The sequence below is a fragment of the Eschrichtius robustus genome, chromosome 17, assembly GCF_028021215.1.
Source record: "Eschrichtius robustus isolate mEscRob2 chromosome 17, mEscRob2.pri, whole genome shotgun sequence".
Taxonomy (NCBI): domain Eukaryota; kingdom Metazoa; phylum Chordata; class Mammalia; order Artiodactyla; family Eschrichtiidae; genus Eschrichtius; species Eschrichtius robustus.
The window spans coordinates 81,908,001-82,196,358 of NC_090840.1; the positions used below are offsets into that span (position 1 = coordinate 81,908,001).

The 288,358-nt window shown below is 44.0% G+C and overlaps 1 protein-coding gene, 1 non-coding gene and 1 pseudogene across 2 annotated transcripts; 1 reads left to right on the forward strand and 2 right to left on the reverse strand.

The window, feature by feature from the left end:
• Nucleotides 1-51,964: 51,964 nt before the first annotated feature.
• Nucleotides 51,965-230,412, reverse strand: FAM135B (family with sequence similarity 135 member B). The gene is made up of 19 exons (XM_068525663.1): nt 230,336-230,412; nt 184,816-184,895; nt 148,546-148,685; nt 141,071-141,141; nt 135,502-135,675; nt 132,128-132,254; nt 93,023-93,176; nt 90,833-90,882; nt 84,349-84,504; nt 83,317-83,390; nt 76,838-76,992; nt 68,348-70,349; nt 66,265-66,431; nt 62,705-62,796; nt 61,582-61,679; nt 60,153-60,304; nt 54,182-54,292; nt 52,446-52,559; nt 51,965-52,170 (listed from the first exon to the last, which is right to left on the reverse strand). Exons 1-19 carry the CDS (start codon nt 230,410-230,412, stop codon nt 51,965-51,967), a joined length of 4,200 nt encoding a protein of 1,399 aa, XP_068381764.1.
• LOC137751664 (U6 spliceosomal RNA) lies at nt 157,425-157,522 on the reverse strand (annotated as a pseudogene).
• LOC137751657 (U6 spliceosomal RNA) lies at nt 223,455-223,560 on the forward strand. The gene has a single exon (XR_011070908.1). It is a non-coding gene; the product is annotated as a U6 spliceosomal RNA (small nuclear RNA).
• Nucleotides 230,413-288,358: the final 57,946 nt, after the last annotated feature.

Below are 288,358 nucleotides of genomic sequence, written 5' to 3' on the forward strand. Positions count from 1 at the left end.
AGTAACCTGTCTTACAATGAAAATGAGACCTGAAAGAATGACATCTTTGGGGCAAGGCATACCTGGAATAGATCTCAGATCTAATACTTATTTGCTGTGTGACCTTGAGGATGTGATTTCTCTTTCTAGAGCTTTACTTTCTATATGTGGACAAATGGAGATAGTGTCTTTGTTACAAATATTACATGAACTTATATACATAAAATTTGGGGATGCATCATAGATATTTATCAAGTGTCTCCTTTCTTTTCCTTATACTTACAAACCATAAATGGTAATAAAGCAGGACCTTAGAAAGTATCATTAATTTCTATTTTCCATGGCTGTATCTTTCTAATTCTGGCACAGGAAGTCTACATGAAGCTGAGGTGGAATTCCTCTGAATCCTATGCCCTCCCTTAAGTATATTCTTCTTGTCATGGTGTCAGCAGTCAATGTACGTAGATTGCTGGTTTCTCCACGTTCAGATGGTAAGCTCCTTGTGGTGGGGATCCTGTCATATTCAACTTGCTTTCCACTGTCAGGGCTGCCCCCTCCTTTCAGCATCTCCACGGTGACGAGCACAAGGGTCAGCCTAGATCCTCCAACCCTCTTCGCCTACTAACTCTCTTAATGTAATTTTATCTACTCCCGTGGCTTTAGACATCATCTACTTGCCAGCGTCTGTGTGGTAGAAATGGTTGGTTATCCCCTCAGTACTCACCCACCCCTTTCACTTACAATAGAATCCTTATTTTATTCCAAAAGTCAATACACACAAACTTTAAACTGTTTCTGAGTCTCTCTTCCAGATGGGCATGGCCTATAAGAAAAAGAAAAGTGGAAATTATCTGTTTGAGCTTCCAGGAAATTCCCTTTTTAAAAATTTTTTTATTTTATATTGGAGTATAGTAGCTGTACAATGTCATGTTAGTTTCAGGTGTACAGCAAAGTGATTCAGTTATACATATACATATGTCCATTCTTTTTCAGATTCTTTTCCCTTATAAGTTATTACAGAGTAGTGAGTAAACTTCCCTGTGCTATACAGTAAGTCCTTGTTGATTACCTATTTATATATATTAGTGTCTATATGTTAATCCCAACCTCCTAATTTATCTCTCCCTCGCCACATTTTCCCTTTGGGAACCATAAGTTTGTTTTAAGTCTGTGAGTCTATTTCTGTTTTGTAAATAAGTTCATTTGTATCTTTTTGTTAGATTCCACATAGAAGCGATATATGATATTTGTCTTCTCTGTCTGACTTACTTCATTTAATATGATAATCTCTAGGTCCATCCATGTTGCTGCAAATGGCATTATAGGAAATTCCCTTTTATTCCTTTTTGCCCTTCATCCCAGGATAGTTCCTATCTGGAACATAAGCAAGATGGCTGGATCTCCAAAAATCATATTTGAACATGAAGCCAGCTCAATGGTTGAAATTACTTAGTAAGATTTATAGAGAACAAAGAAGGACCGTGGATCCTTGAGGACCCTGAACCCCCAAACCAGCTCAAGACTTTCTACCCATGGGTATTTATTAATGTGTGAAAACAATAAGCTTTCCTTTTAAGTTGTTATTTTTATCTTTTTTACTAGCAGCCAGTGGCAATCTGTGCTTCATAGAGACTCCTAAACATCCAGAATTATAGGCTTTTATGTAAAAGTCCTCATAGATGTCAAATATGCCCTGCACACAAAATAGGGACAAAACAAAACTCATGCTTTCTTCTTGAAGACACTCCTCCTGCAGTCTTCCCCATCTTGGCAAAATTTGTCTTCCATCCTACTGCTCAAGACAGCTGCTCTGAGGGTTACCCTTGCTTCTCCACTTCTTCTCACCCTCCTCATATTTATTCTACTAGCCAGTACCTCAGCCTCCGTGCCTTGTCCGAAGCTCATCCTTTACCTAGTGATCTCTCTCTGTTGACTATTGTACAGTTTAGCCGAAGCCATCATTCATGTTGCTTGATATCCCCATCATCGTTTCCACTTCTGCTTCTTGACAATCTCCAGACAGCAGCAGAGTGATTTGAACACATATTAATACTTATATGAACACAGTCTCCTTGCTTACAACCCTTCAGAGCCTTTTCACTAAAGTCAGAAGCGCAAAGCTCTATCTGACCAAGCTCCCCCTGTAATATATCTTATTTTGGGTTTTTTTCTTCTTTTTTTTAAAGGACTGTTTTTATTTTATTTTTCTTCTTTTTTTACAAAAAGGACTGTTTTTATTTTATTTTTTAAAAGGGCGGTTTTTATTTTACTTATTTTTTGAAAGGACTGGTTTTTTTTGTTTTTGTTTTGTTTTGTTTGTTTGTTTGTTTGTTTGTTTGTTTATTTATTTATTTATTTATTTTGGCTGTGTTGGGTCTTCGTTTCTGTGCGAGGGCTTCCTCCAGTTGCAGAGAGCGGGGGCCACTCTTCATCGCGGTGCGCGGGCCTCTCACTGTCGCGGCCTCTCCCGTTGCGGGAGCACAGGCTCCAGACACGCAGGCTCAGTAGTTGTGGCTCACGGGCCTAGCCGCTCCGCGGCATGTGGGATCCTCCCAGACCAGGGCTCGAACCCCCATCCCCCGCATTGGCAGGCGGACTCCCAACCACTGGGCCACCAGGGAAGCCCGAAAGGACTGTTTTTATATATTTTGTTTTCTTTTTTTTTAAAGAACTGTTTTTATTTTATTTTATTTTCACCTTTTTTTAAAAAGGACTGTTTTTATTATATTTTATTTTGTTTTCTTCTTTTTTTTTCACATTAGTGAACTTTTATTGAATGAATTAATGGGTTCAGAAGCACCAAAAAGGCATTTCATAGCAGATTTGCCTTAATGATTTCTCTTTTTTTTAAACATCTTTAGTGGAGTATAATTGCTTTACAATGCTGTGTTAGTTTCTGCTGTATAACAAAGTGAATCAGCTATATGCATACGTATATTCCCATATCACCTCCCTTTTGCGTCTCCCTCCCACCCTCCCTATCCCACCCCTCTAGGTGGTCACAAAGCACCAAGATGATCTCCCTGCACTATGCGACTGCTTCCCACTAGCTATTTTACATTTGGTAGTGTATATATGTCAATGCCACTCTCTCACTTCGTTCCATCTTACTGTTCCCCCACCCTTGTCCTCAAGTCCATTCTGTACATCTGCATCTTTATTCCTGTCCTACTCCTAGGTTCTTCAGAACCTTTTTTTTTTTTAGATTCCATATATATGTGTCAGCATACAGTATTTGTTTTTCTCTTTCTGACTTACTTCACTCTGTATGACAGACTCTATGTCCATCCACCTCACTACAAATAACTCAATTTCATTTCTTTTTATGGCTGAGTAATATTCCATTGTACATATGTGTCACATCTTCTTTATCCATTCATCTGTTAATGGACACTTAGGTTGCTTCCATGTCCTGGTTATTGTAAATAGAGCTGCAATGAACATTGTGGTCCATGTCTCTTTTTGAATTATGGTTTTCTCAGGGTATATGCCCATTGGGATTGCTGGGTCATACAGTAGTTCTATTTTTAGTTTTTTAAGGAACCTCCATATTGTTCTCCATAGTGTCTGTGTCAGTTTACATTCCCACCAACAGTGCAAGAGGGTTCCCTTTTCTCCACACCCTCTCCGGCATTTATTGTTTCTAGATTTTTTGATGATGGCCATTCTGACAGGTATGAGGTGATACCTCATTGTAGTTTTGATTTGCATTTCTCTAATGCTTAATGATGTTGAGCATCCTTTCATGTGTTTGTTGGCAATCTGTATATCTTCTTTGGAGAAATGTCTACTTAGGTCTTCTGCCCATTTTTGGATTGGGTTGTTTGTTTTTTTGATATTGAGCTGCATGAGCTGCTTGTATATTTTGGAGATTAATCGTTTGTCAGTTGCTTCATTTGCAGATATTTTCTCCCATTCTGAGGGTTGTCTTTTTGTCTTGTTTATGGTTTCCTTTGTTGTGCAAAAGCTTTTAAGTTTCATTAGGTCCCATTTTTTTATTTTTGGTTTTATTTCAATTTCTCTAGGAGGTGGGTCAAAAAGGATTTATGTCATAGAGTGTTCTTCCTATGTTTTCCTCTAAGAGTTTTATAGTGTCTGGCCTTACATTTAGGTCTTTAATCCATTTTGAGTTTATATTTGTGTATGGTGTTAGGGAGCGTTCTAATTTCATTCTTTTACATGTAGCTGTCCAGTTTTCCCAGCACCACTTATTGAAGAGGCTGTCTTTTCTCCATTGTATACTCTTGCCTTCTCTATCAAAGATAAGGTGACCATATGTGCATGGGTTTATCTCTGGGCTTTCTATCCTGTTCCATTGACCGGTATTTCTGTTTTTGTGCCAGTACCATACTGTCTTGATTACTGTAGCTTTGTAGTATAGTCTGAAGTCAAGGGAACTGGATTCCTCCAGCTCCGTTTTTCCTTCTCAACATTACTTTGGCTATCCAGGGCCTTTTGTGTTTCCATACAAATTGTGAAATATTTTGTTCTAGTTCTGTGAAAAATGTCATTAGTAGTTTGATAGGTGTTGCATTGTATCTGTAGATTGCTTTGGGTAGTATAGTTATTTTCACAATGTTGATTCTTCCAATCCAAGGACATGATATATCTCTCCATCTGTTTGTATCATCTTTAATTTCTTTCATCAGTGTCTCATAGTTTTCTGCATACAGGTGTTTTGTCTCCTTAGGTAGGTTTATTCCTAGGTATTTTATTCTTTTTGTTGCAATGGTAAATGGGAGTGTTTCCTTAATTTCTCTTTCTGATTTTTCATCATTATTGTATAGGAATGCAAGAGATTTCTGTGCATTAATTTTGTATCTTGCTACTTTACCAAATTCATTGATTAGCTCTAGAAGTTTTCTGGTAACATCTTTAGGATTGTCTATGTATAGTATCATGTCATCTGCAAACAGTGACAGTTTTACTTCTCCTTTTCTGATTTGGATTCCTTTTATTTCTTTTCCTTCTCTGATTGCTGTGGCTAAAACTTCCAAAACTATGTTGAATTATAGTGGTGAGAGTGGGCAACCTTGTCTGGTTCCTGATCTTAGAGGAAATGGTTTCAGTTTTTCACCATTGAGAATGATGTTGGCTGTGGGTTTGTCATATATGGCCTTTACTATGTTGAGGTAAGTTCCCTCTATGCTTACTTTCTGGAGAGTTTTTATCATAAATGGGTGTTGAATTTTGTCAAAAGATTTTTCTGCATCTATTGAGATTATCATATGGTTTTTATCCTTCAATTTGTTAGTATAGTGTATCACATTGATTGATTTGCCTATATTGAAGAATCCTTGCATTTCTGGGATAAACCCCACTTGATCACGGTGTATGAGCCTTTTAATGTGCTGTTGGATTCTGTTTGCTAGTATTTTCTTGAGGATTTTTGCATCTATATTCATCAGTGATATTGGCCTGTAGTTTTCTTTCTTTGTGACATCTTTGTCTGGCTTTGGTATCAGTGTGATGGTGGTCTCATAGAATGAGTTTGGGAGTTCCTCCCTCTGCTATATTTGGAAGTTTGAGAAGGATAGGTGTTAGCTCTTCTCTAAATGTTTGATAGAATTCACCTGTGAAGCCATCTGGTCCTGGGCTTTTGTTTGTTGGAAGATTTTGAATCACAGTCTCAATTTCAGTGCTTGTGATTGGTTTGTTTATATTTTCTATGTCTTCCTGGTTCATTGTCAGAAGGTTGTGCTTTTCTAAGAATTTGTCCATTTCTTCCAGGTTGTCCATTTTATTGGCATATAGTTGCTTGTAGTAATCTCTCATGATCCTTTGTATTTCTGCAGTGTCAGTTGTTACTTCTCCTTTTTCATTTTTAATTCTATTGATTTGATCCCTTTTTTTCTTGATGAGTCTGGCTAATGGTTTATCAATTTTGTTTATCTTCTCAGAGAACCAGCTTTTAGTTTTATTGATCATTGCTATTGCTTCCCTAATTTCTTTTTCATATATTTCTGATCTGATCTTTATGATTTCTTTCCTTCTGCTAACTTTGTGGGTATTTTTGTTCTTCTTTCTCTAATTGCTTTAGGTGTAATGTTAGGTTGTTTATTTGAGATGTTTCTTGTTTCTTGAGGTAGGATTGTATTGCTATAAACTTCCCTCTTAGAACTGCTTTGGCTGCATACCATAGGTTTTGGGTTGTTGTGTTTTCATTGTCATTTGTTTCTAGGTATTTTTTGATTTCCTCTTGATTTCTTCAGTGATCTCTTGTTTATTAAGTAGTGTATTGTTTAGCCTCCATGTATTTGTATTTCTTTCTGTAATTGATATCTAGTCTCATAGTGTTGTGGTCGGAAAAGACACTTGATACGATTTCAATTCTCTTAAATTTACCATGGCTTGATTTGTGACCCAAGCTATGTTCTATCTTGGAGAATGTTCCCTGAGCACTTGAGAAGAAAGTGTATTCTCTTGTTTTCGGATGGAATGTTCTATAAATATCAGTTAAGTCCATCTTGTTTAATGTATCATTTAAAGCTTGTGTTTCCTTATTTACTTTCATTTTGGATGATCTGTCCAATGGTGAAAGTGGGGTGTTAAAGTCCCCTACTATGATTGTGTTACTGTCGATTTCTCCTTTTATGGCTGTTAGCGTTTGCCTTATGTACTGTGGTGCTCCTATGTTGGGTACATAAATATTTGCAATTGTTATATCTTCTTCTTGAATTGATCCCATGATCATTATGTAGTGTCATTCTTTGTCTCTTGTAATAGTCTTTCTTTGTTTTAAAGTCTATTTTTTCTGATATGAGAATTGCTACTCCAGCTTTCTTTTGATTTCCATTTGCATGGAATATCTTTTTCCTAGACACCTGTCCAATAATATATTTGTGCCATTTCAAACTACTAAGTTTGTGGTAGTTTGTTACAGCAGAATATAGAAAACTTAATACAGGAAAGTAACAAAAAGAGGCATGGAACTGCATATAACCTGGACTCATGGCTACCCAGCTAGAGAAAATATTTTTCTGCTTCCCTTGCAGCTATATTCAGTCATGGAATTAATTTTGGGTGAATGAGATGTGAATGAATCTAAGGAGGGCAATTTTCTGGTCATCTTGTTAAAAATGCTGTTCATCAGATATAGACTCACAGACATAGAAAACAAACTTATAGTTACCAAAAGCAGGGGGAGGGATAAATTGGGAGTTTGGGATTAACATACACACTGCTATATATAAAATAGATAAACAACAAGGACCTACTGTATAGCACAGGGAACTATATTCAATATCTTGTAATAATCTATGTTGGAAAAGAATCTGAAAAAGAATAGAATATATATATTCTATTAGAATAGATAGTCTTTGAATATATATTATATAGAATATATATATTCTAATATATGTATTAGATTATATATTATATAATATATATGCTGATTCTAAAATATATATATATTCTAATAGAATATATATATTCAGTTTTATATATATATATATATAACTGAATCTGAATCACTTTGCTGTACACCTGAAACTAACACAACTTGGTAAATCAACTATACTTCAATAAAAAAAAAAAATTTTTTTTAAAAAGAACAAAAAGAAAGAGAGAGATAAAGATCCCTTCTCAGTGCTGGAAGGACAGAGTAGCCTGACTGAGTGTGTGGTTTCTGGGCTTTTAGGCTGAGGACAAGCCCTCGGCTGTCAACTGCCTCTGATCACCAAGCTTGGGCTAAGAACCATTTCACTGTGTCCAGATGCGCACCTTCAGGCAGAAGGCAGAATGCAGGGTGGGGCTTTCTGATTAAGCAGTGTGCGGCAGGAACTCACTCACCTTTCTATCTCCACTGCCTGGTTTATTGCCAGTACGCAGAAAGAAATGTTTTTCAAAGAATAAAAGCTATTTGGGCAGTTGACCTGTAATAAGAGGAGCATAAAACCCTTGGACTGATCTCTGTCAACTGATGTCCTGATATTTGGTCTATTTTTTTAAGAAAAAATCAAAGCATGGTCACATCCACAAAAAGAGAGGCTTTCTCACCAGACTAACTTATCTCAGAAGTCAACAAATTGAAATTTAGTAAGTTAAGGAGAAAAAGAGACCAGGAACCCTTGACCCTTTACTGTCTGCATTTTACCAGCCTGCAGTAAAAACTGGAAAATCCATTAAAGAGACAGACCTACTACTATACATAACACAGGAGATCATTTAGAGCATAAACTAGTAATTTCAACACAGCAATCTACGTAATAAAAGTTGTATGTGACGACCATTTGCAGAAGCTTTACACAAGGTGATGGGTGGCCAATCCATCCCCTAGTCCCCATAGGAACAAGATCCATTTCTACAGAGAGGAAAACTACACCCATGAATGGTACCCGTCCAAGTTCATGCCATCATTCTCTGAAATTGTAGGGCACTGGAGCTGACAAGAACACAGGCTGGAAATTTGGAAGGAGCAGTATTCGTATCTTGACTTGGCAGCCTAAGGAGTGTTGTAGCTGAGCCTGGGCCAGGAACTCGACCTCTGGAATCCTCAGTGTGCTCATCAGAAAACAGGGATAATAGTGCAGGCTCTGCAAAGTGATTGTAAGGATTTATTCATTCAGTGACCACGAAATGAAATTACATCAATGCACAAATGACATAGAATCGTTGTTCAATATGGAAGAATTTCTCACCCGGCTCTTTTTGAATTTTTCCCTAACATCTGAAAAGAACGCTTGATAAAACACATGTTGTATGAGAATTGGCTTATATATGTGCTGCATAAATTCCAAGGATCAGTTGCCCCAGCCCCCAAGAGATGGGCTTGGTACCGGTTTGTATGGAGTCTTAGTCTGGCTCTTCTTTTCCTGCAAGTCCTGTTCATCACGACTGTGGACTCACAGCGCCATCTCGTGGGCATCTGAGGACTTTCCTTTTCTTTTTCCAGACTAGAAAATCCAACAAGGAAAAAGGCTTCACCTCTGCCAGACACAGAGAATACAAAAACCAAAAAACACCCTCCCTGACGTCAAGAAGTAAAATCCCTCCTGGAGAGATGCACATGTCCACGACTTGCTGAAAGAGGAGAAGCCCATGTAGCCTGCCAGGCAAGCTTCCACGAAAGTGTTTCCAGCACACTGGGGAGTGATTGCAGGCTTCCTTGGGGAGATGGCAGATCACAACAATAACAGGTGAATGCATTGAGCGCTGCTCAGGCCCGGCAGCCTTCTAAATGCTTTGTGTGTACTAACTCATCTAATCTCCACAGAAGCACCGTGAGCACCTAGGGAAAGCTGGTCTTCAAATCCAGGTGGTCTGACTCTCAAATTCAAGTTCTAACCACTCAGCAATAAATGCCAGTTCCTACCAGCTGCATAGTAGTCTGTCTTCCAAATCAAAGATAGAAACTGAGATGTGTTAACATCCAAGTTCCTTGACTCCAGATTCCACGATTCCATATGAAGGAAACTACCTTCCTTCAACCCAGCCATGGCCAACGGACAAGAGCTTTTAGCAAGCAAGTTATAACGGCAGGTGGGTGAGGTGATGAGGCTGGAATGGGGGCAACTGTACATTCCAGGGGGAGGAAGTGATCTCGGCAAAGAATGGCTGTAGAAGTAAAGAGTGATTGAGGGAAAGGGTGGTTGTTGATGAAAGGGCGATTGTGTCACTAGGTTCTGTGGAGAACGATGCAGCAGGGAGGATGGGCGGCATGTTTTGCAGTCTTGATGGTCAGGCTATACGGGGAGGGGAAGGGCCCTGGAGACTGAGGGCTAGATTCAAGGTTGCATATCGGCTCTTCATGCACTGAGTTCTGTGACCTAAGATAAACTGAGCACTTATCAACTGGGCATCGTAATCCCAACCTCACACAATGGCTTCTGATATGGGGACCGTCTCAGTGAGCTCCAGGGGCAACAGCAAGGAAGAGGTGCTACATGAAGAAGCAGGGCAAGGTGGGAAAGGAATGGGAGCTGGAGCAGGTAGACATCTGTGCCCCAACATAAGGGTTTTATTCTGAATGTGATAGAAAAGCATCAGAGGGTTTGGGGCAGGAAGGAGGCATGGTATGATTTATGTTTTTAAAAGATTCTCCCCACAGCAATATGGGCAAATCTCACAAATACATTGTACAGGGAAGAAAACCATGGCGCCAAGGAATACATGCTGCATTTCTTTATCCAAAGTCGGAAAGTGAGCACAACCCTTCTATGCTGACAGAAGTCAGGATGGTGGTCTCTGTGGAGAGCAGCTGGTACCTGGAGGGAAGCAGGAGACAGCTTGAGGACGAAGGCACAGGTTCTCGATCTTCATCTGGATGCCGGTTATAAGAGACGCTCGACGTGTAAAAATTCATCAAGCTGTGGGCTTTTTGTATGTGCACTTTTCTGTTTATATGTTAATACAAAGTTTAAAAGGAAATATTCCTGTGGGTCTTGTATGGGTAAGAGATGGCAGAGAAATGAGACAGGAGACCGGTTAAGAGGCTAACTCACCCATCTCGGTGACAGACGGTGAGGGCTGGGACTAGGTTATCGGGCTGCAGGTGGTAAGAAACTGTCAAAGTCATTCTCCCCACCTCCATCTCCATCATCTCCTCTTCCAAGTCACTATCATCTCTCTCCTTCTAACGTGTCTTTCAAACTTCACGTCTTCCCCCCTGTGTACCCCCCTCTCATTCTACGGCTGTGGTGAACGTTTGAGTGCAGAATGGCCCTCTCCTACTTAAAGCCCTACAGTGGCTTCCTGCCCACATCCCCTTTCCTCTACCTATGCTGCGACAACCACCCTAGAGATTTTGGCTGATTTGCCAAGCTCCATGCTTTCCTTGGCCTCGGCCTTGGCTGTTCCCTCTCTTCAGAATGCCCTCCCCAGATCTTTGTCTTAGTGTTTGGATTAGTGTTCAGGTTTCAATTCTGTAAGGCTTCTCCTCAATATTTATTCTAAAGCAACCACTTACTACCCTTCATTCACTATCATCTTACCCTGTTTTACATATTTTATAGCACTCATCATTTCTGAAAATGCTTTTGCACTGTTTAGTTTAATTGCCTATCTTGCCAACAAGAATATAAGCCCAGGAGAGCAGGGACTTTACTCTTCCCTGCTGTATCCACAAAGCCTGGGATGGTGTGCAGCCCCTAATACCGCTTAATAAATGCATTTGGCCATGGGCTGTAGGAATGTACTATGTGATTTGGCTTCTGCCAAAATCTTCCAACTTCGTTTATCACTACCTGTCCTTTGCCCCTCTAGTCTCCACACTAAGAGTTTCTCAATAGACCATTCTTTTTCTCCCTAGAGTGCCTTTGCCATTATTAGGAATCTGGCACACTCCCTACCATGATTCCAGATCAAGGATCTCTCCCCTGGGAATGCCCCAAAGGAGAACGGTCACCTCTGTCCAAGGTGCCAGCCCTGTAGGTGTGCACAGCTCTATCAATTCCACTGCCTACGAGGCCATGGCAAGGGGCTTTGTGTGTCTTTACTGTTGGGACCAGGTTGTGGTGGCCTCACGGTCCAGGAGGGCAGAGAAGATGCTCTTCCAAAAAAGCGACCACAATGTGGAAAGAGCCATGCAGACAAAAATGATGTTTACATCCCGTGCTCTGAGAGGGATGAGGAAGATGAGCCCCTATCCAGAGTGATCTGGGATGCTTCAGAAAGGAGGAGATATCCACGGGAGGTTTGGAACGATGGGCAGGATATAAATATTTGTAAATAGAAGAAAAAACATCCTTTGCCGGTGGTACATAATGGGCAAAAGCAGGGATGAAATATGTTACCATAGAAGGGTGAGGAAGTCCCCTGACATGGACTTTCCAGCTAAGCTCGGGTGTTTCCCTGGTGTCGGAATACTTCAAATGCTCCCTCAGACAGTGGTCAGTTCGAAGGCACAGCGGCAGGTTGTCACTGCCACTGACATGATGAAAAGCCTTTCTGTCTCGGTCACATATCCTACACACAGCCGTGTTGTCAGGAAATTACAGAAATTCTTAAAACTGCTTCTCTACCCCGTATATCATTTCCAAGTATTTTTAAGTGTGAAACTGAGACCACTAGAAAGGAGACATCATTTTTTGCAAATGGGCGGGAACTTGAAGAGATGATCCTTTGTCCTAGATATTAGTGTCCTTACAAACCATATCAATGACTCAGAGATGCAGACAATAGCTATTAGTTTGAATGAATACATCACACTTTTCTAAATGTGAAAGCATCTACTTAGTTCCTAAAATACAGGTAACAAAACTTCTGATTCTGAGGATGGAAAGAAAGCCAAATGAGTGTAATGATTTAACGAATTCATGCGTGTATTGTTTTTCCTCTCACTCTCTTACTGGCAGATAGAGCTGCACATAGTAGGTACAAGAGCAGGTTCTCATTAATCAAAGCAAAACGAAGCATGTCCTGGTGAAGATCTCACAAAGAGCTCCTAATGAATGATCATCCATTATGCAAATCACGGCCTGTCTCCTCTTGTTAAGTGGATAAGACAAATATAAAATAGCCATCTAAAAACACTTATTTTAATTTCCACCTTATAAAGTAAGGTCTACCTTATGTCTTAAGAGGTGTACAGTTTGAGAAGTCATAAGTCTAGGCCCCTGAATTCAAGCTGGATAAATCCAATCCAAGTTTTCACAAAGCAGCTTCAAAGGGTATGTTGTGAAAATGGACTCCGGTTTGGAAAAATGCTGGAGGAATGTAAATTAAAGCAGGTTATTATTTCCAGGATGCTGTGGATTAAGGCACATCTTGACTCTCCAAAGGGGGATGAAAGGTGTTGTTTTCCCAATCACGCTGACTACAGGACTTCCAGACCTGTATACATCATCTTTTTGGGTTAATGTTTCCTGAAAACCACTGACACTTAGTTCCCTGAACTAAGGAAAGGACTAGATTTTATCAGTGACACAAATATCTCCATCCAATATTAAAACTAAAGTGGTCACTACTAAATGTACTGGCCAGTGTTTGGTTCGTAGGGTCTGAGATGCAAAGCACAGTAGAAATCATTGGATGTAAACACTTGCTTTTGCAGATAAAGAATGAGCTCCAAGTTGGTGCAAGGACTTGCCCACAGTCAGAGCTACTGTGGCAGAGTCAGACTAGAACCCAAGCCTCCTATCTCTTGGCCCAGTAGCATTTCCAACTTCCCAGTCTTGGTGGCATCCTTGAATAGTTCCATATGGAAAATAACAATAATGCAGAATTAAGGTTCTATACTTTATACCCATATGGCACCTCTATGACAAACTGACTCAATCATTCAACAGTGTAACTTTAGATAAAACATTTAAAGTCTCTAAATCTGAGTTTCTGCATTTATAAAAATGTTGAAAATAGGGTTAATAGTCATCTACAAAAATAGCATAACTGTGTTGACAACTCTTTACGAAATGGATGTAAGAATATTTGAGTGAAATATGTAGCACTCTCCGACACATAATAAGTACCAAACAAATATTACTTAAATGTAATAGAGGTAATATTTATGATTACTACATCATAAAATCTGGTGGATAAAGTACCTAAATGGTGGTAAACTCTACACACCATTTGAAATGAAATTAAGGACAGATAATAGAATTCAATCTGTACAATGGAGAGGAAATACACTGGAAAAACAAATGAACAGAATTTCATGGACCTTTGGAACAATAACAAAGGAGCCTAACATTCATATTATTGGAGCATCATAAGAAGAGGAGAGAGAGAGAAGGATGAAAAGAAAAGTTATTCAAATAAATAATGGCTGCACCCTTCCCAAATTTGGTGAAAGAAACCTGTAGATTCAAGAATCTCAGAAAATCCTAAATTGGACAAACATAAAGAAACCCATGCCAAAGTATATCATAATTAAACTTCTGAAAATTGAACACAAATAAAAATTTTGAAAGCAGCCAGAGAGAAACGGTAAATTATGTGCAGCAGATTTCTTATATGAAACTATGGAGATGAGAAAGAAGTGGTCTAATGTTTCCCTACTGTTAAAATGATTCAGGAATAAAAAAGAAAATATAAACATTCTCAAATGACGGTAAACTAAGAGAATTATTTGTTAATAAGCGTATCCTTAAAGAATGTTCTCTAAACAGAAAGGAAATGTTAAGAGAAGAAGGTTGAAAATAAAGAAAGGAAAAAACATCAAAATGAGTAAAAATACAAAATATAAGGGTATGAGTAAAAATACAAAAATATAAATAACCATCATTCTTGTGAGCTTCTTAAACCATATTTGTTGGTTGAAACAAAAGCTACAACACCATTGGACTTGGTGTTCAATATATCTAGAGGAAATACTTAAAATGGTTATATTTTAAGGTTCAGAGAACAAAAGATCCTAAATGAGAGTAAGTTTTTCACAAAGTGGAAAAACATTAATGCATCAGCGGACCTGGGTATGTGCAGTACAATAACCAGAACACACACTAAGAAAAATATACCAATTAATACATTAAAAATGCTACAACTAAGTCAAGATGTAATTCTAAAAAAAAAAAAATGAATGGCCCACAGAAAGGCAAGAAAGGAATGAGAAAGACAACAAACCAAAAGCAGAAAATAAAATGGCGGACCCAACCCCTGCCTCCAGTAAGTACCATGAAATTAAAGATCTAAATACACAAGTTGAAGGACAGAGAGTGACAGAATTAAATGGAACACAAAAGTTTGGAGTCAAGGGAAATCATGGAATATTTGATGACTTGTAAGATGTACTGTACTGATAAAGTTGAAAGAGCAGGGAATCTGTAGAGATAAATGAACCCAAACAGGAGGCAGAAGCCAGGGGTTTTTATGTTAGTTTATGTATTTTGAACTTTATTCTAAAGGTGATGAGTAACTCATCAAGGTGTTAGTGTGTGGGTGTGTGTGTGTGGGGGTGTGTGTGTGTGTGTGTGTGTGTGAAAGAGAGAGAGAGAGAGATTTCATCATACTTATATTTTTAAAGCTAATTGGAGAATGAATTGAAAGATGCAAGAATAGAAGAACAAAGACCAATGAGGTACCTACCATGATACTTCATTTTAAGCAATTATGATCCTTAGAATACGAGATGGCTAAGACTCGGGGAAGAATGGCAGAAATTGTTTAGTAATTGATTCTGAGATCCTGAAGCAAACACTACTGACAGCCTCTTGAATTTGGATTGCTTTAATCTTTTTATCTCTTCCATCTTATAAGTCATGGATGAAGGCATCCATCTGTATTCTTACTTTTCAAATATATTAGTCATGGCTCTTTGTAAGAATATTGTAAATCAGTACAATCTGGTCCAAAAATCTCTGAGTTTATGCAGGCATGTGCACACACACATGCGCACACACAGATTTGAAACAAAGACTTAGGAAACAGTATTTAACCTTCCTAACTGGGATGTACTCTGATATTGTTTATCCTTATTTCAATCCATTTCATTCCATTTCTTTCTATGTCAGAGCATTCCGGTGTGTTAAATTAACAGTAGTGTTTCAAACCTAAACACATTTCACTGTATACTAAATAGTAATGAATTTCTTCTCATTGTTTGAAAAATATCTTGCCGAATGCAATGCCCATATGCTTTATGAACCTGCATCAGCATGGGAGACTGAAAACAACTGCTAGGGGCTCCCTTCCAGCTCCACCCCTACTCTCAGAATCAGTGACTTCAGCTTTTGAGAGTTTGGATATATTTACGAGGTGGCAGGAGAAATACTGTTATCTAGCCTCCATTGGATTTAAGCATAGTTTCCCTCCAACAATGACTTTTCACTAATTTCAACATGATCAACACAATGAGGAGACCCATCCGTTCAACACTGATTCTACAGAGTTATCTCTCTGCATGAACAAGGACACTTGTCTTATTCTTCTTCTTCTTCTTTCTTTCTTAATTCAGCAGTGAATTTTCAAGACGTATAACTGTTCGGTCTCCAGTCTATGCTTTCTCCCAGCATATCTCAAAATGTGTTCTGTGGGACACTAGTTCCCTGGTGCATATAAGAAAAGTTTCTTAGCCAAATTGCTTTGGGAAACTCTGGACCAAATAATGACAAAGGAGCTTCTTTACTGCAGAACTTCTTACAGCTTTTAATAAACTACATATAATAAACTACATATATATATATAGTTTATATAGAGAACTTTTAATAAGCTACATATAGACAAAGTTTACTATATGTAATTTATTATTAATATACATCTATAGTATATATAGTATATACTACATATAGTACATATATAATTTATTTCATATGTAGAGCTTTTAATAAACTGCATATTATATAGTTTATTCTATATACATATATAACATAAATATATATATATCTTCCCTAAATTCTTGATTCTATATCTAACTTGAAATCTCTATCTGAATATATAATAAGCATCTCAACTTAAACATGGACAAAACATACATTTTGAGTCTTTCTTCCCCAATACTCGATCTTCTCCTTGAACTCTTCCAAACTGGCAACACCATTTACCAGGTTCTTAGGTTAAAATCTTTAGTTTTATCTTTGACTGACTTATTTCTGAGATGTAAAACTCAAGCAATCATCAATTCCTGCCATTTCATACATTGAAAATAAATCCCAAATCCAGCCCATCTGAACTCGTCCAAATCACCATCATTTCTAGCCTGCATTAGTATAACAACTTCTAAGTGGTCCCTCTACTTCTAGAAGTGATTCACTTCTATATGTGCTCTATACGGGACTCAGAGTGGAGTCCTTTTACAGTGTAAATCAGACCATGCCTACTCCTCCAATCAAAATCTTCCATTGGCTACTTTTCATATTTGGAATAAAATTCAAAAATGTTACCATAGATTTCAATATAATCTGGACCCTAGCTACCTCTCTCACTTGATTCCCTACTCATTTTTTTCCTTCAGCTGTTCCTCCTTTCTCTTTTTCAAACATGCCAACTGCTCTCCTATACCAGGGATTTTGTATTTGCTTTATTCTGTGCTTGTGATGTTCTTTGCCTTTCTATTTTTGTGTTTCACACCCCTTCATTATTCACTGCTGGCTTATACACTAATTTTCCCACCCAGCCTGTCTAGAATTGCATCTTTCCTCACTCTTTACCCTCTTTCACTGTTTATTTTTCCTTTCCTTGGCATTTATCACTACCTCATATTGTTATTTCTTGGATTTATATCCACTTTTGTTTGCTGTATGTTCCCAACTAGAATATAAGCTCCATAAGGGCAAAGACTTTATTTGCATTAATAGCCACATCCCATCACCTAGAAGTACACCAGAGACACAGTAGGCATTTAATAAATAAGTGGTGAAAAATAAATAAATGAATATGATAATATGCATTATTTAACACAGCATTTTCTCAACAAATTTGAAAGTAATGCCTCCCCCACCCCAGAACAGCTCTGCCACCAGAAATCCTTTTTAATTCTTCTCCCACAAAGCACTCAGCCTCTACTTCAAATAAAATTACAAGATGAGTGCTTTGCAGGGAAGCCAATTTATTATTTTATCTAGGACTGCTGTCTCGGTCCAGCTTTATCTGTCCTACATTGACTTATACCACATGTTTTAGATCTAAGTCATCACCAAATGAAGCACAGAATCTTGCTAAGAACAGTCTCAGCCAATTTGTTTTTGATGGCTTTACTTAAGAATGTGATGAAAATAAATCTGGAAGAAGGTTGTTGGATGTGCCTTCTTTCTTGTTGGGAAATACTTTAGATTACAAACCTTTTTTTTAACCCGCTGGAATAAGGCACCTGGAAATAAGTCCATACTGATAGTTCTGTTCTATCTCAAGTGATAGAGATGGTCACAGTAAACAGTCAACGGTGTTAGAGGTTGAGGATTGGAAGGAGTGGAAAAGCAAGAGGCAGGGAAGGAAGAGGAGCAAAAGGAGAAACGAAGAAAAAGGAAGTAAAGAAGAAGGAGACGGAAGGAAGGAAGGAAGGAGGAAAGAAGGAAGGAAGGAAGGGGAAGGCAGGAAGGAAGGAAAAAGAAGAAGGAAGGAAGGAAGAGGAAGGAGGAAGGAAGGAAGGAGGAAAGAAGGAAACTAGGAAAGTAGAGAGGGAGGGAGGAAGAGAGTAAGGGGAATAGAAGAGGAAAACAGGAAGAAATCTTGAGGGAAATGTGGAGTGTGACGGTGAAGTAATAATTAAAGAAAATGCAAAAGGAAGAAGAAAAGAGTAAATTATATTGAGAGAGGAGATGATAAGACAGAAGATGGAGGAGATATAGAATCACTTCTTATTCTACAAGACCCAACTTTCTACAAAATCGTTACAATGATTATAACAGACTATCCAAAGTCTCTGGGAAGGAAAATAAGAGCAGAAGAAGGACACGTTCATCATCCCCCATTTCTTGGAGGAGAAAACTAGGCTCAGAAATGTTCTTGACCCAGTTTGTCACAGCAGGAAGTGGTAGAGACAGGGTATGAAGTCAGGTCTCTCCATCTGCAAAGCTTCTACTTTCAGTACTGTATTTACCAGCTTCCTTTCACTTTCATTCACAATATACTCACTTGAATTTCCAGAAGCCAAATCTATTATATAATTAATAGGAAAACAAACAAAAGAAAAACAACCACCTTCCAGTGGGAAAAACAAAAAGCAGTGTCGTGGCTGATTTGTCAGGAGAAGACAAAGGAGCGGACAAATCCAGAACCACAAGAGGAAGTTTGCATGATATGTGGGTACAAACTGAAAAGAGAGGAGCTCTAGAGGCCAAGCAAGCAGATGGGTTCATTAAACAACGTTGCACTTTATGAAAAGGATGCTAATAATTGCAGTATTTTCACTCCAAAGGAGGAGAGTGAGTTCCATACTGAGTCCTCCCTGTGTGAGTTTTTAGAAAAGGCCGTTTCTTATTAGACACCATCAGAGCTGCCAGAACTCGCCCTTGGGAAACCATGGTCTTCTGCGAGGCGGTCCAAGTCTCGGCTTTAATGCCAACTGTCTCGCCAGCGAGTCTGCTTCCTTTCTGAGAAGCTTTGAAAATGCTGGTTGTGAATACTAGAGGTGGGGGTGAGAAGAAGATATTTTTGTGTAGTCACAGGGAGAAGACTCGTGATGATGTGGAAGAGGAAGAAGACCAGGGCATGGGAGGGGGTCCACCGTATCAACTACACTTAAAAAGTCTACCACATATCATACTGTTTCTGAGTTGACATTTTTCTATTGGGTAGACAATAGACAAATGCAAATTTTGCCTATTTAAAAATTTTGTTCAGGGGACTTCCCTGGTGGCGCAGTGGTTAAGAATCTGCCTGCCAATGCAGGGGACACGGGTTCGAGCCCTGGTCCGGGAAGATCCCACATGCCGCGGAGCAACTAAGCCCGTGCGCCACAACTACTGTGCCTGCGCTCTAGAGCCCGCGTGCCACAACTACTGAAGCCCGCGTGCCTAGAGCCCATGCTCTGCAATAATAGAAGGCACTGCAATGAGAAGCCCGCGCACCGCGATGAAGAGCAGCCCCCTCTCTTCGCAACTAGAGAAAGCCTGCGCGCAGCAACGAAGACCCAACGCAGCCAAAAATAAATTAATTAATGAATTAATTTTTTTAAATTTTGTTCAGACTGAATTTACACTCAGAAAATGTGCAAGAGCTGCCTTTATACATATTCCCATTGCTTCTGCTCTTTTAAGCTGGCTCTAAGACTCAGATAGTAGATTACAATGGACGAGAGTTCAGGTGTATTATGAACTAAAATAGCATCTGCGGGCAAGCTTGGGAGCTGGCCCTCTCTTCTCACATTATTTTGATTGGAATATCTACCGGGAGTATCAAGTAAAAAACATTGCTGGAAGACAGGCTAGTCTTACAGTGAGCACTGCATATCCCTGGGCCCAGCAGAAGAACCCAATTTTTTTTACTATTTTTAAGCGTATATATTGAATGCTACGTTGATCAGGGTTCATTGACAGACAACAGAATCTCCTGTAGCTAGTTTCAGGGGATTTATTACAGAGAATTAAGGAGGTAATAGAATTATTGGGAGAACTGAAGAAAAAGAATCTACTGGACTGAGCTTCCAGAACTCACTGTAGAACTGACTCATTGGTGCAGCAGTGCCTTGCGGGACCTGAAGGCTTTGGAATGAGAACATTGTCTGCCAATCAGGGAAGCCACGGACAACCATGGGGCCCAGAACCAGGCCACGATCAGCATCAACTAAGCAGATGCCTTTTTCCTTAGCTCTGCTCTGAATTCAGGTGAATACTTTAAATTGGTTGCTCTAAATCACATCTGGAACTCTAATAACAAGCAGAGCTAAGAAAAACTGGCAAAAACTGAGGTTTCTGACCCCAAAGGACAGGAATGCACACAGAGTTTGGAGTGGGTATCAACTGATCCAATCCACAGTATTCACTACAAGCAGCTTTTGGTTTTTTCCTCAACTAGCTCTCAAATTAAAAAGAAAAAAGAGTTGAGAATTCGTGATTTATTTTTTCCTTTTTCCCCTTTTAAAATTTTATTATGGAACATTCAAAACATGTCATAATGTGTAAATAATAAAGAAATGAAAAGTCATCAATCTACAAAGGGATTTATTTATGCTAACCTCAGAAAATGACAACAGCATTTTATGCTACATGTACACAGGCCAAGTGCAAAAAAGTAATTGCTGCAGTGAGCTACTGGTTAAAGTCTAAAAGAGATCATGCAGAGGCCGGCGCTTTCTCCCCTCTCTCCATGTTTATTTGAGTGCACCTCATTCCAAACTCTTTGCAGCCACCTGCTAAGAAGAAAAGGGAAGGCTGATGTTTTGAAACAGATGTTCCCCCAGCATTCAGAGCTCCTGCATCAGGTTCAGTGGCTCCAAGATGGTCATTATGCATGATTTTTAATTATGGTTTCAAAAGTACAAACTCTTGGGACTTCTGCAATATCTCATATATTATTTTTTTTTTTCAAAAATGTACCAGTAGCATCTAGTCATACTGAAACAGAGCAGGACCCTATGGTCCTTCCTCACTGTGTCCTCTGTCTGCCTCATCTCTGTGGAAAAACTTTAGTCAAAGAATAAGTTTAATCAGAGAAGTGAGAAAATGCAGAAACAAAGGTAAACAGTCAAAGGAGACCAAATAATAATAGTTTAGTCATTAAACATAGTCAGGGACTTTTAGTTCCTCCTCAAGGGCTATAGATAATATTCTGAGCCATATCCTGTGAGCTGTCTTATAGATACTGAAACCCACACCAGGTGGAAGAAGTTAACTACATGATGACCAGAGTGTAGCCATGACATAAGCTGCCACAATTCCGAGAACTGGCCTCAAGGAAATGGGAACAAACCAAGCCTCGAACTGAAGACTAACGGTACTTAATCCATTTACAATGCTTGGTGTCAGTTTATTTATCTCTCGTAAAAATAAAATACAGTGTGTGTGTGTGTGAAAAAAATAAAAATAAAAAATAAATACTTTTTAAGATTACAAAAAAAGAGAGAAAACAATCAAGATGATGTTAATCAGACCACTGATGACCAATTTCAAGATGACGTCAGAGCTGCCTGTGCTGTTTCTGCATGGAGCCCCTCCCTCCGCATATAAAAGCTCTTGCCCCCTGATTGTCGGGGTGGCGGGGCGGGGGGGGGGAGTTGGCCTTCAGACAGACATCCGCCCTCCCCCCCCCATTTGCCGGCATCCAAAATAAAGCAAACTTTCCTTTCCACCAACCTGGCCTCTTTATCGGCCTTTGAGCAGCAAGCAGCCGGACCCCGCTTTCGGTTAAAATACCACTAACTTTTCTCTCCTGTGTAACAAGACAGTGTGCTTCTCACTGACAATGTCATGCCTGATGTATTAAGTGGGCTCACACAGAAGTGATGTCTGGATTTCTCTGGGTACCTCCAAGGTATCTTCACTTAGGAAGATTGAGACAGTTCAGGGATACAAAACTATAAGGAAACAACAGCAGCAGTATTGTTCTGGGGAATGATTTAGAAAAGCCCACCGCAGTCCAAGGAGAGAATTGTGAGCTTGGTGTTGAAGTTAAGCCACCGGCTAAACGATTGGGTGTGGTCTAACAGAAGAAAACATTCTCCTGAATGGCTGGGTTATTTCTTCTTCTATGAGCTCCTTGTTCATGGGGAAATCCTTCATTCCCCATCTCATGATTCCATGTGGAGGGTCTTATTTAATGTAACAGCCCTCTCCTCATCTCCTACTCCCCTATCCTAGAATCAATGCAAAATTGGCAATTTTAGCGCCAATCATTGGTGACGCAAATAAACAGGGCATGGAAAAATGCAACCCTTAGGTCACAATCTAAATTTTAAGAGAAGGCTGTGCACAGTAGTTAAGCAGGTGTTCAGGGCTTGTTCAACATACCATTAATTTTAGGTTTAGGGCAATAAAACTAATTTCAAGACGCCCTGACTGATGGTTGAAAGGTTTTAATACATTCTGAGTCCCCGGCAGGACAGGCTCAGGACTGAGTGCTGGCTAGTCCTCCACTGTAGAGGGCTGAGGAGGGCAGGAGGGACAAAAGGACTGCGACCCAAACAGACGTTGTGCTCTGTTATATGTCACGTATCCTCGATCTTACAAAGGGTGTGGTAGTGGGACTTGTACGACTCTGGCAGTCAGGAGACTGGTTTGCCAGCTCCGAACCTGTGCTTTCTTACACTGTGGCCTTGGGCAAGACATTGAACATTCCTGGGCTTTATCATCCCCAGCAGAAATGGTCAGAACAGGCCGTGTGTATTTGGACACTCCTTTATAGTCGAAAGTCCTTGGGAAGAGCTGGGATTCTTAATATTGAAAGCAAGAACAAAAAGAGACAAATTTAAACTGTTTTCAAAAAGAACGGGAGTTGACTCATGTAACTGGAAAGCCCAAGGCATAGATATGGCTGCAGAAAAGATCTAGCTTGAGTATTTATCTGGCTCTAGCTCTTGGCTTTGCTTCCTCTGGTTGGTTTTATTCTCAGGTTCTGTCCTAAGGCCCCTGCACTTTAGATTCCACATTGTCAACGTAGAGTTGTAAGATTAGATTACTTTGCCATTGTCATGGTTTCCTCCGGGGAGGGGGGGGGGGAGGTGTTTACAGTAAGGCAAGGCTCACTCTTGAATCAATCATCAGAGTGCATATGTGATGCATTTAGTCATCTGTCCCGCCATTAGAGCTGAGGACAATGCACAAATGACAATCACTGACATGGCCTAAAGAAGGAGAATCATAGTTTAGAGCAGCGCTGTCCAAAGGAATTATAATGAGAGTCACATAGGTCATTTTTTGTTTGTTTGTTTGTTTGTTTAATTTTAATTTTATTGGCATATAGTTGATTTACAATGCTGTATTAGTTTCGGGTGTACAGCAAACTAATTCAGTTATACACATACATATATCCATTTTTTTTAGATTCTTTTCTCTTATAGGTTATCATTAATGAGTAGAGTTCCCTGTGCTCTACAGCATGTCCTTGTTGGTTATCTATCTTATATATAGTAGTGTGTGTGTGTTCATCCCAAGCTCCTGATTTATCCCTCCCCTCCACGTTTCCTCTTTGGTAACCATAAGTTTGTTTTCCATATCTGTAAGACTGTTTCTGTCGTGTTAATAAGTTCATTTGTATCATTTTTTTAAAAATTAGATTCCACAGATAAGTTATACAGGTAATTTTAAATGTTGTAGTAGCCACATTAAAAAAGTAAAAAGAAACAAGTAAAATTAATTTCAACAATATATTTAACTCAACATGTACCAGACTTTAACAATATTAAAACTATTAACGAGCTGTTCTTCAGCTTTTTTTGTACGACTTTGAAATCCATTTACAGAGCATCTCAGTGAGAACAAGCCACATTTCAGTTGCTTGATCGTCACGTGTTGTTACTGTATCTGACAGTGCAGGTTTAGAGAAAGAAAATAGTGATCACTCTCTCTTTTCATACCAATTACCACATCGGATTCTCCCAACTTAATGGTTAGGATTAGGCTGGAGTGCTTCACACGTTGATTGACTTGCTTAAAAATAGAGGGATCAGGAGTTTCAATTAGGTCTTTGAATCCAAATATAAATTTAAGTCAAATGAGAAATACCTTACACATTCTATAAAAACAGGGTCAAGTGAACTATTCACCCACCTGCTTTTTATTTTACTGAGTCAGCAGAAGCATCTTGTGTCAGACCAAATACCTAATATATCACAGCCCCACATGCTCAGATCCATCCAGCTTAGTCTAAGAGAGGTCTTATCAGTTTTGTTTTGCTTTTCTATTTTTTCCTGGGATTCAGCCTCGTGTACCCTTGGCTGTTCTTCCAGTCCTGAGCTTGTGCTCCAGTCCTAAGTGAACGTCTTATCTTTATATCTTTACAGACTTCAGAGTCTCCTCTTGTTTCCTGTGCAAGAGCATCCATCTGGGTAGTCTGTCTAATAAACATATCCCTCTAGACCTCATTCCTCATTTTCTTCTCCTGATCATCCCCTGGAATCTTGCCCCTGAATTGTAGCTTTACGACATGGGCACTGCTACCTGCCCCAACTTCCCCAGTTCTTTCTTTAGGGAACAATCTCACCCTCCAAATATCTCCCATCAAAACACTCCCTATCCTATCACTCTATAAGGAACAGGGTATTTGTGCAGGAATGTTTCCTGCTTCTTCCTCTGGATGTCATCTGATCTCTGATATATCAAAGTCTGGAGATAGTGCCTGCAGCTCAGTTCATTGCTGGACACTTCTACTACAATAACCTTCCCCCAACCCTGGCTAGGAAAGGGGGTAACTTCCATGCCACCCGTTCCAAATCTGTAAAATCTTAACTGCATCACTACCAGCCATATTTTTAGAGATGACATTCTGTATTTTAGAGGACTCTTCACTGTAGGGAAGGTGGTGCATAAGAGACGGCCATTTATGAGCTCTTACTACATGCCAAGCATTCTGCTGAACACGCTACATTCATGATTTCATTCAATTCTCATCAAAAACCTGAAATTGGAATTATGACCTATGTTTTAAAGACAAGGAAACTGGGACTCCAAAAGTCTAACAAAATTGACAAAAATCTCCAACTCATAAGTGGTGGACAACAGATCGAAACTCAGATCGATATAAAGACAGCCACTTGTCACTTGATCAAACAGTCCCTCTGAAACAGCCATTTAAAAAAAAAAACTGAGTTAGGAATAAAAATTCAAGGCAAACTGAGTTAGGAATAAAAATTCAAGGCAATGTATTGGACCAATTCCATCTTTCAACATTCTTATTTACGTTCTGGGAGGGAGAAGGAATAGATCCAGATAAAGAATTATGCTCCTTTTAAAAAATTTAATTGGTAAACTTTGAGTATCATCTCAGTAATTCATTTGGATGTTTATATTGAGAATTCTGCTTTCTCTATCTCTTTAATCATTCATTACCAGAATGCTACAATACTTGATGGCCCCAAGCAGAGTAAACAAATGGAACCTAATCAAACATAAAAGCTTTTCCACAACAAAGGAAGCCATCAACAAAATGAAAAGTTGGCCTATGGAATGGGAGAAAATATTTGCAAACGATGTGGCCACAGGAGGTTAATGTCCAAAATATACAAACAGCTCATACAACTTAATATCAAAAAAATAAACAACCCAATCAAAAAATGGACAGAATACCTAAATAGACATTTTTCCAAAGAAAACATACAGGTGGCCAACAGGTACATGAAAAGATGCTCAACATCACTAATTATTAGAGAAATGCAAGTTAAAACCACAATGAGGCAGTAACTCACACGGTCTGAATGGCCATCATCAAGAAGTCTACAAATAATAAGTGCTGGAGAGGGTGTGAAGAAAAGGGAACCCTCCTACACTGCTGGTGGGAATGTAAATTGGTGCAGCCACTATGGAAAACTATGGAGATTCATTTAAAAACAAAAAATAGAGCTGCCATATGATCCAGCAATCCCACTCCTGGGTAATATATCCAGAAAAAACAAAAACTCTAATTTGAAAAGATCCATGCACCCCAATGTTCATAGCAGCACTACTGACAACAGCCAGGACATGAAAGTGACCCAAATGCCCATCAATGGAAAACTGGCTTAAGAAGATGTGATATATACATATATATTCATATGTATATGTGAATATTACTCAGCCATAAAAAAGAATGAACTATTGCCATTTGCAGCAACATGGGTGGACCTAGAGAATACTATCCTTAGTAAAATAAGTCAGAGAAAGACAATACTATATGACATCACTTATGTGTGGAATCTAAAAAATAATACATATGGATCAATATACAAAACAGAAACAGACTCACAGATACAGAAAACAAACTTATGATTCCCAAAGGGAAGAGGGAGGGTGCGGGGCAAATTAGGAGTATGGGCTTAACAGATACAAACTACTATATACAAAATAGATAAGAAACAAGGAATTACTGCGTAGCACAAGGAATTATATCCAGTATCTTGTAATAGCCTATAATAGCATATAATCTGTCAAAAAACAAAAACAAAAACAAATCACTCTGCCATACCCATGAAACTAACACAGTATTGTAAAGCAACTCTACTTTAATAAAAAAATAGCAGAAGTTAAAAAAAAGAGGGTGATTTAACTGGCATTATTGTAAGGCTTTGAGGTTATAACAATTTACATGAAGCAGTATATTATCATTTAAACATGGGCTGTGATGAATTAAAGGTGTGTATCGAAACCCAAGGGTAACCATTAAAAACTTAGAAAGAGGGCTTCCCTGGTGGCGCAGTGGTTGAGAATCTGCCTGCCAGTGCAGGGGACACGGGTTCGAGCCCTGGTCTGGGAGTATCCCACATGCCGTGGAGCAACGGGGCCCGTGAGCCACAACTACTGAGCCTGCGCGTCTGGAGCCTGTGCTCCGCAACAACAGAGGCCGCAGCAGTGAGGGGCCCGTGCACTGCGACGAAGAGTGGCCCCCACTTGCCACAACTAGAGAAAGCCCTCGCACAGAAATGAAGACCCAACACAGCCAAAAATACATAAATAAATAAAGAAGCTTTCATTTAAAAAAAAAACTACTTAGAAAGAGATATAGAATATGCCAACAGTGGGGATAAAATAAAAACATAAAAATATCCAATTAACCCAAAACAGGCAAAAAAGAACAAAGGACAGACAAAGCAAATAAAAAACAGCTAACAAGGTGGTATATTTAAACCAAAAAATATAAATAATTTTATTAAATGTAAGTACGCCAAACACAACAATTAAAAGGCAGATATTATCAGTTTAGAAAGCAGAAAGAAAGGCCAAACTATATACTGTCTACAAAAAACACATTAAACATAAATATATACATAGGTTACAAGTAAAGCGTGGAAGAAGACAAACATTGCAAGCACCCATTAAAAGCAGCAAACTGGTGCTGCAGCATTAATATCATACATAGAAGACTGGAAAACAAGACATTTTACTGAGAATAGAGACAATACAAAATGATAAAGGAGTTACTTTCCAGGAAGATATACCAAACCTAATTTTATATCCATCTGCAAACACAGCTTCAAAATACATGAAGCAAAACCAGTAGCTCTAAAATGAAAAATAGGCAAATCCATAATTATCATTAGAGATTTCAATAGTCCTCTCTCAGTAATCAGAACAAAACAGAAAATCAGCAAGGATATAAAAGAACTTAACACATTGTTGAACAACTTATCTATTTGAGTTTCATAGAACATCCAGCAACACAAGAATTTTTTTTTCCTAGTGCCCAGGGACCATTCACCAACAGAGACCATATTCTGAGGGGAATGGGAGCTTGGGGGATGGGATAAACTGTATATTCTTTGGTCACATGGATTTAAATTTAAAAAACTGATAACAGAAAGCTATCTGGGAGAAAAACCATCAAATATTTGAAAAATGAAGAATACACGTAAATATAATTCAAGGATCAAATAGAAAATCAGAAGGAAAATTAGAAAACATTTTAAATTGAATGGAAATGAAAATATGGCATAGTAAAACATGTGGATACGGCTACAACAGGCCTTAAGGAGACATTGATAGCATTAAATTTTTATATTAGAAAGGAGGAAAGTTCTCAAACCAGTGATCTGAGCTTCTACCTTAAGAAACTAGAAAAAAGAAACAAAAATAAAAACGTGAACCAAATCAAGTAAAAGAAAGGAAAAAATAAAGAGAGAGAGAGAGAAAAAAAAAGCAATGTAATTGCAATGAGAAAAAAATAGAAAATGAATGGGGAAAAAAAGGTTCTTTGAAAAGATCAATAAAAATGATAAACCACTAGCCAGACTGAATAAGGATAACAGAGAGAAGACACAAGCTGCTAAAGTCAGGACTGAAAGAGGGGATTTCTCCATAGATCGATACTTCAGACATTGACGGGATAAGAAGAAATACTATGAATAAAGTTATACCTATACATTAAACGATCTAGGAGGTGAAATAGACAAATTCCTTAAAACACATAAAAATAAACGTAAAATCTCAATCAAAAGGAAATAGATTACTGGCTAGCCCTTTATCAATTAAATAATTGAATTCATAGTTAAGCGTGTCTATAGAAGATAAAAAAGAAATACTAATAATCGATGATCTAAATATCTGTTTGAAGAATTTAGGAAAAGAACAGCAGATTAAACCCAAAGAAAATAAGCAAAAGGAAGGATCAATATAAAAATACAATTTAATAAACAGAAAAAAAAAGCTTTCCATAGATAAAAATCAACACAACACAGAGTTGGTTCTTTGAAGAGAGAAACAGAATTGAAAAGCCCTAGCAAAAATGATGTGAGAGTCAGAGGCAATACAAGGAAATATCCTGAATGATCAAAGGGGACAGTATTCTAAATCTTACAAACATTAAAATATATAGTAAATAAATTACTAACATCTGCATTTGAAAATGCAGATAAAAAGGACAAATTCTTATGAAAACAAATTTTTCCCAAAACTGAAAAAAAGTGTAATAAAATCTGAATAATCATATTAAATACTTCAAAGATGTACATGAAAATATCTTCAGGAACAGATGGCTAGACCAATAAACACTTCCAGGCATTTGAAAGAAAAATTATACTAACAGCATGCTTCTCTTTCCCCCTTCAGAAAATGGGAAAATAGAGAAAATTCTCTGACTTGCTTGGTGAAGCCTAGACATAAATTCTAGTGTGGAAACTAGAAAAGGAAATAACAAAAACTGAAAAGTACTAGCCAATCTCTCTCATAGACAGAAAATGAAAAAATCGTCAGTAAAATACTAATGGATATGTAATAGACATAATAAAATGGGCATCAAATACTTTTCAATCAAGTTGGGTTTATTTCAAAAATGCAAAGGTGGCTTAATAATTGCAAATTAATCAATATAATTTACATTATTAACAGAATGAAGGAGAGCTATCATATGATCATCACAGTAGATGGAAGAAAATCATTTTACAATGTCAACATCACTTCACAATAAAAAAGAAAAACTCTTAGCAAAGAATAGAAGCAAACTTCCTTAATAGATATTATCCACAAATAATCCTGTGGCCAGTACAAAGAAATGAAATGAAATAAGATATATGGATCAGAAAGGAAGAAAAAAAGCGATGTTATATATGGATAATATAATTGAAAAAGTAGAATATGTAACAAAGTTGACCAGTCACCCTTTAGAACCAAGAAGTGAATCTAGATAATTGTTGGATGCAGATCAATATACAGAACTCAATTGCATTTCTATATTCCAGCAAAAAATTTAAAATATGCATTTTTAAAATGCCATTTAAAATATCATTAAAATGTCAAATATCTAACAGTAAATCTGCTAAGTGACATATAAGACCTATAATTCACAGCACTGCAAAACACAAAGGAGAACAATTAAGTAAAACCTAAATGAAAGGAGAGATGTATCCTGATAATAAATTGGAAGAAACACTATCGTAAATATTTCAGTTTTCCTCACACTGAACCATAGGTTTATGGTGATCCTAACAAAATACCAAACGGTTTTCAAACGGGAATTGATAAGGTGATTTTAAATGTGTGTGGAGTTTCAAAAGTGACAATAACAGCTAAGGCAAAACAGGGGAAAAGGTGGATAATTTATCAGCAGACAATAAGACTTATTATAAAGCTATCATAGCAGCTTTGATGACATTAGGTATTGGTACAAGTATAAACTATACAGCAAAGTTACCCTCAAGCAGCTTTCTAGGGTTAGCAAGGCAGAGTTTGGAGTCAAACAGACCAGACCTTGAATTTCTACTTTTTCTCATTGTTGTGGCTTTGGGTAAGACATTTAATACCTCCAAACCTGTATTTCATCTGTATATAGAGTTTGACAATAACTCAGATTAAAGAATCATTATAAGGATTAAGTTAAGTAGTATATTTAAGGTACATAACATTGAACACAGTTCCTGACACACTATTTACCCCAGAAATTTTAAATATAAGTGTCAATACATGTTAAACAGTTATGACAACATCTGGTCTGTGGTAAGCCATCAGTGTTAATGGCAATCGTTATATTAATATTAATAAAAGCTAACATGGAAATAATTTTCGCCCAATGCCTAGCACTTATTATTCACTCTCTACAAAGGATTGTGCATGAATATTCAGGAGTGACACAAATTCTAAAGACAAACAGACTTGTCCTTGGTCCTGAGGTAGGTAATTGCTCCAAATCGCCTGGTTTTCTAAAAGACCTGGAAATTGTAGAGAAAAACATGAAAACAGCTCTCTGGTAGTTATCCGTGAAGTATGGGGACCATGTTGATAATAACTAAAAATTGCAGTTAGAGGAATTTCTTCACAGTGCCTCTGGGTCCCATCCCCCTGGTTTCACTACAAGTGTTTAGCCATTTTCAATCTGTGCCTCATTAGATAGTTACCAGCATGTGCATCTTACAGGGACATTTGGAAAATAAGCTTTGTGAGAAGGGGGTCCTCTTTCACCCTCCCAACCTTTTCCACTCTGTTCTGCAGTTGCTAAAGGACACCGGAGATTTGGGACAGAGCCATCTCACATTTGAGTCATCCCACACCATTTCTTTCTCTCAATTTACATGTGAGCAAAAGACACGAGAGACATTTGCCATTTTATCATGTCGTGGATTACTTATCTCTTGTGGAGTCCCTTCACTTTCCTATAACCTGACCGGACACCCGCAGGATCCAGGAGCCCAGACGCTCCAGTCAAATGCAGTCGTTTTATTCCTGGACAGAACAGGCACAGGGGACCCCATGACCACCCACGTGGCCTTGGTACAGCCACTTAACTTCTACATACCTCAGTTTACCTTTCTGGAAAATGGGAAAGTAAAAAATCGTTATCTGGCCCATTTTGAGAATTGAATGCAATCTAGAGATATCAGCTTTGCAGTTCTACCTATTCATATTTTGCCCCAGGGAATTTCCTCAGCTAAAGCACTACCTTCATCCATCCACCCCAGACTCTGGGACATTTCCCAATATAAACCTCCCAGTCTCTCCTCCAGGGCTTTGCTCGGCAAAGGACCACTCCCAGATGTGCTCTTCTCTTCCAGATGTGCCCATGGGAACAAAACACTGCTTTCTAGGGAGAGCCCAGCTCTATCTTTTAACCCAGTTGGAATTAACCTTATTGGAATCCAGGGATTCTCATTGCGAGGTGATTCCCCACTCCTGCTCCAGGGACATTCAGCAATGTCAGCAGACATTTTTACAAGGGGTCAGAGGAGATAAGAGCCCCCACTGGTCCCACCTAGTGATGGACAAGAGGGACCCAGCGGATGGAGTAAAGTAGATGCCCTGGAGAGACCAGTAATTTGGTGCTCTTCAAACTGACAGTCTGTCAATATTTGTTTAACATTTATTTCATAGGGGCTTGGAGTGACTGATTTGCTATTAACGCAAAATGTGGGCACATCAGTGTGTTTCTTTGGTTTGAACATTTTATTGCTGTGACAGCGTCTTGTAAGAAGAAAATTGTTTAATAGAGTAATGTTAGATTTTTGTTTTGAATTTGGTTTGTATTAATTTCTAACTTTGGCAGGGATGATGTCAAATTATACCAGGCAATTTATTTTGTGGGTGTTGAGAACCCCTTATGTGTTAACCCTTACAGTGACCAAAAGGCTGCCCTTATACTGTTTGGGGCATTGTGCTAGGCCCTTTGAGGGACAAAGAAAAAGAAGCAGCGAACTCTTCTCTCTAGTGGAGCAAAGTCTAGATGCAGAGAATCGCAAATTGCACGTCATAAAATCTCAGGGATTAATCTTGTTTAGGGCCACCCCATTCAATGAGAAAATAAGAAGCGAGTTTAGCCTCACCTCAGGCATCTTAGAGGGTTTATTCTGGGTCAGCTTTATGCTGTGTACTGTCCTAAATGCCTTGGATAGAGATGAACAAAACAGACAAGATCCCGGCTTTCATGAAATTTATATTCCAGTTGAATTTTAAAATATCCGTATTAAAAAATGGACAAAGACCTGAATAGACACTTTTCCCATAGAAAATATAGATCCACAGATACATGAAAAGGTGTTCAACGTCACTAAGCATCAGGGGAATGCAAGCCAAAACCACAATGAGATATTTCCTCACACTTCTTAGAATGGCTACTATCAAAATGACACAAGATAACAAGTGTTGGTGAGGATGTAGAGAAAAGGGAACGTAAACGGATTGGAAAACAGTCTAGAGCCTCCTCAAAAAATTAAAAATAGGACTACCATTGCAGTCCAGCCATTCAAACTTCTGGGTATATATCCAATATATATATATATATATATATATATATATATATATATCTCCAAGAGATATCTGCACTCCCATGTTCATTGTAGCATTATTCACAATAACCAAAACATGAAAACAACCTAAGTGTCCCTTAATGGATGAATGGCTAATATACAGGTAAAATGGAACATTTTCAACCTTATAAAAAAGGGAATCCTGTCATTTGTATCAATATAGGTGAAACTGGAGAGCATTATGCTAAGTGAAATAAGCCAGACAGAGAAAAAAAAATCCTTCATGCTACCATTTATATGTGAAATCTAAAAAAAATGTTGAATTCATAGAAACAGAGAATAGAAAAGTGGTTGCCAGATATTGGCATGTGGGGAAAATAGGAAGAGTTTGGTAAAAGGGTACAAACTTACAGTTATAGGAATGATAAGATTTTAGGATCTAATGTAAAACGTGGTTACTACAGTTGATAACACTGTATTGTATAATTGCAATTTGCTAAGAGAGTAGAACTGAAATGTTCTCACCCTAAAAAAAAAAGATAAATATGTGAGGCGATGGATGTGATAATTAACTAGACTGGGGAGGGGGGGAGATCCTTTCACAGTGCATTTCTATATCAAATCATCATGTTGTACACTTTAAATACCTTAAAATTTTATTTGTCAAATAGACCTCAATAGAGCTGAAAAAGAAAATCCATATGTTTACCAGTGCTGGCAGAGAATCACGGAGTGGCAGAGAGTGACTTTGGGGTGGGTGGTCAAGGGATGCTTCTCTGAGAAGGTGAAAGTTTAGCTGGAATTTGGTTGGCAAAGAGGAGCCTGCCATGCAAAGGCCCTGCCTTCTAGAAAAAGGCCCCAAGGTGGGGTTGGTCTGGGGTGTGTGCTCCATGGGTGCAGCAGAGAGAAAGGGCAGGAAAGGTGGCAGAAGGGCTCACAGTGCTGGACGCGGACCAGAACATGGAGGACCCACAATGCCAAGATGAGGGGCTTTGTTCCAGCTAAAAGGTAAAGCCATTTGAGTCTTAAGGAGGCAGTGACATGATATGACTTTGCTTTGGGAGAATAGATGATAGGAGCTCAAGAGAAGGAGGTCGTGAGAATAGGAGAATTAGCAGTGGTCCAGGTCAATGATGATGATAGCTTGAAGTTCCGTGGAACCATGAAAATGGCAAGAAGTCATCAAATTTGGGGTGTGTTGTGATGGAAGTGTCAGCAGGACTTAATAAAGTGATGACTATGGGGCAGTGAGGAAGAGAGAGATGCGGAGGGTGATTCCCGGATTTGGACTTGAGCGTCTAAGTCCGTGGAGGTTCCATTTACTGCAGTGGTGAACCCTGGGCAGGGAGAAACTCTGAGGAAGGAAAACCCCGAAATTCTGATTTGATAGATCGAGGTAGGTATCCTGGACAGAGGAACGTACAGAAGTAGTAAAATTAATACTGACAAGCAATCTCATTCTAGTAACCATTGTGCTAGAGAAATAAACATTTACAGTTCAGCTAAACAACTCTTTACTGAGTAGCATCTCATGTAAACCTCTTTCCAGCTGAATCAGTCAGTGTTCACATTTTTTCAACCAAGGTCGCTTCCCTTGGCCATCCCGGACAGAGCCCGTGTTCTCCCCGGGTCTGTCTTCGTACAGAGCTGGGACTCCTTCCTCTACCTTGCTGGGACATCCAGGCGGGACCACGCAGACCTTACACGTGGCTCCTCCCTCTTTTTGTCCTCGGGACTTGGAACTTTTAATAAGCTCTATCAGCTCAAACTCTGCAAATGCGTTGATTCAATTAGGTGCAAGATCTTTTATGTCTTTTTAAATTCATTTTACCGAAGGCACTGGGAGGAAGAGCAGAAAGCCTCATCATTGCTCTGACTCTAAGCAGGATAAACCACCAGCTCGTAAAATCTAAATTAAGTACGTGTACTAAGGAGAGGTTTTATTTTCCTTCTTCAGCTTCTTTTATAATGGTAACAAAGGAGGTGTTGATGGAATTTGTGCAACAGATTAAGGAGGAGTTTGGTTTTAAATCTTCCAGGTGTGGAAATTTATTATCCTCCTATCCAAAGTTGGTTTGAGCGATCATCGTTTGCAGTGGTGATGCCCATTTCTTCTAGAAAGTCAAGATTTTTTTTTATCGATTTCCAGGACTGTTTTTTCACTGCTCAACCAAGCCCTACTCCTATAATCCGAACAACAACAACAAAAAGGTGGCAGGGTTTTGGAAAACAGTGGTGGGTGATGATATTGAATGTAGCTGTGTTATCTCAGACAAGTCCCCAAACCTCTCTGAATCTTCTTTTCTCCAATAATTAAATGGGAGTTGCCATGTTTACTTTGCCACAATATGACACTTCTACAAGTATTGGAAGAAACCTCCCAGTTGTGAGATGGCTTGGTAAATCAGGAAGTCCCAACATCGGAGGAAAAAGAACACTCAGCCTTCTATCATGGTGGCCCTTTGGTGAGTGTGTGTGACTTTTGGCAAGTTTCCTCTCTGCATTGCAGATTCTTGGTCTATAACATGGACAGCAAGGGGGACGTGGTGTAGCATGCAGCAGAGCATTAAGAATGTTAACTGTGTGTGTTCGTTTTCTCTGCCACATGACAAGTTATCACAAACGTAGGGACTTAAAACAACACACCTTTATGATTTCATCAGCACTCGGACACCGTTTCACAGCTCCTCTGCTCAGGGTCTCCCAAGGCTTCAATCGTGGTGCTGGGTGGTCTTTGTTTCCCTCTGAAGCTCATAGCCCTCTTTGAAGCTCACACGTTATTGGCAGAATTCAGTTCCTTGTGGTTGTTGGACTGAGATCCCAGATTTCATGAAAGTCACCAGTAGGGGGCCACTCTCAGCTCCTACAAAGATCCCCAAGGTCTCCAATGCTTTCTACAATATCCTTAGATGTGAAGATCTTTGCTCTTTGTTTCAAATGAAGTCAGTCAGGCAGAGCTGCAGAGCAATTATTCTTTACAACCTGATTTCCTACTGGGCTGAACCCCTGAGCCAGAGCACCAGAGGTGGGGACAAGGGCACATTTTTCCTGGAGTGACAATCCTGTTGTAGGAGCGGGCACTGGGGGGGCAGTGTGGGTGTCTGGGAGTGGGAAGCAGGGATAATGGTAGTCCTGGTCTTCTTACCTTGTCCTTTCAGACATGCAGCCTTCACACTGTGGGTGAGCCAGGGTGCGATCAAATTGGCCTCAGTATTCTTGGGCATCTGCACTTGGGGTAGACCTTCCACACTACACTAGGGGCTGGATAGAGTAAGAAAGACCCGGTCCTCTCAGCTGTGCCTGCCTGGAAGACGGTCTCTGCATCTCGAGGCTGAGGGGGATGACGATAAGAAACACTAACACCTTTCCCCTCCCAGGGTGAAGCCACAGCCCCAGACTGAGAGCTGGAGGGAGAGGGAGCCCCCATCTTCTTGGCTGCATGTGCCCAGGACAGAGCTTCTGTGACAAGGAGCTGGGGTGGGTACAACTAACCAGGTCATGGCCCCAATGCTGCAAAGTTCCACTGTTCTTACTGAGATTTAGTAAATTTTCTTGAATGAGTGCCTGCCCATTTCTGTATGCCCTTATAGGGACAATTTTCTGAATCTTCTGACCAAGAAGGCCTTCAAGTTCTCCTCAGCCTGAGTGAACTTTAGGTAGACTTCTTCCTGACTCTGGCCCCCTGACCTCTCTTTTCATAGAGCAAGTTTGAAAAACTTGCAATTATAAATTCTTTCTCTGCCCCTTTGAGATATAAATCTTCTTAAAAACCTTTTGCCTGTTTCACAACCCTGGGGAAGTTTTTCTCAAGGACCGGGGAAACGCCTCTTTGAAATTCAATCATCAAGGAAGACAGTGTCAATATCTCCCAGTCTCTGCAAAAGTTTAGGAGCCCAACTTTGGTGGGTGCCTTGCTCCAAGTTTTAAAACCACCTCCTGTCTTAACATAGGATAAATCTTACTTGTCCTTTGGATAAAGCCAATTAGCAAACACAGATGGCCCATGACTTTCCTCTGATGCTGAGTTCTAGTTTCTCTGCCTTATTGTAATAGCCTTGAATAAAGTCTTCTTTACCTTGTTTAACTTTGTCCAGTGCAGTTTTTGCTTTGGCACATTGAACAATTGTTTTCTGTATTATTTCTACCAGTTCAATTTGTTGTTGTGCTGGCGAAAGTGTCCACTGTTTCACGCGAGACTGAGGCAGGTTTCTTTATCCCCATATGCACCCCTGATGTTCATCACAAGGTTTATTCATAGTGAACGGTGGGTGAATGGATAAGAGTGAACAGTTAAAAAGCCCCATGATCTGTGCTCTGTGCTAGGTTCTAGGCATGTAATGATAAGCAAGAGACAGAGCTTATAGGTGGCCGGATCAGGTCTTATAAGAAATTTAACTTTTGTCGTAAGAGCAATGGAACTCACTGAAGGGTTTCGAACAGGAGGCGATATATCACATTTGCATTTTTAAAGATGAATTTGTGAAATGAGGTTTTTACAAATATAAGGGCTGAATTTTCCCCCTATGATGTTCTGAGTCCAATGTCCATTAATTACACTGACTCGTTTCTAATCATCCTCCTCAAGTCAAGAAGACAGGTCCCCATAAGCCCTGCTGGTAAGGGTGACTGTGGAAAAGGCATTAAAAAAAAAAATGGCCAAAAGCCTCTTCCATTTCCACAGGAAAATTCCGTTTAATTTATTGGAAAATTCCCTTTAATTTATTGGAAAATATATTATTGGCAGGATTAATAATGATACAAAACCAAAAAGCAAATATGAATGCTCAACCTACAAGCCCAGGACTTCATGAGAACTCATCCAACATCTGGTCTCCCATTAAAAGGGCTTAGAGGGCCCTCCTGATTAATATGTGAGTAAAAGCCACTCTCTGTCTTTCAGCCAGAAGTACATTTTTTAAGGGACAGGATAGAGAAAATGAAACTTGGGGCAGAAAGCTTTACAAAAGCAGCCCCAGACCACACTATGGGACGACCCACTGATGGAGAAGCAGCTGTAACAGGTAGAACTCCAGGCTTAGATGGTGTCAGTAAGCCCCCCACATATACAAAGGAACCCAGGTTGCAGCAGGGCCTGCATGGGGCCGGGGGTCTGGTCTCCTAGCAACCAGCAAGAGGATGAACTATGTCCTGGAGCAACTGAGCTGCCCTGAGTCTCAATTCTCTGTATTTGTAAAACAGGTGATCTTAAGGGGACACTTCCATTCTAAAAATGCCAATGCCTCTCTATTATAAGGAAAGAAAGGACTGGCTTAAGTGTGGCCAAGAGCCACTAGGTCCTGGGGGAAGCTTAGCCAGTTCTTTTCATTTTTGGAAACTCTGGGCAGCAGTTACTTCAGTCTGCGGGCAAGGGCATTCTCCTCCCTACACACCATCTGACAAGTGTCTACATGCTACCTGACAAATGTCAGAGCCTTTCATAAACTCTTGGAATAAGTGGATTCATTTAACATAAGAATAAATAAAGAGGGACAAGAAAAAGAGAAGAGAGGGGAAATGATGTTGGCAGTACGATATCCTGTTGTAGGTTATTAACAGCAGAAACTCTGGACCCAAACTCCCCGAAGTGAATTCCTGGGACCCTAGTTTCCTTCTCTACAGCTGTGTGTTTTTGGCAAGTTACTCTCTGAGTTTCAGTTTCCTTGTCCAGAAAAGGGGAATGATGTTCATGCATAATTTCATGGAGCTTTGAGTATCCGATGGCATAGTGCCTGTGTTGATAGAAAGTTTTACTGTCCAAAGGGTGCCCCATCAGGCACAGAATCAAATCTCTGGCGGATGAGGGTCAGTGGGGAAGAAGAGGGTTTCATCCTTTAAAACTAAAGACCCCATACATTGTCTTTGTCTGACTTCAGGTAAATGAAATCTCTTAGCATTGCTGGTTGGCTAGCAATAGCTGAGCTGATTGGTTGAAAGGCACTGGACCAGCAATTACATACACAGGGACCCCTCTTGGGATTGTGGCATCCAACTGGCTTTGCCTGGCAAGAGACAGGCTTATATGGGGCTCTGTCAGCCTGACACCGTTGCCAGCAGGCAAGATGCACCACACTGTATCACATGCAAGGTGTTTGGAAGAATTCCTGGCACATAATGATACGTTAATATAATAAATATCACTTAAAATACCATATAAGAAAAATACTAGAAACTAAACTACAGTTGTTATTAGAGTTACACCAAGTCTCCTGACAGCCCAACAGTTCCAGGAGCCATCAACATTGACCCAGCAACTGTCAGCTTGATGGATACACCGTATCTGGTGAGTACTGGTCTATGCTATGGAGCTTGTCTTAAATGTTTTGCTTCTCTCAGCTGTGCTATTTAGAGTTTCATTGCATATGAAGCATTTTTCACTGCACAAGCCCTGCCCGACATGGATCTGATGCGAAGCATTGTGTCCATGAGTTCCCCCATTTCAGTTCAGAATGTTATGTCATGGATGCACTTACAGTTTCACTGCCAGCGAGCACCCACTCCAACCCTCCCCTCTTCCTTGTCACATGACAGCCCTCATCAGTCTCCAAACACGAATCCCCATACACCTGTGTCTCTGCTTTTCTCTGACTGCACACGCTTCCTCCACATCCTCCTTCTGGAAACCTCTGGGTCTTTGTTCACAGTTCAGGCAAACCTCACCCTCGTGATGCACCCTCCCATCCCAGCTGCCCTTAGCATCATGGATCTCTTATGCCTCCGTCTCCCTAGAGCACTTTCCACCTTGTGTTGCCTTATATTATCTTTGGTTCCAAGTTTATCCCTCTACATGAATCATGGGAAAGTCAGGAGGAAGCACTCATATCTACAGGGTCCTTCATGAGGCAAGAATGTCAGCAGTGCTTTACATGTGCAAAGATTTTAGAAATGTGCAGGGGTAGGGGATGGCAGTGGGAGGGGGTCTGGAAAGTGTCCTTGAAAGGCACCGCAGTTCTGGCCTTGTGGATGGAGACTCCAATCCCCTTGGGGTGAGAGGCAGGGGCACAGGGTAGAGGAAACAGTTACGGTATGTCTTTCTTTTACAACATATTATACAAGCATCAAGCTGGTTCTCCTTCTGCCTTAGTGGGAACAGAATGCTGGGCAAGAGATCTCGCCTGGCCATTGTTTTGCTAGGTCGACTCACAGCTATTTCTGAGGCTTAAATGATGCTTTGTCTAGAATTTTTAATGGGGAAAAAGTAGGAGAAGTAAATGGGTTAGATTTAGGAGGATACATTTGCATTAAATTGACTTTTCCTATGAAGAATTTTTTCCCCTCTTTATCTGCAAGTTGCTTGTAGGAGCTGAAGTCTTTGAAGGAGCCATGAGGGACCTGCTTCATGTGGGATGTTTGCTCCCTGAATTTGGCTGAGTGTTTGGGGAGAATCCTGCCTCCTGTTGCCCCACCACTGCCCTTTGTGGTGGCTGAGTTTCCTGCAACCTTGTGAAGTGTCCAGCATAGACAGGGCTATGGCTACTGTTTACAAATGAGGAACTGGAAATCTAGAAAGGTCAATCCATGTTTTATTCATATTTACATATCCAATGATCATTCCTCCGAGAAGAATACAATTAGACAGGGAAAAAAAATCAAACCCTCAGTAATACAAGCAGGCACCAGTAATATTATTAATAATTGTTAGCCATGAGAATCAACAATAATCAATAATAATACTATTATATAGCATGATGTGCACTCAGAGACAGAAATCACCGTGAGGGAAAAAGAGGGAAAAAATAATTCCAACTCTTGGAAACAGGGAAAACTTTCTGAAGGAGGTAGCGATATAAAAACAGCATCTTTCCTCATTTATTATGCTTGTTGTCGTTGTATAACTACTTCACTAGGATGTAAGCTTCATTAAAGCAGGGATCTTGCCGGTGTTGGCAAACAATTATCCTGAGTGCTTAAAAGAGAGCCTGGAACCCTATAACTTGTCAATAAATACTTGCAAAATGAAAGAATGAGTGGTCCCCCAATCTCCAAAGGGCTCCCTTTGCCCTACGGCCAGCCAGGGAGCTCCTTTTGAATGAAACTAGTAAATGCCATCTTTCAGAGGGGAATCTGAGCACCCCTTTCTGAGAAGGCAACTTGCAAGCTGATCACTGAAGATAAAGCCAGACTCCGTTAAGGAGAGTAGTCTATTCTCCCACGGACTTCCCTAGCACCATGGCAGCAGAGGGCCCACCTCTGTCAGGGCTTGTGGATGGAATTGGGATAAATTCACTCATCAGGTTAATATTAGCTAAAAATCCTAAAAAGTCATGCTGCCCTAATCCCAGCTTCTTGACGTCCATGCTCCTCTCTTGTTTCAAATTCCATCTTTCTTTTTCTTGCTCGGATTCCAAGCAACTTTTGGAAGCAGGAACCTCCAAGCTTCAGTGGGCTCTCTGCTGTTTGCCAGGCATTGGGTGCCCTCTGCAGGCTGCATGAATCTGTCTCTGCCACCTTCTCTGCCCAGATGTGCAACCCAGGGAGGGCTCTCTCCACAGCTGTATTCTTGCAGCCAAGGGCTGCATTGCCTGTTTCCCCCATGAGCGAGATGGTAATAGGACACTTGAGAGTTCCCATGTAGCTGGACAAAGCCAGTGATGTCCCCAGGGAGACAGCCTGCTCTAGCAGGAAGGGCTCCAGCCTAGGAATTTGTTAGTCAATATTCATTTAGTGCCTACTGTGAGTAGGTGCTTAATGAATACCATTCATTCATTCATCCACTCACTCATCAATTGTTTATTAAAGACCTACCACGTGCCAGGACACTAGAATGCAAAAGTGGAAAGCAAGGCAAAAAACAAAATTTCCTGTTTTCATGAAGTTGATATTCTAGTGAGAAAAGACACTAGATAAGATAAATAAGCAAAACAGGTAGTGGGTTAGTTGCTGATGTAAGTGCTGAGGAGAAAAATAGGCAGGAGGAGGGCTTTGAAACTTCTGAGGAGTGGGGAGGGGGGAGAGCAGGGAGGTTTTACACCAGGTGTCCAGGGAGAGCCTCGTTAAGAGGGTGACTTTGCAGTGAAGACCGAAAGGAAGGAACGTAGCAGGAGCAGGCTTGCAGCACCGGAGGAAGGGCATTGGGAAGAGGGAACAGCCAATGCAAAGGCCTCGGGGCGGTAGTGTGCCATATGTTTAAGGAACAGCAAAGAAGCCCACGTGTCTGGGCAGGAGACAGCAAGGAGGGAAATAGGGGAGAGAAGCAGATTAGGCAGGAGAGGTGACAAGAGGCCAGATGAAGCAAGGTCTTATAGGTTCTTATAAGGAGGAGAAGAGCTTCAGAGACCAATGCAAGCTTCAGTGTGAACTCAAGCACACTGTCTTCTGAGCCATAAGATAGGACTAATAATGCTGGCTCACAGGATTAAGAAAATGCCTGGCCCAGTGTCTGACACTGCAGGGGGATCCAATGAACACCGCTGCCCATCAGCACCCATGCACAGTCCTCATTAGCTCAGGGACTTAGGATCTCTGAGAAGCCCGAGGTGAATGGTGAAATCGTTTCAAATCATCCTGCACTGCTGCCCTCCGTTCATTCTGTGCCTGGGTGACCTTCTGCTTCCCCGTCAAGGTTTCTGTCTCTCCCTGGGGTGCTGTTCCCAGACATCAGCCATCGTAAGAGTATCTTCATCTGCAGCTCCACTAACATTTTAGCAGAAAGTACAACCAAACCCAGAAGGAGAAATTGGGGATGGAATGTTTTTTTTTTTTTCATTTATTGGAGACATAATTTTGGTCAAACACTTAAAACTCTCTGCACCTTGGATTCCTCACCGATCAGATCGTCCTGTCTTATAGAGCTTGGCAAGGGTCCAATAGGATAACGGGCTTGAGCGCCATTTGTAATCCGTCATAACTGCCAGGTGTCTTTACCCAGCACTTCGTACAACAATTTCCGTTTTCAGAGACTCTTAAAAATGTTTGCATAAAATTAGAGCTGGATTTAAGTCTTGACTTTGTCATGAGTTATCTTGGAAATATATGGTTAATTTCTTAAGCGTCTTAGAGTCTCAGTTTCTTTCCATCTAAGTTGGGGGAAATAATATTTCCTGCTTTTCCTATTTCACAGACTTGACTGGGACAATGAATGTTAAGGATCTTTCAAAAAAAAACATAGAATATAAAACTGGGAAGAATGTGTTTAAACTGGCAGTTTACGCTAACACTTCTTACTCCAATTTGTATCATGTTGAACTCTCCTTGTTCGGGGATCCTGAACATCACTCAGAGGCAGAATTTTTGATGGGAGACCCAGGACTGCGGTTTCTCGTGATCCCACGGAGACTGGACGTAGGAATCCGAGGCAGCTCCAGGCTGGTTACTTTGGTTTCACCGCTGTGATCAGAGCCCCCTCTCACCAGTGCCCCACTCGGCAATGACTCGGCCATTTGCTCAGGCTGCTTCCTGACTTTCTGCTCCTCCCACTACAAAGGCCCCGCCCTCACTGCATTCTCCAGTTTTTTTAAATTAATTTTTACTGGAATATAGCTGCTTTTCAGTGTTGTATTAGTTTCTGCTGTACAGCAAAGTGAATCTGTTAGACGTATACATATATCCCCTCTTTCTTAGGTTTCCTTCCCATTTAGGTCACCACAGAGCATTGAGTACAGCTCCCTGTGCTATACAGTAGGTTCTCATTAGTTACCTATTTTATATACATAGTAGCGTGTATATGTCAACGCCAATCTCCCCGTTCATCCCACCCTCCCTTCCCCCCTGGTATCCATATGTCCGTTCTCTACATCTGTGTCTCTATTTCTGCTTTGCAAATAAGTTCAGCTGTACCATTTTTTCTAGATTCCACATGTAAATGATATTATAGGATATTTGTTTTTCTCTTTCTGACTTACTCCAGTTTAGATTCTAGAGATATAGTGATATCCTTACTGGTTTGGCTAATTTTCTCCACCCCTGTTCTGCCTGTCTATTACAGGTCACTGGCCATTCTACAGAAGCTCTGTTCTTGGCTCAGAGGTTCACCCCTGGTCCAACGAGCTGTGGTCGGTGGGAATAGGATCAGGTGGTGTAGACACTACACCACACAGACTGCAGAACCGCCGGGGGTGCCTCTTCCCAGCAGGAGCTATACTTATGGGCAGTTTCTACCGGAAGTGGGCAGTGGACATGCACTCATGGTGAAGGACCTTTCAGTAGAGCAGGAAACAACGGGCTCTTTTTCCCACGGCCTGCTGCTTCTGACCCTCCAGACACACTCAGCCAAGCCACCATCCAGAGACCAAGAACTCACCCTTCCAGAGGCATTTTGAATGAGCAACTCTGATTGTTAACATGTCCAAGTAATCAAGGTACACTGAACATAGGAATGAGGACTTGGGAGTCTCCTGTTCATTGAAACACATCCCGTGCCTGACCTGATCCTCCTAAGGTCCAGTTTGGAGTTTCCTCACTGCTCTGTTCACCTCAGAATACCGTGGACCCTTCCTCTGGTGTGCATTCCAGAAATAACCCATCATATGCCAGATGTCCTCTGACCAAATGTAGAAATAACCTCTTCAGCCTTAGGTGCATTTCTAAAGAGTGGCTACTGTACATTTCATAAACACAAAGTCCTGGCAAGAGAAAGTCAAAGGATTTTTTTTATTATTGTTTTTGTTGTTTATCGTTGATGCACATCACGAGCTACACAAAATGCCGACCAAAAAAGCAAATGTAGAAAAATAGTTGAATTATATTGGCTCTGATGACTTTGTTACTCCCATCATCATAATTTTACAGACTATTTCCAAGGGTGTGTGGGAGATTGTAATTATTGTATACAGACATTGTCACCAGAATAAATATGCATTAGGAATTCACAGTGGCATCAAGCTATACATTCAGGTTCTTTTTCAGAGAAAGGGACCATGTTGAAGACACTACCTCTCTTTACCTTCTACAAGGTAGGAGGTCACATTTGAAAACTAAACTAAAACAGAATAGAACAAAATAAATTCCAGACCCCTACATTGTATGATTGATAAACAAAAGCCACAGGATGGTTCTCTTGGTCGAGCCTGAATGTGATAATGTTTATGGACACCATTAGTGGACCATTCATTTGCTTGATAATCTATTTTTATCTATTAATTTGAAAATAAGTAGAAAGATTAACCACAGAGCATCCGAAGACTTTGTACTGCAGACAGATAATATGCCATTCAGGAGGTGGCACTTCTTGACACATTGAGCTGTAATATGTACCAGGGAGCTTCTCCTTTTGCAAATTTCCTAACTTGACACTGACTTGGGGATGGCGTCAGTGTCACCAAGGAAGCTTTGAGGTCCTGCTTGAGTGGCACAGCAGAGATCACTGCGGCATCTCATCTGGGCTGGTTTCCTCCTTCCAGACCCTGATGGGATGCTGGAACCCCAATATCAGGAGTTTGACTTGTTCTAAGAGGCGCCAGGATGATACTATTCTCAATGTTTCCCATCTGCTCTCTTGCCTTATTTTACCTATATGGACATTCTTCTATTTATGTGGATGTCCACTCCCTCGCCCGCCCCCCAGACTATACATTTTTGTATGGCAGGGTCTCGTCCGATGAACTTCTGTAGCCACCAGTGCTTAGCACAGAACTCGACACAGAATAAATAAACACTGTTTAAGAAGAAATGCATTCAGGTGTAAGTTATGGGAAAATTATGAATGAAGGTAAAAATCACAGACTTTGATATTGTTACACACAAGCAAGACAGTATGTGGGACAGAGTGGGGTGCACTCTTTTAAGAAAAAACATTTTTTTAAAAACAAGCAAAAGATATATGCATAGGTTATCAGACGTACCTGGCTTATTATTAAACTTCCTTGGAGCAAGAAGGATGAAGCAGGATATTTTACCATATGCAATAGGTTTAACCTTGGACTAAAAGACATTTCAGCCCAAGTGCTAAAAGTCTTTTCAGTTTGATGCAATAAAAAGATTCTGAATGACATTTACAGAATTAACACTTCCAAACACCTTAAATTGGATGTAATATTGTTCTCAGTTGTGTGTCAGGTTTCAGCCCTTCCTCTCAACTTAACAATGACTTACATTATACCCTGAGCAGGAAAATAGTTTTACTACATAGATCATCCAATCATGCACAGAACTGAGCTGGAAAACTCCAGTTTGGAGGCTCCTGGAATCACAACAAAATGTTCTGACTTCTGGAAGGTTAAGCCTAAAGTTTCAAACACAGTGATCTCCCTCAAGCCATTGTGTATGAATGTAAAAATGTATTGAGTTATTATAAAGAAAACTCCTTAGAGCTAACTTTTGCTATAAAATATTTGAGCTATTCCCCCAATTTTAAAATGCTTACTCGACACCGGTACTGTTCCAGACACTCTGCTTACCTCTTTCTAATCCAGAACCCCCCTAACTACCTTTCAAAGGAGACATTTTAAAGCCTGTTTTATAGATGAGGAAACTTGACCCCAGCCCCTGGCTTGAGACACAGTAGTTCTTCCCATTACAGAAAACTGCCATGATGACATCTTCTCTCATGAAACTACTTTCCTCCTGCAAATTCAGAAGCTTAGAGGGTAAACGTGAGCGAATGTCAAACCCTTTCTTTATGGGAATCAGTTACTGTGTATTGGATGAGGCGCTAGAGAAGAAAACGCAAGCTTCCAAAGAACCAGCCCTCTTTGGTACTTACTTACTGAACCCTAACTCTGTGCCAGGCCAGGGGATACACTGATAAATTAGACATGGTTCCTGCTCTAAGGAGTACATGTGTGGGAGACCCCCCAGAACACAGGAATGAGATAGGAGCGGGTTCATGGAACCATGAGACAACTGAGCTCTGAGGGCAAGACATGGAGCTCAGATTCATCCTGAAGCAGGAATCTACAATCCATGCACCACTGAGTGCAGGTTCACAACCGAGAGTACAAGGAATTGATTCCCAGATGAGTATGACCAGCCATTCCAATGTGGGAAGAGCAGAAAGAGACAGGAGGTGTAGATGGACGGCATGGTCTGGGGCAGCTTTGGAAGGAAAGGCATTGTGGTCTAGGGAAAAGTGGTTTCCGGCTAGTAGGAGAAAGAAGAACTTGGGACATAGGGATTGAGAAACACAGATGATTTACCAAGAGCCAACAGGCCAGCCAATCCCAATCACCCCATTATGCTTATGGACAGTGCTTTACAAAACCACCTTTGTCGTTGAATGACGTCTTCCTTTGCCGTCTAATTTATAGGTTTTGTAGGTGCCTTGTACAGGAATATGTTACGAGAGAAAGCTCATAAGATTACGGTTTAGGAGATGAAGACTTGAACCCTGGCGTTGATTTTAACAGACCTGTGACTTTCGCAATTTATTAACTTCTCTGGGTTGGAGGAATTGTAGCAGGAAGGATAAAATGGAGGCTCAGGGCTCAAATCTTGACTCCACCATTGCTAAGCTGTGGGACCTTCGTCAAGTTACTTGACTTCAACCAACATCATCTGTATATTGCGAGTTTTAGAGATTAAATGAAATCATACACTCACAAGACTTAGCAAACCAAAGTTTGAGCATTGTATGTTATTTCCATTCCTTTGCTCCTTCACCTGTTAAAAATAAGATAAATGAGAGCCCAGGTTTGTTTTACCTCTAAAAATCTCTGAATCTGTGTTGAGTCATGAAGTTTTGGGTTTGAGGATTATGTCTTACAGCCATATAATCCTAATCACATCTATGAAATGAAGACACACACATTCTCCACTTTATAATTTAGTTGTGAAAAGATCAACCGTAGGGAAATAACCTGGCTTAGATATAAACAGAGCATGACCATCCACAGTTTACATCTGTTCTACAAGCCCAGTTCTGTATAGTAAGGACATTCCTTTGTGTTACAGAAGGCACTGGGGTCCTTCTCCCTAAAATTAAAACCGGTTTTTAGAATTTGACACACTGAATAGTAAGGTGCATTATTACCATTCAACATGAAAAGAAGTACTGGGAGGATTTCAGCTTTTCTTTTCTAGATTTTCCATAGAGCTGTCTATTGAGACATCTCTAGCATTATGTGTAATGGTAAAGAGGTACCATGGAAAATAAAGCTTTAAAAAAAAAAAGGCAAAAGAGGAAGGGACACAGAAAGACTCAGGAAGGCACCTTGAAGGTTTAGAAAAATCTTCATGGGGGCAGCTCTTTATCTAAAAGAAGAAAGCATGCATGTCTGTGTGTACTATTGCCTGTAATGTCACCACAGCACTCTCTTACTTTGTCATACATAGATGAAGACCCACATGGTTGTTGTTGGTTGTGTAGGTTGGAAGAACATAGCTCAGGATGCTAAATATCAGATACAGTCTGAATGAAACAACCTATTGTTCCTCTTCCAATTCTGAGATTTCATGGTTTTAATTTAAAAACTAACAGCTAAAAATAAAACACTAAGTTTTATGGTTGTCCCAGATCCTTTCAGTGTTTAGAAATATACGATGTATCTTAATATCTCAATATCTCTACAGTCTAGTACAATACCCAACACAAAATAGATTTTCATTAAAACATGGATAGAAAAAGTGAATGAAAAAAACAGAAGAAAAAAAACTGATCCAGATGTTAGCACATGGTGCTTGGCTCTATAAATTAAAGAATGACATCATCCTTCCTAAGGATATTGGGATGGACGCCTTGTAAGAATGGGGTAAGAAAGCACCATTCCTCTATGTGTTCATTGCCATGACCACTCTTCTTTTGTATACAACCTGTGCAGCTGTACATGGCAGCCCTGGTTATTGCCAATGCTTAAAAGTAAACTCTGTGAAGTCAAAGCAAACAGCATGGCAAAAAAAAAAAAAAAAAAAAAGACAAAAATTGTCAATTACATTTGGGGGCTTATAAATACCTAGGAGCATGCTTTCAATTCAATAACCCTGGAGAGAGATGTGATGACAGGGGTGAACCTTGGTCTCCCACGGGACCCTCATTACCGAGTAGAAATTTTCCTACTAGTGTTAACAATGGACATTTCCTCCTGACAGGAGAAGAAAATCCCCGCGTGGTTGCTGACTTCTCACACCTCCTTTCCGTCACTCTTGTAAATGCCCAAATGGATTCTCCATCTGCCTGACCAGTGCACAAAAGGCTCCCAGCTCTCTCTCATCTTCAACCTTTCACTCATTCTGTTCCCTGAGAGTCCCCACAACCCACCTTTCACCCAGCCAACTCTTCTTCAGCCTCGTGTCTGGGTTTAGGTATCAAGTCTTCCACGAGGCCCTTCCGGACCACACGCCACACCACATCTGCAGCGTAGGTTGGATGTCTCTCCTCTGGGCCCCCATCAGATCCCTGCCACCTCCATGGTGGCCACCTGCTCTAACTTCCCATTTGACTGGCTGTGTTCCTTGCTAAACTATGAACTACTGAATCTTACCAATACATTTCCAGCACACAGTAAGCCCTTGATATGTATTTGTTGAATGAATGAATGAATTGATGAACGTGTGCATTTGGCGGCAACAGGCTGTGCAAGGTAAGCATCTCATTTTCCAGGTCTCCCTTTCAAAGCCTCATTCCCAGCTTTCTCCAGGCAATGAAGACTGGACTTCTAGAATCACCTTCATCCTGCCTGTGCCTCATCAAAGCCCTCATTATATCACGTTGTAATAACAAGGCCGGATCTTCCTCGTGCCCTTTGAGAGCAGGGACTCTGCATTTTACCCTGGGCTCTCACCTGGCACAGATGCAAGTTGCTCAGTCAATACCTGTGGGCTCTAGAAACTAACAGGAATCTATTCTGTCCACCTTCTCCCCAGGTGCACAACACTCCAGCTGATTTCAACCTGCCATGGAGGTATTTATTTTGCCCCAAGGTCACTTTAGATTTACATCTGCTTCTCTGGGTGCATCTGGCGCATGAACAACAAATTCCAGCTCATCTCAATATTACTCATTTTTACCTCTAACTAGTTCTGAGAAACTTAACAAATCATAAAAACAAAACAACAGAAAGTCTGCTGAGGATGAAGACCTATTATTATCTTGGCAGGCATTTTGTTATAATTTTATAGTCAATAATAGAATGTCCCTGTTTTACATTTTATGTATACATTTTTATGTGTATATATATATATATACATTATATATCTATTCTTCAATAGAAAGAGACATAAAAAAGCCTTTTCAAATGAGGCATGACACGTAACGCTGGACACTCTTCTTTACAATATAGAGATGTACTTTCTACACAATTACAATAGATGCTCAGAGGCCAGATAGGGTTTACAAAGACAGCAGAGCACCCCTATAAAAAAGAGGTGCACCATGCAGCTGGACGTTTATTGCCATTAGTTCTATGTCCAGACAGCATATTGAAGTTAAAAATGGCATCTGGTTATTGGAAAAGACGATGATCACTGATTCACCCTGGCTCCATAACCGCTGGCTGCACGGTCTTTCAAATGACCAGGGAATGACAAACTTTGCTGATGGGCATTGGGAACACAAAAATGAAATGCTCACCGGAGGGGCAGGGCTCCTCGTTTGGCCAAAAAGGAGAAGCTGCTACAAACGTATGGTCCTGCACTGAGCTTGGGCACTTATCTGGACCAAGAAACACAACATCACAGGCTGCATTGCAGGAAGCATGTTCCCTCTGGGTTATATAGCAGACTCGTCTTGTTCATACGTAACCAGAGTCTATGCCCATCGGGAAGCTGGAAAAATACCGAGTGGGAGAGTGACCAGAGGACTTACTGATCCCATATGTGTTAAGACCAAGATACAATGAAAGTCTGAAGAAGACCCACAGAAAGCCTACATCTGTTGTGTGGGAGTCTGTCTTTCAACTCCCTCCCCAGCTTTTCCTTTCTTAAGGAATGTATAAGTCTGCTCTCCTACAAAGCTGCCCACCTGGACTTGATCCCCATGGTCTACTTTGTTTTCCAAAGTCGCATTGCTAATATGCAAGGACCTAAAATTCTCAGATGGGTCTAGAATCACTTGGCTTATTACCATGGCATTGGTGGTCATCACCAAGGTTCTGGTCCAGGGGTTGGGACCACGAATCTGGTCCTAGATGAGTTTCTACATTTTTAGAAGCAAATTTTGCAGAAGCAGGAGTTTTTGCCTCCAGAAGATGGGTCTCCCGTGTTAGTTGTCCCTATGGTCCTGGGTCATGCATTCCTTCAGTACAACTGATTCTCTGGTCTTCCTTTAACTCATAGAGTGTACTCAGTCTTTGGGACCGTATTAAACACCCTGGTAATTTTCCAAACTTCCCCTTCAGTCACTTACCAATAACAATTTAAGTTGAGTCCTCGATCTGGCTGTTGTTCTCATCTCTGATCTCACGTTTGTCCCTGCTGTCTCTTGGTTTGTATCAGTGGTGACCTTTCCTAGCCCTTTATTTTCCTAAGGCAAGAAGACATTTCTAGTGAAAGATAACCAGCACCCTTCTTAGAGCTCCCCTGAGGTTTTAAATCCAGCACCCCTCCACTTAGATGTCTTTCCCCTTCCATGGAGAGGAGAAGCAGCTGGCCATATGAATGGTTTTAATTTTTTGCAAGTGCATCAAATGCTAACATAGCATTTCTTTGGAAGTATATCAGCAGGAGCTTCACACATGTGCATTCATCTCAGTGCCCCCTTCTGCTAGGTTTAGTCTCAGTCAATTTTCCCTACCACAGACAGAGATTTCAGCAATCACGAAAGTAATGTGCGGACCAAGGCTACGCATAGAAAAAATCTGGAGAAGTAGGTGCAGCAGCCAGTTCACCAGTTATTTTTTCTCTGCAACAAACTTGCATTTACTGATAGCATCACCTGCCTCTCCCCATACCTCAAATCACCCCACCCACTGCTGTTATGAAATAAAATTGGAGTTTACAAAGCATTCCTTTGCCCCTTGTTGAGAAAACATGAGGAGAGAATGAGAATATGGGCATCACATGGTCTTGAACAAGTGGCACATCTGAATCTATTAAGGATTGTATTTACACAAATACGTTCCACTTCTGCACAGAGGTTAACCTGAGTTCTGAAATGCTTGTGTGCATCAAAAATGATAAAGCTATGAACTAGTCACACACCGAACAAATCTAGTTAAGTTGGAGTGATCTCTCTGTGAGCCAGTGGTAGTTAAGAAGGTGGGCTCACCAACTCCAAGTATTCTGTTTCTTTATTTTCTCAGAGTTTTCCTAGAAAGCATCTTGAACGAGACTCCAGGTGGCTAGACAGGTTCGGGCAAAGTCTGTTGCCTTTTACACTATTGGTTCAGCTTTCCCAAACCTCCAAAATGGAAGCACCTCGAATGTCTGGTCCTACCCCACCCTCCATCCCTCAGCGCCCTCCTCTCTGAGCTCCAGCCTGGAATGACAGAGGTCTGTAAAAGGATGTTTCAGCCAGAGCTCTTGCGGATCTTCAATGTTTCTGGCGAGCTCCCCAAGGCCGCTCCCTCAAAGCCGCTACTTGAAGTAGTTGAGTCCTGCCACCAAGAAGAACTTCTCCAAGAAGAGCTCGGAATCCAGCACAGCGATGTGAGCTGCTCGGCCAATCAGGGTGTTGGCAGTGCTGGGCAAGGCATGGAACACGTTGTGTCGAATCAAAGTGCAGTCCTTGGCGTCCACCAGAGGGCGGAGAAGGTTGTTGATCATCTCCGCGAAAACGGGTCCTGCAAGGAGGGAAGACGGATAGGAGATGGGGGCAGAACTCAGCAGCAGAATCTAGAGAAAAATGCTGCGTGTGTGTTGGGCTCCTAGTCCTGAGCAGAACGGCTGATGTGCCCTAATGGGTACAGCACCTTCATGATTTCCTTCTGCTTTTAAATCAGAAAGTCACTGAAACGAAGGAGGAGGAGGAGGAGGAGGAGGAGGAGGAGGAGATGGAGAAGGAGAATAGGAAAGAAAAGAAAAGAGAAAAGAAAAAAGGAAAAGAAATGTGGCTCACCTGTGTGTCTGTCTTTGAGGGCAGTTTTACACATCTCGATCCTGGCTGAATGAAATGGCACATAGCGGTCTTGGGGAGAAGCAACCAGCACAACATTTTTAAAATACTGCAGACCTGCAATAAGCCAGATGGGTGCTTTTTTACCCAGGTAGTTTCATCTTAGCCTCTGCTTTGCATACATTTTACAAACTTGCCCCAGAGAGAGGAAAAGGGAGAAGACACCAGACACACTGGTTGAGTCACTGCATAAGGACCTTCTGGTCTGGGAGGTTGAAAGAGGGAAGGTGACGGCTTTGTCCTCATCAGCCACGGAAGCTAAGGAGACACACAGCTCGCTACTCTGAACAGTGAGAGATAAATAACACGGAAGTAACAGAAATGCCCTTCTGGGCTGGGAGTCCTAGGGAGTCCGTAAGGAAGTAAATCTAGTCTTTTGCTCCGCCTCCTCAACCCCACGGCTCCCTTCATTCCAGCCTTGGTCATGTCCGCTGCTTGAGGAAATCACCCTCTGACCTCATCTCCCTGCAGGTAGCTTCTCCTCCCTGGAATCAGTCTCACACTGAGGCACAGGGATCTTTTAAATGAAGCATCACAGCCTATTCTTTCAGTCCCCAGAGCCCAGCAGGGATCTCCAGGTGCTGCAGTGCTCCGCCCAGGTCCTCCACCGGCCTGCTCTCAGCCCAGGGACCCTGCGGGGGACGCCTCCGCTGACGTGAGTCTTCTCATCCAAGGTCACAGCCCAAGACCATAATACACTGGGGATTGGCTGGACTCAGTGACTGGCAGATACGGGGCAGGGGGTGTAAAGACCAGCCCTTTGCCCTCCGTCAGGATACCTCTGTAGGGCCACCCCGGCTCCCAAGCTCCCAGAGGGTGGGGCCCGCTGAGATGTCTGGGGCGACCACGTTGTGGTCCAACTGCCCCGCTGCCCAAGCCTCCTTCCTCACTTCCCCATGGGGGGATAACCCTCAACGTAGCACACAGAGACACACGTGGGTAAGGAACTTGACCAAGGTTATGGTCAGCCCAGGGCTAAGCCGGACTCACATTCGAGGAGACAGAGATATCATCAGAGTCAGTGTTTATAAATTAATGGAAGATTGTGGACCATGAGACAGACCCTGGGCCAGGCCGGCTTGCTCAGCAGGACTGAGTGGGACAGTCGGGCAGCCTCTCTGTTCTCTCCGTGGACACGAGGTCACTGCTGTGCTCTGCTCACTCCCGTGGCAGGTAGGGTCTTCGACATCTATGTGTGCTTCCTCATTACGGAGTGCGGGTGAAGGTGTGATCTCAGGCCTGCGAGAGGGACCCCCATCCCCCCTTGCACTGCCAACAGAAATGGACAGTGTCCACCTGCCCTTTTTGTAGGTGGATCTGCACCTGGCTGAAAGAGCTGGGAGTTGGCACATAGACCTTGGGGCCTGTGCAGTTAGGACATTAAAGGCTTGGTGGGCAGTGGAGGTTACAGCTCTGCTGTAGAGGTGACACTGCACACACCTGCCTCTCATCGTGATACCATCCCCAGGCCACGCAGGGGGAGGCGGTCCAGGGGCAGCTGAGTTCTTGGGTAGCTGGTGGCCTCTCCATGAGTTGAGGAGGCTGTGTAGCAAAGCAGCTCATGACGATATCCTTCTGTGAGTGAGTCAATGTAGCCTTGACTCTAATTTGGGTCTCAGGAGTTGGCTCTCCATCTCTCACTCATTGCGGTCTTGGGGTGCTGCAGGGGATCCACTCACCTGTTTTTTGGCTTAGCTGGTAAAGGAAACATTTGCGCAGATCAGCATTATCCCTGAAGGTCAGCTGCAAAAGGGACCCGGATTTCTTCAATTTCTGCATGAGCCACAAGCCTAGAAAGACGAAAACAAAGCAAAACCACATCAAACGCATCAAACAAAAAGAAAGCAAAAAAGAATGGGGGAAAGATTAACATTAAACTGTGATTTGTTAGCTAACTTAAAAATGAGAGCGTGCTAGGCAATTTAACAAATCCTTGGGATGTCAGAGGGACATCTGTATTCTTATGTACTGGTAGCGGGGATAGAAAATCTTATGAGACAGGCTTCAGGAGTCATGAAACTATCCAAACCCTTTGATTTTTCAGTCCCCTTCTATGAATCTAGCCTAAGGAAACTGTCCTAAGTACCGAAAGAAAGTATATAAGAACGCTCCTTACAGATCCATTTAGGATATCAAAAAGCTAAATTCAACCTATTTCGAAGTCTATCCATTTACTGTGGTTATGCTGACACTAACGCGGATGAGTATGAGTATTATGTCACAAGCACAAAGAAATGAATTTGATAAAAATGCAAGGAGGATGGCGCTGTGGGAAGATGCGGAGTTAGCGTCTCCCCACAACTAGGGCGCCTGTCGGCTGCTGGTGGGGGACTCTGACCCCCAAGGAGATGGGAGGAACCCCAAAGTGAACCGGTAGGATGTAGGGGGACCTAGGGGGGAGGAGAAGTGGAGGCCAGACAAGATCAGTGTTGCTGAGGCTGGGGAGATCAGGAGAGGCAGGCGGGAGGGACTCTCCGGGAAGAGTGGAGAGGAGCGGAGGGCGATTGCCCCGCCCACTCGGGCATGGGGAGCCTGCTGAGCTCCCAGGCCTGTCCCCTGCCCTCCAAGGCCCACCCCCCCCCAAGCCGCATTGGTCCTGGGAGGATAGGAGGGAGGCTGGGGAGATCAGGAAAGGCAGGTGGGAGGGGCCCTCCCTACCCACGACCCGAGAAGCAGGAGAGGAAAGGAGGGCGTTTGCCCCACCCACTCCAGCCCAGGAAGCCTGCTAGGCTCCCAGGTGAGGTCCCCTGCCCTCTGAAACCAGAGTGGGGGGCACGCCTGGGTCTCTTCTGTTCCCTGAGCCTAAGCCCCACCCCCCACAGCCCCCAGCACCTTTCCAGCCCTGTGGGTCCTGAGCATTGGCCCCACCCACCACCCAAACCCTTACTTAGGCCCCGCCCTCCACAGCCAAGGCCTTTCCCCCCACCCTTTTTTTTTCTTTTTTTCCTTTCCCTCCTCCTCGTTTTTACTATTGTGGTACTGATGTACCTTCCGGTTGTTGATTCATCTATATTTTTATTTTTACATTCTTTCTGACATATCTGTTAGTTTCCTAGTCTAATTTTATTGTTTACTTTTTTTGTTTTTTTTGCCACCCCACATGGCTTGCAGGATCTTGATTCACGAGCCTGGGGTCAGGGGGAAGCTCCTGTGGTGGGAGCTCCAGTCTGAACCACTGGACTAACAGAGAACCTCAGACCCCAGGGAATATTCATCGGAGTGAGGTCTCACAGAGTTCCTCATCTCATCACCAAGACCCAGCTCTACCCAACAGCCTACAAACTCCAGTGTTGGAAGCCTCAGGCCAAACAACCAGTAAAACAGGAACACAATCCCACTCATTAAATAAATAAAATAAGATGGCAAAAAAATATGTCACAGATGAAGGAACAAGGTAAAAACCCACAAGATCAAATAAATGAAGAGGAAATAGGCGATCTACCTGAAAAAGAATTCAGAGTAATGAGAGTAAAGATGATCCAGAATCTCGGAAACAGAATGGAAGCAGGATTGAGAGAATACAAGAAATGTTCAACAAAGATCTAGAAGAACTAAAGAACAAACAAACAGAGATGAACAACACAGTAACTGAAATGAAAAATACACTAAAAGGAATCAGTAACAGAATAACGGAGGTAGAAGAAGGAATAAGTGAGCTGGAAGACAAAATGGTGGAAATAACTGCCGAGGAGCAGAATAAAGAAAAAAGAATGAAAAGAATTGAAGACAATCTCAGAGACCTCTGGAACAACACTAAATGCACCAACATTCGAATTATAGGGGTCCCAGAAGAAGAGAAAAAGAAAGGGTCTGAGAAAGTATTTGAAGAGATTATAGTGGAAGACTTCCCTAACATGGGAAAGGAAATAGTCACCCAAGTGCAGGAAGCACAGACAGTCCCATACAGGATAAACCCTAGGAAAAACACACCAAGACACATATTAATCAAACTAACAGAAATTAAATTCAAAGAAAAAATATTAAAAGCAGCAAGGGAAAAACAAAAAATAACATACAAAGGAATCCCCATAGGGTTATCAGCTGATCTTTCAGTGGAAACTCTGCAGGCCAGAAGGGAGTGGCATAATATACTTAAAGTGATGAAAGAGAAAAATCTACAACCAAGATTACTCTACCCAGCAAGGATCTCATTCAGATTCGATGGATAAGTCAAAAGCTTTTCAGACAAACAAAAGCTAAGAGAATTCAGCACCACCAAACCAGCTTTACTAAAAATGCTAAAGAAACTTCTCTAAGCGGGAAACACAAAAGAAGAAAAAGACCCACAAAAACAAACCCAAGACAATTAAGAAAATGGTAGTAGGAACATACATATCGTTAATAACCTTGGATGTAAATGGATTAAATGCTCCAACCAAAAGACACAGACTGGCTGAATGGATACAAAAACAAGACCCATATATATGCTGTCTACAAGAGACCCACTTCAGACCTAGGGGCACATAGAGACTGAATGTGAAGGGATGGAAAAAGATATTCCATGCAAAGGGAAATCAAAAGAAAGCTGGAGTAGCAAAGACTACTATTTGCAAATGAAACAACAGACAAAGGATTAATCTCCAAAATGTACAAACAGCTCATGGAGCTCAATATCAAAAAAACAAACAATCCAGTTTAAAAATGGGTGGAAGACCTAAACAGACATTTCACCAAGGAAGATATACAGATGGCCAAGGGGCACATGAAAAAATGTTCAACATCACGAGTTATTAGAGAAATGCAAATCAAAACTACAATGAGGTATCACCTCACCCCGGTCAGAATGGCCATTATCAAAAAAGCTAGAAACAATAAATGCTGGAAAGGGTGTGGTGAAAAGGGAACCCTCCTACACTGTTGGTGGGAATGTAAATTGATACAGCCACTATGGAGATAGGTATGGAGGTTTCTTAAAAAACTAAAAATAGAACTACCATATGACCCAGCAATCCCACTGCTGGGTATATACCCTGAGAAAACCATAATTCAAAAAGAGACATGCACCACAATGTTCATTGCAGTGCTATTTACAGTAGCCAGGACATAGAAGCAACCTAGGTGTCCATCAACAGATGAATGGATGAAGAAGATGTGGCACATGTATACAATGGAATTTTACTCAGCCATAAAAAGAAACAAAACTGAGTTACTTGTAGTGAGGTGGATAGACCTAGAGTCTGTCACACAGAGTGAAGTAAGTCAGAAAGAGAAAAACAAATACCATATGCTAACACATGTATAAGGAATCTAAAAAAAAAAAAATGTTATAGAAAAAAAAAATGGTACTGATGAACCTAGTTGCAGGGCAGGAATAAAGAGGTAGACATAGAGAACAGACTTGAGGACACAGTGTGGGAGGGGGAAGCTGGGGCGAAGTGAGAGTAGCATCGACGTATATCTGCTACCGAATGTAAAATAGTTGGCTGGTGGGAAGCAGCAGCATAGCACAGGGAGATCGGCTCAGTGCTTTGCGATGACCTAGAGGGATGGGGTAGGGAGGAGGGGAGGGAGGCTCAAGAGGGAGGGGATATGCACACACGTGTATGCATATGGCTGATCTGCTTTGTTGTGCAACAGAAACTAACACTGTATTGTGAAGCAATTACACTCCAATAAAGATCCATTCAAAAAATGCAAGGAAATAAACAAGACACGGGGTCTATATATATTATGATTACTGCCATGTAAATGTGCATGCATGCAAAGACAAGGCGACTGAACCATAGAAAACCACTCTAGCTATGCTAGACTGGAAGGATTATTGGTAATGTCTCATTTTTCAACTCTTTATAGTGTTGCCAAATTACTTTATTATTGTGAAAAAATGTGGTTCAAATCATTTGTTTCTGTGCAAAAATGGCTTCCTTGGTTTGTGAGGAAAGACAGCTTGACAGGGGAAAGGACTTCCATTTGTTATGTATCATTGTGTCAAATAACTCATGTTCCCAGTTGATGTCCTACAATAACAAAAAGCAAACAAATCTGACCCACCCCCTGTGAGGAAAACAAGCAGCCCAGTCGGCCCTGAGTGCGGGTCAGGTACAGGGGAGCAGAGGCAGAGAGCTGGGAGACGGGCATGGAGGGGACGCTTACTGGGGTGACCCCCAATAACACGAAATGGATTTGTGAAGTCGGGAACTACTGAACTCCTTGTTAGGAATATAACTGAATAAACTGTTCACGATTATACAAACCCCAATGACCTATAATACTTGGGCTGTCTACGTCAAATCGTGTCACTTCCACAGACGCCGCCCCATTAGTCGTATCTATGTGGTCTACAGGGTAACTCTAGCGCCACCACGTCACACAAGGCTCTTCATCATCACCAGGCTCTTGCTGAGACGGCCGTGGTCATTCTGCATCTGCAAGTCACCCTGTGTTTCTGTCACAGAGAACCGCCTGTGGTTTCCTGATTCCATCGAGCTCTAGGTTATTAAATACACTATTTCTTCTGCACAGAAAACTCGTCTTACCATTCGCTGTCTTGGAAATTCTGCTCATCTTCCAAGATTCATGGAGTCTCACTGCTTCACCCTCCATGATGTCCCTCCCTTACAACACAGAGGAAACCGTGAGAGCCTTGGAGCTGTGGCTGTGTGGTCATCCCAGGAAGAAGCTTAGAATCCAGCTATAGGTCACCTTCCATACATGCTAACTCCTTTTTTCCTTCTCCTGTTTAATCGTCAACAATTCTATGGCACACACATTCACACCCACATACACGCCCCCATATATGTATATATATAATGTACATGTTTATAGACATATATAAACACATACAAACACATATATAAAATATATATGTTTACAGATAGGCATATGTATATATATACATACACACACATCATACATGTATCCATACTTATACACAAATATATACACATTAGCTTCATTTTACCAGTAAGGAAACTAAGTAGCATAGAGATGAAATGTCTTGGTCAGAGTCTTCCTCGAGTGCCTGGGTTAGAACTTAACCATAAGCTTGTCACGGAAGTGACATGATTCAAAGCCCATTGCTATCGACTGAATGTTTGTTTCCCCAAAATCCACATGCTGAAAACTAAACCCTTCCATGTGATGGTATTTGAAGGTGTGGTCTTTGGAAAGTGATTAGGTCATGAGGGTTGGACTCTCATGAATGGGATTAGTGACCTTATAAAAGAGACCCCAGGGGCTCCCTTGACCCTTCTACCAGGTGAGCACACAGCGTGAAGACGGCCGTCTGTGAACCAGGAAGCGGGACCTCACCCGATACCAAATCTGCCAGTGCTTTGATCTTGGGCTTTCCAGCCTCCAGAAGCGTGAGAAATAAAAATGTCTGTTATTTCCAAATCCCCCCTTACCCAGTCTATGGCAATTTGTTACAACAGCTTGAATGCACAGACACCCATGCTCTCTTCCGCACCACTATTTATTTTTATTCACAGAAAATTGAAGCAGAAGAGACCTTGGGAGACATCCTGTCTAATCTCATTCAGCTCACAAACAAAATAACATCTTTCTGAGCCCAGGTCTCCTTCCACCGTCTCACCCTTTGAAGACGTTCCAAAGCCACAGGTTCCACCAGGAAGAGCATCTGTCTCTGGCTCCCCCTCCCCTGGGTCCTGAATGAACTCTGAGGAATGACGAGGCTGGGGAGAGTCTTACCTGTGCTGACCAGGGTGCTGTTGTTGTACAGGGTCCCCAGGTGCGGCCCGGAGAGCGACAGGAAGGTGTGGAGTTTGTTGAGGTAATACCGGAACCGGGGCCGCGTTAGGACCGATCGGATGATTATGTTGCCCAGAGAATGGCCGATGAAGCTGTCGAGAGACAGAAGGCGTCCACGTGAGCGACAGCAGGAGGCTGGCTGCCAGGAAGGTGCTGCACCAGGAGCACCAAGGGGCCAGCCACCCTCCACCTCCCATGGGATTTAGGGGAACCGGCAGGGAGAAGGGGGGCCGCTACTTCATCCCCATCGGGTTTCCGAACGCTGGCCACGTGAAGCCCGAGGTGGGGTCTTTGTGAACGGAAGCTCTGAGCCCAGTGTGGTCAGAAGAGAAGTGTGGGCATCTTGGTGTTATTAGAGCGCCCTCTTCCCCCCAGTCCTGGTCTCTACGCCTCCCTCAGTGCACCTGGGGGTTCCTTCTGACATTCACGTTGGAGCATTGAACCCTCCTAGTCATCCACAGGGTAACATCCCAGCTCCTTAGCCTGGCTTACGAGGCCATTCGTGTCCCGACTTCTGCCTGCCTCTCCAATTTTACTCATCCCTCGTTCAGTCAGTACAGTTGGTGAGTTGCCTGCTCTCGGCCCACAGCACGTGCTCTGCTCCAGCTGTACTGCTGCTCAGAGATCTATGGATTCGACACATCATCACTTTCAAATTAAATGATTATGTATCAAAACCTTATTATATTGTATATTATATTAGCTGCCTAGCTCTTCTCGTGTGTGTCCTTTTATTTTTACCTAACTCTGTAGCCTCTGAAACCTCACCTGTTGAATAAAGAAGTGATATCTTAGAGGCCTAAATGGGGTCATGGATGTTGCGGACTCACCACTACGTCCACATCTGCAAGTGACCGAGAAACACAAGCTACCGACTATCACCTTAACCATCTCAACATTTACGCCAAGCTGCCTGTTACAGTGGAAGGACACACTTATTAGCACTGATTGAAACCCTTTTATGGGGCAGGCGACGCATCCCCTCAGGGCTGGTCCCACTTAATAGATGGGGAAACCGAGGCTCAGAGATGTAGAAAGCTTGTAAAAGGTTAGACGGTAGAATCGGGACACAAACTTGTGAGTGTTAGAAGAACGAGAATTTAAAACCTAGGATATTTGTTTAAGTCCAATTCTCTTTCTACTGAGCTACACGGTGTTTATTCTCCTGCACACCTGCTATGACAGATATGGGCGTGTCAAGCAGCCCTGGTACCCACTTCCGTTCTGAAAGTAATCTACCCCCTTAAAAGTCCCAAGTTAACTTATCCCAGACCAGTATACAGACGGCATCATGCTGAACTTGTACACAGCAAACACGTAAAAATGGCACCCCTCCCCCCAGCATTAACTACCTGTGGTTTCCTTTTACCTAATTCGCGATATGGAGAGGTTGTACAGCTGGATGTGCTGAATGATTTCATCCAGTAACCGATCGGTCATGGTATCAAAATCTGCAAACGTGTCCATCTGGAAGGGGAGAGAGGGAACGGGTATTGGGGAGGGCGTGGTGCCAGGCCAGGCCCCGTGCACAAGCCCATCTTCCTCCACTAAACACCACCGTGCATCCTGGGGGCATGCCCACGCCTGACATTAGGGTACAAATCAGTATTCAACAACAAGAAAAGGAGCCCCGATCACGGCTCTCCAGGTCAGACTGTGGGTTCCCTCTTTGTGAGGCGACAGTGGTGCCAACACTTCACAGAACGGTTGGGATAAGTAAATGAAGAAACAGACGCCAACTGCTCAGCGCATCGTAGATGCTCAAAGCGATCCTCTTTCCTCATCACATTTATACCCCTTCACCCTGCGGAGTGCATGCCTTGTATAGAGCAGGTGTCAAAGAAAAGGCAACAGGACGGACCACTGAGAGAGGAGGAATGAGACTGCACCTTCCACTGTTTGCTTGTTGATTATCCTCTGACGATTCCCATTGTCAGTGGTCATGGGACCCTTTATTTATAAGCAGTGCTATGCCTCCAAATAATACTTAGCCTCATCCATCTCAAGTCCCATGGAATGGGGCTCAATGACAACATTCCACCCAGCCCCACCTCTTGGCCATGGAATCTCTCAGTTCTCATCTACCTTGACATCCCATTAAGTCTCCAGACCTGAAACGGCAAAGGCCCCACAGTTTACCTCTGACTATGAAAAGGTCATAATCCAGCTCCACTGGTTACATAGATGTCAGTGACAAACTCCTTCCCCAGTACAGACCCACGGATGCCCAATCATTTATGCTCTGAGCTGTCACTCAACCTATGACCTGTGAGGTCAAAAGGCCCAGTCACCTGACTCACATGTCCCCCGTTCTTACTATTTCCTCCTCCCAAAAGAAAATGAGCTCTCCAGACCTTCCAAGTGCCTGGCCAGTGTCCCTCGGTAAAGTCCCCTCCCATCTGTGTGGCCATAAACCATCACGGTGACTTTAGGAGGCTCATCTAAGACACGAATCAGGGATTCTTTCGGTTCTGACGCTTTTGTTGTCATACCTGATTCTTTTCAGACATTAGGAAGTCCAGTTTTCCTCCAGGGAGCCCCAGTTCTATGAAAGTCTTTACCAGACGGAGGTCCGCACTGTTCCCTAAAAACGACAGATAACCCCACCGCGGATCCACAATTAATCATATAACAGCTGACACACAAGGGATTTATTTCTTACTCCTTTCCAGTCCCCCTCCCATTTCCCATTTTTTCAATAAGTTGATAATAAAAACAACTAAACGTGTCCAATCCACTGGTCCCCGCGCTGCCCCCTCCTCCCGTCCACACAGGGTCAGGGCCTTTCTGGTAGTCCTCCCTCAGTGGGATTATTCCCTGATCTATAAACATGTGGCTTGTGAACATTCTGTACACAGGAACTTTTGAAGGCACGCCGCCTCCCCCTTCTTTGACAGCCAATTCTGTTTACTCAGGACATTCTGCAAGTGGTGTCACTTAATGATGACACACTGATGTGGCACAACGTGATATCTACAAGTCCCCTCTCAAATCGCTTCCTTAATACAAGGACTAGTTCTGCCATTTACAGGTTGTCAGCAAGCAAGTCCCTCAAACAGGGGCATAGTTATGTACAACAGAGTAAGAATCTCCCTTGGGAACCAGAGTCAGCAAGGGCAAGCTCCATGGATACCATCTGCCAGAGTGACCATCAGGGCAGAGGAAGAAGAGCTTAAGGACTTGAGGCTCTGCTGCCAATAGCAAAGACACAAAGAACACACAGAATGCATCCCTGAAGTGAAAATCATGTGGAAAATAGTTCTGATATAACAGAATAAGCTTCATGTTCAAGTATGGTTAGGGGTAAATTTCATGCAGGCCATGGGGTTCAGCGGTAGCTTAATGAATGTTTTAATCTATTCCTCAAAGGGATCCCTACAGAGTTGAAAGTCCGAAGCTGCTTATGTGGCTATATAGGTGACCTACTTTACCATGTAACCATCCTTTCAAAGCAGCTGGGAAACTAGAAGTGATATAGTTGACTACCAATTTTATACCCGTCTTTATGAAACCACCAAGTGATTCAAAGGAGGATGAAAATGCCACACAGAATATGGGAGAACTAAAGATATTTGACTTTGTCTTCCCCCTGATTTTCAAGGATGACCCAATAGAAGGGTGACCCAGGACGATGGCCCGTCAGAGCACATGCTCACACATGCAGGGCTACAGTTATAAAATACTCCTATTCTTTTAGAAAATGTTTCTATTTTGTACTAAGTTAAATTTTGTTCATTCCTTTCATTTCTGACAGTAAAAGTTTGCTCTTTGGTCCTGTTCTTGTTTAAAGCTACCTAATGGCATTCTAGGTTGTGGCCTTAATATATATGTATCAAGTGTTTCTGTTTAGCTTAAGGAGTCTAAGGAAGGGATGACAACGGGCCCCTCTCCTTCAGCTGTTGAGCAACAGAGAACTTTCTGCAACTTAAAACTTTTTCAAAAAATATGATTTGATAACGTGTTCCACTGAGGACACTTACAAGAATATAAATCTTGGGTTTTGGGCACAATATGAAGAGTTGGGCAAATATCCATAACCATTACCAATTTCTTCAGTTCTCTGTTAATACCAATATAGCCTTGGAAGTGAAATGTAACCAATGGGTCCTGTAAAACTCTGCAGTTTAAACATATGGACGTTGAACTAGAGAAATCACCTTCAAAAGAAACGTGTGCTTTGTGATGGTTGTCTTTTTGATGATTTTATGCCCAAGTGACAATGCTGTGATTGGCGGCTCCGTTTTCTGACACAGCACAAATACTGGAGAAGCTGGCCTGTCTTTATAGCATCCCTCTTCTCCCACTTGCAGGATGGAGTCTGTGGCCTGACCAGATTTCTTATTTTCACAAAGAGATTGAGAGGCTTATCTCATTTTAATGTAATATCAGGTAAGTAAGAGATGCACACTGGTCATGCAAGGCCATAGATCCTGTGTTAAAAATACACAGGATGAGTGAGAACGTTATATTCTTTGTCTTTCTGGAAATCCTTCTGATTGGAAGCCCCAGTTAAAAACAAGCATGTTTTCAACAGCTTAATATTTTTGCAAAGAGAAAGTGAGCGTCAAGCTCAAAAAAGTCTTCCGACAATGGCACACGTCAAACTTCAGCAAACTTATTTTGTTTATATTAATTATTTTTAGTATTACTCTTTGTGTGTAGCGCGTGAGTCTAGTATTTAATTTGTGGTGTGATTTGAAGTTTATTTTTTTTAATAAATACACTCAAAAAGTATGCCCATTTCAGTACAAATTTTGAAATTATAGTACAAGGTACATGGGTAGAATAAATAAGGGGAAGGGAATGTGTGAACAGCTGAAATTTGCAAAGCACTGAAGTCAGTGCAGAGAAAGGAAAGCTCACCGGAAAGAAAATCCAGTGTTGAGAAAGACACAGTGGTGTGAAATGGTCCCTGTCCGTGGAGATGGGAGTGAACTGGTGCAATTGGAAGAGGGGAGAGCAGAAAAAGCAGGAAATGAGAATGAAGAGGGTCAGACATAAAGAGTATTTTATGCTGGGAATTTTCTAAGCTTTCTAAAATAGCAGCTCATTTTATTTTATTTTCTGAGAGCTACAAAGAGCTTCCATTCCAGTGATGGAATGACCAGACCTAGTAAGATTTTAAGAAGATGACTGAGGGATGTGGATGGAGGTTCGGGTTGTGGGAGAGATGAGAGCTTGTTGGTAAAAGGCAAAATGAAACCATGGGCTCTGGAGCCTGACAGATGGGTTTTAATCCTGACTCAACCGCATTAGCTGTGGGACCTTATACAAGTTACTTAGCTGTCCTCTTACTCAGTTTCCCCACTTATAGATGGGGGTGATAATAGCAGCTACTCTGCAGGGCTATTGCCAGGATCAACCACGTTAATAAATGTTAAGCATCTAGAATGGTCCCTGGCCCCTGGTGAGTGATGTGTACATTCTGGCCATCATCTTAGTTTTCGTCATCACCATCATCATCATCATCATCATATCATCATCTGGAATGGGTGATCTACCACTGGATTCTTTGACACTTCACTAAATAGACCTGTTGACTTAGCATCCTGGCAGGCGACACATATAGCCAGGAGTTGATGCGGACAATTAAATGCATTAGCCCCAAGAGTGAGGAAAATTAAGGATATTAACAAGAGTGTGTCATGGAAGTGAAGCCCATCACCATTCCCTATTTGATCATCATAAGAAGAATGTGACCACCGGTTTTGCTACTCATCACCACTGAAGCCCTAGAGGAGCCCTTTCACTCCTCTGACCCTTAGTCATACATTAGAATCTGTATAAAGTGGATGTGATTTCTTCATTCCATTCATTCCTTCATTGCATTAATTCATTCGTGTATTTCGTTAACTCAACATATTTTTTTGCCAGAGAGATCTTTTCTTTGAGAGCAAAGCCATGCCATTTTCCTAGATCCAGCATACTTACTAATGTTCCACAGTCACTAATTGAACATTTGTTGAACAAGTCCCTAAACTAGATTAATTCATAAATATGATAATTCGTCTATAGCGCAAAACTTTGAGGAGGAAACCTTTTTAGAACTCACCATCCAGGCCATGGACACAGACTACCAGGTGAATCCCATCTTCCAAATTTTCTTCCTCTTCCTCTGGTGGGAAATACGGTATGTCAGAAGCTAGTACAGATAAGTCACTGTACAGAAATCCATCAATCTTCAGCTCTTTTTTAAATTTTTCTTTGGCCTGATAAAAACTGGAGAATACACTAATTAATCACGAGCCGAGCTGTGTATTCCATGTTGAACAGGAGATGCATTGAGCTGGGATGCAGGAGTGACGGACAACTACGAGGAAGTATCTGCCAAGCGACCAAGGCTGAATGTGGGACCTCATGGGAGACGCTAGTGAAAGAAGGTTTGTTCTGAACAACGAGGCAGAAAAGTGACCCAGGAAAACCGAGGGCTGTATTGATTTGGGTTCTGCAGATGTGGTTCCTGCATTGAATAGAACCTCTAAGGTTCCCTCCAGCTCCAAGGATCCACACAATCTTTAAGTGATCTTCCGAGAGTGAGAGTTTATTAACCTGCTTCCATCTACTTCTCCAGCATCATCAGCTAGCCTCCAAGAAGAACACATTTCTCATAAAGTCCCTGCATGAATTATGCCTCTTGTCTTTACTTCCATGCCCTTGTGCATTTGGGTCTATCTGTGTGAAATTCCTTTCCCACCTGGTTATCCTGTTCTTTGCCTGGTTACCTGACAAGGTGGCGAAGACCACGGACTCAGGAATCAGACTTCCAAAGTCAGAATCTCGGCTTTGACACTTACTAGCTGTGCACCAACTGCTTTAACCTCTCTGCATTCAGTTTCCTCATTTGTAAAAGGGGAATAACACCTGTATCGAATTCATAAAGTTGTCTTTGCCTTGCTGTATTAAGTGATATAATCTATTCAAAATGCTTAGAACAGTACTTGAAACAGATTAAATGTGAAAAAGAAGATGTGATCGATTACCAGCCATACCATCATCACCATCATTATCATCAACATGATGTCTCATGTTTTCTCCTTAGCTTAGGTATCATCTCTAAAAAGCTTCTCCTGGCCACCATCTCTGTTCACACTCACTGCCCCACAGCCAAATTAGGTCCTTCTCTTTCTGGTTCAGCTGTGCACACATGAACCATCCCGATTTACTCAATTGCCCTCATTTGCTTCTGTCATCTCCCTGTCTCCTTGTTAGACTGAGAGCATAATTACAACCAGGACAACACTGGCCAGGCACTGGACAGTGCCTGCTATGCACTGGTTAAACTGGTGACATGGGCATATAATGGGTACTTAATGGTCTTTATAAAACATGGGATCCAAAGTTTACCTGCCTGTGTAATTTCTTTTGGGGATAACATTAATGTGTAACTCTTCAGCATTTTTTGAACAGGTGAATGAGATGGGATGTTTTGATTAAATGATTCCATACTATACTTAATCAAATACATAGTTTATAGGTGAGGGGGTAATATGAATACAAACCCAAGACAAGGATAAAGGGGTGGATTCTGGCATTTCAAAAGGAACAATAAACTTAAGAACCACACAAAAGGGGCTTAGGAAGAAAATCTGAATTAGTCCTATTCCCAAAAGGCTCTTAAAGAAGTGTGCAAAGACAGAGGTACAAATGACACTCATAAGATAGTTGTTCATCATAAGAAAAACTGAATAAAAAACCATTTATGGTTTACCTCTGAAGGATTTTGTTAACAAAATCATGGTACATTTATACAATGGAATATTACACTAAAATGGTAATGCAAAAATAGATTTATAAACATATAAAGATGTTTCCAATATATTAAGTTGGAAAAAACTTAGAGTTTGTAAAGAATTATCCTACTTTTGCAAATTAATAGTATACACATAGAGATGCACATAGGAAGAAGTATAGATGAACTTACACAGGGGCTATATTTGAGAGATGGGCTTATTGATGATATTTTTTACTTCTTTACACTATTCTCCATTCCTGACTTGTATGATAAGAATATAACACTTTATTTAAACCAGAAAATAACTGATATCACAATTTTGAAATAGTTTGCCCGAAATTGAGAAATATGTGGAAAAATCTGAAAGATGGTGCTGGTGTAGGCAAGCCACCAGCAAACCTACCTGAACATCCTTTCACTGACTTCCTCCTCCAACTTGCTGGAATGGTTAGGAACACCTCCAAAGGAACCCAAAGGTTGATGAGTGATGGGAAATGGGGTCTGTTTGGAAGAGAATCCAGCCCTGGCAGGGGTCTCCTTGGGCACAGACGAGAAAGGGAGACAGGTGGCAGTGCAAGACACGGATAAGTTGACGACCTCGACAGCTTTCAGGCTGTCCAGAGAGAAGGTCTCTGCAGAGGTCACGTGCGACAGCATGATGGAGGGGCCTGCCCTTGGCTCTTGGTTTCCAGTAGCTTGGGAGTGAATGGCGTGAGTCACAGTGGAGCACACAGTGCCTGCTTCAGGTCCATCCTCTGGGAAGGTGTTAGGTTCTCTACTAAGCGCTGTATCATCAATGATGCCAGGTGAGCTGCTTCGCTCATCTGTTGAATCCCGGTTGATGGTTTCGGCAGCTGATGTACAACTCACTTCAGGCACCTTATGGTGGGTGAAATGCTCAACGTCCAAGATGCTGCCGTTGGAAAGAGCTCTTTTCCCCGCATTAGAGTCTTCAGGCATGCGCTTTGGGGTCTCCATGAGTTCTGTAGGAAAAGCTCTGTACCTAGGGGTTTCAAGGGCTGGGATGCGTGGTATTTTTAAAGTCAGACCTTTGGTTTCAACCCCTGGAGGGTTATCGGTCCTGCCATCAAGACAACAGGGTCCTTGAGGATCAAGCTGATTCTCTTTACCTTTGGGGATATCTATGTAACCAGGGCCCTGCTGGCTGTCAGCATCTGCAACTACCTCCACAAGGGAATGGTGAACCCCAGCATTGCTAAGTTGAAGGCGGTGTCCGGAGGGATCCGTGCTCCTGATGCGCACAGCTGAAGTCTCAGAAAGACCTCCGCCTTGCTGCAGGGAGTCCACATCTTCAGCAGACTCCTCGGGGCTACTGATCTGGGGCGCAGAGACAGACTTGGTCAGTTTGGTGAGGGCCAGTTCCCGCTCCTCCTCCTCAAAAGGCAAAGAGCTAATGGAGGTGAGAGAGGCCTGGATCCCGCTTGGCAAACTCGTATTGCTCTCTGTGTGTCCACCCTCTAAGGAGTTCCTGTGTAGGGCATGTCTTCGAACCAGCTGGTGCAAGACATCCCGGTCACTCGGCAACTCCAGGGCTCTACTTCGAGCCTCGGACCAGGCGACGGAGCTTGGCTCACTCTCGATGCCCGAATCAGAGATGATGGAAGAGGATCTCTTGATGACCCCAGATAGTACGGACACTTCCTCCTGCTCCTCTGTGTGAGGGTCCTTTGGGGAAGCCTTGACATCCAAGGGATCCCGCAAAGAAGAGTTTAGTGGATCACAGGGCTCCGAGGGGACGAGCTTCTGACTCAGCAGCACCATCTTGCTCCCCTGGTCAGCTCCCTTTCCGAGAGTACTTAACTCATGGGGTGTGGTTTTCTCTGAAGAGATGGCATTGCGATGACTTCCGCCTGCTACCCCTTCGCTTAGCTCAGTTCTGTCTAATTCATAGTTATCTTGAGAGCACCCACTCTCGTGCTGGGTACTGGTGACCACTGGGGGTTCAGCTCTGCAGGGGTTCTTATTGCTAGAATTCACGTCAATGTAGGTCAGTGCTGGGGCCTGGCCATCCTCTGGACCAGGACTCCTCCTGGGCAGGTCCTCATCTGTCGGTGGGTGCGTTCTAACATCAGACCTTTGGCCAGTCTGACATTCATCTTCAGGCAAACCTGTTTTGTTCTGGAATTCACCAATTGTCAGATACACCTGAGATTCCGAGCACACGTCCGTATGACTCGGTGTGGTGACATTCTCATTTGGCCCTGGACACCTAATAACCTCTTCATTAGAGTCCATTTGGGGTGGTTTCATGGTGGGCAAGACAAGGTCTTCCCTCAAAGATGATTTTCTATTTACAATATGGTTCTCCTCTCTGTCGTTTAGATTCAGTACTGCGGGACTTGTTGCTGGAACATCAAAACTAGGGTACACACTCAAATTATGCCCTACAAAAAGAAAAAAAGAAAGAAAAAAATGTGTTATACTTTAAGAATCTACATTCACGGGGCTTCCCTGGTGGTGCAATGGTTGACAATCCGCCTGCCAATGCAGGGGACACAGGTTCAATCCCCGGTCCAGGAAGATCCCACATGCCGTGGAACAACTAAGCCCGTGTGCCACAACTACTGAGTCTGCATGCCGCAACTACTGAAGCCTGCACACCTAGAGCCCCTGCTCCGCAACAAGAGAGGCCACTGCAATGAGAATCCTGCGCACCGCAATGAAGAGTAGCCCCTGCTCACCGCAACTAGAGAAAGCCCGCACGCAGCAACGAAGACTCAACTCAGCCAAAAAGAAATAAATAAAATAAATCAAGTTATTAAAAAAAAAAATCTACATTCACAAATTACCCAAATGCCTGATTGTATAATAAAGAGTCTGTCTGGGCTTTGTTCCTGCTTCCTGGGAGATATCCTCTAAATTCTTGGAATTTCCCAAGTGATAGGAATGTCAGTTATTCATGGCGGATCCTGAGCTAATGATAACGAGGTGACTCATGGTGAGTCCTCTGATAGTCTGTGCTGAGGAGGTGACTCGGGACGGGGGCTGGCCATGCCAGAAAGACCAACCACGTGACTAGTTGACTGAGGATTTGAACCAGGTGACATCGGTACAACCTCTGGGGAGGAGAGATGGGCTGGGGATTGAGTTCCATCATGTGGCCCATGATTCAATCAATCATGCCTACATTGTGAAACGCAGTATGAACTCTAGACATGGAGGACTGACTAAGCTTCCCCGGTGGGCGATGCACATTCATATACCAGGAATACCAGCCCTGGGGGCATAAACGTTGCATGTTTGGGGCCCTTCCAGACCTTGCCCTATGAGTCTATTCTTTTGGCTGGTCTTTATTTGTATCCTTTCTAATAAAACTGAAATCATAAGTATATCCCTTTCCTGAGTTCTCTGAATTGTTCCAGCAAATTATCAAACCTGAGGGGGTCATGGGAATCCCTGGATTGGTAGCCAGTTGGTCAGAAGTCTGGGAGGCCTGAGAACCCCTGAGCTTGCGGCTGAGTTGTGAAGGAAGGACAATCGTATCAGAGACTGCGCCCTTAACCTGTGAGGTTTGACCTAATACCGGATTATCAGTGTCAGAAATGCATCACACTAATGCAAAAGCTGCCAAAGATTATAATTCTTGATTTACCTTTTACTTAGTAAAAAAACATTTTGAATAATTACCACTTACAAATATTAAAACATTTACCCATCTTGTGTACAGTATTTACAGAGTATAGAGAATGCTTTGGAGCTAGGAGGCCCTGGTTTCCAATCCTGACACTGACACTTGCCAGCTGTGAGACCTCGGACAGTTGGAAAAAAAAATAAGCCTTTTTCCTAGTTGAATACATTTTCTTCTTGGGTGGGCAGGTTCATAGTAACCAGTGGGCCTCGCAGCCATAACTCAAGAGTAGGCTTCTGATATGAAATGGACACATGGGGAAGACAGATTTCTGCTTTCTGATGGGAAACACACTGCCAAGCTTGAGCTCCATAACCAGGGCAATTATCGTACACGGCACTCAGACCACAAGAGGCTCCCAGGTCGCTTTGGTCTTTATAGCAGGATGGAGGCGTGCCAAAGCGTGACCTTCTTTTTCTTACTTTTCTTGAGGGTAAACTATTATGCCTCTCATTCTCTCCCCTAGTCTCTTTTCTCTTCTATTTCATTCCCCTCCTCCCTTCCTCCTCCTCCTCCTTCTTTTCTTTATTTTCTTTCTCTCTCTCTCTCTCCCCCTCCCAATATGCATAATTGGGATAAGTGCCTGTAACACAGCTCTTTTGAGAAAGCTATATGATATATTATTCAATTTCCATATACACCAAACCAAAAAAAAGGGGACTGGCCTTTTATTTTCTTTAAACAGTTTAAATCTTCCATGCAGTTTTAACAAAGTTAAATGAATATAATCATTATTAACATTATCATGGAGTAAACTATTGAGACACTTACTTAAAAACTGCATGGAGCTTTTAGATATCACCATCTCATCCTTTGAGTGAAATTTATGATTGGGTCAAGGATTAGAACAAAGACTGTGAAGAATGACTCTCTTCCTTACCTGGACATGTTCTTTGCATCTTGAGACACTGAGCAAATTTCCCTTCCTCTGGGGAACTGTCTCACACCCTACAGCAAGTTAGACATTCTCTGTTGCAAATTCCTAGTGTCTCCTCTACACACATGTAGTGTAACACATCTACCACCATACCATGATCCATGTGGGCATGGCTTGTTCCCACTGGAGAGAAGAGTTTGTGTTTTATAAGTATCTATATCTCCAAGGCTAGCATCCTGGCTACTTCGCAGCCAATGAATTGTGTTCATAAAATGAATTGAGAATAGATCAGAAATGCAGCAGAACAAAGACTATTACTCTCATTGACCGTTTGTACTGGTGTGAAAAAACACAATTTCAATATTATTTAGTCCTACAAATGGTAGATTGACATATCCTATGTGCAAAGCCCTATACTGGGCCAAGGTTTAGAGAGAGGGAAAGTGGGGATCAGTTATAATAGTGAACCAGTCTTTGTCTTTATGGGATTTTCAAAATATTGGGAAACAAACATGGTACAGGACAGCTGGCTCTCCTACCAAAACATGTGGGTTGTATGCTGGAAAATATGTATTGAGCTTCTTCATAAAAGGAGACAGTGGGTCAACCTAAGTAGGGAGGATAGTGTGAGCAAAGCCCCAGGAGTCTGGGCGGCATAGTCTGGTCAGGTGTTGGTTGGATCCCACGCGGATGCAGCAAGAGTGAACAGAGGAAGTGGGGGAAGGGCATGAGATTAGACAGGAAGAAAGAGCCCACAATATGGATGAACCTGAGTGCCTCGTAGGAGTAAGGAATCTGGTCCTCATGTTACAAGTAACAGGTGGATTGGTGGGTTCTTGAAACAAAAAGGAGAGATTTATCACAGACAGTTAAGACAGGACATAGGAAGCCCAGTGAGGAAGTAGACTGTCAAAACAGCTATTTTAATTTCACTACTACAACTACAGGAAAAATGAGAGTAGTAAAGGATCTGATTCACAGAGGATGGATTTAGACTCAGAGACTAACGGTATTAGTTGACATGCATTCATAACTTCCTTTGTGCCAGTGGACGAAACTATCCACTGCTCCCAGTAGCCTACGGAGTAGAAACCACAACCCCTGTTGCCCAATTGCATACAGTTACTAGATGTTGGCCAAAAAAAATTCAAATCCAGGCAATCTGGCCAACTGTTAAGACCTTAGGAAAACAGCCAAATTGCCCTGGGACAGGAGAGCGAGCGGGTGGGTGAGAGAAGGGATTACAGATCATATGGACAGAATTTGCAAGTTCCTGGTACAGGTTAAGTATTCCAGCCACAGTACTATAGCAGACCATGAACAAACATTACAATTTTAGTATGAAAATGAAATTCTTTTATTTCCCTTTTTCCACTACACTAAAAGAATGGAATACAAACCCAAAAACTTCATTGCAAATTATAAAAATTAAGGCCACCAAGCCCTTGAGGAATAAGAAAATAGTTCTTTATTCGCTAATACTTTTGCTCCAGGATTAAAGAATCACCAAAGTAAAGTGTAAAAGAGCAAGAACTTCAAGAATAGCTTTGGGAAATAGACTCACAGACATAGAAAACAAACTTATGGTTACCAAAGGGGAGGAGGAGAGAGATAAATTAGGAGTTTGGGATTAAAATATACACACTACTATATATAAAATAGATAACCAACAAGGACCTACTGTATAGCACTGGGAACTATACTCAATATCTTGTAATAACCTATAATGGAAGAGAATGTAAAAAAAGACTATATATATTCACATAGATATGTGTATATATAACTGAATCACTTTGCTGTACACCTGAAACTAACACAACATTGTAAATCAACTATATTTCAATAAAATTTTCAAAACAAAAGAATACCTTTGGGGTTTGAGCATGGATATAGGTGACTCTGTAAAAGTAGTTTTGGGGATGGGGATGGATCAGGTGAGAGGTGTGTGAGGGAAGCCTTGGGGAAGTATCCAGGCCTCTGAGAGCAACTGCCTTGGGGTTCTTCCAGGGAGATGTGACCATAAATGCTGGGGTCCTAGCCTCAGCCGAGTCCCATGTCCCAAGCACATAACAGAAGTTGCAAAGCGGACTTCTCTGGTGGCGCAGTGGTTAAGAATCCGCCTGCCAACGCAGGGGACACGGGTTCGAGCCCTGGTCTGGGAAGATCCCACATGCCGCGGAGCAACTAAGCCCGTGCGCCACAACTACTGAGCCTGTGCTCTAGAGCCCGTGAGCCACAACTACTGAAGCCCGCACGCCTAGAGCCCGTGCTCTACAAGAGAAGCCACCGCAATGAGAAGCCCGCACACGGCAACGAAGAGTAGCCCCTGCTCGCCACAGCTAGACAAAGCCTGCGTGCAGCAACAAAGACCCAACACAGCCAAAAATAAATAAAATAAATTCATTAAAAAAAAAAAAGAAGTTGCAAAGCAATGCCGGTCCTAAAATACTCTGTAGATGTGGACAATGCATGGCTTCCAGGGACCTGCGTGGGCAGATGGCCCTAGAAAGACCTCCCCTAACAATGCCTTGCCGCTGTGAAACTCTAGGGCAGTGATGTGATGGGCAGTAAGGAGGGTTGTCAGGGAGCCCCAGAAAGGCTGAGATTGACTTTCCAGCTAGAGCTGCAGGGGGGATGGGGCTCAGCTGAAATGAGGTTGATTTATAAAAAATAAAGATATGTGATAGTATAGCACATGTGAGCTGGAGGACTGAGATTTATACCCACGAGAGTACCTATTAATATGTATGTAAAAGAGAGACTGGAAGGTGATCTGAAGTCTAATAATGATAGTATTAGGGGGTCTGATAGTGGGTGCTTATTTTAAATATCTTCTCTATTCAAATTTTCTGTAGTTCAATCATATAACTACAATGAAGATCAACATATGTACATATGTACACACACACACAGTCTCAATCCAATGTTCTGAGCTTTTTTCTTTTCTTTCAATATATGTATGAATTTTTTTTTGAGATGGGTGCCAAATTTTATTTATTTATTTATTTGTTCATTGTTTACTTTTATTGGAGTCTAGTTCATTTACAACACTGTGTTAGTTTCAGGTGTACAGCAAAGTGACTCAGTTATACATGTACATATACCCACTGTTTTATTTTTTTGTTTAGATTCTTTTCCTATATAGGCCATTAGGGAGTACTGAGATTGTTTTGCGCAGCTGGTTGGCTGCCATCTCTGGAGCTCACACGCAGTCAAGCCGTCATACACAGCGTAGACACTAGATGTCAGGGTACAACAGAAAACCGGACAACATCCTTTGTTTGCAACGTTGCAGTCCTTGGAAGTCACCTAGACTTTTTAAAACATCCTACAAATCTCAGATTGCAGAAACTCTGAAATTTAAGTGGCCCCTCCTTTAATTATGGGTACCCCAGTAGAATGGTTTAAAAAATATTTTGCCAAGAGATGACAAGCAGACACGGGCTTTGGCATTGCAGTGAACTGGCTTTGAATGCTGGCTTTTACAAGCTGTGTCATCTTTGATTAATATTTACCCTCTTTGTGCCTCAGTTTTTCTCTGTTAAATAGGGCTTCTGAGGTTGTTTATAGGGTTAAAGAGATAAAGCTCATAAAGCCTCCAGCATAGGGGCTGGCACAGTTTGGTCCTTTAAGGGATCATGGGTCTCTTTCAGCTCTGTCATTTGTAAGAGCTTGTTGTGCTTCCATGAGCAGGGCTGTGCAGGGGACAGGGAACGGACATTCGCTCTACAGTTTGCACTAGGCTCTTTCCAGTTGATGGATCAGTTCATTAACAAACTCTGTGCAGCCCCAGCAAAACAGATTGCAATCTGCACACACACACACACACACACACACACAAACATGTTACCTCTTCCCCCTGAAGGGAGTTGTTCATCCATTAATCCATATATTTATGTGCCCACTTTCTCAAATACTTTACCTGGCTTGTTCCATAAAGCACGCACTGCGTAGGAATGTCAACTGAATGCCATTTAGGTTCAACCAGAAATGAATTTATATTTGAATTGTACATTTGAGATAAGAAAAGATCTCCGTCTAACTCTCAGGGGACTCTGGTGAGGGGGAGAATTTGGTTCCCATTTTACAGGTGAAAACATTGAAGCACTAAATACAATTTCGCCCCAGGAGTCCAAAAGGGAGTCTTTACTATAAGTGTCCTTTGCTTCCATTGCTTTGTCCATTCACGGCAACAAAGTCATTTCCAATAACAAGCTCAACCTTAGTTCTTGCTTCTCCTCTAGGAACTGATAAATACTTCATTGATTTGTTCCCATGGCTGCAGGGATGTAAACAGAGCAACTGATGGGAACCCAGTGGTAAGCCCTACTCTTGAGGTTTCCAAAGCAAAAAAGGAGAAGACACACCTGTGGCCGGGCAGTCCACATATCTGTCCTCGAAGATAACGGGCAGAGTGCTCCAGTCACCATCAATGTCCAGACACTCTGCGGGCAGCGGGGGCATGGTGGTGAGGTACTCTGAATTCCGGACATCCAGAGACAGCTGGCTGTGGGTCTGGATCCTGGGGAACATGGACCCGATGAGCATCCAAGAAAGATTTAAAGGTTTTAAACTTACTGCTCCATCCCTCTTATCCCAAGACAGCATTCAGAAAATGTTCAGTAGACTCTAACAATTGCCATCGGTCTGTCTACCCTCCCTTTCTTCCTGGCTACCTACCCAGCCCCCAAAGCCCTAGTCTGCTTTGAATCAGAACTGTTCTGGGTGCTGATCAGGACATGGATTGTGTGATTAGGCAAAACACCAGAGCATTTATCACATACCAATTAGTAGAATGTAATAAATACCATTCTAGTGGAATGTATGCTGAGTTTCTAAATGGCTAGGAATCGTAAATTAGTGTTTTGGAGGAAACACTTAAATCTATATATACTTTACTCCTATTTCTCTAACTACCTATAGCACTTAGGGTCTGAATCATATTTTGTGGCATTTGAATTCAGAACCATCTACAATTGCTTTTTTATTGCTTGCTGTGTGGACAACAGGATCCTTGATTAGAGTATAAATTCCCCTAGTTCAGGAGCCATATTTTTTTGTTTCCTGCATATAGGATTTTAAAATGCCCCTTATTCCTCCTCCATGACCCAGATATCACTCCACGAGTAGGGATGTGATTCCAGAATTTGAAATAAACAGTATTCCTAATTCGAAGGCTGGGCTGGTGGAAAACGTTTACTCCCTTCTCCTCAAGTCCCTGCAAAACGGCAAGAGTTTATTTTTCTCCCATGAAGGGAAAATTATTAACAATCCATCATTTTTCTCCATGCCAGCTCAATCACTCTTGCCCAAGCAAAGACGACGCTCTTATCGGGTTGGTGAGTTTGGGAGAAGAATTGAGCACGCATAGCTACTTTCTGTCTGTCTGTCTTTCTGTCTCTTTGTCCAACTGCAGATGTTTTTAGAGCAGCCTGACTCTGGAAGTCCCCAGCTCACTCTCCAGCCCTTTAGATTATCTGCCCGCAGAGAACAGTTCTGTAGCTGTGGAACGTTGCACAGGCCAGGGCAACTTCTGTAATCCAGCATCCTCAGTAAGAAATATGATGAAGATGGACATATATGCACATATACGCTATTTTATATATGTATATTTAACATAAATATTAAATGTGTATATGTCATTTGCCTCTTATTTCTCAATTGGATTTTAACCTATGAAAGATAAAGAGAAGCAATTTATTCTCTCCCTCAAAGCCATGAAGGCCGTTGCAAATTCGTCATTCTTTGGACCTCTGTCTGAATATTTAAATGGAATTTTGTTGCAATCAGTTCTGCACTTCTCAGCTATCATCAATTTTTGGTCCAGTTTTCAGCTTATTAACAAAGTATACTGATTGAACACCAACGTGCATAGGATGGTGTGCACAGGGTAGGGAGTAAACCTAGAGGATTGAAACTTGATTCTGGACCTAAAGAACTTATAGAGTCATGAATAAATTAGGTGGTTAATCAGGTAATTATAATACAACAGGATAGGTGCTGGAGAGTCAGAACTAAGTTATTTTAGGCAGGGAGTTCTCTCCTGCTGGAATGTAGTATACAGACATTGTGAATGTGACCACATGCCTCAAACAATGCTTCTCACGTGTTAACAAATAACTAAAAATTCCAGGGCATGTACACTACGAGCTACCACCTCACACCTGTTAGGATGGCTATTATTGGAACAAACAAGTGTTGGTGAGTATGTGGAGAAGTTGAAACCCTTGCGCCCTGTTGAGGGGAAGGCAAAATGGTGCAGCTGCTGTAGAAAACAGTATGGAAGTTCCTCAAAAACTTCAAAATAGAGATACCATATGAGCTGGCAATTCCACTTCTGAGTATTTATCCCAAATAATTGAAATCAGTATATTTGAGAGATATTAGCACTCCTATGCACATAATAGCACTATTCGTAACAGCCAAGATATGAAAACAAGCTCATTGCCCATGGACAGATGAATGGATAGAGAAAATGTGGGACAATGGAATATTATTCAGCCTTAAAAAAGGAGATTCTGCAATATGTGACAACAGGGATGGACTTTCAGGACATTATGCTAAGTGAAATAAGCCAGTCACAGAGGGACAAACACTGCATGATTCCGCTATACATGAGGTATCCAAACTAGTCGGATTCATAGAATCAAAGAGGGGAGGGGTGGTTGCCAGGGGTTGGGAGAGGGGAAAATGGAGAATTGCTCATCACGGGGCATGAAGTTTCAATGAAGTAAGATGAAAAAGTTCTAGAGATCTGCTGTGTAGAGCATATAGGGCCTTGTTCATTTCATTTTTATTTCAAGGTCAGGTTTATCCTGACTCCCGGAGTACAGCCCAACAGCATACAGATACTTCTATTTACAGGTCAAAAAATCTACATTCTATTTTTCTGGTGTATTCTTTAGGATAATGGTTCAACGCTATATAGGGTAGCCATAGCAGGGAGGCTAGGAGTGTGGGATCTGGACTTTGACAGATCCATGGTTGCATCACTTGCTTGCTGTGTGGTCTAAGTTACTTAACCTCTCTGAGCCCAGGTTTCTCCAGTTTCTTCTGTAAAGTGGGGATAATAACAGTTCCTTGCTCAGGGGCTTAGTGTGAACATTAAATGAGCCACTGCGTGTAAAGTATTTAGCACAGCTTCTTACCAGAAGCTTCTCAATAGACTTATTAGCAGCAGGAAGGCAGGTGAAGTGACTGTTGTGCTCAACTCTATATACATAGCAGCTTGTAGAATAAATGATTTTTAAAAAGGAGACGGTGTTACAATTATTACTACGGAAATCATAAAAGAGTGACATCTCAATGATCATTTTACAGAAATTAAGTCATCAGTATAGGTCTTCATACTCATCAACATTTTCACATTCATTCATTTAATAAACTTTCTTTGAGCACTTCCTTACTGTGTGAAAGGCACTGGCTGGCATTGGTAAAAACAGAAAGAGGAACAATAAAACACACCCTTGCTACTAACCAGTTCTAAATCATTTTAAAACACTTTTTAATCAGTGCAACCCATGGCAAGAAATGGTCTTCATTTTACACGGCCACGGAGTACAATCACGCACACCCCCAGAAACATACACGCTGAAACGGAAGTTTCAGAAACACTTCTTACTACTACTACCTATCTTACCTTACCCTATCCTATCCTATCCTATGTCATTTAAAAAAGGCCGTTGTAAATCCACTAAGATGATCTCACCGTTCACTCACTGACTGTGACCTATCATTTGAGAAACACGCTCTAGTGTGTGCTGGAACAAGAAGGGTCTTGACAGCGAAGTTTCTCCTGTCCATCCTGATGTGGGAGGATGGTCCTGTCCCCTATGCAAACAGCATGAGCTCCCTGCGGCTGCACCCTCCCCTCCAGTCTGACCACCAGATGAGCACACCCGTGTCCATGCACAGTCGCCAGCAATGCAAAGCATCTCTTCACTCTCTCCATCTACGGTTTAATTCTGTTCACAGCCCTTAGGACCTGTCCTCCAGTAATTTTCTCAGTCTGAAATAAAATTTCCCTCTTGATTCTATAGTTCTTATTTTAATGACCTAATTAAACGTTTACCTCTTTCTAAATAGCATCATTGCTATTCTAGTGTATGCTTTCTGCTGTAGGTTAATATCTACTATTAACTGAATGGTAACACATTTCTCTAATCTCTGAAGTTGCACTATGGGGCAAATGTTATAATCTCCTAGGTATCTGCAGGGCTCAATCCCTCCCCCTGCCTTAGAGCTCCATTCAAGTGTCTCCTTAGGAAGCCTGTCTCTGACAGCTCTACGAAATAGCACGCTTTGTGCCTGTCACGCTGATATATTTCTCCATAGCACTTATTATGTTTGCCATATCATATTTATTTATGTATATATTCATATATTTACATTTATGTATATATTTATTTGTGTATATTTATTTATGCATATGCTTTCCATTACTAAAATATGAGCTCCATGACATAGGGAGTATGTCTGTTTTGTTCACTGCTGGGTATCCGATACCCCAAATAGTATCTGGCACACAATCAACACTAGATAGATACTTGTTGAATAAAGGAATCTCCCTTTTACATCTAAGCACAAGCTAAGCAGTAACTAGTTTGATGTCACAAGCAGTATAAGTTACAGGATCAAGATTTCGAAACAGGTATATGAGATTTGAAATCCAAGGTCTCACCACCATAGTCACATGCCAGGTTTTTAAGGCGTTCGTTATAATTACCATACCACAAAGTCTGAATTCTTCATGCTGGTCCTCCCTGGTCCTACCTCCCTGTCTCCTACTTGCTCACTCCAATCTAGCTACACTTGCTTCTTGATGCTTCCAAACACTTTGTGTTCCCATACAAGGACCTTTGCACCAACTATTCCCTCTGACTAAAGAGTCTTCTCCCATATCAGGGTATGGCTTGCTAAAACCCCAGTCTCTGCCCAAATGCCACATCCTCAGAAAGACTTCCTTTTATCTCTTTGGCTAAAACATTCCTTCTCCCACACCCAGTGTTGTGTTGGAGCCAGTTCATATTGGCTTGCAAGAGCCAGCTGTATACATCTCTTCCTGAATCCACATTCAGTGATAACATATCCCTAGCTTGAAATTGACCATGGTGGGAGCATCCACACATGGAAATTGGCAAACACTACAGACTGGAGTTTGTTTGTTTGTTTTTGCTTTCCCGAGAGCTAGTTGTGAAACATTTATGAGGACACTGGCCACACCTCTTCTCATAATTTTCTATGTCCTCACCTTGATGTGTTTTTCTTTACTGATCACTCTCTGAAGTGATATCATGTACTTCTTGCCTGTCTCTCCACTAGAATGAGTGACCGTGGGGAGAACATCTTTATTCTGTTCCCTGCTGCATCCCCAGTGTCTATGTGAACAGCAAACATTTGTGTAAGTCATCAGGCATCACCTAACTCTTTCCGAGCAGAGTCTGCAGCTGCCCCAGGTCGGGTCCTGCGCGTGATGCTCTCATGTGATCCTCACAACCATTATCCCACCCATTTTAAGGAAACGAAGACTAGGTGAGCTTCAGGGAAAAAACAAACAAACAAACAGAAAATTAACTCTCTCAAGGATCTGCTGCGAGTAGAGGAGCAGGATTTTGAACCCAGGTCTCCCGAATACCATACCATCTGTACTTTGTACAAGTGGTTGTCATTCCAACAAAACTCTTCCAGGACACTAGTTGCCTATGCGTCTGTCACCTCTTTGTGTGTTCACACTCCTTGGGAATGCAGCCAGGGCCTGGCAGTCTGAGGTCTACCTATTGTTGTGGTGATTTGGAATTAGATTTCCTGCAGTAGTCTTGAATTGCAGTGCTTTGCTCAGTGGTCCTCAAAGTGATGCTTGTATTTGCCAAATTAACTCTCCCAATTTTCATTTTAAAAAATACAGTTGGTTCTAGCAGGGGGCTGGACTGAATGAATGAATGCATGAGTGAGTGACTCTAGATATGTCTAGAAAAGCCATTTTAACATGAGATATGTTTTCCTTGGTGCCCCTCTCAATTTCAGAATCCATGAGGCAAACTTAAACATTGCTGTAACTTTCCAAATAGAATCAAGTGTGGGGAGAAAATAAGGTTATAAAGATGAGGGTGAAAAGATCTTCGGGTCTGTCCTAAGTGATGGATGGATTTCAAGTGTTTCTCCTGCTGGATTTACTATAGCATCTCAAACATTATTCCATCCACATTTATTTTGGAGGCAAACGTACTATGCAGAAACCAAAAGAAATGCTTGGACTTGTGTAGCCAAGGCCAGACATCTTGGAGGAAGCACTGATGGTGCCCACAAGGGAAATCTACAATGAGAGACAATGACCTCACCTTTTGTCAACCCTTCGACTTTTCTGAATGTTTTTAAAATTTTTCCAGAGGAAGTCAAACTTAGATATTCAGCTGTCCTCCTAATTAGGTAGTTCAGCCTTAATTCTTATGCTAAATGCATTTCATAGCTGCTGCAAAGTCTCAGGTGAATTTTTTTTTTTTTTTTCCTGACATAGCTCGTGCCCACACCACCTGCTTCTAATTCATTTTGCAAAGAGGACTCAGCACAGATGTCTTCAGGGACCGAGGAAGCCTTGATTCTGGCTACAGAACCATAAGGATACTCAACAACAACAAAAAACCCCGGCTATTGATCTTCTCTGCCACCTGCCAGCTCCTGCCTCTGCAATTTGTCTGACTCTTTTGCCTTCAGAGAAATTGCACCTGAATGTGCAGAGGTGGGCAGACTTCTCTCCTTCACGATTGGAGATGAAGGGAAGAAATAACTTTGAACAAGAATGTCCTTGGCGCTTAGGGTTCACGATGTGGGCATGCAACTGGTTACTTACAGATTTTCCTGAAAGGTCAGCACTGCAAGTTTCTGGTGCTCCATATAAAAGAAGGCCTCGGAAAACCTTCGGACCTGAGGAATAAAATAGTACAAACAATGTAACTCATTGGGTGGGTTTGGCCTTCACTTTTTTTTTTTTTTTTTTAAACTATTTATTTATTTTTGGCCGCACCATGCAGCATGAGGGATCTTAGTTCCCGACCAGGGATCGAACCCGTGCCGCCTACAGTGGAAGCGCAGAATCTTAACCACTGGACCACCAGGGAAGTCCCTAGCCTTGACTTTTTAAAAAGAAATTAAGGCTCAACGAGGGAAGTAACATATATTAATATCAGGGAGAGCTTAGCCCACAACCCAGAGGTTCTGAAACACTAGTATTTCTACCCACCCCCAGCTGCCCTCTCTATTTCTGGTTCTTAGCACAAACCTGATTTATGGACACAGTTGAATGCATGTTTATGAATCTGCTTTTGGCTTGCGTTCTGTCGTTTTTACATTTAGGTCTTATTTCTTCTACTAGAATATGAGACCCTTGAAAACAGAGGCCATAAATAAACACAGATGAAATAGAATGTGCAAAGCCAGTCATGCAAGTGTGTCCGCTAAGCACTTTGTAGACTTAGCTATTTGGTCCTCTTGCTGGAAATGAGAAGACCAACGTCTTTTATTATGCATTAGTACCCACCGCTGTGCACTCAAGCTGGTGGCAAAAAAATGAGCTAGGAACAATGGAGTAGATGTGAAGACACTTCTTTGAAACACTATCAAAGCACTTCGTCATATCCCTGAGATTGGCTTGCTATCACTTGGTAGCCAAGGAAGGTATTTTTTGAATAGTAGAGCAAAGATTTGAAAGCCAAAGGAAGTTCATGAAGTTTCACTGCAAGTTCATGGTGGAGAAGAACTAGCACTTGGGTCTACAGAAGGCAATCCCGACTTTTATTCTCTGCCCAATGAGCCAACTGCTGTAAAGCTTGCTTGAGAGATCACTGGTGCGTGATTACAGAATTTATACCATTTAACCCCTTACCCGCAAGGTGTGATGCTCCTGGGTGAGATAAGCGGTCACTTGGGAGTGTAATGTCACCGTGTCCAGGAACTGGGTCCACAGAGCCATCAGGTGGGAGGCCAGCTGGGCAAGATCCTTACTTATCTGCTCAGCTATCTTCTCTGGATTATTCAACATCTGGGGAGGCAAAAGGGTGGCAGTAAAGGACCTCTGCTCCACGAAGCTACTGCCGTCTTCCTCCTGAAGTCTTTACTGGCTTCTCTGCTTTTAACGAATCCCTCTCCTTTCTCTGGACTCTCCTCTGCATCCTATTATGTTCTGAACTCAGTACTCGACAATCATGATACCTTCCACTTATTAATATCTACTAGTTGGCAGGTAGAACACTAGGTGTTTTTATATGCCCTTTCCTATTTAATCCCCACAATGAACCTTTGGTAGAGTTATTGTAGCCATCATTTTATACAAAAATAAAATGAGAGAGGATTAAATAGCACACCCAAGGTCACACAAAGCTGGGATTCAACTGGAAGACCATCTCACCACAAAGCCATGGCACTACGCTGCCTTTACAGAGTAGGCGTCGTAAAACATCTCCCGAGAAACAATGAAGTCTTTATAACCTCACGGCATCTAACTTGCTAGGTGATTTCCACATGGCCGTGCTCAATAGACCCGCCACCATCTTCCCCCCATCACTCCAAATTTCTTAAGGAGGATCCCACGCTGTCTTAACAAAAGCTTGAAGGACCCAGTCTACAGAGGTCCGGAGCCCTTGGGGGAACTTTTGGCTAGCTTCAGTTTAGAACTACGAGAGCCGTCTGCCTCTCTCGTAGGGGGTAACTTTCATTGTGGAGAGGTGAGAAGAGAGATCACATCTCTGAGGACAGCCAGAGAATCAGTGGTCCCAGCCTAACACTGAATTCTACTCTTCATCACTTACCACCAAGAATTTAATGTGCATCTCCCATATCCCAGGCACATGTTTAGAATACATGGGGGCACAAAGATGAATTAGAGAGCGTCTCTTGGGACTTCCTTGGCGGTCCAGTGGTTAAGACTCCGCACTCCCAATGCAGGGGGCCCGGGTTCGATCCCTGGTCGGGGAACTAAGATCCTGCATGCCGCGAGGCGCGGCAAGTAAATAAATAAAGTGAAGTTCAGTAAAGGTGTTTTGACAAAAAGAGTGTCTCTGCCTGCAGAGAGCCTCATTCACCAGAGGAGATAGGAAGGTGGGTTAACCATGAGGAGTATAGCCAATATTTTATAACTTTAAATTTAGTATAATCTGTAAAAATATCAAATACTATGTTGTATACCTGAAACTAATATATTGTAAATCAACTGTATTTCAATAAAAATAGGTTTATACCATCCCTATCCTTAATATGCTTAAAAAGTCAAGCACTTAAGAACACTGAAAAAAAAAAGAGTGGTGGGCACGTGTCTGTCTTGGAAGACGCAGCAGGACACATAACCATTGCTGCTTCAAACCCATCTCTGAGCTCCTTCTTTGCCATGTGCCTCAGTTTCTTCATCTGCAAAATGAGTGTGCAAAGCAAATAACCCTTTATTGGGTGTAACAATGTATGAGGAGACTAAGTTCAAAGCCTCACTTGAAACGTTGAAAGTTCCCTTCACTCTTCTTGGACTAAAGGCTGATGCTAGTATAAGGCATCCTGGGTGGAGCGAAGCATCTGAGAGTAAGAAAAACAGAGAAGAAGGAATTTGACACTCTGTAGGGCTCTTTAATTGTTGGGTATTGCAGCTTTGTAATTAATGACTAGCTTCCGGGTACAAGGCATCATTCACCTGTAGTGTCTCTAAGCTGCTTCTTCCAAGAGGAAAGATCAGTCTTTGGTGACAACACAAGCTACAAAACTCCAAAACAAGAGAATGGCCCTAACTGTCTTCTGATGGAAGCACTGTTTCCACCACTGGCTCTGTTGGGAGACAGGGACCAAACAGGGAACGTCCACTCTTGGTTCAGTCCCATAATCCACGGCCCAAAGTGTTAAGAGGCAGAAAAGGAAGGACTGGGTTGGGGAGAGTAGGGGATGTGATTGGCCACTGGAAAACCTCTAGGCTGGAGAGTAAGGCTATTAGATGGTCTATTAGTGGCTTATCTTTAAATTCTCCAACACGTTACCCTCACTAATGGACGCCAAGCTCCTGCATCAGCACCGGACACCTTTCTGCCCCTGACAACGTTCCCGGCCTTCCCTCTGGCTACCTTCCCTCTGGCCCAGTGCTGCCCATGGCTCCAGCCACACCAACCTGAACACACAGTTCTTTCCAAGCACCAGGGCCTTGATCGGGCTGCACGTCCTCCTTGGAATGCCTACTCCCTCTTCCAATCTCCTTTCTCCCTCTCTTCACCACTCTGGACTTGTCTGTTCTCCACCAGGTAACTGTTTCAGAAGCCAGTGCAGTCCCCCTTGTTCCTGATGATTCTCTCAAAACTTCTACCGTGTTCCACGTGTAAGCCTAGCCTCCCTCTCCTTGCAGTCTACTTGACCTTGCACAGACTACTCTCATGGCACCACTCGCCATATGTTGCTTTGGTGCCCTCCTTTGCCTGCACCCCGAGCTTTAGCCTTCTCAATATTCTCGGTACCTACACCGTGGCTGACGGATGATGGAAACTCAGTAACTCTTTATTGAGTCAGCTGGTGACTCTGCATCAGTGAGAGGCACCCGTGCCTTAGGAACTGGACTTCCTTTACTGGCCTTCTCGCCCTGACACCCACGGCTCTGCCTTAGAAACTGGACTTCCTTTACTGGCCTTCTCGCCCTGACACCCACGGCTCTCCCCACCATCCACTCCAGCAATACTGGCAAACACAGCATGAATTCTGAGCTCAGCCCCCAGAGAGGAAAGGAAAAGCCATTCATTAAATGTGTCTTTGGGAGCATTATTTTCTTCCCCGAGTTGATTACAGCAATGGTTCCAGATAAGATTAAGGAAGCTTCTAATTAAGCCACAAGAGGACCTTCCTGCTCTCACAGAGGCCTGGGCCTGTTCAGTTACAGACGATGGGTGTGGAAGGGTCTCTCTGGCAAGAAAAAGAGAAGCCCTTCACGCTGACAAGGAGGCAGTCTGGACCCAGTGCCATTTCAGGTGAAGCTCCTGAAAAATATACAGCCACCCCTGCCGTGCTTTTCATCTGCGTCTAGCCACGCTCCTTTGCTCATTTACTCACCACCTCCGCCCCTTGCTCTGTTTACTGAAGTCTGAGCTTGGAGTATGCCAAGCTCTGGGAAGCCAAAGATAAATATGTCCAGCCCTGGAAGGGGCACATGGTCCAGTTACAGCTATTTATTTCGATAGTCAGACCTACAAAGTACTATGAAAGAGATAGGCCCTGAGTGCTGTGAAAGGGTCATGGAAGGCTTCCCGGAGGAGGTGATGCCTGCATTGCGTCTTTAAGGTAAGCAGGTGTCAGGTGGAGGAAAGCCTGCTTTATACACCCTGAGCTGGCCGCGTTCTCTCACCATGGGCCTTAGTCCTAGCTGCACACTGAATCACTGGAGACCATAAAGCGTTTGGGCCCGTCTCTGAGGGCAGGACCCAGACACCAGGATTTTTCCATTGCTGTCTGGTAGACACTCAGCATGATTTGAACCTGTTTGCTGTACCAAAGCACGTGGCTGAGTTTCATTAGAACCTTTCCACCCGTTACGGAGAGCACAAGCCATCCCTTTTCTAATCAGGCTGCACAGCGGAAATCCTGATCGTGGGCTCCAATCACCTTTCCAGCCCAGACCCCACAACTGGCTTCAAGGGCTCCCTCTGCAGCCGTGCTGGGCCCCGAGCGCCCATGGTGCTTCCGTCAGGTCGAGTCTCACCCTGGCTTTGCGTGGTTGTTCCCTCCCCGCCTTGCTCCTAACGTTACCTAGAGCCTCCGGTGCTCACACAGGTCCCTCGTCTTACACCTCCTGGTCCAGCACTGTTGCTACTGACAGCTCCCGCCTCATGCGTGAACTAATCTGTTTCACCCTAGGCTGTTAGTCCTGGGGAGCTCTCTGCCATCTTTGTCTTTGTCGTATTCCCAACAAATAGCAGAGTAGCTGGCACGTCGTAGGTGCTTAAGAAATGTGTATAAGATTCACACAGAGAAAAGGTGCAGGTGAACTACTCCATGACTGTAGAGCTCTGTGTTTTCAAATTGTCTTAAATCACCTGAAACAGTTTCCACTGACCAATCCATCCTTGAGATGGATGCTTTTGTGACCATGTGCTTGGTTGACCACTAGGTGACGATGTCCTGCCTCGAAACGTTCTGTGGGCTGTGAAATGTGTCTTTTGCGGGGGGGTGGGGGGCGCGGGCAAGGAGGAAGCTTTGTTTCTTTCACTCCCAGCACCAGGCCAGCCCTTTAGCAAACCACAGACCAGGCTGTGCTCCTCCCCGACTCCCCCTTTCCCTCCGTGTCACCCAGCTGCATCCCTGCAGCAGTCAGCTAATTTGGTTGCTCTGTACCAAATAAAGCCTGAGGCAACACTGTCACTCCAAACCAGGGGCCTTTTTCCTGCAGTTTGGGGGCCCGGTACCAAAGGAAGCAGGCAACCCGCTGGGTTTTCGTGAAATATATCTAAGAACTCATTGGCAGCCTGAGCTGTGGCCTGAACCACTGCAGGGACCAGATGCATCAATATTGCAGTGGCTCGCGGATGGCCTTGGGTTCTGCCCCACGCCCACCCCTTAGTGGTTCAGGGACCACGATGCTCCTCTGTGTCCACTTGTGGCAAAACGCATGGGGACATATCCACGTCTCCCCCTGCACTCGCAGGCTGCGGTGGGGGAACCCCTGGTGCATTTGTACGTTTCAGGGGTACAGCATAATGATACGTGTACATACTGCGACATGACGGCCACAATAAGGTTACTTAATACACCTATCACCTCACATAGTTACAATTTTCTTTTTCTTGTGATGAGAACTTTTAGGATCTACTCTCTTGGTAAATTTAAAATATATAACACAGTATTGTTAACTATCAATCACTACCGTATTGTTACTAATCACCACGCTGTATCCCCAGAACTTACTTATAACTGGAGGCTTATACCTTTTGACCACCTTCACCCATTTCCCTCACCTCCCCCCACCCCCCCTGGCAACCACCAATATGGTCTCTGTTTCTATGAGCTTTTTTTTTTTTAGATTCCACATATAAGTGAGATAATACAGTATTTGTCTTTCTCTGAATGACTCATTTCACTTAGCACCATGCCCTCAAGGTTCATCCATGTTGTCACAAATGGCAAGATTCCCTTCTTTTTGATGGCTGTATACTACCACTGTGTACAGACACGCTGCATTTTCTTTACACACTTGGGTGGACACTCAGGTTTTTCCCATGTCTTGGCTATTGTATATAATGCTACAATGGACATGGGGGTGCAGATACCTCTTCAAGATGGTGATTTCATTTCCTTCAAATAAATACCCAGAACTGGGATTGCTAGAGCGTATGGTAGTTCTATTTTTAACTTTTTGAGGAGCTTCCATACCGTTCTCCACAGTGGCTGCACGGATTTACATTCCCACCAACTGTGCACGAGGGTTCCCTTTTCTCCACACCCTCTCCAGCACTTACCCCTTGTCTTTTTGACGAGAGCTATTCTAACAGGTGTGAGGTGCTATCTCATTGTGGTTTTGATTCATCTGGGGAACTTTTAATGAAAATGCAAATCCCTGAGCTCTACTCCCATCTACTCCGTTTCAACCAGTTTAGATGGGACCCAGGCCAGGGTGCGTCTAAAGTCCAAATGTGTTTCTACTGAGAGGCCAGGGAGGAGAAACAGTGGTTTAAAAGATAGAAACGTCAGTTTGCAAGGAGACAGTCTCAGGAGTCCTGCTCTGAGCATCGATTAGCTGTGTCACCGACCCTGAGCTACACACTCCTTCCCATCTCATCTGGCTCTCGTTACATGAGGATAGCAGTGCTTGCCCAGACCATCCAACGCAATGGGATGTGAAAGCGTTCCAGAGATTGTAAGTAACAGAACAGCATGCATTGGCCAAGTACTCATTAAGCACATACTCTTAATACGTGATTGATGAACTTTTGGCAAATGCAAAGCACTGTTTTCAAAATCATCATCTTCATGGAAGCTGGCCTCCTGCCATGTGTGAGCCATCTGAGCACAGGTGCATTGTTTCTGTCACCCTCCGTGAGAAGCACGTAGCCCGTAGTCAATAAACGTTTGTTAGATGCGTGGGTAATAGACAAATAAAAAGTGTGAATGTCAGGGAAACCAAGACCTGTTAACCTGTTTGGTGTTTTTCAAAATATCTAGCACGTGGCCCGGCACACAACAGGTGTCTAAGAGACACAATGATTTAGGGCAGTGGATGGAACAGTATTTCTTCAGTTTAAGATCCAACATGAGGTAACCAGTCGTGTCTTTTCATCTCTGATTTCTACACCAAGCAAGCAACTACGTTTGTCCCACATAACTACTGCCATTCAGAACTAAGGAGTCAGCTTCCTAATTACCTGTAGCTCTGAGCACAGCTGAGAGAGTGTTTCTTCAACAGCAAGTGACTCTAGGAAAGAAAAAAAAAACCCACACAATTAAATGGACACACACTGAATTGCAGAATTTGTTAACGGAATGAACGGAGCACAGATTTCAAGTCGGCACTGAAGTCACAGAAAGAAATACAGCTTCTGTGGACTTTCCTCATCTATTCTGTCTAAAGGGTCCTGCTTATAAAGAGGGTGATTTGGAGCCACGTGGCTTCACACTAGATAAAGGTCAACATTGTTCCACGGATGCACTTCTGAGAAACAGAAGAGCCCCATGTTCACTTGGTGTGGTCCAAAGCGACTCCACATTCTGTTGTGCTTTTGCGGGTACGTACGCACATGCAGGCACGCACACGTACACACACGTCTGTGTGACTCATCTAGGACCTGGATCTGCATCTTCTTCGTACAGGTGGATGTTCGGAAGTCCAGGGAAGGCGGGTAGCAGAGCTAAGACTACTGCTCAGCGCCACCAACTCATCACAGCCTTCCACACTGGCCACAGAGAAGCCCGCAACCCCGCCGTCTTACAGCTCGAACTGGGTGGACTCTGGCCACTTGTGGTTTCACGGTCGCAGCTTTGCCTGTGTTTGAACTTTCCCCTAGTTCCATGAGGCTGTGGTCAGACCTTGCACGTGGCCGACGCGTGGGTTTTAATTAAAGCATCGTTGCCAAGGTGAGTGCAAGCAAACCTTCAGTTCCTTGCGGTCCTCACGCATGAGCACATGCTGCCCGCCCAACAGCTGTCCTCAGCTCTGTGAGCCCCATGAGGCGTAGTGCACTTTTATCACTGATCGTGGCTGTGCGCTTGGGGTCTGGCACAATGCCTGGTACACAGTAAACATTCAATAAAAATAGGGTGAGTGAGTGAATGAACAAATAAATTCAGTTCCTTTGGGTTAAAAAAAAAAAAAGTTGAAGCAAGAAGCCAACTGCTAAGACACTGCCTTCATTCTCCCCCTGAGCTAAACTGGCTCTGAACTGTGTGGGTCTCCTTTGAGTGCATTTGACCTGAAAAATTTCAACTCCAAGATCACGTGCTTCAAAGGGGGCATTAGAGCTGACAAAGCCAGACGGTAAGATGGCACCAGAAGTCAACGCAACAACAACAACGTTGCCCCTACTCCTTCCTCCTGCGCACCAAGCACTGTGTGTGAGGGATCTGGGGGGCTTCTGCCCTCAAAGACCCCCAGTCTAGCGGGGAAGAGAAACATGCAAATAAATGATTGTTGTGTGGTGTGTTCAGTGCAATAACGGATAATGCACAAGGCCATCAATACTGCCAGCGCATGATTATCTCCACAGGGAAGGTCTCAGGGTGCAGGGAGGGAAGTTGAGATTCCTTCCCAGCAGGATTGTTATTACCCTTGAATACCAGGCTAAGGATCTGGCTTCTGTTCTAGGGGCAAAGGGCCTCATTGGAAGACTTTGAGCAAAACCACAACCCACCACCTGCTGTAAATGAGTGTGACCTGATATAAAGACTCTGCCCCCGGCATCACTGAAGAATCTCTGTGCTCCTGTCTTGTCGTGCCACACATTGTGACCCTGAGCAGTCACTTCACCTCTCTGAGCTTCAGTTCCACCATCTGTCAATCAAGGGGGATGAGGCCCAATGATCATGATGTCTGACGATGGACGAGAAGTAATTCAGCCCCAGAAAACCAAAACCAAATATGGTGACTACTGAGAGCTTGCTAATATCATCCAGATGAAATATGTAGAAATACCGACATATATATATGTAGGACTGTTTTACACTCTTGTAAGTGGCAGTACAGTAACTACAGCCTAATTAAGGAAAAGGCTGTAAACAGGCATTTTCCCTTAGAAAGGAACTCCACATTATGTACCCATAGCACCAGGTGGGTAGTAGGTCTTTAATAAATGCTTCGTGGATGAATGAATGAGTAAATGAACGTGACATGTCTCTTCATGAGCTTGCGTCCTTTCTCCCTGCATTGGCATGTCCAAGATTTTCTCCGGCTAGAATGATGTCGAATACAAAAAAAAAAAAAAAAAAAAAAAAAATCTGAAACGGTGCTTGCTACTGTGACATTTACAAAAGCACACTGACTTTTCTCGAGCCCCAGTCCAAAAGAGGAAGAAGTTCGGTCGGCTACTGGGGTGAGTTTTCCCCTGTGCCCGGCCCCTTACCCAGCTCCATGCGTGGCAGCTCGGGGATGTCCCTCATGATGGTCAGGAAGTAGGCACGGAGTCCCCGGTAGGCGTGTAAGAGCAGGAAGCACAGCTCCCGGTGCCACTTGTAAGCATGCTGCATGCAGTTCTCAGAGGGCACGTAGAAGCTCCCCTGCAGGGGAAAACAGAAACGCAAGCTGAGGGCTATCCCACGTAGCCAGGTCCTGAGCAAAACTGGGAAGCGGTTCAAGATGCCAACCAAAGAGGTGGAATCTCTTCCCTATCCTTCTGTATGCGGAAACCATTGAAACTGGCCAAGCCTCTATCTTACTGTGTTCAAATTAAAATAATAATAGTAATAATAATATTAGATGATGGTGATGATGAGGACGCAGACCTCACAGGTTTGGGGCAACTGAATGTCACCCACTTACAAGCCTCTTTCTCTTGCCACTGTAAGAAGAGGCCATGGGACAGACTGAGGTGGGCTCCTTTTCACAGGGAGATAAGGCATTTAGAAAGACCTTTGTATTGATGGATGAATAGTACACCGTGCTGAGAAGGAGAAAAATGCTTTGCTGTAAAATAGGAAGTAGTTGTGAGTTGCAATTCTCAGTGTTGAAAGTGTAAGAGGCTGTGGATGTGCCCACGCAGTGTGAGAATGCTCTGTACATTCTACTGTGTTGGTAGCTGTAGGACGCATTAGAGCAGTAGAATTACACACATGTCATTTGTCTGATGAGGAAAAGATGCCTAAGTCTGCAGTTTACTTGGAGGCCCAGACATGATGAAAAAGGAGGACCAGGACAGTTCTGACTTTCTTGCAACCCCACTAGAGAAGGATGGCTTGGGGTGAATTTCAGGAAGGATTTGTTTTAAGAACGGAAGACGGAATCTCACCAGGATGGGTTTGGGCAGAATAAGGGAGGCGCTGAGTAGTAAGCTGGAGAACTCCGTGGATGTAGGAAATCTACTGCTCATGTGGGTGAGAGGAGAGCAAGCAAATGTCTCTTCATGAGCCGTCCAATGCTTCCTAGCCTGTCCTGCTGGGAGAAACGCCAGGTGGGGTGTTGGTGGAATCGCATCCTCTTGGTTTCTGTGAGTTGGCTGACTTGCATAGTTGTCGATGTGGCAGCCTCTTGCTTCCTTTGTTTCCTTTTTTCTTTGCTGCCCTCTAAAGAGGGTTGAGTTGGTCCAGCGGGGGCAGGACAGGTCTGATAAGGGTCAAGAGCCACCTGAACTTCATCTGTACTCCCAGTGGTGCCATGAAGGCAGACAATGGTGGGAATAATTATATTTGCTCTCATCACTACATCATGATAGTTGGGTCCTGGCATGCAAGGTGGTACAAATTAGGAAACCTGGATGGAAGTCTCAGGTCTGCCGTCACCTCACTCTGAGACGGTCTTAGATTAGTTCCCTGGGAGAAAGACTGCAAGACAGAGATTGGCCTGCAGGAAGGTCATGGCGTGTGCTCTTGGGAGCAACGGCCATAGGAGAGTAGGGTGGGGCAGAGGGAGGAGGTACGCTGCGCTGTCATGCAGGCGCAGGGACCTCAGTCGATCCCAGGGGGAGCTCTGGACCTGCAGCTGTCTGGCCTTGAGACAGGGGCCAGGTCTTTGTACCCATGCACTGACTGTCACTGGGCACGGGTTACCTCGGGGAGGAGGTGTGACCTTGGTCGGCAGCTCTCCCAGACAGGGCAATTTTCAGAGAGGGACTTGGCCATATGCAGTTGGCCACCGTCACCCTTGGTAGAATGAGGAAGGAGTGATTCAGGCCTGAAGCTGGAAACTGGGCACCACAGAACTCCCTGGAGAAAGTCTCAGCAGCACCCTTCACTCGCCGGTGCCTCAAATTAAACCTGGCTTTCTGTTATGAGGTCCCTTCTGATTTGAACGTAACAGAGACATTCAACAAGCTTTGTCATAAAAAGACTTTTCCATTTCATAAGCAGAAAATTCAGTCAGGACATCTGTGGTTGCCAGGCACTCAGGGTAACTTGTATATTCCCATTTCTCATCTTTCCTATTATGTTAAGATCAGAAGTCAGTACAGCTGTAGGAAGACCAGCAAAGCTTGTGCATAGCAGGGTGTGTGTGTTGGACTCCCCAGGTCTATAGAGCAAGAAAGAATCCACTATTCATGAAACATCTAGATATTCCCATCATACTGTATCTCACTGGATGCTTAACAGTCACCTTATAAGGCAGATATTCTAATATTGGTTTTCAAAATAGAATACAGATATGGTAAAAATCTCAATATTACCAAAGGAAACACAATATAAAGTTTCCTATTCCCCAGAGTCCAATCATTTTCTTGCACATCCTTCTACAATGCTTCTATATGCATACATACCTATGTGTATATATGTGCACTTATACACATATATGTCCTAAAAACACACAGAGACACACTCACGTTGAAAAATGCTCTGGATATTTCTTGGTTACTCATTTTTATCACTTATGCCTTGAAGTTCTTTCTTCTCAGGCCAAAGAAGTGATAGCAACTCCAATTCCCATTTCACAGATTGAAAACTGTGGCTCAAAGAATCTAGTGGGTTGTACAAGTCACTCTGCTTTGCCTGCAGCGGAAAGGATTCTCAAGTTCAGGCGCTCAATGAAGGCAGGCCTTTCTCATCTGCCATGTGTGCCTTTGAAAAGCATGGCTGGCCGAGGACAGCGGCTCAGCTAGGTCTGCTTACTTTGACATAGGCATTAATACAAGTCCTGCAGTGACTCCATTATCTGTGACTAAGCAGAAATGAAAGCAGGCAGGGGATTAACAAAGGCATCAGATCTCGCAGCTCTGAGGCCACAGCCTGTTTACCTCAAACACCCCTGAACCCTCCAATTTCTGGTCCTGCTACAAAGCATGTTACTAAGTTTCACTTTTAAGACTAGACACCAATAGCATATGGGTTTTTCGAGAGAGACATAAAGAAGATGTTGGAGAATCTTCATAAGGCTGATTTGATATGATTATTGAAATAATAAGAAGTCAAAGTGTTAATCCAAAGAGAAATCCTAAAAAAATTTGGCTGGAGAGTATCATAAGCAAAACCAGTGCCAGTTTCCATAAACACTCAACAGCACGACTTTAGGAAAGTGAATGATTTGCCACAGAAAATCCCATTAGCCGGCCCTCCAGGCCCACAGAGCCAGCATGGAGGAGCCAATGCCCACCCCCACCCCCGCCATTAGAATTGCATGAAGTGGATTGAAAAGCCCTGCCCAATCTCCCCAGCACAAAGAAAGAACACTTTAGCATCCCTCCTTTTCAACAGTCTGGAAAGGAAACCCTAAATAATACGACAGGATTCATGCAGGGTAAGCAGAACATTAGGTTGTGTGCAAACTCACAACGGAAGGCTCCTGACCAGGGCCCCCCCCCCGCCCCACGGCATCATCTGTACAACATCTGTAAAAAGGGAATGATAATAATCTGACCTTTCAGGGTTTCTGTGAAGGATTAAACAACAACACTCAGGTAAAACACAGACTTCTGTGATGTCTCAGTGTAATGTCAGGGTGCACTAATCTTCTTCAATTAGGACCCACCCACTGATGGCCTCTGGAAATGTGTCTATGGATTATGCAGCTCAAACCTCAATGGTCATCCACATAGAGACCTGCAAATGGATTTTAACTCAATGGAAGTCTTCTGGGAGCCGTGCAGGAATAAAGTTTGGTTAGAACACAGAATCTGGAGTCAAATAGGGTCTATTCCTTGCTTGTGGACTTATCAGCGTGACTCAGTTGGTCCTCAGCACCTGAAATGTTAGTTTCCTAACATGAAAAGTGGGGATAATAATAAAGTTAAAGTGTTTAGTATAGTGCCTGGTTTATATTAAGTACTTGTTAAATGTTAGAAGTTTTGCTTTTTAATTCATTTATTACCTAACAGAGGTACCTTGCCATCAAATCAGACCTTTGTATACATGCCTCTCGAATAAGTCTGCATCTCTACATCTAATTACTGCCCTGGGCTCTAGAGCTCTATTCCAAACTGCTGATTGGATAGCTTGCCTGTTGTCACAAACACATCTTGAAAGGAGCTTATTACTGCCCCCCTTGCCTGATCCTTCTCTTCCTTCTGGTCTTCGTTAATGGACCCACCTTGCCCAACATCCAAGAAAGCCAGGGAGTTCCTCTAGTCTCCAGACTTCTTTCTCACCCCAAGAACCAGTTATGAAGTCTTGAGAGTTCTAAAATGCTCTTGCCTCTGCCCTTGTTTGAGTCTTCTCTATTGCTCACTTTAATTATTAACACATCCTTCTCCTGGGTCTCACTGCCCAGGTCTTCCCTTTCATCTGCAGCACCAGTGTGTTCCTACTGTCTACAAGATCAAGTTCATATTCTTTAGCATGGCATTCAAGGCCTTGAGCCCCCATCACATCTCCTGGCTCAGCGGCTGCCTCTTGTTTCACTCCAGAGTCCACTAGCTGTTCCTCCTTCTTTTAAGGGCCTGTCCCCTTGCTGCCTAAAAGTCACCACCAAGAATCAGGTCAATGTCCTGTTCTTTGTGAACCTTCTCCAACTGCTTCCTGCTCTTGGGTCCCTTGCACATACCTCATTAGACCACAATTATTTCCGTAAATTTCTCTCTCTAACCCTCCCTGCACACTTTGAGGTTAGACAGTATGCTATTTGTCTTTGAACCTGACACACCTAGGACACAGAATGCAATGACTACATGAACAGTGAATGAATGAATGAATGAATGAATGAATGAATGAATTGTAGCATCCTCTAGAGGTCTTGGCAGCATCACGACAAAATGGGCTTGGTGAACATAGCCCCAGATTGAAGGTCCAAATTACCTTCACTTCCCCCTACTTAAGAACTGTGGAGCTTTCATGCAATTTTGGAATCTGGATTTGCTAGACCGCCACAATAATCATGCTATAGATATTTATGTCCTACAGAAATATACTTATTTATACTTTATATGAAATATGTATACAGTCTGATTTTTACTAAGCATGTGGTAAACACTGATAACTTTTCATTTAATTCAGACACACCCATAAAGGCAAAACACATTTTTGTATAGAAATATCAGTCATCTTCGGTGTTACAGTTATGGGAGAATGCACAAATGGAATTGGTTTGTACTATTCTGGATGTCTCTTTGAAAAAGGAATGCAAGCTCAATCAGACCTCAAAATCTAGAATTCTATTCATAGTAGCTACTGTTCATTGTATGCCTGCTGTGTGCCTGGTACTATTTTTTTTGGCCCCTGAATTCCTCTTCTTGGCAATTCAGTGAGTTTTTCATTATTATCTTTGTTTTTAACCAATAAGAAAATAATAATATAACTACAACAGCATTAATAAACAGCTAACATTTATTATTTGACTCTATTAAAAACCAGGCATTGTTCAAGTGTTCTATATGTACTAATTATTTAATTCTTCTGCCAACCTGATGAGATAAGCACAATTATTTATCCCCATTTCATAGACTGGGCAACTGAACCCCAGAGTGATAAACAACTTGTCTGCAGGTCTCACGGCGTGCGAGTGGTAGATCAGCAATGCAGACACAGTCTGACACCGGAAACCACACATTCCTCGTCTTAATACTGAACTTAACCTTCGAACTGAGCTTCAGGAAGTTCAAATGGCCTGTGTTCACACATCCAGGAGGTAGAAGAGTTAAGCTTCTAACCCACGTTAAAGCCTAGATTTTAAAAGGAAATCAGCTCTGTAAATCACAAAGGGAATCAAACACCCCCTTTGCTGCTATCTTGGTTAGCAGTTCCCAATTTTTGTGTCCCGACACACTGGATTGTGGTGACTAACTGTGAACTGAACTACAAGTATTTGTTACCCCAAATCGTTAAAATGTAGAAATCACGGATGATTTCATGTTACTACGACTTCGTCCAAAGCTGTTCCTGCCGCCCTCTTACCGACACCCCACAGAGGTTCCTTCAGCAGTAGAAAAATAGAGTGAGCATTGTCAGGCTTGGACAGATGGGCAGGCATGGGGTGGGGAAGGTGACTGACAGTCCCAGGTCTAGGTCACATTCCCACCCAGGCACCTGCTCCATTCCACAGGCATGTGCTTGCCGCCTGCCGTCTTCACATGGCTCCAGCACTGAAGCATCGTACAAGCAACTGTTGAATGATCACAGAGAGATCTACATGGCTCCAGCCATAAAAGAAGTAAACTTGGGTTTGTATTTCTCTCCCTCTATAAGTTTGCTTTGCCCCGACCTCCCCTCCTGGAAATCAGGAACAGAATATTATTCATCTTCTATTCCCAGCTACTTCCACATAGTGGGCAATGCATCCATGTCGTTGACTGAAGTGATATTTCGAAAGAATGAAGGATCACAGTGAAGCTGAAGAGCTACTCTGTAAAAGGCTATCATGGGGGAGTTTATGACATAATGTCCCACTGAGTGGAGCTAGAGCCAATGGCTGGAAGTTCTAGGAAGGTACACACTGTGGATGAGAACACTGCTTCTCCACTCTTGATGTGTTTGCAACGTGGAGGGACATCCACTAGCATCATACTCCCAGCTCCTCTCTGCCCACTTATTGAGCAAAAGGTGAGTTTGGGATAAGAAACTAGGTTTTTCCCTGGAGTCTTCCTCTCTTAGTAGCAAGTCCTCCTTCAGAGGCATTGATCTCCATCACCTTCAGCCCTGGGGGAAGCCTGGTAGATGAGGTGGTCTTCAAGGGAGCCCTACATTTGTCTAGCACGGCTGTATCTGATTAAGCAGTCAATTCTAGAGTTCAATGTCCGGGAACCCCCTTGATCAAAGATGTAAACCAAATGATCTCACATCTTAGTTTGAATTCTAGTTTGTCTTATTTTGTCTTATTTTCCAATTGGTTCAGCACTCAGTTAAGGGGAAGAAGGTATTGTGTATCAGTTCCCCTTCACACCCAGCAGATTTGATCTCGTTGACAATGAAGTCACTAACGTTAATACTTCCCTGTGTCATACTACCTGGGGTGCTCAGGAATAGAGGGAGCAAACAAGGAGAGTTGGCCAGTGTTGGGTTAGAACAGACCAGTGGATTTCAATCACTATTTGGGGAAATCCTGGGGGTACCCTAAGCAGTAAGAAAGGGGAAGGGTGGGTGAGGAGCCCACTTCATCAGAGCTTTTCTGTTCACAGCAGCTTTATGATGGGTTCTGCATAGCATTCATCTGAAAAAGAAGTCCTTAGTTAAAAAAATAAATAAAAATTGAAAATCACTGGACTAAGCCAATGCCCCTGAGTGCTCAGCTGTTCTATTGTAGTCCAGAAGACAAGTACAAATTGTGTAGCTGAAAATCAGACCTCAACAGTCCTTGTTGTTTATTGTTTTCCTTCCTGATTCCTAATTATTGTTTTCTTTCCTCTCTGTTCATAAGCCTGTTTTAAACAGCAGTTTTTAAAAAGATACTTTTTGATTCGAATTGCTCCAAAATGACAGTGAGGTATTTTTTTTACTTCCATTTTGTGGGAAAAAGCAACAGAGTTCCATAAAAATTCAGTGGACTTGGAATTACAGGAAAGACCTGGGGTCAAGGGGTTAAGTCCTGCTTTTGCTGTTGCCCAGCTTCAGCACTTCTGACAGTGGCTTAATTGTCCCCCGGGCAAGAATGAGGATAAAGGGGAAATGTTCTTTGCCTTCCATAAAGTACAACAAACACATGGTCCATTAGTCTTATTATCAGTAAGAACTCCGTGTGAATCCTGCCACTGATGTGCTTAAGTGATGGTACTTTCTTTAGTAATTTGTTCAATTCCTATATAACTAAGAGATCTTGACCTATTTAAAACTTTAAAAAGTGTAACTCATTAGTAATTAGATAAGTTGACATATTGAATCTGAATAATTCATGACCATCCTGTAAGTTGCTTTGATGCTTATGATGTAATTTATGATGTAATTTGGGTGGATGCATATATTGCTGCTATTGATCCGTTTGACTTTAGAGAACTGTGTGTTTATATTAGAAGTATTATGACTGGGAGTCCCATTGGGTGTCTTCAGCTCATCAATGGGGTCAGTCCAATTCCGTTTATTCTCATGATCCTAATTACTCTATACTTGGTGCTTTCCTGTGTACCCGTCGTTGTGCTAAACACTTGAGCTCCAAACATTAACACACCCTGCCCCCACCTGGAAGAACATATTCTCAAGTTAGAGGAAATGGGGACACAAATGCCAAAGTGTAGTGCAATGTGGTAGGCATCATACTAGAGGAAACCTCAGGAGGAAACTTTCCATGCTATGAGTGCGTGGAAAGGCGGAGGTAGGGAAGGTTTCCTAGAACAGGTAGTGCTGCAGTTGAATCTTGAAAGACTAGGCAAGTAGAGCAGGGATGAGGGAAGGCAATGAAACTGTCACAAACAAAGACAGAGAAGGAACAAATTAATAAAGTGCAGGAAAATATAATCAGTAGCGTGCGGCTAAGGTAAATGAATCCAGGAGAGAAAAGCAGGAGATGATGCTAGACAGACAGCCTGGGGTCTGGGCATGGAGGGTCGGGCATATCACGCTGATCAAAAATCAGTTCCCAGGCACCCAGAGACACAGAGGAAACGGACAACATGTGTGCCAGTGTGCCCGTCAGTGGGGGATGGGAAGACACGTGTCGAGCCCTCTTCTATGACTCTGGCTTCTCACTAGTCATTGCATCTGGCCCTCCAAACATGTAGGGAAGTTGAAATCATGATGTAAATTTGCAAAAGTCGAATGGTCCAGAGACATTAAGTAAATGGCCTCTGGTCCCATAAGTACTAAAAGACAAGTCCAGGATTCCAAAACAGCACAGCCTTGGTCTGTTATCCCACAGGGTACTATTCTGAATGCCCCAGCATCAACATCTTCTCAACTGAAGACAAGACAGCAAGAATAGGGATAATAAAAACAGCAGGAGTAAGGTGAAATGGCCATCAGATACACTGGATTAATTATGTAGCATGTGAAGGGTCAAGCGATTAATACTTCCATCCCCAAGAGGCCAGTTCCAAGATCATAAACTCAGACGTATCTGCAGAATAAGTGAGCTGTCAGTCTCAGTGCCTTGGGATATGGTGACCACTGTAAATGTTTCTACTTCAGATTCTGTAGAGGTTCACTATGGTCTCTTAAAAATGTGAAATTCTATGCTTTTGTGATTTTAATTATGAAAGGTATTAAATTCCTTTAGCTGCCACTGGGACAGGCGTAGAGTCAGCATGTATAATTACTCTCCTATTTCGAGGTCTGAAGTCTCTTGTGTGAATTTGGTCCTTATCTTTCCCCCTCGTACTTCTGGTGGGCTTTCTATACAGCTCATTCTATAGGGAACCTGGAAAGCAGACCAGAGCAGAGCATCATTGAAAACAGATGCTATGCTCTGATAGCAAACATACAAACACCCATGTGGCTCCTTATAAATCTTACCTGAGACACACAGAGCACCCAGAGTCATTTCTAAGTGAGGTGGGGGATGACTGTCTCAATGTCAGATGGTGGGCACGGGCGTGGGTATGACCTGAATGAGGTGCACCCGATCCCAGAGCCCACACTCCTGCACCACCAACAATTAATTCCGGCCTCCCCGGAGCGAACGCTGGCTCTCTCTTAGCCTCTGCAGAAAACATATCAGGCTGTTCTGAGAAATCATTAAGGCAAATGGGAGGCCACTGCACCAATATTGTCATATTAGAATGTTTAATTCTATAAGAAACCAGCTCAGAATACTTCTGGCTTTTATTGGAATGACCATAGCAATCGTAGAAACCAAAATAAGAGTATTTGCAAAATAAGTCATAGTATACCTAGAGCTTTTAAATCAACTCTATAAAGTCTGTTTCATTATTGTCCTCATTTTATAGATAAAGACACAAAGTGGTGGATCTCTCAAAGTGTCAGGAATTGAGAGTTTTCTATAAAATATTATCCAAATTTATAGGCCAATAATAATCTGAACACATTTTAAGTAACATTTGGATTGTGTCCATGACCACGTTGCAATCAAATATTGCTGTGCATTAGTAGCTGCATTTTCCTCAGGGTTCAAGATCAAGCTGTTAAATGTAAAGGCCACTAAAGCGACAGCATTAACATTGCAACACTTCTGAACCAAGGTTGGACATTTGAGTTGTTTTTAATGCTGGTCTGAAGTTAACTGGCTGCTCATCATCTGCTAGTACTCTACTGAATACAGCAAGCACCTTCTGTATGACATACAGCCCAATCTGAATTTGTGATTATCACCTCACCGATAAAATAAGAATAATAAGAGCAATTACCTCCAAGAAATATGATGAGGAGCAACTAAGACAGCAAATGGAAGCAGGGTACTTAGAAGAGTATTTGGCAAAGAATGAACATCTGACAAAGAATGGGTATTTGTATTACAGGAACATAGAAGAGGGGCGTGCAAGCCACTTTACAGGTATGGGAGGAGAGATGACAGAGTTCTAACATGCCAAGAAAGGACAGGTCAGAGGGCCCAGCAGGTAGAGTGATGTTGTTGGCCATCATACCTGCAACCACACTATACAGACACTCCCTCCCTTTTCTCTGAGCTAAGGAGATCGAGGCATAGAAACAGGGGGTAAGGGGGAACCAGAATCCCATTTCCCTGCAGTCTTCCAAACACAGGTGATTTTGACTTTCAATATTACAGACAGAGCCTTCAGATGACATCAATAGGCCATTTGAAAATTGTGTCTACCAACGAGGACTCTACAGACAGTAGATTCTTTAATTAAGGTGACTGCAGTCACTACATCATTACGATATAGAAAATACTGCAACATCCCACATTCGAAAATGTCTAATCTCTCCAATAAAACATTTATAGCTTTGACACTTTGATTTTCTAGTATTTTACTTCCAGTTCTTCTTCATTAAAAGCATTTCCCCAAACTGTGCGCAATGTTCAGCAATTCTGTTAGCAGTTGGCAAACTGGATGCTTAATATTTAATCTAATTGAGAACATCACACAACTCAAAATGAACAAGCAATTTAGTTGTCAGATCATCATAAAATCCCAAACACCTTTCTGATGAATGTCTTTATTTTTAAAGTCTAGTTTGAAGAAGGCTTTGACTTAACTAAATACTACTATCCATCAACTCAATCGGATGCATGTAATCGGATGCCTTTAAAAATTCCCAAACAGTGGCTAAATGTGATATTTTAAAAACACGAGAGTTTTAAAACACATGCTGAGTGAAAGAAGCACGCCCTCCACTGTCAGGGTCAACCTGAATTTAAATGCTGGCTTTGCAGACTGTAATCTCTTCAGGGCTCTACTCCACATGTGTAATCACTGACTCTATCTATCTATTAAAAATAATTTTGGAATGAGATACCATCTATAATACAAGATTGATGACATGCTTTAGTTATACAATAAATCAAAAGCCTGGTTGATATTAAGTGTACCATATGGCCACTCCATAAATAGTAGATACAATGAATAAAATAATAATGATGATTGTTATCATTATTATAGTTAATCCTATTATTATTATTAATAACATTTTAGTGTTAATAAAACATCATCTCATTTTTCCTCCTAATCAGATCACATTCGAGAGTTACAGGAGGCAGGCAGAGGGAGCAATGGGAGAGGTCAGTTACATTCTGGGCGTTATTTTCAATTTGATGCAATTCCTCTTTGTTTTACTTGATGCCTTTGATTCTTTAAGACTTGGCTCTCTGCTCTGGCAGAAACACCTTTTGGGAATAGGATTTTAGCGTGTTCAGGATCAAATACGGAGGAGGTTTATCTCCCTTGCAAACTGCTGTTTGTGGATATAAGCAAGAGAAGGGTAGATGCAAGAGGGGAAAAGAAACAGGAGTACAAAGGAGGGAAGATTCGATGAACTCAAGGAGGAGCAGAGAGAAAGCAACAAGCTCCACAGGGCTGGAACCCACACAGAGGTGGGCACCAAGTAGGCACCACACAGAACAGGAGGGCTTGATGGATGTGAGCTTCTCAGCAGCCCTGGAGACTTGTGGCCGAAAGTCTGCTCTCAACCCAGCTCACAATAACTCAACACGTGGGCCCCGTGGCTCTGTTACGAAAGCTGCTCTAATCCAGAGGGCAAAGCCTGGCCCCTCTCCCCGTGGTTTCTCCTTGTCCTGACTTTAATTGCCCGGATACCAGTCTGTTCTGACCCTGAAACCAGTCTCCCCTGACCCTGAAACCAGTCTCCCATCCCAACCTACCAGCATCTGTATGCCTTCACCTTACCAAACCCATGTCACAGATGCCCTGGGGATAGACCCTTGCTGATTCTCAACAGAGATCATAGTAAATTCAAGTTTTTCTCTCCTTGGAGACTACTCTGTCATTTCCTTTACACAAATGTTACTTTTAGTAATACTTCTACACTGAGGCAAGAGAAACTTCTTTCAAGAAGAGTTTTGGGTGGTTTTGACCCTAATTATGGTTGATATTATTAAAAACAGCCATATTTTAGAATGGAGTAGAACATACATACATAAAATATTCAGCATGGTGCCCACGTCAATCCTGTATACTTTTCTTCAAGAATCATTGATCGGGTGTTGTTTCTGGGCTAGGCACTAAGCAAAATGCTCTTAGGAAATGTTAAAAGATTACTGGTACAGGATTTCTGGGTTCAAGCCCCTCGTAGTTCAGTGTGTGAGGCAGCACACAGGGATAAATGGTTTTGTTGCAGCTTGGGAAGTGCTGTGATAAATTTATACACAAATGCTACTGCAGCACGCTTGCGCACACACACACACACACACACACACACAAAGTATCTGTAACATTCTTGGGCCAGTCAAGAAAAGTGCCATGTAAGAAGTGACCCTATAATTTAAAAGACACAGATTTTTTTTTTTAAAAAAAAGGAGGATGAAAATTCCAGGCACACATGTGAAGGCTCATGTAAAGGACACCTTTTTGCAGAAGTGAAGAAAGAAAATGAGTATGGTTTTAGCACAGCATACATGTGGGGATAAGGTTGAAGATGAGTTTAGATTTAGGGGTATAAAATAAGGCACTATGAAGGCCTCTCTTGCTTGTCATGATGATAAATGTAAGGTTCATCATCTCAGATTAGCCTAGGTGAGATGCAGTAGAGGGAGGAGGGTCAGAAGACCCGAGACAAATTGGGAAGCTGTGCATTTTCCAGGTAAAAGGGCGTCTGCTTAGGCAGTAGAAGAGGGATAAGGCAGGGGTTACAAACCCAAGCCACTTAGAGTTTGAAGGAATCAGTCACTGACGTGGATGTAAGAGAGAAGGGATCAAAGGTGATTCTGAGGCTGCTGGTGACTCACTCAAATGGGCAATACAGAAAAAATGTTTGGGTCCCAAGAGGATGATGCCAGCTGAACAGATACGTTGGTCAAGATTAACTCTCTAGAGTCCAGCGGCTTGGGATGAAATCCCGGTGCCATCATTCACAGTCTACCTGGTCTTGGGTATGTCTCAGTTTCCTTGTCTGTAAAACGAGGGAAATAGGAATAGCTTCTTCACTGGGCGCTAGCAAAGAGTACATCAAGCTAGTGTGTGCAAAGGCTTAAGACGGGCTGGAAAAGAGTAAGGGCTCAATATATTTTAGCTAACATTAGTCTAGTCATTCACTGAAAGTGTGGAGTCTGATCTGAACCTACAGGCAAGGCTGAGCCAAAGTTACAGCGCTCCCTGAAGCCCCCAGCAGACATTCTGGCAGCCACAAGCAGGCAGCATTTTCGCTGAAAGCTCTCTTGGGAAAGAGAATGAGATCAATATGGACCAGGACTCCCTGTGCTACCCAGAGAAGGCAGCCAACGAGGCAGAGAGAATGGCAAAAGTCAGCAAGGAATGAGAGTCAGTTCCAACAATTACTAGTGGAGTAGACGCTGTTAAAGTGACAGGGTCAGTCAACATAGTCGAGGACTGCAGACCAGGAGCCGCTCTACACCTGGAACGGTCTGAAGACGTTAATTCATTCCGAGAGGGTTTCACTGACAGGTCTACTCCTGGAATGGAGGTCCAGGGTGAGTACCAATAAAAATATAAACGACTGGAATAGAACTTTCTACGAAGTCATGAGCAAGATTCACAACTATTTACAACTATTGGGGGGGGGGTCACTTAAATAAAAGAGGGGTTATCTAATCAATCCAGGGGCAGGATTTTTCAGAATAACCTCTAATAACATTCATGCACATGATATTTATTGAGTGCCACATGCTCACCCAGAGGATGAGGGTTACAGGGTAAAGGAAGATGTGGTCTGTCCCCATAGGGCTTTCCATCCAGCAGAGAAGACTCAACCGTTTCCAGTGAGATGAGCATTGCACAAAGGGGAAAAGAGGGATCACTGAGGGTTCACACCAGCCTAGGTTCTCAGACAAACCCTCCTTGGGCAAGTAACATTCATTCTGGATCCTGAAAGATGCGCAGGGGGAAAAAAAAAAAATTCTGATGTACTGCCTTTCTCACTCATTTGAAAAAAAAGAAAATTTCAGTTCCCTGTTATGTTTGCAAACAGATGCCGCTTGAAGAACATAGCTGTCTCAAGACTAACCATTTTCTAAAGGGGAGGAAACTGAGGCATGCGACCCTGTAACCAGTAGGCTGCAGAGCCTACACAGGCCCTCAGCTCCAGAGACTACCAGCTTCCTTCCTTCCCAGCTCTGTGAACTTGGGCAAATAACACCACCTCTTGGTGTCTTAGTTTCCTGATGCATAGTTATAATAACAGTAGCCTGAGAGTTGTTGTAAGGGCTACGTGAGATGATCTGTGTAAGTGTTGGCTGTCAACATCATCATCAACATCGTACAGCACTGGGCAAAGGTGCCCACTTAGGTCGTGAGTCTGGAAACTTTATCCATGATCTATGTGCACGTAAAGGATAACTAAATTTAAAAATGTGCCTTATGGCTAGAATTATCTGTATATCTCCAGAGACTCCTATCTAGACAACCAAATGATAGAGTTGAAAGAGCTTGTAGCTTCAGTGCTGGAAGAACTGATTTTGGAATTCCAATATCCTCCTCTATAAAAGGTGAAAAACAAGCCTTGACTCTGGACTTCCTCATGAGTTATTCATTGTTCACTCATCATTCGTTTACACAACAATAGTTAACGAGGCACTGGGTCCAGCAGAGTTCAAGAAAGACATGGTTCCTTCCTCAGAGCTTTTGTGGTGACGGGGAGACAATGGGAATAAAACATAGGAAGTAGATGGTTACTATGAAATAACCATCAGGTAAAGACATGAAACTCACGGGCTCCTTCTAGGCAGGATTTCAAGTTCAGGGAATTCTCGTTTCTGTGATAAAAATGATCTCTCTCTTCCAAATAATAGCGAGACTATTAATGGAAAACATACTTAACCTCCGCCCCTTCATACGAAGTATAACTGATAAACTCTAATGGGTGCAAATGTATTGTTGATGCAAACATGATAACTCAGATTACTTCCAAACATCTGAGCAATGAGACTGGAGAAAAAGAAAAACTGAATCCATGTAAGTGTAGCTCTTGAGTTAAAATTCTTTTGTGCACATGAGCAAAAATAGCAATAATTCAACTTCTATTCCTTCTAATTGTAGCTGTACTAAAAATAACGAGAAGAATAAAAACAGCAGAATGAAAATAGGAGAAGAGGTCTAGCCTTTATTCAATATTGACCATGTGCCAATCACTTTAAATACGTTAACCATGAGAACAACCCATGGGGCTAGCATTATGTTCTGCTCAGAACCACAATTTAGTTTAGTGCAATATACAAAAGAGAGCAACCGCTTCAGAACTGTATAGAAGTGGGTTAGAATTTTGGTTCAGATAAGTGCTCTTAGGAAAACTGTTCGGCCTCTCAGATCCTTAGTTTCTTCATCTATAGAGTGGGTTTCATAATAAGAAATGTTCACGGATGTTAATAAGCTCAGAAGAGATCCTGTTTGCAAAACCTGAACATTGTGTACATCACATAGTCCTTGCTCAATAAATATCCCTCTCTAGTTTTTCTGGGTACTGGATTTCTTGCCTCCTAAAGTGTGCTACAGCTGTTGAGTCTACACTCCAGAAATCCTGTTCAATGACCTGCTTCCCCCAAAGAGACACACACACACACACACACACACACACACACACACACACAAATAAAGTGTTTCCCATCAGACTAAGCAACACAGCCAAGAAATTTCTTACCAGACACTGGCAATATGCCCTTCAAAAAATTAAACTGAACCAAACTAGAAAATAAAACCACTTATAAAATCCCAACGGCAAATATAAGTTGAAATGAGTTGAAAACATTGCAGGCGATGATAAATATCATGTGCTTACTTACCAAGCTAACTCAGCGTGCATTATATGGGAAGATGCCATTAATAATCACACAGCTGAACACTAGTGATTTGGTCTCCATGGGAAGAGAAGGTACTATCACACCACTGTTCTTTGATGGATCTTTTATTATTTCAATATTTGAAGAGTGATTTTTCAAGATGATAAAAACTATCAAACATATTCAATTATGCATAACGCTGGAGATAGAAAGTGTGGAGTTTTGGAATATTCCATTAGTCCTGCTCATTTTTCAGCAAGGAAAAAAAGGACCCTGATTAGGAGAACAGGCTGATCTTTTTGGGGAAAAGATCACAATATTCAGTTTTCCTGTAATTTCTAGAAATGCTAAGCCTGGAACCTGCCCCTGGTGGCTTTCATCGTGGGGCTGACTTCCTGCCTTTAGTCATGTTACAAAAGCCCACCAGGTACCAGCAAATGCTCAGAGCCCTGTAGACTTGGGGAGAACACTCAGCAATCATATAGTAAAGAGTTATCAAATCTGTTTAAACGTTTGAGTTGGAGATTGAGAAAATATCAAAAGAACGGTTTAAGGTAATAAGTGATGAAGACCATATCACTCCCAATTAGCCAAAAACAAACAAAAAAAACCAGAGTTGTCCTTGAAGTTTCTCTCCCTCACCCAGACCTATTTATTCTCCCTCCAAAATGCCTCTCACTCTCAACACTACTCATTTCCTGGGATCATTACCTGCGGGCAGGTTCGTTCCTGGATTACTGCAAGGGCCACCCATACCACCGCCTGTTTCCCTGTTTCCCTCCTTCCCTCTAGGAGCTATCGGGTGACAGAGACACAGGTATGCCTGTGTATGCAGGTGCTGGTGATAAGCTGTTAACAGGAGCTAGTACATGGGCAGCGACTTATGCAAGGTTGACCTTGTCCCTTGAACTAAGTCACACGCTTTAATATATTAATACATTGACTTCTTATCCCCAAACTACGAATTTCCCACATTAATATAATTTTTTTTTTAAATATATAATTTATATTTTACAGATGTGTTTAACTCAGGTATAGAGAGAGTAAGAGACTTGTCTAAAATTACACACACACACACACACACACACACTCTCATTCACTCACAGGGTCGAGAACAGAAAATTAGCAACCTAGATCCAGAGTCCAGGGTTCATGGAAGATATTGTAGACACTCAAGCAGGTGTATGATTTGAAATGCTTGGGTTTCCCAAAGATGACAATATTATAACGAGAGCCCTCTGGCACATGGTTGAGTCATCCTTTTCGCCTGGAATCTGGAGAAGACCTGCTGTTTCATTCAGACCTGCATTCTTACGAATGTAGTTCAAATATCACTCCAACCAGCAACTGAAGTGCTATTCTGGGACACTGTGGAAAGGCCCTACTGTGTTCAGCTGCTAGTGAGAAACACATAGCCAGCTGTTGAGCCTGGAGACTCTGGAGCACTGCCTGGGTTTGTATTCTAGACCGCTGCTCACTAGCTGGTTCTTTGAGCTTTCTGTGCTTTAGTTTCCTCAACTTCAAAATGACTCCAAGAATAACCTGGTTCATAGGCTGTCATTATAATTAAATGAGTAAATAAATATAAAGAACTTAGAAGCGTGTTGGGCACATCAATTATGTTGATGGTGGTGATGGTGGTGGCGATGATGGGGATTAAAATAAGTGATGTGTTTACCCCACAAAAGACTCCTTCGGAAACTCATTTTCAAGCCTTTTATTCAAACAGCTGGTGTAGATTTCAGCTCATGGTTTACAAGGGAATAGAAAATAGAACAGCAACAACAAGAAGTACCTGCACATGTATCATTGTTTAAAGTTTCCACTAAAGGTTGGGGGGACGGGAATAACTGCTTCGGTCAACATTGAGTAACAGAGACCAAGTTTACTCTCCCACTTGAAATAACTAAAAATCCACATAAAATATATGAAACAACAGTTTTCAGATACTGGGCATCAGGCTGCCTAGACTAAAAGTGAGCCCTACAACTGTCCTGACAGACCGCCTGCAGGGAGTTTCCATGGCATGATGCAGGAAAGTGGAATGTAAGTAAATCCTGGTAGACTCTCTGAGTTGAGGAGATGGAGCTGAGAGCACAAGGAGGTCAAGGGGCCCAGAGCCACAGTACAAAATACTGGAGAGGAGAGCAGAGCAAACAAGTCCCAAAGCTCCTACACAACCGAGAATAACTGGTGTAGAAACAAATCGAAGTGGAAAACCTCACTATTTACCAGACAGGTAGAGAACTCAGAAGGGCAATGTCCTAGTAGTTGGGTAAAATTGCCCTAAAGACTTAAGACTTCTCTGGTCCTTCCTAACAAGCCTTAAAAGCAAGTCTTGGCAGGTGGAGGGGGTTGGTCAAACTGACTCCAAATAACCTAAGTACATCTCATAACAAAGTTCTAAATATGCAAAATATATATAGTATTATATATATATATAAAGATCTATATCTATATAAAGATACAAATATCTCTATAAAGATATATCTATATAAAGATATAGATATATAAATATAGCACTGAACATGAAAAAGGTAAATTCACCATGCCTGACGTTGAATTACCAGGCATACAAAGAATCAAGAAAATACAACACACAATGAGGAGAAAAATCAAGCAATAGAAACAAATGCAAAATGGCACAGATGATTAAAAAAAAAAGTTCTCAGCAAAGAGAGTTACAGCGAGGAAAAGAAGGTGAGGCAGGGAGTGGGAGGTGGAGACATGGAGGAGAGACAAGAGGAGCTGGAGAGAGAGAGAAGGGGAGTTGAGAGGTGGCAGAAGCAGGAAGACAACAGAGAGGGGGATAAACAGAGCGAGCCATCTAAGTGAGGGGGAAACGAGGGACGCGACACCTGGCTAGAGGACAAGGCAGATTTAGGGGCAGGACCAGGAAGGGACAAAGCAGGACACAAAACGTGATGACACAGGGAGATCAGCTTGGTGCTTTGTGACCACCTAGAGCGGTGGGATAGGGAGCGTGGGAGGGAGACGCAAGAGGGAGTGGATATGGGGATATATGTATATGTATAGCTGATTCACTTTGTGATACAGCAGAAACTAACACACAATTGTAAAGCAATTATACTCCAATAAGGATGTTAAAAAAAAAAACAACCATGATGACAGAGTAGAAGAGCAATCACCTGCTCTACTTGTTTTTAACTCATCACAATTATAATGTATGATTTAATGATATAAGTATTTATTTAATATATACACCTCCCCCAATAAACTCCCCCGGGCAGTATCCTGCTTGTCCATGACAGCAGGACAACACAGCTCTTACTGCAGTCTTACCAAAGCTGAACAGATACAGAAACATAGCAAGGGGGTCAAGTTACTGAATGTGTTAAAGAAGAAAAAGAGTAAGTATTGCTGTTGCTTTACTGACCGGGGCTCTGAGTCTTGGAAGGTTCACTGACTTACTCAAGAACAACAAAAAAAAAGGTCATGAAGAACCTAGTGGCAAGACGGGAATAAAGACACAGACCTACTAGAGAATGGACTTGAGGATACGGGGAGGGGGAAGGGTAAGCTGTGACAAAGTGAGAGAGTGGCATGGACATATATACACTACCAAATGTAAAATAGATAGCTAGTGGGAAGCAACCGCATAGCACAGGGAGATCAGCTCGGTGCTTTGTGACCACCTAGAGGGGTGGGATAGGGAGGGTGGGAGGGAGGGAGATGCAAGAGGGAAGAGATATGGGAACATTTGTATATGTATAACTGATTCACTTTGTTATACAGCAGAAACTAACACACCATTGTAAAGCAATTATACTCCAATAAAGATGTTACAAAAAAAAAAAAGAACAAAAGCTAGTAAAGGGCAGAGTCCCATTTAAATATGGGTTTCTTTACTCCAAGTGTAGGCCACGCCTAAGAGCCAGAACATAAAATGATTCTTTTCAGTAACTCCTGCCAAGTCTTTAACTCCTCAATGAATAGTTATGCTCAAGCTACAGTTTTTATTTTCTCAGATGGAGCAGTTGTGAGTACAGAGAGGGGCTCAGGGTGCATCTCTGCTATATTTAGGAGAAAGAAACATGCTATAAAGCTGCAGGTGAGGGAGAAGCAATGGGATGGACAGGGTACGGCAGGGTGGGGACATGCCAAGAACGTGAGGCTCTTACACACTGTGGACCAGGTCTCTGCATAGGTAGCTTCCAAGGCCAGGCACACAGGGGTTAGACAGAGTCTGCCACACTGGGCTCTCCTCTGCAGCTTTGTACTCGTGTGATGTGAGGCAAGTTGGTCCACCTCTCTGAGCCTCAGTTTCCTTGTGTCCAAATTCCAAGTGGTGATGTTTAGCTCAGAGGGTTATCATGGGCATTAAATAGGATAAAGCACAGAGAGCATCAAGAATCGTGTAACAATGGCTGTTCACCTAGTCCCTTTTTGGGGGGCACCTGTTGGTCCGAAACTACACAGTGAGGAATAGTTACTGCCCTACTGCCCCCAATACTTGCAATCTAGAAACTCAAAGTCTAGCGAGAGACTGGCTAGAAAACGAGCAGTGACAGTGAAATACAAAGTTTGCAATGATAAGAATGAGCAAGAAGATACTTGGGGTCCCAAGAAGGGCCTCCTAACCCAATCTGGGGTCAGAGGAGAGGGTGGGAATTGGAGGAAAAAATGCTACAATCAACAAAGCCTAATTAGAATATGCAGAATCACATATGTTAAAGCTTGGATCGCCTTCTTCATAGACATGAAACAAATCCCCACTGAGCCAGGGATCTTACTGAGCTTTCCTCCAAGTTGAGCACCTGTATGTGTGCATTATCCCAAGCTCAGAGAGGTGATGAGCTCAAGGACTAGAGTGACAGAGCCTGGGTTTGTACCCAAGTGAGTCCAACTCCAAAGCCTGTACCTTTTGGTTCATCCAGGAGACCTCGACTCAAGGATGCTTCAGAACCACCTGGGGAGATTTTTTTTAACTACTGCTCTCTAAACCTCACTCTAGCTGGGCTGAATTGGAATCTCTGGAAATAGGGCTCAGATATGCATAATGTTTAAAAAGAAAGCTTCCCAGGAGATTCTGAGGTGCACTCCTGGTTAATAATTATCTCCAACAGCAGGGGCAGCCCCAGAGAAAGGCTCTCTCTGCCTGTGACCTGGTATCATGTTCAAGATTGTTTACTGCCAATAAGCTACTAAGAAGTGCGAATGTGTTGGACATCTGCTGTCTATGCCTGTGGTAACAAATATACTGAGGGCTAAGAAGCCATGGAGCTTGACAGGCACATGTTGGCAGTGGGCAGAGCTGCCTTTGACAAGGTAGGTTTGACAGGCTGAGCTGAACTACAGACTCTCTTGAGCCAGCTTACTGGGGGTGAATGGCATATATGTCAGCTTTTAGGTTGCCTATCTGAATTTCCCTTTCTTCCTTTTTAATACGAGTGTACCTTTAGTCCAGGATGAGACTTGGGAAAAGGAGGAAGGAAGGGAGAGGGTAGCTAGGCTTGCAAGTGCTGCCTGCAAGTGATCAAGAGGACCTTGATCACCCTCTGGCTCCCAGGATGCTCTCCAGCCATCTGCTTGTGGCATCTGCCCTTCCTGGGCCAGCTAACATCTTAGACCGAAGACAGAAGCAGGGCCCTCACGGAAATAAGTGTGCACTGCCCTGCTAGTCTGCTGACTGGGTTCAAACCAGAACACAGCTACTTTGTGGGGATTGCTTCACCTTTCCTGCAAAAACCACATTTGCCTATGTATGCGCTCACCTGTGTGTGTGTGTGTGTGTGTGCACACATCACACTCACATGGGCAACAGTGTCACCAAAAAGTCAATCAGCCAGCTGCTATGTGTTTTCATTATTGGAGGAAGGCATTTAAAGGAGTGTCACTGGGTTCACATCCCTAAGTGCTCTCTCCCAGCATTCCATCTGTTATGTCTTCCTTGTTGGTACCCTCGGCATGGGGCCTGGGAGAAACTGAGTCCAAAATTGTCACCACCAAGGATGCCTGGTCCTGGTACTGGAGACCTTTCATGGTCTGGCCCATCTTCCACTAAACCCTACCATGCATCCTAGATCTCAAGACCACACCACAGCCTCTAAACAGGTTTTGCATGTCAGACTTCTAGTCTTTGATAAACATAGATTCCTTCCTCCAGAGATCCATAGTTATAGTTAGGGTAGGTCAGACTGTGCTGCAGTAACAAATCACCCTGAACTCTCAGTGTGTAACGCTACCAAAGCTGAGTTATCACTTATGCAAAAGTTACTGCGGGTAAGCAGTTTTTTGTGAGCAGGTGTCCTAAAAGCAGGGACTCAGGATCCAGGGTCCTTCCATCTTCCTACGCTCCCACCTTTAACACGCATTCTCCAACATTTCCACAGAATGAAAGGAAAGCATAGAGCACCATGCAAAATATTTTTAAGGTACATGCCTTATGTATTCCACTGGCTGGAATCCAGGCATATGGCCCCAAACTAACTGCAAGCGAGGCTTGGAAAGAGATCTTCAAATGTGCGCATTAAGGGGAAATGAGATTGGTGAGAATACAGCCCAGCTCTACCACCACTGTCATCCATCACCAACCATCTGTTCCACTCTTCTTCCCACACCTGCAATACCTTCATACCAGCAAACAACCCTAATCTTATGGACCCACTACATCATATTCCAACTGTAGGGTTTCCTGAGTGATGGGAGGTGGTCATGACAATAGGTCTGAATCAGGCTCTTCTTGGTCCAACAACTAAACATCTAAAAATATAAATTAACTGTCCTTCACGATGCACAATAGGAGAGGGTGACTGATATGGGCACTCCCACTAGGAATGAAGAAGAACAGGAGACACAGAGCAGACATAGGTCTACAGCAATCTTGAAATCCTGCTGGGCCAACAAAGGGTAGGCCCTCTGGTTGGGTGTGGGAAAGCCTTGATGACACACACATTCTGCTACTATTTGGAACTCCTTGGTCCATTCCCCTGGATCCATGTAACTAGTGGCCCCTGGCTCTGCCTTCTGGGGCACTGAGGGGGCAGTGGGGGACATGATCCCCTGGGGGGATACAGCATTCAAAGTCTATCTCTTGCTCTATAGCATCGGAGGCCCAAGGGTTGAGATTATCTCTGAATAAAGATCGTCTTGTAGACTAAGATGGTGGTTTCTTCAACAACATAATTTTCTTAAAAACCTAGGCTGTCCAAAATTCAACACCAATTTATGATAAAAACCCTCCAGAAAGTAGGCATAGAGGGAACTTACCTCAACATAAGAAAGGCCATATATGACAAACCCACAGCCAACATCGTCCTCAATGGTGAAAAACTGAAACCATTTCCACTAAGATCAGGAACAAGACAAGGTTGCCCACTCTCACCACTATTATTCAACATAGTTTTGGAAGTTTTAGCCACAGCAATCAGAGAAGAAAAAGAAATAAAAGAAATCCAAATCGGAAAAGAAGAAGCAAAGCTGTCACTGTTTGCAGATGACATGATACTACACATAGAGAATCCTAAAGATGCTACCAGAAAACTACTAGAGCTAATCAATGAATTTGGTAAAGTAGCAGGATACAAAATTAATGCACAGAAATCTCTTGCATTCCTTTACACTAATGATGAAAAATCTGAAAGTGAAATTAAGAAAACACTCGCATTTACCATTGCAACAAAAAGAATAAAATATCTAGGAATAAACCTACCTAAGGAGACAAAAGACCTGTATGCAGAAAATTATAAGACACTGATGAAAGAAATTAAAGATGATACAAATAGATGGAGAGATATACCATGTTCTTGGATTGGAAGAATCAACAATGTGAAAATGGCTATACTACCCAAAGCAATCTACAGATTCAATGCAATCCCTATCAAACTACCACTGGCATTTTTCACAGAACTAGAACAAAAAATTTCACAATTTGTTTGCAAACACAAAAGACCCCGAATAGCCAAAGCAATCTTGAGATAGAAAAACGGAGCTGGAGGAATCAGGCTCCCTGACTTCAGACTATACTACAAAGATACAGTAATCAAGGCAGTATGGTACTGGCACAAAAACAGAAATATAGATCAATGGAACAGGACAGAAAGCCCAGAGATAAACCCACGCACATATGGTCACCTTATCTTTGATAAAGGAGGCAAGAATATACAGTGGAGGAAAGACAGCCTCTTCAATAAGTGGTGCTCGGAAAACTGGACAGCTACATGTAAAAGAATGAAATTAGAACACTCCCTAACACCATACAGAAAAATAAACTCAAAATGGATTAAAGACCTAAATGTAAGGCCAGACACTATCAGACTCTTACAGGAAAACATAGGAAGAACACTCTATGACATAAATCACAGCAAGATCCTTTTTGACCCACCTCCTAGAGAAATGGAAATAAAAACAAAAATAAACAAATGGGACCTAATGAAACTTAAAAGTTTTGCATAGCAAAGGAAACCATAAACAAGACAAAAAGACAACCCTCAGAATGGGAGAAAATATTTGCAAGTGAAGCAACTGACAAAGGATTAATCTCCAAAATTTACAAGCAGCTCATGCAGCTCAATATCAAAAAAACAAACAACCCAATCCAAAAATGGACAGAAGACCTAAATAGACATTTCTCCAAAGAAGACATACAGATTGCCAAAAAACACATGAAAGAATCCTCAACATCATTAATCATTAGAGAAACGCAAATCAAAACTACAATGCGATATCATCTCACACCAGTCAGAATAGCCATCATTAAAAAATCTAGAAACAATAAATGCTGGAGAGGGTGTAGAGAAAAGGGAACTCTCACACACTGTCGGTGGGAATGTAAATTGATACAGCCACTATGGAGAACAGTATGGCGGTTCCTTAAAAAGCTAAAAATAGAATTACCATACGACCCAGCAATCCCACTACTGGGCATATACCCTAAGAAAACCGTAATTCAAAAAGAGTCATGTACCACAATGTTTATTGCAGCTCTATTTACAATACCCAGGACACGGAAGCAACTTAAGTGTCCATCGACAGATGAATGGATAAAGAAGATGTGGCACATATATACAATGGAATATTACCCAGCCATAAAAAGAAACAAAATTGAGTTATTTGTAGTGAGGTGGATGGACCTAGAGACGGTCATACAGAGTGAAGTAAGTCAGAAAGAGAAAAACAAATACCGTATGCTAACACATATACATGGAATCTAAAAAAAAAAAAAAAAAAAAGGTCACGTAGAACCTAGGGGCAAGACAGGAATAAAGACGCAGACCGACTAGAGAATGGACTTGAGGACACGCGGAGGGGGAAGCGTAATCTGGGACGAAGTGAGAGAGTGGCATGGACATATATACACTACCAAATGTAAAATAGATAGCTAGTGGGAAGCAGCCGCACAGCACAGGGAGATCAGCTCGGTGTTTTGTGACCAGCTAGAAGGGTGGGATAGGGAGGGTGGGAGGCAGGAAGATGCAGGAGGGAAGAGATATGGGGATATATGTATATGTATAACTGATTCACTTTGTTATAAAGCAGAAACTAACACAGCATTGTAAAGCAATTAAACTCCAATAAAAACGTTAAAAATAAAAAAACCTAGGCTGTCAATGCATTTGTTTCTAGTCTCTTCTATGAGCTCTTAAATCTGCTTCATTTCTTTGATTTTGTCTTCAGGTTTCTCCTAGAAACTGAATGGAAGCTGACTTAAAGCTTTCTGGGTCGCTATATAGGAGATTTGGGGCATTAATCTGATTTTTGCCCCAAGTCTCTGTCACTTTATTTAACTGAGAAGTTTTCCTGGGCTCTGTCACTCAAAGTTTGTTTGTCTGTCAGTCTGTCTGTTTTTGTTTTTGCTCTTTAAAATAGTGATCTTAACACTTGTGTTCAAAAAGAAATAGGTTTTTCCAACTTTGCCACTCCTAGAATTTCTGCCCAGACTTTCTCTGTTCCTTTCCATGCCTGTTTGAAGGACAGGTCATTCCTTCCCGAGCTCACCTGTTTCTTGTAACATCTCACGAAACACAGCCGCACGTAGTGCAGACACACTTCTAATGTTCTGTTTTCCAACCTCTTCTCCCAGAGCAGCAGTTCTCAGTTGGGGACGATTTTGTCTCCCGGGGACATTTGTCAATGTCTGGAGATATTTTTGGTTGTCACAACTGAGTAGCAGGTGCTATTGGCATCTAACGGGTAGAGACCAGAGATATTGCTAAACACCCTGCAATGCACAAGCAGCGCCCACAGCGAAGAATTACCCCACGGTGTCCCCAGATGTCCCAAAATGTCAATAGTGCTGAGTTTGAGAACCCTCCCCTTAGACATACAGCTCAGCAGGCCTCTGGTCTGCCTTCCAAGTTCTCAGAGGTAACAGTTTACCAGATGTCCTACCACCCTGGAACATAGATCCTCATGTGTCCATCTTCTGATATCAAAGTCTCCATGTCTAGATGCCTGATTGCTGAAGTCAGTGCCAGGCATTTTCTGTTTGCACTGTGCCTGACACACAGAAAGAAACACGTTTTTCTTCATTAATACTAACTTCTGTAACAAGCAACCGCTACATCTCTGTATCTTAATGTCATTTTTTTTTTCTTTTCTGTTTTCCCAAAGTCTGATACAGGTCAGTGGCTCTCCAGCGTGGCTCTCCTCCAAACAGTGTGTTCTGTTTTGTGCCACTGACATCTTAAACACATGACCCCTGGGGTCACCACTGAAAGGAAAGAAAGGCCAGAGGATCAAGCAAGATGTTTTAAGAGTGGGGAAAAGAGGCCTATATCGCTTGTCCTCCCATTTAAATGGCCAGAACCTAGTCCCAAAGCCTAAACCTAATTGCGAGGAAAACAGTCCTTAGGGACACCTAAAAGAATGAAGGAGATTTGGGACTGTCTCCACAGTCTCTTCCACACCCACCCGAACACCAAGGTTCTGCGTGTCCTAATTTAGCGCATCTGCAAGGGGTGGTCTCTGCTGGGGTCACACAGCACCGACATTGGGGGAAATCCCTTCTAGAAACTTCAAATTCTGGCTCCTATAGCAGTGACCCTTACACTAAGACCACAGTAAAGAGAAAAGGCCTTCTCTTTGACGTCAAGATTTCCACTGGGGGATATGCGCCCAGCTAGATGTCAAGAAAGAACCAAATGAATAACCACTATTCTGGGCAAAGTCAACTACAGGCCCTCGCCATCTATCAAGAACTGGCTGAGAGATTTGGGTCCCACAAATCCATTCGCAGTGAAACGCTTTATGTTCAGTCTTTGTTTCCACATTAACACAACACTAAACATATCTTGGCAGGGTTAGAGTCAACCCCCGGCCAACTGCCTTTCTGGCTGTAACTGTGCCCCCCTCTCTAACTTGGTCATCACTATTTGCAGTGGTCAAAGCATCTGGGACACCACCCCCCGGATTCCCTCCTTTCCCTTCACGTATGCTTAGGACACGTGGTGGGCCCTCCCACAGCGCAGATCAATGCCACGGTCAATCCTACACTCTAGCCTCCAATCACCTCAAACACCTAGTTCTGGTAAAGAACCACTGTATTCTCAGGAAGCCTCATTCTCTTGCATCTAGTCACCCACAGCTGACTTTCCTTATGAAGCCATTTTTCTTAAATAACAAATCACCTTTCTAGAAAGACTGAATGTGGGATGGAGACTGGAGACCAGCAGAGCTGCGTGGAGACGTGGATGCTAGAGGTGGGCTGTCGGACTGCTGTGATTACAGCAACACCGGCTTTGGTTCAAGGAGCCCAGGCTCCCTGCCAGACACTGTCTGGGTGTTTCAGATTCATGCCATGCTCGATCAGCAGTCACCCTGCGCGGTCAGCCCTGTTATCCTTTGAACAGGATAACAGGATCCCACCTGTTACCTGCAGGATCCCAGCTACCTGAGCAGCCTCACTCGTACCCCTCGCCCTCTTGGTCACTAGGTCCCAGGCTCACTGGCCAGAGCAACCTTTATCACGCCACTTTTTCTCACCTCTGGGCCTTTGCCACAGCAACACTTTTTTTTTCTTATTTTTAGCCCCACTGCGCATCTTGTGGGATCTCAGCTCCCTGACTAGGGATTGAACCTGGGCCACGGCAGTGAAAGCGCCAAATCCTAACCACTGGCCCACCAGGGAACTCCCCTGCCATAGCAAGCCTTTAGCTCAAACATTCTTCCTCCTCCAGGGCCACTGTCAGCCCACTGGATGCCTCTGTGGTATCAGAAAGAAATTTCCCTCCTAGGTGGATGAAGTAGGGGGGAAAAATGTCCCTTGTCTGGGTGGACACAACCCTATTGATGCACAGCTTGGCAAGTGGAAAGTGGGTGGGATTTCAGCCCCAACTCACCTGCTCCACCGGGCATCTATGTACAGTGTACAACTTACACAACTGTACATGGCAGCCCTATTTCCCCCCTCACTTCTCCTGGCTATGTCTCATCCTTCACATCCCAGCCTACATTCCCTTTGCTCAGGGAAGCTGCCCTGTACCTCAGACCAGGTCAGAGCAGCTTCTTTGCATTCATGACAGTATTATTAAGAATTTGTATGTTTTCTCTCCTTTCTTCCCTGACAACAGGAAACACATACCACTTGCTTCTATCTAAATTCCCAGACTTAAGCATGCAGCGCATGTTGGATATGCAATGAATGCTTATAAAATAAAGGACCAAATACAAAGTTTGCACATCCCGCCTCAGCGCAGGTGTCTGGAACTAAAGCTTATGCACTTTCTCCCCTGCCACCCTCCTTCTCTTGGCAATATTACCCCACTGCTGGTTCTCGAGCAAGTGAGTGACAGAGATGATTCTCTTAACTAGTAGCCTGGCAGGCTGGTTGTGTGTTAGACATCATGTAATGGGAACCTGCCCAAGAGCCCAACTCCCTCTTTCCTGCCCAGGCAATGTACAAAGCCTCGATCTCTTTCAGCCCCTAATTTCCTTGATGTAGGCTCCCCATGACCTGTCATGACATCCACAAAGAGGGCAAAAGCAGGCACATGGCAAGGAGCTCTGGACACTGTCAGCTCGCTCCTGGGTTCCTTAATTCCTTTTCGCTTAAAACTCTGGTTACTGATCAAGTCTATCATCTGTCTGTTTCCTCAAGGGCATGACCTGGGTTTACCCTGGGGAAGGGGGGTAAAATGTGCTTAGAGTGATTTAACTGTGAGTGTTGAGATGAACGACTATGCCCTCACGGAATGCTTTCAAGTGGAACAAAGAGACTCATTAAACAATCATTACATTTAAGCAAAATAAGAGAAGTATGCCCAAAGTGCAAATGTAGGACAGACAGATTAGTGGCTTAGGGTTATCTGGGGTGGTCAAAGAAGGCTTCACAAAAAAGGCAATGACTGAATTGGGTTTTGAAGGCTAAATAGGAGTTCTTTGGGTGGAAAGAGTGATGGGAGAGGGTCAGAGAAGGATATTCTGGGCAGAGAGAATCACATATATTCCCTTCTGTGAGTTAAACATTCATTTATTAAATGTAAAAGCCTAAATTAGGGTCGTCCATTAGAACCCTTGACGGACAACTAGTACATCTACTTAATTTGCAATCTCTCCATCCTACTTCAGTTGCAACTCTGACATCCATTTATCTTTCCACTCTGCTCAACTCACCTCTGCGTTGTCCAGGCAACTATTCTACTCTTTCCTGGACCACTGCAACAGCCTCCAACCTTGCCTCTCTGGCCTCAGCCCTCTCCTTCAATCAGTCCTCTGTACAGCAGCAAGAAAGATAACCCATCCTATTGTGCCAATTCCCTGCTTGTAATGTTTTTGTGGCTAACCTAGTTCACAGGGTCCCTAATGATCAGATCACTGGTGACCTTCCTGGCCCCATGTCTGTTCACAATGACCTCCCTGGAGTCCCCAGATGTGCCATGCCCCTTCACTCCCTGCCCTTGGCCCTGCTATTACCCTTCCTCACCCCTCCCCTCCCCTCAACAACTGACAATCCATTTATTAGACTCAGATCAGAGATCCTTCACTCTGAGAAGTGTTTCCTGACTGCATCCGACTCTAGGGAACCTGGCCTTCCTTTACGCTTCACTAGCAGACCCCTATCCAAAGACCGACCCCCTGCAGTGTGAGGTCCTCCTCTCTCTCTAGGCTGTGCTTGTCTAACTCATCACGAGGTCAATGAAAATAGGTGCTCTATAGAAACATGTTAAATAAAGTAATAAATCAAAGCTTCAAGCCAAGGATATTCTCTCTAAAAAAAAGAAAGATGGGCCAAATGACTTCGAAGGTCCTGAAGGCACTGATGTCTAGCCCTGGAAGATGGAGGGCTTGGGAAGACACTAGCCCATGGCAAGAAATGGATCTAGACCCAGTCCTGCACCCTGTTACCTACTAGCTGAAAAATCGACTTACATTTCCTCCTGCAGAGAAGCCTGCCCTCAATCACCCTGATAATCTTGAGACCACCCCGTTACATGTGCCAGCAGTGCTACAGCACTGTAGATGATTCTTTCTTAATGTTTATCTTGCATGAAATTACTTTTTCAATATTTTTTTCTGGCAAAATTGTAAATTCCAGGAAACGAGGGATGGGGCTAATTTGTTCATGATGACTTCACTCATCCTCCCGCTTGAGCATTAACTAAAAGCATTGTCTGAAAAGGTGCAAAAGGAATGGCTTAGACTCAGGCTCCTCAAAAAGGAATTATTATTATTTGCAAAAAGGAGCACACTTTAATATAATTATTGATTCAAGAGATACCTGGGTTAAATGCTTGGTGCTGAGTGTGGCAGACACAGCCCCAACGCTTACAGGAGGATTAAAGGAGACGAGCAGCTGAGAAATGATTCCAAGTGGACAGAAAGCAGGGGTCAGACTCAGCATCCCTGGGCTCATGCCCCAGCCCTGCTGGGGACCGGCTATCTGACGCTGAGCAATCTGCTGAAGTTATTAGAGCTTTCGTTTCCTCAACTGTGTCATGTGAATCTATGCAGGGAGCTGAGAGGGACCATAATGAAAACATCCAGCGCAGAGCCTAACACGAGGAAGTGTTCAATATATTTAGCTGATATAATTATGCTAGAAGGTAACTGTGATTTGCGGTGTCACCATCACACCATCCCTGGGGTGGGGAACAGGAGGGCAGAGGAGATGGTCGGGAGAGAGGGATGCTCAAAGGGGGAACCACCTTTCCCATCTTGAATCCCAGGCAAAATTCACAAAGTGAGCGGGTTTCTTCCTCTCCATTAAGACAACAAGAAGAAACAGGCTCGGAGTGGTGAAATGACTTGTCCAAGCTCTCATAGTTCATCCATGGAAGAACCTGGCCTTAGCCCTACCAGGTCTTCTTCCTCCAAATCTGGTGATCTTGCCTGTATGCCCTGCTGTGTCTGCATCTTGTATTCACTTGGTATGTGTTTATTGAGCGTCTGCTGCACTGAAACCTGAAGATGCAGTGGGGAAATGCAGGGCAGTCTGGGAAGGGATGCACCTACCTCATCTTTGCTAACTGACATCCCCCATCCTGCCTAGACTCTCTGGAGACGGACAAGACATCTGAAAGCAGGCAATGTGGAATAAAGGCAATTTTTCACTAATGAAAAGGGTGGTGCATAAGTAAGCAATACTATAGACTTTTGCATGAAAAGCCCATTTCCACTGATTTATATCCTCTTTTAGAAATGACCTGTGCAATCATCTTGGATCCATATGCAGACTGACGCAATCTACCACATACAGAAAGCCCATCATAGCCTGTGCACCATTTAGCAACCTGCTATTTATTCCACAGGATTTTAGTAAATGAGAAAATCACTTAAATGAGAAATTTAGAACTATTTAATTTTACTGGAGTGGGAGAACACAGCAGTGTTTGCCATCTTACTTCTCAAAATAGTAGAAGGCACTAAATACAGTTTTTGTAAAAACTGTAACACATGCTTTCCTTTAAATAACTACTGTTTTCCTGGTAGCTTCTAATCCTTCCCCAGGTAGTTAACCCTGGAGCACGGCATTCACACATTTCAGACAGCTGTTCTCCGCACCCTCTGAAACCTCTCCGATTTCATTCACATACAAGTATCTGTGTAGCATGCTCCACGTGTAGGTATCACACTGGTGAAACGAGTTCTGACAAAGCACAGGGCCAGAGAGCTGAATTCTAGGTTTGCACTTGTCCATTTGGGGCAAGTTATCTGAGTTCACCAGACTCTGTTTTCTTATGCCCATCATCAGGAAACAAAAACCAAGGAACAAGCATGGTTCTCGGGGCCAAATTATGACTTCTGTGGGCCCCAGGCACTTTCATCCACTAAAAAATAGATTTAAAATTATGTTTGTATGATTGCACTGATATGAAGATTAATATAATCCATATTGGATTACATCCATCTTTTGGTTCCGATTTTAAATGAAATTAAAACATTTCTGTTGGCCCCTGAAAGTACTGTGGGCCCTCAGTACTGAGCCTACTGTGTCTGATGGCTAAGTCAGCTGTGGTCACATCTTATATAAAATCAAGAATCTGATGAGATCTCATCGCACCTCATCTGTCCCTCCAACATTAACTGAGCACCTACGATGTGCCAGCAACTCAGATGGGCACCAAGGGCAACAGAAATGATAACATCCCACCAGGCAGGTCAGGCAGCCAGTTTCCTTAGTGCTACGTCACGAATTCCTTGTACAGAGCCTGAGACATAGTAGGTGCTTGATAATTATCTGATTAGCAACCAAACCAATGGCAGTGTCTCTACTTACGGAGATGTCACCATCCAGAGTCAACCTAATGACGTGTTAACAGTAATAATGAATGTCTGTGTCTTACCCTCATGACTCCAGATCCTCAAGAAAGGAAGATGTTGACAATAACAAGCGTATATTTAAAGCAAAGGGTAAAGAGCGAAGAACCCAATAAAAATGGAGCGGAAGGAAAAAGAGGAAGCACGTGCCTGGGAGAGGGGAGATTTCTGCTTGGAAGTCAGGTCCGTGCCTCACTTTCCCTCCCACCTCCATGCTCACCAGACCCACGCCTCCCATCAGTGAGGGCAGGGCCATCATGCAACAAGGCTCAGCACAGAAGGACTTGCAAAGCCAAGCCCTGTGTGTGCCTGTGCTGTGTGAGCATTATTCCCTTCAAGGAAGATGCTGTTCTTCAGTTCTCAGCAATCTGACTTAAAAGGGAGCTGGCATTTCTTCTCAATGACACACGTTCCTCTGTCTGGGGAACCACCTTCTAAGGGAAGCAGAGGATGGAGGGATTTCACTTTGGTGGCCAAGGTATTCATCTCAGGCACAGTCATCTGCTCTGGCAGCACAGTTTCTGTGATCTCCACAGGTGAGCACAGGACTGGGGAGGCTGAGAGCACCGGCGGGAGACAGATCTGTTGGAAAGTTAAATGCCTAACCATCTGCATACAAGGGCTTTCGTTCTCTCGCATTCTGATGTTCTCAGATTCCACAATCTCAGACACCCATTCATTCAACGAAGGTTTCCTGAGCACACGCACTGAGCCAGGCACACACAGGGGAACAAAGTAGAAATGCACCTGCCCTCGCAGAGCGGACGAACCAAAGCCCTTTCTTTGGTTAACCATTAACCTAGTGGCTGATGACGGGTGGTGGGCTGGCATCGGGCTGACTGAGTTAAAACGCCAGCTTGGTCCCTGCCCAGCTGTGTGACTTTACAGATGTGGCTTAACCTCTCTCTGTCTCAGTTTCTTCAGCTGTCAATGAAAATAGGAAACTTTTTTGTGGAAATTGACAGAGTCCATGAGCATCAGTGGTTTAACAGAGTACCTCGGTGCAGAGCAGGTGTTCAAAATGTGATTTCAAACGATCAGCATCACACTTTTCACACAATCGTGGAATTCAAAACTTTTCAGTTCTCCTTTGCCTCACACACTGGATCTCATGACCCACTGAGGGTAAGGACTGAGTTTTATTTGTTTTAGCCCCTGCGGCACAGAGATGCTAGCACAGAGTAGGGGCTAAGTAAAGGACTGGCAGACAGATAAATAGACAGACACACTGATGCCCCTGCCTGAAGAAGCAGAGCTCTGAGAATGAGGAGAGTTCTAAAGTCTGCATGTCTCCACCACGTGGCCATTCCTCCCCTGGGGAACTGGAACAACCCCACTTATTTCAGTGAGAAGGAAGGGGGTGTGCAGCTTCCCTGGACCGAGAAAGGGATTCTCCTAATTTTGAGTCACTGGATTCCTGATCTTCAAGAAGAGTCTGTCAGACTCTGAGCATTGATTAAATGTGATGGTTAATTTCTCAGGTCAGTTGGGCCCATCTATGGCACCCAGATAGGCGGTCAAGCATTATTCTAGATGTCTCTGTGAAGGTATGTTTCAGAGGAGATTAACCTTTAAATCATTAGACTCTGAGTAAAGCAGATTACCCTCCATAATATGGGTGGGCCTCGTCCAATCAGTTGAAGACGTTAAAAGAAAACCACTGACGCACGCAAGACCCGCCCTCCCCACCCTAAAGAAGGAAGTTGGTCATTTGGTCAGCAGAAGGCCTTTGGACTTAAACTGTAACTCTTCCCTGGTCTCCAGCCAGCTGGCCTGACCTGCAGATGTTGGACTTGCCGGCCTCCACATTTGCATGAGACAACTCCTTACAATAAATCTGTCTGTCTCTCTGTTTCTCTCTCTCTCTCTCTTTATATATATGAATATATGCACAGGCGAGATCCTATTATCCTACTGATTCTGTTTCTCTGTAGAATCTGAATGAATACATCAAGCATACGTCGTGTCCCCAATTGTACCAGGCAGTGTCAGGGATATCACAGTTAAAACAGCATAGCAAAGACTGAAGGAGGCCTCCAGCACGATCTCATCCAATCCTCTTTCTAGACATTGAGAAACCGGGGCCCAGAGAGGTCAAGTATCTGGCTCAGGGTCACACAGCAGGGTAGAGCCAAGAACAGGAAACATCTAAGATCCTTTGTTCCATGTCCTATCCACAAGACAACGCTGAGGTTCTTGTAGTAACCTTTGATTTCATTACGTGGATAAATTCAAAGAAAAATAAGACCAGCAGAGGATTTTATTGTGCCAAGCTCTCCGCTCCAGGCTTTTATATGCTTATTTCATTTAATCTTCTCAGCAACCCTGTGAGGCAGGCATTAGTATCCTCTTTGACAGATAAGCCATGAGTGGGAGAGGGAAAATAATTCCCCTGGGGCAAAGCTGCTGGCTTTCGGGGGAAGGGGACGTAAGCTCTGGCTCCAACCCTGAATGTGAAGCTCTCGCTGCCTAAGATGCTGCAGGAAAGAGCAGGGCTGCAGGACCAGAGGGACCTGGGCTTATGGGAAAAGGGGCGTGACACGTCACAGCAACCCTCACCTCCCCATGATTTTCCATGCCAATGGGCTCATTTTGCTGTGAATCTCTAGTTTCTGCACATGTCTCTGCACACAAAGGCTTATTTTGAAGGGAACACCTGTTCTCTAATCGCTCCAGCTGATGCTGCAATCTGCGCGGACTTCGATGTTATTTGCTACTGCGCTGGGCTTCTTGGGGATTTGGGAGGCACAGCCCCCAAGGGAGGCGGGGGAGTGGATTTTATTCTTTGCTTGGCAGCCCTTGCCAGGTGGGAAGGCACAGGATGGGCACGAGGCTCTGAGCCTGCATGACCGGATGGGACCCAAATGGAAAATGCACAGGGAAAGAATCAGGTCCTGAAAATACCCCACTGAGCTGCGAGCAACTTCACCGCTGAGCACCCACAAATAAGCTATTTTATCTGACTCTTGCAAAAGTCAGGGATATCTTCTTTGACACACATCCCCAAAAATAGCCAAGAAAAGAACGGGGAAAAAAATTCTACTGTATTGTGTGCCCGCTATGGGTCTATTTCTATACTGTTTTTACATGTACTAAGGCCTAAGATCCCTTCTAAAATATAGGTATTATCCCATTTCAGAGTTGAGGAGCCTGAGTTTTTACAGGGTGAATAGAGTCGCCCACGTCACAAAGTACTGAGCAGAGCAGGTATTCGAAACCAGAATCTTCTCTGTGCCACATCACTGCGGTGACGCTCGGCCTCTTCAGATGTCACCGAATCAGACAGGCTGAAATGGTCTACAGTGTTCCCTACCCCAGCCCGTGCCAGGTCCAGGGTTTCTGCCAAGGGCAGCGCCGCTTGGCGCCCATATGTCCACGGAGATGTCCCACTCTCCTGCTCTCCCGCTGCTCTCTGTCTGCTGCCATATAAGGCAAGGAACACCTTGTGGCTCAGCCCTCTCACTGCTCAGAGTTCTATATAGACACGATCATGCACTTGGATCAATCGTTCGTCCAACACACATTTGCTGAGCGCTAATTGTGTGTGCCAGGCATGGTGCTGGGCCCTGAAGGTGTGGAGCTAAAGGCAATGGCCTCTGTCCCCAACCACTCAGAGCCCAGTGGAGGAAAGACAGAGATGCCTAGAGTTGACTGTGGTGAAAACATTTGGGAGAGGGAATTTCTTGCTAGGAAATCAGAGAGTGCTTCACGGAGGTGGTGGCAACGGAATGAGGCATGAGAGGCTGTGCAGACAGGAAGGAACAGAGAGTTCCTTCAGGGCAGACACCAGATCACCATCATCCCCATAAGCTCCTGTGGCCCCAGCAAAGGCCCTTGTCTTGGGATGTAAGTGTCAAAAAATGCTTTGAACTGATCTATGACCCCTGATGTTCCAAACCATGTTCCCTGGAAAATAGAGTCTGAACTGGAGATGTTCATGTGGATCTACTGGGGAGGCTCTTGGAGCCAGAGGAATGAGAAGCAGGACTGGACAGACGGAGAAGCTGGGCTGTGATATGGTCACAACAAAGCCTTCAGTCAAGCTCCGGCGGGTCTGGAGCAGGGACTGACCTGCGGCAGGGGTCGGGGGTGACCCAGGGGAGGCACACACATCAGGCCCCTGATGATGAAGGGTCTGCGCTTGGCCTTGGGGATACAGAGGGAGCAGGAAGTCCCTGGCTTCCATCCCTCCCCATCCCATCCTGGAGCCCTGAAGCCATCCATGCGCACAAGGTAATAAGGAAATGCCCACCCCTGCTGGCTGGGTCTCTGCCTTCCTCTCCCTTGCTACCATCCCCAGGCCCTTTGCCAATGCTCAGGACACTGGTTCCTAAGGCTCAGTGGTTGCCCGAGGTCCTGCATCTACAGGAGCCCACCTGCACAGCAGTTCTCTTTGGCTCTAAAGTCTGTGCCCTCCTGGGCAGGGAGCTCAGTCCTGGGTTCAGGTCCCCTGTCCCTCAGGAGGGTCTTGGCAGTTTTCTTCTAAACTCCTCTCCTGAGAACATGTGACACAGCTGCCAGGACCAGATGGAGACTTGACGGGGCAGCTTTTGCGGCCAGACCTCCTGGTTGGGCTCAGAGCTGGGAAAGGTGATGTCACAGGAGAGCCAGCTGCGTGTAGGACCTGATGTGCTGGAACGTCTGAGGACAGGGCTTGGCTGCATGGGGAGACGGAGCGTCTCTTTTGGGGGCTGGCTGGGTGGACAAATTTTCCCACTTACGACACGGGTTGTATGATGGTTAACTGTGTGTGTCAACCTGACTAGGACACAGGGTGCCCAGATATTTGGTTAAACATCATTCTGGGTGTGTCTGTGAGGCTGTTTCTGGATGAGATTAACCTTTGGAAAAGTAGAATGAGTAAAGCAGATTGCCCTCCCCAGTGTGGGTGGGCAACATGCAATCCATCGAAGGTCTGAGTAGAACAAAAAGGCTGAGTGAGAGAGGGTTTCTCTCTCTTTCTGTCTTTGCACTGGGACATAGGTTTTCTCCTGCCTTAAAACTCAGACTCAGGGACTTCCCTGGTGGTCCAGTGGTTCAGAATCCGCCTTCCAAAGCAGGGGACGCAGGTTCGCTCTCTGGTCGGGGAACTAAGATCCCACATGCCACAGGGCAACTAAGCCCACGGGCCCCAACTAGAGAGCCTGTGTGCCGCAAGGAGGATCCCGCATGCCGCAACTAAGACCCGATGCAGCCAAAATAAATAAATAAATGTTTAAAAACAGAACAAACAAAAAAACAAAAAAACTCAGACTCAGATAGGAGTTTACACCATTGTCTCTCCCAAGTCTCTAGGGTGCAGATGTCACATCGTGGGACCTTTCATTCTCCATGATAGCATGAGACAATTTCTTATGCTATAGAAGGGAGATACATAAATGTCTCCTATCTATTTATCTATCATCTCTTATTGATTCTACTTCTCTGGTGAGCCCAGAAAATACAATCTGGTTATTTCCGAGCAGGTCCCTAATAATAACAATCGTGTATTGGCTCAAGAGAAATACAGAGTCATGCTGTAGATGCCTAAAGCCCTGTGCATCACAGAAGTGTAACAACAGGTGTTTCTTAGGAAGAAGGACCAAAGGGAAGGACAGGGTATGCATATTTATTGAGCACCTACTGAGTACCAAGTACTGGTCTAAGCACTTTTTATCCATTACAGCAACGAATACACATATTACCCTGTGAGGTTATTAACTATTAGCAACCCCACTCTACAGGTGGGAAAACTGAGGCTCAGAGAAGTAAGCAAATGAAGGATCGAGCCAGGTTTTGAAATGAGCTCAATGCGAATGGGCTTTTGAGGTTCCACACGGTCCGGGGGAAGCCCCTCACAGCACATCCCATGACCTCCATGGAACCATATCCTTCCAGGTACCATATGGAAGAGGTGCCATGTGCAGACGCTACTCCCCGCATCAACCCTGGGGTCTGGCACTGGGAATATGTTTGATGAATGCAGCAGCCATCCAAAGAAGGGATGGATGGATCGACGAGAGGAAGGGATGCAGGGAGCAAAGAATCTCTACCTGGGACATCGGAAAGGAGCCGAAATCTCGTAGAACAGACGCAGCCTGCAAAGTGAAGTTTGCAAGGCTTGGGGCCTCTGCCCCCAGGCAGACATTACCTCTGAGGAAGTCGGCTTGCAGTATCCAGCTCCAAAGACCAGGTTTTCCAGGGAAAGGCTAGACTGTTCTGGTCCCGTATCTGGGCCGCCTTTCCCAAGCCAGGAGCCTCTTCCTGGACGAGTAAAACTGAAAAGAAGGGAATAGAAAGAATTGCAAATTTATATAATCTTTCCTAAAAGGATGTGAAGAAAGTGATGGGGCCAATAATCCAGCCCCTTGATGCTGTTATTGGGGAGCCTATGAGATAAGCCATTTCGAAGAAGTAGCTCACCCTCGAGGGATGCTTGGGTGGGACTTTTTGATGCTGTCATTGACAAGTGGGTGCAACTGGCATGTGAGCCTGGGGGCCAAGGATGACACACATCCCACTATGTGTACAAAGAAATTTCCCCCTAAATGCCCACAACCTGCCTGCTGAGACTCACTGAGGCAGAAGTTACTTAACCACCCGGGCAGGTGGGTTGGGCTTCTGGCCAGAGGCCAAGGGGAGCCTCCACCTGACCTGATCTGAGTCCTCCCCCACTCCTTTCATTGGCATAACCCGAGTGAGATCCTTCAACCCCCGGCCCCTCCCTGAACCTCTGTTCTTCTGTGGAAGAGCGTAAAACAATATCCACCCCCACGAGCCACACAGGAGTCTCATAGGATCGTGGATGTCGAAGACTCTCACGGCATCGATGCTAATTAGAAATACTGTACCTGTTCCCAGACAAAAACACAGACCCTGCCCAGCTCTGCAAGTCACCACAAGATCAACTGGCAGACTGTGTCTGCAATCGTCAATTTTAGGATCAGAGGAGATTAGAAAAGTCTGTATGAGTTGAATTCATCTTATTTGGGTTTATGATCATTTCTCTCTCCGTTAACCTTTTTGATTTTCACCAATTGATCTATCGGTAAAGTCTACTTAAACTCCTTTTCCCTTTCTTTCAGATCCCTTGTACTAAACACCCCAGTGGTTAATTGTCATGTCATATTGTGAACATTTTTTTATAGGCATGTCTAAGTCCCCCAGGAAGAGGCAAAGTCTCCAATGGCCAAGAGGGTCTTGATAATACAAAGCCTCAGATGGCATTATCTCCATCGTAGGTGCTCAAGAAATATTTGTGGAAGGATTGAATTTACACCTTCCAGAGTAAAAGATTGATGGGGAAATAAAGCTAACGTCATATTTTGGTCTAACTCATTTATTCAAATACTTATCGGGCTAATGCTATATGCCAGGCAGTTGTGTGAGGTACTTGGGTGGCAAGATGGTTAAGGCATGGTCCTCAGTGTAAAGACATTTGGGTCTAGAGAGGGAGTCACATGTAATATATACAAGGCGGGTAAACTCAGGCCAGTGAGAACAGAAGGGAAGTTTACAAACCAAGCTGGGTGAAAGGGATGAACAGCTAGAGATGATACTTAAGCAGAGTATGTATCGCCCAGTGGTTAAGAGGCAGCCGGTAGAGCTGGGCTGCCAGGGTTGAAATCCCAGCATCAGCATCTGTCAGCTCCGTGGGGAAAGTTTTAAACTTCCCAGTGTGCCTCTGTTTCCTCGTAAGTCAGAAGAATTGATACCAGCACCTTAACAGTGGGGTTGTTTGAGGATTCCATGAGCTTAGCCACATACGCCTTTAAGTACCACGTCAGGCAAAGAGTAATGATTCAATAAATGCTAGAAGTTATTGTCAATAATACCACAAAAATAATAAAATCTAATATAACCATTATATTTATATAGCTATTTTGAAAATACCACAAATACAATCAACTCTAATAAAATCATTTCTCCCATTTGTTTAGAACTGAGATTCGAAGCAAGTCTACAGTTTAGCTAGAAAACGGGTAAAAGGAACATTGCAGAAGAAATGCAGAATATGTGTATGAGCAGAAATGCTCATGGCACATTCACGGGACCGACTGCAAATTAGTCACTAGAATAACTCGCTATTTGTCTTCGGTGTGGCCTTGTGTAGCTGAAGCTCTCAAGTGAAATCAAACCGTACCCGTTTGAGAGTTAAACATTGAGGGTTAAACAGACCTCAGTCTGTTTCAGGGAAGGTGAAGGATCTTTTGAGGTTAAATTTTCATTTCACACCTGCTTCTTCCTGGCTGGATTTAACAGTGGCTGCTGAAACTGCTTTTCTGGAAAAACTGGAGCTTGCCCTACTTGACAGGTATTTCCCATAACCTTAAAGTGTTCCCAGCCACTGTGAGCGAACTCACAGAAATCCTTCCTGCAAAATCCAGAGAACAGAAGGCAGTTCTATTTTTACCCCCATCCCTGGAGAAGCCTCAACTCTCATGGTGAATTTCTATCTGCACTGCTCTCCAGCAAGGTGGTTGCAGACAAACCTGTAAAGCACTGTGTCTGTCAGGAGGTTCACCTTTCTATGCAGAGTGTCTAAAATAGCCCCGTTAGCGAGCAGAGCCCGGGATGCAGCTCAGCAAGCAGATGGGCGCAGTGAACGGCAGAAGCACGTCCTGGTCACCTCGCCCGGCCAAGATCTCATTTCCTACCCTTTGACCCCAGCAGGGGATCGGGACAGGGACCCCTACCCAACAGTGAGTGGGGACTGGAGTCTCCCCCACGTGCATTTCAATCCCCAGCACTGAAAAGGGACCTTGGGAAAGTTCCCTTCCAGAAACCCCATGCTGCAAGATTCCATCCCCGGATATCCCTTTGCCCACGTGGGCAACCCGTGCCCCCATGCGTGTGGGAGGTTTGAAGTGAGTTGATGTCCACATCTGGTGGTTCCAGGTGCTTGGAGGAAGACAGCCGGGCACAGTACGATGTGCTCATTGTTGTCGGCTCTGTCCCTCTGCTTAAGTCATTCATAGAACCTCAGTGCTTCGTGGGACCACGGAGATGCTCTGGGACAATTCACTGAAGGGCGAGCACGGGGCCACTCAGGTGGTCCTATCGTTGAACAAACAGTTACTGGAGGAAGGGGCAGAAAATCGTGCGCCTGGCACTGTCCTCGTGTGAGAGTCACTAAAACCTTAAATGGACGGGACCCATGAGTGTCCCTGGTTTAGGGATGAAGCCTGTGTGTCTCAGGGACGTTAGGTGACTTTTCAAATAAGACAGGGTTAGAAAAAAGCCAGTTCAGGTGAAGGCAGCAGGTCTCACCCATTCAGCACCAAGGTTCCCTGCCGGTATCCTCCTGACTCCAGAGGCACCCGCTCCAACATCCCTGCCCATCTCTCCCCTGCCCTGCAGTGAGGCTCAGAGCCTAAACCTGCAGCCTGGGGGAAGCCTCTGGCCTGAGCTGATCTCTCCTGGGCAACTCTCAGCATCTCAGCCACGCGGGACACTCAAGCGTAACACGAAACCCACAGCGCGCCCCTCCGCCTCCCCGTAACAGCAGGGCTTGTAACCTCGTACCTGATCAGGGGCTGTTGCAGGGCCACCAGGGCAGCGTGGATGGTCACCGAGATCACCGACAGGTGGAAATAGTCGAACATGACGGGGACCTGGTGATGCAGGCCTCTCCGGGGGTGGAAGTGCAGGCCCAGCGCACGGCTGCTGATCACGGGGACCCCGGCCATGTCCCGCAGCCTGGAAGGCAAGCGAGTGACTCACATGAGTGGTGGCAGGTTGTCCCTGCTGCCAGCCAGGTGGGTCCACGAGGCAACCTCGCCCATGCACAAGCACTGCGCCTGCATCGACTTATCCAATTCCTGCAGATACTCTGCTAGGTAGAAACTGTTCTCCCCGTGATGGGCAAATGAAGCAACCGAGGCTCAGAGAGGGAAGAGAACTCATGGGACACCACACAGCTGCTATGCAGCAGAGCTGGGGCTCACACTCTGCTAATACCGACACGGAGCTCATCTGTCAGTGACGGAAAGATGCCCAGATGCTTTTCCAGGCTCAATGGGGAAGCCCTCCCGGACCCCCATTCCCTGCTTGCTCTTGTATTTCCCCCACAGATGCCCAGCACAGCACTTCCTTTGTACCTCTGTGTTTTCTACTAGACTCTTGCTTCTTAAGGGCAAGAACTGTCACTACTTCATTTTTGTATCCCTAACACCAAGCTTAGAATCTGGCATATTGTAGAAGTCGGTCAAATATTTCCTTATTAAAAGGGATATATGACTGAATGAATAAATGAATGACCCCCAAAGAATAATAAAGAGTCTGATCAATTTCATCAAGGATTCCGTTACCTTCTCTCTAGCGTTTTGTAATTGGTATGTGTCTGATCCCCAAGAGATAAGCCAGCTGGTAAGCAAAGCCTAACAGAGTCTTTGGTTGTAAAAATGGGGCAGACCTTTCTCTAAATAAAAGCCATCCAGGGCTCATCTCCTCCTCTGCACACCAATCACTCAGGCTCTCTGGGCGTCTCTGAACCAGAGCCCTTGGGAAACCCGGATGAAGCATCTTCCGTGAGCAGAGCAGAGAGCTCGGAGGATGTGCAGATGAGAAGCTTCTTCTTCCTCCACAGATGAGGAAAAGAGACACAGAGAGAAGACAGTGAGGGGAGCAAACTCCCAAGACCCCACCCAATGGGCTTTGCTTTCTGGAAATCCTTGTCGCTTAGAGCTTGTGTGCAAATGAATGCCAGGTAAAAGAGCCAACGAAGTCAGCGGAGCCCAGTGTGACTCCAAAACAGCCCACAAATGATGACCTCCTCTCTTACCAGGAAGAAGCCTGATGGGGAGGGGGCACAGAGTGTCCTCTCCTGAGTCTCAGGAAGTCATTAACATTCATACTCACTATCATTCTGACAACTGTTTATTGTGGCCTTACTGTGAACTGAACGTGGCGTTTTTTCCCTTAATGTGCTTGACAATCATATGAGGTATTAACTGATGTTATTCAGTTTATCGATGAGGAGGTAAAGCCAACGTGAGTTAACTGATCTGTTCAAAGTCACAAGGCCAAACCGAAAAGCTGGGCCCAGGTCTGTCTGACTCCACAGTCTGTTCTACACTACTGCACATAATTACTTTGAATCCATTCAGACACAGGCTGCTGCAAATCACAGGACTATCCTTAGGGCTAGAACGACAGGGGGTGAAATACATGTCAGGGTAGCAAAGATGTCAAAAACGTTAACAAGAATTTAAGCCACTTTAATAGGAGTAAAGAATTCAGAATGAGGGAGGTGATAGCTCTTTTGTGCCCTGAAATGAATAGAGCTAATTAATGGAGATAAAATACCAAATGTAAAATAGATAGCTAGTGGGAAGCAGCCACATAGTACAGGGAGATCAGCTTGGTGCTTTGTGACCACCTAGAGGTGTGGGGTAGGGAGGGTGGGAGGGAGATGCAAGAGGGAGGAGATATGGGGATATATGTGTATGTATAGCTGATTCACTTTGTTATACAGCAGAAACTAACACACCATTGTAAAGCAATTATACTCCAATAAAGATGTTAAAAAAAAAACAAAACTCAGTTCTGGGGGAGGGGGAGGTCTCAATTTAGAAAAAAAAACATAGAGGTAAACAGGATAGCACTGAGAGGAAAATGCCTGGGTTCTTATAAAGGAACTAAAACCAGCAAAAAAAAAATCAAACAAACAAAAAATGCAAAACACAGAGAAAGAGCCCTGGCGTTCAACTGAAGGGGAAGAGATGACTTAAAGAGATGACTCGTGAACCTGAACTGCGACCCAGACTGAGAATTTTGATGCGTGGTTCCAAGGACTGAACTTGAGGGCAACTGAAGGAAGGCACAGAAGGATGACGTGTCCCCTGAAGTAAAGAGGAATTTCCTGACAAGCAGAACTGTCCAGGGACAGAATGGGATAAAATGGGGAGACGTGAGCTCCTGACTCTGTGCAAGCACATGGGCATGGGTCTTTGCAGAGTAGCAGGTTCACATGTGAGGTCAGACTAGAGCACTGTTTCTCACCCTCGGTGACATTGATCTTGGGGACTGAGTGGTGCTTTGCTGGGGAGCCGGGGTGCAGTCCTGTGCATTGTGGGATGTCTGGCAGCATCCCTGGGTTCTACTCACTAGAAGCCAGTAGCACCCACCCCCCCCCCACCTTTGTAACAATTAAAAGTGTCCCCAGATATGGCCACATTTCCCTGGGGGACAGAACTGTCCCACCCACATTGAGAACCACTGGACGGGATAGAGCCCTTCTGCCCCTGACGTTAGATGTCATGCTTCTCTATTTTGATCCTGCTCAAGCCTAAATGGTTACAAAGAAGCTGACTGCCTGGGTCATGTTTCAAAGCCTGAAGTCTATCCCCAGGATGTGCTACAGATGCCTTGTCATCCTTAAAGCCAATTTATGAAAATGAAAAAATACGGCATTTTCAATTCTTCCCCAGCCTCTGGTTTCCTGCTCCTGGTAGCTAATCGCATACTCCATGAAAACGCTCTGCTCTGATTGTTGTTAAGTGCTTTGTACTATAGGGAGGAAGTGACATACGGAAACTGGCCCCACCTGCATCTAGGAAGCCACGAAGAGGAAGAAGACACTGATCCGTGCCCTTGGCCTGGCTTAGGTATTACCTCTCTTAATCTTCATAACAGACCTATGAAGTACAGAACCTATAATGATGCCCATTTTATAAATGAGGCTACTGAGATTTAGAAAAGTGCAGGGATGCACTCAGTGTCTCATAGTCAATGAGCACAGAGCCTGCTGCTGAACTCCATACACTTTGTTTGGGTCAATCTCCTGTACACAGCCTCTCCATTAACTACTGTTTTGATGGTAAGAAGGCCACAATTATTGTGTCCACCATAACTTATCATTGAGGCTGCCTGGAGAGCTGGGTAGGGAATGACTTCCAGGCTGGGTTTGGGATCAATGGCAGGGTTCTGTGATCAAATGGAAATGTCTACCCTGGAGCTATGGATGAATACCTCTGAATGAAGGGGCATAGGAAGATAGGGCAGGGGGTGTTAATAAAATTAATAAAATGAGTGAATGATAGAAATCCTAAATAGTTGAGAGGGAATATGAGAGCAATAGAGACGGGGACTTCATTTCTGCGTTTATAGCTTAGCAAGAAGGTCAGCCTCTTATGGGGCTTCTGAGTTCAACACGGTGCTAGAACAATAAGTCCTGGAGATGGTGTGAGGAAGATAAGATTTCTCAAGTATCCACCATCCCACCAAGAGGTAAGCAGAAGTGATGAGAGAAGCAGGTGTCCAGAGGGGCTTGGGGTCCAGATAAAGACCCCAAGAGTGAGGGATCTGTGATGTTGAGCCCAGACACAGTGGCAGGACCTTGGACAGATCCTCCTGCCAGCCCAGAGATGAGGCGTGACCATCTACAATGCATACACATCAGCAGATGTCTATTCTCAAAGCACAGACACACTCAGGTTTCTGACACTTTAGTAGTGGTCCATCTGTGGTTCAGATCCCCTCTGATTCAATGCCCCGTGTTATGAAAACTCCCATAACAATCAGACACATCTCGGGGATGGGACAGTCCTTGGGGAGGGAGCCAAAGTGCTAACAGTGACTCTGAAATTTGAAGGGGTCGGGGAACCATTCCGCCAGCACTAGCCCGTTGGCCACCTGGTCTCCCATTCTCCACTGGAGAAGGTGAAGCATTTGCTGAAGAGTTTGTAGAGATCAGAAGTGAGGATTAATTTCCCAAAAGTGGTCAGACTGTGCTGAGATTCTGCTAATAGAACAGATGGAAAAGAAGGGCCTCCATTTTCACCTTAAGCTTAATGAGGGGAGTCTTCACTTGAGCCTGCTCTGTGTCCCCTGGGGGAACACAGGCCCTGGTGCCTGACTTATCCTGCAAAGGCCCTCAGGAGAGAAGCTGAGGGTGGCTGGATTGGCCAAAGAAGAGTCAGCAGCACTGGGGCGGGGGTCCCCACCAGTGTGAGATGAGGATGAAAGTGCTTGTGTTCATTATCCAAGAGCCAGATGTGCATTCCTTGGAGAAGAATCTGCCAAAAGAGCTTCCTGCAAGGAGTGAATGACCCAACCACAGGAGGCATCATTATATCAAAGAACAGCAGAGGTTGGGGGAGAGGGAGACCGCCTAACGGGTATAGCTCCAAGGAAGGCACAAGGACACCCCAAGAGCAGAGAAAGCGGTGATTCAGCATCTACCATGTTAAGAGCCCTGCTTGCAACTGAACCCATCACGTATGACTCCCTGCCCCACCTGCAATCTCCTCCCTCCTCCTTGTGCCTGACCCTGGCAAGACCCACACGCCCCAGGGGGAAGACAGGAAGCTGTACCAAGCTGCTCACCATACCCAGTGGCTGCAGCGGGAGTTTCCTACCCCGAGAACGCCTGGAACAGGGGTGCAGTGGAGCCAAGGGGCAGTGTCAATGCAAAGAAGTTATAAATTGGATGAGAGTCTGGAGTTTTGGTAATACATTCGACTGGACTTTTTCATACCTGAAAAAAGGACTATCTATTTATGACATGAAAGAACAGCCTGCGACACGACTGTTCACCCCAGGGTAGGAGGAAGAGGCCACCGAACCAGCTTAAAGGGAGAAGTTGTGAGAAGGAGGAGGGTTGCTTCCTGCTTATTGAATCTGATAAGCAGGAAGCTGATGGATTTTCAATGTACGTCAATGGATTTTCAATTTTCAGAAAGTTGAAACATCATAGCAGACATTCAGTGTAAAGATGAGGATCCCGGCCGGATCTCCTTTGATTCAGAAGGGGGCCTTGAGATCTGCAGCCTCATATGGTCATTAATCTAAAGAGCTAATTAATACTGCATTGCAAGTGTACGGAGGTGAGTTTGGATATAAGAAGGTGCCAGTTCATGAAGGAGGAAGTCAGGAGTTCTCTGTGCCTGCAGCCTCTGAGCTGCCTGCCTAAAATGCATGCAGCTCTAAATGACCACGTAGATATACCTTGCCCTCGTTTCTGTAGCTGATCAAGAACCGGGTTTCTAAGGGATGTTCTGAGGTTCATGGCCATCAGGATACCTCAGGGCTGGAAAAGTGTTGGGCAAAGGAAACTGTATTATCATGATTCAAGGATTCCAAGGACACTCACTGTTGTTCACTGTCTGTAAAGTGCAAATCCACCTTGAGTTGGAAATCGACTTCACTTAGTGCCTCTTCCACCTAGAAGAGAAACAAAGTTTAAGGACTGCAGGAGTCATACCTGGTCCAAATGAAACATGTAGCCGGCCGGTTTCCCAAAGTTTAGAAGAAGAAGCTCACAGCAAAATTAATGTCATTTATATGTAAAGCAGAATTTCCATGCATGTTCTGTGGAATTCTAGTTGAATGCGGTGCCTGTACTACATGGAAAGTAGAAGGAAGGGATTTATGTCAAATTTGGGGAAAAGCCAATTTGCAGGAAAAAAATGTCAAGTGAGTTTTCTAGATTGCAGGACTTTTGAGCACCTTATTTCCAAAACAGATTTGATCTGGAATCCTCTGAAGCAGCAGTGAAGTGTTCTGTGGCACCTGCTTTGGAAAGGTTGGAGCAGTGAATTTGCAGAGAGGAAACCCCACTTGGCTAGAGACGGGAAAACGATGGAGGTGGTGTTACTGCTGGCACCTTCGAGGGGCTGGCGCTATCCTTCAGGTTCACAGAAGAGGAAGCTGACGCTCAGAAAAGTCAAGTCACTTCCCAAGGCGGCTCAGCTTTACACGAAAGCGTATCCTTCACTTTTGTCTTGAGATCCATTACATCTAACCATTTATGCTTTCAGACACTTTAGCATTTCATGTCCTACCCATGACTGTTTCCATTCTTAGCTTTTAAAAAAAAATCAGTTTTCATTAATTAGCATGGGAATCTATCTGTTCTACCTGCCAGCTTCTCAGGTACATCTAAAAGATGGTAACCCACGCCTCTTCTTTTCCCAAACTTAACACCTTATCCCCACCTCCAGGAGAGTCACTTGCTAAGTACCGGATCTCGCTGATGTCCCTACTCAGGAAACCCAGATAAGTACTGCACGCCTGTGACAGGGCGTCGTCTCCTCCCCACGCCGGATGGACCCATTCTCCTCTGTGACCCACAAAACCCTGTTGTTTTCCTATCTCAGCATTCAACACTTCCTATAAAATTGTCTCAGCTTTACAACTTTTGCGTTATAAGCCCATGAGACGAATATTAGCTGCAGACACCTTTTGTTTAGTCCTGATAGTATTTTTTACAATGTTTTGAACAAGTAGAAAACATTTAAAAATCAGACAATTTCACATTTCCATTGCAGGTTTCCAGCTTCTGAAAAAACAATCCATGGATCTGGCCGTGCTGGGCTGGCATTCAGAAGCTCCATTTGGATCGGGCTCAGGGGACACTGACAAAATCCATCTGACTGTGGCTAAATCCCTCCGGGCCATTTTCTTAGCCAGTATCCTCTGTAATCTGGTATCATTAAGGGAAGGACTGGTCTTAATCCGTTCTGGATCCCCAGCTCCAGGGACAGGGTCCGGCCCACGGAAAGTATTCGTGTATCTTAAAGGATAAATAAAGCTCTTCTCCATCCCCACCACTTGGTTTTTGTTTCTTTGCAAGAATATCCTCATTCTGTAGGGATGGAAATCTCTTACCCAAAGGCCTCTTTGGAAGCATGTTCCTGAAGCATAACTCAGGCAGAGACATATGGATGGAATTTATCTTTAGCTCCCCAGGGTTTTAAAATTTGTTAAAAAAATTTTTTTTAAGCATTTAAAAGTTAACATTTTGCTCAATCCAAGCGCTATGAATAACTTCCTCTCCTAGCTTTGTTTTGCATAATCACTCACCCCGCTTCATACACACAACCCAAGCACCACAGCCTCTTGTCACCAGTTCCTGGGAAATGAGACTGGCAGAGCAAGTCCTCCTAACCACCTCCAAGCGTGCATTTGCCTACTTGACAAAAATTCGCTGTAAGCTCCAGTTTTAAACTTGCTGCAATTTCTTTGGAACAAGGAGAGAAATCCAGGCCCAAGATCAGCTGTGGCTAGATGGAGTCTGGCTATGACTTCACTGATATCTCAATAAATCTTTAATTGCAAGATGCCCAAGAATGCAGTCACTGGTTTCTCTAACCACTCATTTTTCTTCATTGGCTGTTGGCTACCTGCCCCTTCCTCCAAACACACACATTCACACGTGCACGCACACACATGCACACACTCAGGCACACATGCCCTTCCACTGCCCTACCTTATTTTCGTTAAAAGGATTGCTTCCTTTCAAGGGCGATTTTTTTAAATTGGAGTATAGTTGATTTACAGTGTTGCATTAATTTCTGCTGTACAGCAAAGTGACTCAGTTATACATATATATACATTCTTTTTTCATATTCTTTTCCATCATGGTTTATCACAGGTTATTGAATAGAGTTCCCTGTGCTCTACAGTAGAACCTTGTTGTTTATCCATCCTATATATGATAGCTTACATCAGCTAACCTCAGCCTCCCAGGTAGATGACTTTTTTAGCATCGGGCATCAGTTTCATATAGTAGTGGAAATAAGAACAGCAGCTAGGATTTACAGAAGAGCTACTGTGTAGCAGATACTACATAGGACAGCTACCACTGTCATATACTATCTTATTTAATGTGGATAAAACTGTGAATTAAGACATATTGGCCTCACTTATAAATGAAGAAATTGAGACTTGCTGTAGGAAAGTCACTTCCAAGGCTTAACTAGTTAGTGGCTCCAAAGCCCAGATTCAGTCAAGGGTTCCTCACTTCTTCAGCCTTTTCCCAGGGTCTCATCTGTGTTGTGGGTTGTACAGTCTCACACTAGCTGATTTCAACTCTGCTCATAACAGTAGTAACTCTTGTATCTTCTCCTCCTTTATGAACTTATCTCCTGAGCTGCATCATAGCTGGGGAGATAAGAAAGCAGCTTTGGAAGTCAAGCTACAGGGGTACAAAGCTTGGCTCTCCATTTATTAAGTATCTGTGTGACCTTGGGCCAATCAACCTCTCTAGGTTTGTTTGTTTTTTCATCTGTAAAATGGGGGTGAAATGATTACACTTACCCCTTAGATCACTGCTATTGTGCGATTATGTAAGAAAATGCACATAAAGGGCTTAACACAGTGTGTGAACAAAGGCCATTCTCAACAAATATTAGTTATAATAGTTATTTCCAACTAACTATGGGCCTGACCACCTAAAGGACCCCTTCGTCCACTAACTCCACCCCCAGGCCTGCATACTGGTAACAAACACAGGCTTTGCGGTCAGACTGCCTAGGCTAGGTCTGGGCTGGGCTTAAGAATCTGCATTTTAAAAAAGTACTGCCAGGGGACTAGGACACAGTGCATCTAGGAATCATACTTTGAGAAATGCTTTTCCTTTTGGAGCCCATAAAAATGCAACCATCCCACTCCTGGGCATATATCTGGAGAAAACTCTTATTCGAAAAGATACATGCACCCCAATGTTCACAGCAGCACTATTCACAATAGCCAAGACATGGAAGCAATCTACATGTCCATCGACAGGTGAATGGATAAAGATGTGCTATATATATATATAGATAGATAGATAGATATATACACACAATGGAATGTTACTCAGCCATAAAAAAGAATGAAATATTGCCATTCGCAGCAACATGAATGCACCTAGGGATTATCACACTAAGTGAAGTAAGTCAGACAGAGAAAGACAAATACCCTAAGATATCACTTACATGTGGAATCTAAAATATGACTCAAGTGAATTTATTTACAAAACAGAAACAGAGTCACAGACATAGAAAACAAACTTATGGTTACCAAAAGGGAAAGGGGGTGGAGGAGGGATAAACTGAGAGTTTGGGATTAGCAGATGCAAACTACTATATATAAAACAGATAAACAACAAGGTCCTACTGTATAGTCCAGGGAACTATATTCAGTCTCCTGTAATAAATCATAATGGTAAGGAGTGTGAAAAAGGATACATATATAACTGAATCACTTTGCTGTACACCAGAAATTAACACAACACTGTAAATCAATTATACTTCAATTTAAAAATGCAACCTTACCCACAAAGATTATTTTATGTAACCTGTCCCTCTTCCTCTTCAGGACATTAAGCATCTCGTTGCTAATAATTGTATCTTCTCTGCCTTGTCTGCTGGGAAGCTCTGAATGTGTGGGCCAACATCTGCAAAGGTCCAGAACTATGCTTGTGCATTTTGGTCTGTTACATTTAACTCAGGCTTTAGTTCCGTTTTGTGTTTTTCCTCTACTTTGGCTCACTCTATTGCTATTTTTTCCCTTATACTACTCTGTGTATTTTGTCAGCCTTCCCAAATCTTCTGGGGGGGGGGAGTTACACAAAGTGTATATAAATAATATACCTATCCTACACCACACTCCCTGATTCTTTGCAACTTTTATGAAAACATTAGTGCCTTAAGCTGAGATCAGTTCTGTCCATGGTCATCTCTTACATTTACTTGTGCACTAACTGTGTGGACTGAATCTTCTCCGTGTCTGCACTTCCCATAGCACAGGAAACGGTATGCTTGATGTGTTGGCATTGTATATGCCTGCCACTCACATTGATGGCTACATACATGTAAGACCGTGAACTCTGGCCAACTGGCTATACGGTGTTTTGGCTGCCATAAACAGAGATTCACTAGAGCTAATGCATGTATTCCAGAGATACAGCTTTTATGAACTTATCCAATTAACTTTAATTGTCACTGATTTGGATGTAATGATTAATGATAACGTTGTTTGCTGCCAAATGGATTACCCCCAACACAATAATAAATTATTAGCTTGTAGAGATAAGTGATTTTATATGCAGAAGAAAACAATATGTACCATAAGAACAAAGTCTTGTCCAAAATATGTACAAGACTACAACCCATGCTGGCAAACACACTCCCTGTTCAACCTCTGAACTATGGCTTGCTGCAAACTCGCGTGAGGCTAAACTTGAGTGTTGGGAAACATTAACCTTGAAAAGCTTTAAACTGTTAGGGGCAGGAGGAAGAGTCTGATGGAATTAAGATGGAATAATGACCAAGAGACCTGAGTCATGTCCAAACCCAGCCTCCAGTCACAACCGTTCTGCCCAGGAAGGTCTTTGAGATCAACGCGCCAAAGGACAACGGCCCATGAGAAATCAAGTGACTTTCTCTTAGTAGAATTCGGGGAAGCTGAGCTTGTGCATGAAGCCCAACTGGGAGTCCCTTAACCCTCAAAACCAGCTCCAGTATCTTTTCCTAAACTACCTGTGTCCACCAGAGTCCAGTAAAGAAGTAGATGATGCACTCAGTTCAATAAAAAGAGTTGATTTACGAAGGCGTGGGGAGAACTTAGGGAAAGCAACCAATGATGATGGCTGGGTACCTCGGGATTAGTCACTGCAGGACTCCTCACCACCTCCTCGTTCCCACCTCAGGGCCTTTGTCCTAGCTGTGCCCTCCTCCCGGGATGCCTGGCCCCTCCTCAGCATGTAGTCTCAGCTCAGTGTTGGCTGCTCAGGGAGCTCTCCTGTCTGTCTCTTCCCCTCCAGGAAGTAATCGCCATCTCGTGTGAAGGTTGTGTTGAAGCTGAGCTCTTGGAAATCTGAGTATCCATCAGGAGGCAGCATCAAGTCTCGCAGAGTGGGCCTGCCATGAGTTCTCTTCCACTTTGGGCCCAGCTGTAGTTTCACAGGACCTCCAACAGGGGTGAAAATTCCTACTCTTATTACCTTTGTGAGTGTATCTCATGGATGAGAGAGCTGAGCGAGAAGCAGTGGGAAGGCTCAGCGACAGAATATACAGGATGTGTTTATTTGATTGCATGGTGATGTATTGATCTCATGTTAAAACATAAGCTCTCAGACACCAGGGATATTTTCTTGTTCATGATTTTTATCTCTAGCCCACAGTAGGTGCTCAACAGATCTTTGATGAATGGATGGATTCATAAATGAAGAATCAGTGACAGCTTTTCACATGTAGCCACACAGGGGCACTCATCACTACCTCAAGCATAAAAGATGTGGACAAAAAGCCATGGGAGGGACTTCCCTGGTGGTCCAGTGGTTAAGACTCCGTGCTCCCAATGCAGGGGGCCTGGGTTCGATCCCTGGTCAGGGAACTAGATCTCGCATGCTGCAACTAAAAGATCCTGCATGCAGCAACTAAAGATCCCCTGCGTGGCGACAAAGATCCCAGATGCCGCAACTAAGACCTGGCTCAGCCAAATAAATAAACAAATATATATTTTTTAAAAGTCAGCTGAATACAAAACTTAAAAAAAAAAAAAAAAAAGCCATAGGACATGAGAAGAGTATTAGATGGCCAGTAGGAGTCGTTATGCATGCTGTAATGCCTGTAGGGGATGCCCGTAGGGGACACGTCTCTGATTAGGCTCTCCTAAAGTAGGAGTATACTTCCACATCTTTAAAGATACTCTAGCAGGGAATGACCAGCTGGAATGCAGTAATGGGGATTCGAGGTGGGGCTGGGGGAGTGACAAAAACGGTTTAGACTTCAGATATTCTTTTGGAACATCTGATTTTTTTTAAAGGTACAAGTGATTTTTTTAATTTTTAATTTTTTGAAATTTTTTGGAGTCTAGTTGATTTACAGTGTTGTGTTAGTTTCAGGTGTACAGCAAAGTGAATCAGTTATACATATACATATAGCCACTCTTTTTTAGATTCTTTTCCCATATAGGTCATTACAGAGTACTGAGTAGAGTTCCCTGTGCTATACAGTTAGGTCCTTATTAGTTATCTATTTAATATATAGTAGTGTGTATATGTCAATCCCAACCTCCCAATTTGTCCCTCCCTCCCCTTTCCCCCCAGTAACCATAAATTTTGAAACATCTGATGTTAATATCAGGTTACTATCAGATGTTAATCTCATAAATAGGAAATGTTCAATCAACTTTCTCCAAGGCCTCTGGGCCTTGACTCATCCCTCTGGGCCTTGACTCATCCCCCCTGTACGGGATGCCCTTCCTCTTTCTTAGTCTGATGAACTCTTAGTCCCAGCATCTCAAAGCCAGCTCCTTTGTGAAGCCGTTGATGTCCTCCCACAGAGCTCATCTCCAACCTTGGTGCCCCGTGTTCTTTTGCACATGCAGCTGGCACAGTGCATTTCAGTTACCAGTGCCTGTCTGTATATCTGTTTTTCTGATGAAGGATCCATCCTTTGAGGGATCAGTCCTGCTGCCTTCTTCAGCTTTGTCCATCATCCGAGGGCCCGCCCCAAGCCCTGCACAAAGCAGATGCTCAGCAAACACCTGCTGATTGACCTGTTGACGGAGGCCCAGAAAGACGAGCAAATGGGCAAAGGAGGAATGAGTAAGACGGTCAGCAAGTTAGTCAATGGGACCCGCTTGGAACATGAAACAAGCAAGTATATGAACGAAAGCATGAGTACAAAAAGGAATAAATCAGGAAGTGCAGGAATGCTCTGAAATCACCAGTCCCGATCTGTCAGATTTCAGAGCAAATGTACAACATCTCCTTCACGTCCCATTCTCCTCGCACTGGATACAAAAGGCACAGGAGGGAACGGCCATTTGTGGCTGGTGGAAGATTCCGGGACTTACCCTTTCACCATCTAAGAGCAAATGAGCTCGGAAGATCACGGCATCGCCGATGGGCACCTCTTCGTTCCTGTATAAGATCTGAAAGACTCGGCTGTGCACGGTGCTCTCGTGGACACAGGCGGAGCGCAGGCAGCCGCTGTCTGCAAAACAAGAACCAGTAGGAGCGCATGACTTCCGTCCTGCCCTGATTGGCAGCCTCCTTGGGGGTCAGTCCAGCTCAAGAAAAACAGTGGCCCCAAACTGCACTCCAATTCCCAAAGACCAAAAGCCACAGATGAATGTGATTCCATCACAGAAGATTTATGGTCACTGAATCGGGCTGGCATCTCAGAAAGAACCTTCTTCAGTCCTTTTATAAGTCATAGGATCTTGGCTAAATCACTTGTCATGCAATGGGCAGTGCTCCTTGGCTGGAAGTTAGTACCTGCTAAATTCTCTACCTGCTCACATATCCCCTCCTTCATAAAGCCTTCCATAATCCCCCTGTCCTGAAAATAATGAGGAGAAAAGCAGAGAGATAAAAACAGAAATTGGCCTTCTACAAGGATATCCTAGCGTCCACAGAATCTCTCTCTCCTGAAAGTGTTGTTTGCACAGCACATAGGAAGGATGCTCTGTCTTGAGTTTTAGATAAATGTGCTAATTCTAATTACATTAGATATCCAGTTTTTTAAGCAACTTGTTCAATCCGATGTCTTCCAGTGCATTCTAGATGTACCCTAATCCCTAAACATTGTCTCAAAGTTAAGTTGAATTCCAGGAAGATAAACCTACTCAAGGAGGTTAAGAGATCTTCCTGCATCCACCAACCAGGGTTACTATGAAGAGAAAATGGGTGAATTCTTCCAAATCACTTAACACACAAACTGCAGAGTTGGAAAAATATAGAAACCTTCTAAAATAAATAATGGTACTATTTATATAATATAAAGCAAAGATAACTCATTCATAATAATGGCCAAGTGGTATTTCACAGCTTCCAAAGTGCTTTTCAAATGTGTTTCTTTCCTTAATCCTCACAGAAAATTGCTAGGGTAAGTTTTCACCACAGATGAAGAGACCAAGCCTCAAAGAAGAGGAGGGAGGTGTCATGACAGTCGCTATACGAGGAGGCGCTGTGTGGATTCATCCTCACATCCACCTACTTAACAACTGAGAAAAGACGTCTTGGGTGAATGAATAAAATGCACCCATTTCCTAGCAAAAGACAGGTATGCTATAAAGCTCTACTGAAAAACGGAAACAGTGTGATTGCAAAGGGAAGCAAGAAAATTTTTTAAAAAGCCCAACCAGCAAAGGAAAACGGCTTGAGTGCCTTGTGCAGTGTCCCCAGCTGGCTGGAACAGTCCCTTGGAAACAGGGACAAAGGGTTACTGTCACCTCCCCACGCACAGTGACACTTAACACCTGCATTGTAGCTTCAGAGTAGGGAAAAAGAAATGTAAAATCCCAGGTCGTTTCCAAGGCTGCACAGATGTTCATGCTCCAATTTGCACTTCATCATGAAGGAAATAAAATTTCTGGCCTGACACAGCCCTACTTAGACCTGTTGGATTCAAATTGATGTGGCTTTTCCACAGAAGTGATCCTTGCGTGCAAATGCCCCTCTGTTTTTATTTGTTGCACCAGCCCTTTTTCTATCACTGTCAAGGCCTGGTTGATCTATAAGCCAGACTGACAACGTGGCAGAGGATGGATGGGGTAAATACTCTGAAGGTCAGAGCAACACTGAGCCGTCTAGGACCTGGAGGGACAGCCAGCAAAACAGTTCAATCACTTGCCTTCTTGGGCAAGTGACATCACTCCTTGTAACAGCAGCTTTCCATGTGAAAAACGGGCATCTCCGCACACTGACCTTCTGGGATCAGCGTAGACAGAAGAGGATAAAATAAATCAAGATCTGAAGATCAAGCATGTCCTAGGCATGCAAAATGCAGTAGGATGACTTTTTCATTGTGTTTCGAGAAAGGTCGTAGCACTTTCTGTTGAATACATTTCCACCGGCTACATATCTATGGGAGACTGAGCTCCTCTGATTTTGAGCAGATTGACAAACTAGACCACAGGACTCAGCAGTATTTACAGAAGATCGTGGCATCCCAAGGTGCCCCATTAAGCCCAGGATAAGGCATTTTTGATGCCCTGTGGGACTTTCTGTGGCATTTTCTCATCACTAGTAAGTAGGGCGCAAAGGAAGGTTCGCTGATCACAAGACACCCTCTGGGGTTGTGGGCATCACTGAGACAGCACCTGCCTGCTTTGTTCCCACTGGGATTCTCCCTTCTTCAACAATGACAGCCCACACTTGGACACCTTGCTCATTATCCTGGCTCTCTTCCTGACATTCTGAAGGAAAGCTTCCTTTCTTCCCCTCAGCAAGGCCACTTCCTGAACTTTCTATGACTGGCTCATTTGCAGGACCTTCCTTGGCAGACAGAGGGCGCTCGTTCACACCTTGTTCTCCTCACCCTCTTATGCACCAGGTTCTGGGCACCTAGAGGTGAGGGCAGTGCCTGCTGTCTCTACTCTGAAAGACCTTTCTCATACCTTGGGAGGCTGCCGCTTCCTAGCAGTGGGGTAAAAAGCCACTTTTCTCTTTAGACTTTTTTGTTGTTGTTGAAATCACAAACTCATCTTTTTTTTGTTTTGTTTTATCCTTTTGTAATTTTACATTGGTGAAAAGAACATGTCTTGGTATATCCCAAGTGTTATTTCAAATATTCTGACACTTTTTTTTTCTTAATGTTATTGGAGTATGGTTGATTTACAATGTTGTGTTAGTTTCAGGTGTATAGCAAAGTGATTCAGTCATATATACACATACATTCCTTCTTTTTCAGATTATTTTCCCATATAGGTTATTATAGGACACTGAGTTCCTTGTGCTATACTGTAGGTTCCCACTGGTTATCCACTCTATATATAGTAGTGTGTGTAAATTAATCCCAAGCTCTTAATTTATCCCCCCCTTTGTTTCCCCTTTGGTAACCGTAAGTTTTTGAAATCTGTGAGTCTGTTTCTGTTTTGTAAATAAGTTCATTTATATCATTTTTAATTAGATTCCACATATGAGTGATACTATATATTTGCCTTTACCTGTCTGACTTACTTCACTATTTACAATAGCCAAGTCACAGAAACAACCTAGATGTCCACTGACAGAGGAATGGATAAAGAAGATGTGGTGTATGTGTATATATATATGTATGTATGTGTATATATATATATATATATATATTTATATTTATATATATATATTTATATTTATATATACATATATATATAATGAAATATTACTCAGCCATTAAAAAAGAATGAAATGATGCCATTTGCAGCAACATGGATAGACCTCGAGATTATCTTTAGACTGTTTTTACTTATTGTTTGGAGACCAGACCAGTGGTCCAATGAGAAGGTGTAGATTAGTCTTCCTAAATATCTGTCTTCTTTCGTATGTGTCAGGGTTGATACCATGGATGAGTATCTGAAGAGAGAGTTAGAACTTCGAGGGAAATCAAGTCTGATGGAAAGAAGGTGGGAGGGGCAAGAGAAGGGGATAGAAGGAAGAGGAGGGGAGTAGGAAAAAGGGAGCAGAGCAGATGAGAGAGAGGAGCTCTTCAATGGCTCCCATTGTCCAAACAGTTTAATCTGAAACTTCAAACCAGAAAGCAAGAGTAAAAAAACTTCTAGGTTCTGCTGCTTCTTTCCCCCCAAATGAGTGATACCAGTACTTTGCATATCTATGTGCCTCTAAATGCTTACAACTCAAGTTACCTTCCCTCTGCTGAGAGCCCCCAGAGGGCTCCGTGAGCACAGATTACAAAGCACAGGTGCTGCTTCTCTGACATGGACCCTCTACCCCAGAGTCCAAGCCAGGGAGCTCTCACGGGCATTGACTTGTAGACTGAATCTCACTCCCACTCTGGGAACATAGTCATGGCTCTGCCAGTACACAGGAGCTCCCCAGAGAATCAGGTCTGTGCTAAGCAGTCAAAACTCTGGGGGACCCCTTCCAGCCCTCCAGGCCTGAGGACGGCTGGGTGAGGTCTGGGCTGTTTGAAAACAAAGATTCTCAGAAGCTATCACAGCATTTCTTCGAACTCAGGCCACATTCATATGGAAGAACCTTTCAAAACATTAGAGTTCATGGAAGTTGAAAAAGCCAAATCAGATTATGAGCAACTCAAGGTCAGAACCTTGGAGTTTCTATGGTTTAGAACAGGATCTGCTTCAGCAAAGCAAAAATAGGTGTCCTAGACTTGCCCCACTACTTTCTCGCTATGTGGCCTTGGGCAGGACAGTAAATAGGAGCTTAAGTGAAGCAAGAGTCACGCCCAGCTTATTTTACGTGATGAATGTCAGGCTCAGATGAGATGAGAACTAAAGAGGTGTATGTATAACTGTGAAATTCTCAAAACCCAAGCAGATTTCCTGGTAAGATGAAGATGATAATGATGATGGCTCTTTACACTAGATAATTGTCTGGCTATTTCTAGGAACAGGAAGGACAGAAAGTCACCTTGAAGCCAAGGTTTATTATTGTTTCTAACTGTTTCAAAGAGTAGGCAGAAGAGAAAAGCCACCTGAAGCAGGTGTTCACTGTTCTTCCAGGGAATGAGCAGAGTGACCTTCAGTATCATGTAAGCTTTGTCAGACTGGTAAGGCCACTGCACGCTGCCAGGGCAGAGAGGTGTGGCATGACCTTCTGTGATTCCATCAAGGCGGCTACCTTCCCCGGAGACCCTATCACAGGAGTACAAGTGGAACAGTCTGCTTCGAGACAGGAGGAAATTCTGGGAGCAAAGAGACCAAGATCTTGATGACTTTTTCTGGAGTTTGGAAGTTGGGGAGGTCTGTTACACTGGGACAGACTTTTCCTGATGCAGGAGGTATTAACATACTGTGTGGATCAGGCATGGAAAACTTGTTCCTGGAAGTAGAAGGACTTTGAAGAAAGCTGGGGCCTGAAATGATGCCTCTGGACGTTGCCCACGGGCAAGGGGTTTATAAGCAGCGGGTTGATTTTGTTACATGGGGACCTGAAAAGCTCTGTGGACCCATCTATCCCGGCACAAAGGCTGCGCTTTGTAGAGCAATGCCATTGGGGTTCCGAGGCTTGTGCCCACGAGGTCCGTAGGGATGCCTGTGGAAGCAAGTTCACCATTGAGAGGACGAGCCTTCTCAGAACTCTAGAGAATCACCTTCAACGGAGCTCCGGCACGGCCACGAGAAGCCCAGAGCAAGGGACCAAGCAACCCAGTTTTCTCCTAGCCTGGCATTCAGAAAAGGACCCTGGTCCACTGTGGAATCTCAGAGCTTCTTGGACAATTTGAGACGGGGGAGGCACGCTGGCCCGTCTGCCAACAGGGCATTTAGAGGCACAAGCCTGTTTGTGGAAGATCCAAAGAGTTGTGAACATACTGGCACCTTCAATTTTTGAAGCGCATCAGATGGACGACACATCAATAAAGGGCTGCATTTTAGTTGTCATTTTTATCGCCATTTGAAAGAAAGCAAACGTTTTGCTTGCTTTCTACTTGACCCTTCTGTACATGGAATATCGGATATTTTGTTTTAGTGCCCATAGAGATGAGTGTAAGCCTTAACCAGAACTCCAGATTAATATGTTTCTATGGGTTTTGCCATAAAATATATTAATTCATTCATTGAATTCTTATGAATCACCTGCTATGCATCAAGTCATAGGCAAAAAAAAAAACAACAAAAAACCAGATTCAGTAATCAACAGTCATAGGGTTCCTTCATAGAGAACAGACCTGTGGTTGCTAAGAGGGAGGGGGAGTGGGGAAGGGATGTACTGGGAGTTTGGAACTGGCAGATGCAAACTATTGTACATAGAACGGATAAACAACAAGGTCCTACTGTATGGCACAGGGAACTATATTCAATATCCTGTGATAAACCATAATGGAAAAGAATACGAAAAAGAATGTATGTATGCATGTACATATAGATATACACACACACATACACATAAACTGAATCACTTTGCTGTAGAGCAGAAATTAACACAACATTGTAAATCAACTATACTTCAATAAAACAAAGTAAAATGAAAATGAAACAAAAACAGTCATAGGGTTCCTTGTGGGGTGTTCCTGTCTGGAACATCTATCCATGGAATAGGGATGAGTAGTCCCTTAGTTGTTCACCTCCACAGACTTCTCCTTGTCTGAACGAATTTCTCATCTTTCCAGATACATTGCATTATTTGAAACATCTTATATAGGCTACTTTAACAGCTTTAATTGAGGGAGCAAATTATGTACAACAAACTGGGTTTGGGCGCAGATGTTGTTACTAATAACTCTATGGTTTGAAAAAGTCACTTCTCTGTAAGATGCAACAGACTCGAAACCGTTTTGCTCATTTCACGCTGCTCTACAAAAGTTAGCCTGGGATTGGTTGGTCTGAGTTCCAGGCACTTTATATTCCTTATCTCACTTGACCTTGGGTATGAGAGTCTTCATTTCCCTCATGAGGGGACTCAGGATCATTGGGTTAAGTTACATCCTCTGCAGCAAATGTATCAATAGTAGATGGTAGAATGGTGACTCCAAATCATGTGCTTCTTTTCATTCTTTCATCTCTGAGTTTGTTTACTCATTTATTATTTAACTAAACGACCCCAGAGACAATGTTAGACATAATACCAGTCACTGGTGATGGTACAGCAACGATAAGGACTAGCCTGCAATGTTTAGTGCAATACTTCCCAACTTTTTTCTCTCCTCACGGCACTCACGTTACTCCGTCACTTCTGTTTCGCAGAAAAAGAACTGAAGTCCTAGCATGATGGAACAGCAGGCCTTACGTATTATTCTCACTCAAATATGCACTGAATCAATCAATTAATTAGCTATTAATGAAGGCAGGGATACAAAGGGATGATTTTTGGAAGGTTCCCTATGTTGGGGGAAGCTCCAGTTCCCAGGACGTCTGACTCCTATCTTAGCCTGCAAGAAAACTCAAGTTACAGAGCAGAGACCGTGGCCTGGCAGAAATTCATACTTGCAGAAGGAGGGCAACTAAACCAAAGAATACAGGAAAGAAAAAAATACCCTTTAAATTCCTGAAAGTGAACAAGGGCTGCTGATGTAATTTAGCCGTGAGCAGCCTCCCATCAACACTGAGTGGCCTTCATTACTTAATTATAAACCCTTCTCACCTACCTATTAGAATGAGCCCAGTCAGGCTAGCACTTGGTAACACTTTATTAGCCAATAATGTGCACTGCTATGTAATTTCAAAAGTAAAAGGCCAGAGGGCCGCCTCTAACACACTCTAGTCGCCCAAGACTGGGGTCCTAACCCCTGTGCAGTCTCAGGTGTTTCCATTTGTATTCTAATTACAGAGTCCAGTCCATGGCCTTGCCCCTCACGCTTCTGTAAGGACAAGAAATGGATTGGAGTTCAAAGACATGGATTTCCTCCGGGCTCTGCCATTTGTACGCCGCGCACCTGTGAACAGGGAACTTACCTGGTCTGAACCTCGGTTTCCGCCCCTGTGACCTGGGGATGCGAGTTCAAGGGTTGGGAGGGTTGAATGAGATGACCTAGGAGTGTACCGGGCACAGAGTCTAACATTTAACAGGTGCTCTCGGAGAAACGGCAGTGAATATACTGCTGGATGGGGAGAAGCGGGCAGCTGACGTGACGATGAAACGTTACCCACAGTGGAATTCTAGCAGCTGCTAGCAGAACTCTCGAGGGAAGTGGAAAGGGAATCCTCAATTGTTTCTTGATTCTGGGAAGACAGCGGGCTTGGAGCAGGGCAGTGGGCACTGCCTGGAAAGACAGAGTTTCAGGAATCTCCCTGTTTATAGCTGGGAGTCTTTGAGTGAGATGTTAACTCTCCCAGCCTTAGTTCGTTCACAGATGAAAATGGCAATAATGATTTGACTCACCAGGGTGGTAAGAAGAAGATTCCTTATTTTTTTGTTTGTTTCTTTTTGTTGTTTGTTTGTTTTTCTTTTTTACACTGTATATCTTAATTTTATTTTTTTAACATCTTTATTGGAGTATAATTGCTTTACAATGGTGTGTTAGTTTCTGCTGTATAACAAAGTGAATCAGCTATACATATACATATGTCCCCGTATCTCCTCCCTCTTGCGTCTCCCTCCCACCCTCCCTATCCCACCCCTCTAGGTGGTCACAAAGCTCCGAGCTGATCTCCCTGTGCTATGCGGCTGCTTCCCACTAGCTATCTGTTTTACATTTGGTAGTGTCTATATGTCCATGCCACTCTCTCACTTCGTCCCAGCTTCCCCTTCCCCCTCCCCACCTGCCTGCTGATGGAAAGTAGCTAAGTTCATGATTTCCCTCTCCTCTCCCTGCTCCCCCGGGGATGGCTCCTCCTGCCCTTCCCGCCTCTGTGTTGGAGACCTCCATCTAAGTCTTGCTGTTTCCAAGACTTTATACGCCACTCACAAGCTGCGAACCCTCAAATGCCTGACTCCAGCTGCACCTCTCTCCTGAGTGGACCTGATCCCTCGCCCGCTCGACATTACTCCTTTGATGTCAAACCCACACCATAAACTTACATACCCAATATAGAACCTTTGGTTGTGTCCCTCCCCCAATCTCTTTTTTTTTTTTTTATCAAGTACTTCTTGTTATTTTATGATTGGTAAATAATGGAAGAAAAAATGGTACTCATTTTTATATCATTTTTTTTTACATTATCATTCTTACAGTACTCTTTCTTTTTTGGCTAATTTTGTTGTTGTTCAGTCTCCTGTTGCTTTTAGGTATTATAAAATTTTTTTTAACATCCTTACTGGAGTATAATTGCTTTACAATGGTGTGTTAGTTTCTGCTTTATAACATAGTTTCTGCTTTATAACAAAGTGAATCAAAAACATGGAACGCTTCACGAATTTGTGTGCCATCCTTGCCCAAGGGCCATGCTAATGTCGCTCCAATTTCTGCATATGTGCTGCTGAGGCGAGCACCCTCCCCCAATCTCTCAACCACAAAGAGTAAAATACTTCCTGGTCATCTTTTTTTTTTTTTTTTTAGGGCTTGGCCTAGGTGATTTTTTTTTTTTTTTTGGCTGTGTTGGGTCTTTGTTTCTGTGCGCAGTCTTTCTCCAGTTGCGGTGAGCGGGGGCCACTCCTCATCGCGGTGCGCGGGCCTCTCACTATCGCGGCCTCTCCTGTTGCGGAGCACAGGCTCCAGACGCGCAGGCTCAGCAGTTGTGGCTCACGGGCCCAGTTGCTCCGCGGCATGTGGGGTCTTCCCAGACCAGGGCTCGAACCCGTGTCCCTTGCATTGGCAGGCGGATTCCTAACCACTGCGCCACCAGGGAAGCCCTTCCTGGTCATCTTTGATTCCTCTTTCTCCCTTACCCTCTCACCCAATCCTCCATAAATCCTGTGGGTTTACATTCAAAATGCGGTTCTGATGAATCCCTTCTGGGTCACTTCATAATCCTCTCTCAATAGAGAATATGGAAAACTTTATTTCTACTTCTACTATTACTACTCTTTAGTCTATTCATATAAAATATAAACCAGACTTCATCACCGCGCTGCCCCCATTGCATTTAGAATAAAATCGAAATTATCTACTATGGTTGAATTGGCCCTAAATGACCAGTTTGAAAGCTGTAGCCCAGGTGAGGGTTTAGCACAGAGCCAGGTCTTTTCCTGAAGTCTAGGTCAGGCAAATATTTATAAAACGCATGACTGACCAAGGCTCCAAGTCGTCCCATCACTGAGAATTTGGCAACAATGTTTAATAAACATTTGTGGAAGTGAACTGAATCTGGGCTCAAGCAGCTTGCTGCTAGGGATCTGTTTGCTGCTATGTCCTCAAGATGACCCGGAATCCACACCTATCCTGTTCCCTTACAAACAGCCAGTGCTAAGTATGCCTGAAACATACAGCCTGGGGTTTTCTGAGAGGGGTACAACCAAGGCTCCACCTTCTAATTCTGAAACCCATTCTGTTAAAAAGTCATCAGACCCAGCAAATGGGAGGCAAAGAGCCCTGTTTATGTGATTCAGACTTTCCCGAGCCATCTGCCTCGGCCATATGCTTCCCAAGGAGATCTAAGTATAGCACGATTGCAGCTAATCAAATCTTTGTAAGAGCTGCAGCATCCCCGCCCAGTCATGGGCCTGGCATGTTCCAAGGAGCACAGAGCCCTTCTCCAGCCCAAGGCGACCTTGGCCTTAATGGGAGACCACAGAATGTAGGGGGCAGTTGTGACTTGCTAGGAAAATATCAGGGAGTGCCGAGAGGCACTGCTGAGTAGGTAAGAACAGGTGGTCACTCTGCCTTTCTCTTCCACAGAGATGGAAGTCCCCTCCAGAAGATCAGCCCCACGGCCATGGCTGAGCCAAGACTGACCAGTCCAGAGAGAGAGCTGCGCCCCAGGCCCCAACTCTCTCCATGAGCTGAAGCCACCACTGTCCCCTCCCCAAGCCGCGAATGAGGGGAGCTCCCCCTAGTCAAGGCCATTCTCACCTGGACTCTCCTCCGATGCCTCACCTTCCTCTATTACACCCCTGTCTGTTAGGGCATATACCCCAAATGGTTAGCACAGGTACCAACCAATCAGAATGCGTGCCAGGCACAGGGACGAGCAGGGTCCTGTAGGCCATCTGCTGTGCCAGGCACAAATCCTTTATTTATGGACTACAGGGAATGCAAGGGTTTGGGAGAGGGACCAGGCTAACTGGCCAGTGGAGGAGGGGCAGCTTAGGCATTTGAGGGCAGTGGCTACCCTGACAACTGCTCCTACCAGATGCACTGGCTGAACATCGCCCCTCGTTAAAATGAACATGTTTTCTCCAAACCACGTGCAGGTCAGCCCAGCCTCTCCGCTGAGACCTGTCCCTGCAGCTAGAGGAGTTATTTTTTTGCTTCTCAGAGTCCCATGCTTTCGTCTCACTCCTTCTCCCTCTAAACTCAGTGTCAGCCCAGAGGAACCTGAGCGCCCGTCCTCCAGGACATGGGTGGCCTTGCAGCCGCTACTGCCCCCTTCCCTGCATCAGCGTCTTTTCCTTCTGCTGTGCATCTGCAACAAGTGCCACAGAAGCATCTGTGCGTGGACCTGGAAATTACCCCAGGGCCAGCTCTCCTCTCTCCAACAGAAACTATCTCCATCACTAGATACGCCCAGGCTCTCCAAGTTGGTCTGCATGCCTTAAGAGTCCTAGGCTCTGATGGGTCCCCCTGACTCAGACCTGGCAGTGGCTGAACCTAGTAATTGACCTTCAACTTCCCACACAGCAAATGCGGGACACAAGGGTGTCTACCCCATGCCCTGACCCAACTCTGAGATATTTCTTGATCTGAACTTCTTAGCTCCAGCCTACAACCGGACCAGTCTCAGCACAGCTGGAGTGTCGGGTAACCACCCACTCATGTGGTGCTGACACCTCAGGGAGTAGGACCCTGAGGAACTGAGCTGGGATCTGATCCCTCCCCATCTTCCTGGCCGACTTCACTCTCCCCTTCAGCAGCTTTCTCTGACCGTCGCAGCCTAGAGGGAATGTGGATCCTACGCTCAGCATTCGGAAGAGGCTCCCTTCCTGACTGCACCCCCTCAACACACTTACACCCCATCCATCAAAAATATTGGGAATTCCAGGGTCCGTGACGGATCTGCGGACACGAGACAGTCCCTGTTCTTGAAGAAGGCCATTATCAGTCTCTTCCCATGAATAAATGTCATGATTTCCCCCCACAGTTTCACCTTTTGACTCGTGCACTTATAACCCATCACAGGTGATCAATGGGTGTTTGGTCAATTACAGAGCTATGGCAAGATGGCGTGAGGAATGTCAGAGAACTTTTTAGGCCACTGGGACTTGGGGGGGAGGGGCATTGCTAAGAGGTCTGGGTTAGTGTCTCGATTTTTCCCTATTACAAGGGCGTGATGTTCCTTTCATCGCTTTGCTTTCTGTAAAATGCAGCTATAATCTCTAATTATGGTACTGTCATGAGTACCCAATTAGATCACAGGAAGCAATGTCTATGGTTCGCTAAAATGAACACTACTTTTCAATGTTCCAGTTACCTTCTTAATTATTTTGGGGGGAGGGAGTTACTGGCTGAGAGTGACTTCTACCATGTCAAATACAAGTTTATTTCTGATTAGAAATAAAAGCTAATAAAACTAATACAAATTATGTTATTGACAATTTTCAGAGGTCCTAGCATAGTGCTTGCTCAAAGTCGGTAATCTATAAATATTTTTTGAATATTCTTTTTCCTATGACCTTTTTCCCACTAAGCTTTCTTCTTCTCATTCGTCATAGACCCTGCTTGTCTTGTCCCTTCTTCAGACATTCTCTCAATGCCCCAGGCAGAGACCATTGCTCCCTCTCCTGACCCCAGAGCAGTTTGCAGCAGCTGACTTAGACCACCTGTCGTGCAGTTACGGTTCTGTGTGACTCTCCTCGGAGCCTGCAGAATACATCACTCACCACTGCACTCTTAGCTTCTAGCAAGGAGCCTGGCATAAAAGAACACAATTCTTTTTCTAATGAATTGATAGCCTCATCCTCATCTCAAAGACCTGTGTCTCCTTGCAAATGTCACCTCTTCATGGAATTTTCCCATTCTTTGTAGTTACAAGTAGCCCAGGCTCTGAAAGCTGATCTGCATTCAAGTTCAGACTCTCCATTCACTTGTAATTTTTTTTTACATTTTTTCATTTAGTCTTCTTAAAAAAAGTTATTGAAGTATAGCATATAGTATATACTCCATTATAGGTTATTACAAGATAATGGGTATAATTCCTTTGTTTTATACAGCATATTTTTGTTACTTATCTATTTATATATAATAGTTTGTATCTGTTAATCCCATACCCCTATCTTGCCCCTTCCCCTTCCCTCTCCCCTCTGGTAACTACTAGTTTATTTTCTATACCTGTGAATCTGTTTCTGTTTTGCTATATACATTTGTTTGTATTATTTTTTTTAGAGTCCATATATAAGTGATACAGTATAGTATTTGTCTGCCTCTAACTAATTTCACTAAGCACAATATTTTCTAGGTTCATCCACATTGCTGCAAATGGCAGAATTTCATTCTTTTTATGGCCGAATAATATTCCATTATATATATATATATCTCACATTTTCTTCATCCATTCATCTGTCCATGGACACTTGGGTTGTTGCCATATCCAGGCTATTGTAAATAGTGTTGCTATGAACATTAGGGTGCGTGCATCTTTTCAAATTAGCATTTTTGATTTTTCCACTTGCAAATTACTTATGCTTTTTGAGCCTAATGTCCTTCATGTGTAAACTAACCATAAAAACCTCTTCTTCTAAACCTCTACTTCTAAAGTTATCGTGAGTGTTAGATAGGACAGTGATTGGGGTCATTATTTTTATTAACAGTGCGCTTTATCCATGTTCACACCTTTGTTGTGTATGTTCCACCTTCTACTTTATTCAGCTTGGAATCACCTTATCCTCACCCACATGCCCCCCACCCCCCACATCGTTCTACAAGCTACTTGAAAGCACAGACAATAGCATGGTCATTTGAGTGTCTTCCCTGTGACCTAGGTGAGTGCTTTGAATAAACGAGGTGCTCAATAAGACTCTGGCAAAGTAATAGGTAGAGCATTAGCCTGGTTATCTCCAAAGGTAGACTGAGTCCTCAGTGAGGAAGACAAATTTTCCTTTTTCATCTGAGCCGCTATCCTAAGTCTGAGAATCCACACATCCATGTGGGGACTACTAGCTAAAAGGAAATCACATAGTTCTGTAAACCCATTTCACAGATAGGAACTGGGAGGCTCAAGAAGATGGAGAATCCAGCCCAAGGGCAGAACTAGCAGTGGAATCTAGAATCCAGCCTCCAAGTCCAGGGCTTTTCCTCCTGCCCCTCAACGCCCTCCCTTGGCGCTCAGTGGGGCACTGAAGGACTGTCTGCAAGGCTGTTTCAGTGCCTTTGTGTCCGAGCAAACTCTATAAACAGCATCGGAAAGTCGCAGCAGCACCTGCCTGGATGTCAGCCAAGGCTTGGCCAGTGGGCTCCAAAATCAATGCATACCTAGGCCTGTGTCCTCAGAATCAATTATTGCAGATTTAGATTCAATTACCAGATGGCCTCTTCTCTCAGGCTCATTTTTCTGCACGTCTCCACTTTGGCGCAGAGGTGATCGTGCAAACTTGCTGATGTGCACCACAGCCGCCATCACCCACCTGGCATGAGCTGGGGGCAGGAGATGCGGGCAGCTCTCCTCTGGGACATCCCGGCAGAGTCGGCCTCCCCCACTGCATGCTGGGTGCCACGGGCTCACATGCCTCGCGATCACACCTCACCTCCTCATTATTTAATGTCTGTTTGAGTTTCCTGGGGTTCAGTCATGTAGTTCATCTCAGCAGCCATAGGACTGGGACTGAGAAAAAGTAAACTTTTAATGACTGTAATGATTTTCCCTTCTTTATTTTACATATTTAACTTCTCCTAAACTAGATCCTTCCCAACGGCTTTTTTTTTTTTAACATCTTTATTGGCGTATAATTGCTTTACAATGGTGTGTTAGTTTCTGCTGTATAACAAAGTGAATCAGCTATCCATATACATACATCCCCATATCTCCTCCCTCTTCTGTCTCCCTCCCACCCTCCCTATCCCACCCCTCTAGGTGGTCACAAAGCACTGAGCTGATCTCCCTGTGCTATGCGGCTGCTTCACACTAGCTATCTATTTTACATTTGGTAGTGTATATATATCCATGCCACTCCCTCACTTCATCCCAGCTTCCGCTTCTGCTTCCCCCTCCCCCTCCCCATGTCCTCAAGTCCATTCTCTATGTCTGCATGTTTATTCCTGTCCTGCCCCTAGGTTCTTCAGAACCTTTTTTTTTTTTTTTTTTTTTTTAGATTCCATATATATCCAACGGCTTTTAAGTGAAGTCAACTTTCTCTCGTTAGAACTAAAATACATACAAAAGGCAAAACTCTCAGCCCTCCTGGCTACCACTCTCTTTCCCTCCTTGCCTGAGCAGTGACGCTTACCCAAAGAATGCCTCTACTGGCAGTCTCCATTTCTTCATCATTTTACTCACGCTTCAGTGCCCCCAAAATCTAGTTTCTGGACCCTTATCACCACCCAAAGAGCTCCTATCAAGGTGATGAATGCGCTAGCTGTCACTAAGATGTCCAGGAAAGTTTTAATGCACGTTGTACTTGAATTCTCAGAAACTTTCTGCAATGTCGGTCAATGCTTCCTCCTTGAACTATCCTCTTCCCATGGCCTCTGTGAAATCAAGTTCCACTAGTTTCCTCTTGACTCTAGGGTAGCTTTCATCTGCCTCCTTATCAAAGTCACCTCCCTGCTGCCCTCAGTGTCACTCCCCACCTCCCTTACAATGGTTTGTTTTACTTAAGTTACTGCTGGAGTCATATTGACTGTCTTCTCTTCCAACCAGAATGTAAGCCCTATGAGAGCACTAAATTGGCCTATTTTATGCATTCTCCAAGTCCTGTACGTAAAACGGAATGCAGTACATAGCCAGTCAATGAAATCCATGTGTCTAACCCAGACTTCTCTACGTTCAAGACCTTGAAGTCCAGTCGCCTACTTGAGATCTTCTGTTTGGATTTTCAAAGGCAGCACATACTTAACATGTTTCAAACCACCACTAGAGGGGGGAAAAAAAAGCTAAAATGCTGGTTTCTCTTCCAACGTTCCTTATCTGAGTAAATGGCTCTATGAGCCACCTTGCCGTGTAAACCAGAAATCTGAGAGTCACTGTCTCCCTCCAGCTTCTGAGTGTGAGCCCTCATCTCTCCATCTCAACCACCAACCAACCTGCCCAGGCTCACCTGGCTTCTCACCTGGACGGCTCAATGGCCTTTGTTCTGCTCAACCTTGCTTCTGGTCTGTCTCTCTACAATATTTCCAAGGAAGCATATTTTCAGTACACAAATAGAGTCAAGCTGCTCCCCTGCTCAAAATCCTTCAGTATCTTTCCATTCCTTTTAGGATAATGGAAACATTTTTTGCCCTAATACATTCGCCCCTGTTTATCCTCATCTCGTTCCAGCCTCCCTTGTTCACTCTTCCGCAGCCACAGTGGCCTGCCGTCCCCCTTTGTCACTGCATCACCTTTGCCCATGCCACTCCTTCTACCTGGAGTGGCCCTTCCCTTCCCTGTGGCTCACGCCAACTTCTGCTCACCCATCTCTTTCCCCAGAGAGTGTTCTCTCATCGCCCTAAACCTTGTCAAACCCATGATTACAAGCCCTCTTAACACAAGGCATCTCTCTGAGTAGTGTGATATTAGTTGGTGTAAAAATGACTTTGACTGTTTGAATAATCTCCTACGTTAGACCAAGTCTTCTGTGAAAGACAGGCCCTTTTGGCTCAGACAGAACTATCTGCTTGATAGATATTTGTTGAATGTGTAATTTTAAAGTATATATTTTTAGGTTTGAAAAAATGGATAAAGACTCTAACCTACTGACTTTTTAATATCTTTTAAAAAATCATTTCCTTCTCATCTGATCATTACAAAAAATCATCAAACGAGTTATCCACTTGAAACAAAACTAGCACTGCAACTGTGGCAATGATTCAGAAACGCCCAACTCCTTGACCCCACTGATTTATAAACTCTCTGAGACGGTTTCCTCCTTTGAAAATGGAAACAGAGATACTTCTCTCCAAAGACTGCTATGAGAATTGATAAAACAGTATTCACAAAATACGTAGCACAGTGCCTGGTATAGTCAGTTGCAACATCAATAGAAATTTATTCGTGCCATTGCTACCAATCCATGAAAACGTGGGTCATCCACCGGCACGTAGTTCAGAAGGCTGAGGCAAAGTGCATTGACTTCAACGAAGATAAACAAGAACGTTCATTTTCAGGAGTCATGACCTTTCTCGCGCTTTGAACTTTAACAATATTGACCCAAACTGCTCTAAACCAAGGCGATCAATACTGGAGAACGTGTGCTCAGGTGAAGCTTTCAAACAGAATTTAGATGAAAGGGAAAGCATCTTTCAATGAGGTCTGGAAGTGATGTGAAATTTTTGTCATCCACCTACTCATTCCTTCATCCATCCATCAGTCCACGGACTCTACACCTCAGCGCTGAGTGACAAAGCTGTGATAGCAGGTGTGTGAGTCATGGCAGTAAGCAAGTTTCTGTCCTCCTAGGACTTACACTGTGGTAAGGGGGGGGGGAGAAGAAATGCTCGAGTAATCATTCAGTTATGACATCATAAATGCTACAAAAAGAGAAACGGAAGGGAATATGGCACACTTAATTTGGGGTGCGGGAAGCGTATGACCTAAAGGTGAAAAGAGGCATCTTACGGGCTATTAAAACTGAAGTTTGACAGTGGCCACAACAGACCCTACAAACCAATGTGAAGGGCTAGACTCAAAAGCAAGGCTCACAAAGGGAGTGGATGAGAATCACGACTCTAAATTCCTCAGTTAGATTAGAGGAGTGACGTGGCATCAGGTAGAGAGGGAAGAAAGGATTTTAGAGAGAACAAACATACACATGTTTGGAGAAAGCTGTTGCTATGAAGTCAGTCTCTATTTACACCACCTCCAATGGAGGAGAGAAAAGAGGTGTCACCTCCTTTCATCCAAGCACGGAGGGCCAACCCAAACAGCTTAATACAGACCCCTCCAGTTCGGGGACCAGAGGACCAGTGCATGTTTGACTCCTCAGAAAATTAAGGCCACTCCATGCAGCAGGAGAGAGGTTAATGCATTGGGATAAACTTAGACATTCAGAATTTGTTGAGGAAAAGGAGACATTATTTATGGACCAGACATGAGATCTGTAGGGAGAGCTGACCTGGTGCCATTTTAAGGGCAGCTCAGGGGAACCACGTGTGTGACAAGAAGATCCCGGCAGGGAAAGTCTACGTGAGTGAAACACATCCAATTACAAGATGGAGATCCAGGGCAGGCTGAGTGAGCAGGGAGGTGTGTGGAGTTGCTGATACAGGACCCCTGAGAGGTTGCACCCCATTAGCAGCATGGAACACCAGCTCACATGAAAATGATGGTGAAGCCAAACAGACCCAGATACAAATCCCAATCCCACCATGTTCCTCCCTAAGCCTCAGTTTCCCCAGCTATTAACTGGGAATAATGTTGATTATAACCATAGATTGTTGGGAAGAATACATCCCTATTTGTAGGATTGACAGGAAAGCTCAACTTAAGCTGAGAAGCAAAAGCTTTGAAACATCAGACTCCAAAGGTCAGCATGACTTTGTCTAAAACAAAGATAAAGGACAAGCTACAGACTAGGAGAAGATATTTTCTACACGATACATCGAGGAATCGTGAGCAAAGCTGTGTTTGGCAGGAGGCAGGAGACAAAATTACATCAATAAGGAGCGAATTATCCAAAAAAAGCAGCAAAGGTTGTAAATGGGAAACTCATAAAAGGGAAAATAAGAATAGCTCATAAACACATGAAAGGAAAGTGATTAGGGAAACGCAGACAAAACAAGATACTAGATTTGTGCAGGGAAATATCCTCATGAACTGCTGGTGCAAGTTTGAACTGGAACTTTGAAACGCCTTCCGGCAGTTTTCTTTCATTTAAATCTGCACGCCCGATGGATGCTTTAGCAACGGGGCGTTCTGTCATCTAGAGCAGGTCCTCACACATTCGCACAAGGAGGCATGCACAGCAATGCTGTCTGAGTCGTCATTGTGTACAAATGGCCCCCGAACAGTGGCGTGCCAGCACAAGTCTAAAAACTGGCTTCCAAACAGAACTGATTTGTAATGTTTGCTGATTTCCTGGTGCAAACAGTCCTCCACCCCCTCCATGGCCAGTTTCAAGCTACCCACATGAAGTCACCAAACCTGGGAAGAGATGAACACAATCAACTCTCAGGCGCAGGTGTGAGATGACCACAGCACACCTCGGTCTCCAACTGCATATGTGAACAGACTTTGTCAAAGTAAGAAAAAAACAAAATCTACCCACTATCTCTTGGTGAGTAGAACATGAAATGAAATGCAGAGAATGTATACCCGCAAGTTAGCCATGGTTTCTTTGGTGATGGGTGGGGTCTCGCATTTGGATAGTGGCTACAAAAAATATTTGTAGCCTGATTTGTAACGTGCTCAAGGAGAACTTAGTCATAGATCACTTACGTAATCCAATTCATAAAATACTGAAATTTTTAAAATGACAGAGTGGTGTTACTTATGCAGCAAATTAATGAGATGGCCAATTAATGTTGATTCCTTTATTATTCTCTCTTCTACCATTAGCTCCTGTGAACCTTGTGCGAAACAAATTAAGTTTGTGCATTCATCCATTAAATGCACTGTTATTGGGTGCCTACTTGTGCCGAGTGCTGCAGAAGAATACGGACGCGACCAAGACTTACATCAAATTCCCCAACCTGGGGGGGTTATAATCTTGTTGGTGGAGAAACCTGTGTCTGGCAGGTCCTTACGGAACTAAACCAGTGATTCTTAAAGTAAGGTGGACTATGGGACATCACACTGTCGACTCTAGTCTTCAAAGACATTTACTCTAAATTAAGAGGAATTAAGGAAATTCTTATTAAACATCTGTATTCATGAGACAGCTGTTCCAAGGGCCAGAAAGTTCAAACTGTCTTCAACAAGAAAGAAAACTTCTCAATCCAACAGTAGCTCTAGCTTCAGGTATGGCTTGATTCCTTGGCCAAGGGATGAAACTCAAAACCCTGAATCCCTCTCTGCTTTCTCTTTCTCCACATCCCTTTGACTGTTCAGTGGACATCCCAAGGCTCTTCATACAATGGGACCATGGGCACAGCGATCTCAGAATTATCATCCTAGCACCCCAATAACCATGAGGCTAGAGAGAGAAGACAGGTCCCTCCCTGGAGGTCCTTGTCCAGGACCCAGGCATATATTGATTGTTTGAGCCCATCAAAGCCAGGCCTGGAGCTGGGAATCAATAGGCCACACCGCTGAGAAGACGGAAGAGGGACACTTCCCTGGGAAAATTAGGTCACTGTTGGCAGAAAAAGGGAGTATAGAATCCAAAAAGTCAACTGCTTCAAGAGTGCCACTTACCATGCTAGGAGCTTCATGCCGTTTGAGCCATTTGGTTGAACAACGAAAACCAGGACATATATACACTACCAAACGTAAAATAGATAGCTAGTGGGAAGCAACCACATAGCACAGGGAGATCAGCTCGGTGCTTTGTGACCACCTAGAGGGGTGGGATAGGGAGGGTGGGAGGGAGGGAGATGCAAGAGGGAAGAGATATGGGGACATATGTATATGTATAACTGATTCACTTTGTTATAAAGCAGAAACTAACACACCATTGTAAAGCAATTATACTCCAATAAAGATGTTAAAAATAAATAAATAAAAATAAATAAATAAATAAATAAATTCAAACTTAAACAGTAAAAAAAAAAAAAAAAAAAACAGGCCTCTTCTTCCCCAGGGGAAATTAAAACTCAGGAATTTTAAATGAATTTCTGACTCTTCAAACTGCAAATGGAGGGCCTTTTTCATAATGGAGCAAAAAACAATCATTTATGGTGAAAATGTTCATTAGATTTCAAGTTCTTGAATTAAAATAGCAGCTTTTCCATTGACTAGCGACCTCGGTCAATTCATTTAATGACTCTGGGTCTGTAAGGTTTCCACTTAATCTTTTTTTTTTTTTTTTTAATTTATTTTTTGCATGTTGCCTACAGGTACCTTCTTTTTTTTTTTTAACATCTTTATTGGAGTATAATTGCTTTACAATGTTGGGTTAGTTTCTGCTGTATAACAAAGTGAATCAGCTATACGTATACATATATCCCCATATCCCCTCTCTCTTGCATCTCCCTCCCACCCTCCCTATCCCACCCCTCTAGAGTGAAGTAAGTCAGAAAGAGAAAAACAAATACTGTATGCTAACACATATATATAGAATCTAAAAAAAAAAAAAAAATGGTTATGAAGAACCTAGAGGCAAGACAGGAATAAAGATGCAGACGTAGAGAACGGACTTGAGGACACAGGGAGGGGGAAGGGTAAGCTGGGACGAAGTGAGAGAGTGGCACTGACATATATACACTATTAAATGTAAAATAGATAGCTAGTGGGAAGCAGCCGCATAGCACAGGGAGATCAGCTCGGTGCTCTGTGTCCACTTAATCTTTAAAGTCCTTTTTGGCCCTAAAACTCTGATGTATTTTGCACTTAAGTCTATTTTCTCTGGTTCCTATTTCAATGACTTCAAGGCAATGATCTTTGGAGTCTTTTCTCAATGAAAGTGAACTAACCGGAAAGATTTAGATCATAATAGTTCCTCACAACTCCTGATGCAACTCTACAATCCCAGGATGGCTGGTTCATCACTTTGGTTAGAAGCCCTTTGCCCAGACTCCTCAAATGCACAAGCCCAAGGAAGACTGACACCCAAAAACAGTAAAGGCTCCCAGGGGATGGGTTTCTCAGACTGTGCTCCAAGGCGAGAACAGTCTAGTCTAGTAGGTAGGACACTGGTCTAGGAACCTGGCATGCAGGTTCCCACCGTGGCTTTGACACTGAATCTTCAGGGCTACATTTTTATAGAGGCAATGTCTCCTTATCTATAGCACATGAGTGCTGTCCCTGATGGACACCAGGCATTGGGTACTGGGCCACACGCTAAGAATGGAAAGGAGTCATAACAGCACGGTCCCCACCTTCACTGAGTTCTAGGCTGCAGGGACCAAGAGAGGAGTCAAGTGGTTTTCACAGGAATACATGCACACCATGACGACTGCCACAAGCCAAAGGCACCAGCACTCAGCCAGTTCAGCGGGGGCTTCCTGGGGGAAATGGACTTCAAGAAAAGTACTAAAGGAGAAGTAGGAGCAAAGAAGCAAAGGGGAGGACAGACAAAGGGAGATGCATAAAATGTCCTACCTCTAGGTGCCTGCACACTAGTGGGAACGCTGGTGCACGTGCAACATGGATACATGGTAATAAGCAGTAAGAATTACAAAGAATGTTCAGATAAAATATGGGAAGATTCTAAGAAGCAAGGTCACTCTTACGTGGAAGATAAAAAGCTTGTGTAAATAGGAAGAGGAATGTGATGATCTGGTAATATAGTAGGACATAAACAAGAAAAGACAGAGGGGGTGGGCTAAGCACATCTGGTAGGTATCACAGAACAAGCAAAGGCAACTACTTCCTGAGGGAAATGGGAAATAGCCCAGGCTGAGCCAGGGCGTGTGTCAGGGGAAAACTTGAAAAGTTTTATTTCAAAGACCTTGAAGATAAAGCTTAGAAATGTCCAGCTACTGGATGCTTCCTACTCTGTATCAAAAACCTCTAATTATCATACTAAGTGAAGTTAGAAAGAGAAAGACAAACACCATATGATACCACTTATACGTGGAATCTAAAATGTGACACAAATGAACTCACCTACTAAACAGAAACAGACTCACAGACATAGAGAACAGACTTGTGGTTGCCAAGGGGGAGGAGGGGGTGGGGGAGGGATGGAGTGGGACTTTGCTGTTAGCAGATGCAAACTAGTATATACAGAAGGGATAAACAAGGTCCTACTGTATAGCACAGGGAACTATATTCAGAATCCTGTGATAAACCATAATGGAAAAGAATATGAAAAAGAATATGTCTGTGTATATGTGTATATATATATATATATATATATATATATATATATATATATATATATATACTGAATCACTATGCTGTACAGCAGAAATTAACATAACATTGTAAATCAACTATACTTCAATTAAGAAAAAAAAAATACTCTCTCTAAACGTTTGGCACTGTGGACTGAGATTCCCTCTTTCAAATCCAATCCCATCCTTGTTTTTTCTCTCAGTTCTCTGGCTGCCCTCCTCAGGCATCTTCATGAGCTTCTTTTCATCTGCTCAGCCTAGGTGTTCATGGGGCCCCAGCCATCCTTGGCTGCCTTCTCTTCAAAACCCACAGAACCTCCACATGTAAACTTATCCCCAGTGCTGACATTAATCTCTGGGTATTTGCTGATGACTCTGCATGAATGAACCTCAGCTTAAATCTTCCCTGGAACCAGCTCTGAGTTTCCTGTGTGGAGCCATGTTTGAATTTTATCACACTGAACTATTTTTAGGCGTGGAGCCCCATCTTCCCCTGGCCCCAATCCCCTCCACTCAATCTTACATAGAAGGCAAGTCGGTAACATATGTAAGCATGATTTTGTTAATATAATACAGCTTATGTATTTCAAGTGTATAACATGTGCTAAAGAAAATCCATGAAACCAGAAACCATGTCAAGCTATGATTGACATGCAGGATTGAAATAGGAGCTACAGAGGCTTAGATAAGCTTTTTTTTCTGATTGCACAAGATACTGAACATTTCCAATACCCATCGTTTGTATCTGTGTGATAAATACTTGGTTGCTCCTACCCACCCCCCTAACATTGCCTTTGGTGCTCTTTTTATTTTAATCCCCCCATGATCACCATTTGCCTTGATATTGCTCAGAGTTCTAAAATTGATTCCACAAGAAAAGTTCGGGATCAGTTTTAGTTTCTAAGCTCCGTCTCTAATTATATTGAACACATGCTCTTCTTCATGCATATTAAAGCCAACTGTGAAGCATGGGGAGCTGGAGCAGTGCTGAAATCACACACAACCAGATTATCATGACCCGGGATGCGGTCTGTTCTCATGTCACACCACAACCCTGTGCTGAGTGACACAGCAGCCCCACCTGGCAGCCAGGCCCCTGGCCACGGTGCTACGAGGGGTGCCTGTGGGCACAGTGTCATGTGATCAGCTCTGTGCCTGCCAGGCCGGATTAAAGACAGGTACATCTGCTAAGTCAGTCCCGCGATGGTGCACAGTTGAAACACGGGCACAGAGAACAGGCAACGCCGGCACAAGTTGAGGATGGGGATGGATGAGGAGGAGAGGAGCTGATATTTGAACACTACTACTGCTGGTAGGGGACTTGCACCACTGAACTGAATTTTCAAGGGGACCCTGTGAGAGCCATTCCGTTCTTGCTGTCGTTTTCGTACGTGGAAACGGAGGCACCGGGCACTTGTTTCAGTTTCAAAGATGTGGAACCAGGGTTGAACCCAGACAGACTGTAGATGCCATTTTGTGCTCTTCGATGGGTCTTCCATGTGTAAACACTCATTGAAACAACGGCATGAACATGTGGTTCATTGCCTCTGTTAAAAAAGCTTGAAAATATTTAAATAGTAAAGTTGGGATGACGTGCAGTATCCTAAAAGCACATCCATGGGACACCGGCGGGGCAGCCCCTGAAGGTCTGATTTTGCTACTACAGTGTCCATGGGAGTGATGAGGGCTGGAGTGTGAAGCGAGTGAGGCTGGAGAGGAGGCTGAGCCCAGGAAAGAAGACTGAGCCTGACCACAGTGATGTCACTGGGCTTGGAGAGGACCCGAAGGACCCGAGGAGGGGGAGAAAGTCCCAATTGATAGGACTTGAAATTTGACGCAGTGTGGAGAGGGCGCTGGTGAAGGGGTTCAAGGAGTAATTCTGGCCCATCTTGCAGGACCGGGTGGGTAGCAGGGCCATTTATCAACACAGCTGATTTATCCCTCCAGCTGACGCTCAGCACAAGTCCTGTCCTTAGCACTGCGGGTGGAGGAGGGACCCGCCAGACCCTGGAGCCCGCCTCACTGGGGTTCCATCCTCACTGCAAGACTCACTACCCGGGAGGCCTTGAGCCAGTCCGTGAGCTCTCCATGCCTGAATTTCCTCTTCTATACAATGGGACCTATTCCTGTAAATTATCACTTAGGGAAGGTGTGATAATAAAGTAAATCCATACACGTAAATACGTAACATATTTGAAATATTCTATTTCGTGGCACATAGAAAACCCTCAGTGATGATTTACTGAAAGTAGCATTATTATCAAATTTTAGAGGAGACACAGACAATAAATACATATGTCATAAAACGAGCTGAAGTGGTACGAAGAAAAATAAAGCAGAATAAGAAATTGCTGTAACAGGAAATCTATTTTTTTTTAAAATAACTGGGCAAGAAGCCTCTCTGAGGAGGTGACATCTGAGCAGAGACCTGACCTGGATTCACTGAGAAAACAAGCAAGGTGTAGACTGCGAGAGGAAAGACCCACTTCACAGTGGAAGGACCCCCTAAGTTCAGAAGCTCTGAGTCGGGAATGAGCTTGGTGATTCAAGGAAGAGTAAGAGTGATGCGGAAGAAGGCAGAAGATGAGTTTAAGGGGAAAGTCAAGGATCAGACCATACAGGGGCCCATCAGGACCTGCTAAGGACTTTGTATTTTGTTCGAAGGTCTGTAAGAAGCAATGTGATGCAGTAGTTAAGAGCCAGACTGCCTGAATGGGACCCTAACCCCGCCTCTTCCCAGATGTGCACATCAGTACCTTCATCTATAAAGTGGGGATAATAATAGCACCTACCCTAGGGAGTTGTAAGAAGTGAGAAAATTTAATATATGCAAAGAACATAGAACAGTGCCTGGTGTATATTAAGCATTCTGTGTCATCATCATCATCATTAGAAGACCTTCAGTCGCGGTCCAACATAATCCACATTATCTGTAAAAAGCACTACCCTGGCTTTTGTGTGAAGGTGATGCAGGTCATGGAGAAAGATCACTGCATTGGATATGGACTGAAAACTTCTCAGGCTGATGTGCAACAACATGGATGGACCTAGAGATGATCATGCTAAGTGAAGTCAGTCAGACAGAGAAAGACAAATACCATATGATATCGCTTACATGTGGAATCTAAAATACGACACGAATGAACTTATCTACAAAACAGATTCACAGACATGGAGAACAGACTAGTGGTTGCCAAGGGGGAGGTGAGGTGGGGAAGGGATGGGCTGGGAATGTGGGGTTAGCAGATGCAAACTATGATATGTAGGATGGATAAACAACAAGGTCGTACTGCACGGCACAGGGAACTATGGTCAATATCCTGGCATAAACCATAATGGAAAAGAATATGAAAAAGAATGTATAGATATGTATAACTGAATCACTTTGCTGAACAGCAGGAATTAACAACGGTGTAAATCAACTATACTGCAGTAAAATAAATTTTTTAAAAAAATTCTCAGGCTGGATGGCTCTGTGCATCTATATTACCAAGTTTCCCTGAGAATATGTGCCTGCTGGGTCACGCTAAGTGAAGTCTTTAAAAAATCACTGTCTACTTAAAGTGGATGTATTATTACAAAACAAGTTAATGGAATAAAAAGAAACAAAACTCTCATGCTTTTCTTTCAAGAACATTCTGAGTAAAAGCCATGCTCTTCAGAGATTATGTGTTCCTCACAGCCTCTCCTTGGGATCTTCAGAATTAGCTACCAAGACAAAGTGGGAAATCCTGTTTCTGTAACTGTCCAAATACCCTATGGATATGTAAAGGTAACATAGGAATTTTCTGTTAATTTTCCAGCATGAGCAGTTTTAACATAAATCCATCCTCTTATCTTGGGCTGTCCTTAGAAAGAAAGGGTTATTTGATAGATGCATGGAAAGCCAATCTGTGAGAAAGCCTGATCCAGTAACCCCACTCTCCAGGAGAACCCTACTCTGCTTTAAAATGGATCTTGTTCAAATCACTGGGCAGCTGTCGGGGAATTTTGCTCCGAGTGAAGCCTCAAGTAATATTTCCCTCATTTTTTACTGGGCGCACATAAATAGCACCATGAATCAAAGACACTCTATAAAAAGGCAAGAGCAAGACTTGATAGCGGTTTTGAAATGGCTCTGGCGCCCAGTGTGGGGAGTACAGAATCTCCATTAGCAGGACTTTTACCCTTAAATATGTTCCTCCTCCCTCTATTCCGGAGGTTCTGATACACCTGACCCTTCCTCTGTGTGCTCCCTTGAATTAAAAAAAAATCCACATGTGAATGGGGATGCAGGCTTCCTCATTTTACATGTGAGAATATTGGACAAGATAGACTTTATCATTCCTCACAGTGAAAAAAGAGCTTATGCCCAAGTCAGGGTAAATATCCAGGAGAGCTTGGACGAAACAGGAGCAGGCTTTCTGCAGTTTATGGCAGTTACTATTATCAACCTCAGCCAGCTCAGAAGAAAATATTTCTTTTCATTTCACGACTGCACTGTTTTCCAGAGGCACTGGATAAAAACGCACCTGTCAGCAGATCGGGAATAAAGACCCTCTGCCACATAGGACCATCCTCAGGGACCTGTCTTTTACATGAAGGTGTTAAGACTTCAGACTCTCTTCCTGTAACTGTAAGTCACTGAGGGGAGAAGGCTAAATCATCCAATTATCCATCGTTAGCATCAGCTTATTAGCTGCAATTACAGAATTCCAAGGTTCTGTTCTTGTGCGTCCCCGTGTGAATTTTCTCTTTGGTATTTTATCCAGGTCTATCTCGTCTCGCTCTTAGAGTCTGACTTAGGAGGCGTGGGAGGAGGGATCAAGAAACTGGCTGCTTGCTAGTCCCTAGGGTGTCCTGTGAGGGGAGGTCCTTGCACCACATTGGGAGAAACTCTGCTGTGGTTTGAGGGGGTCCTGAACAGCTCTCCCCGCCACTTCCTGGACACCTTCCGTGCTGTTACTCCAAATTCCACACAGCATGGTCCATTCTTAGATTCTCTGTGACCACTTGGCCAAATCAGGAAGAAGTTAGCCTGCCTCTTTTGGATACTTTGTTTTTTTCTAAATAATCATCAGCTTTTTTTTTTTTTTTTAACAACTATTTGACTGTTGAGAACTCGAAACAGCATCCTTTCCCACTGAAGTGCTTCCCCGCAAAACAACCTGTTCGCTGAGCCTTCAAAAGCTTGCTATATGGGATTCAGCCTCCCTCTTCCTTTCATTCTGGCCCAGGCTCTGCCCTCTGGTCTTGTATTCACTAATGCAGTAAACAAGCCTGCGAAGCCAGCTGTGCCCCAGGTACTCTGGCAGGCACCAGGGAGCCAGAACTGAATAAAGCAACATGACCAGCACTTTGGTGTGTAAACGGAAGCATCAACTTCCACACTGAGGATTAATTTATATCCCTAAGTATATAATAATGATAATGATAATAATAATAACCATAATAATGTCTCTTCATTTAAAAAAAAAACTAGAATGACTCTGCCTATATGTACACTCTCATACAATGTTCTTTTCATTGGCCACTGTCTCGTACCATATGAAAACGTCTGTTTGAAACCTCCAGCGATGGGAAGTTCACCGCTTCTGAAGACAACATCTGTAGCTGGGCATCTGGGGGCTCAACAGCTCCAGAAACAGTGCCAGACACACGGGAGGCACCCGAGAAACATTTTACTGGATGAGCAAAACCCATCAGGACTAACATTTCAGTTCATGTAAATTTTACCCAAGTCTGCTCATTCTGGCTTTTGTAATAAAACTAAAAATAGCCAGGATTTATTGAGGGCTTAGGATGTCAGGCTCCCCTCTGCGTGCTTACGTGCATTAATATTTTAAGTTCTTACAACCCTATGAAGAAGGTATTATTATTATCATTATTATTATTGTTATTGTTATCACTATTCCCATGTTACAGAGAAGGAAAATGAGGCACAGGAGGTCAGAAACAAGCCCAAGGTCACCCAGAGTGACTGGCACTCAGCCGCCTGGTTCTGGAGCCTGTGTGTAGTGCCCTAGAGATAAAGACTGTTCTCTCCCATCCGCAAGGGAAGCAGCTCTGATGCGTGTGTATCTTCTCTGGCCTATGCTTCAGGGAGCCTGTGCTCTCCCTCGCCTTTTTCTCTAGGTGTGTTTCCCTGAAATGCGGTTCCCCAGGTGCAGCTTTGCTGTGCAGGTGCATGCTGGTGGTGCTGCTGTCTAGTGAAGAGCAGGCAGGGGGCCCAGGAGCCTTGCTCAGCGTGGAGGGAAGCACCAGGGCAGGTGTGCCGATGGCAGGGCAGCTGAGGCTGTGAAGACCCGATGGCGGGACTCTGCTCACTTTCTGAGCACAGAGAGATTTGCACTGACGACCTGGACCTACAGTCGGGACACCTGGAGGTCAGGTGTGCTCACAGAAGACAGACTCAGGAAGACAGCAGTCAGGCCTTCCAGGGAAGGCTGTCCTGAGCCCTGGGCCCCCAGGGCCTCCCTCCTCCTGGGCCCTTGTCACTCACCCCGGGGTTCCCCACCCCAGTCCTTGAGCTCCAGGAGAGCAGGGTCAGCCATCAAGCTCTGTGTCAACTGTGCCTCATACACAGCCGGCTTTAGAATCTGGGATTTGATGCTGTGTAAGTATCTCCACAGAAAGTGCATTAAATGTGGGATAGATTAGGGAACCATCCTTGAAAAATGTGGCAGGAGGGTGATCAAGGAGGTCACGCTTTGATGTGTAGGTGTACATGCAGGTGTACATGTACATGCAGGTGTACATGTCCCAATGCGACAGGAAGTCCATTCACTACCCATATACAGTACTTTAACTGATCCCCAAAACAGCCCTTCAGGGTCACTTCTATAGGGGACTAAACCCAAAGGTTACTGGCTCAGGGTCACAAGGAACCCAGGTGAACGCAGGTCTGGCTAACTTCACACCACACCTCCTGTATGATAACGAACGAACTGCAGTGCCACTGCTAGTGGTTTCTGGGTACAGATGATAAAGAGCAGATCCAGAGAAGAGGACCTGTGTGCAGGTGGTTTAGCACAGGTGTGCCCAGTGAGACCACCGGGGACGTGGGGACACAGGGCAGGGAAAGGAAGGAAGACAGGCAAGGGTGCGTTTCAGCAAAGGTCCCCAAGAAGGCAGCGCCAGCCTGATCCTGCAGGGGGCTCTGGAGGGTGAGCTACATCTCAGTCTGCCCCATCCTGAGACAGGAGATGGGCTTCTGTATCCCTGCGCTAATAATCACTGGTTCATGGCAGGGGTTGGGGGGGGCGGGGCGGGGATGGGGGACGGTGGGTTTCAAACTCCCAGGCAAGTTCAGATCTTGGGCAGAGTGCTTCCGGGAGACTGGGGCGGGCCTCCAGAGCAAAGTCCCAGGTGCAGGTACTGAGAGCAAAGGGGCAGGAGAAGCACACAAATGGGTGAGGGGCACGTGCTGTGTGTGTACAGGTAGTGAAGAGGATGTTCAGACAGGGCATGAGCAATTCTGCCAGGGGCAAGGGATCACCCTTGGAGAACCGGCATAATAAATCCTTTCTGCCAGCCTAGTGGGCTAGCGGGGTGAAAGGGTGAGGAAGGGAGGGATAGGCATTAAAAGCAAAAGCAGAGGCAGAGAGGCACGAACCATGGTACAAGAGACTGAAGAAAGCTTCCCAAAGGAGAACCTTGGAGGTCAAGCAGACTTTAAGATTTCATCTCAAGGACAAAGGATCGGCAACAATTCTGACTTGGACCCCCGGGGAGCTGGGTCACCGGACCAGCTGGCAGAGCAGATTCCCAGCTTGCACTGGGAGTCCAAGGTGAGGGGCCCTGGCTTCGGTGTCTCTCAGGGGACCGCTGCGAGCAGCAGAGGGGAGAGCATCCTTCAGGCCTGGGCTCACCCAGGCACATCCTTCCTGACAGCCCTGAGCGGCGCTCTCCTCCGGCCCCAGGTGGGCACGCAGAGCCTGGGAGCTGGAGTGTTTTACCTGCTTAATATCCGCCATGAAAACAAGCATATTTGATAAGTAGGGGTGCTTTAATGGACCCTGAAAAGAAGTTAGTTTGATTCATTTGAAGAATAAATGTCTCTCCCCACCCCTTAACACGGTGAAACTCTTAAACGCTTCTGCTTAATGGAAAGGGAAATTACCTCTCAAAACATTACTAAAACTAATCATGGCAATTTTTACCCGTTTCCACAATTTACTGCTCACCCTTTCTCCTGCTTTGATGAGCGGTGACTAGCAGATGCCTGTTTGTGCCGAATCACCTAGCACAGCCTCAATCGGCTTAAGCAGTATCCCTCCCCCTCCCCCTATTTTCCCTTAAGTGATCATCCCTCAAAGGGAAAATAATATTTGTTTTAACATCTCCAGGTAGGAAGAACTGCAAAATCTATTAAATAGCATCATTTTGGTGGAAGGAAATAGCCAAGGCTAAGTATCCGTAACATTCATTCACAGATGCAGACATGCCAATTACCTGTAACCCTGAACTCAGCAGAAAAGAGAGAACAAATCTGTGAGACCCACAAAATGTAAGCCTTTGAAGCAAGCAGAATCACAAACTTTTTTTAGTTTCTTACTTCTGGTTTCTCTTCCTGGAATACCTTAACCCTTATATTTTCACTGGCCATCATTCATCTCTGTATCTCTTGGCACCCAGGACTTTGGCTTACAGGAGGAATCTGAAAAGTTTCGGAACAGCCCAGGGATATCCTGGTGTCAGTGAACCATTAGAGGATCACCTACAATTTATACTTTTCTATTTTGGGTGATGACCAAGACCCAGTGGCCTTTAGAGTCGTACTGACCACTGGCCCGAATCACCCACTCTTCCACATCTACAGAGAAGTAGCTCCATTTATGTCCAGCACCAAGTGCCATGAGCAGATGTGATGCACTGTTACAGTTGGGGTATAGTCACCTGTTCACACACATGCCCCTTCTGTAATGTGGTGATCTTTCTAGAATGCCCAGGGGAGGACTGCTCTTACCTAGTGCAAGCTCAGAGCCCGTCCTAGTCTATTCTACAAGATATGTCGCTACCTCAGACAAGAAGGAACTATCGGGCTTCCCTGGTGGCGCAGCGGTTGAGAACCTGCCTGCCAATGCCAATGCAGGGGACACGGGTTCGAGCCCTGGTCCGGGAAGATCCCACATGCCGCGGAGCAACTAGGCCCGTGAGCCACAACTACTGAGCCTGCGCATCTGGAGCCTGTGCTCCGCAACAAGAGAGGCCGCGATAGCGAGAGGCCCGCGCACCGCGATGAAGAGTGGCCCCCCCCGCTGGCCGCAACTAGAGAAAGCCTCGCACAGAGACGGAGACCCAACACAGCCATAAATAAATAAATAAATAAATAAATAAAAATAAAAAATAAAAATAAAGGAATTCCTTTAAAAAGAAAAAAAAAAAAGAAGGAACTATTCATTTACCACAGAAACCTTTCCTAATTCACCTTTTAAAAAAGTACAGAAGAAAACACCATAGTATCCGGGTTACGGCTACATTTCACATGGGGAGTTAGTTACTATTTTTTCTTATTCACAGAATCAAATCATAAACACCTACCTTGGAAAACCCAATGACAAAGTATTTCCCATCTAGAGAAGCAGAATCCAAATCACCTACATAGTTGAAACACATTTCCGTATCATATGGCTACCAGAGAAAAGATATATTTAAAAAGAGAACAAGACTGTATAATTCTGCCCCTTAATTTGTGCAGCAACATCTTGTGCTTGAACAGCATTGGATGTATGTCTTCCTAGTGTTTTCATTTCATCTGGCTGTGCCTCTGAGACGAAATCAAGCTGCTCAACATGGCACGTCGTGGCCTCCAAACCCGGCCGCCAAGGTTTCTCTTCTCATTTTGTCCCCGTCCTTATCACCCGCCACGCCAGATCTCTCATCATCCCAAGAACACCCTTGCTCAGGTCCCAGGGATATCGGGGCCTGGTACCTCTGCCGAGAACATCCTTGCCTTCCTTTGCCTGCACGGCCAACTTCTGCTCTCCCTTCCAGCTCTCATTTGAGACCTGTGTCAGCTTCCACCTCTACTGTATTTGTTAGTGTGACACTTCTGTCTCCCCAGGAAGACGGTGGGTGCCTCCAGAGCAGGAAGGAATCTTCTCATCCCCAGGGACGTGTTCCATGGGACCAGCCGGGGCAGATGCTACTAAGTAAACAACTGAATGCATAATAGCATCACTTACTCTTGCTAGTGGTTATTGTGAGCTTACTATGTGCCAGGACCATTCTAGTCATTTCCTTGCATAATTCATTCAAGCCTTAACATAAACCTATGAGGTAGGGACCTCCTAGCAGCCCCACTTTATAGGTGAGGAACCCAAAAAACCAAATTGGCTAAAATAACTTTCCTAAATCCACATGGCTGAGAAGAGTCGGAAGCAGGATTTGAACCCAGAAAGTTCGGAATGTGTGGCCTCCACCACTCCTGAATTCTGCCTCTTTAGACAGAGAAGGCGTTTCCCGTTTCTGTTTTAGAGATAAATGCAACCAGAAACACAAATTAAATGATTTGTCCCGATAAGATCACTCAACTAATAACTGTCAAGGACATCAAGTGTTTTGACTCCTTCTGGTGACCTCTCAATATGTCAGTACTCGACTAAACATACATATTTTTTTTTCTTCTTTACTGAGAACTACATGCAGGTAACGGGAAATATGTCCGGGTGATTGGATGTAAATATGACGGCTGAAACATTCAATCCCTTTGCTGTACACACAGAAGTTGGTCCATGAAGGGTTGGAGAATATTCCACTCCTGCCTTGAAGCTGGACTGGCCTTGCAATCGGCCTTGACCAGGGGAATGTGGAGGACAGATCCTGTGCCATTTCCCGGCCTAGCCCTTAAGAGACCTGGGATCTTCCACTTTCTTTCCCTCGGTGACCTGAGCTACCACAGAAGAAGTTGGACACCCAACCGGAGACAGCTGGACCATTCCCTTAGGCAGTTGAGCCACCTCAACTGAGGGATCAGATGTGTGTGAAGGCACGTCTGGTGTTATGATCGTGGGTAATCTGTCCTCCACTGAGGTCCCAGCTGAAAGCAGTGCACAAATGACCTGGCTGAGCCCAGCCAACTCAAAACATCAAGAATAAACTGTTGTTTTGACCCACTAAGCTTCGCAGTGCTTTGTAATGAGGCAATGTCTAACTGAAAACACTAAAACTGGAAAATTCACCTTGAGGAAGAAATCGCAAACACTATCTATTCCTCACCCATGGAGCCATCCCTACTGTAATTACTGCTGACCTCCACGTGGGCCTTCTGTTCTAAATATCGTACTCATGTCAACTCAAGGGCCTACCAAGTGGGCCACGATTATCCCCATGTCAAACTAGACCAAAGAAGAAAATAGCCTTCTTTTCCCCAAACTGCATTTCATTTTTTCTTTTTTTTTGTCTCTGTGCAGCACCAGGAGGAGTCCTCCTTTCCCCAAGCTGCTTGCTGGGCTCTGCCAGCTGTTGGACGCCCGGCAGTCCTCTGATCCTCACAGCTGGGCCTCTCAGCTCCAAGAGACAGCTCAGCCAGAGACGGGGACTGAGCTCTTGAGCTACACAGTCACGAGAAGAAGCAGAGTTCTTTGTCGGGGACCTGCGGATGGCATCCATCAAGTCAGCTGGGCATCTGCCCCACCTGACTTCCAGGTCCAGCCTTGTCCCTGAGACCAGAACCCAGCCTCAAACCCCTGATCAGGTGACCACTCACATGTCAGACTGATTGGACACTTACTTTGTGCCAGTTCCTGACCTGGGACATTTACCTTAATAATCTCTGTAAAATATAAAACGCCCTTTTCATTTATAATCTCCAAGACGCACAACCATATAAAATCTATGGGTTGCAGCAAAAGCAGTTCTTAGAGGAACGTTCATAGTGATACAAGCCTTCTTTAAGAAACAAGAAGAATCTCAAATACACAACCTAAACCCATCACCTAAAAGAATTAGAAAAAGAAGAACAAACAAAACCTAAAGTCAGCAGAAGGAAAGAGATAATAAAGATCAGAGAGGAAATAAACAGAGATTTAAAAAACAGCAGAAAAAGAATCGGTAAAACCAAGAACTGGTTCTTTGAAAGGGTAAACAAAACTGACAAACCTCTGGCCAGGCTCACCAAGAAGAAAAGAGAGAGGACCCAAATAAACAAAATTAGAGCTATAATGTCTAAGACAAAGCCCTACAGAGGATGGATATTTGTCCTCATGTTTCAGGTGAGGAAATGAAGCTCAAGTTGTTAACGCCTGGGATCACACGACTAGTTCCTGCAAGATTTGGGTTCAAATCTACTGTCTCATTCACCTCCATGAACCTTCTTCTGGCAGAAGCTGGGTTGGGGAAGGGGCATGACACAGGTGGTAGTACAGTGGGGAACTGCAGGCATCCTGAATGCACATAGGAGAGGGAGTGACCACCAGTCTTAGATGCCTGATTTATTCCCTGGAGAGAGGAGTAGAGTGAAGAGTGGAAGAGAAGGACCTCCTTGGAAATGTGGCGACTTGACTACTACTTAATGCTTAACTCTTTCCAGAGTCAGGGGAGGAGCCGGTGGTCTCCAGTATCTTTCTCTTTCTGTATCACAGGCTTGAGTCAACCTGTTGCCCATAAACCATCGGCCTCCCCAGATTGCCCCTTGCATGGTCCAAGTAGCCTACTCTGCCCCGAATCTCCCACTCCTCCTCCCAGGTGGAGCTAAACAGGTCACCACATCTACACTCCCACTTTGTGGTTATTCAACTGCATGCAGTTTTACTCACCATAATATCATTGTCAACAATGGGGTGGTCTAATTGCCAGGGCAACTCCAGATAAATTTTTGGAAGTGTAGCTATGAGTGGAACTCTTACTCTGCTGGATTTGATTTCTATAATGTTCTTGGCTACCTTGTACAGTGAAAGTTAAGCAGATTTTACCTAGTTCTGTCTTTTTATCTCCATACTTCCTCTTCCATCCCGAAGTGTTTCTTCTTCTTCTTCTTCAGGTCTGGCTGATCTATACATTCTCCCAAATTTACTAATGAAAATATTTCTGCTATAATATAATCTTGATGCCTAGCCGTATTTTTTATGTAATAAGTTCTATATTTCAGACTCAACACTATTACACTGAACCTGCTGGGAGCCCTGGATACCTACTAATACTCCAGCTTCTCCAAGGTTAGAACCTGAATTGTTCTTGGCAATCCTTCTTCCCTAGGAGCGTTGCATTGACTCCTTGCTGTGCACAGAAAGTGCTACCACACCTGCCTGCTGACTCAGTCCCCTATACCTAGATGATTGTCAAATTCTCTTAAACAACAGGTTTCTTCTTACCTATCTGCTGGATGCCATTTCCCTTCCTCTTCCTCCCTGACTTGACTTTAGCCAACCTCCACAGCCAGGTTTATCCTCAGATGCCAGCTGCTCCTGGGAGAGTGTTTGTTTGTTTGTTTTTTTCCTTCAGCCAGGTCCCCCTTGCAATAACGTACACACGTGGCCAAAGCAACAGTGGGTCTCCATTTCCAAAACCCACTCATTCAACATTCAACAATGATTTACTGAGTGCCTTTATGTATCTAGCACTCTGCTAAGCCCTGGCTTGCAGTGACAAATGAAGGCTTCCCAGTGGGGAACAAGTACCCCGCTGCCATCCTCCTGCTCACCTGTCTGCCCAAGGATGGAGGCACTCAGTCTGTGGGGGATCCTTGAGGACACCTTCAAGGTCACTCGGATCTGATAATACCTAAGAAAAGAACAGAGGACAGGCTGCTGAATATCAGATTTCTTATTGTTGGCTGCTGCTAAAAATACCTAGACTTAATCCTGAAGATTGTAGGGAACCAGGAAAGCTTCTGGACGACATGCATGATCATCTAGCATCAAAGAGAGATTTATTTTGTTAGCATAGTGGCAAAGGGATGGGATGGGCCAAGCTGAAGACACCTGAGATCATATGAAACACATAAGAGGTTGGTAGTGACGGAAATAGGAAAAAGGAAAAGATAGGTCATATGGCACAGGTACATTAGGGGTGTGATTTTTCTTCAGTCAGAAAAGTCCATTTTACAGAAAAATAGGAAGTTTAATGCATGGTGGACAATCCATACACAAATTGAATTGCTACCATGTTGCAACACAGACAAACATTTCCTTTAGAAACACGGTAGCTGAACTGCTAATCCTGGGGATATTGACAAACATTTTTAGCAGTGTATTTCTGTGCCTTTGTTTTTATTATGTCACCTGCATTTCCAGATTCGGTCATTTCAGAATATCGTGCAGGTTCTCACACTGTCAGCAAAGTCTCTCAGCTGTCTTCTTTTGCCACATGTGCAGAAGCACTTTTTGAAGTTCTGTGCTTTGCAATCAATGACCCTTTTGTTTGCAAGCACTTGGGAACATTTCTGGCCTCATAATTGTTCTCCCCTTCCAATGATTTCAAACCCATTGTGTAATAGAATGCGAATAAAACAAAGTGAAATAGAAGTAAAATAGACCATGAACACATCAGTCTCTCATGGCTCACTGAACTCACAGCTGGGAGCTATTTTGCTATGGACTCTGCTGCATTGTGAATGCACTTGGAGAATGTTTCTGTTGACATGTCTATGTGTATATGGTGATCCAAGGAGATGTAGAGCAAAGAGCACTGGCACGGCACTCATGTAGCGTGGGTGACATCATTTGAGAGCTGTGTGACTTTGAGTACATCACACAACTTCTCTGAACTTGTTCTTGTATCGGTAGAATGAGGATTTTAAAAAAAAAAAAGGGACTTGTCATGACTTCTTGCTTCCAGGAAAAATGGAGTAGACATACTTTTTTCTATCCCCACTAAGTATAACTAAAAACTCTAGACAGTATATAGAAAACAAACAAAAGAAGATTCTTAAAGGTGAAAAAGAAAGCAAACAGTCTAGGGACCTCAAGGTCCAAGGAAAGACATGATGGTGAGTTTTCTTTTTTGCCTCGTATACCACATATACCTCTCCCTGTAGCTCATCTTTTAATCCCCTCTGTAACACATTTTACAGAACAAAAGTTTTTAATCTTGACGAAGTTGAATTTATCAATTTTTTTTTATGGATCACGCTTTTAGTGTCCAGTTTAAAAAAACTCTCTGCTTAGCTCTGAATCCCAAAACTTTCCTCTATTTTTTTTTCCCTAAAAGTTTTATATTTTGCATTTAAGTCTGTGATTGACTTTGAGTTAATTTTTACATGAGGACTGAGATTTAAGTTGCATTTTTCTTTTGTTTTCTTTTGGCCTGTGGATGTCTAGTTGCTTCAGGACCGTTTATTGGAAAGACTTTATAGAATTGCTTTTGAAACTTTGTCAAAGATCTCATGGGGATATCTGTGCCTTTGTGACTGCTATGTCGGGGTAGAGATCCAGGCTCCCCAGAGGGTCTCCACGTAAACCAGGCTAGGTGGAAGTTCTCGTCACCACCCACTAGTAGTGAAAATCTAGCTCCCTACTGGAGACCTGCTCTTGCCAGGTGGGGGGAAGCTGTGGCTTGTTACAGCTTGGCAGTGGTGGACATCTAGGCTCCCACTTGGCCTTTGCTGGTGTGGGTGGAGGTGAAGCCACTGTTTTTCCTGTGTTGCTTGGCTAGGGTAGAACTACTATTGTCAAAATTTTTCTGTCTTGCTAGGCTGCTTCTTTCCTGGTCCTTTGTCTAGAGAAAGCAGACTTTTTGGTTGGAGCTTATTTTTGATATTTAAAATGGCCTCTGGACTTCCCTGGTGGCGCAGTGGTTGAGAATCCGCCTGCCAATGCAGGGGACACGGGTTCGAGCCCTGGTCCGGGAAGATCCCACATGCCGCGGAGCAACTAAGCCCTTGCACTACAACTACTGAGGCTGTGCTCTAGAGCCCGTGAGCCACAACTACTGAGCCCGCGTGCTGCAACTACTGAAGCCCGCATGCGTAGAGCCTGTGTTCTGCAACAAGAGAAGCCACCGCAGTAAGAAGCCTGCGTAACTCAACAAAGAGTAGCCCCCACTCGCTGCAACTAGAGAAAGTCCACGCGCAGCAACGAAGACCCAACGCGGCCAAAAATAAATAAATAAAATTAATAAATTTATTTTAAAAAAAAATGGCCTCTGAGTGTAGCGGTAAAGTGCTGTCTAGTGTGGTCCTAAAAGCAAGAAGGCTGTGATGTGCCTCACACAGAAAACAGTGTGTTAGACAGGCTTTGTCCTGGTATGAGTTACACTGCTGTCAGTCATGAGTTCAATGTTAATGAACCAGAACCAGATGAATATATATATATATATATATATATATATATATATATATATATATATGCCTTTAAACAGAAACACACCTAAAACAGGCTTATGTATTGATCAATGGATGAAAATGTGACCGGAGGTTCCCAGGAACATAACATATTTGTGCCCTTGTGACTGCTGTGTGGAGGGTAGAGATCCAGGCTCCCCATAGGGTCTCCACATAAGAGAGCAATGGCTCATTATACAGAGAACGTTTACTACCATCATGAAATTTACAGGGGAAACACAATAACAAATAACCACGGACACCGTCGTCTGTGAGAGGGAGGCTGAGGCAGAGTAGAAGGTCCCTGCACTGTCTACAGGAGACAAGCTGCCACTTAGCAGTAGCGAATTACCACTGTGCAGAAATGTTGGCTACGCGATGCTAGATCTTTCCGTTTTTCAAGGGAAGACAGAAATTTGGATTTTCAATAAAACATCTTTAAATTTTTAAACGTTGGTTCATAAATCAATGACAATGACAAGAGCAACAGCAAAAACAATTAGCAGCAGCAACCATGGCCACGGCGGTAACAATAAAGCGCTGTGTTGACAAGTTATAAAGCACATTTTCAGGCTAAATCTCCATGGGCCAATAATTGGCCAACTCTAATTTATATAAATACAAGATGTCACTTTCCGTGTTTCCATAATAAAAGACCAGTGCATTTCAATAATTTCATCATCAAAGGAAGAGGCAGAAATTGCACCACCAGCAGTTGTAATATTCTAATGGCTTCCTCTGCAAACATAAAAAAGGTCAATCATTGCCAGAGGCTACGTATCACTTTTCTATCGGACTGTGCTGGAAGCAGTTGCAGGTATGCTCAAGATTTATTAAGCATCTCTGCGCTAGGATCTGTTCTAGGAACTTCCGTGTATGCAATCTTGTTTGACCCTCCATAAAGCCTTTGTAAAAGAAAGCATCATCTCAAGTGTCAACCAAAGAAGACATTGAGTCATTGGAAGTATCTAACTACTTAGCTAAAGTAATTAAGCTAGCAAAGGGCAACGAGGTTCTAACTCCAGAAATAATACTGATTTGTTTTTGCCTGTTACATCTCATAGGAATCACATTTTGTTGCATAATTATAACACTTTTATAACCAACTCCAGAGCACTGTCTGAATTCTTGCTCTTTAAAAGCACTGATGCTACTGAACCTTATCTCAAAGAACTGGTCATTTTGCACTTCAGATGCTTTATAGGCATATGTTGAAAGAAATAAGTTTCAATTAGGTTGGTCCATTTGGCTTCTGGCTTGATTACACAGAATGTTTAAACCCCTTTAGCAATTCCCTTTTGTCTGACATGAAGGTCCTGCCAGGTCATAAATTCATAAACCATGTCATATATGATATACATGATACTGTTTGATCCCTTCAGAAAATCTGTGATGCCCTTACCATGACTTCCATCTTCAAATTAGAAAACTAACCCTAGAGATGAAGGAATTTGTCCGAGTTCACATATTTGGTAAATAATGTTAGCGCATCTCCTAGAATAACCTTATTGCTTCAAATCGATATCCTTTAACCATCTTAAAGCCACCTTTTTCCAGCTGTGGTGACTCAAGGAAGACACCATGAACAAGGGAGCAGTTGGCTCAAATCCTTGGAGAACGAACAAGTGGTAGGAGAATACGGGGGATGAGTACCAGTCAGAAGGAACGGAGAAGTTAAGACCAGGAAGTGGAAAACTTCAGACAATGTGCTGGTATGTTTGAAGAGTCTAGATTTCCGCAGAACCCCTTTTGGGAAGTGATAATAAAATAGTCATCCTCTATGGCTTCCATCCACTGAACTATGCCCTTTACCTAATGTGGCAGGTAGAATAACGTCCCTTCCAAAGATATCTACATCCTAATCTTCAGAACCTGTGAAAAAAGAATTAATGCTGCAGATGGAATTACAGTTGCTAATCAACAAAAAAAGTATTTTAAGTACAATGAGAGCTGTACTTTTCTCCACTGTTGGTAGAAATGAAAAATCACGACAGCCTTTCTGGAAAGCAATTTGGCAAGAATCTCAAATATGTTTATTTTCCTTGACTCAACAGTTCATCATCAAAGGAATGGCCTAGGAATCTGACTTTAAAAGTGTGTGTGTGTGATTTTATAATAATGAAAAATCAGAACAACAAAGAAATAGTTAAATAAATGGTTGTACACTCATATGATGATATATTAGACAGCCAATAAAAAGTATGATTTTGAAGAATACTTAATAACGGAAAAATGTGCAACACAAAATTTTTAAATGGGAATATCCCCATTGATTTTTCTGATATGTTATTTAAAAGTTAAAATAATGCCAATAAGTGGATCAATAAAGTTTTAATAAGTTTAAAAAAAAAAGAAATGAGAAGATTATTCTGGATTACCTGGGTGTGCCCAATGTATTCACCAGGCTTCTTCTAAGTGAAAGACGGAAGCAGAAAAGACAGTGACCAAGCAATGCAACGTGAGAAAGACTCTATCGTCCACTGCTGGCTGGGGAGAGGGAAGGGGCCACCAGCCAAGGAATGTGGGCAGCCTGTAGGAGCTGGAAAAGATAAGGACACAGAATCTCCCCTGGGGCCTCCACAAAGGAATGCAGTCCTGCCAACATTCTGATTTTAGCCCAGGGAGACTCATTTCAGACTTCTGACCTCCAGAATTGTTAGATTAATAAATTTGCGTTGTGTTAAGCCACTACGTTTGTGCCAATGTATTACAGCAGTAATAGTAAATTAATGCATAGAGGCTTTCAAATTCCCTCCTCACGACAAAGTAGACTGGAATGGTTATCCCTATGTTAACAATAGACAAACTGTAACTCAGAAAGGTTAATTAATTTTCCTATAGGCATACAGCTAGTTAATGGGAAGTTTAGGGATTAAAATGCAGGACCATTTGACTAAAATCAAGCTCTTATTTTGGGGGAGGCAAAGCCTGGTGCTTCAACCTTCATAAGCTCACCTCAATTTCCCCATCACCTTTTTATCCCCAGAAGCCCAACCCCACTCATTCTGATCACTAATGTATTTCCCCCTGTTTTCTCAAAAACACAGTGAGAACAAGAATGATACTTTTCACTTCTGTGTCCCTTAGAGCTCTTACTAAGAGCACTGTACCAAGGAGAGAAAAGCATCCATAAACATTAGTTCTCAGTTGATTATAGAGATATCCATCACCACCAGCTGCTGGAGGAGAAGCCACACCCTATTCATCTTTGTATTTCCAGCAACTAACATGGTGCTGACACACAGTTGACATTCATTTAGTGCGAGAGGAATGTATGAATGAATGAAAATTCCAATAACAGGAATTCCCTCAAACCACGGGTATATACAATCCAATCCCAACATCTAAAACTGTGTGAGTGACTCAGAATCCACAAGCCATTCTTTTAATACTAATAAAACTAGAAATCCTATTCTATAATGGGAATACAGAGATCTATGGCATTTTGTCATAACCACTTTTATATCAGACATATTATGAAACCACCACTCTGGGACCCAGGGACATTTGACATGACCTAAAATACAAATCATTGTGTTTGTGGAAAGGTCAACACAGAGTCTAGAGTCAAAACGCCTAGGATCCAGAGCCCAGCAGGCAAACTGGAGACAGTAACTTTCCTTCTCTGAGCCCCTTTCCTCATGGGTGATGACACCTGTAATGACCTCACAGAACTGTCATGAGGTGTGAACAGGGCAGTGCATGGAAAGCCCTGGGTATGATTCTCAACCCCCGTATTCCATTAAAGATAAAATACTGGTGTTACTATTACCTAAGATGTGTGTGAAATAGACATCCTCCCCCAAACACCATCCCAATCTATCCTCCAACCTCACAGCTGGGGTGAAGCTGAGGGAAAGGTGAGGGTCTGCGTGGGACAAGGTTCAGAGATGCCTGGGGCGCATACTGCATGATAATACAAAATGGCGGACACAAGACGTAGTGCTCTACTATGATATGGCTTTGCCCATATGGCTGGAAAGCATCATCTTTCTTTGAGTCTTCAGAGGCAATATAACATAGTGGTTAAGAATGTGAATTCTTAAACTCTGCCTGTTAATGGCTCTGTAACCCAACCTGAAAGTGGAAGACCCACTGATTTGGGGGTGAAACTCCCTGGCCTAGCAGGGAAACAAAGGAAGTCTCGTCAGTAAGAGAGGCTTGATGTTCCAAAAAATTAACAACAACAATAAAAAAAAAGACCCAGGAAATGACCAATATATTTTCACTACACACTCATAGACTGATTCATCTGTTCTCACAGTATCCACCCACTACAATCCATTTGTTGGAATTTACTGGTCTCAGTAGCAAATGATGAGATACTTTTTCAAGAGAAGTCCACTTTAATATTTTCGCAAAACTTGTCTGGATACTTCAACAGCGTCAAAGCAACGATTATAATAATTCAGTCAGATGCCACTGATGTTTACTCTGAGGACCCTCCTCATTCCTGTAACCCCATCTCCCTGCTGATCCAGAAGGGTCTGTGTGGTGCTCATACTGCAAACTGTCTGCTAAGTATCCATAGTGCCCTCCTTCCTTACAAAAAATAAATAAATAAATAACAGACTTCGTCAGGGAAAGCAGTGTGCCTACTCAAAATTACTCTCCCTCTGGAGTCCCTCGCAGCCAGGAGAGATCTTAAGAGCCTCTCCTGGTTATGGAGAGAAAAGCATACATTGTCAGATGGAGCAAACCAGAAAGCTTTGGAAGAAGAAGCCTCAGATTTGTGACCTTTGGGTTGTGTGTCCCTTCTCTGACTTTGTCTTCTGACTTGGCACAGACAGAAAACAGTAGTGGATGTTAAAGCAGCCATCTTTCAGCTGTGGGGACGAAAGCCGTGTGGAAAGGATGGTAGATCAGAAACATAAACGTCTGCATCCCTGGTGTCATCAGTGGCACAGTGATGCTGTCTGCATCTGGATTTCTTGTGACACCCTGTGGTATTTAAGTCAGGGTTGGTCACATGTCTGAAGCCAAACACAATCTTTCCTGATGGAATCTGATTCCAGGCCGTCCTGGGGCCATATTTTCTATGGGGGAAAACCCAGAAGACGTGACAGAGGCAATCTGACTTCTCTCCCTGACTTCCTCTTGGCAGTGGAGAGCATCAAGCCATTAAAATCTAAGATTCCAGGTTGGACTTTTTAGTAGAAACAAAGCAGATAGTTTTGGTCCACCAGAGTTTAAAGCTACTTCCTGGAGGAAGAGGGATCTCTTTGTGTAGCTGAACCTAACTCACTGTCATTCTCCAACAGGGTGTGTGGACAGCACACACACACACACACACACACACACACACACACAACCAGTAACGGCAAAACTGAGCTGCGGTTACTTAATAAACATGTGTTCGAACAGTCAGCTCTACCCACCACCAGAGCCTCCCATCGAGCCTCTTAGATAGCCTCAACCACCAGAGGGCAGACAGCAGAAGCAAGAAAAACTACAATCCTGCAGCCTGTGGACCAAAAACCACAGTTACAGAAAGATAGACAAGATGAAAAGGCAGAGGGCTATGTGATGAAGGAACAAGAAAAAAACCCAGAAAAACAACTAAATGAAGTGGAGATAGGCAACCTTCCAGAAAAAGAATTCAGAACAATGATAGTGAAGATGATCCAGGACCTCGGAAAAAGAATGGAGGCAAAGATAGAGAAGATGCAAGAAATGATTAACAAAGACCTAGAAGAATTAAAGAACAAACAAACAGAGATGACCAATACAATAACTGAAATGAAAACTACACTAGAAGGAATCAATAGCAGAATAACTGAGGCAGAAGAACGGATAAGTGACCTGGAAGACAGAATGGTGGAATTCACTGCTGCGGAACAGACTAAAGAAAAAAGAATGAAAAGAAATGAAGACAGCCTAAGAGACCTCTGGGACAACATTAAACGCAACAACATTCGCATTATAGGGGTCCCAGAAGGAGAAGAGAGAGAGAGGACCAGAGAAAATATTTGAAGAGATTATAGTCGAAAACTTCCCTAACATGGGAAAGGAAATAGCCACCCAAGTCCAGGAAGCGCAGAGAGTCCCATACAGAATAAACCCAAGGAGAAACACGCTGAGACACATAGTAATCAAAGTGGCAAAAATTAAAGACAAAGAAAAATTATTGAAAGCAGCAAGGGAAAAAGGACAAATAACACACAAGGGAACTCCCATAAGGTTAACAGCTGATTTCTCAGCAGAAACTCTGCAAGCCAGAAGGGAGTGGCATGATATACTTAAAGCGATGAAAGGGAAGAACCTACAACCAAGATTACTCTACCCGGCAAGGATCTCATTTAGATTTGATGGAGAAATCAAAAGCTTTACAGACAAGCAAAAGCTAAGAGAATTCAGCACCACCAAACCAGCTCTACAACAAATGCTAAAGGAACTTCTCTAAGTGGGAAACACAAGAGAAGAAAAGGACCTACAAAAACAAACCCAAAACAATTAAGAAAATGGTCACAGGAACATACATATCGATAATTACCTTAAACGTGAATGGATTAAATGCCCCAACCAAAAGACATAGACTGGCTGAATGGATACAAAAACAAGACCCATATATATGCTGTCTACAAGAGACCCACTTTAGACCTAGGGACACATACAGACTGAAAGTGAGGGGCTGGAAAAAGATATTCCATGCAAATGGAAATCAAAAGAAAGCTGGAGTAGCTATACTCGTATCAGATAAAATAGACTTTAAAATAAAGAATGTTACAAGAGACAAGGAAGGACACTACATAATGATCCAGGGATCAATCCAAGAAGAAGATATAACAATTATAAATATATATGCACCCAACATAGGAGCACCTCAATACATAAGGCAACTGCTAACAGCTATAAAAGAGGAAATCGACAGTAACACAGTCATAGTGGGGGACTTTAACACCTCACTTACACCAATGGACAGATCATCCAAAATGAAAATAAATAAGGAAACAGAAGCGTTAAATGACACAATAGACCAGATAGATTTAATTGATATATATAGGACATTCCATCCAAAAACAGCAGATTACACGTTCTTCTCAAGTGCGCACGGAACATTCTCCAGGATAGATCACATCTTGGGTCACAAATCAAGCCTCAGTAAATTTAAGAAAACTGAAATCATATCAAGCATCTTTTCTGACCACAACGCTATGAGATTAGAAATGAATTACAGGGAAAAAAACGTAAAAAAGACAAACACATGGAGGCTAAACAATACGTTACTAAATAACCAAGAGATCACTGAAGAAATCAAAGAGGAAATAAAAAAATGCCTAGAGACAAATGACAATGAAAACCCGATGACCCAAAACCTATGGGATGCAGCAAAAGCAGTTCTAAGAGGGAAGTTTATAGCTATACAAGCCTACCTAAAGAAACAAGAAAAATCTCAAGTAAACAATCTAACCTTACACCTAAAGAAACTAGAGAAAGAAGAACAAAACCCAAAGTTAGCAGAAGGAAAGAAATCATAAAGATCAGAGCAGAAATAAATGAAATAGAAACAAAGAAAACAATAGCAAAGATCAATAAAACTAAAAGTTGGTTCTTTGAGAAGATAAACAAAATTGATAAGCCATTAGCCAGACTCATCAAGAAAAAGAGGGAGAGGACTCAAATCAATAAAATCAGAAATGAAAAAGGAGAAGTTACAACAGACACCGCAGAAATACAAAGCATCCTAAGAGACTACTACAAGCAACTTTATGCCAATAAAATGGACAACCTGGAAGAAATGGACAAATTCTTAGAAAGGTATAACCTTCCAAGACTGAATCAGGAAGAAACAGAAAATATGAACAGACCAATCACAAGTAATGAAATTGAAACTGTGATTAAAAATCTTCCAACAAACAAAAGTCCAGGACCAGATGGCTTCACAGGGGAATTCTATCAAACATTCACAGAAGAGCTAACACCCATCCTTCTCAAACTCTTCCAAAAAATTGCAGAGGAAGGAACACTCCCAAACTCATTCTATGAGGCCACCATCACCCTGATACCAAAACCAGACAAAGACACTACAAAAAAAGAAAATTACAGACCAATATCACTGATGAATATAGATGCAAAAATCCTCAACAAAATACTAGCAAACAGAATCCAACAACACATTAAAAGGATCATACACCACGATCAAGTGGGATTTATCCCAGGGATGCAAGGATTCTTCAATATACGCAAATCAATCAATGTGATACAGCATATTAACAAATTGACGAATAAAAACCATATGATCATCTCAATAGATGCAGAAAAAGCTTTTGACAAAATTCAACACCCATTTCTGATAAAAACTCTCCAGAAAGTGGGCAGAGAGGGAACCTACCTCAACATAATAAAGGCCATATATGACAAACCCACAGCAAACATCATTCTCAATGGTGAAAAACTGAAAGCATTTCCTCTAAGATCAGGAACGAGACAAGGATGTCCACTCTCACCACTATTATTCAACATAGTTCTGGAAGTCCTAGCCACGGCAATCAGAGAAGAAAAAGAAATAAAAGGAATACAAATTGGAAAAGAAGAAGTAAAACTGTCACTGTTTGCGGATGACATGATACTATATATAGAGAATCCTAAAACTGCCACCAGAAAACTGCTAGAGCTAATGAATGAATATGGTAAAGTTGCAGGATACAAAATTAATGCACAGAAATCTCTTGCATTCCTATACACTAATGATGAAAAATCTGAAAGAGAAATTATGGAAACACTCCCATTTACCATTGCAACAAAAAGAATAAAATACCTAGGAATAAACCTACCTAGGGAGACAAAAGACCTGTATGCAGAAAACTATAAGACACTGATGAAAGAAATTAAAGATGATACCAACAGATGGAGAGATATACCATGTTCTTGGATTGGAAGAATCAACATTGTGAAAATGACTATACTACCCAAAGCAATCTACAGATTCAATGCAATCCCTATCAAATTACCAATGGCATTTTTTACGGAGCTAGAACAAATCATCTTAAAATTTGTATGGAGACACAAAAGACCCCGAATAGCCAAAGCAGTCTTGAGGGAAAAAAATGGAGCTGGAGGAATCAGACTCCCTGACTTCAGACTATACTACAAAGCTACAGTAATCAAGACAATATGGTACTGGCACAAAAACAGAAACATAGATCAATGGAACAAGATAGAAAGCCCAGAGATTAACCCACGCACCTATGGTCAACTAATCTATGACAAAGGAGGCAAAGATATACAATGGAGAAAAGACAGTCTCTTCAATAAGTGGTGCTGGGAAAACTGGACAGCTACATGTAAAAGAATGAAATTAGAATACTCCCTAACACCATCCACAAAAATAAACTCAAAATGGATTAGAGACCTAAATATAAGACTGGACACTATAAAACTCTTAGAGGAAAACATAGGAAGAACACTCTTTGACATAAATCACAGCAAGATCTTTTTTGATCCACCTCCTAGAGTAATGGAAATAAAAACAAAAATAAACAAGTGGGACCTAATGAAACTTCAAAGCTTTTGCACAGCAAAGGAAACCATAAACAAGACGAAAAGACAACCCTCAGAATGGGAGAAAATATTTGCAAATGAATCAACGGACAAAGGATTAATCTCCAAAATATATAAACAGCTCATTCAGCTCAATATTAAAGAAACAAACACCCCAATCCAAAAATCGGCAGAAGACCTAAATAGACATTTCTCCAAAGAAGACATACAGACGGCCACGAAGCACATGAAAAGCTGCTCAACATCACTAATTATTAGAGAAATGCAAATCAAAACTACAATGAGGTATCACCTCACTCCTGTTAGAATGGGCATCATCAGAAAATCTACAAACAACAAATGCTGGAGAGGGTGTGGAGAAAAGGGAACCCTCTTGCACTGTTGGTGGGAATGTAAATTGATACAGCCACTATGGAGAACAATATGGAGGGTCCTTAAAAAACTAAAAATAGAATTACCATATGACCCAGCAATCCCACTACTGGGCATATACCCAGAGAAAACCGTAATTCAAAAAGACACATGCACCCGAATGTTCACTGCAGCACTATTTGCAATAGCCAGGTCATGGAAGCAACCTAAATGCCCATCAACAGACGAATGGATAAAGAAGATGTGGTACATATATACAATGGAATATTACTCAGCCATAAAAAGGAACAAAATTGAGTCATTTGTTGAGACGTGGATGGATCTAGAGACTGTCATACAGAGTGAAGTAAGTCAGAAAGAGAAAAACAAATATCGTATATTAATGCATGTATGTGGAACCTAGAAAAATGGTACAGATGAGCCGGTTTGCAGGGCAGAAGTTGAGACACAGATGTAGAGAATGGACATATGGACACCGAGGGGGGAAAACTGCAGTGGGGTGGGGATGGTGGTGTGCTGAATTGGGCGATTGGGATTGACATGTATACACTGATGTGTATAAAATTGATGCCTGATAAGGGCCTGCAGTATAAAAAAACAAACAAAACAACTAATACTGAACTTTCATTGGGTTATTTGTATGGAAATATGTTAATATAAATGTTTCAGACATTACATGAAATTTCTAAAAATCTTATATTTGTATTTGTATGGAAATATGTATGGAAATATGTTAATATAAATGTTTCAGACATTACATGAAATTTCTAAAAATCTTATATGTTCTGGTATAATGTTATAAGTAATAATCCTAGTTATTACTTTAAAACGTATATCTCAGAAATAACTAAAAAAAAAAATAAAAAAAATAATAAAACATGTGTTCAATCAAACTGTTTTTACATCAAACGTCTATAGAAACCCATTTACAGAGTTATTTCATGTTTAAGTGGCATATCCCCTACCAGGCAGTGGTGTGTCAATACTGCAAAACTTCATGTTCTTTGCCTTCAAGTTGGTAGCTTGAAATTGGCCATGATGGGCGTATACGCATCAGGGAAATTGACCAGTGTTTCGACCCCTTTTTTCCTTTGGAGCCAGTTTTGAACATTCATCAGCACACCACTGCTGCCCCCTCCTCTTGGTACCATCACCACTCCATTCTTTTAAAGAAAGGGAATCTGAAACCTGAACAGAGTAAATAAGCTGGCAATTTGGAAAAATTCCAAGCAAGTCACCGTTGGGTGGGACTCAAACTGCCGAGCCTTCTGGAAAAAATCTATCTTACTGCTCAGAGACACCTCACTGAATAAAATTATACCAATTAGGTTCCTGGGATAATTCTCCTACGAGCTGGAGGAAGTATGACCTTCACAAGATGGGTGCCCTTTGAATACAGACCTGGAAGTCAGAACAAAATATCTATAATTCCTCCCCTATTTTCACCCCTTCTTATTCACATTAAAAACCAAAACAAAACTACAGCCGTGATAATGATGTTTTCGTGTGACTTAAGACAATTTAAACTCTCTGAACTTCAGTTTTCTCATTTGCAAAGGGGGCTATCAGTTCCCTTCTGGAGTTGGTATCGAAAGAAATAAAAGCCAAGGTGCAGAGCAACAATGGACTGCAGTTAAATCACGGGTATTATTTTTGCTATTGTTATTTTTACGTATCAACCCAAATAGGTTCACAAACAAATGCTCCTGTTCATAAAAGCCGGCCACTTAAGGAACTCGAAGCTGCCACACAAGTAGCCTAGTTGGAAATGCTGTCTATAAAAAATGAGGTTGCAGAGCTGCTGGAACACTGAAACAAACGTGCTTCCCCATCCTGGCATCCCCTCTGCTGTTTTCATTCACACTGGCTGCTGGACCTGTTGCTCCTACCTAATGAGTCAACCCAGACGGGGGTTCTAATGTGCATGAGTGGCCATGTGTCAGTGTTGCCAGCGCCAGTCTCTGTGTCACCCAGAAAAGCACCATCTGCAGGTAAAATGAAGGTTCCCTCTCGAGAGCCAGTGTGGGACGGGATGTCATCAAGGATGCCTGGCACCGGTGCATACTCAACGGGTGTAGGTTCTCTTTTTGACTGGAGGCAGCATTTTATTTTCTTCACATTTGTGTTGCTTGGATTAAATGACGTTGGGTGGAAGCAGGCTTTCAAGCTTCTCACACAGCTTTAAATGACATGGGTGATTTAAAACCGCAGACCAGAAAATCTGCTGTGCAATATCACATTGGGCCGAGGGTATCTGCAGGGAGAATTTTTCTAATGGGTAAGACCTGATCCAGCAACGAGGTCCAAGATGCCAGAGGGTGGGGGGGAGGGGTTGGGGAGCAAACACAACTCACAGGTCTTTTGTGTACCAGAGGACCAGAGGCATGGAATGAAAACACGTGGTGGAACCTCAGAGCTCTGGTTTGTACCTCACACAGACCAGGTGTTAAACACCGGACTCACCTCTTACGAGGTGTGTGACCTTGAGCAATTCATTTGACCTCTCTGAGCTTTGGTTTTCTCATCTTAAAAATCAATGGTCATGAGGAACAAAGGGGACCCTACAGGGAGAGCGCCTGGCATAGTGCATGAGACGTGGGAAGCACCAGTTGCTTTTAAAACTATAATTGCAATTATTAAAATAATAGTGGCTTATCTAGATGTTGCCATTGGGAAGTAGACTCAGCAAATAGGAAGATGATCCCCAAGCCCACCAAGCTAGTTTGCAGAGTCCACACTGGAAAACAAGACTGCTCACTTTGGTCCATTTTCCAACCCATCGTACCAATATATTTGAACATAATTTAATTCTAGGATGTATGTTGATATTAAGTGATAAGATCTTCTATACATAGATGAGCAAATTATCTGATCGTTGCTTTGGATACTCCATAAATATTAACAGTAACAACCACAATATCAGAGCAAGAATAAAGGAAGCCACCCGTTCTTACAAATCAACCTGAGTCAGGCACCATACCAGGTGTTTTACATACAATGTCACGTTCTACCTGGACAGTACTCATCAAAGATGATCATTATCTCCTCCACTATTCCTCTGAGGAAACTGAAGTTCAAAAAAGTGAAACTATATACTCATAGACTTACAGCTTATAACTAGTATTAGGATGCAAGCTCACGGCTATGTAACTCCAAAGATAAAACATATATATATATTCTTCCAGTTAAGGTCTACTCATATATATACTGGTCACCAGCAAATGTAAGTGGGGTCCCATGATGACTCACAACAGCATGAAGAGCCCAAACGTGAAAAGCCATGCCAGTGATGATAATGGAAAAAGTCACTGCAAGTTTTCTGTCCACTTTATTCATATTCTTCCTACTCACTTATGGTCAATTGACCAAAGCCAGGTACAAGGCATCAAGATAGGGGCTGAGGACCCAGAGATGGATGATAAAACAGCCCCTGTCCTCGAGGAGCTTACGGTCTAGCAGAGATGAAAGCCGATTTCGCAAATAATAATTCTCATCGTGAGGAGGCTCTCAGAGTTTTCGAGAGGATGAGGTAAAGGGCAAGGTTAGCTCAGATTGGGAGATGTTGCTTTCAGTAGGATGCAGGGGTCCGTCCAAGGCAGAAGTGAATTAAAACTGGTCCTTAAAAGGAGCACAGCATACAGGAGAGACCTCACATGTCAAGTAACGGAAGTGAGCCAAGAATCAAGGCCAGTGAAGACAGCACAGTGACTAGAGCAGAGGGCAGTAGCTTGAATGTCACCCATTTTCAGCAGGCCCTCCTCATAATGCTGGTCTCCGGGTAACAAGGCTGGACCCATGTTCCGTAGAATCACAGTGTGCTTCTTTGGTATTAGAGTGCAGGCTTTGATCCAGAGCATGATTGAGATCCTGGCAGACAGGGGTGCTCTATAACGGAATTATGTTCGTGTCGCATATAGCTGCACATGAGTTCACCTGACTTCTTCAGGGTTTGACCCATTTCACAAGTGTAGGTTAGTACTGATGAAGCTTAGTGCCATCTTGGCTCATCCTTGAAGAATGGGTAGGTCTTGGCCATGCCGGGAAGATGCAATGAAATTTTAAGGTGGAAGAGCAGCTTGGAGACCTGCAGAGGGGTGGTTCCTGGAGCGCGCGTATGGGAATAGTGGGGAGCTAAGTCTGGCTAGAATGCAGGATAGGGAATGAGGAACTACAAATAGATATTTCCGAAATAATTTACTCTAATATCTGCTACTATATAAACAGAAGGCCCAAGATACCCCTCCTCCACCACCCAGAGGGTGTAAGTGGCGTGGTTAAAGGTACCAACTGTGAAATCAAACAGAGCTTGGTTTAAGTCCCACATTCATCACCTCCCAGCTGTGTGACCTTAGGAAAGTCACTTAACGTTCCGGAGCTACCATTTCCTCTGTTGTAATGTGTAGATAAACAATTAGACCCAACTCATAGTGTTGCCTGAGGGTGACATAAAAAAAGTTTACTGCAGCACAAAATAAGACTTTAATAACTACTGGCTGAATTAATGTAATTATTACCATTATTATTGTAATAAAGATAGTTTTGTGGAAGGCACTGTGCTACACTGGGAGTGAACAATCTTTGGAGTCCAACCTGGGTGTGAATCCTGGCGCTGCCACCTGCCAGGGGTGTGACATTAGGAAAATCATTTCGCCTCTCTGAGCCTCAGTTTCTTCATTGGTCAAAGACGCGTAGCGACACCCCTCTGGTAGGTCTGTTGTAAGAATAAATGTGATAACGTATGAAAGGTGCCTGCACACCGTGTGTACTCAGAAAATACAAGATGCTTCAAACATCGTTTTGGACGATGTCACCTGCTACCCAGCTTCCGTTCTGAAAAAACACAAGTAATCTGGTGTGAGTCATATATCATGCATGGGCTATGACGAAGGGTAAGTGGGTACTAAACCTGCATTAAAAACAGCTCGATAGATGATGGAAGTATAGACAGAGATAGACAAATAAACACACTTGCCAACTGTTCTCGGAGAAAGAATCCCTGACCAGTTTCCAGACCTTTCCATCAGAACGTGTCTCTTTTGAAAAGACACCATTGGGCTTCCCTGGTGGTGCAGTGGTTAAGAATCCGCCTGCCGATGCAGGAGACGCGGGTTCGAGCCCTGATCCTGAAAGATCCCACATGCCGCGGATCAACTAAGCCCATGCACAACTACTGAGCCTGCGCTCTAGAGCCCGCAAGCCACAACTACTGAGCCCACGCGCCACAACTACTGAAGCCCGTGCGCCTAGAGCCCGTGCTCGGAAAGAAGAGAAGCCACCGCAATGAGAAGCCCAGGCACCGCAACGGAGTAGCCCCCGCTCGCCGCAACTAGAGAAAGCCCACGCACAGCAACGAAGACCCAACGCAACTAAAAATAAATAATAAATAAAACTTTTTAAAAAAAAGAAGACATCGTCACCACCTTGGTTAACTGTCTTCCCTCAGCTGCTATGCCTCTTAATTGCCTTTTGATATAAAAACTAACAGGAGCTTGCAGGCATTCTGGAGATTTCAAGGGATTTCCTTGTCTGTGTACAGATGTCCATTTCCTCATCCATCCAATCTTTATTTCTGCAAAACTGTTCAGACGCAACCACAACAAAGAAGTCCCATAGCTCCATTTGACTAAGAGATGTGCTCTGTAATTACAATGGGGGAGGCGTTTGAAACCAAAAGATCATTCTACGAGGCCAACTGTCACTGGAGAACTCCCCGCCAGCTGACAGTGAGGAGTGGGGTGCAAAGCAAGGACTCAGGGTCGGAAGGACTTGGAGAAGCAGGAGGTTTGCCTCTCGGGTTGGCTGTGAGGCTCAGAAGAGGCAGTGGGTGTGAAGAAGACAGTACCATGCCCAGCCAAGGCTCTGTGCTCTGGTCATAGTTGTGAACGTTCATACAAACATGATGAGCATGTCTGGACAAGCCCTGGGCTCAGTGTAAGGAAGAAGACCTGGGTCAGGAAGGTTAACAGACAGATGACACTATGTGAATGTTAAGTGGATTGAACAAATAGACGAAAGGGAAAAGAATCTCAGATGTTTAAGAGCAGAATTCAGAGGCGGCTTAATAAAGCTGTGACGAACTGAACCCAGGAAGGCTAGCTTGAATCGGAGATGCCCCTCACCCTGGTGGGTAAATAGACTGCTCTTCGATGGGCTGTGTTTGCTCAGTCTCTCCCTAAGCAAACTCTCCAACCTCTCTCTCACTCTCTCTCTCTCTGTCTCTCTCTCTCTCTCCCTACCACCAATCACCCTCAACCCCGCCACTTCTCTGACTATAAAGCCGAGGCATCCGCTCTTATTTCTGCAGCCAGGCACCAGCTGCTCGATTTTACTATCAGTTGCCTTTTTTTATGTTCTTCCCTTAATCTATAATCAAGGTTCCTTGAGTTCAAAGCTCCGGCTGCTGGCGTATGCAGTTCAGGGCAATGTCAACCGTCTTTGGAGAGCAATCCACCACTTCCGGTGTCCCCCTTGCCCTTGCAGACTGGGCAAGGCAAACACCCAACCAACATCTGCAAGGGCAGGGCCTACAGGGAAGAAGCAGGGACGCTCCAGGCATCTCTGAACCTGCAGATGACACAGGAGAGAACTCACTGCACGGCCGCAATCCTCAACACTGTCCTGCTGGAAGGGGCTGCCCTGTCCAAAGGCAAAGAGTACAACTTCCAGCTACCAAGCACTGACCCTGCCGTGTGCCACTGCTCCGTCCAAGAGGACACCTTCCCTCTAGGTGTCAATGAACCACCTAAGTATGGTCATCTTCGTTTTATTAATAAAGGAAACAGGTTCACAGAGGTGAAGTGGCGTTCCCAAGACTCCGCTGCTCATAATGAGCTGAGCGGGGATTGAGAACTGCTCCGTCCATCCTCAAAGCTCATGTTCTCTCCCCACCCCACTTTTTCTTAGCAAGACTTGTATCCTGGAAGCTCCCAAGTTTCAGGCAATCAATCATCTCCAGAGTGAGCTGTCAGCCCTTCTCAATAAATCTGTCATTTTTACTCCTGTGTCCTTGGCATGTCACGCACAGTGGGTGCTAAGAAATGTTTGCTGACTTCACACAGAGTCCCCAAAACATAAAGAGCTGAGAAATGAATGACATAAATCATAAACGCACTGTGTATATATATATATATGTATATATATTGCATGCCTCTTTGGTATGCATTTTGTCATTTGACTCAGGCATACAAGGTACTAATTAAGGATCTTTGCATGATTTTCATCTACAATGTGCAAACCCCAAATAGTTTGCTTTATGATTTAAGTTCTCAAGAAATAAAATGGCCCTATTATCTTCAGGATGACAGAAGACAGTTTCACTTCCTTTTAAAAGCGGGTCTAAAAGTAGTCATTATCTGAGATTACAGATGAGGAAAGAGGTTCAGACAGGTTGACTGACTTCCCCAAGGCCACACAGCAAAGCAGCAGCAGAGCTGGGATTTAAAAATCAAGGTTTGTCAGGGACTTCCCGGGTGGCGCAGTGGTTAAGAATCCGCCTGCCAGTGCAGGGGACACGGATTCAAGCCCTGGTCCGGGAAGATCCCACCTGCCGTGGAGCAGCTAAGCCTGTGTGCCACAACTACTGAGCCTGCACCACTCCAGAGCCTGCGTGCAGCAACTACTGAGCCCGTGTGCCACAACTACTGAAGCCCATGTGCCTAGAGCCCGTGCAAGAGAAGCCACCGCAATGAGAAGCCCGTGTGCCGCAACAAAGAGTAGCCCCCGCTCGCCGCAACTGGAGAAAGCCCAAGCGCAGCAACAAAGACCCAACGCAGCCAAAAATAAATAAATAAATTTTAAAATAAACAAAAAAATAAAATCAAGGTTTGTCAGATCCTTTGAACCACATAACCCCACACTACAGAAAGGTCTTCCAATGTTGAGCATAACACAGTCAATCCTTAATAACTTCACACTGATGACAAATGAGTGAAAACTTGAAAAAAAGACTTTACACTTGAGTGACCTGCTGTGTTCCCAAAGCCCTGGATTTTGTTCGTTTGGTTGGTTTGGTTTGGTTCCACTTCTTTTATAGCAGGTTGAGTTGAAGTTGGGGTAAAGAAATACAACAGAATTGCGGCGAGAAGTCTGAGATGGATACCAGCATGCAGAGGCCCCCTGATAGGCTGGGAGGGGATATTCCTTGGTGAAAGGATAGCCCTATGCGATGTGGTCAAAAGGTCCTAGAACCCTTGCTGTCAGCCAGTCACATGTGACCTTAGGCAAGTCACCTAATGTCTCCAGGTCTTTCTGTCTAGATGTTCACAGTGAGGAGACTGACCTGAAGTCTGAAAGCCAGAACTAAATCCCTGTTCCAATCTGCTGGAGGATCCTTTTGCAGTGCTCTACACAATCCTGCAATTTCCAGGTGGGGCTGTGAGCGATGTCTCTGCTTATTGGCAAGAAAAAGAGCAAAGGACAGGTGCAACTAACGAGTGTCATCTCGGTCTTCTGATTGATGAGATTCTCAGCGGGAGGGATCCAAGCTGGATTTGCACTTGGGCTGCCTGGCTCTAGGTCCAAGGCTTGGGGGTGCCACATCCCGGCAGCCCAGATGTCCCCCTGCTTTAGCCCAAGAGTGACCCCTTTGGTCTGCAAGGATAAGGGACATCCGTATTTCTGCAGAGCCTGGGTGGGAAGACCCATGAGGACACTCTGCTTCTCTGAGCCAAACTTGATGGCCCAGAATTCTCTCTGCTTCCAGCATTAGAATGATGCTGACACTCTCAGGGCTGCAAAAGAAATATGTTAACATTTGCTGCAATCTGTTTCTTTAGCCTGCCTCTCAAGGAATCAGGGATATCTGAACTCAGTTTTAAAGGAAAGAAGGAGTTCAGAAAGAAACCAGCAGATGACAAAAAAGGAGGGTGATCTACCTCTCATCCCAGGTAAAGAGACCAGCAAAGGCATGGAGGGTAAGTGAGCCTGGCCAGTTCAGATTATGTTGTCACATGTGCTGCAGAGGAGTGGTGAGGGGGTGTGCTGCAGTAGCAAGGGCTGATGGAGAGGTGTCAGAGAGCACTTACAGGCGCCGGGCGCCAGGATGGATGCTGTCATAGAAATTACACTATTCAACCCTGGCAGTCATACTGTTGAGGTACCCAATTTACAGGAGATGAACCTGAAGGTCAAGGTAAAACCAGCCCACCTGGTGACATGGTAGACCTGGGATTTGGACCCAGATCTGGCTGCAGAGAGTACATGCATCCTCTCTACCACTCTGTCCTGCTTGAGTCCAGGCAACGGCAGGGCTGTGATGCCATGAACCCGGACACGTGAAGACCTGGGGTGAAGGTGTGTGTGGCCTTACGTTACGGCGGCCGCGAGGAGACAAGAGCGAACACTGAGTACAGTCCCCCCGCGCAGGAGTCAGGAGCCCACTGGACTCCAAACCGATTTAACTGGACTCCTAATACACCAGAGGAGAAATGAGAAGGCTTAAAAGTTGCTGAGCCGCCCCAAAACAACAGGGCTGGCAGTGCTCTCTGGACATCTGTGTGATGTTTCTTTAGGAAGACGGTGGAAGGGAGATGCCCTCGAATAAAACAGGGTGAGTGGTGACACTCTTACCTCCCGATCCTCCATAAGAGAAAACTCTACAGTTGGGATTGGGAAAAATATATATATATAAATATATAAATAAATAAATATATATATAAATAAAATATATATTATATATATATATAAAATATATATTATATATATATATATTTTTTTTTTAGAATGACAGTCCTTCAACAAACCTTAAAAACACTTTGAGAAAAAAATAACATTGCAGAATGTTACTGAATCACAGGATATCTCAAAGGGCTCAGTGACCCATGGAGACATAAGGGAACATCCCATAGTCAGGGACCTTCTGGAATTAGCCTCAAAACCAGTTCGTGGAAGAAAGACAATTCCAACCCCTGCCTGGGACAGCTATACCTGAGACCAGATTCCTCTGCGCAGGATCTGCCCTTTACCAAGTTCTGATTCCTTATTCTGCATCAGATGTCTCTTCTTCTCTCCTATCATCTTTTTTTTTGTGTGTGTAGTTTTTTTTTGTTTGTTTGTTTGTTTTTTTAATTTATGGCTGTGTTGGGTCTTCGTTTCTGTGCGAGGGCTTTCTCCAGTTGTGGCGAGCGGGGGCCACTCTTCATCGCGGTGCGCGGGCCTCTCACTGTCGCGGCCTCTCTTGTTGCGGAGCACAGGCTCCAGACGCGCAGGCTCGGTAGTTGTGGCTCACGGGCCCAGCCGCTCCGCGGCATGTGGGATCCTCCCAGACCAGGGCTCGAACCCGTGTCCCCTGCATTGGCAGGCAGACTCTCAACCACTGCGCCACCAGGGAAGCCCCTATCATCTTTTTTTAACATTTATTTTATTGAAGTATAGTTGATCTACCATGTTGTATTAATTTCTGCTATACATCAAAGTGGTTCAGTTATCCATCTGTATACATACTTTTTCATATTCTTTTCCACTATGGTTTATCCCAGGATATTGAATATAGTTCCCTGTGCTATACAGTAGGACCTTGTTGTTTAGCCATCCTACATATAATACTTTGCATCTGCAAATCCCAAACTCCCAACCCATCCCTCACCCACCCCCCCTCCCCTTTGGCAACCACAAGTCTGGTCTCTAACCTGACATCATCGGCCTCTGCTCCTGGTATAATGTGCTGTTGTGAATGCCTCCTACTCTTCCACACATCCACACCTTTGCAGGTGTCACTCCCCTTCCTTGGGATGACAGCCCCAAACACCTCCAACTGTCCTCATTTGTCAGGACTCAACTCAAAGGCTCCCCGTCCCTGCCCCTGACACCTGCAGAGTAGGGTACCGTCCATCACCCATCCCCTGCTCTCTGTGTGCCTGGGGCTCCAGAGGGTGGGCTGGTGGCACTGCATCTCCAATGCTGGCTCTCCAGGTGGACCTTCCCTGGTGAGGCCATGCCCTGTGAGAGGCAAGAATATCCTGCTCCCTCCCGTTCAGGCCAAAACCCCAGCACAATGCCTGGCACCCAGCAGTCCCTCAAAGCACGGATTAGGAAAGGATGATACTTGGATTGTCCCTGCTTAACCCAAGACCCAGACCATGAGCTCCTTGCTAGAAGAACATGTGCCTTATTGATTTCTACAGCTTATTTCTCTGACTTCTTCATTTGGGGGGATGAGTGAGTGACTCAGTCCTGAACCCACCGAGTTCTTGATCCTGACCTCCAACTCACTCTGGCGATATTGCTCTGGCAATACTTTTGCATTTTCATGTCCCTCAGCCTTTGACTGTAGAGCCCCTCAGAAAATATTCATCCATTCAACTGCGAGTAAACAGTCAGAAAAAAAAAGTGTTCATTGTGTACAATATAATCTTATTCTTCTTTAAAATGCTTCCATCAGTGTGTGTGCATGTATGTGTATATATATATCTGTATACAAATATAGATATATGCAGATAATACATATAAGATGAGATAGTTCTGGAGATGGATGGTGGTGACGGGCACACAACAATGTGAACCTACTTACAGCCACAGAACCGTATACTTAAAAAATGGTTAAAAGGTACATTTTTGTGATGTGTGTTTACCACGATTTTTTTAAATGGGAGAAAATGGCGTTTGATAAATTGAATGAGTAAATGAAGATTTGGCCACTTCAATAATCTTCTGAAGATGTCTGCCCTCAGACATAATTGGGCCCATGTCTCCTGCCATTGCCCCCTTCCTGCCCCTAAAGCATAAACATAAACGTCTTAGTCCGTCATTCAAGCCCTCCCTCAGCAGGGAGGACATAACCTCCCCAAGGAAGAAAAGGGGGAGGTGCTAATTATGCACCCTCTTATTATGTTTTATAGTGAACCTTTAACAAATACTGTACACTATATGCTGTTTAACATGCAGGGGCTACAAAGTTATTTAAGACGTTCTTGGTGTTCTCAAGCCAGCAGATGTGAAAAGCACTTTGCCTGTCACTTAACTCTGTCATTGATTACCACTGGGAAGGCCTGCAATGTGCCAAGCATGGTGCTAAGATCTCCACATGTCTTCACCTATATGATTCTACTAGAACACCACGAGATGCCTCTTCTCATGATACACAGAATACACACTGAGCTCAAAGACATGACACCAGCTCTCTCTCCAGCTGGGGAGAGGCAGAGCCAGGATTCAATTCCAGACTCACAGCGTGCGGGTCCAGACGTGAGTGACAGACGAGGAAACGGAGAGCCAGAGGATTGAAGTGTCTCCTCTGCAGCCACCGAGGGATGAAGGACCCGCCCCAGCAGCTCCTCCTCTCCCGGGCAGCAGGACCATTCATCCCTGCTTTGACCTCTGAGTGAGTGCAGCCAGTTGCAAAGTCCCAAAAGGCACCGCCTCCTTCCAGATCTGAGAAGGAGGAAGGTGCTTTAAACTGTGTTTGTGCCAAAGAGTCCTCCAGGTGACTTTAAAGGGCCGCTGGTAATCACACTGTTCTTAGAACTCGGCCACGCAAACCCCTGGGAGACGAGAAGACGTCTGAGAGGGCGGCTGAGCAGGAGACCATGACACTCAGCAGAGACTTCACTTTTAGCACAGTGAGGTGGATCATTAAAGAATGACTCCAGGGAAGGACATGAGAAACGACAGAACCAGGGTCCCTCCCCCAAAGCCCAGAGTCCCCAGTTCTGCATGACAGGGTTCAGGTATGTCTGCTAGTGCATTTGTTTAAACAAGTGCGCACATGTGCCCACAAACATGCACACATGCACCCACGCATGCCCACCACGATGCACGCCACAGACGTGCATGTGCCCATGCATGCCCACTAACGTAAGCACACGTGACCACAGGCATGTGCACACGGAAACATGCATGGCTAAAACCATACATGCTCACAAACATGGGTGCACACACCACAAATTCTCGCAAACATGCAGGCAAGAGATTCAGAAGCAACTGCAATGACGTCTTTATGTTCATAGACCAGTAACCTTTTCTTCCTTAAGTTCCACGCTGCAATGACCTGCACTGATTCTTGTAAGGTGTGCCTGCATTCTTTTTTTTCCTTTAAAAATTTGCATCATGAAGAATAGTCGAAGAATGTACTCACTGTTAGGGAGTATCCTAAGCACTGAGATTCATCAGTGAAAGGAACAGATAAAGATCCCTGAATCTGTGCAGCTTACATTTCAGAAGGAGGATCAAATAAATAAAAACACGGCAAACGAGTCATGTCCACGGTATGTTGAAAGATGATGAGGGAAAAGAGGGTCCGACTGGCAGAAGCTGCAGAGTTCAAGTGTGATGAGGGAAGGTGACAAGAACAAAGACTTAATGGAGGTGAGAGGTTGTGCTTTGCGGACGTACTAGGGAAGAACGTTCCAGATGGAGGAAGATGTCCCAAAGGCCCCAGGTTTGGGGGAGGATGTTGGAGGAACAGGCAGGTGGCCAGAGTGTCAGGAAGGGCCTCATAGGCCATCATGAGGACTTGGGCTGCTGCCCTGAGGGAAATGGGGCGTCAAGTCACTAGTTTTAGGCAGAGAAGTGACACTCCCTGGCTTAGGTCTTTTTTTTTTTTTTTTTTTGGTAAGCAGATAATCACCATCTTTATTTATTTTTTAACATCTTTATTGGAGTATAATTGCTTTACAATGGCGTGTTAGTTTCTGCTTTATAACAAAGTGAATTAGCTATACATATACATATATCCCCATATCTCCTCCCTCTTGCATCTCCCTCCCACCCTCCCTATCCCATCCCTCTAGGTGGTCACAAAGCACCAAGCTAGTCTCCCTGTGCTATGATAACACATATATATGGAATCTTAAAAAAGAAAAAAATGGTTCTGAAGAACCTAGGGGCAGGACAGGAATAAAGACGCAGACGTAGAGAATGGACTTGAGGACACGGGGAGGGGGAAGGCTAAGCTGGGACGAAGTGAGAGAGTGGCATGGCTTCGGTCTTAAAAGGACCCTCGGGCTGCTGTGTGGACATCAGAGGGAAGAGTGGGTACAGGGAGGAAGCAGAGACTAGGTAGAGGCAGTGAAAGCATCTGGAGAGAGATGACAGAGGCTTGGGTTGGGTCTGGGGTATCTCGTGAACGAAAGTCAAAAGCATTGCCTGAGGCGTAAGCAGTGTCAAGAATGACTCTGAGGTTCGACTGTGTGCGGCTGCCTCCCTTCTCAAAGGCAGGTGCCCAGTGGGATACAATGGAAGATCCTCAATGGCACAACGAGGTCATGCAGAATCTGGTACGTTTTTAAAAAATATAATTCACGTCTGTATTTTAAAATCAATCACAGAGGGAATATGGTTTAAGCATTGATACATGCATGAATACTTGCTTTAGAAGAACAACAGAGGTGGTACATAGTAACAAAAACTTATACACAGCCCTTTAGCTTCTTCTGTTGATGAAACAGTGTTGCCGCTACACAATCTAATACTGCAATGGAATAAATTCTCTATTCATTCAAGACTTTATCAAGGACAGAGATGATTAATAATTATATATATATATATATATATATATATATATATATATATATATATATATATATATATATACACATATATTTATTTTTTGGAAGAATCTGGTACGAGTTCACCTTCCAGCAGCCGCAGTGGCCTTACTTCATTCTCTAGACTAAGCTGTTCCTTCCTGGGGCCTCATGCCTGCCCTTGGTTCAGCCTCTTTCCTCCCACTCAAACTTAGCTATTTTTTAATTAACTTTCAAGTCTCCTTTTAAATGTTCCTTCCTCCAAGAGATCTCTCCTGAGCCCTCATTCTAAATGAGGCATCTCCTGTCATATTTCCTATGGCCACCTGCACTTTACATCATAGCACATATTTCATACCGAACTGGCTACTTGGAAAAGGGAGTTTAGAGGTAATGACTGTCTCGCCCACTGGACCAATGTTCTGTGAGAGCAGGGACTGTTTTGCTCAGGTCATAACCATGAACATGGCATCCAGAACTGTGTCAACTACACAGTCGACCCTCAATAAATACTGTTTTATTGTTCAATACATAGATGGGGAGGGTCCAAATATTTCAACCCAAATCGTCTATTTCTCAACAAGCTTTCATTGAGCTCCACTCTGTGCCAGCCCTGAGAGGCAAGCCTGGGAACCAGGAACGGATGGAACCCGGATGTCAGGCCCTTGGAGGTAATGGAGAGGTGGTCAGCGCTAGTGGTAGGACAAAGGAAAGCCTGGAGGAGCCGCCTGACCAGGATAAGCCATAGGAAAGTCTCCTGAGATAGGTGATATCTTAGAAGAGACAAAAAACCTGAGCAGGAGATAGCAGGGAGAACACTGCAGACAAAAAGGATACTCCTAGCAGTCGTAGGGGCAAGTGCAAAGCTTGGAGGCAACAGAACATACAAAATCCTGGCTAATCCCTAATGCACACAGTGGCTGGGAGGCAAGTTAGCTGCCAGAATCACAAGAGAATTCTTGGTTGAACAATGTGGTGGCCCCTATATATCGATGCAAACCCCTTTGGAGAACTTGGTGATATTAACCCAGCTTCCTGTCCAGCTTTATCTCAAGCCCCTCCCTGCCCCAAACTACCCAATGATCAACTAAAACATCTGACACCTCAAAAGGAGCAGGGACCCCAATCCTCGACTCTCAGTCTTTCCTGAATTCTCCAAGGGCAAACCAGATTCTGCCACAGAAGACTTCCCATATTGCTTTGCACAACTTCTACGGCCTCAGTTTCCCCATTTTAGAAGGTGGGTGCGGATTGGACTTGCCTCAGTTTCTGTGCAGATTAAGTAAGATCATGCAAAGAGCTCAGCAGAGGGCCCGGCATGTAGCAGGAGCTCGCAAACGCTCATCACAATCACACTGCCCAATAATGTGTGTCTGTTTCCACCACAAGGAGTTAGCAGCTCAAGGGAAAGGTCTTGTGTTCATCACTTCTGGGTCCCTAGTATCTAGCACCATGACTGGCACATAGGTGTTGATGAGTGAATACATAAATGAGCAAAAGAAAGAATAAATGAAGGGTGGTGATGACAGATCTGCAGTAGGAAGACGTCTTCTCCAAGAGGAGCTGGCTGCTTGCTGGGGAGATGGAAGTTTTCAGAACAGGACCCTGCTAATGCCATGTCCTTGTCCTCCCAGGTGCTTTCTAGACAAAAGAGTGGAAGTAGACCTCAGCTTTTCAAAACACAAAGCATCACGTCCAGTGGCATCAACGAACCACAAGCCCACTATTCGCTGTCAAAGTCAGAGGACAAAAGGGGTGACTATGCTTATAGGAAGTCTTGAATCCTTTGCACCAACATCAGGAACTATCACACTGGGGCTTAAAAGTCCTACAGGTCATCTCTGCTGGTGCATCGTGCACGGAAACCCAGGCTTCAGAAAGATCCCAAGAAAGAATAGCCAAAAAGGAATGGTGCCCAGATAGCACTGCACCCGCAGAAAGGGACAGCCTGCTGCTTCTCCAGTGAACAGCCGTCTTGCAGTCTCCTGAGATTTTTTAATTGCTTTTTAGATAATCCAGGTAGCAGCCCTCAACCCACCATCTGCTCTGCTTACACGTCTCCAGCGGTTGGCTAGTCGGGACCTGACGCAGACACACCAGCCCTGGGAGAATCACAGACTAGTAAGAACTGGCATGACCTTAGAGACCCTCCAATCTATGTCATAACATACAGCCCGGCTCTGCCTGAGCCCAGCAGCGTCAACTCAGATGAGGCCCATCACCTGTGTGACCCTCCGTTCTTTCACCTACATGATAGTGACAGAATCCTAGCCCTGACTTCATGGGATTGTTTGAAGAAATGAATGAGATAATAGATACAAAGCCTAGAAGAGTTCCAGGTTCGGTGTTTAATAAATGTTAGCCAATACAGTGGTTACTACCTTTACTGTTGTTTTTCCAAAGGTTTTCAAGTAGATGCAATGATGTCCCCATGTTCTGATGAGCAGCCTCGGAGGTTGCACCCCATGAAATGTCAACCAAACCAGTTCCACTTTTTCCTTTTATATATCAGGCTTTCCTTTAAGATTCACTCTGAGGAAAGGAAGCCAAAGGTTTTTTAAAATGTTCGAAGATTTCTGATCGAATACATCATCACCTTCTTCTCACGAAATATGTAGCTTTCCAAGACTCTCAACCATCTTGACCCCATCTTCTTCAGAGGCAGGACACCCATGATGCTCAAAGCAGCCCTGCCCTTTGAAGACCTTTCCATTAGAAAACATTTCCTGACATCAAGTACTCAAAATATTTCTTCCTTTCACTCCCAGGGTCTTAGTTCTGGCCTTTGAAGAAACTAATGATGAATCTAATTCATTTTTCTGGGAGGCCATTAGCGATCCCTAAATGGTGATCACACAATTCTGAATCCTTTCTAATTCGTTCAATTACTCCTTGTTGGGTAGAGATGGGGCTTCATTTGCAGGCTTAGGGTACTCAGGTTTGTCAACACGCTTCCAGGTGTCCTGGATTTGATACATGGAGTGGAATTCAAAGTCCCTGAGGTCTGACCAAAGCAGAGAGGAGACAGCAACACCCAGCTTCCCTCTGGCACCAGGACAGGAGGACAATGCAAGTCAAGATGTTTGAGCTGGGCAGGTCCCTCTCAAGGTCTGGACTAATGAAACTTGTGAAATTACTGCCAACAGAATGAGTGGTGTATCTCTGAGTTTTCTCATTTCTTGAGTCCCCAGGAAGATGTTTGGAGGTAGGGGTCCGGATGTGGGTTGTGGAAGGGAAGCAGAGTAGCTTCTGAGAAACAGCATGGGATTGGAAGTGAGACAGGCTTGGAATGGAACCATTATCAGCCTACATGGCTTCAGTTATTTTGTTTTATTGTTTGTCAAAGGCTGTTTGCCCATGTGTAAAATGGGAAATATAATATCTGCTTCTCCAGGATAATTAGATGAAATGATGGAGATAAAATGCCTAGTTCAGTCCCTAGGATACCTCAAAGACTAAACTCAGGTTGATTCATTTTTTTGTTTGTTTTTCTGTTTGTTTGTTTAATTCCCCAGTATTTACATAGGTTGGGCCACCTTTTACCTATCTGATATATGCATGATGAGAGGAAGAATGAATGGGGGAATGAACGGGTGGTTATGTTGATAGACAAACGGACAAATTCTCAAGAGAGGTAGTTTTGTGGCCCCTTCTTCAGGCTGAGATAAGCAAAGTGGAGCCAGCAATGCAGAGCACGTACAAGACTATATCAGCTTCGCAGTGAGCCAGAGGCAGGCTTAAATCCTGGATTGCCACTCACCAGCAGTAGGGTTCCCTCAGGCAAACTGTGTAATAACCATAATGATGATGATGATAAATAATAATTAGATAGCTCAAAATCATCGAGAACAATACACACACATGTAATTTTTTGTTCACAAAAACCATAGGAGGCAGATACTATCATTATCTGTTTTTCAGATGTGGAGAGATGAAGTCATTTGTCCAGGACCATATTGCTCTGAGGGCTTGGGGCCGGGAGCCAGACTCAGACACTCTGACACCAGAGCCCAAATCCCAGCCACTGAGCAAACCCCTCTGAATCTCCCTGTGGCCTCATCTAAGAAGTTTACTCATTCACATGATATCTCAAAGACATAAACTAGAAATCCCACATGAAGTTCTCATTACAAACAGATGGTAATAAATGTTGCCTGTTTCCTTCACCTACATCAACATTCATATTTCCGTATTATTCAGAAGAAGGCTTCCAGACAAAAAGGACACAAAGCAATGCACCACTCCCCTGTACCAATTAACTTCAACTTTGGACAATTTTGCATATCTACCCTTTTGATGAATGGATGACAGCATGGGGGAAAGGGCAATCTCCAAGGGATGTTCTTTAGAACACTAGTATCACACAGCCCACTCCACATGTGTGCACACCTGCACACACACACACACTTGTGCATGCACGTGTGCACACATCTGTGATATGATGAGTAAAGAAATATTGTTGCAAGGAAAATCCCAAGAGAGGACTATGGCCAGCTGCCACTAGGGACTAAGGTTCCACGGAACACACTTTGGGATTTTTTTTTCTTTTTGATTGTGAGAAAAAAGGTCTTGATTAGGAATCAGGAAATCTGAGATCCTGAGCGGATTCTTCCACTGCCCAGCTGCCTACCTACTGCAAGGCAAAGTACCCTTTCTCTGCACCCAGTATCCTTATTTATATAGTAAGTAAACTTGAAAGAGTTGATGGGAGAGCATTCCATGAAATGGGAACAGCCAGTGCAAAGTTTCCATGCCCGACATTATCAAGAAACTACAAAGAGACTATTATGAGGGCTTCCCTGGTGGCGCAGTGGCTAAGAATCCACCTGCCAATGCAGGAGACACGGGTTCAAGCCCTGGTCCAGGAAGATCCCACATGCCGCAGAGCAACTAAGCCCGTGCACCACAACTACTGAGCCTGTGCTCTAGAGCCCGCGAGCCACAACTACTGAGTCCACGCGCCGCAACTACTGAAGCCCGCGGGCCTAGAGCCCGTGCTCTGCAACAAGAGAAGCCACCGCAATGAGAAGCCCACGCACCGCAACGAAGAGTAGCCCCCGCTCGCCGCAACTAGAGAAAGCCCGCATGCAGCAACGAAGACCCAGCGCAGCCAAAACTAAATAAAAAAATTAATTAATTAAAAAAAAGAGAGAGAGAGACTCTTACGGCAGGAGGTGAGCCAATGAGGGAAAGAGTAAGCCATTCTGGCTGTATTCACAGTAAACTGGAGAACAGAGGGTTGGAACAGAGGAGCATCAGAGTCTGACTTATGCTTTGCAAGGACCATCTGGCTTCTGTGTTGTAAGGGGGCTAGAGATGAGCAAGGGTAGCATCAGGGGCATCAGATGGGGAAGATTACTGTGCAAATCCTGATGGGACAGACATGATGGTGGCTAGAACCAGCATATTAGCAACAGAGGTGAGAAATGTCATATTCTGCATAAATTTGGAAGATAGAGCCAATAAGATTTCTGGATGAAGTGGACATGAGTTATGAGGGAGAAAGAAGTCACGAATTGCTCTAAGATGTTGGCTTCAACACCTAGAAGGATGGAGTTGACTGAGATGGGGTTGTTTGATGGAAGAGGTTTGGGAGGGCAGGAGATAGGTTTTTGGTTCGGATAGATCAAGCTTAAGATGGCTTTTAGACAGCAAGATGACAGTGGATGGAGAACACCTACTGGACAAGTCTGAAGTATGGAAGAGAGGAGAAACTGATGACATAAACTGGGAAGCCAGTGGCTCACAGGTGGTATTTAAATCCGTGGGACCGGGTGACCCAGGAAGTGAGTGTAGAAAAGCACTGCCAAATTGACTGGTTAAAAACTGAAATACTGAAAGGAATGTATTTTAATAATAGACAATAAATATCAAGAGCCATGCACAGTCTTCTATCTGCCATTTATTCTTTGTATTCAGTAAGTACAGCTCAGCCTATAAATCCTGTGCCCCTCCTGGACCCAAGGTATCCATTCATCTTCTCTCCTTCCCTCTCCCTCCCCTGTCTCTAAACACTTGAGTCTAAAGATTTATCTCAGTTGGGGCAGACAGAGACCGGAAGAAATCCCATTTTGGCATCTATGCCTATGCCTAATCCTTATTGCTCAATCTGTTTTTTCAATACCCTGCTCTGTGAGAGTATTAGGAACTTTCCCAGCTACAAATAAAGGACATTGGTTCCATTTCATTACTGTTTCTTATGGGTCCGGAGCTCACTAAGTCATCTGAAGAGAGAAATCAGTGGTGGGATTTGAGCTTTATACAAACCTCAGAAACTACCAATCGATAGGATTTGCGGTGTGATGAGAAACGTCTTTGTCACACTGCTCAGTAAATGTCTCCTTCATCATCAGGACCTGGTTCAGATAAGTAACCTCACCCAACGACTAGGAATTCAAATGTGTGAGTGCCAACTACCCATCAGGCAGGGCCTGCATTCTCCATGCTTAAGCCAAAGGGTGTTCTAACCCAAATCTGATCCTCCCCCACTTAAAGCATTTCATACTCGCCCCTCCTGTAACATCCTTAGAGGAGAAAGTTCAAACGCCTTGGTCTGCATTTCCACCTCCTCCCCTCCCCCGCCTGGAGCCTTCTCTGTATCCCTCCCCCACCCCAGAAGCATCAGCTCTGAGAGGCCATCAAGTGGCAGACAACTGTGCCCATCAGCTCAACGTCGGCTTGATCACATTGGATAGCAAACCCTCTTTATGTGCCAGCTCTCCCCAGCACCTGGGAGGTTTCCCTCTGCGGGACCAATTCACATCCAAACTTGCATACCGGGCTCTCACCATACACACAAACAGCTCTGACAAAGTGCCCACCCGAGGCCAAATCCAAGATCCTTTTGGGTCCTCCTACTCTTTGATCCGTCTGCAACATCTGACCCTGGGGATGTTCCCCCTTCAGGCTCTCCCATCTCTTCTCTTACTGTGATTTCCTTTCTCTTCCGATGCTTCTGGCACCTTCCCAACACTTTTGCCTGTCTCTCCACCTTCAATTGTGCTTAAATTGTGATTTTTCTCTTGGAGTCTGGTCTCGCCAACAGAATAAAAAACAGTGTTGATAATACCGGCTTTGGAGGCAAACAGCCATGGATTCAAACCTTGACTCTGCCCTGGGATAGCCAGGCGTCCTGGAGCTTCAGTTTACCCATCTGTAAAATGAACGTAATGATACCTAGCTCATAGGGTTGTCAATAGCATCAAGTGAGTTGATATAGTAAAGGTCCTGGCACACAGTCTGAGCTCACAAAGTGTCACAAGTCACTGAATGATTTCATCCAGGCTCAATTATGCCCACGAGCAGACGAATCCCAGCCCTGATTCCTACCTGGTCTCTGGACTCAGATACCCCATTGCCTCCGGACCTCTAGACTCACATCATCTCTGGCTGCCTGGTCCTCCTCCTCCTCGACTTTATGTACTAATTCACCCAAGGGGGCAACTGACTATCACTATGGCTTCTCTCCCCCGTAACATTACATTAAAGCACCAATTCTTCCCATTCCACTGCTTCAAGATTTTTCAACTATTCTCCGTCTGAGCTGTCCTCACCACTGTCATTATTTTTCCCCACCCCACTTGCCATCCTCTTTGCTTCCAAAGCATCATTTTTACAACACAAATCGTCAAGAAATTCCCTTAAATGGTTTCTTAGCCCTCCTTGATCGACAAGGTGCAACCCCGCCTCTCCCACTCTATCAAAAACACCACCTCTAGGGAGCACCCTTCAGCAGTGTGGCATTTCCCAGGGATGCCATGATCTTTATCACCCCCAGGCCTTTGCACATGCTGTTCTCAATGACTGAGATTCCCCTCCAGCCTTCACCTGACTAGTAGAACCCCCGTCTTCTGCGTAACCTGTCGTGACGCCTCCTGAGTGAGGGGACGGCTTCCCTGTCCTCCCTCAGCACCTTAGTACCTTGTCCGTGCTTTATTGTTTCATTTCTGACATCACTTTATTGACTTACATCTCTTTCTCCCATGGCACGTTGGAAACAACCTGAGTCCATGGCTCTTTCTCAATGTTCTGCCCAGAATTCCTAGGACAGACCCGACAAGAGCAAGAGCTCAAAGTCTCCAGAATGGGTAAATTAATGAGGAAATAAATAAAAGAACAAGAGACGACCCTGGGTCTGTTTTACAAGGGGCGATTTGCACAAGACTTGCATGGGAGGGATGCTACGTATTCCTTCTTGAGAAAGATGACAGTAGAGGAAGCTTTAATGGGTAGAAAAAGGGGGGGGCGGCAAGAGATCTTCTCCGAGGATTCTATTTATGGAAAGATCTTTTGTCAAAGAAGTGTGAATAGATTTGCTTAAGCAAATGCCTCTGGGGTCTGTCAGTCTTTGGCTGGAAGGATTCAATTCCCAGTACATCATCCCCTGATTATTCAAGGAAAACATCCAGATAGGTGCCAGGCAGCCAGGAAAGGAGGTTTGAGCAGGAAGGAAAGTCGTGCTCTGTAGCTGTGTTCTTTGCAGAAGTGCAAGCGTTTAACTAAGTTGGAGGTAGGGGCGGTCACCGTAACATCTGAACACCCTTGTCTGCCCAAGCCAAACAAAACGTGCCTCGTGAAGTAGAAAGCAAATGCGTGGACTCTGGGGCGCAGGCATCCCCGCAAGAAACCCTCCACCTGGCCACCTGCACAATGTGCAAAACTGAGCCAGACTTGGAACCCACGTCAGGCTCTGCTTCCTCTATGATGTAGGGATAATACTACATCCCTTGTAGAATTGTCGGGTTACATGAGGCTATTTGTAATAACAGAGAATTTTATAATTTTCTACTCCGAATAAATTCTGGTTGATTCTAGTGGGTTGAGACATAAAAGTTTCATGCAATGACACTAAAGAGATTTTTCTCAGAGAGAGCATAGAATTTCACCCTTTCTGGGAGCACAGCATGCTGATGAAAGCAAAGTTCTGCCTACTTTTAGGAAGAGCAGCAAAGAACCAGCCTTCCACGCATGTCTTTTCTTTTCCCAAAAAGTAACTTGCAGTGACCTGAGTGCCAATTCCCGGGATCTGTGAGGCCATGGAGACCCAGACATCAGTGACGTGGGAGATTTTTAGATTCCCACTGTTCACAAATGCTCCCCTACTCAAAAGGTGGAGATTCCCTGCCTGATGCCATGAAGATTCTTAATCAGTGTTTAATTCCTCTGAGCTTTGTAAAACGCCTTCTGCAGAAGTCTAAGACGAGATGGAACAGAGATTTGAGATTAAACGAGGACTGTCAGGGTGACGATCATTTCCTCCCTCACCCTGTTGGATGATAAAAGAGCTTGGTGAGTGTTCATCTTCATCAACATCACCAGGGGCTTAGAAGGAAGACACGTGGGAAAAGTCCTTCATTTTCAGGGTGTCCTGTCTATATTATCAAGAGTGAGGTGTTTCCTAATCATTCAAGAACAAAAATGTCATGACAACTGTAAATAATGAAATGCATTTTAATATGTAAAAAAAATAAAAGAGGCAAAATGTCCCCAAATTGAGCACTGGTTAAATAAATTATGATGGAGTCCTATGATGGAACTCTTTGCAGCTATTAAGCATGTTTTAAAGGGACATAGAGGGTGATGAAAAATGTTCACAACCTGGAAAGAGAGAAAGTAGAGAACAAACTAATGTATTACATTTTTGTAAAGCAAAACACATGTGCATATGAAATACTGTCTACCTAGTGTAAAAGGAGAGAAAGAGAGACAGAGGTAGAAATAGAAAGAGAGAGAGAGAGAGAGAGACGGTTCTGATTACAAAAGTGATATGTATATTGTGAAAAATAAGGAAAAGTACAAGGATGAAAATGTCACCATAATTCTTTCACTAGGCAAAACTATATGTGTGTGCTATTAAAAGTTTATTTTTTAAATTTTTATTGGAGTATAGTTGCTTTACAATGCTGTGTTAGTTTCTACTGTACAGCAAAGTGAACCAGCTATACATATACACATATTCCCTCTTTTTTGGATTTCCTTCCCATTTAGGTCACCACAGAGCACTGAGTAGATTTCCCTGTGCTATACTGTAGGTTTTCATTAGTTATCTATTATATACATAGCATCAATAGTGTATATATGTCAATCCCAATCTCCTAGTTCATACGTTTGTTCTCTACGTCTGTGCCTCTATTTCTGCTTTGTAAATAAGATCGTCTATGCCAATTTTTTCAGATTCCACATATATGCATTAATATATGATATTTGTTTTTCTCTTTCTGACTTCACTCTGTATGACAGCTATTGAAAGTTTAAAATGAGAAAACGATGAAATGCATATAAAATTGCTTTTGAGCAACATTTGACAACAGTTGGGAATGAAACCAGAGCAGTTAAGGACTTCACTCTCTTGTATCTTCTACTCTGACCCAAGATCCACTCAAAGACCCTTCTAGAAAAGAAACATCCTGTAGTTCAGTATACCTCTATTGACTATAGTATCTCACGAGTTTCCCTAAAGCTGTTATTTCTTTAGATATGTACTGTGTATTGGAAAGCTAGTAAGAGAGTAGATCTTAAATGATCTCACACACACACACACACACACACACACACAAACACACACAAAATGGTAACTATCTGAGCTGAGGGATGTCTAAACTAACCGTATTGTAATCCTTTTACAATATATACATATATGAAATCATCACACATACACCTAAAACTTACACAATATTATATGTCAATTACATCTCAATAAAGGCAGAAGAAAAGAACTGTGGCATTTTCACTTTATAGATTCCAAAAATGAGATAAAGAACAGAAAGCAGAATTTCCCCCATTGAGGCCAATACAAATCAGCATGAAGTCCATTAGGTTTCCCACTGGCAAGGAGACCTCTTCCTGGGAGATTAGTAGTGATGAATCTAAATAACTGCTTAAAATATAAAAAGGATCACCCAGTCCAGAGTCCGACCAGGCCAGTGGTCTGCTCCAGCCCTGGCACTGACCAGCTGAGGACCGTCTGGTGCAGAGTTTGCGCTGTAATCAATGGGACAGAAAGGCCAGAGAGGGCTTAGCCCACTTTGGCAGTATTGCCAGGCCTGGCTCTCTAACTAGATGCTTTACAAATATCACCTCATGACTTCTAATAGAGATCCTGCAAAACAAGTAAGGAAACCGAGAAAGTAACTCGCCCACGGGTACCCGACTAGTTGCAGAAGATGTGGAAATAGATCCAAGGTCTCTGTCTCTTAGACCAGATCTGGGTCTCTGCTCTTCCCTCTACACCATGTCCATGACCACGTGCCCTGTCGTGCTCCTTGAGAGGCCTAAGCGAGGACCACTGTGAGCACGAAACCAGAAAGGACCACACTATTCAGTGGCTTTCTGTTCCGCCTTTATTCCTCCAGGAGGTTATTAGGCCCTGTGGGTGGTTCTGAGCTCACCACAGACATTTTAATCTCTGCAGGCCAACTCTCAGCCCCCCTGGAAGGGGCTTTTCTTTACAGATCTGCTGAGCATGTCCTCAGCCAGGGGTTAAGAGGATAAAAGGCTTAAAGCAGCAGGCTTATGAAGTCACAGATACAAAGGGAAAAAAAAAGGAAAAAAAAAAAAAGGGACAGGGTAATTGTTAACAGGAATGTGGATTTGCTAGAAAAATAATCCAGAAGGTCCACCTACATAAGCCCTTGGGTTACCGACGTCTGTTCACTCTCCATAGGAATAATTATTAAAAATGCCGTTTTAGGGCTCGCTTCGGCAGCATATATACTAAAACAGGAACTATACAGAGAAGATAGCATGGTCCCTGCACAAGGATGACACGCAAATTCATGAAGCGTTCCATATTTCTGAGGTCTGATCACACACACACACACACACACACACACACACACACACACCACACCTTGAGTACTGATGTTTCCCAAAGAGGCCTATATGCCTGAATATGTAGCCAAGAAGTAAAACCTAGCAAAGTAAAAATATTTGAATGGAGACTTCTAAAGATGGTGAGAGTTAAACTGCTTCAAAGAAGGACATATTGAGACAAATATTTGAGGGACATAAATCCCTTTATTAGTGTCAGTATATTACTGGTTCTTAAAGAGCAGTTTTACTAAACAAGCCACATTTATAATAATTATATTCTTGTTTATCCTCAGTATTACTTAAACAGATATTTAAAATAAAAAACTTATCGTGGGGGGGAAAAATGCCATTTTATGGGGAAAGAGAGAGCAAATTTTTATGAAAATAATAATCATGGAATTTCACAGAAAGACTCTTAAAGATCATTGAGCCTATCTACCCTCCTTGTGCTAGATGGAACCCTTGGCTGCAAGTGATAAAAATCCCAAATCAAGCCATGTATAACCCCCACTCCCTTTCAAAAGGGTAGGAATGAATGAAAAGGATCGCAACATATTTTAATAAGAGAAGTGAAGAAAAGGATTGTTTCCGACAGAACCAGACAAATCAATGAATTGCTCTCTGGCAAGCAAAGATAATTGTATTTCTGAGTCTATTAAGGTACATCAGGGCTGGTTAGCTAATTTCCCAGGGAGCTTAGCTGTCGCTGGGCATCAGGCCACAGTGGGGATGTCAGGGCATAAACACAACTGGGCATATACCCTGAGAAAACCATAATTCAAAAAAAGTCATGTACCAAAATGTTCATTGCAGCTCTATTTACAATAGCCAGGACATGGAAGCAACCTAAGTGTCCATCATCGGATGAATGGATAAAGAAGATGTGGCACATATATACAATGGAATATTACTCAGCCATAAAAAGAAACGAAATTGAGTTATTTGTAATGAGGTGGATGGAGTTAGAGTCTGTCATACAGAGTGAAGTAAGTCAGAAACAGAAAAACAAATACAGTATGCTAACACATATATATGGAATCTAAGAAAAAAAAAAAAAAAAGGTCATGAAGAACCTAGTGGCAAGACGGGAATAAAGACACAGACCTACTAGAGAATGGACTTGAGGATATGGGGAGGGGGAAGGGTAAGCGGTGACAAAGTGAGAGAGTGGCATGGACATATATACACTACCAAACGTAAAATAGATAGCTAGTGGGAAGCAACCGCATAACACAGGGAGATCAGCTCTGTGCTTTGTGACCACCTAGAGGGGTGGGATAGGGAGGGTGGGAAGGAGGGAGATGCAAGAGGGAAGAGATATGGGAACATATGTATATGTATAACTGATTTACTTTGTTATAAAGCAGAAACTAACACACCATTGTAAAGCAATTATACTCCAATAAAGATGTTAAAAAAAAAAGATGGGATTTTCTTTCAGGAATCACTTGACTTCGGAGCCAACCGTTTTCACTCCGGTAGAGACAAGGCAGGTGAGTCTGTTCTAAGGGCATTTCAATCCTAACATTTCTACGAGCGTTGGACCTTCCACATAAGATCTTCCACAATCATATTGATTATAGTTCTTTTTTGTGCAACTATTCTGTGGACAGGACAGAATTTATACGTAAAATCATCTAAAACCTCTGGGTAGGGAAAATCTTCTAAATGACCTTGTAGAGAAGGGGTGGAGGAAAGACAGGAGGTGAATCTGAACATCAAACAATGAAAACCTTCACTCAGAAAGAAAATCACTTTGATTCAGAGCCTTGTCTGAATTAAGACTGAAAATGAAATCTGAATTCATTTTCAAGGACAAATGTTAGCTCCCTTTCAGCTAACACTGTTAGAAATGAAGGTTCATGCTCTCATAAGCAGGTATGAATTATTAATATATTAATGACTTACACGTATCCAGGCAATGGGTTTTATAATTAATTGTTCACTTAAGCATCTCCTTCTGAGAAAATTATTGTAAATGAAATAATAGCTTCCCTTTTGCTTTCTGGCTCCCAGAACCCATGCTAGAAAGTTAGGGTGGCATCTCTATAGGTTCCTGGGCAGAAGGCATGTGCAGAGGCATGTGTTAAGATCCAGTCTCCTACTGGGGAAGAGGAGATGTCACAACCGTATTATGAAAGAAGAGATTTATGTCTCCTTTTCTTAATGATAAAGAGGTTATCAACAACAGGCTGGTGTATATGCACTTAGTTCTAATCCAGTCATTCTCAACCTTGGGGTTACCTGGGGAACCTTAGAGAGTGCTGATGCCTGGGTCCCAGCCCAGAATTTTTTTATTTTTAAATAAATTTGTGTGGAGGGTGGATTTTCCAGTTCTCCGGATGATTCTAGTACACAGCCTAGGTTGATATTTTCACAGAAACTGTTTCAACAGTGCTTCCTGTGCATTTCAACCAGAATCACCTGGAGAACATGTTAAAAAAATAGTTTCCTGAGCTTCACAACCAGAGGTTCTGACTCAGCACATCTGAGACAGGTTCCGAGACCTTGCATCTCTAATCAGCCCCGAGGCAATGTTGATGCTGCTGGCCCATGGGCCACACTCTGAGTCGCACTGATTTAAATAGTACACTAGGAATTAGGGACTGTTTTATCTTTATGACTATCATTTAATGGAGATCCATATGACCCCGTACCTAAGCTGTTCTTGATCTGTCAGGGTGCACCAGGCTCTATGCTGGGCACTGGCCATATGAAGTCACGTAAGATGGAGTCCTTAGCCTGAAGGAGCTTGGATCCAGCTGAGAAGAAGATAAAGCCACGCATGACATCACTAATCATTCCCTTTTGTAGCCCAGCCCTCCCCCCACGGCAATGTAAGAAAGTTTGTGGCAGTTGACATTAGTATCTCTATAATCACACGTCCAGTAAAAGATAGGCTGGGATGAATTCTATAACCCTCTTACCCCCATCCACTTCTCCATTCCTACTCTTCACTGCACTTTGGTCTTTCAGGTTGGCTCTGCTTCCTGACACCGCTGAGCCCTTCCGGTCCTGCCCTTCCAGGTCCTTCGCTCGGCCAACGCCCGCCCAGCTTTCAAATGACAGCTTATCTCCTACCAAGACATCTTCTCTGACTCTGCCCACAGGCTGGCTTCCTGCTTCTGTTTCACAGCACAGCACCCGAACCTGTCTTTGTTATAGACCGTTATCACACACCATGGTCATTTGCTATGTATGTATCCATCTCCCTCATTAGCTGGTAAACACTTTGAAGGCAGAATATCTTTCATCTTCATCCTTCTGGAGCCTAACCCAATAACGTATGCTTACTAGTGTTTGCGGTCATGCGTGTGTGAGTGGATGACAGAATAAAGCGTACACACGAGGTACGCTTTAGAAACAGGGAGAAGAGGGGTTCATAAAAACTGGGCTCTGGGGCTTCCCTGGTGGCGCAGTGGTTAAGAATCTGCCTGCCAATGCAGGGGACACGGGTTCAAGCCCTGGTCCGGGAAGATCCCACATGCCGCGGAGCAACTAAGCCCGTGCGCCACAACTACTGAGCCTGAGCTCTAGAGCCCACGAGCCACAACTACTGAGACCACGCTCCACAACTACTGAAGCCCGCGTGCCTAGAGCCCGTGCTCGGCAACAAGAGAAGCCACTGCAACGAGAAGCCTGCGCACTGCAACGAAGAGTAGCCCCTGCTCGCTGCAACTAGAGAAAGCCCGTGCTCAGCAATGCAGACCCAATGCAGCCAAAAATAAATAAATTAATTAATTAATTAATTTAAAAAAAAAAACTGGGCTCTGTACAGTCGGTGAACATCAATCAATATACACAAGTGGTTTGCAGAGGAGGTTATATTTGAGCGGGAACTTGCAGAGGGCAGAATTTTCAAGGCAGATATTGGCGGGGGAGGGTCAAGAATGGTCTGAGTACAGACAGTAAGATAGAAAAGGTTTAAGTTCAAACCGTTCAGTCTCTGAGCACTGGGCTGAGGAGTGAGAAGCAGGAGAATTTTTAAACAGGGAAACAAGATGCTCTCAGTAACCCTTTGGGGTAATAACTCCGCTAATAGTGTTAAGGACGGATTGGAAGCCAGGATTTACTAGTAGAAGTGACAATTTAGATAGCATCTACTAGACACCAGGTTCCATGCTAGCTGCTCTGCATATATTAATTAATGCAACTAGTGCCATAACCATTCAGATTACCCCACGAGATAGACTTTGTCATCACCATTTCAGAGTGATAACTGGTTTTAAAGGGACATGTTCTCAGAGCTTATAAGTGGCAGAGCTTAGCTTCAAAGTCAGGTCTGACCCCAAAGCCAGGCTCCCAAGTGCCTCCCTGCCCCTGCCTTTTTATCAGGGTGAGTCTCACTGCCAAGTACAGGGGTGACAATTCATGATGCTTTTGACTGGTTTCAGGAGATGCTTTTCCTTTGAGAATTCACCTCAGTCAACATAAACTTTGCCTAAATGCAAGTTGACTGTTCAAAGCAAACATCACCAAAAAGCAGTATGCATTCTGGGACTAGAAAAACTATTGACAAATATAAATGTGCTGTAAGCAAGTAACTCCCTGATCAGGGCAAATCCTCATTCAATATTCTCGGTTCTGTATCCATGCGGTTCCAACACAACATCTCACAACAAATCAAGAAGGGGTGTCTATCTGGGCAGATGGGGTAAATAAGCTGGCACATTTGTAAAAGAGGCCCATAGGCATTACTCATTAACTGGAGAAACCAGGTGGAACTTGGATGACCACGGTCAAACGCAATCCAAAGAAGGGCACTCTCTTTCCTTTGCAAGCCCCAGCTCTGATTTCTACCATCCCTAGGACAGTACGGAGCACACATTTAATCATATATCCTCACACTCCCCAAAACGGGCCAGCTTCCCCAAACCCCACCTTCCTTCTCTTTAGTGACATCAGGAGATCATCCACTTTCTTTCACCCAGGCCCCCACCCTGCCTACTAGGTCTGGACTGCAGCTACCACATCCCCACGGAGTGCTTGCTAAGAAAGTAATTACATTTCGCCGTCCTCATGGCTCCTGTAGGATTCAGAGCGGAAAATTCCTTGGCCCTTGAGCATCAGGGACCACGCCTGTCAGAAACTCCCCTGGCAGATGCAGAATCCTGGCTGGCATCATGCCCAGCCTGCCCACAGCTCCCTGCAGGCAGAATCCAGGGGGCTGGGGAGCATTCACTTCAAGGTCTTATTGCAGATGGGACCTTAGAGATCCTAGCACTCCCTCCACCCCCGAGAGGTCTAATCGCCTTCATCCAAAAGATGCCCTAGCCTGTTCATGGATGTAGCTAAAATGAAACCCACCCTCAAGCAAGTTTGATCATACAGTTATGCCCTCATCCACATCGAAGTGTGTGCCTAGATGTCCACACTCCTTGACACCATGAGATAGTAGCATTAAGAGCTAGAAGAAAGTTGTGAGAGTTCTCCTTGCCCTGCTAGATGGACCAGTGGTCTCCAACGGTTAATGATTTGCATGTTTACCAGTAAAAACATTTTTGGGCATGCAACCCCAATATATGTATATTTATTTATAAATCATATACCTGTACAGTTCTACTTGTATATAGTATGCATTATAAACACAAGAAAAGGTATTTTAAAAGATGAGATAAGAAATGTGATAATTCATATTTTAAAAATAATTATTTTATGTATTGATGGAACACAGAACGTTTGTAATATATATATACACAGTAATAAAATTATACACATAACATATATATTATATATACAGTGGTAATATATATACAGTAATATACAATAATAAAAATTATATATAATATATTATGCATGTTAAAATACATATATATATATATATATATACACACACACACACATAGAAGAACAGTGATTCAATGGTCTGGTTTTAATTCAGACTAATTCAACATTAGACTTTAGCAGTGAATGCAGCTAAACGAGATGCTTCCCCAAACCACAGAGATCTGGAAAGAAGAGAAGAGGACCACAAGCTTATCGAATAATTCATGATTTCCATATTCATTTTCAACCTCCCTTACCGCCTGCACAGGGCTCTCTTTGTGTTCTGGATGTGACATTTTGAAATGTCTTGTTAACGATGACGATTTCATACAAGCTTTAGTCAATATCTGATGGTCAATATACAGTTCAGATGAGGTACATTATTAATAATTATGGTTACAAATCCATACGTAAGCTCACATGTCTCAATCTACTTAGTGTTGGGCTCGGATGAACTGGTGATTTCATCTCAGTGTGGGACTTAGTGAGATCATGCACGTAAAATGCCAAATTCAGAGTACATCCTGAAAAAGTAGGAGCAGCTATATTTTAATTGTGTATTTAAAAAAGACATTGTAAATTCTCAGTTTTTGAGAGATCTGGGTACGGGTTTTATGATATGTGGTTTGGGGAGATGGCCCCTAGAAATATTGATCCTACAGACACCTTTTTTATCAGAGCTACCCAGGCAAGCTTCATTTCCAATAAATTCACTTTCCTTTAACACTGACTGACAGATTTAATGGAAAGAGCAAGTAGGAAGAGGTGCCGGAGGATGAGAGAAATTAGCATTTTCTGGTCTTTGTCAATTTATGGCTTATTTTCAAATGCACTAAAAGTTTGGATTTTCCACTTGGCAGGAAAAATAATACAAATTCTTTCCTCATTAACCCAAAATTTCCTATGACCTGTCTTCACCACCAAGATCTGCCAGAGAAAAAACAAAACAAAACAAATATGTAAACAAATACAAATAGTGAAAGCATACTCACCCCCTCTGAAAGAGATCCACATTATAAAATTTATGTAGCTCTACAGAAAACTCAACCGTTCCTTGTACTTCAGACATGATCTCTTTGGTTCATTACCTAAAAAACAAGAGGGAAATGAACAGCCTGTGATCACATCAGCCGAACACAGAGAGCCTGGGCTTCTACAACTGGAACTCAAACAGCACTGACGTAGATGGACAAGGGTATCTGACCAACGGGACCATGACATGTCCACGGGACACCATCACGCAGGGGTTCCTATTATAGGAAAGACACAGAGAGATGAAGTAACTTACAGGATGTCACACAGCTCACACCTCCAAGAACTGGGACTCAGACCCAGATACACTAATTGTAAAGCTGGGCTAGTTCCCTGCCCTTCCTTACCCGTCAGTACCTGGAGGCACTAGCACCCCAGCTACGAGCACATGCTTCACGGCCAAGAGAGCAAGAATCCCCACTCTTCCACTCTCTACTTGTGTGACCTTGAGCAAGTCAACTGAACCTATCCCATCCTCAGTTTCCTCATCTGTAACAGGAGGACTGGTAATGGCATATAACTCTGATAGACAATGGGGAGATTAAATAAATCTGCCACATAGAGCACTTCGCACAGTTCCCAACATGTAGTAAAAAGTTCATAAATGTAAGAGACAATTAATAATAATGAATGAAGACGGTTCTATCATTGTTAGTATAAACGTAGCCTCTAAAGATCTAAGGTGCCTGGACTGCAAGGACAAATGTGTTTTCTACTGAGCAGGGGAAGCAGAGGTAGTGGGCGTTATCGCCAAGCAGATGCTGAACCCAACGTGACAGGTTGTTGATTTTCCAAGCCAGGAGACCCTGGGCCGATAATAAGAAAGTTGGATAGGAAAGATGGAAGGGTACAAAATTAAAATATTCCCAGTCTAGGATGAGAAACAAATTGACAGGGAGACTCAAGGCAGGATGGATTTTCTGAGGATATGAAATCACCTAGATATCAGAGATTTGGAGGAAGGAAAAGCAACTGACTTTTACTGAGCATTTACTGTATTCTTGGTGCTGCATATTTTATGTAAGTCGTCTGATTCTGTCCGAGAAGAATGTTGTGATAAAAGTGCTTGCCCCATAGGGCAGACAAGGAAAAGGATCAGAAAGTCTCTAACCTGGAGCCCCTTTGTGACTCCAGAATATTCTAGTGGTGTGTACTTTTGGTAAGCAGCCTCAGTTTACTACCATGTGTAAGGGGACAGTACAAGCTACCTAGGAGGAGGATAGGAGATAATTACTTGCAATTCCTTGCAGTTGAGCAGGTTCTGGGGGAACTAGAAGGTTCCAAATAGGTAGCAGCTGGCATGATCTTGGGGAGGGGAGAGAATAAGAGGGGGGCGGGGGGAGTAAGAGGAGATTTGGTCTCTCCTAGCTGGCAAGTGGTGATTGGTACCTATGTCTCCTTTCAAAGCTCCTCTTCTTTCTGCCCCCAAGACACCTTGAGGACCAGACCACCATCGCTGGGGTTCAGAGCACAACTTCACTGCAGCTAACGGGGCCATGCTCGGCCAGCTCCCAAGAATAAGAGCACAAGGGATTAACGAGGCCTTAGCTGCATCTCAGCTCTGGCAAGGGTGCCATACGGGGCAACATTTCTAAAGACACAGGATTCCGCATACTACATTAAAATGCAGCGGATCCTAGGACCCAACCTCTATAAATTCTGCAGGATGGAATTTCAAGCTGATGAGCCTGGAAAAGCCAGACTCAGAAAAAGTGCTGAAAACCTATTTCCCTAATGCGTGACCCATCGAGGCGCTCCCCGGTCCTGCGGAATGCATCGGAGCCGGTCAAGGTGAGAACCCGAAGCTCAATTTCAGTTTCAAGGCATTTCCAGTAAAAGGCCAGTGGAGGGGCCAGCAAACAGAGCTACTCTGTGCTTCATTTCGTTTTCACGTTAAACTGCAGCCACTGCATCTCCCCTCTTTCTCACCACCCCACTCAGTCTCAATCCTTAAAACACTGCAGAGGGGCTTCCCTGGTGGCACAGTGGTTGAGAGTCTGCCTGCCAATGCAGGGGACACGGGTTCGAGCCCTGGTCTGGGAGGATCCCACATGCCGCGGAGCAGCTGGGCCCGTGAGCCGCAATTACTGAGCCTGCGCGTCTGGAGCCTGTGCTCCGCAGCAAGAGAGGCCGCGATAGTGAGAGGCCCGCGCACCGCGATGAAGAGTGGCCCCCACTTGCCGCAACTAGAGAAAGCCCTCGCACAGAAACGAGGATCCAACACAGCCATAAATTAATTAATTAATTAATTAATTAAATTAAAAAAACACTGCAGAGCTGGCAAAGACATCCGACACCCCTGCTTGTGGTTATCTGTTCCAGTAATGCCTGAACCCCCCCATGATCTCTGCTCCTGGGGGGAGGTTATGGAGGATCAGAGGGAGGGAGGAACAGGACACCCCTACACCCACAGGCTAAGCACTGCTTGGGGATTTCCATTCATCACTCCACACGCTCCTCCAATCCTGAGGCAGGTAGTATTGACTCTGATTCACACAGGGGAGCATCCATTTGCCACACGAGGGAAGAACACTGCCCCGGGAGCCCGTCGCTTTGGTTTTCTGGCGCCCGTCCTTACTTGCAGAAGGGCTGAGACAGTGGGTTTTTTTTGGGGGGGGTTGGGGGTGGGATTAATGTTTAGAAGAAAAAAATATGAAATACATAGAGAATACTGTACAGAATATTTTCTCCTGGGAAGATGCACCCTACCCTCCTACTGTCCAGGGACTAATAGGATGCAATCCTGGAACGTGTAGATGCAAACACAGCTTCTTGGTGGGGAAGCTGCCTTTTCCTTTTTAATACCATGTGATTCATTATAGCCAAACACCCAGTAATTCAATGAGGACGATGAGCTCACATTTAAAATATCAGTTTTAAAACTCCACGTTGATTTTGCTGGTAACTGTACTAGGTCCACTTTGTAGGAGGTGCAGGAATCTGCAGGAATCCAAAACCACTGGTTTTATAGCACAGGGAACTCTGCTCAGTGTTACGTGGCAGCCTGGACGGGAGGGGAGTCTGGGGGAGAGTGGATACATGTATATGTATGGCTGAGCTGCTTTGCTGTGCGCCTGAAACTATCACAACATTGTTAATCGGCTATACGCCAGTATAAAATTAAAAGTTTTAAAAGAATCACTGGCTTTGGTCCCAGCGCTCTCCTTGATCTTTCTGAGGACTACAGAGCGTACAGTGACAGGGTGGATTTACAGGCGTGGTCCCCAGGCCGGCAGCACCAGCATCGCTTTGTTATGAAAGCAAATTCTTGGGTCCCACCAGGACCGACTAAATCAGAAACTGCAGGAGTGAGGCTCAGGGATCTGTGCTTTCACAAGTCCTCCAGGGAATTCTGATGCAAACACTCATCGGAGAACCGCTGGTGCAGAGACGAGAGTCATGGAGTTTGGCAGACCCGAGTGGACTCGGTTCCTTGCGAGCTGCGTGCCTTCGGGCCCGTCGCTTTGTTCATCTCTCTGGCCCTGTGTTTTCTCCTGTCCAGTTGGAAATAGTAAGAGTACCCGCCCCATGAAGTTGTTTTCATGGGCAGCAGAGATCACGTGTTAGAGCATACAGACAATACACACATGACATACGCACTGAACGACACACGGCTCACACTCAACACGTCCGACACACGTACATATCACACTCACACACCTGGTACAGACCCAGACACACACACACAACACATGACATACCCACACACAGTACCCATCACGCACACAAGATGCCCACGGCACATACACAACACACCCCACCCACAAAACACACACCCCAGGCATCTCTGCACTAACTGCCTACCACAGAAGAGCCCCCCATGCTCTAGTGGCTTCAATGCTTCTGTTACATTTGGTGTGATCCTGATGTGCTCAAGGTCAAACAAGCATTTCCTGAGGTCGTGCCTGGGTTCAAGGTCACCCATGCAAACCTCTCTCTGCTCAGAAAAGTGAGTAGTTTCTCCCCACCTGGAGCGGGTCTTCACAGCCTCAGCCTGGACCATTCCCACCTCTGGGCACCAAGCTTTCCTCCCCACTCCATGTCAGAGCTGAGCTTGAATCCACCCCGCTTAGTTCTTACACCATAGGATCTTCCAAGGCCCCATCTCTCCATGGGTACCACAGGCGGAATGTCAGTGCATTAAAGTGGCTCTGAGGACTGAAGATTATCGTGTACATAAAGAGCTTCAGTCATTTCTTGGCAAATCGTCAATCACTCATCAGTGGAAGCAGTTAGTATTTTTATTTCTGCCTTCAACACTGTTGGCAGAAATTCAAAAGGCCCCTCATGCAATCCAGACCCAAAGCACTATCCCTCTCTCCTTTATTTTAGAGGCTCTGGGGTCCCTGGAGGCCTGGCCTCCGTGTCAATTAAGGCAGAAAAATTGTTTGTACTTTTTACTGCAATGTTCCTCAAATGTTTCATTAGTTACTTACATTTTCAAAAATGTTTCAGAACATTCACAGTAGCCTCTGAGGAAATTTGTTAGAAATATTAAGGCTATTTTGGAGAAATACCACGATGCCAGTACCTCATTAGATACAGCTTAGAAACAAATCCCTTTACAAACATGTCTTCCTTTAAAATGTAATCTTTCTTTTAAGACATCAATCTTCAAAGTGTGTGGCCTTTGAAAGATTAAATGAAAAACGGCGTGTTGATCTTAATAGACATGAGCACTGACTTTATGAAAAGGGCACGCAAAGTTACCGTGCCCAAAAGATTACAAGTCATAGAATTACACGGCAAGTGGGGAAGCTTCAGGAAAGGGCCGTCTGATACTGCAGGGCAGGAAGTGAGGACAGAGAAAGGATGCCAGAGCACAGCCCAGAGAGTTCCTGGGGGAGCCACAGGGACCCGGAACACCCTATCAGATCGAGCTGCTTCCTCGGCTCTGAGAGAAGCAGCAGAAATGGTCCTCTGAACACCCGTAACGGCATTCACGGATACCCTTCCCTCCGGGGCAATTTTCTTCAGACAGCCATCCTAAAGAGGTAGATAACTCCAGTTTTCTGCCTGGTCACTGCGACGAGAATCAGCTCCGTGTTCAAAGAAAACAATCTCAGTAGGAATGAAAACTAGCATCTCTTCATTGGAAAGGGAGTGTCACCTACGAGGAAACCTTCTGCCATGCTGTAAGAACACCCCATCTGCATTAGATCCCATCTCTGGGCCTCACCTCTGAATGGGACGTAGGACCAGCCACACAGCATCTCTGAGCCTCAGTGTTCACATCTGGAATGTGGGCCAACACCCCCCTTTCAAGGCAGGATTGCTTAGGATCAAGCACGGAGAATCTCCTGGAGGTGTTCATTCCTTCTACACACCAGGATCAGGATCAAGCACACAGACCTGCTCAAAGCACCAGGGATACAGAGACAGCTGGGCCATCAGAGGACACAGACCAGAAAGGAGAGAGCCAGGTCACAGCTGTGGTCCACAAGGATAGGCACCATGACATGAAGGTGCACAGAGAAGGCAAGAACGCCCAGTGGTGAAGGCCATGACCCAGCAGGGCAGCCTGCAGGAGGCTGGCCAGTCTGAGAGATGGAGACCTCAGCCCCTCAGAGCTATAGGACCTCAGGCAAGACCTTAGGCTCTCTGTGCCTCACTTTCCCCAACTGGAAATTGCTGTGGAGCCAGCAGATGATGTATGTTTAATAAGTACCAACCATTAAGACAAGGAAGAAAACCTAAAAACAATTTGGTGGCCATGGAAGGAAAGAAATGATAACGCCCTTCCCCGTAGGAGTTACTGGACCCCTAGCAGGCTGTGGGCTTCCCCAGGGTCTCCCAGCTGGCAGGGGGCAGAGCAAAGGCCAGAACTCACATCTGTGATTCTCAGTCATCACAGCAAACTCAGCCCCGGCCACTTGGCCGGCCCCCTGACGTTAAAAAGTATTTTCTTTCCTTCAGTGTAGAAATCAAAATGCGCTGTATACGTTTGTTTATTATTTTTCGTGTCTGAAGACAACGCCAAAAGAAGCATCCCACACAGCACTGGTATTTCCCTTGGGGTGCTGTGCCCCTCTTAAGCAGCACCTGAAAACGCAGGCATGAAGTCACGTAAGGTTTCACAACCTCATAAAAGGATAACAGACTCGTAAACTCAGGTAGAGCCTTAAAGTACCAAAGGCAAGGAAGCACCGCTGCTGCTGGCAGCTCCCAGCATGAAGCCTCCCCTCCCTGCCAATGCTGGTGGCACTCACCCAGAAGTTAAGCATGTGACCAGAGTGGGTGGCAATTCATCTCTCCTCCCACCTCCTGAAATGCACGTACACAAATGGGCACCTAAGTGTGTGCGCGCGCACACGCACACACACACGCGCGCGCACACATAAAATGCATGTGGTGAGTTGACCTCTTGGGGAGACAGCAAGAATCATGCAAAGGGCAGCAGCTCTGATCCTGCCAAACGTGGGTCACGTGCTGACCATTTTAGGGACAACCTGGGTCACGTTAAACCAGGTTTTTCCTCCCAGCTAAAAGTAGCGTCTATTCTGCAGTGATTTTTTTGCAGATTGACACTAATGGATATTTTTCTGGTAACATTATGGGCGCTCAATAAGTAGTGGATAATGCTAATATTAGAACAACTAATAATAATAATAGGAGGTTACACATAGCAAAGACAAGCTTAAGCACCCAAAGAAGTTCACCCTGGAAGCGGGGGGACCAGCAGGAGAACCTGGGCTGAGATGGGCAGACAGCGCGCTGAGGCACCAGGGGAAGACCTGGGTGGTGTCCAGGGCCAGCTCTCAGGACCCAGGGCTTGGGGGTGTTCAGGACATGGCCAAGGTTCCTGGGTTCCGGGTCAAGCTTCCGACTCTCTGGGTCTTGAGGGAGACAGGAGCTGGGGAGGTGGTAACAGCATCTTCCATTCACTGAGGTGGGAGAGGCTTCAATGCAACGACAGAGAACTCAAGCTGGAGATAATGGACAGTCCCGCCTTGAATGGCACTGATTCCCCGTGCCAGAAAGAGCACCTGCAGATGCAGAGTTCTCCCCAGAAGCTGAAGAGGGGATTCCTGCTTTGGGAGCGAGCCTGGAGTAGAGCCCTCTGTGTTCCCTACAGTCTGGAGCCCGTGACTACTAAGGCTGTACATGCATTACGAAGTTTCAAGAGCATTTTGTCTGCAGGACGGCCGTCCACCCAACTCAAGCTGTGTCATATGAAGATGTCAGCTGGTTTTGCATCGGCGGTTTCTTTGTTTAACACGTTGAAACCATCAGCTTTACCCAGGTATTACGACCTCATACGTCAAAGTGCAGAGATCCAGCAAGCCCCGCAGTGGCTCCTCTGCCACCCTCATCATGCAGATGGGCAGTGGGAGGCCCAGGGGGGAAGAGCGCTGGCCACCACTGCAGAGTGGGGCGCTCAGGACCCCTGCCTCCCGATTTCTAGTCCAGTGGTCTTACGTTCCTGGTGGTCAAAGTTTTCACATCCGTGATCTCATCTGCTCATGGAAGGTGCCCCAAGAGGGAAAAAGAGCAGGGGATGGCCTCCCCGATATCTGCATAGTCACGGGGAAGGACGTGGGTGTGACTGAGATTCATCGGGATCTCAGAAGTTTAGACCTCACGGGAAACTCAGGGATCACTTGGCTCAGCCCCTCATACTGGGGCCGAGGAAACAGAAAGTCTGAGTGGCTTTGGGGCCGTCTCGGGGTCACAGAGCCATCTGAGAGAAAAGCCAGGAAGGACCTCGGGTATCCAGGTCCTTAGAGAGTGTGATGCTCTGTAAGGCTTAACACAGACAGACCCACCTGTGCTACAGGAGCAGCCTGACAGTGAGGCATGTTTAACCTCGGCGCAGCCCAAACTCTTAGCAGAAAAGCCAGGCCCTTCAGACTCGGGGACCTTCCTGCCCTGCCAATCTGTCTTCTGTCACCCACGCCCACCAGAATCTCTGCAGGCAGCCTCATCAAAGCGCTCCACCGCCTCCGAATGCGTCTTACCTTTGTGTGATCCGTTATCTCCACCACCAGGTGGCTCACCTATCTCCTCCTCACCTGACCAGCTCCCCATGCTTAAACGTCCAACACAGCTCCCCCAGGAAGTCGTTCCTGAGCGGCCATGCCACCACCTTCCCAACACAAGCCCCCAGAATGTCGCATACATGCCACCACAGCCCTGACCAGCCTATGTTCTGGAAGTACATCCATCTTTCAGGTTACACTGCGAGCTGCTTAAAGGAAGGGCAGCTACCGCGTTTAGCAAAAAGCATGGCAGTGAAGAGCATGCAATAACATTTGTGGGACAAATGAGAGGAGGAATGGAATAGTACACAAATACAAGAGAAGTTCACATATAAATGGATAAGCGAATGAAGGAATGAGTTGATTACTCTTCTTTCCAATCAAATATAGAGCTTCCCTGAGCACTTGGCACCAGGCCCCTACTTAGGACTTTAAGGGTGAAATGATTCCATAGCTCTTAGTTTTAACGCAAGCTTGAGTCCCTTTTGTCCTCGGGGCAGGAAAAGCAAGGCAGCACAATCCATCTTGTTGGAGAAGATTCCAGAGAGGACCCAGCATCCAAGAGGGACACAGTAGCCGATGGCGGCTCCACTGCAGTGGACACTCTATTTATCCTTCCAGAAGCCACAGTGTAAACAGGAGAGGAGGTGAAAGTAAGCCGCGAGGCTCCCACCCAACGAGTCGAGGCTGGCATTTCAGAGGCGCTATCTGTTTGTGCCCGGGCCGTGAAGCTTTGGGACCCGATTTTGCTGGCATCTGTCATTAGCTTCCCAAGCACAGCTATGACTCAGCCTGCGTCTGTGTTCCCACAAGGACCACCCACAAGATCTGGAAGCCCCCACTGTCAACCTTCTCACACGCGGATGGCCACCCTCCTCCCAGCCACCCTTTCAGCCAAGGTAGAGAGGGAGGGACTTGAAAACGACGTGAAATGATGTTTTCTGGAGACTCATGGGAGCTACGAGGAAGGGGAGAAGCAGCCTGCCTGGGCTCTACTTTACGTAGAGATGATGCTGCAAGCTCCTCCTCCTCCAGGGCCAGGGGTACCTCCAGGGGTTGGTGCATCGCACCAGGTAAGGCTTCTATGGAGGCTTCAGCTGTTGGCTCACAGACTCACACAGCTGCAGGGGCCTTGGGGCTTAGGAAGCCCAACTACCCATTATACAGAAGAGAAAACTGAGTCCCCAGAGTACAGAGAGAGGCAGCTAGGTGCAGAGGAGGTAGCAAAGGCTGGGACCAAACTTTCACAGCCACAAACCCTGTCCTTTATTAGTTCCTAGTTCGGTGCAGGTGCCTTTTTCTCTGACCCTCAGTGTTATCATCTATGAATAGGGCTCGTGATACCTTCCCAGCAGGGTTAGTGTGAGAAACGGAAGCCTTTACATGTAAAGTATATAAAGTACATATCGTGATATCTAGCACTCAGAACACACCCGAAGTAGCTGCTGCTGTTATTGACATTATTTTTAAAGTGACAACTGACACTCAATGAACAGTAAATGAGAGAAACAATAAGCCTTTCACTCATAGTTAGAAATATTCTCCCTTAAAATGAAAGGAGGGGGTTCGTTTCATATTTAACCTTTCCTTGAAAACTGCCCTGCAGGCATGGTCCAGCAAGAAGGCATCCCGGGACGACGGAGAGGAATCCAAGAGGAGATCTGATGGATGGAGAGGATGGGAAGAGGGGGATGGAGGCATTAGTCTGGCCTGGATGCATCCACCGTCAAAGGGGCAGGGGGAAATCACAGGACTGGCAAAGTTCATTCATTTGCATGACCACCAAGAGTGACTCCATTCCTCCCAACCATGAAAACGCCCCTATCTGTGCTGTCATCTACTGATCTAGGTGCCAGTGAGGCCAAGCATCTTCTCCAGCTCTAGTATAAACAACGCCTTCGGCTCGGACCCAGGAACCCTGAAACCCCGAGGTACCCAGAGTCCATTCTGTTACTTGGACTTTCCACTCAGAGTCGCTAAAGCCAGACATGCTTTGGGCCGGATCCCAAATCCAATGCCTATTTCTCTGTAACCTCAAGGCCAGTGGCTTAATATGGTTGGACCTCAGTCCTCATCAGCTGTAAAAAAAAACATGTGTCTAGGAGAAGAGTGGATATGATGAGACATAGATGCAATTGGACCCAGAGCGAGCATTCGTATTAGCTGACGTTTAGGTTGATGGGACCCTGAGTACTTTCTAATTTTCCCGTTTATTCATATTAATCATTTATACAAATGAGAAAGGGGTGTATCAGAGTAAAGAGGTAATGGAAGGCACAGAGGTAAAACTTTTGGAACCCCATGATACTGAAGGCTTCCCCGTTTATTTCATTTAATCTTCAAAATTCAATGTGAAAGGTCATGAAAATAACACTTTTGGGGAGGGGAGGGTGAGAGGTAATTAATGTTAAGGAAGGCAACCTCAGTGACCTAATCTCTGTATGATTCTTTTTGAAATACTGATTTTTAATTTCTTGAAAGGTAATAGATACGTTTGTTGGTTTGTTCCTTCCGTCAAACCTCCCTCCAACACTTTCTAGAAATGCTGTTCCAATCAAGCTGGCTCCTTGCGTTTAACAAAGAAGACCGTGATCGTCCTCTTTGCCTGGATGTCCACTCTCCTTGGTGTCCATTCTCCCGGCACTGCCTTTGTCCACCCCCCCCCAGTCTCTTCACAGCCACCTGGAGGTCCACCTCCTCTATCCGTCACACCTTTCCAAGCTCTATGGCTCACCCTGTTCTCCCCTGTTTTGGAAAGTCTGTGCTCACTGTTGTTCAACCGACGTGTCCTGTCTGGTCAGGATGCCCCAGGCGCTGTACTAGGAGCTAGGGACACAGAAATGAGCCATATGGACACGACCTCAGCCTCACACAGCCCAAGGGCCAGCTCTCGGCCTGAGTGTCTGTGTCAGCAACAGTCACCCTCGCATGGTCGAGTTCAGCTGGATGCCGGCACAAACCAGGCTGGGCCTATACACCCACCTCTCCCCCGGCCGACAGCCGTCTGCAGCTAACACTGTTTCTTCCTCTCCCATCCGGGAGGCTGGTTTGCCCACGGGTTACCCGGCCCTCGCTGGTTCCGTTCGTTTATGTAGTTAGTCATACTGACCAGATGCCCCGTGGACCTACGCAGCGCCGGGCCTCCAGCGTGGCGCCTAGGGATCCATCCAGGGAGCAGGAGTTACAGTCACGGCCTCTGGCCAGCAGTTCAGGGTCTCACGAGGGGGCCAGGCAGGCAAAGGCTCTACTGGGACGGGGCGCGGCTGCAGCGGGGGTGTGGTGGGCTGCTCCTGGGCGCAGCAGGAGGAGAGAGACTGGGTAAAGGGGCGCATGCGTGTAAGTGTGTGCGTGTGTGTGTGTGCAGCTCAGGGCGGGGGGAAGTACGGGAGTATGAAGGGAACCTCAAGGAAGGCCTCAGAAGCCCTGCCATCTCCCCCCCGAGGTACACGTATGTATTCTACGCTGAAGCTGGCCGCTGGTCCCCTCCTCCACCACTGCTTCCCCCGACTCTCAGCTGGAGGACACAAGCCTCCACGCTGGTGTCCCTGCTTCTCTTACGGTCGGGCCCCTCCCTGCGGGGTCCCTTCTCCACTCAGCAGCACAGGAACGACGGTCGTGACGGGGGGGCGGGGTAGGTAACCTCAGCCACGTCATCACCTTCTGATGGCCTTTCACCTCCTTGGTTAAAGCCACACGGCCTCCCCATGGCCAGTGTGGCTCTACCTTGGATGCCCCGCCTCCCTCAAGATGCCCCGCATACGGGCCCCTCACTGTTCCTTCACGTAGCCCTGCAGGTTACGTGAAGCCTTGGCCTGGGTCTCCCAGTGGCCTCAAAGGCACTCTCTGAAGACTTCCCAGCACCGGTCCTCCGTTTTCCACCTGGTCTCAGCCCAGCTGTCATTTCATCAACAAGCCTTTATTTCCCCCTCCTCACGGTTCCTTTCTAGTACCACCCTCTTCGAGGATAGTTGGAGAATCAACTACCCTATGGAATTCTTTACTTGCTTAATTTTTAGATCACCCTCTCAAAATGTCACCTCCAGGGGCTCAGACCCTCCTCAATTCCTGGGCTGCTGTATCCCAGTGGACAGCAAAGGGCTTGACCCAGAGACAGCACTTCATACATATCTGTTGATGAACTAAAGGTTAAAATTCAGCCAAGTCCTGAAGAAAGTACAGGATTTAGGAGTGGAGGGTTGAGATGGGGCATATTTAAAGCAAAGAGGATCACGGATGTGAGGGGGAAGGAAGCAAAACTTTCGTAACAACTGTGATTGATGCTGGATACTTCATCATTTTCTATCATTTAATCTTCAACCCCAAACCTAACAGATCAGTATAAAAATGCCCACGTTTTGGGCTTCCCTGGTGGCACAGTGGTTGAGAATCTGCCTGCCAATGCAGGAGACACGGGTTCGAGCCCTGGTCTGGGAAGATCCCACATGCCGCGGAGCAGCTGGGCCCGTGAGCCACAACTACTGAGCCTGCGCGTCTGGAGCCTGTGCTCCGCAACAAGAGAGGCCGCGACAGTGAGAGGCCCACGCACCGCGATGAAGAGTGGCCCCCGCTTGCCACAACTAGAGAAAGCCCTCGCACAGAAACGAAGACCCAACACAGCCAAAAATAAGTAAATAAATAAATAAATAAAAATTTTTTTTAAAAAGTGCCCACGTGTTTGTGAGGGGAACTGATGCTGCAGAAGACGGCTGTAGCTACCCAAGACCACTCGGCTGATAAACGTCACGATGATTGTACACGGCACGGACTGGGCGGAGTCCTCGGCCAGTGAGGAGCGGATGACAAGCCGCTTGGGACACGGGAATCAGGGTTGTGCTGGGGACACCGGGCACACAGGGAGTAAGGCTGGAAGGTAAGACCCTGAAGGAAGAAAAAAACAATGCAAGAGCTGGCAGCGTCAAGGATTTGGGTAGCTGCCTCCAAGTGTGATACAGAACAAACTTGAAACGGCAACCTGCACACCGGCTTGGATATTAATCTTTATAAAATGACGATGACAACCTGTTTTTTGGGGCGTGAATTAATCATGAGCTTATGATTTTTAATTTTTAAAAACAATCTTCCCTTTATAAATGTCTCAGCCACGCCTGCTCAGACCCCCTGTGTGGTCACGATGAGATCCCCGGTTCATTCAATCATACTGCAAATACTGATAGTAACTCAAGGCTTAGTGTCAGCAACGGTAGTAGCTACCGGGGAGACATGAATGCATAAGTCAGGAGTTCAAGAAAGGGAGATAAGACAACAGATAATTATTGTGCGCTACAGTCCATGCTATAAGGGGACTGTACAGGAAGCCTGTCCCAGGACCATGGAGGTGGTCCATCAGTACCTCACCTGTGTAAGAGGTGGAGGGGAATGGAGAGTACGGAACAGGACCCACACCTGTGAAGCCTGAGCACTGTGAAATGCAATCGCTAAGGCGACCATCTCCCACTTAACCTGACATATTTAACCACATACAAAGTGTTACCTGACATTCAAGAATGAAGAAGGACAAATAGTAAACAGTTCACACAAACGTTATGCTTGATTAGACCAGATGAGCATGACAGAGGTGGCCAGGCAGGCAGCGAAGGGGTGGCACCAGAACCGGACTCTCTAAGCCCTGCCCCCAAAGGGCCACAACCAGCTGGGGCCCAGGCCTCACGGGGTCTGAACCTCTGTTCCTCGGTGCAGCCTCCCACAGGCCCCGACTCCCAGTGCTGCTCAGACCCCGGGATGCAGAGGCCTCCTCGGGTGCTGTGGGTTGGTGACAGGGGAGTCTGGCCAGGAGCAGAGCTTTGGGGAGAGAGACAGACAGAGAGAAAGAGGAGAAAATGCAGTTGGGATATGTCTGCCTCTCCACCCCCCCGTCCTCTCCCTTCTCCTTTTACCTGTTCTCCCCCCAGCCCAGCAGCGGGAGGGCAGAGATGAAATGGGCGAAGCTGCCAAATGGAGCCCCTCAAAGTCTCCCCTGAGACTCTGACCAGGTCACACCCGCCAGCTGCTGCCTGGAAGGCTGCCCCTGCTTCCTGGAGCTCCCGCCGCATGCCAGACCCAGGTGGGCTCTCCGAAACCACGACCCCACTTAACCTAAACGCCCTCCTGTGAGGAGGTGCCGCTATTACCCTATTCCACAGAGGGGGTAACTGAGGCTCCGGGGAGGTGTGACCTACCCAGTGTCAGAGAGTAAGCGATGGAGCTGTGAACCACTGACACTCAAGCCCCCCTTATTATCTTTCCCCAAAACTCCTAAAATACCCCCCAAGTGGTCACCTGCCTCCTCCATTCTCCACCCAGAAGCCAGAAGGTCTATTGAGATGGAAATGGACTCATACAATTCCTACGCTATAAACCCCCATCGGCTTCCCTTCACCCTTTAAGTAAAATCAAGTCCCTCCAAAGACGTACAAATGGCCCACAAGCACATGTGCAAGGCTCAACGTTATCAATCACTGGGGAAATGCGAATCAAAATCACAATGAGATCCCATCCACAATGAGATCCCATCCACAAGGACGGCTATAATAAACAAACAAATAAGTAAATAACTGAAAATAAGCACTGGCAATAATTTGGAGAAATTGGAGCCCATGTCCATTGCTGGTGGGAATATAAAATGATACAGTCACTGGGGAACACAGTTTGGGAGTTCCTTCCAGAGATAACATAGAATTACCACATGATCCAGCAATTCCACTCCTGGGTACATACCCCCCAAAATCGAACACGGGTGTTCAAGCAAAAATTTGAACACGAATGTTCATAGCAGAATTACTCACGATAATCGAAAGATGGAAACGAATGAAATTTCCATCAGTGCATAAATGGGTAAACAAATGCAAATGTGTTATACAATGGAATATCATTCAGTCATAAAGAGGAACGCAGTACTGACATATACAGCAACGTGGACAAACCATAAAATATTGTGCGAAGTGAAAGAAGCCAGACACAAAAGCCCCCATATTATATAATATCTCGGTCACTCGTGTGTGTGTGTGTGTGTGTGTGTTGAGCACTGCAATATTCCAGCGTGCAGAGAGATGAAAAAGAGAGGCGAGAAGCGGGGGAGGGGGGGAGGTGGCCATGTCTTTTTCCTTTCTGTTTCCTTCCACAGCGCTTACAGTGGGGCGGGAGCACAGCTAAGGACCGGGGATGTCAAGTAAGTCACGTGGAAACTCTGCCCTTCAGAAATTCACACTTTGAGAAGGAAGACAGAGAAGCAACTGTGTGATCGCTATGACACTGCAAATGCTACCCAGGGAAACAGAGGTTTCTGGACACAGGGAAGAAGCATCACCCTCAGGGCAACTTTCCACGGATCTGGACCCTCCATCAGGGGTCTGGAAGGATGAGAAGGGGCTTGGGAGTCTTGGGGGCAGCGGAAGACCACTCCAGAACCACGGAGCCAAAAGCTCCCATGCCACCACCCCTCCCCACTCCCCTGCACTCCTGCAACCCCCCCTTTCTCTCCCAAGCTAAGCTCCTTCTTTCTGGTCTTGGATCCACAGGTATTTGTGAAATGCTGGTTGGCCAGGTGCCTTCCAGTGAGTATTTCACTGTCTGCATGTCATCACTCCCATTTTACAGATGAAGGCCTAGAGGTCGGGACTACCCCAAGACGGGGCTCTACCTCAACCCACCCCCAGCACCAGCTCCCTTCCCCACCCACCCCGTCAATGTCTTTCAACCTGCCAGCATCACAGAGACCCCACTGATTTCCAGAACATTCAAGCCAGTTCATAGTTCTCACCTCCTTATCTCTGCACCGACTATTCCTCTGCCTTGACCTAACGTCACCCACCCTTCGACCTCCCAGTTTTCCCTCAAGAAGAATTTACATGCCAGCTGCCCTTTGAAATCAAGCAGGCTAGCCACTCGGCCCTCGGTCCCTGCCCTGCTTCAGTCAGATCCCCTCTTACTCATTACCGCTGTACTATAATGACTCCAAGAGCTAATATTTACTGACTGCTCCCCGGGTGTCAGGCCCCATTCTAAGATTTTTTATGTAATTAATTTAATCCTCCCAACAAACCCATTGGTAAATACTATTACGATCATTCCCATTTTACGGAGGAGACACAGGTTAAGCAACTTGCCTGGGGGTCACACAGCTAAATGAAAAGCACAGCCTGGATTACAATCAAGGCACTGTGCCTGTGGTCCCGGCTTCTTGCAGTAACTGCACAGGAAGGAAGGATGCTCCTGTCTGACCCAGCACCCAGCCCAGGAGGCAGAGCAGGATGTGGGGTGAATAGGCCTGGATATTCATTCGTTCACAGGGAGCTGGATGGCACATGGAAACCACCTTGCATAGTCACACATTCAAATGCAGTTTGGAATGTAAGCCTCTCACTTGAATAAATATTTGCCCTTCTTGTCTTTGCAACAGTCTTTGCAAACTGCTCTTTCATCTTCTGGCCCCCAGCCCAGGAACCCCTCTCACTCATTCTAGCTTCTACGCCGGACTTGCATGTACCTCCAGGCCTGCCTCAGGGAACTCTCTAGGCCAGAAGACTCAGTAGCACTTTGCTTTGTGTGAAGACACTAGTTAAGTGGAGTAATTCACTAAATTACTAAAGTGTGCATGAAGCCAACAGTGGTGGGGCGGGAGCAGGGAGGAGAAGGCATTTGAAAGCAGGAGAGGAATAAATCCTGCAAGCGCCTATTTGTTGCAAGCGCCTCATCTTTCTGGAACTCGGGGTCACTGTGACCACTCCCCATTATCCTGTCCACCTCTCCCCTTCCCCTCAAAGTCACAGAGCCAAGTTACTCTAATGTCCACTGGCATGCGATTTTTCTGAGCCAAACAGGAAAAGAACAGTGTTTTAGAATTAGACCTGAGTTTGAATCGCTCCACTTTCTAGGTCACTTTGTGACCTTAGGAAAATAACCTAACATCTTCCAAGCTTCTAGGTTTTCATCTGTAAAATGGGTCTGGGGGGAATTAGATCAGCACAACACAAAACAGTTCTGGCACAAGCAAGGGACAGTGTGCTAAGCATTGCTTTCTCTTCCCTGTGCCAACCTCTCTACCCCTCTTTTCTCCTCTCCAGACCTCTGGAAAGGATTTCAAAACTACCTCCCAGACTATGCTCTGAAAATATTCTTTAATAGGTGTTTCTTCCCTAAAGAATCTCTCGGTTGAATAGATTTGGGAATCACCGGATTACGCAAGGCTAATCCTTGACCCTGAAGGACTTCTCACGATTTTTTACATGCTGATACTTGGTGTAAATCTTGCAGGCGGAGGGACTATGACGCTGATTTGTCCAAAAAAACAAAAACCAAAAAAAAAAACATTTCAAGGGGCTTCCCTGGTGGCGCAGTGGTTGAGAATCTGCCTGCCAATGCAGGAGACACGGGTTCGAGCCCTGGTCTGGGAAGATCCCACATGCCGCGGAGCAACTGGGCCCGTGAGCCACAACTACTGAGCCTGCGCGTCTGGAGCCTGTGCCCCGCAACGGGAGAGGCCGCGATAGTGAGAGGCCCGCGCACGGCGATGAAGAGTGGCCCCCGCTTGCCACAACTAGAGAAAGCCCTCGCACAGAAACGAAGACCCAACACAGCCAAAAATAAATAAATAAATTTATTAAAAAAAAAAAAACATTTCAAGAGTGTGCTGCGTGCCACGAACACTGTTATCCGTGAACAATGAACTTACTTCCTGAAACTTAGCTTACAGGCTGGAGGGGTAGATTCACTAGCAGAAAATCCCCTTTTGCCTGAAAGGATAATTATGATTTCAGTGCGGGGACCTCTGCATGGGAGTGGAGCCTCAGTGGGTAGCGCCAGGCTGGAACCTCCAGGCCGTTTACTTTCCAGCCCCTACTGAGCACATGCTTGGCATCTCCCCTCCCTCAACCCATCCTTCGTTCCTTTGCATTATCTCTTTGTGTGCCTCTCGGAGTCTCTGATGTCCTGGGGAGCAGGTCAGAGTGTGAGACAAAATAAGTATCTACATGACAGTTGAAAGGATGGATGGAGGGAGGGAGGGATGGATGGATGGGCGGATGGATGGATGGACGGATGGAGAGACAGACAGAATGATACAAGAGTCAAAGTGCTAATCAAGGATTCACACCACCCATACTGGAAGCTAGATCTTCCATGAGCACACATATGCCTGTGACTCAGTCTCTTCATTTATGAAATGGTTGGTTGGGCCAGATCAGGCCAGGCAGGTGACCTGCATGAGTCAATGGAGACCGTGGGTCATGCGACAGGCCAGAGAACAGCACCCCTGAGCCCCAGTGATGGTGGCCTTTGAGCAAAGTAGGCCTGGAGCTGCCCGATCTATTTTCCAACAGAAGACAGACATCTTATTTACTAGGTGAAATCTCCTGATATCAACAGTTGGAAGTGAATTTAGTAATTTTCAAAACCATCTGCCGTCCAAACAAAGCCCATATGTGGAGTGTGTGTCCCAGGGGACCCCAGCTCATGAGATGTGGACCAGAGAGTCGTGAGCTAGTCTTTATTCAACGGCTGCTGTGGGTCAGGCATCTATGTGCTTTACCACATCATCCCACTCAATCTCCCATCAGTTCTGGGAGTGGCTACAATCATTATCCCCACTTGACAGATAAGGGGATAGAGGAGACTAAGTAACTTGCCCATCATCAGAGAACAGAGTCGGAGCTGGGTGACCTTGGATGCCCTCCTTCTGTGAATGGCACACACCCATGGTGCCCTCGTCATGTTCCTTGTGCTTGGCACTGGCTCTCACTCATCCCCACAGGAGCCCTGAGAGGGTCTGGGTTCCAACTTTACCCAGCTCACTGAGGTTCAGTGAGGGCCCAGGGCCCATGACTGGTAGAGACAGATCCCAACTCAGGTCTGTGCAACTGGAAACAGCAGGGCTGGAGTTAGGCCGCTGGCTGTGCACACCCGAGGAAGCCGGTACTTCATGCAATTTCCTGAGAGATGGGGGAGGAGGGCACATACAGCCATATAAGGCAAATTGTTTAATAGCCTGGGTACAATTAGGTCACTGTGTCCCTTCTCAAGACCTTCATTTTCCTCTATTTCTCTGCCCTTTCCACCCCACTCTTTCTAAATCACCCCCACTAACCCAGCAGGACATTCCTGATGTAGTTAGTTAATGCCTTTGCCTTTCTCTGTGCGCCCGTGTCTGGGAGGGAAACATGCCCTGAATCCCAAGTGTTATTTATCTAATAAGACTGCAGTTACCTTAATTATGTTTCAATGTCTCCACTTGTCCTAGAAATCTGCCTTCACAGCCCCACCATTATCTCTGCTCTCTAGCCCCCGTCATGGTCTCTGAGGAATTCCCTGCAGAACTGCCAGCCCCAAAATAGAAGGAGCCTGGCAGGGAGACGGCACACCTGCTGGGTTACCGTGGAAGGTCTTCTCCTTCTTCTATCCCATTGCAGATGTGCTCCACTCTGGGCCAGACAGAGCCTGGGAAGCCAAAGGAACTCCAGGGGAAGCGGGGAAACTGAGGGTCAGACACACCTGAGTTTGCATCCAGGCTCTGCCACTCACCACCTGGGTGGCCTTGGTGCCACCACCTGACCTCGCCGAGATGCGGTCCTATTAGACTGCAGGGTTTGGATCTGGGCAGGTATGAGGATGAATCTCATCTTCCCTGGTCTCAGGTGGGTCTCCTTGGGCACAGGTCTCATTTGCTCAGCAAACATTTACTGAGTGCACATTATGTGCCAAACAGTGTGCTTGGCGCTGGACATTTGAACATGAAAGCAAAGTATGGGTCCCTGTGCTTTGTGGGGAGAAAGCAGGAAAATCCTGACTCACAAAGACCTTGATTTTAACCACTCTGCTGCTGAACAAAGATACAAGTTTCGGCAGATTATTTAACTCTGTTGCGCCTCATTTTCATTATCTGCAAAATGAGAACAATAGTTACCTTTTTCCTTATGTCTCTGAGGATTAAAATAATACAGGCAAAATCCCCACCGCAGTCTTTGGGTCACAGCCAGCGCTCCACAAATCAAGGCAGTCACTCTACTGGTTTCTTACAGACAGGATGCCGCGGGGCATCAGGGCTGCAATGTCAGCATCCCTGGCGTAAATTCATGCCATTTATTTTTGTTTATGGACCTCAGTTTACCCATCTGTGCGACGGAAGGGCAACTCTGCTTCCTGAAAAGAGCACAGGCTTTGGGGACAGACTTGCACCAGAAGGCCAGCTCTGCCCCTTACTGGTGGTGTGACCTTGGGTTCTGGGACCTCTGTGGGCTCTCTAAGCCCTGTGTGCGCCCTTGACCGTGTGTCCATAAGGTAAGCACGTTTGCCAGATGTGGCAGGCTCCATTATCACTGAGAGTGAATAAAGGAGAGAAAGGGATAACATGAGAAGACTGACAGCCACTTCCCAGCTCTGCTATAAAGACAATATGAAATAGTCTATTCTTGATTGTGTTCTGGCTGCATCTCACCTACTGAGTCCCCAGGACCCGGGGACGGGGTGGGGAGGATGAAGAGGGGACTAGGGCATGAGCAGATTCACCGTGTCCTTTCTCCCCAGGACCCGGGGACGGGGTGGGGAGGATGAAGAGGGGACTAGGGCATGAGCAGATTCTCCATCTCCTTTCTCCCCAGCATCCAGCACAAGCTCTTAGATACTGTTAGTGAAGGCTCCATAAATATTAAGTCTATGGATGCCCTCATTTATTTATTCAAACCTCACAGCAACTTTGTGCATAACAATTATTGTCGTGGGGAAATTGAGGTCCCTGGCAGAAGTGCAGACTGGGACACAGATTTTTCCCCACAAGCTTCCACTCTGCCTGCCTCGCCACACACGGGAAAACCTCACCCAGAGCTGCAGGTGCACTGACTCAGCTCGCCCTGTTTCCCCATCCAGAGAGCATCAAGGAGCCCATGCAGGACAGAGCCCATCCGGTTGCCCTCTCCCTGGACCTATCCCCAGCCAGCACCTACTGCCGCTCCAAAGGACGTGCATGCCCCTTGCATTTATCCATAGGATGGCTCATTCAGTCACATAACTGGAGGACCCACAGAAACAAACTAAACATGTATCAAAAGAGGTTTCCTTGACTGTCTTGCCCCAGGTCCCAGCTACCTCGTGCCGGAGCTGGGGTGTGCAGTCCCCTAGTTTGGAGAGCAGAGCGGTTGATCACCTGACAGAGAATCACCCCCGATCCTGAGCTGCTCAAGAATCAGTGAACTATTTCAGTAGATTCAGATCCCACAGGCATCTGTGATCCTCTATGGGGCCCCGGGTTCTGTGACAGTCTGGAGCCAGACAGCCAGCGTGGAAAGCCCCATGACGGGGATGAATCTCGAAAACATTAAAGCCAGACACAAAAGGTCATGTACTGTATGATTCCACTCATAAGAACTGTTCAGAACAGGTATATCCATAGAAACAGCAGTGTGAGGCTTCCAGGGACTGGGGAGAAAAGTGCTGGTGAGTGACGCTAAATGAGTATGGGGTATCCTTTTCAGGTGATGACAATGCTTTGGAACTAGATAAAGGTGATGGTTGCACGACACTGTGAATGTGCTAAATGTCGCTGAATTGTACACTTCAAGTTCATGTAAAGTTTATGTCATGTGAATTTTACCTCAATTTAAAAAATACCATTTCCAATACTACACACGCTTGTATTGTGCTACTCGCCTATCCCATAGCTCAGTAAAAACTATTTCATTCTGAAAAAAATTAACTCAAGATTTTCTGATGTCAGCTCTGATTTCAAGGCTGCCTGCCCCTTCTGGGTTCCTCTTCTTGGTTTAGATTCCACAGATTTAAGTTTCCTTCTCCCACAGGACAGAGCTTCAAGAGTTTGACATCAGAGCTCATGTCCCCAGAACATTTTCCCCTGAAGATGGCACATGCTGGGATCTTTCACCCCCAGACAAGAAAGAGACGTGTCACCCCCTGCTCATCGCGGCCCCAAGATGCCTTCTGGACCAGGCAGGGTGGCCAGCTCCCTCCCCCGGACACTGCATCTATTCTCAGAGCTTAAGGAAGTGCCCACCAGCCTCTGGTACCTCTGCCCATCCTCGGCCTGGTGACGGGGCTCTCCTGGGGCTCAGAATGCCCCTCTCCCTCAGCTCCAGACAACGCAGACTCAGCGCGAGGTTCTGCGCCTCCGCCCGTCAAGGACTGTATGACGCTCGGTCAGCTACTTCACACCTTCCGTAAAACGGGGAAGGGCCACCATCCAGCACCCACCAGGGCTGCAAGCAGTCACGACACAGACACTCCAGAGTGTGGGCTCCTTGGGTCCACACAGATGAAAGGACCCAAGGGAGAGAAGAGGCACTGATTGGATTATCAAGGGTATGAGGTGTATCTGTAGCCAAAAAGATGCTGCTGAAAATATCAGTTCTCCCATGGGTGATTTCCCATTAAATCTGCTCAGCTTACATGTTGAAACCTGGCTACCTTGCTTCCCCGCCCTTGCAGGCCTCAGGTAACTAGGAACAGACACTCTCAGTGCGTCGACAAGTGAGCCATAAGTTTTCTTAGAAATGAACCAAGTTCGGAGACCCCAGAGGGAGGGGTCCAGCTCATCAACCTGCAGACCCAACCTCAGGGTGTGGAGTGAAGGCCTGATTTGGGGATAATGCAGACATCAGAGGGTCCTGCAGGTGGGGTGGGAGAGCAGGTGGTGTGGGGAGCAAAGAAGGGGTGGAGGACATTCCCCCAAAGTGTGGGATCTTTCATTCATTTTAAGGCAACGTGTTAACCATAATTATTTTAAGTGTGTGATGAAAAGCTTTTTGAAGCAGCCATGCAAAATATGCTATTGAGACGTCGGCACTCAGACCCCAAGAGAAAATAGTAAAAATGCTTTGTACTCAGTCCTCAGCCCTACCTGGCCCGGCCTCCAGCCTCTACTTCCCTTAATACATCATCTGGTAAATTCCTTGGCAGACTCTTGCTCAAAGGTAGACTAGGAGAACAGTATGCACTTTCTTACTAGAACTTGAACCCAGGTCCTCCAAGACTACGGGACAGTTCATTCTACCATACTACCTTGCTGTGGATATTTGGTCTCAATCTCCTCATTAATAAAAGAATAACAGGAGCAATAATAATATATTTTTAAAGACACACCGAGTTAGGACCCATTGCTTAGCATCATCTTTATGAACCCATGTGTCCTTATTTTCCAGGGAATGTCCCAGTTGACGTCTACTGTCCCAGCAGAATTATTAACAGGTCCTCACTCACGCTCAGAAGTGGCCGGATATGAAGAAGACATCATCGTGTCCGTAGCAACTCTCTAAGACATGCCTCATGAGTGCCACCCATTTACACAGGAAGCAACGGAGGCTCAGAAAGATGAATTATTTCAGCGAAGTGCCAGAGCAGGATTCAGTCTAGTTTGTCCAAAATAGAGGCTGAGTTCTAATCTCTCCCCAGTCATTTCCTCTCAACATGAGTGGCTTTCAGAGAGTAGCCCTATAACCCCAGGGCAGGGGAGAGGCATTTCTTAGAACCCATCAAGGGAATTTAGGCTAACCAAGCGGGTGGAGCTCAAAGGTTCTCACACCCCTCCTGTCAGCAGACCAAGCCTCTTCTATTTTACAGAGGGGGCGGGGAGGGCCTCTGTAGGAGTTCCTTGGGGGAAAAAATGTCTATTATTTTAAAAACTAAACAAAATTTCAACTTTGTATCACCAGGACCTGGAACAAGGCTGGGCACACCAGGTCCCCAGTAAACACTTATTGAATGAATGAATGAATGAACTATAATCAATATCTAATATCTTCCCAGGCTGATGGCTACTTTGAACATGACTTGCACAGACTTCCTGGTGAGCAATTATATTCATGGTAAAATTCACTGCCAAAACATTCAAGTCAGAATCATCCAACCCCATCTGCAGAGGGCATCACGTGGAAATACAACAAAAAGTCCTAATTACAGAAGGAGTCCTTGAGCTCATCTGACCTTGTAGGTAAAAAGTGTACCCTCGGCAAGGTTATAAAGCAAAACCACGAATATACATCATTACCCACTGAAACTACCTAGCAAACCACATACTTTTTATTTTCTCCTGAAAATCGGCCTTTAATTAGCATGCATCCTCTCTGACTCCCCAGTGCCTGATGTGCCTCATTATATTTATCCAGGGCATAGATAATCCCTCATTGGCTTATTGGTCTTCCCCATCCGGCCAGAAGCCCCAAGAACTTGGTTTTATTCATATCTATTTCCCAGGGGCCCTGCAGAGTACTTAGCACTGTGTAAAGATTCAATAAATATCAGACGGGTGGATGGATGTTTGGGGCGAAAGAGTCCCCCCTGTGCTGGCTCTCTCTGGAATGTGGGCTTCGGGTGTTCTGGAATAATAGAACACTTGGCTGGGATTCTGCTTGAGGTCAAAAGGAAGCCTGACTAATGGTGAAGCCAGAGATACCCAAGCTCTGATGGGCCTCAAGGAGACACGGATGTCCCAGACTGGGAGACGTAAGGCAAATCATGCCGCCACTTACCCAGGGCCCTGTCTAGAATGACGTGCTGCCGAATACCGGTTCTGGAATGGCTGGGGGGTAGGACGCAGTCCCAGGGATCAGAGAGCAGGTGGTAGACTTGAAGCCTGGCCATTTCCATATGGCTGATGTGTCTCCCTGGTTTATCCCAGCCTCACCTGCCACCCACCACCTTTGGATGGAAGTGGGAGAAAGGGAAGAATGAGAGGAGGAGGACTGGGAGAGAGGAGCCGGGGAAAAGTAGGTCAGACGCCTACTGTTCCAGCAGAACCCAAATGTGGAAAGGAGGCTTCCAACCTGAGGAATCCTCTCTGATTCCTTAGCACACCGCTGCTCAGCCCTTGTTTAAACCCATCCGAGACCAGCGACTTTCTACCCTCCAAGGTCACCATCGCCGTTTTCTCCTTGGGCTACCCACAGCCTCACTCCACACTTAGGGGCAGTGATTCCTTCCCCTAATTTTAGACACCTCTGTATCCCATATTCTAAGATGCCCTGGACGTGGGTCTACTTTCCAAGAAGCCGTAATGTTTGAGAAATGCTGTCTTAGATGAAGAATTGAAATATTGGCAGACTATGTGCAGTTTATTGTCAAAAGTCTGGTGACTTTGCGGAAACCAAACCACCACCATCTCAAGACCTCTGATGGGATTTCACAGTGCTGCCTGCTGAGCAAGCAAGTTGGCAATTTAGGAAACTCACAAAATGTTTGCGGTTCAAAGGAAGATCCCTTAGGGGTCATCTAATTGAGCATATTTTTTACAAAAGTTGAGCCTGGGCACTCTTTTATATGAAATATTCATTGGTGTTGTATCAAAAGAGGTTTCCGTGCTCAACCAAGCTTAGGAGAAACTGGGTTAAGCAGATATCAAGGCTGCAGGACTTCTCAGAACCTTTGATAGGATACTTTCCTCTATGACACTCCAAGCAAATCTAGTACAGAGTATCTCTCTACCTTCCCTGATTATGATATTCTTATTTTTGTGGGTTATCATCTGGACTGATAGGCTACGGTCCACTCTCTGAAAAAAGCTAATATGATCAAATTCCTCCTATTAAAGATAAGGAAATTCTCATTTACCAGCTCTGCAACCTTGAGCACATCACTGAAACTTTTTTTTTTTTAACATCTTTATTGGAGTATAATTGCTCTACAATGATGTGTTAGTTTCCGCTTTATAACAAAGTGAATCAGCTATACATATACATATAACCACATATCTCCTCCCTCTTGTGTCTCCCTCTCACCCTCCCTATCCCACCCCTCTAGATGGTCACAAAGCACCAAGCTGATCTCCCTGTGCTATGCGGCTGCTTCCCACTGGTATCTATTTTACATTTGGTCATATATATAAGTCCATGCCACTCTCTCACTTCTTCCCAGATTCCCCTTCCCCCTCCCCGTGTCCTCAAGTCCACTCTCCACGTCTGCGTCTTTATTCCTGTCCTGTCCCTAGGTTCTTCAGAAACTTTTTTTTTTTTTTAGCTTCCATATATATGTGTTAGCATACGGTATTTGTTTTTCTCTTTCTGACTTACTTCACTCCATATGACAGACTCTAGGTCCATCCACCTCACTACAAATAACTCAATTTCATTTCTTTTTATGGCTGAGTAATATCCCATTGTATGTATGTGCCACATCTTCTTTATCCATTCATCTGTCGATGGACTCTTAGGTCGCTTCCATGTCCTGGCTATTGTAAATACAGCTGCAATGAACACTGTGGTACATGACTCTTTTTGAATTATGGTTTTTTCAGGGTATATGCCCAGTAGTGGGATTGCTGAGTCGTATGGTAGTTCTATTTTTAGTTTTTTAAGGAACCTCCATACTGTTCTCCATAGTGGCTGTATCAATGTACATTCCCACCAACAGTGCAAGAGGGTTCCCTTTCCTCCACACCCTCTCCAGCATTTACTGTTTGTAGATTTTTTGATGATGGCCATTCTGACTGGTGTGAGATGACACCTCATTGTAGTTTTGATTTGCATTTGTCTAATGATTAGTGATGTTGAGCATTCTTTCATGTGTTTGTTTGCAATCTGTATATCTTCTTTGGAGAAATGTCTATTTAGGTCTTCTGCCCATTTTTGGATTGGGTTGTTTGTTTTTTTGATATTGAGTTGCGAATCCAAATCAGAAAAGAAGTAAAGCTGTCACTGTTTGAAGATGACATGATACTATACATAAAGAATCCTAAAGATGCTACCAGAAAACTACTAGAGCTAATCAATGAATCTGGTAAAGTAGCAGGATACAAAATTAATGCACAGAAATCTCTTGCATTCCTATACACTAATGATGAAAAATCTGAAAGAGAAATTAAAGAAACACTCCCATTTACCACTGCAACAAAAAGAATAAAATACCTAGGAATAAACCTACCTAAGGAGACAAAAGTCCTGTATGTAGAAAACTATAAGACACTGATGAAAGAAATTAAACATGATACAAACAGATGGAGAGATATACCATGTTCTTGGATTGGAAGAATCAACATTGTGAAAATGACTATACTACCCCAAGCAATCTACAGATTCAGTGCAATCCCTATCAAACTACCAATGGCATTTTTCACAGAACTAGAACAAAAAATTTCACAATTTGTATGGAAACACAAAAGACCCCGAATAGCCAAAGCAATCTTGAGAAAGAAAAACAGAGCTGGAGGAATCAGGCTCCTGGACTTCAGACTATACCACAAAGATACAGTAATCAAGGCAGTGTGGTACTGGCACAAAAACAGAAATATAGATCAATGGAACAGGATAGAAAACCCAGAGATAAACCCACGCACATATGGTCACCTTATTTTTGATAAAGGAAGCAAGAGTATACAATGAAGAAAAGACAGCCTCTTCAATAAGTGGTGCTGGGAAAACTAGACAGCTACATGTAAAAGAATGAAATTAGAACACTCCCTAACACCGTACACAAAAATAAACTCAAAATGGATTAAAGACCTAAATGTAAGGTCAGACACTATCAAACTCTTAGAGGAAAACATAGGCAGAACACTCCATGACATAAATCACAGCAAGATCCTTTTTGACCCACCTCCTAGAGAAATGGAAATAAAAATAAACAAATGGGACCTAATGAAACTTAAAAAGCTTTTGCACAGCAAAGGAAACCATAAGCAAGGCGAAAAGACAACCCTCAGAATGGGAGAAAATATTTGCAAATGAAGCAACTGACAAAGGATTAACCTCCATCACTGAAACTTTGAGTCTTGGTTGCCTCTTTTGAATTCCCACCTACAGCTACAGACAGAAGTGGAATAACTACAAAATCATGAGCAAGCACACGGGAGGCACATGGCACTCACGTCCCCTTCTTCCCTGAGTGATAGCCACACACTTGAAAGGAACCCATCTGTTTACCAGCCCAGGCTCTGAGCCAAACGTTGGTCCCAGAGATGTTTTCACATCTATTTTCCCAGCCTTTAGCAAAAAGAAAGAAAAATGGCCTTTTAACCGCAGCTGACATAGCACTAGGGCCTGGGAAGTCTAAGGATGAGAGCCTTTCTAGCTAATGCAGTATTTTCCGACAGAGGTAATGACCAATTGCATTTCCTTTCTCAGGAGCTGGTTGATAAATGTGGCTGAGGGGCAAGAAGTAACACCTCTGGGTAACATGTTTTAGGGGAAAGCTTTGAGAGTAAACTCACCTCATCACTTTTGAGCACCGTCTGGCTTAAGAGGATCTTCACAGAAAGTATCAGCTTTCTGGAAACTTGGGCTCGGTTTCCCTGGGTGAGCCCTGATTTTCACAGATATTTATACTGTTCACATGCCAGTCAAGTGGCTTATAAATAGTTGCTGAGTGCTTCCTGTGTGTGTGTCCCTGGTGTGCGTGTGTGTGTTTCTGTGTGTGTGCATGTGTGTGTCTGTGTGTGCTAGAGAGAGAGAGAGAGAATTGGTGCAGAAGCTCTCCAAACAATAGGGCTCTTGTGAAGAGAAAAGGAGAAGAAAGAGGAGTCAAGAGTTAACTCCTAATTCACTGGGGTCTTAGAAGACTGCAGACTCAGAATTACCTGGAACATTTCCTCTAGGACGGAATCAACCCTTCCTGTGGGTGTGACACATACAGGATATTTCTGGTACTGTTCCAGGTCCCATAACGTCAGGACACTAACAGAGAAGGGATTTCTTATGTTGCTTGGGAAACAGAATGTGCATTCAAGAAGTAAACAGGGTGGGAATGTAAATTGCTGCAGCCACCACGGAAAACAATGTGGAGGTCCCTCGAAAATTAAATCCAGAACTAACATATGATCTAGCAATTCCAATGCTGAGTATTCCTATGAAAAGGAGTCTGCTGCTATGAAAAATAAAGTTTCCTCGCATTGTTACATAGAGATGATTTGATTTAATCCTTTTAACAACCAAAAAACAAAAACAAAATAGGACTTTTAAGCCTGTTCTACACATGACAAAATTGAATGTCAGAGGGCAGAAATAGCTTCCCAATGCCAATAGAGCCGGGCTAGACCTTGACCTTGTGTTCAGGGAACAGTGACCTTGAAAGCTTGGCCCCTTCAGAACATTCTACACACTCCTCTGGGTCTCTTTCTGCCCATTCCCCTCCCCAAAGACACACAACCCTCAACATCCATCTAGCCATTCATTCCAAAAAAAAAAAAAATTTTCCTAAGCTTTTGATTGGCACAGGGCAGAGGTCCTCAACTGGGGGCAATTTTGCTGGCAATATCTGGAAGTATTTTTGGTTTTCACAACCGGAGACAGCCACTGGCATGTATACATGTGAGTAGAGGCCAGAGATGCAGCTAAACACAATACAATAATGTCGAGGTTGAGAAGTCTTGGACAGAGCATATACAGTGAAAATTATATGCCAAGAAAATTCTGCATTGTTTTGTGTGCTTTTCATGTATTAAATTAACCAATCTTCAAAACAGCATTATGAGATTAGTAAAAATACTATTCTATGCAAGAGGAGGAAATGGAAAGCCAAGAGTTCACTGCAATTGCTCTGGATTATAGAACCAGGAGTTAGACCAAAAAGTCCAGCTTCAGGCGCCCACACTCTAAATTGCCCTGCATGGTTGAAGAAGACACTGTTTGTATTTTATTCTGATGGTGGAAGAGGGAAAGTTCTGCAGCAGACACAGTAGAACCAAGGCCAGGATATCTGGGGTGCCACGGAGTGCTGCCACGGAGTGCTGCCACGGTGCACACGGCAGACCTAGAGAAAGCAGACACCAGTGGGGCTGATGTTATCAGGATGGGCTCCAGGCCCAGGAAGGGCTGAAAGGCTTCTGAGCTGATTTCCTCAGTGGCATAAGAGGATCACGTCCCCGGGACTACTGTAAATGTTAAATGCAATGGAGTTTGTGTGGCAGGCAGCCTCTAAGGGGGCCCCAGTGATCCACCTCCTGGTATCTATGTCCTTGTGTAATCCTCTCCCAAGACTACAAAGAACCTGGCTCCACTCTGCCTGCCCTCTCCTGTTCTGTGGGATAAAGCCAGCCGCAGTGTTGTAAGTGCCCCATGGAGAGGGCCAGTGTAAAGGGACTTGGGATGTTCCCAGCCAACAGCCTGTGGGACCCAAATCCTGCCAATTACCCTTTGAGTGAAACTGGAAGGGGACCATCCTTAAAAGGACTGCAGCCCCAGGCAACACCTTAATGGCATCCTGGTGAGAGACCTGGGCTAGACCACCCAGCTAAGCCATACCCACATGCTTGACCCACAGGCACTGGGAGATAATAAACGTTTGTTGTTTCAAGCTGCTAACCTCTGAGCTCTTTTATTTCACAGCGTAGATAACTAATACAGTGTGTATATCAGATGCTTCCTATGCGCTACTTCAGACCCTCTTGGCCTCACCCGGCTCTGATCCCAATCATCTCAGGGTTGACCAGTTCTATCTGGACTCCAATCACCTTCATGTAGGTGGAATCTGATCTCATCTTGCCTGATTCTTACACCACACCTCTCTCCTCCCACCTACTTAACCCCCATGCATGTCCAGTCTGAAAGTGCAGGGGAGTTAATTTGCTGTGGAACAAACCTTGACCACGAGCAGACACGAACAATGGATAAATGATCTCCTCTTTCCTGTCACCCAGGATGGGAATCAGAGATACAATTTATGATGCTTCTCAAACGCTGCCTATGGCACCTTTGGGAGTATGCATCCAGTAAGGGTAGAGATGGCACCTGGGTATCACCTGCATTGGCTTTCTCTCCTTCCTTGCTTTGTTTCCCTCTTGCAACTTAGAATCACACTCCCTAATATTGTGTGCAGACAAGCCTTTGTCTCTAGTTCCGCTTTCCAGACCAGCTAGGCTAAGATAGACAATGTCTAACACAGCAGGGAGGTCCAGTCAATGGGAACTATTGAGCCTTCTCTATGGATGGTTGACCCCAACTGTGTCCCTTTTACTTTGAAAGTCCGTATCTTTTTATTTTGTTCTCACAGCCTCTCATCTTCCCGGAGCACAAAGCAAAATGGAAGACACAAAGCTCTTGGGCAATGGACAGGTTTTGAACCACACTGATGAAGAGTTTCTCTCCTGTGTGTGTATCTTCTTCCTCCACCACCACCCTTGTCTTTCCTGCCTTGTTGATACTTCCCAGCTTAGGTTTCCTCCATCTCACCATCTGTTCATACTTCCAAGTCTTTGTTCATCTGTCCCCTCTTGCCTCCCTCCCATCTTCTGGTTAATTCCTAAGTATTCTTCTTTTTTTTTTTTTTGGCCGCACCTCACGGCTCGCGGGATCTTAGTCCCCTGACCAGGGATTGAACCTGGGCCACAGCAGTGAAAGTGCAGAGTCCTAACCACTGGGCCACCCAGGAACTCCCAATTCCTAAGTATTCTTTTTTTAAAAACAAATTTTTTTAATTAATTAATTTATTTTTGGCTGTGTTGGGTCTTCGTTGCTGCGCGTGGGTTTTCTCTAGTTGCGGCGAGCGGGGGCTACTCTCCGTTGCGGTGCGCAGGCTTCTCATTGCGGTGGCTTCTCTTGCTGCAGAGCACGGGCTCTAGGCGCGCAGGCTTCAGTAGTTGTGGCAGGTGGGCTCAGTAGTTGTGGCACACGGACTTAGTTGCTCCGCGGCATGTGGGATCTTCCCGGACCAGGGCTCGAACCCATGTCCCCTGCATTGGCAGGCGGATTCTTAACCACTGCGCCACCAGGGAAGTCCCCTAAGTATTCTTAATGACACACCTGAAGGGGCATCCTATCCTGTAATCTAGGACATCTTCCCCAAAGACCCCTGTTTGGTCTAAACATCCTTTCTTCCAGATCTTGGAAGCACCTCAAGCATTTGTCTGCCTTAAATTATTCATTTTTCTCAAAAAACACCACAAACTCAACTGGGACAAGGATGAACTCTTTTCTTGTCTAGCATTCGAGTGTGTCACTACTCTGATAAATGATAAATAGAATAAAGAAAGAATGGCAAAGACAATTTTCTCTTGAACACTGTGCTGACAATGTCAACATAAATCTGCAAGCTGCTCATTTCTGTGTTGGAAGAGAGGGACCGGCAGAAAAGCACATATTCTTTCAACCACTTCTAAACTTAGCTCACAGGTTGACAGGCCATTGGTGCTGCTCAGCAAAGCCAGTGACCTGGCCCTCCTCATGCATTTGTGAGCTTGTGAGATGATGCAGTAAAGCACACAGAGCAAATCTGGAGAGAAGGTGACAAGCGTTCTTCACCTCCCTCTTTACCTGGGCTAAGCCAACAACCCTGACCTCCCGACACCCCACCTCCCATGCTGGCTTTATTTCCACGAGCTAGAACATCAAGAATCCAAAGTTCTACAACCTGAGAAATGTGTCTACAGATGGGGACTTTAAAATACTGAGGAACTGCTGTGATCATTTAATAATTCAGTCTACTTAAAATTCCTCGTGCCAGGGTGCACACACACACACAGGCGCACATGTATACAGACACGCACACACACGTACGTACCTGAGTGTGCCCGTGCACACCCACCACACATACACACACACACACACACCCCACACAAAATGGGAAGCTCATTAACACCTGAGATAGTGCATTCAGTTTCCACCTAAGAAATGAATACAGAGGATTTTTGATATGTCTTTGTAAGGGTAAGTGACCTGTGACAAGTCACCTACCCACTAATCCTCGGTTTCTTCTTCTATAAAATCATAACCATAATGGGCCTGCCTGGCCTCACACAATGGGTGGTAGTGATAATTACAGGAAATAATATGAATGGGGTAAAACTCTGAAATATAAACAGCTGTTCTCTTCCATGCAGACTGCTGCCCCTGCACTATCTTCCATTTGGGGCCACTGAGCATCCTGCATTCCCCACCCCCAGAAGAGAGACGGCATATTCGAATTGCAGACATAAAAAGAGAAAAGTCGGTCCTTGATTTTAAGTTTCAAAGCAGACTTTTGAATGTAATGGGAAAGACTGCAATTTGAGAGCAAATATTTTGGAGTTTCAAAAGCCTAGGAATTTCAGCCTGAATAATAGCTTTAGAACATTATACTGTAATCTATTCTTCCCCCTCTCCAAACTAGAAACTACTAAAAGTTTGATTGGAACAGGGCAATTTGAGAGAGAGTTGAAGAGGAAGCAAAGATGGCGCATTCCCTTTAAGAGGCCCCATGCTCTTCCCCACCCTCAAACTTGGCTGGGTGTCCCTATCCTAAAGAGAGAATGAATCTCCCGATGACTTGGAGGAACCTCTGTGCTGAGTGCACCTGTACCTCCTCATCCCTGGGTCGAGTCAGGGACACAGCAAGTCCTCAGAGTTTCCCAGGCACTGATTGGTGTCCTATCAAAAGGACCATAAGGACTCTCCTGGTGGCACAGTGGTTAAGAATCCGCCTGCCAACGCAGGGGACACGGGTTCAAGCCCTGGTCCGGGAAGAACCCACATGCCGCGGAGCAACTAAGCCCGTGCGCCACAACTACTGAACCTGCGCTCTAGAGCTCACGAGCCACAACTACTGAGCCTGTGTGCCACAACTACTGAAGCTCGCACGCCTAGAGTCCGTGCTCCACACGAGAGAAGCCACCACAATGAGAAGCCTGTGCACCGCAACGAAGAGTAGCCCCCGCTCGCCGCAACCAGAGAAAGCCCGCGTGCAGCGACAAAGACCCAACGCAGCCAAAAATTAATTAATTAATTAATTTTAAAAAATAATTTAAAAATTTAAAATTTAAAATTAAAAAAAAAAAAAGTACCTTAAAGACTTCATGGAGCCAGACGTGGAAGGAAGCCCTGGGGTAAGGGCTGAGAGGTTAATGACTAAGGATCTTATGGGAAGATACAAAACTCAAAAGATGCTGGTGAGGGCAGGTAATAACCAAGGACTAAATATCCGATCTCCCAACCTCAATCCCCACCTCCAGTACTGTGGCTTTCTGCAAGCCCAAGAACTTGGCTTCGACCTCACAGAAGAGTGAGGAGAGAGTCCGGATTCTATGGTTGTTATATATGACCTGGAGATTCGAATAGAAATGAGGTTCAGCTTCAGAAAAAGAGCTACGCTTCTTGTAAACCTGAGTTGGCGAGCTATGTCACCATGACTTAAGGGCCTCGCACAGTATCTTATCCAGAGCAGGTGTGCAATAAGTAGCAGTTTCCTTCCCATGATGTTGAACTGACCCTGACCTTCCTGCGATGCTCTACAGTTTAGCTGTCTGTGGTGACAGTGACAAAGGATTTAATCATAGAATCTTTGCCCGGTGGGGAAATTGCCAGGCCAGCTCTCTCAATATAGAGTTTGGAACTGAAACCATGGGAGGTTAAGAGACACCCCAGGGCACAGCAAGGTAGCAGCAGAAATGGGGCTGGGACAGGTCTCTAATTCATGCCAGAGCCCCTTTCATTTCCCAAGAAGCTTCCCAAAGTGCAAAGCTGAAGATGCCTTTGCAGGAGATCATCAATGATTTAAGTGGCTGAAGATAGAAGGTCAAGAGGCAGTTAATTAGTACAAAGAGCCAATTAAGAGGACATGGTCTCAAGGGGAATCCTTTATTCTCTAGAGTCGAAGAATGAAAGACAGTGATACAGTAACTTACTCTAATCCCTCAGCTCCCCTTAGGCCCATCCCCTGAAAAACGGCTTTATCTACTTACTCCTTTATCAAACACCTCCACTGGCTTCTCGATGTCTGGAGACTAAAGTCCACGTCTTGGCATAGGACTCAAGGCCCTCTCTGATCTCGCTTAAAGGTACTTTCTTAGCCTCATCTCTCACTCCAGCCTTCCAGGCAACCTCCTCTTCCTTCCCTTGACATTTTCTGAGCCATACATCACATTGCATTTTATGAATATTATTTCTCAGGTAGCTTTTCAAAGTATACTTATTATGCACTGACATCATGTAATCTTTGCAATGCTCAGTTAGCCATAGTTTCCTCCACTGATTTGTCTCTTACTTCAAAACATGTCCCACACAAATGCATCCCAAAGCCATGCTGAGCCAAACACATGGTCATCATTACCTTTTACTAAATCTCAAAATTACGCACTCCAAGTATTACCGTTAATAACAAGATCTGTCATTGATTGAGTGATCCATCATTGCCAGGAGTCTTCCCAAATACTTCAGACTCATGGACTATTGGGTCCTTACAATGACCTTGGAGGTGGGGGAGATTAATCCAATATAAAGCTTGAAAAGGACTCACAGAAGGCAAGTAACTTGACCAAAGCACAAACAGAGGAAATGAAAAGTGGAACTGGATCCCAACGCACATGCTTTTAGGCACTATATTTCAGCCACAAGCACTTACTTGGAAGCATCAAGGGTAATTGGAAGATCAAGCATCACTCTGAATACGCTCCACATAAATGAGATGTGGCTGTGGAGGGAGCTGAGACAGAGCCCACTCTTGTATTCATGAAACTGTCGAGAGGGAAGACAGTTGTATCCCTTGCAGGTGTGCTTCCTACAGCGGCCATATTAGAATGCCCATTGTTCAGAAGGACTCCACTCATTGGCTCAACTGAGCATTCCATTTGGAATGGCTCGCATGCAAGGGAGACAGAAGGGTCAACTAAGCCTTATTCACCCTCTTTAGAATGTCAGAACACAGGATTAGCATCCGCCTGCCTTGGCTTTCCCATTCCGGCTTCATGCCTTAGAGTGGACCCTTTGACAGACACTGTCCTTGGTGCTGAAGCCACACAAAGGAAGAAGGCTTAGTTCATGGCATCAAAGAGTTTACAGGAACTGGAGAATTTTAGTACAATTTGGTAAGCACAGCACAAAAGGAAGGTACGTCTCAAATTATACATCTAAGCACTGTGCCAAAAGGCCAATAATCAAATGGAAAGGTGTTTAACTTCATTTACAATCTTACAAACACAAATTAAAATTATAATATTAGTTCACACTGACCAGATGGCCAAAACCAAAAAGGCAGACAATGCCAAGTGTAACAGAATGTGAAATAGATGAAATTTTTATGTACGGCTGGAGTAAGTGTAAATTGATATGACCACTTTGGAAAACTATGTAGCAATATTTACTAAAACTAAATGTGCACATACCTAATAATATAGCTATGTAATTCTTAGTAATATACCCAACAGAAATGCATACACATACATATTAAAAGGCATGTATAAGAATGTTCTTATCATTCTTGTAATACTCCAGTACTGGAAATTACACAAATCTCAGTAGAATGGGTAAATTAATTGAAGTATATTTATACTTTGGACACTAAATGGTAAAACACTACTATAGGCAGCAGTATGGATGAATTGCATAATCATGTTTGAACAAAAGAAGCCAAATGCAAAAGAATACATACTGTATGATCCTATTCCTATAAAGCTCAAAAACAGTCAAAACTAATAACCTATGGTGTCAGAAGTCAGGATAGTATCTACCCTTGGCAGTGGTTTTCAGCAGTAACGAAAAAAGCACAAGGGGGATTTGGGGGAGTATATATGATGTTCTGTTTCTTGATATTGGTGCTGGTTAAACTGGATTTTTGAGTTTTGGAAAATCCATTGAGATTATACAAACGTATATTATTTCCATCATTATTTTTAAATTTTCTTCCATGGCACTAATATGTTGCAATATGCCTTTTAACCTGATTTTTTCAAAAGTCCTATGTTTTATCCTGAAGCAAAAACACATATCAAAGACAGAAGTTAAATTTTCTGAGCCTTGACCTGTACGACAAGATTATAATATCTACCTTCACAAAGAAGGTGTGAGAACTACATTGGAAAACTTCCACTGCAACAATTTACTGGCACAATAAATGCCTGCAGTGAGTGAGTGAGTGAGCCTCAGCAATGCTATTACTTTAATGTATTCCACAGTATAGAAAACAATGTAGCAGTCTCTAATAAAACTGGACTTTTACATATTCTGTAACACAGCAATGTCAATCTAGCTGCAGAACGCAGAGTGTTTAAAGAGGCTTTATATCATCCCCTGATAACTTCCCATATTTCAATTTATATTGCCTTGATGCACCTTTCATAACCCCTCTACTCATCCCAAAATCACCCTATGTGTTTCTGCACCTGGTGTTGACCCAGATTGTTCTATTTGCTTGGAATTCCCATCTCATCAACCTGTCCAGAGCACTCCTGGGCCCACGGATGCCACATGCAACCTCCTCAAAGTTTTCTCTCTCTTTTTAACTCTCACACTTTGTCCATCTCTTGATTGATAATAATGGCATCACCATCATAATCAATTGCCATTGTTCATCAACAATGCATCAAGCTCTGGGATCAATGCTTTGCATATATTAATTTATAATCCAATTTATCCCTGAAATAATACTGATACATTGTTGAATGTAAATAAATAAATTATGAAGCAAATTAACAAGAACCAAGGACACTGGGCACAATTATCCCATTTTTTAAAATGAGGAAACAAGAGGCTCCATCTGACTAAGTAATACATCTGTCTTACACAACTGGGAAGTAGAGGGCCTGAGATTCAGAAACAGGGCTGGTGGACTACAGTCCTAAACGTTCCATCCCAAACTACCTCAGCTTCTCATTGACTAAGGAAATGATGGCCTTGCAGCATGGTAGGTCCAGACATAAGGCTGTCTCTTGCTGTAAACAACTGTGATTTGTCCATTTACAATCAAAGGAACTGAGTCAGAAATCTATTTCAGTGCCTAGGCCATTGCATCATATTTTATGCTATCGAAGAATCATAAAATTGCAGTCATACATAGGCGGAGGTCATCTGTAACTGCCAAAGAATCCACCGATATTATCTCATCTGATCTAAGAGGACACAGAATATTCTCAATTTGAAGATGTGTTAACTGGGGCCTGAGAGGCTAAACAGTGGTGGAACCTGGGCTTAGAACCATCAATCTTAATAACTTTATGCCAGGCCCTTTCCACCATAAACCTACCTCCTTAAAGATTCGGATGTTAGGGAGTCTTAGTAGGGATCCCTGCTGATTCCATAACAAAGAGCTAATTAGGTTACACTTTCCTTTTAAACTGTCAAAATTTTTAGATTTATTTTTGTTCCTGCTGTTATGGATGCAGACTTCTACTCATCCTTCAAAACCTAATTCAAATATCTCTTTCCCTCAGAAGTCTTCCCTGATCTTATACTTCCTTATTTCATTCAACGAACTGTCCCTGAATGCTACTGTGTAGGCGTCACTGGCCCAGGTACAAAGGATTCCACGGTGAATCAAAAGACATACGCCCTGTCCTTCCAGTGGTTATGCTGTTAAGGTGGGACTCTGGTGCGTTGCTCACAAGTGCAATTTCCAACTGTCGTAAATGCTATGAATGAAAAGCACACGGAGCTTTAAAACAGGGAGCATCAGGGCTAGTCTTGGAGGTCAGGGAAGACGTCCTCAGGCAAAGTTCATTAACCTGGTACCATCTGTACCTTCTGTGTTTTCACTCTCTTCACTGCACAGTAATTCATCTTCTATCTGTTTCCACTACAGTCTATGAGTAACACAAGGACAGGACTATGCCTTATTCATGCCTTGGTTTCATGTCCTAGAAAACTTGGGTGGCCTCTTTATAGGTAGTCAATAGATCTCTCCTGAATTGACTTGTACTGTCATCACCATTATTCCTGCTCTCCTTGTGGATGCCACCGTTATTCGAGAAAAACGTAGCAAGCATCTGAGTGAGCACAAGCCCTGTATGATGAACTGTGTATTAACTGCACCTTTTTGGCAGCTAAAGGAAGAAAACAGCAATTCGTTGATGACAAAAAAAAAGAGAAAACTCACCAACTCCAGGTACTTTTCTGAAATGTCCATTTGCTTTCAGCTCCTCCTCTCTAGTTCCTTTCTAGAACTTGCATCAGGGCAGCTTTCTGTTGATGACTGTTGGCAAACCCCATATCATGATTGTGGTTTTTTGCAGAAAGCCTGGTAAAAACCCCGCTTACAAGGAGGACAGCAGACACAGAGGTGGCATCCAGCCCAGAGAGGAGATGAAAGAAGCTGTCTTGACATGAGACAAAATCTGCTCTGAAGTACTTTAAATATTAGAGCTGGATTTTTTTTAAACATCTGAAAGGCCCCTTTCAGAAATCCTCCCCAACCACCATAAAGGACAAAGGCACTGACTGAGACCTGGGAAGATAAAGTTCCAGGACATGAGCAAGCAAAGGGCAAAAGCGTGTCTTAGGCCCCAGCTTTGTGGGTTTTATATGCAAGAGTCCTCCCACTGTGCCCAGTTATTTTAATTTTTTCCCTTGTACTTTGTGACTTACTTCTGTGCATTTTGTTTTAGATTGTGGTAAAAAAAACACTTAACGTGAGATCTATCATCTTAACAAATTTTTAAGTGCACAACACAGTATTATGAACTACAGCAGATCTCTGGAACTTATTGATGGAGTATAATTGAAGCGTCATACCCATTGCACCCAAAGTATGAAATTCCAGCTAAGGGAGCACTTTCTAGAGAGGAAAGTTTACAGAGATGGCAAATTCAGTGCACATTTTCACTACCGCATTTCACCCCTTCAATATCTTCGCAGCCCACCTTGCCCGCCCCATGCACCTTACTCGGCTCCTGTGGTCTCCAATTCCATCTGTACTGATATCACTACTTACTGATCACCTATGAGCCACACACACTCAGACACTCGACATACACCACTTCTCATGCTCGGATGAACACCGCAAAGACACCTGTATGTGTCTTGGATATCCACCGACACATAACAAAATAACCCTGGAACTCACTGACTTAAAGCAACAACAGTTTTCTTGGCTCCCAATTCTGTGGATCAGAAATTTAATCAGATCTCAGCTGTATGACCCCACAGTCAGCCTGGGCGTTCTCAGCTGTGGCTGGAATGTGCAAAATAGAGCCTGGCCCCTCTGTCCGGCGGGGCAGTCAGAGTTCAAGTTGGTGCTGGTCTCCAAGAGGAAACATTCTGGAAGGGGAGGGTGGAAGCCGCAGATCTCTTAAGACCCAGGCTTGGAAGATAAAGGGCAGCACTTCAGCCGCACCCTATTTGTCAAGCCAGGTGGGAGGACTGGCCCAGATATAAAGCGAGGAGAAAGAGGTTCTGCCTCTCCATGGCGGAGGGCTGAGGTCACCTTGCAAAGGGTTACAGGCATCTTTGGAAATAAAATCTACCAGAGTATAATGTTTATGGCCATGTTCTTTGGAGTCAGACATTTCAGCTCTGCCATCAGCTGTGTGTCCCTGAACACATTATTTCACCTCTCCTAGCCTCAGGTTCCTCACCTCTAAAATGGGGATGATAGCAGCTGTCTCACAAGATTTCCTAAGGGAGTAGATAAAATAATATATAAAATGAGCTTAACACTATGCCCCACACAGAGCAAGGCTCTATAAACAGTTACTAACATTAAAGGAAGCATATAATGTATTATCCAAAAAAATAAAATAAAAAAAGGGACTTCCCTGGCAGTCCAGTGGTTAAGACTCTGAGCTTCCACTGCAGGGGGCACGGGTTTGATCCCTGGTTGGAGAACTAAGGTCCCACATACAATGCAGCGCGGCCAAAAAAAATAATTAAAAAAAAAGAATAATAATAAATAATTTATTATCCGGTTCAGGATACTTTTGAGAGTGAAAGGGGGAGGGGGCTGCTTTATGTAGTCACATGGAGACAACCAGTATCCACGAGGATATATATTCACCTCCAGCTATTATTATCATTCACCTTTGAAAAAGGGGGAAGTCAAACTCAAACTGAAACTCAAAGGGATTGATAAGCTTGCCCAAATTCATCCGCTCATTTGCACACTCCTTCACACACTCATGGAACTCCTCTAGTGTGCCAGGCATTGAACAAGAGAACCCTGTCACAACAGAACTTTATCTTCTAGTGACTGAGAGACTGAATTACCAAACAAGTAAATAATTGGTTTCCAGTAATATGGCATTTGAGGAAATGAGTCAGGGTAAAGAAAGAGAAAATGCATTCATGGGCATGGCTTCACCTGAAAGAAACAGATAATCCTGATTCAATGGCTTAAACCAGTGTTGGCCCACGGGCCTGTCCTGGTATCTGTTTTTGTAAAAGAGTTTTATTGAAGCACAGCCATACCCATTTGTTTACATATTCTTACGGCTGCTTTCATGCTGCAACTGCAGTATGGAATATTTGTAACAGGTCACAGGCCTACAAATCATAAAAGATTTCCTACATCTGGCTTAAACAATACAGACACGGAACAAATGTATTTACACCCCCCAAACCCCCGCCCAAACACACACACCATAACTTAAGATTCAGAGAAGGATAACGTCATGCCCCGGGCCCCTGCTGTCGTGAGGTTCTCAGGCTCCTCCCATCTTTTCATTCTGTGGCTTTCAGGTTACAGTTTTATCCAAGCCTGGAGCCCCTTAGGTTTGCAAGGTAGCTGCAGTTATTCCACATATTGACACAACATCTGAAGGAGGAGAGACGGCTCCTAAGACTGCCTCTCTTGGGAAGGAAAAACCAATCCTTCCCAGAGGTCTCCACGATTCCCCACACCTTGCTATCTAGGACTGAGTCACATGTCCTTCCCTGAACCGGCCACTGGGGAGGGAAGGGGACTAACAAAATGGACTAACGCCAAGCAGGAGCATCTCTGGCTCTGGCGATAGGATTCTTCTCTCCTAAATCATGTTTCGGAGAGGTACACACCTAAAAGAACTGGGGGCAACAGAGGAGAGAATTAGACACCAGCAGCATCTGATATGAAGAGCAATTGTCTTGGGCAAAAGGGTCAAAAGCTCCTTTAGAAAGAGTGTTCAGAGAAGGATTCATAGGACATGACATCTGAACACAGACGTGAATGATAAAAAAGGAACAGATCTTAAAAAGATTATGTGAAAGAGCTTTTCAGGTACAGGGAATTGCTGGTAAGGAGCGGGGCTGGTATTCAAAGCCCCTCGCTCTGGATCCAAAGCCTGTGTGGTCCCCACCACTCCAAGCTGCCTGCTGAAACTGCCCCTGTTCTTCAGCAACTGTCTCTCATATCACGGGCTTCCCTGAAGTCTTTGGTCACATCCTCTAGACCAGATGTGCTCCCTGACTCATTCAACCCGTATTGCCCAACCATTCTTGGAACTTTTCTCATTCTCCTTGGTATACAGGTAGGTGTAGATTAGCTTTGCCTTCTCTTCTCCTATTAGGATGTAAAGTCCTTACGGTAACCATATCTGATTCAGACCCATAGCTACCATGATAATATCTATAAGAGCACGAGCACAGAGTACAGTCTTGATGAACGCACACTGAATTACACACGGCGGTAGAGATCTGTGCTGTTTATTTGAGTTGTCTGCTTCACCTCGTTGGGGGTGAAGGAGCCCCACAAGACCTTGATTTTCTTGCAACACGGAAGGAAAGGCAAAGGAATGGAATCCATTCAAGCATCAGTTCGTGGAAGACTTTTATGGGGAAAATACAAAATCAGACCAGTGAGGCAGGAGGCAGGAGAGCAGTGAGCTGTATCTAGACAGCGAAGGGTGGACGACACACGTGGAGGGCCTTGAAAAGCACAATAAAATTAGGTCTGATTTTTCCGGCAAGACAAAGCCACTGAAGAGCAAACAAAATTGACTGATTACCTATTGTGTTTCAGGAACAGTGTAAGCTATTTTATACACATTTCATCCTCATCAAAGAGACTGTTAAATGGCTGAGGGCTGCATGGTGAGAAAATGACAAAACGCCCAAGTCTATGAGCTTTCTTCTCGGCCACACGGTTGACCGATGCTTTAAGAATTCACTTCAGTAAGAGGAGAGAGAATAGGTTTGCTGAAGAGGGGGAGATATAAATAGTCGGGGTACCTGTTAGGAGCTGTTGCAATAATCCACAACAGAGAAGACGAAGCCTGGCTTTGGGCACTGTTAACAGAAATCAGTCATACTTGGAAACTCAGTGGGTGAAGAGAAGGGAACAGCAAAACACAACACAAATGCACCCACCTTGGGGAGGTGGGCTATGAGGAAACAGCAATCTTTCCTGCTCGTGTCCCAGTGACTAAGTCAAAGCATCAGCAAAATTGCCCTTGGGATTCTTTGCTCTAACTCTGGGTCCGCGTTCTAAGCTTAGACAAGCTTTAGTCACAAGGACGAAATATTATTAGTTTAGCTGTTTTTTAGCTCCAGCTTTTCTCTATGAATCATGTGTGCATGAATCATAATTGCCACTCTTCATATTTTAGAAGCAAATGTATAATTTTTCTTACCCAAGGAAAAAAATCAGTTGCTGCCTAAATATCAATCTAATGCTGTTTCTGCAGCCCTTGGATTTTTTTTTAATTCTGACCCTTCATTTTCTTTGGAAGGGAGGACAATCAGGAAAGTGAAAAAAAAAAAAAAAAGAAAAAAGTGACATATATTGAGTATCTGCCCTGTCCATGATTCTGCTCTAGGCTTTCCAAAGTCAAGGTAGATGTAACTGTTTCCATTTTGTGGGTGAAGAACCTAGAGTTTATAAAGCAATGTATTGGCCCAGCACCACACACCTAGTAAGAAGCAGAAGAGTGGGATCCAATCACAGGAGGTAGACACCAAATCCCACACTTGGATGCTCCTGCCCACCTCACCTGGTCATCGCATCAGAAAAGGTGTCAGTGTGACTCCATGATATGGTTTCTTTGGAAAATGACATTCAACGCTCCCCCCAATATGGCTATGACATTTCTTGTCTACTGTCATCTTAGGACACTGCCTTAGCAGTTGCGAAGCTAATCATCTCTGAACCTGTGAACTGTAGGTGAATTGGAGATACCAACCAAGCCTGGTTCTCAGAGTTAATGTGAAATATGCATGGCTATTAAGTGCAGGTGAGGCCACTATTGCGTTATTACCAAGCAGGGGATGCAGTCAGACTGGAAACCTCTCAGCTCCAGGATAGGCCCTGAGCAGCCCCATCACCTCCCACTGATCACAGCGGCTCCTCCAAGTACGGTCCCCGCTCTCCCTCCGGGTGCGGTCCCTGCTCTCCCTCCAGGCTCCAGGCTCGGCATCCCACTGACGCCTCCTCACCACACGGGAAGCTCAGGGTGTCATCTTCATTTCACAGGTGTGCTGCTTTACAGCAGTATGACTACTTATTCAAATACAGCTATGCTAGTATTAAATTACTTGCTAAAATGCACGAATAACATTATTATAGTAAATATTAATTAGCTAATGGAATAACAGTATCTATAACTAGCTTAGGCATAAGAGTTCTGAAAGCTTTTGTGTATTTTCAATGACATCATCTCACCCCGTCTCAATTTGCTCTGAGAATTAGGTCCACGACAAACGTTTCTAAATAAATCCACGCACGTGAATCAAAACGCATATTCAAAGGTCACAAACTGCCCTCTACTTCTCGAAATGATTTTTCTAAACCACAGTTTTAGTCATGCGGCCCCTTTGTTTAAAAACTGTAGGGGAGACTTCATATCTGATTCCTTCGTGGAATTGAAGTAAGCTACCCCAGTGTCTAGCTGAAGGCTGGGGTCTGGATTCAGCAGATATTGAGAAACTACCTTGTCAGCACTGCCGTGTTGACCAGGGCTGTTTCAGCTTTCTAACACCTGCAACTCCTGACCTTCGGACTACACCGTATGTGACGATCTGCACACCCTAATGTACCGGGAGGGCTGGTGTACCCCACTTTGTAATAACAGTGTCATTAAAGAGGCGGGGCTGGTCTCCCTCCCCCTTGCAATCTGATACACAGGGAGCATTTGATCTAATGTTTATCTTAAACGTGACAATTGGGCATCGGAGAGGGCAATCACGGAACACAGCCATGTCCTTGGTGATAAAATGATGGGAGAACCTATATTCACAAGAAGAGTTCACTGGGCATAACACAGTAGGACCCATGTATCTGACTTGATGAAAAGACCACACTTAGATGGGCATTTCTTCCATCTCTCTGCAAAACGCTCCTGCACTGATTTTTATGTTACGTATGTTGTTACTGTGATGGCAATGCAATGTGGAGAAGTGTCTTCCTCTACAGAAATATTTGTCGAAAGGTATTTATCTGAGTTGGACATCAGGGGTCAAAGTACCCGCTGGTTTTGCCAGTGACCACCATGTCCTGAGTGCAGCTTTCTTCGAAATGCACATGGCCGTCTGGCCTGTGTGCCCATCACATCAAGCAGCTTTTCGTGAAATCAAAGACTGAGGTACAGGGGGTTAATCTTGGTCTCATAAACAATTCTATGAACACAACGGAGGTTGAAAGAGCAAAGGAGCATCCCTGGGCTTACCTCTGGGCAAGGTTGTCTGTAACATGAACATGTCAGGCTAGTATGGGCATGATGGAAAGGGCGCTCTTGTATTTTGCTGGTATGAGCAGGTTGGAAAGTCACAATGGTCTCCAAATGCAAACTTGGTAACCATGTGTCCACCTTGAACAGAAAGTACTTACATAGTATGTCCACACAGGTGGGCATATTGGATTCAGACTGATTTGGCCATCAGACCTGATTAGAATGTGACTTTTTAAATTTAATTTTTATTTTACATTGGAGTATAGTTGATTTACAACGATGCGTTAGTTTCAGGTGTACAACAAAGTGATTCAGTTATACATATACATATATCTATTCTTTTTCAGATTCTCTTCCTATATAGGTTATTGCAGACTATCTGAATAGAGTTCCCTGTGCTATATAGTAGGTCCTTGTCGATTATCTATAGAATGTGACTTTTTAAAACAGTGTGAGAATGGTAGGAACCTGTCTTGGCATTAAACAAGCTGGTGACATTATTTAAGGGCTATGCAACCCTGGGAAAATCTTTAACCTTTCTAAGTCTTAGTCTCCTGTTCTATAAAATGAAGATAAGACCCTACTTCATATAGTTGGTGAGAATAACATTTAGTAATGTGTTTCCTAAAGTGTCTGCCCATATGCTCAAGAGCATGGATACCTCCTTCCCTTTGCCTCTGGGACCGCTGAGTACTGAAGATGAACCTTGGCAAATGGGACGGCACATAAGGCAGAATAAGGTCCAATTGCCTTAGCTTGTTTTGCAAGCAAGTTCCAACTTCTACCAACAGCCTCTCATCTCCTTTAACTCCCAACGCTGAACTACCATTCCAAGTCAGCAGGTCTGTAATGAGCTGCTATTTCTGATGAGAATGCGTTATATTCCTCAGGAGTTTAGGAATACGGGGGAAAGTAACAGCATTTGGCAATGATACTGGCAGAGAAAAAGAGTCTAGGCATAAGAATCAGACAAACTTGAGCTAAAAATCCCAGCTTTGCTACTTTCTAGCTGGAGGACCCAGGGCAAGTTGCTTAAGTGCTCTGAGCCCAGTTTCCCAGACTGTAAAGTGAAGCTAAGCCCCACCTTCCAGCAGCCTAAAGTGAAGAAAGACCTACTTCCAGAGGCATTGGGAGGAAAACAACGCAATCCTGTCAACCACAGGCCAGGCCTAACGCCTGGCTGATTACAGGCTTCCGATCAATGGTAGCACAGATGTTCTTACACGAACACCAGTATGCCCGAATCACGGATATTATCATTATTATTCTGAAAAGCAGTGGAATTTGGCACTGTGGTCAGCGTGCTCGTGCTGAATTCACCCATCCTCAGAACATCATGGTTTGACTAGTTCAAGAACTTACTTGTGCCTCAACTCACTCACCTGTAAAAAAAACACTCCAAAGTACGAAAACAGTCACCTTCTTTGTCTGGGGAATCTGCTCATTTTAATTAACCTAAAAAGGTATCTAGCAATTTGTGTTTGTAAAGCACTTTGACATCCTGAGAGTAAGGGGCAATTCAAATGCAAAGTTTTATTACAACATCTTTTATGATTACTACTCAGGGGACTCTGAAGTAAGGAGTTCCTACAATTACACACCTCTCATCAAGGGGAAGGCACTGGTATCATCTAGCTGAGGGCCAGGGTCCTGTGGACTTCCTGAGATTTCAGGGAACTCTGCTTCCTTAGCAAAAATGTGGAGTACAGTTGGAAAATATAATGGTAAAAAGATAGTAAAAGAAAGGATCATTTGAGTGATTTCAAATACCAGCTAAATTCTGATTCCGCCTGAATCTACAAATCAAGTTCAAATTGCACTGCTATTATTGCATTTGTTTCCTTTTTATGTATGTGGCTTTAGCATGAGAGGAAGGCACCACTCTTATAAAAGACGATAGTATTTTTGGTCCAAGGGACTAGAGGACAGAATTCAGGGCAATTTCAACCTCTGTAAAGTGAGGCAGAAACCTAGAAATGAAAGAAGCAGAGAAAAGAGCGACACATTCTGTGTATACATTCTGTCCTCATCTCTGGCTCCCCCCAAAACCATGCATGTGTGGGGCAGACTCCAAGCAACTGCACTAAGGTTAAAATAACTGAACTGAGATTTGAGCTGCTGCCCAAAAGCCAGAGGTTGCCATTTGAGTTCAACCAAGCTAATTTCCCACTAAACAAACAAACCCACATATACAACAAACACATCAACAAGAACATTAACAAAAACACTCACTGGAAGAATATTGCAGTCCCTAGTGTCTCCACAGCCCAATGTTCACAATATCCAAGATAGAGTCCAAAATTGTTCAACATGAGAAGAAATACAAAAACGTGACCCATTCTTAAAAGATAATCAATGGAGACTGACCTCAAGATGATCCAGATGTTAGAATTAGCAGATATTAACTATGCTCAATGAAACGGAAAATATGCTAAGAATCAATGAAAATTCGCTATAAAACTTGCGTATCCCTTAGACTTCAAATGAAAAAAAAAAAATAAGCAAAGACTCCTATAAGGTTGGAAAGTTTTTAATCTCACAAAGCTATTAGTTTTAGGAAAGTTTATATTTGGGAGGAACAAAGTATTTGAAAAGACCAGCTACAGGAGCCTAGGAACTTAGTACAATCATTCATTCATTCATTCATTATTCATAATATTAGTAAACACATACTAGTTTCCAGGCATAGTTCTAGAACTGACCTAAACAAGTTACCAGCTTTCTTAGACTCGATGTTAAATATTCACCATAGATTATCATCGCTTTGTGTGAGACAATTAGTTTACATTGTATAACTGACCATTGAAACTATTGCATCTGGGTCTTTTTTCTTTTTTTTTTTTGCCACGCCGTGTGGCTGGCAGTATCTCAGTTCCCTGACCAGGGACTGAACCCAGGCCGTGGCAGTGAAAGCCTGGAATCCTAACCACTAGGTTACCAGGGAACTCCTGCATCTGGGTCTTTTTAAACCTTATTTCATGCATCATATCCTCATAGTCTCCCCCAAAGTTCTCATTTATTGATCTAGGTATCAAGAAGTTGCCTCTACCTGTACTGCGTGTGTGTGTGTGGTGGGGGGTGGAGAGGGAGAATAATGTAATTTTGAATCCCGATTAAGAGGTATGAAGGCAAAAAAAAAAAAAAAAAAAAAGAGGTATGAAGGCAATAAATAAAATAGTAGAAAGTGTGCCAAGGGTAAAGAGTGGGTGAATTGTTTGTTTCCTTCTATGAGTCTATGATATGGGATTTACATCTTACCTTGGGCAATTAGGAATCCTGAAAGACACTGAAATAGCATCAGCTGTCCTAAATGATGGCCCATCCTCACCTCATACCTACTCTATATGGAGTTGTGGCTCATAATATGCATTGAGATTTTGGTTTCAAATCTTGGCCCCACTCCCCAGGAAAAGGCCAGCCCTCTGAGCATGGAGGTCTGAGCTTCATTCCCTTGGGCGTATGCCTAGCCTGACAGGCAAGCAGTAGCCCCAAGCAAATACAGGTCCTGCGGCTTGATGAAACGTAGCAATGACTCAAACCAAGCTTCCTGGGGGCTGCATTTTACTCATTAGCATCTTATGTCTTTTAATGGGATCATCTTCTTCCCCTATATTTGCTACGGAGACTTTGTGGGTGGGTGGGAGAGGTCACTGTGCAAACAGGTTAACAGTGACAGATGTGACTTCCGTTTGATAATTGGTACCTGAGAAAACAAGTGGGCCATCACATGAGCTTACCTCAGGCCATCTCTCACCAGGCCATTAGCCTTTAGAAAACACAGATCTCAATTAACTTTCACGGAAATTAGATTATTTCCTGCCCATTTGAAGGTCTTCATTTATCCATGGTGAGCTTTAGCAGGCAAATGTTCCAGTGCTTGTATCCATGGAAATCTTTGTTGAGGGCCGACGCAAAGATGGTATTCATCCAGATTACAACGTACCGTTACACGAATGATCAATCATCATCCCATAATGGCCCTGTGTGATCTGTATAAGGGAAATCTACAGCATACAGAACAATAAAAGAAGTTTGAGGGTTAAGTAACTATGGTGCCATCAAGGGTGAACCAAGGCCTGCCTGATCCCAAGCTCATTCCACTACTCTGTCACCTCAGTACACCAGTCTCACATTCAATCCTAAAGGAAATGTTTCACACAAACCCACAAAACACTAGAGGAGGACTTAATCTTGGGAGAAGGAGCATTTTGGGGCTTCCCTTTGATGGGAGGTCATCAAGAGATCCTCCAGATTCTGTGGATAGAGTGCTGCATAGTAACCAAAAAGGAGGTGACTTGTCTTAGTTCAAGCTCTCTATGTGCCAGGGACTCCCCTAGATGCTTCACCGCTGCTCGCTAATTTAATCCTAACTCCTTTCCAGGTATGCATTATTGTGCTCTACCTACACCGCCTCCCAAGGAATGGCATGGGCCACAAAGCATACCAATCATAGGGAAGGCAGGACAACTCCTGAAACTATGTGTGTACTTATTATGTGCTATGTGCCAGACATTTTTCTATGATCTGTGGAAATATAATGATGATCATGAACTTGCTCCTGACTTCAAGGAGCTTAGAGTCTAGTGGGGTAGGAAGAGGGTGATAGGCTCTACTCAAGTCAAATAAAAGAACTGATAGTTGTTAAAAAGTTCACTATGTGCTAAGCATCGTGGTAGGAAATTAATGATGTAATAGCATCAATTTATCTAACGACTCTATGAGGTTGGCTGTGGAGTTCACTTTTCAGATACAGCAGTTGAGATTCAAAGAAGTTAAGTCACTTGGATAAATTCACCTAAGATTTAGGTGTCAGACCTTCAGTTTAACTTTCAGACTCTCAAGCCCTAAAGTCTATGCCTAAAATTGAATGATAATAAAGTAAGTGCAATAGAAATACCAATAGCTTTCTGATGAAACACACACACACACACACACACACACACACACACACACGTTGACTTGGAAACTAAAAATGAGATAGTAAAGGGCTTCAGAGAGGAGGTGACAATTGTAAGAAGCCTGATGTATAAGGACATTATGCATAGATGTGCAAGGGTTAGAAACATCATCACAGGTAGCGGTGAGAACATGAATAGTAGCAAGTAGTCATGAAAGCACGGGCACGTAAGAATAAACTAAGCTAGATCATCAATGGCCTTGTGAGTGAATGTGCAGGAGGTTTGGATTTATCCTGTGTGCCATGGTGAGCCATTTAGCTGGAAGAACGATACATGTTTTTTAAATGTAGAAGAATGATTATCTGCCATCAATATGAAGGAAGGATTAAAAGAAAGCACAGGGAAGGAAGGAGATAAGGTAAGTCCTTTAGAAACAGAGGCAAAAAATGGTGCAAAGCTGAAACCATGCTGTACTTGAGGGGAAAAGAAGGAGAAATGAATTGTCAGAATACTCAACAGGCAAGTATTAGCAAGAGTTGATAAGACTGACTCAAGTTGGAGAAGAAAGGAGATGAAATCAAAAGAGCAATACTACACAAATAAGACTGGGTAGATAAGTACATGCACATAGGAACCTCCAATAAACAGAAATTATCGTTATTAACTCCCATGAGGATCATCATTACCATGCAATGGCTATATCTAGTTGCCAGTACTCAGCAGAGACCCTGGAACAGCAGGTTTGAATTTTGCCTCTCCATGGCTCTACTGGGGTTATTTACCTTTCGTCACACAGCTCCAAGCCCACCTCTTTAGGCTCTTTGATTCTGGAGCTGGGACTCTGCTAACCATACGACGACACTCACTAGTAGGCGGACTTCCTGTTAACTGCTGCTAATGGAAGGTACCAGAGAGAGAATAAGAAGCACCAAAAAGGGCTTCTTTCATCTTTTCAGTCCCCGTCTATCAGTCCTAGCAACAGGGCACAGCTCCACTTCAGACATCAGTTCTGTTTGACACTCCTAGCCTCAACTTTTCAAAGCTGTCACCAACAAAAATGGATTATGTCTCCCTGTCAGTCAAAACATCACCTGCAGAGAGCCCTCCCCAGATGACCACGCAATAGCTTTGCAAAGGCCCCTCTTAGAGGTCTGAGCATGGGCTGCATGAAGCTTCCCCTAGAGATCTGAGTTATTACATTCTGGGGACTCTAATTATTCCTTTTAGTTCCTCTAGCCCTAGCAATCACTGCCTCTTCTTACAGCAGTATTGATCACTGAAGTCATTAATAATCATTAATAATCATAATTATTCATCATTAATTGTGAAGTCATCTCAATGTCCCCTTCTTGCTCTATCAGCCTTCTCATACTTATATAATCAATTCCTTATATTAAATATCCTCTGTTTGAAATAGCTACTATTGATTCTGTTTTTCTGGTTGGGCTTTGAGGACTACTTCGCTTGGTACCAGCAGTGCTACAAGGAAGCACATCCTCAAAGACAGGATTCAAAGACTGGTTTATTTATGTCTTTAGATCTGAATGTTGTACTGAATTCCTTATCAATGAAAATTGGGATACTGATAATCCATGGCAAGAAGTGGTACGACAACTAATTCATTTGTTGCCTGTGCGTTCTTTGGAGAAAGTTCCTATGCCAGCAAGTGCCAAGCAGCTGCTAAAGCGGGTTACAATGTTAATGGTAACTACAAGGACACTGAGTGGGATGGACACTTCTCACTGCACTGCACAAACAACAGGAAGAAAATAACAAGACGCAGACTTCAAATTGTCATATCAGCTCAACTCTGATCAGAGAACAAGAATGCTTCTGCGGTAGCCTTGAAAGAAGCTCTTATTACTTGTAGCCACAGAGCAGATACCGCTAAAACTCAGAACTAAATTTTACTTATACAGCTTGCACAATTACAAGGAATGTTGAAGTCACACACTCACCAAATCTCTCATGTGAACCTTAGACCATTTAATTGGGAAGAAGTGGGACACTGACACTTTGAATGGGGGCATTTGGTTGGATTCAGGCTAGACTGGGAGTCTTCAGCTATTATCCATCACCATTATTACTACGCAAAGAACTTAACACATTGCATTGAGCACAGCCTGACACACTATTTGCTTTTTTTTTTTTTATTCTTTGCCCCCGCTAGCAAGTATACCCTATGAGAGCAAGAATTTTGTTTGTTGCTTTATTCAATATCTAAAACAATACCTTCACATAGTGTAGCATGACTAGAATCCAACATTTTTTAGTCTTAGTCTAGTGTCTCTCATTTTAAAATAATCAGGTTTAACGTGAAGAAGAAGATGGAAATTGTAACTGTTGACAGCTGAACATCTCTTTATAGGTCACACTGTGTGTGTGTTTCTGTGTTTAATATTTCATTTGTTCAACACAGATTTACTGAGCACCTACCATGTGCCAGACACACACAACATCCCTCACGTAGATGCTATTTATCACCCCTTTTCAACGGGTTTTAAAATAGCAATGATTGTATGTAGCTGGGACTCAGGTTCTATCTTTCGGACCTAGAATTGATATAGCTTTCTATTATATTATCTCCACCTAATCTCCACCACCAAACTTAAAGGAAAAAAGAAAACAAAGCTAAAAAAATAAAATTGAAAAGGATGTGTGTGTGTGTGTGTGTGTGTGTGTGTATGGAGAGAGACAGAGAAAGAGAGAGACAAGAACAATCAAAATGATTCTGGAGGGTGGCCAGAACTTTATGCCAGGCACTCCACGGAAAGCAAAATGTAAAAAGTAATAGATCTTCAATTCACCAAGTCCCTCGAGTAATGAATTCCAAGCAAACCGTATTGTGTCAAAGAGCTTGCTGTGCAAGCGAGTTCCCACTCCCAGCGGGAAGGGCAGATGCACTGTAGCTGGGTCTATAATTTGATGAGAAAACAACAGCAATGGAGTTTGGGAAATGGATCGACTTTAATGCATTGCCACTGACAAATCTCAAAGAACTAGGCAATGGTTCTCAGGAGAACATGCCTGCACCTCATGGGTTACCTTGAGGATGGTTTACCTTTAATTAAGTTACTGGATTATAGCCGGAGGGCAGCTTCTCCTGATGATGAGTCAGGACTCTTTCTAAGGCTTGCATTAAGTGGACGGTAACAACCTCACTAGGTCCTATGTCTATACAGAACCGTGTGTTTGTGGTGTGGTATGAGGTGGAGAAATAAAGTCCACGATCTGCCAGAATTCGGGAAAGTAAAAGCCTCATTTCTCATCACATGAGTGAAGTAGACTATGTTAACCCCAAACAATAAAACAGGAAACTACTGTTCCAGAACTCGTAAGTGATGAGACACAATTTGAAATCTAGTTTACCTGACTCAGATAACTTATTTATTTATTTATTTTTCTTACCAGGTCATACTGGTTCCAAAGAAGTTCTCCAAAAAGGAGCCAGGAAATACCAGTTGAATTCACTGAGTCAATACTACGTGGGGTGCACCTAAATGTCTAGGCCTTTCACTCTAAGGAACAAAAATAGGAAATAAAAAGCAAAAAAAAACAAAAAACAAACAGGACTTTCCTGGTGGCACAGTGGTTAAGAATTCGCCTGCCAATGCAGGGGACACAGGTTCAAGCCCTGGTCCAGGAAGATCCCATATGCCGCGGAGCAACTAAGCCCATGCGCCACAACTACTGAGCCTGCGCTCTAGAGCCCGCGAGTCACAACTACTGAGACCACGTGCCACAACTACTGAAGCCTGTGCGCCTAGAGCCCGTGCTCCGCAACAAGAGAAGCCACCGCAATGAGAAGCCCACCCCCTGCAATGAAGAGTAACCCCAGCTCGCTGCAACTAGAGAAAGCCCGCACACAGCAACGAAGACCCAATGCAGCCAAAAATAAATAAATAAATTTATAATAAATAAATTTTTTAAAAAAACAGAGACATTGTGTGATCTTCTAAAAATCTCACATCAAACCTGGAAGGCAGAACTCACACAAATAAAGCTGTTAATTGGTCAATCCAAGACATCCTTATTTTCACAACTCTCACGCATTATATCAATTCATTCAGCAAGTATTAACTAAACACTGACTATGGGCCAGGACTGCTCTAGGCTCTAAGAACAGAACAGCGGACACAAATGACACATGGAGCGTGGAACCCTCTTGTTGGGAAGAGACAGTGACAGTAACCAAAATAACAACAAAGAAATACAACGTCAGGTGATATCCATGTTCTATGAAGACAACGAAGGGCAAGGGTAGGGTGCTGGGGAACTATTCTGAAGGTCAATACTCAACAGAACATGTTCTTACTAAAGTGACTGTGTGAGCAGCTTTTGGCAGGAAAGAACTCTCTGCAGGAGACCCCTTTGGTCTTGTCACTAACCTTAAACCAGGCACCCCCACGCTCTACTCATCTCCAGCCCAAGCACCCCTTTCAAATCTTTTGATCACACAATACCTTGCCTAACCTGTTGGTTCTTTCCGTAGATCAAAATGTAGAGATGAAGAATAAGTAACAGACGACCAGATCTCTTTCCTAGCTTCCCCTTCAGTAACCTCATGGAACAAACTGTGTGAACAAGATAGCATCTAAGGAAAGATCACAAAAAATCGACAAGCCTGCACACAGTGGGGGACGGAGACAACTCTGACCCCCTATCTCAATAATTAACTGAGATTACTCCCCTTTTTCCCTTTCGTGGCCAAACAAAACCTTCATCTGAGTCCACCGTCCACCGTCACCCCAGATTGCCAGCATTCTAATTAAAAGCAACTCTCCTTTCTACCAACACCTGCCTCTCTCTCGGGTATTGATTTTCAAGCAAGGAGCAAGCAACCAGACCTGAGTTCAGTAACGGCAGCAGCCTCTGAGTCTCCTTCCCAAGGTTTCCTGCACCTGCCGAGGGTGAAAGAGCCTTGCTTGCTGAGTCTTCTCCTGAGATCCGATTTATTGAGCTAAATCAGGGTCCTGAACCAATCCCAGGAAGAAATAGGGAAGTGGAGAAGACATATAACAAAGGACAAAAGCTGAGGAGGGAGGCCAGAGAAGGCAAAAACTACTTGGGTTGGGTGTATGGATGGTTTAGGGAAGGGAACTAGGAATCAGAGAGAAAGTTCTTGGGAGACAGTCACTGTTTACGTGGAGATGGCTGAGATGAGCAGAGAGAAAATGAGTGTTTTAAAGAGGATTCTCTATCCTTCAAGAAAGAACCCCCTTCCACACACCCATCTTTGTTTTCTTTGGGGAAATTTTCTCATATTTCAATTTCTTCCATTTTGTTGTTGGTATTGCCCCATTGTCATTTCTTTTCAACAATCATCTAATACATTTACTGTAAATAAATTGAGGTCACAGGAGGCCCCAGTTTACCCACAGGACAAAGTTATTACCTGAGTATTGGATATGTGCTGAGCATTAAGGATATATGATGAACAAGAGTTTACAGTCTCCTGGGTAAGAAAGGCATTCAACTGCTCTTCACACAAAATATTAATTCACTCAACTGTATTAAGTGGAGTAAAAGACAAGTGCAGGCCACAGAGAAGACCACGCTAGGGAAACTGACCTGATCTGAAGGGCCATAAAGGGACTGGGGCTGACCTGGAGGAAGGATGAGATATAAATTGCATTTAAACAGAAAAAAGTAACGCTATTTGAAAAAGGAATTATCATTTTGTAGGCGTAAACATCACAAATACAATAGGAATTCTATCATTAATACAATCCACAATTTCTTATTTCATCCACACCAATCTACCTTTGAAAGTAGAGATGACCCTAGTCTACAGATTAAAAAGGAGGAAGAAAAGCTCAGGAAGGTTCAATGTGACTGCAACTGAGAAACAGAAAGGTGACATTGGCCTTCATCTTCTAAACAGAAATCCTTCAGGCCCTCTTCTCCATCACAGTGAAGAGGACTGTATTAGTTATCGACGTGGAATAAGAAATCACCTCAAGATTGAGCATCTTAAAAACAACAAATACTTATTATCTACGTTTCTGCAGGCCTGGAATTGAGGAATAGGTTAGCTAGATTGCTCTGGTCAGGATGTCTCATGAAGCTGTAGTCAAGGTGTCATTTATGGCTGTGGTCATCTCAAGGCTCACCTGGTGCTAAAGAATCCATGTCCAAGATGGTTCACTCACATAACTGGCAAGTCAGTGCTGGTTACTGGTAGGAGGCCTTAGTTTTCTCCCACTTGCCTCTATACAGGAAAATTCAAGTGTCCTTATGATATGGCGGTTGGTTTTTCCCAGAGCGAATGATCCAAGAGAGGAATGAGGAAGCTACAATGTCTTTTATGACCCGCCCTTAGAAGTTAAGCTCTATAATTTCTGCCATATCCTAATGGTTCCACAGGTCAGTGTGGGAGAAAGCTCCGTAAGCACATGAGTAGGATAGCAGGAGGTGGGATCACTGGGGCCATCTTGGAAGCTATCCACCACAAGGACTTAAGTCAGAGCTTAAAAATGAGACAGGGAAAGATGCAAGTCCGCAAGACAGGAAGACAAGGAACTCCCAGGCCTGATTTCATTATCTCCATATCCTCACCCTCCATGGCCACCATGGGGACACAGCTCTCCTTCACCCACATTTAGAATCCTACATGTGAAAAAGCCACGTTACGAACAGATGATTATTCTGGGATAGTGCTGAGAGGTTAGTAACAAATATGCCCTCTACAGAATACCTATCATTTACAGATGCATATTTATTGTAGGCCCCCTAATTCATTCTTGCCTTCTACTGCTCTCCCTTCTCCCACTTAGATCCAAGTGAAAAAAATTAAAATAAAAATAAAACTAGCAAAATGATGCCCTTCATTTATCCCCCGTTCTTGTTGTCCCCAGGACCTCTCAGCTCCACAAACCAAAGGAGCTTCTCCCTGCAGTTTGGGATTTACTCAATTAGCAGAATGGAGAAGATCAGTTCAGAAAATGAACAGAAGGCAGAGGACCTCCTTATGCTAAAGAGCAGGGTCCATGGTCAAGGTTACTCCTTGGGATGAGCCGGGTCCCTGTGGAGTGTGGGGGATCAGAGAGCAGGCTCTGGAGCCCGACTGCCTGGGTCCAGCTGACAGCACTCAGCACACGTTAGCCCTGTGACATTTGCCAATTGACTTAAACTCTATGGGCCACAGTTTTAGTATCTGCTTAAACTCTATGGGCCACAGTTTTAGTATCTGTACAGTGGTGATAACAGCAGTACTGTCTCCATCAGGTGAGGTACAAACTAAATTCACTCATCTACATAAATGTACGAGGATCTTCACTGTTCTCTTGGCAACCTGACACTCTCCTCATTTCACTAAAGGAGAATCTGATTCCCAGGGAGGGTAAGTGGTTTTTCCCAGGGTAATGCAGATGGCAGAGTGATGCCCAGGACACATGAGTCCCAACTTCAAGACCTGGGGTGGATGCTGAGTTAGTCCAGACAGGTGGTGGAAGAGAAGAACAATTCTGCTCAGGCAGGAGAGAGGAAAAGTAATGGCAGGATAGTTCCTTTCAAGTCCACTGCATTTAAAATGGAAAGATTGATGTTGAGAATCCCTTTGCGACAAGCAGCCTGATTGTTTAAGCCATTGAGTTGGTCAAGCTTCTCTTCAAAGGCCAATTCTCCTGGCCAAGAAATGGGCTGAGCTAGAGGGAAAGTGGATTACTGGAACACAGCCATGTTTCACTGTCCCGTTTTCTCCTTCATCCATCAAATGGAAAATAACTGCCCTCCATGCCTCCCTTGAATGATGGCTTTTGAAGGATTTACGGTGTTAGTTCCCCTGGCAGGAGTTATAAAATGGTGGTCAAATTCCAGCATCTTCCCCTGGAATGGACCAGAGGGTTTATCTATCTGAACCACCTCATTAAACAGAGGAAGAGACTGAGGTCAAACATATTATAAAATGGTCTTGATATTATCAAGCAAATA

Coding starts and splice junctions, on each gene's coding strand:
- FAM135B (XM_068525663.1), bottom strand. CDS start 230,412: ATGTCTGAAGTACAAGGAACGGTTGAGTTTTCTGTAGAGCTACATAAA. Junction 132,255..135,501: donor CTGCAACAGCCCCTGATCAG/GTACGAGGTTAC, acceptor CCTTCTTTTCAG/TTTTACTCGTCCAGGAAGAG. Junction 84,505..90,832: donor AGCTGTGCTCAGAGCTACAG/GTAATTAGGAAG, acceptor TTGCCTCCCCAG/ATGTTGAATAATCCAGAGAA.